At 34.4% G+C, this 288,358-nt stretch overlaps 1 protein-coding gene and 1 long non-coding RNA gene across 8 annotated transcripts; one reads left to right on the top strand and one right to left on the bottom strand.

Moving 5' to 3' along the window:
* Nucleotides 1–83,540: 83,540 nt before the first annotated feature.
* Nucleotides 83,541–89,092, bottom strand: LOC124368518. The gene is made up of 2 exons (XR_006922958.1): nt 89,010–89,092; nt 83,541–84,000 (listed from the first exon to the last, which is right to left on the bottom strand). It is a non-coding gene; the product is annotated as an uncharacterized LOC124368518 (long non-coding RNA).
* A 124-nt stretch (nt 89,093–89,216) lies between these two features.
* Nucleotides 89,217–223,579, top strand: LOC124369045 (optomotor-blind protein-like). 7 transcript variants are annotated; one of them, XM_046826735.1, is made up of 9 exons: nt 89,217–89,980; nt 140,994–141,107; nt 147,681–147,834; nt 180,249–180,272; nt 202,616–202,762; nt 203,730–203,806; nt 214,055–214,218; nt 220,289–220,534; nt 222,435–223,579. In XM_046826735.1, exons 1-9 carry the CDS (start codon nt 89,490–89,492, stop codon nt 223,079–223,081), a joined length of 2,064 nt encoding a protein of 687 aa, XP_046682691.1. In that variant the 5' UTR covers nt 89,217–89,489; the 3' UTR covers nt 223,082–223,579. The 7 variants fall into 7 exon arrangements, with proteins under 7 accessions (XP_046682691.1, XP_046682693.1, XP_046682689.1 ...); XM_046826737.1 differs by having other exon boundaries at nt 214,052–214,218; nt 220,310–220,534; XM_046826733.1 differs by having other exon boundaries at nt 214,052–214,218.
* Nucleotides 223,580–288,358: the final 64,779 nt, after the last annotated feature.

Below are 288,358 nucleotides of genomic sequence, written 5' to 3'. Positions count from 1 at the left end.
TTCTATAGCAAAGATGCGTACAGTCTTGAATGTAAAAATACTATACGAGTATGCCAGAATTTAGTTATTCTGGCAAGACGCCCTCCTCCGGCCATGAGAACCGAAAGTGCTCTGTGGTCAGTCTTAGTAAAATGTCCAGAGCCTTGTTCTGAAGATGTTTTGGCCCTATGTTGACAACTTTGATGAGAATAAACTAGTCAGTCAGGTCCTGGAAACATAAAGTTGAAAAAAGCCTAACACCATTCTCCGTGTACTGGAGTAAAGTCAAGACCGGACCTCCTTGTCCAGCTTGCCCGGAATATGAGATAGATATTTCTGTAATTAGTGAGCTTAGCGAGACAAAATCAGATATTATTGGTTTCAAAATGGAGTAGACATCACAGCAAGCTGTGTTTAAAACACAATTGTGTTTCTCCGGAGTTATGGTATCGGCAACGGCTTCATGTGAGTAGGCAACAGTTATGGAATCTTCTTTAGTACCTGCTATTTAATACACAAAGAAATCATTGAGAATTTACTGGATACACTTGATAATCTAAAGTATTTTATACGCCTCCTTTGCGGGGAGATTTATCTTCCTGGGCAGTGGGATTGAGTAGGGAATCCGAGTACCCTCATTCAAGAGAAAACCGCAAGGTTGCAAGGTTGGAGCTACCTTTGCGAACGTTGTTGTTTGCTGTAGGTAGCAATAAAGCTATGAATTTTGAGAAGTAAAACCTTTTTCACAGGGTCACAGCCTGGAGTGTTATCGAAGATTACACTGATTTTGTCCAACAGTATTCGCAACAATATCCAGTCTCGCAAGAAGAAAATGAGGGATTTCAGGCAAATACTACGTGACCGACATTTTTTCAAGGAATAATGTTTACCACACAAAAGAAATGTTTACTTTAAAAAATGTATACCCTAAACACAAAAATGTCCCTTCAGGCGACCAGAATAAATCGCACATTTCTGGATGAGTTGCCTCATCCACCGGTTCACGCAACCCGTAAGTTTACAGTGGTGACGAGGTAGTAGAACCATCGTCCTGAGAAAGTGCGCTAAATGGGATATTTTAGATAGCATATTCATTATGAACGTTAGGGGAAAAGATATATTGCATTATTGAACAATGTACATTCTCGACATTGCAGTGGACCCACGCAGATAGGTGTTGTTGAATATGTATTCTGCTTTGGAATATAACTTTAAATCGTTAGGCTTTTGCAACACAAAACATGAATCCTCTCTACACGAAGCTCGATACTCGATATTGAAAAATATTATCTATCGGCTAAAGTTCACATTGACTCAGAGCAGTACTCATTTTTTACAGGTGCACTGAATCACGCCATCGTAAGCAGGTGGGCTCCTTGCATGAAGTGTTTTGCACAAAATAGCACTAGAAGTTTGCGTATACTTCTGATTCTGATTTTTGAATTTGCGTGTAATGGTTTTAATGATTATATGGACTTGTATAGAATTTATCAATATAAAACATTGCAAGCTGTTACTTATTTTGATTTTTAGCCACTAATGGTTTTAATAATTCTTAGAAAATACGAACTAATTCTAAATAAATTAAATTCAAATAGAAAATGGAATATATCGCAATAAATTATGAAAAGATTACAACAATTAAAAGTAATGAAGAATTGGTAAAATATTCTATAAAATATTTACTAAGGAATGGTTTTTTTTTTAAGTAAATTTTAAAGAGATTGTCAAGTGCTTGTAATTCTAACATTCTTTCCGTGAGTTACAAAATAGTGCAAGGATTGATCGTAGACCATTGAATAATTTTGGAATTGTAAGATTTGTTTAATAATTTAGGGGTGAGAAACTGCTCCACAAAATCAACTTCTTGTTTATCTATGTATATTGAATTTTCTAGCAATGTTAGCTCGGAAATTCCCTACTGGAAAGCTGAAGAAAATTCCTCCCTTTATTACTGGCTATGGCTTTGCAAGAATTTGGAAGAAATATGTGTTCTTTATACCTATTTACTATGTATTGTTGTATGTAATTTTATATGTTAGGCCTGCAAATGTGAACATTAAACTAAAATATTTTTATATCAGGAAATAAAGGTATACAGTTTAGTAGATATTATTTCCTCAGATATTGATAAAAAGTAAAATATAACAATGGTGTGTTTCAGGGATCATGCGTGAAAATGTACTGGACAGACTGCTCGTAAAGTGCTAGCTGGCTTTTTAAAACTGAAAGCGCTCTGAGAGCTCTAAGCAGTTCTGTGTTGGGTTCCTTGCTGTAATCCCGAGCGCCGTTAAGATTCGGAAGTCGATAAGTAACCCGGACCATTACACATGATACTTTTCTAAAAAATAAAACCTCACATCCAATGATTTACATTGGAGTACTTCTTGGAGTACTTCTAATTAAGAGCTAGTGGTAAGATTTAAATTTTAAAGTTTCAATGGAAATTTGTGTAACCTAACCTAAATTAGTGTTCCTTTATAAAACCAGACATTGTTACCCACTGCCCAACTGACATAAAAATGGTTACTAAAATTGCGCAACAAAATTTAAATGGTGAACAGCAGTGTAGCGAAGGGTTTAGATACAAGGAAGTATCAGAGGTCAGAATATGTTTAACTCAGTTGTATTTGTGTTTATAAAAAATATAAAAATGTATGAATATGAAAATTTGTGACAAAATATTCGATAAATTTTCGATTATATAATCTTTAGAACGACTATTTTACATTCTTAAATACTGACGCGTGTGAGTAGAAAGGTGGACTTTATTTAGTTACAACTAATCCGGAATTGTATTTCAAACATATTCACTTGTAATAAATAGTTCAATTGTAATCCTATAGATTTAAACAGCAACCACCTTGAAACCTTACAAGTTATCGAAAGAAAAGTATGAATAAATGTTGTTTGAAATTACTTGAACATTTTAAGGAACGTCTCACATTGATTTGTGTTGTGAAATAACCGAGGTTATTATGACTCATTTTGAAATGTGTAATTGGTAAAGATTGGGAAACGAAATCAGCCAAGCTATGTGAAAATATTGTCTCTCTACCACGTTTTGTCTGAATTTATTAAGAACATCGGTAGTTATCGTGTTCACAACTATGCAATGTTGTGTGCTACTTAAATCTTTGTACGCCCACTATCTGGAAATATTACGAGATATAAAAAAAAAATGTGTAATACATAATTACAAACATTATTTTAAGTGACCTGATAATTCTAAAACAGTTTTTTCTGGGGTGTCATAATGTAAGATAACGTATATATAGCCATTACTTTTTCCAAACTTTGAATGATCGCTATCTTAAACACGTAAGAGACAGAGGATAATGAAAGAATACCATTTGTTCACAATCACCTAATATATTTTACATATTTTTAAGTTTATCGTTTTGGATCTTTGTTGGGAACTAGCTATATTAAAACTTTTTATCGAATGAGAATGGCCGCCTTCCTGAAAATTGTTATAGGTTAATAAGACCCACTAACGAAATCATCCAAGCCCTTGTACCAAGTTTAGTGTATATGTTTTAAATATTATTTCATTTAACGTGTTATCGTGTTCACAAGCTCCATTATATTACGTAAGCCCATAAAAATATAAATAAATATATATATATATTGTTTTCAAATTATGGGGTATGGTTAAATTTTGTATGGGTTTCAAAAATGTACTTGCGAGGGATCAAATTAAAGGAATTTGATTAGCAATAAGACTTTTTTAAAGTAATAAATCAGACCATAAAATAGCAAATCATGTAGCGTTTTCTAATTCTGATAAACGACGCGCGACGTACAGGACCATAATACTCCAGACATTTACCATCGTTGTATGTGACAAAAACAGAACCCTACGTGATGGGGGATCTACCCTCTTCATCAGGTGCCTACAAGGCTTAAGGCATACACTTACGTATGCACAGTTTTTTTATCCAATAAAGCGTACATTAATTAAGTAGTAAATTGGGGCTCAGTAGTAAAGTCACCTTGGATCCTCAGATTATCGTTTCTGGTTTTTGACGTACAAATTTTTCAGTTCGTTATGTCAGACAACAATCCGTGAGTTCATTGCCACATATTTAGGCCTACTAGATTTATTGTGCTTGTTTAACCTTATACCTTAAAGGTTTATGATACTTGATGAAGAGGATATTTACTAGTTTTTAAATGTAGTATTTTATCAGATATATTTATAGAAAATATATTTTCCCTTTTCAAATCATACATCGTCAGTAACAAACTTTTCTGTAAAGAACGCATTGTGTCTTGGTAAAGTTTTTTATGTTAAATATTTTAGCATTGATAGAGAGATTGCAATTATTAGTGAAGCTCACATTTTAAATTCATTTCATTACTCCAGTTGATTAATAATTGGTCTAAAAATATGTTAATGTACGATTCAGTCTTTAACGTCCAACAATCTTCATACTTTACGTGGTATAATTTAAAAAAGTAAAGGGTGTGTTATTTTACCAGGTTAAGTTAGGGCTAAGAATTAACCTGGGGACAACAGCTCAAAGGTGACTTCCAAACCACTGCCAATGGTCGGGCAAGCGGGTTGCTTGCAAGGACAGGAATGCTCAGCGGTCACCCATTCAAGGAGCAGCAGCCACGCTTGACGTTACTTGACTCGGTTGTCTTGCACTTCGTTATTGCCATTAATCCGCATGTTCATGTCTAGGCACAACTGCTCTTTGCTCCAGAGAAAAAGTACTCAATACCTTACCTTTTGTTTTCAATTCTACAAACTTAGTAAGAAAACGGTCAGAAAGAAATGTAAAAAAATTAGGTCAGTGGACTTCCATAAAATATTGCCATTTGATGTTACAAAAATTACCCATAATAGGTATAAGAAGATTAGTGTATTAACAAAGTTATGTGGCCCTAAACATAATAATATTATAGGGTATAAAATATTTAAATTACTATTCATAATTATGATATATTTTTATGCATTGTGTTTTAAAAGTTAGCTGTTATACTGTATTTTAGGACCCCATTTTTAAGTAGAGTGTGAATTTAAAACCTTTATTGGAAAGATATTTTCGCTTATAAAATAGCCATAACTTTATGTTTGCGTGAATGGTTTAGTATGATAGAATTATTACTTCAAATTTGTTTAGAATTGTTCTATAAACGTAATTCATGATACGATACATTTTGAATATGTCAAAATGTCATATTTTTATGTTATTTTTCATTAAATGCTTTTTCACAAATCCTATAATGCTTTATAGAGGACTGTGCTAAAAAATTAAAAAAAACTCTGTCTTTAACATTGCATTACTTTGTAATCATTTAAGGTTTTCAGAACAAGATTATATAGAGAATGTACCTCGAGTTAATGTTTTGAATTACTTTGGGCCTTTTAGCTTCTGGCATATGTTTGCTGGAATCAATAGTATGCCGCCAAGTATGCCCACAATGAATACAGATTCGGGACGGCTGAAACTCAAAGCATCATTGTCCCGCCCAGACGTCCACCAGGAAACTACCCGCGCCGCTCCGTTTGATCTCTAAACCTTTGAGAAGTCTTCTGGTCCATCGTCCGCTTCCTGTTACTGCGGCTGAACTTCTTTGATGGTCGATAACGTTTCTCTTTACCTTCAAGTGATTGATCGGAGTCAGCGTATTTTATGTTTAAAAAGAGTTAACAGACTTTACCGTAAAAACTAACATAATAATATACGTGAATCTCCTGGTTCAAGTGCTCAAGAGATACACATACTTAGGATGAGCTATGGAGCATTAGAAAAATCAAGGTCTGTGGTTTTTTTTTAACTGTCTGATATTAAAGTTCTGATGATGCTTCATTCAAACTTATACTGTGATGATTATGTTTCTCTGTGGTTTAAGTCAATTTTCAGCTACTGGTACTATCATTTAGTAGCTGCATGTCTTAGAAGTTCGTAAACAACAGAGCATGTAATTGTCATTATGATACTATGCCCTATCTCACGTGGAATTAAAATTTCGTACAACTTCACACTTTTAGATCTGCTGGAAGTAGTTGTAATTGTATTTTTGTGAAAATGAATATTAGTATATCGCAAGATAACCAAATCAAGGAAAGTCGAGCGTAGCTTCTGCTTGGATGGGTGACCGCTCAGCGATCATTTCTTTGCAAGCAACAAGGTGATGGTTCGAAAGTAACCTTTCAGCCGTTGCTTCACAGTTTAAGTGTTAGAGAGGTCTTCTTAGCCATAACTTCCCCTGGTAAAGTAACACATTCTTTAATTCTGACTTTAACTTTTGGTTTTAAAAATGTCATATCCATCTTCAACCATTCTTTTTGATTCTAAATAAGACGCACCTAAATTCTTGTTTAAATGCTTACAACTCGTAGAATGATCAAAACAGTTATATTTCTCCTATTTTCAGAAACTATATCTATAGTAGCAGCAAAATAAATTTTATTTTAAAATTTTGAAAAATACCCCTACTGAAAAGCAATTGATCTGCCTTAATGGTACCAGGTAACTATAAAAACTCAGAAACAGTTATTGTCACAAAGAAAGTCTGTAATAATCAAGACTAACCTTCGGCGTCTCTGCTTTGTATTATCAAATTAAATATTTGCTAAAAGTTTACCCTTCAGAATTTATTTATTTCAGTTTGGAGAGATTATAAAAATGTTCCATACTACTTCATTTATAAAATATGTAAGGTAATATAATCCCATATATGCTAATATGCAAGCAATAATCAATAATTTTATAACCATAAATAATGATCCAACTCTAAAGCAAACAGGAAACTTAAAATATTACACAGTGCTCCTTACAAGTGTGGGTTAAGATTTAATTTAAATGTTAATAATATATAGGAATACATTCCACATATTAGTAGTAAATTTTTTGTAAGAAAACTGTATATCATACTATATCCAACAGCAGATATTTACGAAATGTTATTGTGTATAAATGGTGATAGTGATTGTTTAGACTTAAGGAACCTAAATGTAATAAGAATATAGCCGTGCAAACTTTATTTTGCTTAAAAGGTTAATTTGTTTACGAAATTATATTTTAATTACTTGATGCAATCGCATTACTCTAAAGAACACTTTCTATCGTTACCACCTTTATTGGCACGGTATTGAAAAACATATTACAAAATTACTAAATCATTGAAAATGGAAGACGGAATGTAATGAAAACTTTTACAATAATTAAAATTCTCAAATAAGTGGCACAGGCAAGCAAAAAGTGTGTGTAATTAAATTATGATCGAGTTTGTATTTAAAATATAATTTATTATGATAAACGTCAGCTTTTTAATCTGATGGACAATATTTGTGAAAGCTTTAATAATAGTTTGTTCTTTTGTTTACTTATTTTAATATAATATACAAAAATAAGTAAAAGATATGATAAATAATTTCTCCCGGCATAAAATGAACGGTATAATTGAAAACTCTTTTACAGCGAAATTGGATAATTAGGTGAAGTGCATCAAATAATGTCAGTGCGTTACGATTTGACATTATTTATTTTGAGACTATTTTTTTTTTCTAATTCTCTACATTTTATCAGGTTTTACTAGTATTCAAAATGTTTACAGAAAACTGGGTGTACATTTTGTATTTTTTAATATCATACGTATGATTTAAAACACTTTCGAGCTAATGGTTGATAAAATGGAAACATCTTGGACATTCCTATAATTTTTATTTAATTGTATACTTGCTGAATTCTATTACATTGGTTTATTTAACTGTACGGTACAGTATTGTTTTGTTTGTAAATAAACAAATTATCTTTTACCGTCGGATAATATTGTACACTGTCGTTTTGTCATCCATTTTATCAATTGTGTTTTCAAAAACAATGTATAAAAATTCAATATACTGAGCATTTACGAAAGTCGAGTAGGATGTAAGAAAGTATATTTCCTTATCGACAAATTTTATTGCACTGCAAAAAAATATAGAAACCCTATAGTTTTAGAATTCTCCCTTACACACGCAAAGCCAATCTTGAACAATTATATTTGTAGTAAAACTTTAAATGCAAGAAGAAAGTCTTCTCAATTATTTTTATTCAGGACTGGTAATACCAATTTATGAATTTTTAGATATTAAAAATAATATATTACTTGGTATAAATAAATTGAGTTAATTAATTTTATACCTTTTTCTTTCTTTACTTTTACTATCTGCAAGGAATATTAACAATGTTTTATTCATCTCATTCATTGAATTATATAACATTGGTTTTATCATTATCAATACTAATTGCTCTTCTGCTCAATGTATTCTAAAAAAAGTATTCGGACTGTAAATGGAAATTGTTTATTGTACTTTTACATCTGTATCCTTCTATCAGCAATCACAGGAACTACTCTTTCGACATTTTCAAGCTTTATGATTCAATCGACCTTTGAATATTTATTATATATATATATATATATATATATATATATATATATATATATATATATATATCACATTTGTATAATTAAATTTGCGCTATTTGTACGGATCCAATAATTAATATAGCTGTTCCCTCGTATGGTTACTAAAGTAGTTAATTTATAATTTATGTTCAAATACTCGAATTGGTATAAAATGTAATAAAATTTAATAACATTTGCATGAAATGTATTTTTTACATCGTTCCTACATAGAACTACCTCAAGAATTTTAAAATAATTCAATTAGACAAACACGGGGTATTATTTTACGTCAAGGTAACAGTATAAAAAAGAGGAGGTGAAGAAGAAAAAATACGTGTGGTATACGTACCTTCGGTAGTCTCTGAGTGGCAAAGGATCGAAAAGCCGATTTAGCGAGGGCCGCAGCCACCGCCACAGCCACGGGTGCAGATTAATTAGGGGTCCGTAGTGACTGGAGAGGTGCCATTGCTGGAGTAACTTGAGCCTGAGCCCGACAACATGGCTCCCATGCTCACTCATGCATCTCACGTGTACTGGACATTGTCACCAGATTCGTGAGCTCGATTCGAGTTTCTAAACTGATACTCTTCTCCTTCTTTTAAAAACGTCACGTATTTGTTTTTATTACTGGTAGCTTCTAATACGGTACCTTAAAAACGTTTCTCTCAAGATTCTGAAAAATGTTTAGTATAAAAAGACCTGAAAGATACAGTTTATTGTAATGTCATAGAAGCAATTCATGCACTTGAGATATTATGCATTACTATGAACTACTGTAACATTGTTTATTCCATTTTTAATACTAATACTTTGAGACTTTTGCTACATTTTGCCGTTGAGAATAATAACATATACAAACACAATATAGCACGAAAAGTCGAAAAATAGTTGAGACAAACATCAAGACCATGGTTTTAAGGAATATTCGACATTCGTACAGACAATATTTGTTGTAAGTTTTATAAATATTCTTAAATACTAATATACCTAATTAAAACTGTACGAATACAATATGAAATCTTTAATGAGAAGTGTTTAGCAATAACATGGTCTATGCTTTTGAATAAACAGAACTATAACGGGCAGAAAAAGGCTGGCTTCTACCTTTTCAAAAAAAAAAATTGCTTGAAACTCCGTTCTTGATAAGGAAAACATTAGTACCACTTACATTCTAATATGATGCATTACATATTCAAACCAAGAAATCCCATCAAAAATTGAATTAGCGATACAAAATATGCACCGGGAATCCATCTGTGAAATGAGTTTATTTTTCTAATATTTACAGGAGATGGTTTTGATATTAAAATATACTTCACCAGCTAGTATTTGCTTTAAGTGATTATCGTGTAAAGGTTTGATAAAGAAAATAAGTGAAAATATTTACGTATTTATAAAGACCGAGAGGCTTAAGTATCCTACTTTTTACATTTAATTTAATTTACTTTATACCGCTGTTATAAATAATTATTTTCTACTGAACTGTTTGCTATAAGCATTGTGAGCCAAGAGGAGCTAAAAACTAAATGCAATGAATGGTCTATCTCATGTGGTTTACTGTCTGTCTGTATGTGCATTTTTAGATTTTATTATTTTATTGTAGACACCAGTAAAGATAAACAACTCAAATTTGGTACCGCTATTTTTCTTGCAGACTTAAATCACGAAAAAGATTAATATTATATAATCCCATCACCTTTCAAAATGGTGGACTGTTGAAGTTTTTGAAGCTTATATAGAACAAAGAAGAAGCAAGTAATAGCTACTTTCCATAAGCAGGGACTCTTCAATAAATGACTTTAAACCCAGGACTTTTTTCACTCAAAAGAGAACACAGAAAGCATATCTTTTTTCTGTTTACGTTGCGAATGTATTTGCCAAATGCCCATGGCTATAAATGAGATCTCTATGTAGATTATTCCTTTTGAAAGGGGGCACGATTGTCTTTCACCGTAACGTGTCACATGCTAACTGAGGTCATGTAGATATGGACTAAATGAACTTACAACTCCACGTCTTGAGTTCAACGTGAATCTTTCAATAGTAATATAAATGTTTCGTAGGGCAACAGGTTTTATATGGAATGTGTAAAAGAGCCAGGCAACTCTTGCTGTAGTGTTAATTCCTAAACCACTAAACCACTGAATGATCGTGGTGAGCAAAATTTAGGTTGGCAGTCTCTCCTAGCCACAAACGAGCGGAGAAACGGTCTACAGCTGTTACATCAACTGTCAGACTTCTGTGAACACATGGCGTCAACTTCTTTACACAGTAGATAACAACTGTTCATTATTCATAAGTAAGAATGATTAACAATGATTTTGCTCATATCCGTACTTCAGAAGATAATATGTCGTGACAGTGCTTGATAATCACCGATTTTAGTGGTAAGTTTTCTACAGGGATATTAAAAAGAATGCTGTAAGAATAAGGTTAATATTTGAAGATGAAGAGTCAAAGAATCATGAGAACTGCATACCAAATTTTTTTATACTGTATTAATAAATTCTAATGTACATTATACAGATTTCGATACGCACTGCATATGCAACTGATATAAGTATCAAAGCTTACTGACAAGGCAAAGCAATTTGTTTTTTCTCGGTATGGTTCAGAATTTGAAAATTATGGATTCGCTGTCATACTAGTATTTGACTATGACACAACAATGTTAAAAAGTAATCACCACAATGTCGTAAGAATATGAGGATTAAAACAGTATGGGAATTCATTGATTACGAGAGGGATCCACTCAAACTGAACATTTTTTTATAATTTTTATAAACATAAAATGTATGGAACTTTCTTCTTTATTGACCGCACTGTGACTGGCTAGCATCGTTTATGAAGATGCAACTTCAGAATGGCTCAGTCCTCACCTCAGAGAAGATATGCCAAAAGCAGTCTTTCAATTAGATAGTGCTCCTATGCACTACACATTTGTAATCTGAGGTACTCCAGTTTTTAAATATTACGTTGCTAGACCGTTGCCATTCTTTTTGAATACCCCTGTGTAATTTACTCTACCTCTAAAACTGCAATAGGACAAACACCCCTGATCGCTGTCATGTTCATACAATTGTTGTCACGGTGTAATATCTATTTAACTGGTGGACATGTAATATAAGGTATATCCAGGCATACTCTGACAATCTATCAACGTTCACCTGAAAATTTTAATTGTGACAAGAGGCTGAGACACACATATTATAACAACGAGCTTGTTAAATTAAGAGGGGTAGAAGTACGGCACGCGAGTGTGTTAATAATGATATGATATTGAGTAAGTTCAACTCTTATATATATTTAACAGCAGCAATCTCAAGAGCCGCGTTCAACTAGTAGAACCTCACCTGAATAATAAAAGCATAGCATCTACTGTTAGATCTAGTAAACTCTCAGTCACAAGAAGATAAATGCCACCTGCTACTCTTTTAACCTTAATCCGTCCGTCCCCATGGACCACTGGCCCGTATGAGGATTCCATCAAACAGAGTAAGGGATGCATACTGTACGGAACTAGGTCAGTACTAATAAACTGTGCTCCGCTATCAGAAAGGATGTGAAACTGCGCTATATATAATTTAGCTCAAAGAACATTTGCTCATCGGATATTGGTGTTTTGGTGTTATCATTGAATCGATGCGAGGAAGGCTTAAAAGCAGTTATATACATTGCTCTGAATACAGGCGTCTAATATTGAAATATAGACCATTTGGTGAAGAGCGGAGCATGATTCTATTCTTTAATAAACCTTCAATGCGTTGAGTACAAGAAGCATCTTTGAGCCATTATGTACTCTACTATAGGCTAAGTACAGTTGTTGCAAGTTGGCTTGTGCTCTTTTTGTTTTCAGAAGAACACGTACTGCTAGTACAGTAGAAGCAGAAAATCCATCTATAATGTTAGTAACTCGAAAGACAGTACATAACAAGATTTTACATTGATTCACGTCTGTAACAACATATGACCGTGAATGAAAACTAATCCATCACCAGCAGACTCAGTATTTCCCTCATGTTTCAGGACTATATTCTTCAAATTTCTATATTCTTAAAAAATAAAGAGCTCAAATATAAGAACATAAGAGTCTGCCCAAATTGCATTGGAAGATGCACAAATCATTCCAAGGCATTCGAGATTTCATGGTCTGATTTAGCTCATACGAATTATAATGGGGTTTCATCATAAGTTACTCGTTTTACCATGGAAAATATTAAGTAAAGAATTTGTATAACCGATAATAGTAAAAAAACTCATGAATGGATAAATTAACAGAAAAAGTATGTCTGCTCACAGTCTCGTGTGTTTACACATTATGTGGAAGATTGTACTATGTGCTATATATAAAAGTCTTATATACCTCTCTGTATTTGAGGTGGTATAAACGTACAAAAGGACATTCATACTATACGTCAAACTGGTGAAAAAGTCATGATAAAATCGGAGAAATTATGTAACACATTAGTGTAGTGATTAATTTTTACTGCCGGAAAAATGAACACATGTTGCACTGTTGCAAACTCTAGAGGTGTAAATGTATAATGACTTAAGTGAAATCTGCTGGACACCGATTATTTATCATTCATACGTCATGAACTGTAGAATTAAATAATAAGAATCACACCTTCTTCGACGACTACATCAGTGCGTCCAAGAGCAGAATTCTGGCGTTTAGATAAAAAATGTATTCCTTATAATAAATCTGAGGTTAAAATGATGACAAGTAAAGCTCGATGCTGTTTGGAATATTTCTATACATTATTTAACTTCGAATATGTTTCCTTGTAACACATAATTGAAGACCAGTATTATTGTAGTCGTATTCTACATGAGCTTATGATCTCTTGGGAAGAACTTATGATACAGGCCGAGGAGAAATAAGTCGGTACATTAAGAGAGAGTCAGAACTGTAAAAACCTCTGGTACCATAAATCTACTTCTAACCTACACTGTAGGTCCTTTGCCATAGATAGCATTACAAACCTATTTCCTACCCTTATACAATGCAACTGGGTGTACAAAATAAGTACTCTATTTTGAAAAAGCAAGTCAAGTACCTTTAAGGAATTAACGTTTTTAGAGAAAGTTCAACAATTCAAAATGCTTTAGTTGAGTAAGTAAGCAATATATTAGCATGAGAGTCGCGGAGGATTAGGATACAATTCATTCATCAAATACAGTAGCAAAGCAATTCGCTTACACAATACCAAAAAGCGTGAGAGTTGAGATTGGCGTTGAATGTAAAAACCTTGTCGCCATTAAATAATATGATCACGCTAGTTTCTCATATTGCTAATGAAATAAATACATTTGTGTTGATACTCTCTTGCACATCTTATACCTTGAACCTCTCCATGTGCACCCGATGGTAATCTGATCTAATACTATAGTCATTTTATGCCACTCAACTGGTCTTTAAAGACGATGATCTTTTATTGGACTTGTACCCTACGGTTCATGTCTTTTTCTTAAATACTCTGGTCTTCTCAGAACTCGGCCTTCTCTGAGGAACTGTTGCAAAGTACAGTTAGCGCGAGTCAAACATTAGATGCAGTAAAGAAGAAAATGGTTTTGACGGGGAATCAGCATATTATGATCCTTCCAAGTCGATGATAGTTGCTATAGTCGCCAGTCATCATGTAGCTGGCATTACCAAGCATTAAGTATCTCAACTTGTATGACAGTAAGTGGCACCGCCAGTCTCTCATATTGAAAATGCTGTCATGGCTGGTAAATACATTAACTAGTTTTCAAGTCTTGATTCAACGTTGCAACTTTATCACTCGTAAAATATTCAACTCGCCAACATTCTTAATGAGCATAAGACCATATAAAGTACACAATACGAAATTTAAAGTATATTTATATAGTTACATTTTATATTAGGCATTGCATACTCTCTAACTCTAATTAAATCTATACGTAACCAACGAAACCTTAAGCCTACATTATAGGAGTGTTATTGTGTGTTCTCAGTTTCCAAAGAACCATTCAGTAGTCCATAAGAGAAGTATACAGTAATATTTGTTTCTTTTTTTAGGGGTTACTAATCACAGTTCTCTTCGACGGCTTTTCGGGAGTCGAAATAACGAAGTCGAAGTTTAACTCAAAAGGCGTATTTCCCAATAACATCCAACTGGATCCTGTTCAGCATTGCAGGATACCTAAACTTGTACGGTCATACTACTGAACCATCAAAGCAAATATCAGCGAGAACGCCCATTTAAAGAGTGATCTAAAGACAGCACATAATGAGAAGTAATAATGATAGTTTGTTGATAGTAATATGATCTATAAATCCGTATTTATTAGAAGAAGGTGTTATGATTACTCCAAGATCCCCAATCCTGTTTACAGTCCTCAAAGTTCTACCCATAATGATGTAAGCCAAAGTATTGCCATTATCTTTATTTGTGGGTTTATCAAAATGTATTTGATCACGTTAATTTAGCTTCATGGTATCAGATTAGACCAGTTTATGATTATGATTCTGCGACTGGACACACAACTTCACAAAGATAAGACTTCGTCATTCAATTTAGCATAGATGTCGTAATCTAGTAGTTTGGCAATAAGGTTTTTTTCTTATCATAAGCTTTCTTATTAAATATTGTCTATCTAACAAGAATCGATGAAAGCACATTATAAACTCCTGGAATATAAGTAGCCTTGTTGTGATAGACTGTTCTTTAAGGTAACCTTGGTGTGCAAAATCAGATACGATTCTTAAGCTGGAAATATAAACTATATGAATAACAATTTTGAAAAAGCTAGGTCAAAGGAGTTTGTGTGATTGATTATACGTCGGTAGTTTTTAAAGCTATCACTTTCACCAGATTTAAATATAGAGACTTGGATACTCCAAAATTAATAGATGTGGAATGTAAGAAGGTACCCACATAATATGGTTATGAGAACAGCAAGTATCGAAGCAAAATACTTTAACGATTAAGTGGTATATCATCAGGACCAGCAGTCATCCTAGGGCATAGAAATTCGAGCTTGTGAAGGATTATGTTCTATAAAGTCCATCTCATCATTTATATTTTCAATCCTTCGGACTTCTTGGCATTTGGGCCTCTTCAAACTTATATGCCTCCTCCTATATAGGATATACATCTTGATAGCCTCCTTCCATAGATCGTTCCATCGTCTTGCTAATTCCGACCTATTCATTAAGCTATGGGATGTTCTATGGGATTGGTTTATTCATTACCCCACTATCAAATCTATTTTTACCCAATGTGGTATGGTAACTAAGAGAAAGTTATATAACTAACTTAAGTGACTATAGTTTGTTTTTATAATTTAAAACTTTGATATTTATATGAACGCTGGGGATTGATATGAACTCAAGTTGCTAAAATTGAACACCCTATTCCCCAAAGCAATAATCCTATTATTACGAATTATGCAATGAGTAACCTTTATCCATAAAAATATCGCAATATTAAAATTACCTGTTGGAATTAAGATTTTCCATGATTTCAATATATACAGGCGGTCTCCTCTGGTACCCTTATTGTATATTATGTTGATCCACCTGCACAGAGGCATTGCATGTACGTTGGAAGCCTCCAACCTTTGAATCATTTGAACTATGGGAGAACCCGGTCTGTTGTACCATTTTACTCACCACGGAATTTTGGAGGCTGATATTTGTGAGGTCCCATTCTACAGAAGCCCTTTTTGAATGTAACTTATTAATCACAGGACCGTGTGTGTTGGAGAGTGATAAATCATCTTTCATTCGTAAATTTGGTTCTAAATCAATTAAATGATGGGTAATGTAAATTCATGTGGAGATAGAATACATTTGAACACCAAAACTAATATGAGAAGACCCTCCATGAAATTGTTTCATATTGTCTAGTATTTGAATGTTGAATTTAGCTCCAGTTAATCTTTCTTTAATTTGGAGCTAAATTCAACATTCAAATAGAATCATCCCTTCCTACCATCGCAACAATATTTTCTAGTAGTTGAAATATAATAAAAATAATTGACATTTCATTCGATTTAATTTTAATTTTGTAGTGTTAACACGAAACATGCTTTCTTTATTAATTAAATTTATCATACTTCGTATAGGATTAAGTGGTCATGAAGAAACATATTGCAGTGAACATTACCGATCTACAGAAAGTCACGCGATCACCTCCGAATCAGCTACAGCTAATCCAATGAAGTTTTTCAAGATTGCGTGCATTCTCTGTTCTTGATTCTGTGGTGCTTGCATGATCTCAGCTTACTAAACAGTTCTTAAATCCAGTAATAACCGATGTTAGAGGTTTATTTTTATCTATAACAGATAACATAACGAAATGTTACTAGAAAACACACAGCCGTATGTAGTGAAATCATAGCATGCCATGGCTTCTGAAACCATATGCCTATAGACAGAATCCCACAGTAAATAAGACTAATAATTATTTGGGAGCCTCCTAATGTAAAATTGTATTACTTTCGCAAAGCTCGGGAAGATTTCAGCTTCTGAAACAGCCTGGTACCCTGTCTATATTCTCACTTACGACAAGCAGCTGACGAAACTTCTCATTGTACTTAGCATTAAAATGACCTTTGCGCTTTCTTCCAGATTTTCAGGATGGCTAGGGTTGGTGGTATGGGCCACCCCTGTCAAGATCCCATGAGGAAGGATATCAAGCTCTAAATATCAGTAATGTGACCTTGAAAGGGCGGGAAGGCTGTGCCAGCCTCTTCCAGTTGAAAGCGTGTAGGCGAAGGTACTTCCTCCCATTAGGATTAGAAACAGCCTATAACACTAAGGGAGAACCATCCACTCTTAAAGTTCATCCTTCGCAGTGAAATAGGGGGAAATAAGGGTGGATTAATCGATCCACCCTTACTACGGTTACCGCAAGAACAAGCAACGTCGAGCGTGGCTGCTGCTTGGATGGGTGACCGCTGCTTAGCGGTCCAGTCCGTTGGTCTCAAGGTTGAGTGTTAAAGAGGGCTTCTTAGCCCTAAGTTCGTCTGGTAAAATAAGACATCTTTATTTTACTTTACTTTACTTTTCACCCTTCTACCCCAATATACCGATATTATCGTTTAGTGATGTTCCGCTTACGGACATCCATAGGGTTTCCCAGATATGACACATCGGGTTTTGCTGTACTCAGTGTCGATTCGACAAGAAGGTATAATCCAGCCAAAAGTCCTCTAACCACTAGAACGACCATTCATTGGTTAAATCCACCTGATTTCTAGAGACCCTTCACACTCACAGCCCCAAGGTCTTAGTTTCTTGAATCTTCTTGCCTGTGTAAAACACCAGTTTCTGGAACCCTCTGGATTACTGTTTTATATATTCCCTAAGTTATCACCTTTAGTTAATTACTTAGTCTATACAATATCTTTATTTTTTTAATGTATTATTTATGGTAGTCCTAAAATTAGTCCTATAGTAGTCCCACGTCTTCCCGTATGTGAGACCTACTAACAGAGTCCTGTCTTGAAAACTTTGGCATGGTATTGTCTCCGGTCTCAAACAATAACTCGCATATAGGAAACGCGAGCGCTTGGGATAAATTGTCACTGAGAGGATCCATTGTGAGAACTCTGGCACCTTATTACTCAGAGCCCACTAGACCGCAATTTATCATATGAGCTCATTAATAAAATATTACAAATTTACGTACACTAATGAAGCTCTTATATTACTTTACTTTACTGAATATTACTTCTTTCTAGTCCCTAATGAGTCTTTTGGCAGTAAGGGCAATAAATACAATAACATGTGAGTTAACCTTCCAGGGAGTGATAATTAGAGCTTAATTCAACATTTGCATGGAATCATCCCTTCCCACTTTAGCTCGTAGTTTACAATAACACGTTTTTCTTACATTACTAGGTAGTTTATTTCCATAAGCCACTAAAACAGCACATGATCGTGAACATCCTCTTGTCTGAATAGGAGTTCACCACTTCACTCTTGGATTAACATTCTTATGGTGGAAAGAATACCCATACCCATTTTGTTTTCGATCTTTGTTTTTGTAAGTAAGCACGATAAGTTTAAATCTGGTCATTCGTAGGACCTCGCTTCGAAGTGAACCTCATTTTACATTGTACAACGTACAATGTTATTTTGAATGCAAATTTATTTTTTAATATACGCACCTATAAGACATCAAGGATGGTTGCGTTAACAACTGCACTCTTCTGGGTCTTATCCTAAACACTTTTAAGTGATTCAGTAATGGTAATAAATAATTAATATTAATTTATTCTATGAATGTCCATGTCAATATCGATTTATATTCGTATATATGCATCAATAATATAAGACGTTAATGCCAGTAGTGTTGAAAATGGTACATTCCTTCTAACCTACGTCACTTTTACCTGAGTTAAACTTTGATACATACGCATAAATATTGATTACAATGTAGGAGCTTATAGAAATAACGATCAGTAGTTAATAATCAGTAATAATTAAAAACTATGTCCTTTGAACTTCTATTATGTTGGCTATAAAGAGCTAGATGAATATTCTATAAAATTAACCATAGATTGTCAATGCTAATTTAGACTGCATTAATCCTTAAAAGCCCAGGGCTTCTATTAATTTGAAATAATTTTGGCTGGTGCCACTTGTGGGTACCAATAGCTAACACGTATCTACTGTAACTACCTTTAACAGTTCATTAGTGCGTATTTGCCTACAGTACTGTATTGTTTAATTCGCAGGTAGATAGTAGTTCATAAAAGAATATTTAGTACCAACTCTAGTGCACCATTTAAATTTAACCAAATTACACATAAATAATTATGAAAATGTAGAGAACTAGGTGTGTTAATAGCTGTATGCTGATTGTTGTGAATGAAGGTTAATATTTTGAATCAGAGAATATTAACGTTTTAATTATGTATTACAATATTAAGAAAGAATATTATAACAAATCCATTTTTCTCAGTATTTTACTACATCCTGGGCTGTAGACACCTTAGGCGGGCCACGGATAAAACAATCGATAGGCCTATATAATTACATACATAGGATTTTCAGTGGACGCCACAATCTCGTCAACAACTTTTTCATGTCAAAAGTAACCAAAAAAATTCTTCATGTTCTCTTGTAATGTTTCCGTATACCTGTTTTGTTTTATTTTTCCAACACTTCTGATACTTCCAAAAGTGTTTGAGGGCTTGAATGTCCATTTTACTAGTTGCTACATTGGCATCAGAACTACTATAACTTCAATACACCTGAAGGGGTTTTCTTAATATACTAATGTTATAATAAAAGGATTTTCTTTAATCCCAACTCATTTCTTTTAACCATAATTGTATGTTTAAAAGTATTATTGTAACTTACCTAATCATCTGGAGAAGTTTTCATCACCCAAGAACACCCTGCATAAAGTATTCTAATATAAACAATCTGAGGCAAGAACATATCGAAGCTAAGATAAAATAAAACTATTTTTATTGCAAACTCATGTAATCTATGTATTAACAAACACCATATTTGAAGAAATAAAGTTGATAACACAAAGAGAACTAAACAAAATGAGCTGATTTAAGCAAACTACAATTTAAAATGTGCAATCCATAAGGGATACTCACCAATTTGTATGTACTGAGATATAAGTTTCACATTTCCATTAATTGAGTTTTACCTTACTAAATATGCATCAAATACTACTATTATTTGAAACTACTGAACGAACCAAACAAATATCATACTGAATATTTTTAATACAATTGGCAAAATCACGAAAAGTTATTATTAATTATGAAAATATGATTGATTGTTAAGACGTAGTTAACCTTACAAAATGTATGTATAATAACACTGGGTTACCTCACAACATAAAATAGCAATACATCCGAACTTAAATTTATTAAATCGTCATATGAAGCTTGCAGCCCATCTTTTCTTGCTTTTCTAGATATGCTGTGATGGATGGCTTCACCCATATTGATTGTCTTGGTCAGTGGAGACACTACACTAAGAAACTCAATGTGTTACAAACTCTATTGAGTCATTCTAAACCACAGACAATCGTCACTCCTTGAAAAGTTAAAACCTGTATTTTTGCTCTTACAACAGTTACATTTTTTTTATTACGCATGCATCACACAGGTTTGGGAACAATATAAATTTGCTTTTTTAGATGAAGTTTTGAAAAAGGAACTTATAAATGTTTCCAAAGCTTATAGGAATGAAGATTTAAATTAAATACTTTAATCTAATAATTGCATTTTAATATTTAAAATTAAGTCACTAGATTTTGTTTTTATGTGTTCTTCAGTCTCAATCCAAAGAATGTTTGTAAGTGACTGAAATCTCAAATTCAGATCTTTAATTACCTCATCTAAAGGTTGTAGAAACATTTCTTTCAAACAATGTTTTTACATCGACTATTGGCCGCTTTTTTCAGTCATGTTCTCGTCGTCCATCATTTTTAATTTTTCATCTTCTTAGATTATTTGACTAAGCCAAATATTAGTTTTGGCAATAATTGTAAGTTTCCTATTTAAATTTTCTTTTTGCGAACAAAATAGATCTTTAAGCCCCGTCCCACCTGAGTGACGAACAATCTGTCGGAGACGTAACCGATGTCAAAAATAGTGACCACAGTGCTCTCAACAGATGACGACTCTAACGGAAAGAGTTTTAATTCGTGTCGCTGCTGTCTCACCACTAAAGAAGAAAATGTTTTGCAAACACCGGTGACGACGAGTCGCACGACCGTCTAAGATATACTCATTTCTCACCTTAATTTTTATGTACGCTGCTACTACTGTTGCACAGCGCGCTGATCGCGTTGACGGTATGATTTTGTCGCCCAGCTAAGACGGGCCTTAGGCTTCACTGACCACATCAGTATTCGCACCAAGAGACTGAATTACATTGTTCTCCTCAAAGACTTTTATAGAGAGTTTAAAGTAAACGGATCTCACAATTATACACTAAAATAATCTTAATATATTTTATATGTTACGAATATAGTGTTAATAGATTGAGTGTTCCTGATCATTCTTAATATGTATCGTCGAAACTCGGCCGTCGAATTAGATTTTAGTAGGTTGTGGGATGAAGCCCAGTCCGGGCCTCTGTAGGGCCTGACCACGATAAAAATATCCGAGAAAACCGGTGACCCTACCGGGCTGTACCTGAATTTGTTTTTAAAGTTGTAATGCTTTTCTATATTTAAAATAAAATAATTTTAACGATATTTTGTTTAAAACATTGTATAATTATACATCTGAATTACAATACTAGCGGCTATTTGAGAACATGTACGAGTATTAACTAGATTCATGACATTCTTGATCTCGTTTGATCAGAAACTTGAACACAACCAAACAAGCATTAGCGTTAACACATGTGTCTCAGTAACAAGATTCTCTCATTTCATTTAGATCAGCTGATTTCTCCAATCAATATGCGAGCTCAATGTTATAGAACCATAAAAATATAAAACCTCTTTTTATGGTCTTGAGATAAAACATTTTGGCTTGGATTCGATTAACTATGCACTTTCATACGATGTGTTACCAAATTCTCAACTACCCGATAACAACGCCTAATTCCATGGAAAAAGGCGAAACAGAATTACTGTAAAGAAAACATTATGTTTTTTTATTAATACATCCTAAGGCATTTGGATATATTATAATTCATAAGTTAAGTTAACGAAACAAAGTTTTCTACATATGTATAACACAATATAAATAAACCTTTTAACACTTGTTTTGTAAACTTTTATTTTTGTTACAATGTACATTTCGAAATCTGTGATTTCATCTTCAGGTAATAACTAAGGTTAAGTTATGAAATAAATAATATAAAACCAATTTGTCATGTGTTTTTTCACTACCTTGGTGGCTAAATTTGTTGTATTTAATTTTATGTGTGATCAATGTATATTGTTTAAAAGTCTATCGAATAATACATTTTTTGTTAGAAAATCTTTGTCATTTAATAATATATTATGATTAATTTTGGCACTTTTGTAGATTTCTAAATGTTCTAAAGTAGATAATAAACGACTTTTTTTGCTTGTGTGTTTTCTACACTTATGAAACCAAATTTCAAATGGCCGTCATGTCATATAGGGAGAGTATAAAGGTTTTTAAGTGGTTGGGTTCTTCCAAAATGTATGGTCTATAGCTACAAAACTGTATAACGAAATAAACAGATGTTACTATACTGAACTATATTTTTAGTAGATTTTTTTGTTTGTGTTTTTTTATTTAATGTATGACAAGCTTGTTATGTTTTAAAAATTGTAAGCTCCTGTACTCGCAGATTTTGTGAAGAAGTATGAAAAAAACCAACTTCAAATACACTGACTGGGAAATGTCAAGGAGTCTAAAGGAGTATAACTATGGCATTCTACATTATTTTGATTTAATAATTTACTTAAACCTTATATTTATTACTAACTTTAAGTTACTTTAGTTAATAATTAAGTAACTTACTTAGGCGTTTTTAAACTTTTTAGTCTCTTTATTGTTTACTTTGTTTTATTCCCAACTAGTGTATGATTTATGTTTGTAATTTTAAATGCCACAGGTAAACTTTACTTTAAATTCTATTGATAAGTTACGTAATGGATTTTATTTTATAATTATAACTAGCCAAGATCATATTACTTAAATAGGTATTCACAGGAAATAGGCAATTAGTATTGTCACAAAACAAAGCTGTATCGTTGTTTTCTACTGAAGAATTCTTCAAATTCACAACAAACCTCTCTCCCTTCGGTGAGGAATTTCCTTCTACAAGCAAGAATGCTCTACCTTCTTCAGGAACATTCATTCCATTCCTAAAGAGTGTGATATTATTAAAAATGTTCCTTATGTTTAACACCAAATTTCATTTAAATACAGAGTTACATAAAAATACAAGTTATAGATCTTAAGGTGAAATAAGAATTACATACGAGTAAAATAAACACGATGTGGAAATTTTGAAATCAGTGCCTGTATTTTACCATGCATTCTGTAGGCTCTAATGACATATAAAATGTATTGTTTACATCATCACTGATATTTTTAAAATTCTAGGTGTTATGGGCTCATAATAACGGCTCAATAATCTTTGTGTTTCACTGTATTACCGTTCGTACAATTTCGTTATTTCATATCTTAAATATGTACTCATTCATAAGAGCAAGATGCTAGGTCATTTGATGATTAAATTACTCATAGTATGTAGTTTTTCCTATTCTCATACTCGTTATGGGAGAACAAGTATGAGATTGATAAGTTACATCATGGAGTTCATTTTATAATTATAACTAGCCAAGATCATTTTACTTAAATAGGTATTCACAGGAAATAAGCAATTAGTATTGTCAGGGATGCGTAATCTGTTCATCTGTAAGCAAAGTTTGTATATAATAATATTGAAACAAATTTATACGTATACTGGTTTCAACAAGCCGGATCCCTTTGTAGCCTTATTCTACCCATACTCATGGGCCACTGCCCTGTACGAGCATATTATTAAGCAGAATAAGGGAGATGCTGAACAACGTTCTCAGTAATGATAAGATAAAAAGTGCAATGGTCAAAGACAGGATTCGAAACTGTGCTATCTCAAAGTCTGAATCAGATTTCCATGCTCTAGACCCCTCGACCATCGGCATCTTTGGTTTTAAATGCGCAGCGCTATACATAGTGCAATATTTTTGAGCTGTGTCCTTGCTTCCTTTAGAATGTAAATAAATACAAACTTGAATACCTATTATTCCTTTTTTCACCTTGCGTATGGATAAAAACGTAATTCTTTGTTGATGTAATTATACGCAACATTTGAACCCCAGTTTTTCTAAATTCAACAAGTTGCTTTCTTTATTCGTTGAAACCTCTCTTATTTTGGCGGCAATCTGTGGATTGATTGTAAAGTTATACCCATAATAAAAATTAAACCTTATTTACCAACATAGAATATGAAAACCTCTATACCAAGAGTGACGTTTCAACTTCTAGAAGAAGGGAGCTGATTAAGTCGTTAATAAGATTTCTTTGTGTAGTGTTAGATATATTTACAGTTTATTTATCTTTGTTGTAAGTAAAGCAAAGTACCATATTCAGTCATTTAGACTTTTGTAACATAGTTGATGTGAAAAACATAGAATTCAGAATGCCTTTATAGAAATGTTGGCAAGAAGTAAACCTTATACATTTTAAATACTGTAAATGAGCTATATAATTTAAGACATTCCTTTTACAAAAGCAAGGTTAAACTTAATATCCGACAGTCTTAAATAATGAATAGTATGCTACAAATGAGGTTAATAAGTTATTTTTATCATAACCAGCATGTTTTATCTTTCCCTCTATAAACGTAACCAAGCATTTGATAGGAACAATTTTTTAACTTTCCGACCTAAATTGATGTTATTGCAATGTTTACCAACCCGGACAAAAAATAATTCTATTGGTTTAATACTTAGTGGCCTCCTTTTTTGGAAATAATTAGAAGAGGATAGGTTCCTACAGTAGTAAAATATTTTTTTTGTAGCCCCTGTGTTGACGAGTAGTATTTATCTTTTCTGATATAAATCATTGGAACATTATTTAATCATTCCCGAATCCGTAAAACGTGTACTTAAAACATCGTCTCTGGCCACATAATTTGTCGAAAAATAATGAAAATTTAAAAGGAACGTATCGTGGCGTACAACCTCCCCATAGTATAGTGTCTATCGAGAGGTACAGTCCCTATTGACACAAGAGAGTCGGGTGCGCGCTGCACGAACAAATCGTAACCAACTTTGCTCTAAAAGTGGTGGCAAGTGCTCTTCTGTGAAACAGGGCTTAGTAAAGTTTCTTTGTTGTATGGAAAAATGTACTTTGTACATCCACGTAGCTATTTGATAAAATATTATTCATGATATGAAAACCACTATCACTCGACTATCTTCCCGATACGTACTAGATTGTGGTAGATAAACATAAAATCGACTATGTGAAGTATTTACCGACATACCTTGTGATGTAGAGCTGCAGATGTAAATTAAAAACGCTCAGGTACAGTCTAACAGTTGTTTGAAATACAGCATTCAGTGCATGTTTGACTCTGCAGCGATGTGGTAAAACGTGGAATATAAATAATGGCGTGTTATATTTAGCGAAAGCCGGGACTCACAAAGTCCCGGTTGTTCGGCTTGATGGAGACGTTTTACAATCCTCTATTTATCTCATTTCAACTTTTTACCTCTAGGATAGAATTCCAGCGTACACTATGACTATGGAACTCTGCTCTCTGCTGTGTTACTAGTCCTGATTGTTATAATTCAGATATTTCAAAAATCAACAACACCAACACATAGAACCATTGAATTCAAGTTCGAACAGAGAAATAAAATCGTATGCAATGGTATATTTTAAATGTTGCAATTTTTGTTTCATGGAAATTATAATGTTTGTTTTATTGTTTAAAAATGTATTATTTTCTAATAATTTAAAACAATATTATTTTAACATAGATGTGTATTACTTAAAATTATTATATAATTATATATTTATTGATGCTCAAATAAATTACAAGCGTACTTATACAAAAAATAAGAATACTTAGTCTACATTAAATGTAAAGGTGTACATGTTATAACTGGGTTTTCCACAGACTCACCAATAGTATTTGCTATTCTAATATCAAAATTATAAAAATATTTTAACAACATAACAATTAGCTTAATGGAATTTCATCTTCTGTTAGATTTAAATTAGTTACGGGATAGATCAATTTCCGGTGTGTAACGGTCAGTTTGGCATTAAAAATTGTGTTACTTTTATTTTCAAATGTAGAGTTTATTTGAATGAGAACTAACCGGAAACCATTACAGAGGCTATTTTTAATGTTCTCATTATGTTAAGGAGAAAGTGGTAATATTTATACCCGTTCAAACTTCATAAGTTCCGTCATACGAGTATGTCCTGCCACTTATTCTCATTGGTTACAGTCAAAGAACGATCGAGACGTTTCGACCACTTCACGTGGGACCATTAACCCTTACACCAAATTTGATGTGAGGTCAAGAATGAAGATAATACACAAGCCTATATACCTACCAATTAATCTAACACAAAAGATGAAATTCAGTGAGGGAACACGTTCACAGTCGTGCACTGCGGCGTATAACCGAAGTAGCTTTGTTTAGCCACAATCATCGTCATATCTATAGCACGAACGGAAATATCAAGTCCAAAGTTATGATACAGACGGCGAAAGAGGAAAGGACTACAGTTTGTACTGAAATAAACTGTGATGATGACTTAAGGAGTTTCCAATAGCAGTTAAAAAAAATTAAAACTTTCAAGCATCATCTTCAATCCTTTCAACATTTTAATAGATTGTAGGCTACTTACATACAACATTTAAGAAATCATGCAAAGATTATATAGAATGATAGTAAAATCAGATCTTCCACTGCCTTGCAATTTTATTGTGTTCGTAACACTAATAATTGTTACTAGCTTGAACCTCAAGTCTATGAGGACGAGCTAGACAACTCTACGTAGCTCTTGTATCTGTGATGGTGTTGTATCTTTATCTAAAAGTGTTTATACAGTTAACTAGTAGAACTCTCTTAATTCTATTGGACAAAAGCACCGTGTAGTAAACAAAAGAATATCTTAAGAACCAAAGATTCTAACAATTAACGCAAGCTTTCGGACCTGGCAGGAACACAATACTATTTACTTTAAAATTTAAATTTTGAAACCGTTCCAATTTGGCTGGTTGATAGAGTGGTCACTTTTATGGTGTTTGGCTAGTTACTACCCGACTACTAATCAAAGCCACAATCTCATTATAAGGTTATGTATGACACGTTCAATGGGACAACCATGTATTTCCTCTAAGTTCACTTTGTACTCAATGAGCGGCCTATCAGATGGCTTTGGGCACATACACTTATGTGCTGTTTAACTGTTATCATTTAAATACTGTTGGGACAAATATATTCAAGCCATTACCTGCCCAGTACCTTTAAGTCCCAACTATCTTTAAACGATGTATATCTTTACGTAATTATTGCTCGGAAACTGACCGTCTAAACAATATCGAGGTTTTGCCAATTAAAACGTCCTCCGAACTAAGCGTTTCAGGGAAGCCAGTAAATCAATACTTAAAGTTCAAAGTTAAATGTAGCAAAGAAATAGAATTAATCTAAACAAATGACTAATCGCCTAAGAGTAATTTATCAAAACTTAGGTCCAGACGACAAACCAACAAACATGTTGAGACTGTGTTTGATAGCGGGCCAACCATTAATTACCATAAATTTAACACGAGGGATAGTGATATCCCACATAGATCCTTAATGCATCTGTTTAGTACCTTCAATCGGTATTGACTCATAATTCCATTCGAGATATGAGCCAAAGAATACCTACCATTAGTTGACTCTATAATGACTAGAATGAAGTTAAATGTAATGTGTTTTTATTTAAGAAGGCTAAGTTAGGACTTTAAAGCTCACTCTGATAATTTCACTGAAAACAGGAAAAGCACTAAATCCACCCAACCAAGAACTTTATTGAAATGAATTCTGTGGCCAGTCCATACAAGAGAATAGAAGAATTGATATTTATATAACAATCAATAAAATCTCCTGTAAATTAAAATTACCATTATCAGTAATTTATAGCCTAGTAATAATTCTTGTCCATCACCTCCCTAGGTTAATTGTTTAGAGATAACACATTTAAAAAATGGATTCTTCGATCGAAAGCCGTCATATGATTCACGTAAGAAAATGGGCAGCTTCTTCCGCAAATAAAAGCTGTATCAGTAGCAAGATTTGTATCTAAATGGCATGAAGCACTGGAACTGTCTCTATAACATGTTGATTTTGAAACGAAATACTTCACCAGATACTAATGGTTTTTTACTCGCTATTGAATTATACTTAAGGATCGACTTGTCTTAGGCCACTTTAGGACATACGTCTCTTTACTAAAGGTGATGTCGATTTCAATGATAAACACTCTAAAGAAGAGCTAAAGTTTAAAAATCTTGTTCGAGCATTACATTTCGCCAGAAATCGTATGGAATTGAATGAGATTGATAATACGATAAATACAAGAGAGTAACAGTTGCGGGAGAAATCAAAATTGCCTGACGAGGCTCCTCTAATAGAGGTACCTTGAAAACCTTTGTCAACATAATACAATGATTTGGTTTGTTGATTTCTCTATATTTTAACTCCTATTTCTCAAATTTCTTAAAGTTTATGAGCCTACCGAGTACTGTAGAACCCGTCACACGACACTAGCTTTGCGACTACTACTTTATGTCTAGTGCCAGTATATGTAGATTTAGTGGTAGTGAGATTTCTGTATTCTTGCTTTTGCCTTTCTCGTATATTAATTATGAAGAATGTCAGTAAGGTAATCACGGTGAAGGATATAAGAGTCTCTTAGATCTTTCTTGACTTTTAATACACCATTTACGAGCCATTTTGGCTAATGGTCTTTTTGATTTACTGGATGAAACTATTAGGGTTACTTTATTGAGCATAAATATCATCTCACATGAAAACCAGCTACCAGTTAATATGCGATGTGAATTTAGCGAAACTGTTACCATTATCTTTCGAAAAGGCAGAGAGCTAGGAAAACCTGATGTGCCTAGATTATAAGAAAAGAATACTTGTATGAAATTAACTTTTTGATTATATATTCAAATAGCGCGGGAGATTCTTTATTACATAATCGTTTATTATAATCTTGAGAAAGTTAGATAAACAAGTAAAAGTAGCATTTACGTTAAGTCCATATTCTTCAAACAGCATAGTCACTGGTGTCGTATGTTTACGTCCAAGACTTCGTGTTATTCCACTTATTGCAATCTAATAAAGCCTGTGCTAATTATGTTAGATAAGGAAACACTCTATCACTGTTATTCCAAAAATGGACATAAGTATCCGTCTAGTGTTGAACTAAATCGTAGCGTACCTCGTAACCTGGCCAATAAAATTACTTGGTGATATATAAATAACTATAAGAACTATACTAAGTCATCTGTGTGATTAATAACAAATGCAAAACATGAGAGACTTTGCAGGTTATTTCTTTTAGAACATTCTTAACCTGTAACATCCTTGAAGAAGTAGTTTTATATTCGCAGCAGAGAAGATCAATATACAAAAAGCGCAATATATGAAAATTACATAATGAAAGTCAAATCTTCAAACAGAGGAAATTTTGAAACAAAATAAATCCATTTCATTCAAAAATTAAGGTGCTTTTAAAAAATTTAAAAATCAATAGGCCTTTGTACAAGCAGAGCAACATTTTATCAGGACTGTATGTAAGTACTAAGTAAATGTGCCTTGAACAGAAACTATGGGAAATACACATTAACATGTCTTAATAAATATTTAAGAGGGATTAATATACGAGTATGTGAAGTCGTGGTGGTAGACGATGAGTATGTGTGTTGACGTTTAATGGAATGGACTTAAAAAATTCAACCGCATGAACCGCTTCAAAAGTTTCAATTTCAGTGTCCTCCTCGCTTTTGCACATTAACAATTGTAACATAATGTTATTAACTTGAAGCAATCCGTCAATACCAAAAATATTCAAAAACTACGCCCTCACCTACTCCCTCATGTCTCAAATGCGGAACAAGCTATAAAAACTTTGGCGGAAATTGTATAGTTATCCCAAATAGACTAGTTATACACGAGCTTATTTATAGATATTTCAAAAGCACACTTCACTGTACACTATGAAACTTGAAAAAATACGAGTAAATATAATATTTAAATGGTTCATGTCATATTTAGAAAATAGTACAAATAAGTTGGTACATTTATTGAAAAAATATATTACAATCAATAATTTGAATAATTTGAATTTGAATCATATTTCATTGCAATATCTTTCAGATTAAATAATATCATCACAAAATTAAATACGACTAATTTTAAGAAACATGCTTGTTAAAAGTGTGTGAAAGATTGACTTCGTACAGCATCTTATAATCTTTGGTACAGTAACTACCTATAAGCTTAACACCTTTATGAAATGGAATTATAACAAACACTTCTTCACATTCAGAACAGTTTTACTGTAGTTACATATCGCAATATTTAAAAACAAGCTGTCCAGCACATAATATATCACGATTGAAAGAAACATATTCACTGATGTTCTTACTCTCAAGAACATATACAATAACAAGCAGTATAATTATAATTTAATTTATTTTATTTCTTCACATTATCAGCTAAATAGATCAGCAAAATAAAATGAGGGTCTGTAAGGATATACGTAAAATAAATGAATCGGAGAAACATCCTTATGACAATGTCATATATGAACATAATTTAATTACCTGATTAACTTACCTGACTCCCACAAGTGCGAGAGTAGTGTCACTCCCCGCGCAGCATCTAGAGCATAGTGGTCATTTTATTCACCCATCATATGATTACATCGGAAACCCCTGGTCATGATTGCCAGAAGTAACTTAGAATTGGGGCATAAACTTACAAATATCTCCGCTCGCTTGCTATCTCTGCTCTTGCCTTGCCTAAAGGCGCTGCGGTGGAAAATCACGTCAAGTCCTATCACAAAGTCGGAAGAAAACTCTCAAGACAATTTAAACTATGGGACCACTTGTTTTAATATAAAGCATTCTATCAGAATTTGTACGGAACGGACGTGACGTGATGTTCCGTCGCCCTGTAGCCAGAATTCTTCTTCTGAGACAGAATCAGCCTTAATGATTGGTTGTCTAAATACTTGGCCGCCTTTCATAGCTTCAAAACCACTTAACACAGGACTTGACTAGCCACCTCAGAGTGAGTGAGTTAATGAATTTAATATATAGTAAATGCTTGACAGTTAGCTATTGACAAGGAGTGTCTGTTTTTTACAGATCACTTCTGGCTTACGGCGGACTTCAATATCCAGCTACTGCTCCTGTACCACGGTACATCCAGCATTAGGTAAAGCTACATCCACCGGGTCGGATACAGCATCATGATGTCTGATGCGACCACAATGTATGCGGTGGCAGCTCTGTATGTGACACGTGGCAATCTGGCCGGTACTGGACAACCAAATGTCGCCTTCCTCTCCAACAGGATCCTTCATTGTGAACAACAGAACGTAAAATGACCGTAGAACTTTGGCATCTGCAACCAACGTCAAATCGAAACACATGTATAAATCTACATACTACTATCTACGGCTAATAGACCATGACTTGCCCAGTGTTACCCTAAGAAACACAAAATTTTCAATCGCTCCTAGTGTTTCAATGAGCTTTCATCCAGTCAGGATATAAAAGAATGTCTCTACCACATTCTTCGATCTTGACTCTTAAAGGTATGCCAAGATAATATCCGAGGAGCAAGGACCTGAGAATTCCCTCAAAAAGAATGCTGGAGGTGCAACTACTTTGAACATTGTACTCGGTCTGACCAAAGAAAGGCAAGACTTACTTCATCAATCAAGAGTACCTGAAGATCCCCTAACACAGCAAGCAAGAGTGATTCATTGTCGTTCAGTCTCAAATGCAACGTCCCAGGATAAAGTCTTTAGAACAAATTTCACAAGTTTATTAAAACGAAATCTAAATTAACGGATCATCCTGCCTGATCCTGTTAGTCTTCTGAATAAAGAGACCTTTGGCAGACAACCTATTAAGTCATCGGTCCCGCTCAGTATTCTGTCTCTGCCTATATTGTTTACAGTCATGGAACTTAAATACTCTATTATCGGGTTCAGCATATTTACTGCCAACAAGGAGATGTAATCTGATCATATTTAGGCAAGACTGGCAGTAGGAACAGAAACAGAAAGAAGTTGCTCCGTGTGTCTATATGTCGTCTCATATATGTTTGGAGGGATGAAAAATGTTGACATTTTAGACAGTGCAACTTTGTAAAACCAACATAACTAACGGCAGTATAAAATTATAAACATTATAGGATGCCGTATGAAACCCTCATTTATTTTTTACTTATTATGTTTCTAGTTTTAAATAACTTATCTTTACTGTAATATCAATCGATTACTCTTGTTATTATTTCATGCTAACCTGTCACACTTCCCAGCCTTACTCATGACGGTTTATTCTGTTTATTCCACTCTCCACTGTTTAATCTCCTAAGTACTTTAAAGCCAATACTTACTAGTACAATACATGTTCTGGTTGTCCGAAGTTTAGAAATGTTTTAACACCAACCCGGGATCCTAAATTGTAATCACACCCTACATTGACAAAGATCGTTTAATAAATAGTTGCAGGAAATGCTATATTATATGGCAGAATCCCTAAAGAAAACAACAGCCTAAAGACATTTGTTAGGAAGTTGTTCGTTCTGTTTAGCAACGTCTTCCGATATAGTCAAAACGTGCACGAAAAGACATTTTGGAAACTTAAATAGTTGTTTTAATTCCTAAGAAAATTATAGTGGATATTGATATTACAGGTGAAATTAAGGTATTCTTAGATCTGTCTTAGTTTCTATTGACAAGCATACGGTTATAAAAATTCCGCAGTGTTCATTAATGTAGGAAGAGTTGTCAAAACCTCAAAATAAATAGCTAGCGATTAATATATTGACAATATTCATGTTTCCGTAGCCAGGTGTATATCATATATGTACGTGTCGTTGTTGGGGTGGCGTTAATGTCAAGACATTGTGCTTCCATAAGAACAACTAGTCACGCCAGTACCAAACATTTGTCGCAAACGCTCTAATTGTTATACCAATATGTGTAGGCTGTAGGCAACGTATGAAAGACATTTGAAAAGAATAGATGTGTTTTACTAATTATACAAGAGGTTGCTCCACTATCCCTCCACACCACCTTCATTTCATGAAAGGTAGGATGCCACAAACGTGTCGTAGTTTGTAGCAGCGGCAAGTCCTGCGGTTGAGCTCTGAGGTCAGCATGTACAATCTACCTTGACTTTCAAAAGCGTTTGCCTAGCCCCGTCATCAACTTTTCTTAAGAAATCTTCCAGGTTTTTAGTTTCATCACGACCTTTCAAGCTGAATCAAATCCTGCCTTATATAAAATACATTTGGAATAATATTTTTAGTTACGCTCCTGATTTAGCAATTCCCGAATTCTATAGTTTGTGTTTGGAAATATTCTGTGTTTATACCATCGATACTTGATTGTTTCGTCCAGATGTATACTGATCATAATACTCTCTCATAAATAATATCTCTCTAACGATCACTGGAGTGGCAGGCCGTTTAACTCTGCAGTCAACCATTAATAATTCTGGTATAAGGTGGACCAAAATTACCAGTAACCATAAGTTCTTCAGCTTCAGCAAAATATGAGTAGTTCTACTGGTAAATTTAGTATTCACTTGTTCATGAAACTGGGCGAAGTAAGTTCAAAGAAAATTTTAAGTAAGAAGTTGATATTCATATATTTTACTGGCAGATGTTTTATGTAGTTGATACTCAGGGAGTTTCTGAAGCAATCAGATTAGATGAGTGAAATAATCTGTTGCTTTATTACTGTTCTTTTAACTCATCGTATTGTTGTAGCCTTTTTATTCGATGGACTTTCACATGTCTAAGAGTTGTGTGCAATCGTTTCGAAATAATGACCCTCTCTTTTGAATTTATTTTATAGTATAGGATCAGGTAATTATAAGCACTAGCGTCATAACACCTTCAGCAAATTTGTACTTCCACGATAAGTACTTTGGAACATTTTTACGAAAGGATACAATGATGTATGAAATTTAACTCTATGACTAATTCTAACACTGAGGTTTCTTTCAAGTAAAACCTTATTTCCTTAATGTTTTACACGGTTGAGAACCAAGGCATTTTTTTGACACTTTATTTTCGTGTGCTCTTCTGATGAATAACATTTACCAGTGGGAATATCGTAGAGGTGGACGAAGGCCTCCACTGGGTTCTTTGGGAGTGCCGAAGACCGAGTAATATAAGACGTCGGACTCAGTACCATCAACCTTGTTCTGTATCGACTCTAACCCTTATTGTATTTGGTAAGATCTTTACACAGGTAAGGGGGCCCAAGAGGACGGACAAAATGTGGCTTAAACTGGGGTTGGCCTCTCCTCAGAATTTTTTTTAAATCTGTTATTTAAGTAAACATGCAACAAATATATAACGTGTGTGTCGTGTCAATGAGTGACGAGTGCTACGTTTTCTTTTTGTGAGTATATAACAGGAAGTCCACGGTGTGGAGTGTCATTAAGCGCGACCAATGTTGAGGGCTAACTTGCAGTACTAGTTTTTATGTCAAGAAGACTATGGGTGGCGTGTCACTAAACGAGTACATGTCAGGATGCATAGTGTGTGGCGTGTCACTGAACGAAACCAGGGCATTATGTCATGGGTATATGTCAAGAGTTTATGGGGCGCTGCGTGCGTAAGCTGTGTCGAGAGCTGCCGAGAGATGCCGAGAGCTGTGTTCAGTTGTAAGTTTATGTCAGGAAATCTCTGATGTGACGTGTCACTATGTGGCTACTTTGTGGGGTGATTATTTGTCAGGTCAAGGGTGTCGGTGTCTGCAAGCAAGGTCAATGGCGAGGGCCACGTTGCTTTGTGAGTACTTTCCAAGAAGACTACAAGTGGCGTGTCACTCTACGTCAGGCTACGTTGCGTTGTGAGCGTATGTCAGGAAATCTATGGTGTGACGTGTCAGTGAGAGGGTCCAGTTTCGAGTCCTACGTTGCGTTGAGAGAATGTAGAAACTCACAATGTGCGGCTGTAGAGCTGTAAGACGAGTTTGTAGGAGCGGAGGAGCGGGTATCATGGACTAGTTAACACTTGATCCTTGCCTTTCCTTGCCAGCCTGCATTCATTCACAAGTGGAGTCCATGCTGCGAAACACTAGCCTTCACCACCTCACCGCACGCTGTATTCTTGTCACCTCGCCACAACATATCCACACCACTTCCAACGCACACACTATCTTGTTTTACCGGTGCTAGACAGTTTTCGTTTCAGTTAGTTTTTTCTGAGATTTTTTTGAACTTTCTGCCATGTCTTACATTTACATTCCTTGGGAAAAAAGAAACATCCACTTAATCACCTTGAGCATATACAGCAAAAAGTTGATTTAAGCTCAAATTTAATCTGATACTTTAATTCGTAAGCTTACTAACCGATTTCTTGATCGTCGTCAATGTTTCCCGGTTAACACCACGTGTAAACTGATAACGATTACAATCTTGAAATATTTCAGCCTCGCTGTAGAAAGTCATGTTCACTCATCAGCTATCTTAACCGAAAGTGAAGTTAACAACGTTGTGATGGGGCATAAACTGGATTACAGTAATAATATTATGAATTACCTTGACTCGTAAATTGCCAAGATACCACTTTTATAATTATTCTAGAAAACATAGGAACAATATTAAAAACCGCTAAGCAGTATTTTTTCCAATGACTTTTTACAAATACCAAATTTTAAGATAACAAGTATCCTCCCGTAAATTTGTTATAGGTATGGTACTAAAAAGGTTATTATTATTAAAAACTAATACGTTCCAGTTGTGCTCCTGGTGAGACAAAGAGAACACATATAGTTGTACTCTGGATGGCTACTGGGTATACCAGAAGAGCATTTTTGTAATCAACGTGTCTCTGATGTCGAAACGATACAATATTTCAATTCGATAGTTCTCTCTCGAACGTCTAGGAAAGTCAACTTCATCCTAGCAGAAGTCAACTGCTTCAGAAGAAGAACGAGCCACAAACATATTCCTTCTAAGGCCTTGTGGTTCACACATGTAGTGCATCGTGTGTTACCTGCACGAAAAGCACATGCCGAAGTAATGTTTGTAGTGTTGCGTTAGTACGTTTAGAACGTCTTTGTCGACGGCTGGCTGAGTTCGTCATCCAACTATCATTGATCCCAATTTCAGTACCCTGATGATGGTAGTGCGTTCAAGGATACTGAAATAATGCATGAAAGGTACTGAGTAGTATTTCCAGCGGTACTCCATTATTTCGATGTTATTGGATCTCTTCAGATAGATGTAGACTCAAAATTCCAGAAGTCAGTCTATGACAGTGTCTAAACATGCGGAGAGGGAATTAGAGAACTTGGACACAAAACACTCTGTTATCTCTCCCACCAAACATTGTGCTATGCACACAGTTGGTTTAATATCACCGGTAAAAAAGTAACTATAGTGAAATTAGTTTTGACAATAATAAATATACACTGTATACCAAAAATATACTTAATAAATATCAACCAACTGAAGTATCGAATGTAGCTCACAAGAAAAAAATACTACCCATCAGCTGTATTTGTAGTGCTGGAAAGCATAATGCAATATTAAATATTAATATTCTTTTATTACAAGAAGCAATAACATTGGAATTTATTATAAACGCAAGAAATAAACCTCCATACTCACTTAATACTTATGTAAAGATACAAAAAGCTTCAACTTTGTTAATTAAGAGGAGTGGCTGAGTCCCTCTTTAGACTTATTCTGCCCGTCCTCATGGGCCACTGACCTGTGCGAGGATCTTATCAAGCAGAATGAGGGGTACAGTTGGTACAGTACAAGATCAACTGTACTGATAAAATATGATTATTACAGACAAAATATGAACCTGCGCCATCTCTCAGATCCAAAGAGCGGCTATTATAAAACACTATCATGCTTAATCAGCCAACAAGAACATCATCTCAACTAATTTCTGAGAGGAGGTATCGCTACTATATTAGGAGCAAGATACAGGAGTTAAAAAGAGTTGTGGTGTATTACCATGCAAAAGGTAAAAATAATACTGCAGGAGGTAATTGTGTTTCTGTGAAATATATCAATGAGTTTTATTGCCAAAACATCATGCAATGCATAGTAAAAGTAATCATATAAAATCTTAACATACATAAATGCCACAAGAAGTTTCACTAAAACATACATTCGTTACACATATATTCATCTACTTTCAAATCTTCTCATTTACTGAAACGGTGTTAGTCTTATTGACGGCTTCGTAATCGACTGCCAGAAACTCTTTAACACCATAAGTGTAATTTGTATTGAAGAAATACAAAAACTTGAGAACAAATTATTATACTATTTGACCTATTCAAACTGAAACGACAACATAGTAGAAACAATGTTGAGTAGGACATCAGTGGTTACTTTTATTCTGTCAATTTTTTATCATTGTGGATTTTTCCTATAGGTTTTACATAGATTCAAGTTCATCAAGCATTCTCTTGAAGATCCATGATTAGCGGTAAATAAATTATGCTTGATGAGATGAAGCCGAAGCGAGGTCAAGTCTAGATAATGAACATAATCCAACACGCAACTCAACAATCGCTGAGGCATGGCGCAGTCATACTCGATAAAGTTATCAAACACGTTGGAGCGGCGGCATAAGATCTCGCCGATAAACCACTGCAGTTGATAGCTTTAGAACGCACGTATGTAGCTCACATCCAAGGTGAGGACTTGCGATGCCCTTGATACCTTGTGTCTGTGAGGAAGTCGATGCGCTCACCAAGATACAACTTCATGAAGGTCCGTGATGTCTTTGTCAAATGAAAACAGGCTAATGCAGCTTAAATCTTATTCAACCCCTAGTTCTTAATTTTTTTTATCTAAGGTAGTCACCACGGTTGTACGCAGCGTAACACTCATAGGAACGTAGGCAGGTGGAACGAATAATAATAATCATGAACGTAAGCTGGGGGTCGTCCTGTGGGTACCCCCATGTATCCTGACCTCGTAGAATTTTATGAAATTCTATAATTCGTCTTTATCTTAGTTGTACTCTCTCCAGAGATTTTTAAATGATATTTTAGAACGATTATTTAATTTGTGTGTGCCTTAATTAACTTTGTGCATTATCAGTACAGCTATTGTGTGCCTATTCAGCCTGCTAGCAGCTATTACGTTGTGGATTGAGATGACTGCAAGGGGTACGCTACGCATCGGGTACACATTGACGCGCAGCAGTTTGGCCGCCGTCCGACAGGAGCGCTTCTGTAAGACAAGCAGACGAACAATCAGCTGGGTAACGCCATATTGCTTACCGTACTGGTGGTTAATCTATACTGTTCGTATATCTGTGATACTGATTAGTCTGAGGTGGTGTCTGAACAGTACTAACAATGCTTTTCAGTGATCTATAAACCAATAGAGACTTCTGTTACTTGATTCTGAATACCGTAATAATTAAACGTGCATATTCTGAACTTTCTACCCGAAATAATAACATAATAACCCTTCGGTGAAGGCAGAACCATTATACAAACTTTTCCCAAAAACGAATAAACGTACAACATTTATTTTAGAGCCACAATATTGAACCAAAACAATGAACAAACGAGTCACCTTTGTGGTCATAACAGATGAAACATTCTTCTGCGTGTACATTTCGTTGATTGAGGAAATCTAAAGTGTATCCAGGTCTTATCCTTAACAAATGACAAAAGCTTGTGATAGGAACCTTGCAGGTCAATGCTATGATTGTGGAATTACCATGAGTGACTACTTTAAAAAGTAAAGTCGGAATTAAACGTACAGTGAAAATTACGGCAATAAAGTTGCACTGAGTGGTTTATACGTTAAAATTGGTGTTCATATATTGTTGTGTACGACTGTTCAATAAACGTACTATGTATTCAGTAATAACTCTTATGCAGAAGACTCTTATGCAGAACCCTTAAATCAAATATAAAAATCCATGTCCTAGAAAGAAATACCCCGGATTTATTGAAAGATACTGTTAATGCCTTTGCAATAGTCTAATCACATTCTCATGTGAAATGGGCTGCTGCTATTGGAAAAAAGTTACTTTTTGATCGATACTCTTATTGTAAAACTGAATTTTATTTAAGCAGTGCACTCGCATATGTTACTAATATCATTGGTACTCTGCAGAAATATGAAAATGTTGCAGATGAATATCAAAAATGTTTCAAAGATATACTAACGCCAGATTTAAAGTACCAATCATGAAACGCATCGGTAAGGGGAAAACTACCCTCGTAACAGCGTAGAATTGTATTTCAGAAGAATAAAACTTATTGCATCTATGGAAGATTTGATATCTAATTTCTAAAGTGGAATTGAAAATGCCCAGTATTTTACGTTCTTTTCAAGTTCTTTATCCAAAATAATATCAAGTCATATTGATGGAAATAGACAAACTGATTTTACGAAAAAAGTTCGTTCATAACAATCTGATTTCCTGCGTAAGTATGGTAAAGTATTTTTGCCACATTCACTATTTCACTACTTGTAGAGTATACAACAACCCACTGAAGAATAGCAAATTACAAACACATTTTAATTATTGCATTCCCTTATTATTAATGTACAATGGGACTTGTCCATTACACCGTATCACGCAACAATCATCTTTTATCTTAAAACTACCTGATAAACATGTACTTCTTTTTTATAATACTCGACATGTGATAACTAACTGCATACCAATTATCATGAACCAGTGAGTAACTGCTGGGTGAGGGGCTCTGATACATGGTGTTTGAGTGTACATCACCTTTGGGAGTGAGATGATTTCGATAGGAGGTTAATAGGCAGTCGTGCTGCATAACCAGGCCAGTTAAGGTTATCGGAAAAGTCACGTCATAAATACACACGCACAACCACATCAAACCTCAATCGGTGGTTAAGAATTGAATTTGAGTTGTAAGCACGTTGCAAACAATGTTCCTTGTTCTTGTTCGGTTACTCGCCGGTTCTCCACCAAACAGGATGAATAGATTGTGATTTATTACCAATTTAAACAAGATGGATCTCCAAAAATAATTAAAAGCGGTTTTGCAGAAAATAATTATGTATAGCAAATCTCTATAAATCTGTATAGCAAAACCTCTTTCAGTAGTCTAAACATAAAAGATATAATATAAAAGATGTTTTGGTCATGGAAAAATTAGTTATTTTAAGATACTTTCTCCAATCTCTTTAAGATTAAATGTGTCTTGAAAAATATCATGTCTAAATTTAGATACTCAATCAAAGCAGGTCAATTGTACAAAGCGTTTTTGTACAAAAGTATTTTTTGCTTGAAGATAGTTCAATAGGGTTGTTCCCGTTCAATTATCATTTAATGGTTTATACGTTTTAGGATACAGTACAACAAAATATAAGAACCTCTCCACTAAAAAAAAAAGAAAAAAACCGAGCCGACTCGACTTTAGTGAAATGACCTTTTTACTACAAATGTTTACTACAGTGTTACACCACAGAATTATTTTCATTTTTTTCCATGGAATACATTGCGTTTTAAATATGTTATTATTAAAAATACTATTTTTTCTTGTAAGGTGTTGATTGTTTAATATTTAAAATTTGAATATTGAAATAAAGAAAGGATGAGATGTTTTAATAAAGGTAAATCACTAGTATCGAAAAAATTAAAATTAATAATCCCCTTTAATTTTATCCAACTACAAAAAATATTTCAATTTTATATTTTTTCTTGGGACTAAATTCAAGATGGCTGCCGAACAGCCGGTTTACAAGCGGTAATATGAAGAATATTTAAAAAAATTTATTTTATTCTGTCGAAAAGTCACTGAGGAATAAGTAAACGTAAAAAAAGAGAACCGTCACTTTTAAAATTTAACATTACCACACTATTAGAGTAATTAGAGAGCGATAGCAATATAACATAGAATATATAAAAAAAACACTTGCACAGGGCTACCTTATCCTCATAGTAGGTATCATTCGAGTTCCTTAATGACCGGTTAGTGATCTATATCGTCCCTCTGTTCTCTAAAATTTATTCAAGCAGACAATCAATTTCCACTATCTGCATGAGTATGATTGGGTAGTCCCTATGACGTAGAGACCCTTGGATATGTAAATCATCACGTACGTACAAACCGCCGTTCCTGAACAATGTTAAATCAGTAATCTTATGCAAAATGTCTAACAGTATTGTAAAATCAAAATACATTACGTCACATAATACTTGAGGCGATTACCATGTGGTCAGTGGACACGTTTATATTATATGAGCTGAATGATGCATGAAAACAGCACAAAATGCAAAATGTTGCCTTCGTGCAGAAGTGATTCGGGAGAGTACTGCATAGGTCGATGACCTTTTTCAACTGAGGGAGATTCTAAAATGTTCTTACATGAATTAGCGTGGACCTATATTGATTTCTAGCATCTCACGTTGCAATTACATCACATTAATCGCCTCCTAAGACTGATAACGGGAAGTCAGATTTAGTATGCGATGTCGTGGCGGTTGCATGTATATGATATTGTCACTCATATAATACAAAGTTCCGCAGAACACATGGTGCTAACGTCAACCATATTTATGCTATTCAACACAATGGATGCGGCTACATTCAATGCTGCCATGGATTTTGAACAAGATTAGTTCTTTATGGACCATGAGGAACCACATAGTCGTGATACAAAATCCAAATACATGTTTACAAAATACGTTAATCTCTGTTTTTTAAAGTAGCGGCCTAGTGATAATTAGAGTATTGTTTGTTTTTATAGCCAAATTAGCGTATTATTTCTTTAACTTTAACATCTATTACAATCTATAACAATTAAAACAAAACAAAAACACTACAATGTCTATTATTCAACTAAAATTGAGACAATGTAGATGAACGAGCTTAAACCGAATCCAATGTCACTTTCAAAGTTGTTTATCTTACCCAAACAGATAGATGTTTCACATTTTATACTCTTATTTTGGATTGGAATAACCCAATTTCTATAAGAACGGCATTTATTTTTGTAATTTTAACTTTAATATTTAATGGTGTTGAGACTATATAGCCTACTGAATTATTCATTTCAAATCGCTATTGATTTCCAAACAAATAAAGTTGTGTAATATTTTAAAAGATTTAAACTTAATTGACAGCCGCTGGTTGTAAAGCGAGATAAACAATTTTCCTCGCAATACATCATTTATTTCCTCTGAATAGCAATAACTGTTGATTTACTGTTATAATTATAAGAATATTACTGACGCTATTAGGGACAAATTATTCTTTAACTATGAGGTTACGGTAGAAATTTGAGCTCGGTATTATTCATATACATTCAAAGTGTATCTCTAACATCTTTTATAATAAAGGAAAATTTTACATGCCGCAGAAAAAAACTTCATCGTCACCCCGAGTGGGTATTTTATGTGGGAGAACTACCACCCTTAGCTATGCCTCATTTGGTTAATCTTATTTTCTTATTTGTATGGTGTACAATTATTACGTGTACTCTAAATCTTGAAAGAATTAATGACTCCGAAATAATGTACTCGATAACATAACAACAAAAACTTACAAGTACGCTGGTTCTACGCACACATTTAATTTTACGCATTTCACTATGGACTGAAAGATTACTGATAAGGTATATTATTTAGTTAATAAATAAATATATCCATATGTTTACATTCACACATGCAACTAGACGATAGTCGAATTCAAGAAAAGATTAGTACATGTTCAGTTAAAATATAAAACCCGAAGATTCATAATATCGAAAAAGGCCATTAAAATGTGTCCAAGCAGTAAACCAAGTTGTCATTGCACCTTATAGTACTCGTATCTAGCAGAAGACTGGTGCCGAGGGGGCGGATCCCCGACCACAACTGCTCCCGGTACTCAAACGCTAACGTCTGTCTGTCTGTGGCCAGTTCTCTCTCTTGCCTGACAGGAAGTGTGCGGCTGCCCATGCCCCCATAATTAGCTATTGTGTGTCTCCCAGTTTGCTTCAACAAGAGGCCAGGTAGTCGGTTAGGCCGTTTCTCACCAGATCATAGCGCTTCCGCCTGTTAACAGCTCAGAACTTTGCTGGTTTTCTTTCTTTCCCGCCCATTTGATTTCAACGATTGTAACGAGGAAACTGTGAGATGCACATGAAAGCAGATACTTCGCTGACTGTCTATGCCACATCCACACCGCAATTCTTCGAATCCCACATTTTATTTGGGAACAAATGTAATCAGCAAATATACGTTTATTTATATCCACAGTTTTAATATCAGATATAATTTAATAATACTGTTAGTGCCTTTAGAACGCCACTTATTTACTTGGCTTTTATGTCGAAAAGTAAACAAATCCTTGTCCGAAAAATAAGGCACCCCAATTGCCTGTAACCCATCATTTTGCGACCAATGTAATTCACATCACACCATTTTACGTTTATAATTAATTACACTAAGAGACACTTTAATAATCATTGAAGTCTCTGCATCAATCACTAAATACTTGGTCTTCAATGTTAAAAAGTAATCGTAGGATGAATGAGTGTGGTAGTGTGCACAACATCGCCACAATATTGCTTGTGTCCCACATATCATTTTAGAGCTAATGCGATCAACATCACATGATTTTACATTTATAATTACATTAAGACACGCCAATTAATAATCCCGACGGCTACACTTCCGTTGAACTCTCTGCATCACTAATCACTTGGTTTTCGATATCAAAAAGTACACCAATCCTAGAAGCAATTCCGTAAAAAGCCATGTTTGAGGCTTAAATAATCCAGGGAGTTAAGTTACCGTGGGGATTAAGAAACTGGATTGTCTTGTTTAGTTCCGGTTTAAATTTAAATGAGGAGTTTTACAGTTTCCCAATTAGTGTTGGTACTTTGACCAAATATTCAGGTGACCAGGGGTTGAAATGTGGATAGGGAAATGGATTGTAGGACTCTAGGTTCACGCCTAATTTTGATGGGAATAGCTGACGTCACATTTCCACAGATTGGGACAGTGAGTCCACGCCGACACCCTTGGACTACCGATCTTACTTTCCAAGACTGGTTGTACTTTAGTGTTTCTACCTGAACGCTCTTCTTCCTAGTGATGCTTCCATTACACTTGTATATCGTATTGGTAATGTAGTAAATATAAACAAACGTTTACTAGAATTAAAATTAAAGCAAATTCTAAACATTAATAATCGTCTGTGTCAACGGTCTGAAGAACAGATAATCCAAAAGTGCATGCTGTTAAATATTAGCTAGGAACCTTAAGAGCAGCAAAATAACACAAAAATGTGTCTTACAGCCAAATCACGTCATGGCTATTGAGATATGCATAAAGTAAAAATTAGAAACAATTACTTGGTTTAATATTAGTATTTCTGTAAACAGAGAACTCGCATTGCATTGAAGCTTTTCTTATAAAAAAAAAAATATTGGCACAATAAGACATGAAATGTAACATGAAATCTTTTAACTAACACAGTTGTAATACTTATTCACTTGAATCATATTTGATTGCTTAACATGATTGTTGATAAATTATTGTGCTTATATTTTACTGTATTAATATCCAAGAGTCAATCGTGTAGTTCAGTGAAAATAATCTCTAATTCGGTGTAATCATGACAAGAAGTATTATATTACAACAGGTATAGGACCAGCAGGATTTGACTAACACAAATTTAATACAGTAGTAGGAATACAAAGATCATTACATGAATAAAAGTTACAATACATAAAGTTATGTTTCTTAATTGTGATTGACCAATTTTTTTTATTGGATTTGAAATTGCAAAAGTCAGTTTTATTGTTGTAAAATTAATTTATATAGACTAGATGTATTGCTGCGTTAAAAAAACTCTAGATCCTCAGGTTCATGTTAAAGCTCCAAGATTTTTCCGTTTCAACGTTCTCAGAAACGGTAAACACAAAACGTTCCCGTGCTAGGATAAAAGGTAGGGTACTTAGAAAAGCAAAATGAAAAAGTATGGGTCGTCAACCTGAATTGCCAGTTTATGTAATATCATTAATTATGATTATCTTTTGAAACAAACTGCAAACAGCAGTATATTACTATCTAAGTAATTCAGAAACATACTAATGAATAATTTCGAATGCGTCTATAATAATACTACGCTCACAAATTTTAACACAGTGCGCTAGTATTAATTATAAATATTTCCTGTTTATTAATAGCATCAAATTTTCATAATAATAAATGAATTGTTAATGGATATTTTTAGTAAAGCAGAAGTAACATTTTGCTTCCGCTTTGTTCCGCTGTTGGTACAATACTGGTAATATTCCAGGAGTTATACACGTCAACTGTCAATAATTCAACAAACTGCTGATTCATGTTCTATATATGTCACATTTATAACTGCAAAAAACTAATGGGAATGGTTATTTATTCAAGGCCAAAACATTTTCTTATCTGAAACATACGGTCTAAAAATCCAAAATGAAGCAGTTTGTCACAAATTATTTAAACCTAATAATAATAATATCATATTACAAACTAATATTTTTTAATGTGAATGCACCGAAAGAAAGTACATTATTTTATTACGCAGCTCTATTTGGATCTCGAAACACCCGTTCAAGTACTGCAGTGTGAGTAAGATCCCTTGTAAACCCCTCGTCAAAAGAAACACAGAGTCGGACAGTGGGTCCCAGGCCGTGACCGTGGACCTAGAGTCCGCCCCTTAAGAAGTAGGTAAGAACTAGTCCCGAGAGTTTTATGGCGTGGATCTACAGTCCATTTACCAGGGAAATGATACGGGGGGATAGGTGGATATGACAATGGTTTAACGATTAGAAGTTGACGCCGGGGGGTGTTTTTATCAGTGAAGAGCTTAGGAGGTAAAATTTACTCGTAAATGTGAACTTTCTAGTAAACGTTGCTTGCATACTATTTTTATGGTTTCAATGTTTTGAAATAAAGGTAATGATGACTTTTTGTTCATTAATGAATTGTTATAATTATATTGTTCATAATCTTCACATAAGCTTCTAAGGAAGGATTAATAAAATACGATTTCATAGATTAAATATTTAATAAAGTAGTTTTAATACTGTTTTCTATGACAAAATTATTACAACAATGGATAACCGGTCTAATAAGCATTTATTTTCTTTTTTGTGTTCTGGTTAAAACACCTACTCACTTTTTCAGAAACTGAGAGCATTTCGTTTAAAATTACATAAACTAAAAGAAGTGTCTTTATCTTATTTCTTACTCGAAAACCTTTTAAGACATTTCAGTTTCCGCACACTTGAGGTTACCGAAATCGACTTAAAAGTTTCAAATCTAGTAAAAGATTTGAAACTTGTTTGTATGTAATAACATAATCAAGTGGATTTTAAAATATTTCCGTTCTTTTAAATGTTTTGGGCATATTTTTCAATTATGTCACTTTAGAACACATGTTACTTTAGAATGAGGAATTTCAGATCCGATATGAAATTATGTTCAATTCAATGCCTGTATCGATTGTAATTTGGAAAGTGTTAACTGTACACATGACTATCAAAGAGGTTACATGTTTTCTTCATTTTCTGCTTTTTATAATCGATTATGAAATGTTTTAGTTAGGAATCCATTGGGTCAAGTAAGATATATAAAGGTGAGCCAGTTGAGGCATTTTACCTTTTTGGGTAAAGAACCCTGATTAAAACATATTTCAAAATATTTAGTGAAACTGATTTCTTATTGGCTCTTTGTTACAACTATTGATATACAAATATGTTACAGAACCAGTGGCCCTATAAACGAATGTCTTATAACGGGAAATGTTACAGTATATTGACTTCTAGGCATCTGTATTGTGTATTGTGGATCAATTGTTATTGTAAAAATGCACATTTTAATAATAGTGATCGATTGTTTGCGTATGTTTTTAAAGAATTTATAATTGATTAATGGCTCTAGGGAATATTCAAAATAGTTTATTTTACTACATACTATAGCAAGTACGAGGGCAGTTTCAAAACTTCCAATCGTTATTACAAGCTGAAAGACAATACATAATTTTAACTTTCTCCAAGGTGGCCGAGAATGGAACGCTTAAGGGTACAAAGTAGTAAGGGAGACAGATCACACCACAACGCCCAGACACGTAAAAGCTAAAAAAATACACAAGTTGGATTGTGGATTTACACAGTCTCAGCGTGCAAACACCATCAACTGATACAAACAGAAAATAACAAATAGCTTCCTACACGTCGCGGCGGCGGCGTGGATATGTCTTCACCACTACGAATAAAACGAATCAGGGGCATGGTGATTGCGTTTGAAGTTAAAATTCTTCTAATAGTACGTATCTGGCAACGATTGCACTTAGTAGTTTCTTGATAGTGTAAGTGTATGTGATATTTCCTTAGAGTTTCTGAAATACTTGTATGTTTCAACCTGATATAACCGTGGTTTCTTACTTAGTAATGACGAGCATTCAAAACTAATTATAAAATGTCGTGTGAAAATAATTTTTAGATGTAAAAATCTTCGTGGCATCAGTAAAACGAAAGCGATAAAAATTTGGTCCTAAGTAACATTACAAGTGACATAAAAATGCCACTGAGCTCAATTTAATATTATATTATTAGTATAAAAAGTATTAGCGGATTACCGACTATAGTATGAAAAGTTTTTTAACTCGATTTTTAGTAGCCATTTAGAGTTTAAAGGTAAACTCCATCGAGCCTCTTTATTATATCGTTGGCTGACGCTAATATAATAAAAGTTGGTTATAAGTTTGTAAAGCGAAAAATATGATATATGAATGAAATTATTATCCTTTGACGTTTTCAACCTTTTCAACATTCTCCTAATTTTACCTTCACCAAAACTAGTGCGACTGAATATCGATTTAAAAAATGCCAATAGTGATTTGACAAAAACGATTTAGTGTAATTAAACAATAAAAATCTGTTCACTGCTCTCGGATTTTATGTGACGTTTTTGATACACTGAACAATGTGCAAGATCTCTGAGCACCCAAATAATAATAATTTGCTGGTAAACATTGTTTCAATATATCAGATAATAAGGGCATAAAACCCTATAATGGTAGGACATTGTAGTGGAAATAAGTTTTACGTCGCAATCTTCAGTGCAGAGTGAAGTAAGAAATCGAACTACACATGTAAGTATTATGGAAGGGAGCAGATCACATAGCAGCCGAATCATGTAGGCTGCCATGTTATACAGCTAAAGAACTAAAGGGACTATCATGCAACATTACACCTTCATACGCTACACACGCACACACTCACACAGGCAGACGGGCTATCTTTCCAGCACAAGATATCCTAAAAAGATTATTTCCATAATATTTTCCAAATCGGTTTTCTGTACTATATCAGTACATTTTCCCATAGTTTTGTAACAGGTAAGTGCAGTATATTTTAAGTGTACATGTAAGTTATACAGACATATATTCTGCAATAGTCATCTTACGATACGTGAAATTAATGTGAATACTGATTGTCAATTGTAAAATAAATCTAGAAATCCTGACGAAATTATGTCTTTACTACTTTACATAATTTATCTAAAAATTAAAATATAATTAAAGTAATCTTGTAAGAGACCTCACCATTCTTCTTCTTCTGAGTCAACCTGGCTCCCCGTTTCGGAAAAAAATGCTCCACCATATGTCTTAGTAATATTTATCATAACTTCATGATACAATTTGAGAATGTTTAAGATAGAGACAATTTAATTTTTAAGTGAGGGAAACCAATTAATTTCGTTAAAAATGTTATTTTTAAAAAACAACACATTTATATTCAGTTATATTCTAAAATGAAAAGTCATGATGATAACAATAATATCAGAAGTAAGCTATTTACAGTGAAGGTATATTATAATTGTATTTTTACTAATCTTTAAAATTAGTCCCATAGATTGAGTTATATTCCACGGATTGTTATATTACATTCAATACAATATCCGTTATGATATATTTGCACTATTTACAAGGGTTCCGTTTACGTTTTAGATTATTGTCGACACTTGTGCGTTGCAACCCTCTGCACATTTCTCATATACAGTGCTAGACCTTTTCCTATCTTGTCCCCCCTGTACAGTACCTCTACTTGAACATACAAAGCAGGAGTTTTCTTTTTTCGGAGGAAATATAAATTATACTCTTAATTACAAATAATACAAAAGCACTCATGATATATAATTTACGTATATTAAAATTGAAATGAAAGGTTTAATTTATTGGGGAAAACTATAAATAGTGTTTGAAATTATGAAAATGTTAATAAATACGATCAGTTTGTTTAAATTGCACACTCTTATTATCGACAGTACAACAGGCCGCTGGTATTTTTCGCAAAAACCATTGAAGCCGACGAATTGGCCTGGCAGTCCTCAAGACAAAAACTCTGAGGGCGACGGATGGGCCCTTAGTCCTGAAAGGATTACGAAAAAGCTACTGTCTTGACATGAGTAGTTTAAACTAGAATTTATGAATAACCTTTACAAATCAAATGCATCACCCATTTCTCTATTCTTTTAATACTATTAACTAAAAATTCTGCTAAATAGTGATCACACGTCCAACACGGGTATTCTTCTGTTATATAAAAGCTTCGTAAATGCAAACTTGGACAGGAATGATTGAGGTCTCGTACTAAAAACGTTCTACGATCATTTATTGGGACTGTTCGACCATTGCCTGTGACCCTTGGAGTATGAAGAGTGCGCAGGGGTGCCCGCCGCCCGGTACTCTCTGCCACGCCACGTCACTGTACCGCGGCCGCTGTACCGCCAGCCAGCTGGGTGGTCTGCCAGGCTCGGGCTTACCTCAATATTAATATCCTTACGTCATCGCCCTCGCCCTCGCTATTCATTTGTCCTTACACTTTCACTTTTCAACTAACTCATAAATAATTTGTTTCGGCTCTTTCATGTTTTTGTGTAAAACCCAGGCATGATAATAATAAACAATTGTAAAATTTATTTTAATCAAAAAATGGAATTTTTGTTGGGTTGTAAAATTATATAATTTATGGCCAATATTTTACGACAAATACTGTACATTATACCATAAAATATATAAATACTTCTAACAATAAACATCAGCATGGTTAATCCAAAGGTGACAAGCAACTTTCATTTTCACGTGAGCTCTTTATAACTTGATTACAATTCGTCCAAATAAATGCAGCTACTAGCACCAAATCAATACCATATAATATGCAACATGACGTGTTTATTTCTACACTAACGTGCAATCAGTCACGCGAAGTGGTATATAAAATGTATTGTAAGTGAAACTATAAAATATATAAACCATACCGATTAATATTTTATAAAATGTCGATACTGTCAAATGATAGTTTAAAACAAAGTTCTTATTTGTAAAGCTTACACCAGACTGAGTCGGTATTAATACTTAAGAGTTCCAATCTGATCAGAGCTAGGATAGTGTTCATTTGTTATGCGTGTAGTGTTCTACAGCAAGGAATAAGATGGGATGAAAACTCCATTCTTCATCCTGATCAGGGCTTAGGCAGTGTTATTGGTCAAGTGCATTTTTCAGTATCTAATACTTAACTTATTTAGTCAGGATTATTAGTAGAAGGATGAATTCTGACCAGAGCAACTTTGTTAGTGAAGTGTATATGAATTGTGTTCTATTCCACTGATGGAGTCCTGATGAAAACTCAAGTTCAAACCTGATGAGAGAAGGTTTGTTAGTCGAGTGTACTAATGATGTGTACTAATGTAAGAACGGAGTCCTGATGAAAATTCCAAGTTCAAACCTGATGAGAGCAGGTTTGTTAGTCAAGTGTACTAGTGATATGCCCTAATATAAGAATGGAATCCTGATGAAAATTCCAAGTTTGAACCTGATGATAGCAGGTTTGTTAGTCAAATGTACTAGTGATGTGTCCTTATATAAGAATGGAATCCTGATGTAAATTTCAAGTTCAAACCTGATGATAGCAGGTTTGTTAGTCAAATGTACTAGTGATGTCTCATAATATAAGAATGGAATCCTGATGAAAATTTCAAGTTTGAACCTAATGACAGCAGGTTTGTTAGTCAAATGTACTAGTGATGTGTCCTAATATAAGAATGGAATCCTGATTTAAATTTCAAGTTCAAACCTGATGATAGCAGGTTTGTTAGTCAAATGTACTAGTGATGTGTCCTTATATAAGAATGGAATCCTGATGAAAATTTCAAGTTCGAACCTGACGAGAGAAGGTTTGTTAGTCAAATGTACTAGTGATGTGTCCTAACATAAGAATGGAATCCTGATGAAAATTTCAAGTTCAAACCTGATGAGAGCAGGTTTGTTAGTCAAATGTACTAGTGATGTGTCCTAATATAAGAATGGAATCCTGATGAAAATTTCAAGTTCAAACCTGATGAGAGCAGGTTTGTTAGTCAAATGTACTAGTGATGTGTCCTAATATAAGAATGGAATCCTGATGAAAATTTCAAGTTCAAACCTGATGAGAGCAGGTTTGTTAGTCAAATGTACTAGTGATGCGTCCATTACACCGATGGAGGACTGATGAAAACTGCAAGGTTGAATCTTGATTTAGCAGTGTTGTTATGATTTTAACTTTTGTTTGTCTCCATGTTTATGTCTGTATTAATTCATATTTTATTTAAAAAGTACATAATAGGTATTAGCCAGTCACGTTATAAGCGCATCTCTCTAATTTTAATATCTTTCGTTTCTATTCGCCCTAGTCTGGAAGGGTTGTGCGTTCCTTTTAAATGAAAGAATATTGAAACTCATGGCATTATCCGTAAATACGCTACATATCCAGCTGAATATCTCCACCAGAGAAGATGGTTTGTGTTTGTTTTATTTCCTCCTCAAGAGATACTGTTACCTCATTTAATTACGTTGAAAGAAACACGCATTTTACGAGTTACGTTTGCATAAAATATGACTAAATGAATTTTCTTTTGTATAATTTCTCATTTACCTATTCAATATATTCTATACCATTTTTAAAGAGTTTTCAATCTATGTTATTTAAACCCTATTTATTTTGCTGTTAAGTTGTAAATAAAATATCATCGTTTGGTTCCTTTTAGTGTCTTATGTGTAGCAAAGAAATAAGATCGGTGAAATTAAATAACTATATCTGGTGAAACCCCTAAAGAAGATATTTGAAAAATGACCATGTTTGAAGAAATCTTTGAAGCTTTCTTATATTTCAATATTTTTTTTAATTCTACCTATTTAACTTTCAGATACATATCAAACCTGATCAGCTGTGGACCTGTGAAACTGGAAACAAAGCTGTGTAGTGAATATTTCGAACATTTAAATTGTAAATCACATGTTCTATGTAAAATTGTACTTTTTCCAGAAATTATATTGTTATAAGTTATTTTTAAAACATAGTATTATGTCATCTTGTCTTTTCCCCAAATATATCCTAACTAAATTTCAATCATTTCTCTATTTCAAATACTACATGCCTAGGGGTAGAATGGTTCTATTTTATAAACTCGTACATTAAAGATTTTACGCATATTTCTGTATATGTTGTAAACACGTATTTTTAACCTAAGTATGATTTGCATTTTCTAGTTGATTTGTCAATCCATGCCCTATTTGTAATGATGGTTATGAAATTTGGGACCAAGTGAGCAAAATGTCTCCCTTGTTTTACAGCTACCAATTAGTACATTTGAGCCATCAATATGGTCATATATATTTAGTTTGTTATTATTATTAGTCTTACGAGAAAAATAAAATTTCGCGATTGTCACTATTTAATAGTTATAAACTATCCAATGATGTAGCAGTGTATTCAGGTGAAGAAGATTTATTATGATTTTGGGAAACCTATGGTTATTTCTTTTTAACCCCTTTACTTACCATGTTTTTAAACTAAATGCTGATATATGAAGTATATGATATGATCTCGAGCCCCTCGGCCAGGTGCTAGGTGACGCCACCCTAGCATATCACATCTTGCTTTCGTTGTCAATAAAGGGAATTTAGCGTACATTTCAACTTTTTGCTTGAAAGGATTAGAAATCTGATGGAACGTCAACAATAAAACTAAATATAATATGACCATGCTGATATATAATTTCAATACTGTAAACATCTATTGAATAATTAACTCCAACAATTGAATAAGTAACTCCAAACATCTATTGATGTGCATTATTGTTGGAGTTACTTATTCTTTGGATGGCTGTAAAGGATAACAAGAATACTGATATTTACCATCGTTTATCTGTTTCACGATTTGCCGTAAACTAGCATTTGCTCTCTTATTAAAGATTTAAACCTAAAAATTTAAAGTTAATAAAGTTTGCATTAGATTAACAATTAAAGATGTTTTGCGTTCAAGATGAATCTAGACGTGACAGCAAACCGCTTTGGTCAAAAATTGAGTTTGACACTACGGTCTCTTGTCATGTTTGAGCATGTTGAGTATAATCTTTATTGCTATTGACTGCCACACACGCTTAATCAAAAATCGGGAAAAAATTAGTTGTATTTTAGGATTTAAAACCGAAATAATGATGTTTTTCCATTAATAGATTCATTTATTAAATATATAGTAAGTTTACATATAACACTGTATAGGATACAAAACACGTTAAAAATGTTACATTAATGTGACGTTAGCTGCAAATAAAAACATAAATACATTATTGATGACATTCATCGTATTAGTAATGTATAAATGCTTCTAAACATTGTATCTAGCAAAATGTGTTTATTTTTTGCCACCGCCGCACTGGAATTGCTCTACCAATGCTTTTATCATAATCAACTATAATTTCTTTTCTCTAAATCTATTACCTATAAAAGTAAAGTAAAGTAAATAATATCTTATTTTACCAGTTGACTTTAGTGTTTAGAAGCCCTCTCTAACTTTTAACCTGGAGACCAGCGGCTTAAAGGTAACTTCTGAACCACCATCAGTGGCCTGTCAGGCGGGCTGCTTGCCAAGGACAAGATCGCTCAGCGGTCACCGATCCAAGCAGCAGCCTTGCTTCTCACTAATCAAAAACACTTATAAAAATAGATAAAGGTCATTCAAGTAGGAATACAATATTTTCCCTTCATATCCTGAAACGTCAATACTAAAGACGGAAATATTTTAACTGACTTTCCCGAGAGTGAAATGATGCAATCGAAGTGAGAGACGAACGGAGGAGGCGTTCATCAAAACCCCTAGTCGCTGCCTTGTTGGATGTAAACCCGGGAGGAGGCTGTGGGTCCATAAGCTGAAAATGTGGATGCGGGTACCAATTATACTATCCCCCATAAACACACGAGTATATACTGCGTAGAAGTACTTATGTGCACTAATTTATAATCCATTATTAGGTAAAACGTTATTGTTAAAAAAGTATTTTGTTTTATAACTATTCCTACACCTGATTTCCACATGATTTTACGTATATATTTGTAATATTTGAGTTTCAACACAAAAAGAAAGGATCTTATATTCATAGAGAAATTTGAAATTGACATTGTAACCTAGATTGTAAAATTAAATCTTTTACTAAATTACGCTATAAACTTAATACATTTTTCTTTTTAAAACATCATGTTACTTTTTAATTTCGTAATTGTATACGACGTCCACACAGGCTCCAACATTTGTCTCATTTTATTTTTATTTTTATTAAAAATCATAGAATTTGTAGGATGGTTGTGTGTTATATGTAGGTACTTTTATTATTACCTAAGCAATTTTATTTGTATACTAACTTTAAAACTAAAAGTTTTAAATAATGGAAATAACACTAAAAGATATGAGAAATGTCCTTTAGAATACTTAAAGTTTGTTTTAGGTATTTTTTATTTGCTTTTTTCCGAATTGTTAATTCATAATTTCCAAATGCAAATCTTTATTTTTTTACCCAGCAAATTAACTTAAGTAAGGAAATACAGCTTCGTTTGGAGACAGATATTGATCTTCTTTCTATACCATATAACGGTTGTTTGAATGTATAGTTTGTGAGTTCTGTAAGTAAAATTAACACAATAATTCATTGTTTCTTGTTTTGATAGAGCAATAATAATAAAACAAAAAGCGTTGATAGATAACCTGGTTGGAGTTAGTTTTGATGTATTTTTTATTTTACCATATTTTCACAGTAAGTTCAACTTAGTATATGGAAATGGTTAATTTCATTTTGAGAAATGAACAACAGATGTTTTTACTTAATACACTGACAATAATAATTATGCCTATTAAGGATTTTGGAATTGAATACCGTCTGTTTAGTGCTTTCATTTAAAGCGTCACGAGATCTAACTTAACTGTAGAACAATTTGAGTTTCTCCTTGCACCTCACTTCACAGTTTTAAGGAAAAAAAATTAAAACCTTGATAAACACATCAAATCTAATGAACATTTCTTCTAGAATCTAATTTATTTTTTTATTTCAAAATTTTAAAAGTTTACTTTTTATTTTTCTACTCTTTTTAGTTAATAATTGGAAAATCAGTTATCTAATTATGTTTTTTTTTTAAATTTTATAATAATAGGAAGGATTCAATAAGTTAACAAGCACATTTAAATACATTATGTATTGACGATTTGACAACAAAGTTTGATTAATCAAATTTCCGGTTGCAATATACAGTATTATCTATCTCATTACTTGTAGGGCATTTTCCACCCACAACAATTGTATATGATAAAATGCCCGCAAACCTAACCTAACGCACACCACGTAAACACAATGATTTCAAAAGTAAATACAGCTTTTATTACAATACAGTGTAAAAAGCTCAAACTTTTGTCCAAAGCAGTTTTTCATGACTGTGTTTGTAATATGTACAAAATAAAACTTATGTTTTCTTAGAAGAAACGCTACATTTAAATTTAGATATTGTTACGTACGACACACATCAGATTAAGTCCAATTAATTTAATTTATTTCAAGGCCTCATTAACAGAGAAACAATAAGCTGATCTCATTAACCCGCTTAATGACTCATTAACTGATGAATCTACGCTGCATACTTAAAAACTACTACTTATTACCTCCTAACATAACTGGTTGCTTCTTGTCCAGATAGACGTATATATAATATGGTAATATTGCTACTTACATTTTTTAAACATATTAATTCAACACCAGTGGAGATCACGATTATGAATGTGTTGAAAATAAAAACTATGATGCAAAAAAACAGCTAACCTACAGTAGACTCCAATAAATAATTAAAAATACAATAAGTGAATAATACAATAAAAGTCGCTGTAATGTAAAAAAAACATTAGTTTAGTAAAAATGAATCGGCAAACAATTAATCTCGCAGTATTTAAGAAATTAATAATTTACAAAAAAGGATAGTCAATTTATAAACTTTGGAAATGTTGTCTTACTATATAATGTCCGTTCTTTTCTTGTGTTGAAGATATACCTAAGTAGTTTTACATACATATTTAATAGTTTCATTTTATCATACATTAACTGTATATGGTTCTATATAGCCATGCTGAAATTTATATAAATTATAATTGAGAATTGTTCGGACATTCTTTGTGCAAAATACATAGAATACAGTCAAAAAACCAGCCATGTAAGCTTAAATATTATGAGACACTCACAAGTTAATTAATTGTACAGTTTTAATTGAACATTTACGTGTAAAAAGTAACAAAAAAGCTCTTATACTTGAAGCTCTTAATTTAAAATTTTAAAATACTTTTTTATAGTATAATATTTGGTGGGTCCTAGAAAAGTTATTTACGTTGAGTAAAGTCTTGTCAACTAAATTAGTATTAAAACCTAAAAACTTATTTAAAATAGTAAATTTAATTTTAAACGTTAAACACGTTTATTAGTAATAAAGGCAACACACGAAGATGAACCGTGTATACATGTATGTAAATGTATAATACGAAGACGCTAGAGCCAAAGTGTGTTGTGGGAAAAGTGAGCAAGCGAGGAGAAACATCGCCGTGCTGTAGTCTATGATTAAAAAGACGGGCTGACGTATGGCGGGACCCAGCCTTTGGGTGGTCCACTGGGCTCGTTAAGAAAGCTACAAGTTCTGCAGCAGCCCGTCTGCACTCCATCCACAATCGATCGGCCATCACTACCTTACATCGATTTTGTTACCATTTCCATTTCAAATATCAGATTCAACGGATATTTTGACTTTGTTATTTGGTTGGTTTTTCGGTTTTAGATCACTATTTCGCTGAGAATAACAATTTTCACGATAACGTAAATCAACTTTATACAATTAAACAATATAATGTCGCATACATCATACTCTTACCTTATTCTTGAATAAAGATTAGATTTCATGTTCGTTTTTATGTCAGTAAAGAATGGAGAAACATCCCAAGATCAGATAGTTTATGAAGTTAGTATTACGAACGTATTGTCAAGCTCTGTGTTTCTCAAATGAAGCTTTCAAATGTTTAATATTTGTCTAATAATTACCCAAATAGACTGTTTTGTTTACACATTTAACTACAGTATGAAATGGAAATCTGCTACTATAGTCACAGTTTGAAATTGTTTAAATGATAACAAAGCCACGAGCAATCACGTATTATAGTTAGACGGTAAATATTTTAAATATATTAACTGGGTAAAAAGTAACAATTTTCTTCAAAATTTACTTCCTTTAAGATCACCTAAAAGTCCCAAAATATAAGAATAATACATTTTTAGCACAGCCTGTACTAAATATAATTTTAGTTATTAAGACTATTAGAAACGAGTTCTTATTGCTTTATTGAGAGATTTTCAGTCCACCTCGTACTAATAATAATTTAGGTCTCCTCTATGAAAGTTATTAATTTTAATTACCTCTTCGTTTTGTATAAGATTTCTGATGTTCTGTTGAAATCAACAATAAAATATTTAACTGCTAATACTTCCTGTTGTGTGATGAGCCATTATAGTTTTTATTCAGCACTCCACAAGTTAATATTATGTATTTGTTATCAATGCATGCGTCTACATTGGGCTTGGACAGACAAGCACAGGCTTTATCCTGCATACAGCCGATTTTCACTATATACGTTTTGGATGTATTGTCCATTTGATTTAAATTTGTTTATATGTTAATATCCAAAGCAAACGATTGTCTAGATTAAAATAATGCTATGCATAAGTTGTTGTGCCCATTCTAAAAACAAGATAAAAAAAATAGGAATATCAAGGAATATATTGTGATGAAAACATCAGTAGTTGGAATAAGGCAATGAAAGTCAAGCATGAAAATATGATGCATGAAGTCGAAGCCTCGATGATTATCAGAAAGATTGAGACACTGAATCTTTCTAGTTTCTGGGGATGCAGAGTTTCCTATTTAATAGAATGTATTCATATTATGTAAGAATTGTTTTACTTATAAATATGACAGTCATACATGAAAAATCAGAACTGATTAAAAGGTACCTTCACATAAGAAGTAGCCTAAGCGTGTGTGTATATTGAGCTAAGACGGACTTCCAAGGTGGCCGAAGATAATGTTATTACAACTTAAACAGTGGATTATTATAAAACTGTAACTAGAGCTTGATTATTGTGTACAAAATGAACTAGAAAATCAGGCATATCTTCTTAAGGTTTCATTTATTTCAGTTTATAGGTCATAATCCCTGAGAATAGTCCGGGGCGGATGAGAGGTATTGTAATTAACAGACAGGTATAAGAGCTATACGTTTGTTTTGTCAACAAAGGCCCAGGCTACCTGAGTTGCAGCTAATTTGGTCTGGAGAATACTGAAGAACAGTAGTGGACCTAAAAAAATTTGCAACAATTCCTATCTTTTACTTAATGATAAGAATGGGCGTGACATTTAGATAATGGTGCTGAAAAGTTAAATTATGTCTAAAAATTGAGACGCATCCCTAATTATAACTAAATTGTTTATAAATACAATATCTAATCTGATACAAACTATTTTCCTGGTAAATAATTTTGTTATGTACATAAACATTAAAAGAACTGTTTCATAACTGTTTATGTACTAATATTAAAGGTGAAAATAGAAGCATTAATAGCTCCAAAATTCGTACAAGTATTAAAAACCAGCATGATTTGTATTGATAACACGGCTGACGGAAACACTACTTTTTTCGTCTAATATCTGTATTTACTTATATTTTTTTAGGTGCGGTGAACTAATAGTTATACCTAATTAATTTCGTATCGTTGTCTGCTCCATCTATGCAGGCCAAGTACTGTTCTTGAAACTAAAACATCTAACCGATTACGCATCTACGAAGAAATATAAACAAATAAAATCGTTCCTGTGGTGTGTGTACTTTGGTTAATATGCATTCTATCATATTCAAATATGGTAAATATAACTACCGACAGTATAGAACAAATTCATTAACTTGCATTTGTGATTATGTTTACTTGCTTTTGCACAATATACCAGATATTTAATTCGTTTCATTAATATAATTATTTTTACGCCTGGCCATGAAAGTTGGATTGTTATTTATATTGGTGGAGATTTTCATTGTTATAGCCTCAGAATCCCTATTATAATAAGTATCATAGACGTTTAATTAACTATTATATGCGAGTTTTCAACCAAAATGTTCGTCTTAGTAAATAAGTATTTTAATTCGTTAAATGTTACACGGTGTATACATTATCTTGTTGCAGTCAAATTAGGTGTCACCAAGTACTTCTGTCTGCAATATCAGGTTGTTCTCAGATTTATGCATACATAAATAAATAATAAAAGCAAAAATTAACCATTTGAAACAAATGCTAGTCGTGTTAATTATTTTTAATATTTTTAAATTATTATAACTGTTAATTGAACTTTTATTTTATATGTTTTATATCATAAACTTCCTTACCACAGAATGCATTGCAATACAGAAATTATTGATCCGTAATACACATCTAAGTGATCAATAACATCGTCTATTTACTATATATCCCAAGTTTTTAGCTGGGGAATTGCTTGGCCTGGTCAAGTTTAACCAAGAATGTTATTACTCTATTGCAAGTTATCAATATAAAACTACCATTCTCTGCAAATAATGTTAATCAGTAAAATCATTTTACATGACTCTATGATTTGGGGAAAAAATTAAATTTTGTTAAAACTTTTTTACCGGCTGAACGAAGTAGTGGGGCTGGAAAAATGTAATTTCTGTCAGTCTTTCCACGTATCTGTCTGTCTGTCTGTACAATATCTAGAAAACGAACTGACCTTTAGACTTAAAACTCTACATGAATGTTAATTTCTTCATAGAACACTGAGTTCGATGACGGTGCATGTTACACGCTATAAATTGGCTGAGCGTTAGCGAATATTTTTTCGTTGGTCTTATGGGTAACCACCATAGCAACGAGAACAGGCAAAATAAATAAATGTGTAAACAAACCCAATACACCTATAACAGATTCAAACATGTGACATATTAACACATGTAACCTAACTATTCTAACACATACTACACCGTTTTATAGTGACTTGGTGTGTAGACTTCTATGATTAAAATCTTATAAAATTTAATGAAAAAATTCTCTCATTGTATCGTGAGAAAAGATATGACGAGAAATGTTGAATACTTAGACTTATAATTTTGTGTAAAGCTTCATTTCTACAAAATTGGGTCTTTTACCTTATTTTTCCGTAGGTCATTTCGAGAATAAAATAAGCTACAGATTTGAAATTTTACATTCAACCTGAGCAAATCCTGTTATCACACGTGGTATAGCATACTTATTTCTACCTTGATTTTAGTATGGATTGTGAAAGTTTACATTAACGTTTGAAAGGTGATACACGATATTTATTTTGTTGTATTGCTTCAACTACATTTTTAACATCTATCCTTACTCGTTGGAATGTCATGTATTGTTGGAAAAGGGTGGTTCTTTCCAACCAAACCAGATAATATATGATAATTAGCACATCTCCTTTGATGTAGACCTCTTGATTCTTTGAATGAGCGGCGATTTCTTTGATGTGACGGCGGAAGAGTATTGTGCAATGGTGCTCAGCGTCCGGTCTTAGGAACGCGATCTTCGAGCGGCGTTCTTTGAACCATGCATCCTATTTATAGAACTCAAGCAGGTAATAACGCATATTCCTATTCGTTCTTCAGTCGACCAAGACTTTTAGGAGAATTCCATTATGTCAACACTAACGTGGCGCTCAGCCATTACAGATTCAAAACAATGTACGGTATAAAGTTCTTTATTTCATTTATGGAATTAGTTTCAACGGTAAAAGTCTAATTTGAAAAGTAATGTTGAGTGTTGTTAGGTATGCTGGAAAACAAACATGGTATGTCGGTGTAGGGAAGCCGAGCACTTCTTTCTTTAAAGTAACCAACTCGAATGCTTATCCAAAAAACAAATCACTAAGAGTCTTGAATATCAGAAGAAGTTCCAAATAAATAGTAAAAATCCATTAATCCTTCACTATTTTGACTCAAGCTTCCAATTTATATATCGTTTCAGTTTATTTCTTCTGCATTACACTCAAACTTAAATTATATATGTTCGAGGTTTGTAAATATACGAATAAATGAAGAAAAGGAAAGATGCGAGTTGAAGAAATATGTTTATTTCTTTTTCGTTACACTGTAACGTTTTTATATATTGTGAACAACTTAGTCTGATGAGTTCTCATTACGTAAACGAAACTTGAGGGTAAAGCAATAAGCGGTAACGATAAAAATATGAAAAGAATACCTCGAACAAGAACAGTACAAACGTAAAACTGTTGTACACTTTACAATAGCTAGCCAATGGTGAATTGTTTGCGTGTAAATTATCATAAATTCTTATATGGGGAGAAGACTTCTCGTTTAGTAGATTGTGTCGTCAAGATACCTACTCATACATTCACCCTACAACGACAACCATAATGTTGCATTACGGCATTTTCGCCCTCACTTTGTCACGTGCATAATCCCTACTTATGTCCGTAATACTACCTCGAAATATTCTATGTTAGTTTATTACTTAATATTTGCTATTGAGGCATGCGACTTCTCTTTTTCTCTAACAGCTGAATATGATGAGTGCCTTAATCGCCATAAAAGAGCAGTACTGGTTTTAAACTCTCACATGCCGTGTAAGCTGTTGATGTAGTCGTAGTCCGTAAGAAGATGATAAAAGCAGAATTTCAGTTCGCGTTTCCGTAATCGTGCTCAACGAATGAGGATCAGGACCAGCCAGTCTGGCTGTCCAACGGCATTCCACCACCTAACTCGCCCGATGCAGCCACAATCAGCAGGTGTTAGGACTCAACTGTAAAGTTGCTTTTCAACATCCCAAGACCACAGTCAGCTTGGAGCATTACTCCGATCGAACACAATGATAGAAATCAACACTACGGGCTTGAATAGTAACAATAAGAATCGTGCAATTCCTCTTTCTAGTTGGGCGAAGAAATTCAAACAATAATATGTATATATATATATATATAGTATATATATATATATATATATATATATATATATATGTGTGTGTGTGTGTATGTATGTATGTATATTGTTTGAATTTCTTCGTAGGAAGTACGCTGGCCTAAATATCACTTAACATTGTTTAAAGTCATATAATTAACTGACTACATCAACAACTTCCACTTCCTCAAAGACGATCGTTGTCGATTCCACTGTTGTGTGAGTGAAGTGTATGTCTTTCATTCTGATTAGATTGAAAACACCTCCAGCATTTACAGAAGGGCTCTATATTAGGCATTTCACCAATTCTTCACCTAAACTATTTCCGGACTTATCGTGAGGATGGGCATATAACCATAATACATTCTATAATCCTCTGCAAGGAAGTCTTCTTTGTTTTGGTGTCCTCTATTCAAACATTGCCATCGTTCGTTACCTGATAGCCACATCGTCGGTTGAAAATGATCGTCCCGCCATTAAACGTTTGAATGAGATGTTACGAGGGGAACAGCCTTCGCTGCATCAGAAATCACTCATTTCACCTGCATTTTTCTTCGATCTCGTGAAAAACAGAGATTACTTACTTCCCGCTATTAAACGCTTGAATGAGATGTTACGAGGGGAACAGCCTTCGCTGCATCAGAAATCACTCATTTCACCTGCATTTTTCTTCGATCTCGTGAAAAACAGAGATTACTTACTTCCCGCCATTAAACGCTTGAATGAGATGTTACGGGGGGAACAGCCTTCGCTGCATCAGAAATCACTCATTTCACCTGCATTTTTCTTCGATCTCGTGAAAAACAGAGATTACTTACTTCCGCTCTGTTAGTTCCTGACCACCACGCGAGATATTGAGACAAAATGGAGGAATGTTGCACATTTATAGTGTAAAGTGTTGTAATGTAACGACTACTTGCCAACTTGCCAACCAGAAAGCGATGGTCACGACGTACGAGTACATCACAACACAGTAATCGGATTGCCTTGGTGACAAGTGCGAGTCATTCCAGTTCTATAGAAAAATCAACTAACTAGAGTTGTTGCGGTCCTTCTTGAAGTAATATCGTTTGAAATACGAGTCTTTCAAGAACGGCAGAATCCAGTAGTTGTTTAAAGCATTATTTCGTACCCAACCTACGAATACCTAAGTTAGACAAGGACACTCCTTGATTTCCATCATTTATCTCTTCGATTAAGACTAGTCGCGATGATTTAAAGTGATCCGTGAAAACGCCAGCCGCCTGCGTGGATCAGTTGTGGTGGGTGATACCTGTGACTATCTTGTAATTTTTTTTTAAATCCCTAGGTCCTTTTACAGGTGGAAAATTCTATCACGTGTTATTCCACTGTAAATGTGTAAAACCATTCAATTAGGACATAATAGACATATTGGTACGTGACACTGAGAATGCGCCCGGAAGCAAAACTTTGAATATTTCCCATCAAATATATAAAACCCTACAAAATTATTTCAGATTTTAAGAGCAGGAGGTCCGAAAGAATAACTTCATCTAATTAATTGATTAAGTTAATTCATCTTCTGGTTACCTCAACACCACATCTCTCTGCCATAACTGTCCCAATAGGTTCTAACGGCGAATATGAAATATGAGTTTAGTTGTAGCACACAGAGCATTCCAGTTACAATTGGCAGATACACAAATACTGAACCTTGCCCTGTTCACCTAGACAATAAGAGTATCTGTCAGTTGGTGAGAGAGTGACGCACAACCAGCTGTCTCTAGCTGACCACGGCCACTACAGTGTCTTTAGAGACACGGGTCCGGCTGGCGCGTCAGGTGCTGCCCAAACCTCTCATTAAGTGCCAGGTTTCAGACGGATATTTTGTTTTCAAAACTCTGATAGCCACGCGACTTTCTTCCACCGTTTGTGGTCGTCTTTTACATCCAAAAATCCACTGTTAAAACTGCTCTGCCTCTGGGTCACGTTCTCTATAATTTAATATTAGCTAATGATATGTCTTTTTCATCACTCTGTACGGTAATGGGCTACTATGAAATACAACAGAGATCTGTGAAAATCAGATACATCCCATGAAGTTCTCAGCTGATTTTCCCTCTTCAAAACATTACTTTTCTATGAAAACAATTCTTTCCTGTATAAACTATATTGAAAGCGTTCTTTATTCAGCCCTATGTTCAAACAGCTGATATTAACACCAAAGTGAATTATAAGATTATAATTGTTATTGTGTTACATTTCTTTATAAAGGAATAATTGTTAGACTATGAAATCTCAGATAATCTTTTAACAGATTTCCAGTGCCTTTGAAAAATATCGTTCAGTACTCGTCTGGTTAGTTTTATTGCGGGGCTCGACAGCATTTTGCTTCTTTCGAGACTATTAATGAAATTGACCATTCCCTTCTTGTAATTAACATTGTCTTAGTAATCAGAAATGTTTGCAAGATTTGAATTTTGGGGATGGCGTGATACAAATTTGAATTTCCTTCACTCGTATGTCATGGATAGTGTGGTATGAGAAGCATGATCGACCTAATTTATTACTTATAAGATATGGGATTCTCAGTAAATGTGGAGCGAAACTAAGGTCTATTATGATTAGATATAGCATATTAACAACAAAAATAGTAAAAATTTCTTTTTATTCATATTCATATGTAATATAACTTTGATAAAAGTTATTTACTGTGGTGGATTTAAAGCACAAGAGTTATCTATTGTTCCTAACTTGGTAACTACGTAGATTGTCTTCTTTAGTTAAGTTAATTTAAGAAGGTCTTATTTGACCAGGCGAAGTTAGGGCTAAGAAGCCCTCTCTAACACTTAATCATCCCTCATGTGTCTCTTTAGTAACACATGAGAGTGGAAATGAGAAGTGCAATGAATCAGCATTGGTTTTCAACTGGCTTTTTAAACTATATGTTATATTACAGAGGAAAATACACAAAGACGAGGTCAAAGATATTTACATTATATATAACCATGTGGGAACATTTTTGTATGTGTCTGTTATAAGGATTTAAAGACGCCAATGTTTAGAGTTTTAATGCACTGTTGAGCCATAGATTTTTAACGTAACATTAATATATCTTTAAACATAAATATAACGTGATTATTTTAATTGTTTTAACTAAAGAATCTATTAAAGAAGAGATAAAAGACAACTAATACCAAAACACTTTAACGGCGAGCTGTTCCTTAACATACTGCCCATATATTTCAAGAGATCTCCAGAAGTTGTACGGGATTTCGTACCCAATTATAATGAAATTCAACCCAAACTTGGCACTTACATAGTTTATAAGTGTTGTTGGCATTAGAAAAGATATAATTTGGTTGGAAAATAGTTTATTACATAGTCCATAATAAACATTTAATAGTACCATACCAAATAAGTTATTGAAAATATTACTTTACATGTCTAGGGTCAGGAAACAATTTTCGTACAAGGATGTTTTTATGTACTCCAACGTCGAGCTTAAAACGGTTGGTCGATTCTCCACAAATGTTGACAATTATTTGTGAAGATACTTAATTACGATATTACCTGGTCGAATATCATTAAAACTTATTTCTGAGCTTTTAAGCTCCAGTCCTTTAACTAATTCCATTTTACCAATTTAAAAGGTATCATGATTTATTAAAAGCGTTTAGTTTAAAACATCCAATTCAAGTCTGAATGTGAAGAATTTGTCAGTTTTGGGCAAAATTTATGTTTTAGCATCTTTAAGACGGTTAATTATTCAATCATATGTTGTAAAGGTAATTCCAAATCACCTCGACATCGAAAGCCCTGTACAAATTCTCAGGAAAAAAAACAAACAAAATATTTCACAGCTAACAAGTTACGCAACAAAATATTATTTTTGCATAGTGCAGATAAGTGTGTTTGAGTAGTTCATGAATTTAAAGTTTAATATGATAGCGACATGTTATATTGCATCACATTTTTAAGTAATGCTGAAGAATCAGATTTATAGTAGACTTTTCAAATTCACTATCTTGATTTACTGAAAACTATCCTGTATTCTGGGAGAAAACTGTGTATAATGACGATCGAGTATAGAATGTTTTTTCCCAATAATAGCAAGACACGTGTTCTGTGTTTCTCAATTCATAACTACTGTGTCGAGCAGAGGGTGTCTCAGTTACATATAGATTCATTTGCGTAGTGAGACTAGTAAGCTAGCCTCCAAACGTTCAAGTGTACCAACAGTTTATGTAGGTAGTGGGGTGGTTAGTGGGTTACCACTTACTGTAAGGTGCTGGCGGTTCTAGCTCAGGCTTACCCCATTACATGGTCACGGTCTGCTGACTGGGCCACTGCAAAATCATCTCAATTATACTGCACCTGTAACTGTGTTATTCAATTGTTCTATCATTACACTTTAGATAACTCGCTCTGAGCAACATTCATCCTAAAAGACTAAGTATTACATTTTCTAATGACGCTTTCTAGAAGCCTAAATTACGACGGTTAACTCGGTCAGTTATATTAATAGTCCTGTAAAACAGCATTCCCGGAATGTTAAATTCAAATACTAACTTAGTTAATGTTACAGCAACAATAGCTATTTTATAACGGATGCTTATTTTATGGGTAAAAATAATATTATATTTAAATCTCTTTCCTCAAGTGTTTCACTTCTGGTTGGCTTATTTTTACTAGTTAAACCTACCACACTAGGCATATCAAAAATCATCGTTGTCCCGGATGAGGATATTAGATCTAGTGTTCTGTGGAGAATAATTGTTGGACTGAGGATGTCTCTCTTAGCGCTTCAACGATTTTGGAAGCCTAAATGAACCCTCTCCTGTCCTACCTGGTAGAGGCTGGAAAATCCTTTCCTTCCAATGTGTCATGCAGAGGTAGTGTCCACTGTCCCTCCACACTTCCTTAGAGGCGCAGAAGACCTTATAGATTTATTTCCATTGAGATGTTTCCTTAGTTATTTGTCTTACTAACCTAAAAAGTGTACAACATAATAATTAAAGAAAATTATACTTATACGACGTCACCTTATAATCGATTTTGTAACATAGACTGGAGAAATATTTGAAGAATACATATTATAGAAGGGTTTTATGGTAAAACCGTTATTGCATAAATAATATGAATTAAAAACCCGTAGTAATATGGCAAACTCATCCCGATCAGCTCACACATAAGGCAAGCAATTCTCCTATTAAGTATCTTAGCACTTATATGGACAATTTCAAATATGATGGCAGAGAATTTGCTAAGCTTTATATAAGAGAGAATATTGTGCTGACTGCGTACTCACTAGAACTCTAGAACTGGTTGTATGAGGATCTCGGAAGTCGAGTTTATAGGAAATATATGAACAGTCAATTTTAAAATCATACACTTTTAAGACAAAAATGCCATTGTGAAATTCGTTTTTACAAACAAGAGTTTAAGAGGTTTTTAAGAGATTCTAAGGGGCCCTATTGATTCTAAGATTTCATCAATAATATTTCATATCTGTGAAAAAAAACCTTCTCATCAAATATTGACAAAAGTACTGTAGCTATTTCTCTAAATAAAACTAGTGGTGACTTAACAACACAGCAACTATACAATAGTGTGTATGTGGAATTGAGGGGTATACCATCTGCATGAAAGGTTGGAATTTTAATTGGGGTAGTTTTGTATCCATCACTATGAAGGAGCAAACTGCACGAATGGTCAGTTTGTATTGTCGTTACAGGCCGACAGCAAAACCACTTGCCTTTCCCGACCCGGCCCGGTGCGGCTCGCCAGAGTCGTTTACTCTGCTCCGAGCAACTCTGATCACCGAAGCTGCTTGGATCACGTATCATGGCTATTTGTTAAGCGGCAGTGCTTGTTAGCATAAATCAAAGGTTGATTACTCACCTCCTGTACACGTGAGTATGGTTTCTATCCTGCTTCTGAAATGATATCGTCAAACTAGAAACAGAATTCGAATTCAATCGATAATACCTTTTATATTTTTTAAATCAATAATTTGACTGTAGTATAAATATTGATTGTCTATCCATGTTAAAACTGTAATATTTACACTCACTATCCATTCCATTGCGTTGATTTGTTGTGCACGTAAATCAATAAAAATAATTATACTTAAAGTGGAGTAACTCAGATTCGAGGAGTTTTAGCACAGTTTTGTTGGAAATTAGATTAGGCTAAACAAACTAACTTGCGTTTAATCTCTAACTGGATTGATCACTGTTCATACAATGTTATTGCACTGCACAGTTTCTTGATAATCAACTGGTTTGGAATGAATGGAAATTTGAGACCTCGTGTTAAAAATACAAGTTTTGTGACAGAAATGTCTTAGACCCATGGCGTCATCATTAGTTACAAAGCAGCAGACGTTATAGAAAGTAAAGTCAATAAAATGTTCTGTTGATTTTTAAAATAGGATGTAATATTATTACATTTACTGCTGTAATTTTGAATTTAGATGGATCAACAAATAGAAGATACTCGGTAATACTCATAATGTAGCAAGATTAGTAATGACGAACATGCTGGTGTCAGATTACGTCACATTTAATTTACAGATTCTAGAAAGAATGAATTTGAATGAATGAATGAATTTGATCATTGAGAGTAATGAAATGTTGGCAAGAAGTGACTACTGATGGAGTCCACCAACCTCAAATTTGGTACAGTAAATGAGAACGAATTATTACAATGATTGCAACAATACGTGACAATACGTAACCTACAGACCAGAAATAATAACAAATTAGGAGCTATAATGTTGTTTTATTACATAAAATGATGCGACCTTAATGAGTGTGTAACTCTTTTACATTATTAATAAAGTTCATCGATCAATGAAAATTTGAAAAATGCAAGTATATTGCAGCAGAAAGCATAGAACTGGTAATCTTTCTGAGTGAGCAGAATTGCTACAACTGATCGGTCGGAAAATTTCGGCTTGTTCGGTTTCAGTTCCATTATTCAGTAAACGAATTTGGTTATTTCTATCACATTTTCTCACACTGTGAGAAGCAAGCACCAACATTTTAGGGCGATGCTGCTAACCACCAATATTTCTGCTACGACGTGGCTATACTCTGGAATATGCTGTCTTTTGGACGTGTTGTCTGCAAAACAAATAACTGAAATAAAATGTCTGTATATTTGTATGCGGTAACGACTGATGATGTCACTTTATATAAATAGATGTTGAGACCGATCAGTAAAATTTTCAACAGTGCAGGGCGTGGGTATAAAAGGCATTTAGATGCATCAGCTACCTCGGACTATTTTCATGCAGGCTGCTAGATATCCCATATTACGATTAGTAGAAAAATATCAAAGCAAATGTTGATCCTAAATTGCACATCGTAATCAATAATAATTTCATTCAGTTGTATTGTGCCTTTGTGTGTATGTAATGCCAGTGTGTATGACCAGATTGATTGTAAGTCGAATAACGCATGTGCTATATTACGTATATTGTATGCTGACCAGGAGCAACCTGCGAGCTTGCAATACTCATTCTATAAGTATTCAATAGGCATTCTACAGTCTTCCAGAGTATACAATTCCCACGCACTTTAGTATATCAAAATATTTCTTTATATTATTGGTACTATTAAAAAATATCCCACAGTAAGTTGATGTAAAACCAATTAAACATATAAACACTATTTATGATTTACAGTAATTAGCACATTGAGTGACAATTATACCGGGTCCCTCCCCCAATTAGGGTATTTTGGGGGTAAGTTCAACTTTTTTTAAATACGAACCCCTAGCAAGTGACACTTTATTTTAAAGGTATTAAAAAGAAGAAGAATGGCACAAACTAGAGGTCTCTAATACTACCCTATCACATTTGGTGGCTAATTAAAGTTTGAATTCATTTATAAACCCCCATTGATTGTGAGTAATTTTGTAAGGGAATTCAATGGTCAACATCTTAAAATCTCACCACTCTGATGAGATGCTCGAAATGACTAACATTGTACTTCTTGACAAAAATAAAGCCTGGATTCAAAACTGTGTCTCACATTTTGTAACATTTCAGGTGTGATGAGGTAGCAGGCATCTTCGATTTAAACAATCCCCAAAGTAAATTACTCCATATTTATTCACAAGAAATTTAATGGGTAGGGGGGGGGTAGTAACTAACATAATATAATGAGGTATAAATTAAGTAGATTGTTTCTAGCGTGCATATTTTAATTAAATAGGACGATTGCATTGTATGTTTTCATCTGTTTTTATGCACGTAAAAAGGATTTCGATTTCTGCTGACCATCATAATCAAAATGTTTATCTCATCTCATCTGGTCAGAATTCATTATAGCATCACATTCATATTCTTCTTCTAACAGAATGAAATATACCTTTCTCATTACATTTGACTAATTTAGAGTAAATGGTCGCCATGAACCATACATGAAGATCAGTTTAGGCAACACTTTTGATTCAGGATTATTAGAACTCGTCGAAATATTGTGTACAATGCTCTAGTAAGTACATCTCTTGTGGTAACTTAATCAGTTGTTTTAAACTGATTCCGGAATGGTCATGCCGTTTAAATTCACTAATTGATTCTACAGTACAGTTCAAAAATAATATGTCATTACTTATGAGAGAGTAATTATTAAATATTAAATTTACTTTGAATAACAAATGTAAAATAGAAGTAGAAGAGAAAACAATTAATTAGGTATTCCTAGCTCGGTAAAATCCAGAAACAACCGATGATGTGTTGTGATTAGTCAAATGTTTGGGATATAACACATTATTATAAGACTATAGTGTACAACTGAATGTGTCAGACACATGTGTCTGTAATATTAACAAATGGCAAAACCTAATCGGTTGTTTTTTAATGTGACGGAGGTAAGATAGCCTAATAAAACTGTCAATTAAATCGAGAGAGGCATATTCAATGAATTTTATTAAAACATCATACTAACTATACTTTTCATGTCATAAAATATTAATTCAATATCCTATTTCCATTATAATAAAAAAACTTTTGTATTTAGATCCAGTTCTTTTTTGAGGGATAAAGAAAGAGGACAAATAGGCCTTAAAAATTATTTTAGTACTAAATTTATTTTTCTGAATTATTATATTAAAATCTAACAGTTATGTTTACTATGATTCATAATTGAGAAACGTGACATTGACCCAATTTAAAAGTAATGAAAAGTGGTTTAGTTATATTTTAATAATTTGCTCATATTTTTGTGTTCGGTAAAGTTGTATATATTGTTATATATACAATTGTAATGCATTTTCAAAACTGTTACTTTTCCATTGTAAATCGTGCTGGAAAATTTGTATTCCTAGTTGTTACTAGGAATACAAATTTTCATTATTTTAAAACTTTAAAACTGTCTTTTTTTAAAACTTGAATATAGGAGTATTAACACATTATATTTATAATGCTTTATAACTATTAAAATTATGCACAAATTAAATGCTTGATTTAATTCAGCTAATTTTTATTGGCATGTAAAACCTACTTACAATGAGGGTTACAAATCTTTTGTAACAAATCATTCATTTGGAAATATACTCATATATATACTGTCTTATATTTTTTGCTATATTCTAATATAGAGTCATTACTAAGAAAAACTGTATTTTCTTTGCTCTGTTTACATGCCATTTCCCATTACAGATTTGATGTGTCACAGTTTGTAACACTGGTGCCGTTACGTGAACTTACCGTCTGACTGGTGATTTTTGTGTGGTTGAATAAAACATGGGGGAGGAGTGGGTCACTTTTGATCTTATTTAAAGCATTGCCAAACAGAGAAATAATAGATGGTGTAATGATCGGTCTGGGGCAGTAATGACGGAGAAGGCACTTGTTGGCCGGTCGAGGCGGGTTGTCGCATGCAATATGCAGACATAACCACCCCCGCAATCTCTTACATTTATTACCAACTTAGCTCTACATCTATACCGTTTTAAAAGAAGAAATATGACAGTAGCACTGGGATTCGGGTTTAAATACGAATCCATACTTTCAGAATTAAACTATTTTTCACTTTGTATCCTAGATTAATTATGTATGTGTATTTTTGGCGAGGAAGTTGAAAGCATATAAACTATCGAAAGAAAAATCACAAATCATACATTCTTCACGATGTAGACTGCAAGACTTCAAGCATGTTTGTTATAAGTGAGCTTTGTGTGCTGTGATGTTGGTTTTACGCTGCCATTAGTGAGCGGTGTGTGCTATGAAGTTGGTTTTCACCTGCCATTATGAGTGAGCGTTGTGTGCTATAAGGTTGGTTTTCACCTACCATTATGAGTGAGCGTTGTGTGCTATGATGTTGGTTTTACGTTGGCATTATGAGTGAGCGTTGTGTGCTATGATGTTGGTTTTACGCTGCCATTATGAGTGAACGGTGTGTGCCATGATGTTGGTTTTGACCTGCTACAACATGATACTCGTTATCGCTTTTATTATGAAACGCCATCACGAGAAGTAGCCTATACTGATTACGAGTACATATCAGATTGCTTTCATAATAAAAGCGATAACGCGTATCATGTTGTTAGTGATGTTGTATTCCGGAACAGACCCGTACTCCCCAATAATGCGATTTACATACGTTACGAATGTGCTTCTCCGTTCATCTTACAGTGTGCGAAGTACACGTAATTTCAGCACGAACACCAAGTCATGAGAGGTGAAGTATCGACCGAGCGTAACGAACGGTACGTGTGGCATTCTTCGAGCGCAGCAAGCGTAACCTGGCCTGTATCATTGTAGGGGCAGTATTGACGTATTTAGTAATAGAAATATAATTAGGAGAGTGTATCCGGTGGGCTAATGACTTCCGGTGTAAGGTGAGGCGTGTCAGGACACACATGTAGCCGTGGTGCCGCCATGCGCTGTTTACACCCAGCTACGAACACGCAAATACACGATGTGCACGCCCACGACTGCCGGCTCACCGGACTCAGTTTTCTGAGATCCGTGGGTTCACAAAGTTCTATATTTGTAACACACTCAGCTTCAACCCTACGCTAAGAACAGCTGGAAATAGAAGATCAGTACACTATTTGCTTCATATTTGCGACTTTCAGGCCGTTTCCATCGGTAACGATGGACCATTCCTTCACAAATTAATTTTGTCAATGGCTTGTTTTGAGATGCAAACCAGGTTTTGAATATTCACACATTGAATACTATATTTAATTTTGTTTTAGAATCAACACGGTTCACCTTTCAATATATGAGTAGTCAGGAGTGTTTAATGTACACTTTTTAAGCTCCTAAGTAACGAAGGGAGTTAAGAAGTAACCAGCACTTCCAGCACGTTCGCGGCAATAACCAACGAGGTCGATAACGCTCAATATTTCACGGATCTTCCAGCCTGTAGGATGTATGTGAGATTGAATAGTGCCGTGGACAAACTTCAACATATCAAGTACTTCCTTATCGAATTTTTAGATGGAAAATGTTTCCGTAACTTGGTTTTTTGAATGGGTTTCTCTACAAACTTCGTGTTATTGATTTAAATGTACAGTAGATATAATTAAATAAAGCTATAGATGAAAATTACTGAATTAGAGCAATTAGTTTTCCTTTCATAATACCTTTTACGTAGTTTACAATTCTTTTCAAATAAAAATTGAATCTTTCCCCAGATATTGGGAAATCTCAAGACACTACGAGTTATCTCATATTATCTAAAATAATGATTGAAACTTTGAAAAACCTCAGATGTTACATTAATTGATCGTTCAGAGATGCTCGATATGCTAACCCATGAACTAAATTCAGTTTAATATATGTTATACAAGAATAGTTTCAAAGCACAAACTGGTCTATATTATAATTAATTATTTTAATATATAGTTAAGCCCGCTACAACTGTTTTGACACAACTCGTGCATGGATATGAGTTTTTAAACCAAAAACAATTGCAGTGAATTTGTAAAAAATGTAAATACAATTGACAGATATAATCCATACAAATATAAAAATAAGGGAGTTCAGAAAGCTATGGTGGTGTTAATGAACTTTCCATAATATCGTAATTGTTAACTAACTTCACACATGCATGAAGCATTACATCTACAAAAAACGAAAGCTCTTGCTATCATTGTCTTTTCAGGCGCAAAATCAGCGTCAGATAAAATATTAGTCTTTTTTCGATTATGCATATATATATATATATATATATATATATATATATATATATATATATATATATTTATTGCATAACGCTACTATCCAAATCACGTGTAAGTTTTAACAGGAATTCTCAAAACAGAATTTAAAACAAATTTAACTTTCTCCAAATGTATTGTGGGGCAGCGAGGTTAGTGTCAAATGGAAATAATAATAGATATTTATATATTAACGGTATATATATATTTACGACTTATATACCCGTATCCTTATTTTTTCGACTGAAATAAGGATACGGATAAGTAATACGGATAAGGAGTACGGATAGTTTGTAATTTTGTAACTTTATACGTTTAAGAAATGTTATTCAATAAAATACACACACATAAAACATATCAAGTAACAAAATTTGTGTATTATCCTTATTTCAGTCGAAAAATGAGGATACCGGTATATAAGTTGTAAATAGGTTTGTAATTTTACGAAATGGACACAACAAATTTGTATTAAATTTAGGGTTTGAAATAAAATATCAATGCTTTAACTGAGGCAGAGAATGTGATATTTACGGGGGTCAATACAACCAACATTTACAGCACAGTGAAAATTATCAGCACTTTTTCCATTTGTTCGTTAACAAAATAGTATTCATTTCACCACCTTAACAAAGAATTCTTTGTTTATTATCATAACTGTGTGGATTAAACTGAGGTACTTACTTACCAAAACCCAATCTGATTATTTTTCGCTTACTTTATACAGTTGATTATATGAACCATTTGCATTTTTATCCTTGTATATGTATGGGGACATAATATTTCAGAAGACAAGTGTATTGCAGTTAGTTCATAGTTTATTAGTCCGTTTAACTTAAGTAAAAAAAGTATTCACGTGCAGGCTACATTGTAGGATGTTCAGGTGTTCATCATGGTAGGTACAAATCTCGTATATCAACTAATTGTTTAGTGGTAATTATTAACAAGATGATAATCAATATGTAAAGGTTTTTCAGGAATAAATATTTCTTTTTATCTTCATCTTCATGATACTGGTAGTGATTCAATAAGAAAGCAATAGTTTTATTTCGTGATATTTGGTATTTGTATGTGCAGATAAGTGTGTGTAATAAACGTTTACGGTAAAATTGATTACTTTAACTTATTTCAATAAATATGATATGATCACAAATGTTTAGGAATTCCCCAGGTTATACATGACAATTTTTAACTCTGTGAGTGAGATTATGAAGCCTTCGTCATGATTTTTATTTAATGTACTTAATAATAATTACTAAATGTACAGATGTGAGTTATCACAGTTTTGTTTTTGACGTACTTAAACATTTTTTAAGCACTAAAACCTCTCATCAAACAAGTACATTGGAAACAAACTTGTATTGATCTTATTAAAAACATTTTACATTTTCCATCTACCTTAGCAACGATTATTCAGACAACGATTTGTAAAACTTTTTACGCATTAATAGCTGTATTTTACAGCTTGACAAATCAAATTTAATTCCAGTTGATGTAAACGGAATTCTGTGTGATGTTGCTGTCCGTGTAATAAATGAACAAATGACTGTAAAGGTTGAGTGGACAAGTACTATACAGTAAGTTTATGTCGAGGAGGGATAGAAGGGGTAGATTGTGTCAAAATGGGCACCAGAGCAATATAAGGCGGACAGACCGTCTGTCCACTTGCCCATGTCCTGACCCTCCCCCTAGGACCAGTACGACGTACGCCGCGCCGCGCCTGCACAATCAATATTGGTCACCCCCAGATCCTTGCGGATATATCCTTGTATCCATCCTTTACACTAATACAATCATTCCACTGATTTCTTCTATTTTCACGCTATTTGACACAAATTAGCTTTTTCAGTTGCACTTTTCACATCAATACCCATGCAACTTTCACTGTACTTTTCATCTGTGTTGTTTATTGTTTGGAATTGAACTGTACAAATAATTTAATAGCTTGTACAGTTTTACAGTATCTAACGTATGTGACAGAGTTAACTGTTCAGACTCTTGAAAGTTTGACGCTTAAAAGCATAATTTACCAGTGTATTTTGTAATATCTGAAATAAGTAATACTTCTATCACAAACATATTACATAGTTCGTGAAAATACATAGAGTAATCAACATCTTTTTTTCATTTAGATAGTGGGCTATTTCCCCGTCATAGATATTTCTTCCAACTACAAGTTTTAATAGCACGTAACAAAATAACACAGTGATACATCAATAAATTTTAACACCACGAACCGCTCGAGGTAAAATGAAATTACCGTAATCCGCATGTATTATTCTTAATTTCAACTATAAAAATATCTGTTTAACACCAACTACGGTACCGTTTTTAAATTTCTAATAAGGCAGTATTTTTATTCCTTCTGGGGTAAATTCAAAACCCTTACTTAAATAGACATGTAAGAATGTAAAAATAAGAAGCCAGGTATTTTTTTGTAATTCCCGTTGTTAGTGTATGACTATGTTGCTGGCTGTGATAGGTGTAACAGTACATTTAGCACCCTGCTATAGCCACGGGATAGGATAGGGTGAGAAGCACGCAAGGAGACGTGACGCGCGATGCTACAGCCCCCAGCCCCGCGCTCCCGCCACGCCAACACACCGAGCGCCCCTGTCTCTACCACATAACTCAGTTGACAACACATAATGATACACGGCGAAAACATCATTTACACGTATAATATAATGGCTTACTTCCATTAGCGATTGGCGATTCTCAATGTCCGAATAAAAATAGTAAAAGTTAAAGCTGAACCTTAAGAAAAAATACTTCATTCAGTTATGAAATTTAAAGAGTTACATTATCAATTTTAAAATTCCTGTCATATGAATTTAATGTGAAATTTGCTTTATTGTTGTATTAAATAAAGTTTTCGTAAAATTCGTCTTAATTACTATCACCTAAAGTGAATTCTTCTTTCAAAAGCATATTATTTGTTTTTAAATATTATTTTCTAAATCATATTTTACTCGTGTTTTTGTATTGTATAACCTATATAAGCAGGACAGTTTTATGACAGCTTGTCACTATATACATAATTTCATTAATGTATAAATTCATATAATTATAAATATACTTCTTAACTGAAGAGAATCTAAGACAGATAAAGTGTCTATAAGATAAAAGTAAACACATAAATTATTTGTTTATTAACTAACAACGGAACGAACAATTTTAACACAAAGAAACTATACAATAGAAAATGTATAGCATTTAAGTAATGCCACAAGCTTACCTCTCTAGTAATCTAACAAAATTTGGAGCAAGTAATCTGCTCCAAATATCGGTAATCTGCTCGGTATCGGTTAATACCAATACCGTCTTGTTGAGTTCTGCAAATATTGAAATCAGGTGGAATTATGGTATCAATTAAAGTATCTCGGAAAGATTACTTAAACGAACGATGATCCCTGAAGGAATGAACGTTTCATGTCTGTGAGGATATTATGAAACTCCGGGGATCCGTGCTTGTTTTGATTAGGGAATATATAATATGACTGTTTTGAGAGCAATGCTACCAGATAGTTTCAAATACACAGGGTTATAGTTTCATATTTGTCAACGATAAAGTATATATCAAAAAGAAAATGGGAATTGCTTATTTCTATTAACGAAACCTCTATCATTGAGAAAACGAGAATATCAAAAAAGTTCAATACTTCAATCTCACAAAAATATGGTGTGTTCATATTTGCTTGAATTAATTCCAGAATGTGTGGATTGCAGTGGGAAGAATGGGGTTTTCTGTGAAAATAAAAGTTTAGTATATTAGATTTTTTTAGAGAATCTTTACCACGAGCTTTTATCACCCACGTGTCATTTAGACTAAGATGGTAATTAATATTGTATAGAAAATCACACAGATAATGAAAATCTGTAGACTGTCTCTAATGTGTGGCTAGGTCGGGCAGATTTTGATTGGTGGGACTTTTTGTTTTCTTGATTACACATTATGCAACTCTAATTTTGAGGTTTTGGATAATTATAGGCTGGATACACTGGATACAAAGTAGTGTATTGGAAACACCAAACATTTTGGTGTTATATAATATCCTATATCAATCCGATATATTTACCAAATATGGCCTCCAAGGGGTATAATGTGACAAGAAATACCATCTTGTTGAGTTCTGCAAGTATTGAAATCAGGTGACCAAAAAGAGCAGTAGGGTGAGTTTTGTTTCCTACACATCTGTTCTAGTTCTAGGCTCCCTACACGCTGTCATGCCCTCGCTTGTGTATAGGCAATATGATTGGAAGTGCGTAAGACTACTGAAGCGTTAGATGAGCCACGTGTAAAATGTTCAAATCTGGAATGCGGAATATTGAAAGATGGCACCTAAACAAACTTTAAAGTAATGGCATCAGGTTGAATACGTAGTTGTACAAGTGATATGGGATGAGCGTACACAAGAATTTATTTAAAGATATGTGTAAAAATAATCAACAGGGCGAAGTAATGGAGCTGCTTACTAAGAAATGTCCGAAACAAATAGAAAGGAGATTCTGGATAAATGAAGAAAGAGAAAAGAGGTAAGAATTTATCAGTCGCCCGCCCTGAAGTCATACCTAGAGCAATTCCAGAGATGCCTGAAAGGAAATATAAAGGTGGGGTTTAGCCGGTAGGAGTCCGGCGTAGCCAGGGGTATGTGCGCCTGGACATCCATCATGGATTTCCCTTCTTGTTCCTGACTGAATAAAAAACTACGGGGACACGGGCAACTAACCGTCGGCCTCCGTGTGCTGAATAACTGCTTGATAGATGCGGGCCTATTGAAGTAGTTCTTATAAACACTATCACCTTTCAACATCCTCATGCTGTGCCGGTATCTTTCAGTACAGATACCTACCACACTAATCTAGGAGGTAGGAGATTTTCAATTGGATTTGATTCTGAAGTCAATATTTTACATTATAGTTTTTCGTAATCAATAAATGCTTACAATATTATTAATTACCTACCTATGCATCAGGCCCAGTTATCCTAACTTTTCTATGCACTTCCAAATCAAAATGTATTTGTATTTCAGGGAAATTTTTCTAGTAAAGGTTGCAGGGCGATGCAATAATTTCACACCTACAACTATTTATTGTCTGCAAAGTTTAGAGTACATTTCTTTGTGTATTTTAGCGTCAGCTAACTATGTACAGACCCTTAGAGCCTACCAACTATCAGTATATTTATCTAGTTGTCTGACAGTGATATAACTACCTATTGTACGTTCGGTTTTAAGTATGTCAAGCTAGGATACATATTACCTACGAAAATTGTCGTATCATATGTTGAATCCATACAATACCCACCCATTTTGAGCTCCACCAATACCAGCGTGGCACACCTGACTTCTTTCTTATGAAAAATATCTCTCTCTATTTCAAGAAAAACCCGATCATGTGCCTATGCAGTGCAAACTGGCTCTCGGCTCCTGGACTTTATTGTTTATTACTGTGTGAAATTGTATTGCTTTTTAAACTAATTAAGAGGACTTTTCTTCGAATAACACTGTATAGTTGTTTAAAACCTAATTAGGGCAAATATTTCCACCTTTCAACAGTTTTTAATTATAAATTTAAGAATAAATGAGGTGTTACAAAATGTGTATCAAATAATGAATAAGGACATACATAAATTTTATACACAACAAAAATAGAGTTTTTTCATACATAATTATTGACAATTTTTGTTTTGATATTATTTTGGGAATGGTACGAATAAAAGAATTCCATATTAAAGAAAAAATGTACATGTGTAGTTCATTGAAAGTTATTTATACTAAGGTTCCCAGTAATAATATGCCACTAGTGTGAACTTTTGTTCTAAATTTTATTCATTTCGTTATGTTATTTTATGTTATTAGTAGTAGTATAATCATTCATCATTCAAATATGATTGTTTATAATATTAATACTCTATTATAAAAATAAGAATATAATTTTTAATAAGTATACTCGTTTTTAATATTGCGATGGAGAGTATATTTGAACTTCCAAGACAGTACGGAATATAGTCTTATTTATTTTATTTTATTAAATACAATAATTTAACAATCAATACCTTGAATTCTTCTTTCATCAAATCCTCTAAATGTACAATATCTCAAATTGATGCCTCAGAATTTTTACACACTACATGTTTTAACGCCAGAAGAAACCTAGAAGGTTTTAGAGTTGGGATTTTGGTATTTGTCAGTAAAAAAAACTCTTAAATTTAAAGCCAATATCGGCATGTATCACAGCATGAGTCTGAAACGTGTCCTCAAAAGAAGAGATTTAAGAGGGTATATTAAACACACTACAACCCCTATTTTTGAAGTAATTAGTATTAAATTATGTATTTTCATCTATAACAAAATAAGAACTATAGTGCTTAGCATTTCCTCGATAACTCCTATTATATCTCTCGTGTATGTCACTGATGTTGAAGATCTTTAGCTATTTCACCGAACACCTCCATGTCCTAAATAATGTCCCTTTCTGCAGTACTCTTCAGCATGATCAATGTGGTACACTAAATTCAGCAGAGTAGAGTTGTTGTTCATTATTCAAGTTGATAAATAAATCAAAACATTTTTCTTGAACATTTAATAATATCAGTAAACCCTCACAGTGTTGCTCTAACTTTTCTAACTTTCTCTAACTTGTTCCAATTCGGGGATGTAGAGGATTGACTAATCTGCTCGATTTAAGCTGTGTCAGCACCCTTAAAAAAGACAGGTTCTAACATTAGAAACCTAGAAATCTATTTTATTGAATGTATTTGATCATAGATACTATTTTATGTAGGCTACGTCTCACTCACATAACAATTGATAATTAGTTATTATAATTCATAACTAATCGGTTGTTAAAAATCAACGAAATTAGACAATGTTATTATTTAATTGGATCTTAATTTTTAAATAATTATTATGTTATTTATGTTCACATTTTCTTAACCTGTATGTAGTTATATACCTATATCGAGACTCCACAGCAGACTTATTGTGTACATAGTGTCGTCATTAAAGATTGAAAAAGGTTCAATAAAAATTGATGTTTTAGTTTTTTGTATCATTTCAGGCAGCCAGCAAAAATAGTCAAAACGCAGTTAATTACTACACTATTTAAAATAAACTTAAAATGTAACACTAAACTAGTGTATTAATCGTGTTCCAACTGTCACTAGTTTGTTGATAGTCTGAAGGGATAACAGGATTTCGAACATTTACTATCGTTATTTTTTGCTTCGGTCAGTTAATCGAAATTTGTAGATGTATGATTGATTAAACTTATCTATTAGGTTACGTGAAGAAGAGGTTTCCAATCCTCTAAACTTCTATTTTAGTAACATATAACGAAGCAGATGTCTGAGATTATTCGTCATCCACCGTCAATAGTAAATCGTAACCCAAGAAAAATACACATACTTAGGAGTAATATGTTTATAATCAGTTAATACATACGATTGCTGAGACAAAATACATACATGTTCTGGGTGCTTGTGTCGGAAAGTGATTTGCAATTTAGCGTTCACATTTATTATATTTTTTCTGAAGCAACGTTTTAGTTTTCTCTGCATTCAAAAGAAGCTTTTGTTTTAATGATATTTACAATATTCGGTTTTTGTATTTATTTTAGTAGTTTCACTGTTATTGATCGATTTATTGCCTATCTCAGATACTGATGTTCGCTAAATCGGAAAAGAAGATTTTAATTAAGGTTTGATAAACTAAGTTATATCAGTGGCATACATTTCTCTCAAATTAAATATTGTGTACTTGCCGACTCTCTTCTATACCGTATCCGGATAGAACTGTAAGAGCTGAATCTACTACTATATCACAAGTACATTTTTATACCAGCCTTAGAAACACTTAATATATTGTTCAAAATTCATTTTTATTAGTATTTACCGATTTGCATTTCAGTGGCAATGCTGTCATAGAGCGCAAAACACATAGCAATGAAAATTAAACAAGGAAGAACAATAATGAATAAATAAACTCACATTATTTGTGAATTTTGTTATAACGTTAAAATTGTAGTTATTGTTTAGCTTGAAGAAATAATTTAAATACAGACGCATGATGCTACTAAACAATTTGAATCAAGCATTTCGAGTCCACTGACAGTTTGATAAATAAAATGTTTGTAATTAAATATACTGTAGTTATATTGTTTCATAAAATTAATCTTTGGTCTATTTATTGAACCAAGCAATAAATAATATAAATCTGTTTTGGCTTTATCAGTTTAAGATGCAAAATTGACAATCAAAACAAAAGTCACTCTTAAGATAAAACTTGTAGCTCTAAAACCTATCAAGACTAACATGTAGCTCACATTTTAAAATAAAATAAAATGAAATCAATGATAAAACAGTAATAAAATTATACCTGTAATAATTAACAAATGTGGCTGATGGCGTATGTTGTTAATACTAGCTCTTACCAATTTTACATAGAAGGAAAAGGGTAGTAAAATTCATTATTAGAGTATACGATGTACTGATTAAAATCATATGTAAAGAATACATTTTAGAAATAATGTAACATTTTATTTATTACTGTGCATGTAAGGTTGAATAAATATTTATAGACAGTGTATTGTTTTAGAAAACCTCTAAAGAAAGTACAAATTGCTAGACATGTCTAATTTGATCTTCTAAAAATAGTGTTCTTTATTAATTAAATATATATATACAAGATTAATTATAAATTGTATATATATATATACAATTATATATTAATTATATATATTATATATATATATATATATATATATATATATATATATATATATATATTACAAGATTCCTCTTATATTTTCAGGTAAGAGGAACACTAAACGTATGAATATCATATCTGTCAGCCATCTAAAGAACGTCTTTAGTTGTAAATTGGGAAGACTTCATAAACACGAGACATCTGGTCTAACTTTATTGCACACAAACATAAGATGTAAAGATTCACTAGGCCTAGTTTGGAAATAATTAAATAACTCGGAACTTATTTTTCTGAACCACACATATTGTTTGTCATTATTTGTAAGCTCACATGGGAGCAAAGTTGTTACCTTGTGCAGAACTTTTGTTATCTTTTAAACGCTTCTGAAATAGCTTATTTATACCGAAGTTCCAAGGCGTATGTGTTTAAACACTGAGTTGCACTCTATTTGCACACTTTTTATGATAAAAATCGGTAGATTTGTAGCAATGGCCGCTATTGTCTGGTGGGTTCTCACTGTCATAACCCAGTCAAGCCGGAACGAGCGTGGTTCCTTCTTGGATCGGTGACCGCTGAGCGATCCTGTCCTTGTAGACGGTCCGCTTGCTCGGCCACTGAACGATGTTCTCCAGGAGACTACTTAGCCCTGGCTGGCTCTTCCTGGTGAAATAAGGTCTCTTTTATATTTTAACTGTTATATGAGGAATTGTTTATATTATTATTTGTCCTAAGGATGTTATGAATGATGTAATAAATACATCTATACGAATAAAAAATTGTAGAGTCGAAGGCTCACTTAACAATGCTTACTTAAATTAATTTGTTTGATAGTGAAATACTGCTTAGTTGATAATTAAAAGTGATACTTACTGGCAGCTTCTATCGTGTACCATCCATGAATAGTTTACAAAAACAGACATATCCCCTTAATTCAGTTTTATTATGATAATTTCACGTTACTTTACTGCAATTCTACACTAAACACTAAACACTTATATATATATATATATATATATATATATATATATATATATATATATATATATATAGAGAGAGAGAGAGAGAGAGAGAGAGAGAGATTTTTGACTATGTATAACCGGACAGTTTACTTTACATATTTTTAATATAATAGCATTGTGTTGCTTGAATTTATTTTAATTGAAAATTTAATTCAATACGAATGTAAGTATATAAAGATTAACGTTTAACTGTTACAAAGCCATTAAACTATAGTAAAGTAAAATTTTATTTTATTTCCCTTTTTTACATTACGTTAAATTAAACATATGTTTCTACCTTCATATATACTCATATAAAGAGCCGAAATCCGGTTACTAAAATGTCTTGTATTCAAAGAAATAGATTATTGTTAACATTATATCATCTAGTCTCGGTAGTTACCGAGTTATTATAAAGTTGGAAGTTATTACTATACGAAAATACTAGCCTATTATATTTGTCATATTGAAAAGATTAAACCTTTAATTTGGCATTTCATTCAGAATTCATTTAATATTCTTTTTTCTTTTATAATTAGAGAAATAAATAAATCTTTATCACTTTAAAATTAATTATTGTATTCTCTGTTTCACATAGAATTATATTTAATTTTATACTACATTTAAAATGTGTATTTATGATATTTCAACTCTTTAAAATATAATAGGGATATCTTTTTCTTTAGCAAACCTGCAACTTTTTTATTTACTTTTGACTTTTATAAATTCTAAAACAATGTTTTAAAATTTTTATGTTTTAATTTCAACCACACGAAGTTGTCGATTTATTAGTTGTAAAGTTAAACTCTTTGGGCTCATTTATCAAGTCAGACATATTATAATTCTCTAAAAAAGATCACAACTATATTACGAGTTGATTATGAGTATTATATATTGATATATAATCTACTTAGTTATAAATTTGTTACGTGAAGAATTATGAATGCTTGATTGATTAGGAACGTGCATGTTGGTACTTTTGTTCTTGTGTTGAAAAAAAAAATACCACAATGTATATTAAACCAAATTACATTATACGGCGTTAATGTTACAACTGGTGACATGTTATTGGAGTTGGATATGATTGATTCTTTTATACCAATGAAATACTTTTAGGATATGAATATTTTTATACAACCATGCGACTTAACCTAATCACAGTTGAATTTAACTAAGTGTTTTTATTTTTTTATTATTTTTACACAGGTATGTAATAAGTACTAAATTATCAGCTAGCTATTGATTTTAAGACAGTAATATGCTGCCACTGTGTTTATAAAATCGTAACAGAACACTGGATGAGTCTAATCTAACTACCCCTGTATATAATGTGGATAGAGAGATCACATACTTTTGATAAAATATGGCTGTCATATATAGGAATAAATTGTTTCGGTTGAGGTTGAGACGTCATTAAACAAGTGTTAAATGGTGGGAGCTGGCACGCTAGCCTATGTGCCCTAATGGCAGATTGGAAGGGGGCACCCCCGCCAGCGCCCTAGCCCCTAGTCTCGAACCTAGGAGGGTGCCGACCCACCAGTCGCCTCACAGTCCAGTACTTACCCTCAGATAAACTCTCGTTTGTTCTTATATAACTTGCAGTTATGTGCAACATTCGGCCACACTTCAGACTTAAATGTTTATGCCATTATTTATTGGTGTGAAACCCACTAGTATAATATTCTCAATCTCATGATAGATCTAAAGTTGTGTTATAGAATTTTTGTATTGTTTGGTATTCACATTGAACATATACGTGGTTGATCCGATGATGCATTCGTCGAAAAAGAATGGACTTACAAAAACAAAACCTTTACTGTATTGATTGTATTCTTTGTTTTGTGGTTTTCTTGAGAATGTTCCCTGTAGGCTAAGAAGACCACGTACAATATATTGTATATATATATATATACATTTTAAGCATGTCTTAATCGTTTATGTTTTAATTTTTCCACAAGTCTTCGTAATGTAGAGAAATTTACTCCGTAAGCGGTTAAAAGCAAATTTTGTTTTACATGTATGCGACAATAATTCTTCTTATAGCACTATATGTATGATTTACTACAATACTAAAGTATTCTGATTACTCAACAAGGTCCTTAAAAAAGGCTGCCTCTATAAACTTCTGAAGTTGAAAAGATGCATACTTTGATTTAGGCAAAGTACATATTTTGCAAATAAATTAAAGCTTTGTTATCAATATATCAATAAATAACTCAAATATCGAAATTTCCTTAAATTCTCTTCGTGTGTAGTTTATTAAACTATTTAATTTCATTTCATATGTATAAAGACCTCGTTGATCTTGAGTATTTTACAAAATGTATTTGGGTACACAATAGTAATATATTTAAAAATATTCTAGTCAGGAAATGGAGAGGAAGATAGTGTTTGAAGGACTGGACTATAGTTTATATTAGTTACAAAACAATTAATTTGACGATTTTCTTACTTTCCTTCTACATTTATTTTCAAATAAAAAGTACATTAGCGCATTAAGTTTTTACACTATCAATTATCTAAATAATTATATAATACATTAGTAATATTAAATTTAAAAGTAAATTTATTTACTTCATAGTATGCAAAAGACATATAATATTTATAAAGGGGGTTATTAAAATACGTCCTTAAAAATTTATTCATTTACGGTACGTTTATGGCCATTGTGGCTTGCTTGGTTATGTATTTTAAGATTATTCATACAGAAATAGATTGTTAATTGCAAGTATATTTATTTGTAAAATTAAAAAAAGATATTTCCTAAATCTCTGAATGTAGACTGCGCAAATTATCGAACACAATGCATCATTTCAAGAATGAATTTAAAAGTGGTGTGAAATATGCCGGCTAAAAGTATATTGTGTAAAACATGTAGTTTCCGCTAGACATCATTTGTTTAGTAAATAAACATAATGTTCATGACAAGTGTTTGGTGATGTTTGTTTATCACGATGGAATTAGTTGTTATTTAATCAATTCTGTTTGTGTTCAGTTGTTTGTATGAAGTACAGCCTATTGATTCAGATCACCCTACCTATGGCTCTCTGTTGGTTTATATTGTACCTACAAAAATGAAACTGTAGGGTATAAATTAATCCAGGTGTGTATTTAATTCTAGCCACATCCCCATAAGTGTGAGTGACTTCCATTCCAAACCCTGCAGCTCTGTCTAATAAATGGTTTTCTAAATTGATGACCGGATGGAATAATTATTTCAACGTATAATATATTTATCTAATACATTGTAAGCCACCACAAATAAATTTCTCATTAATTTGCAATGGATATATTTTGACCATACATTCGTGAATGAAACCCACAAAAATATCCAATAGACACATAAGTATTAAGTAAATGGTCAATGTAGATATAATATATTAGTGTAAACAGTAATGTTTCAACAGATGTTTACGTTGATTGTAATGGAGCAACAGTTGGTTTGTCCTTCTATTTACCATATAAATTATTTTATACAATAAATAGCCTAAATATACAAATATAAACATGTACATACTAAAAAGTTTAATTTAGTAAGGACAGAAAGAAATAATATTATATTGAAAAAATATTAGCACTATAGCCTATTACAAATGTTGTACATATATTAAAGGTTTTAGCATATTATATAAAAAAATACGGATGCATTTTACCTGCAAGTCCATATAAATTGATATAGAAGGGCTTATGCACTAAGACACTATCCCTCTAAAGAGCATATGACTCAAGCCGATTCCGTGTGCCGGTCAAAATCCGTTTTAAGAAATGATGTTAGACCCCATTTTATATAAATTATTTATATATTTTTTAAAGTTTAGAGAAGGTGACAATGACCATTATATTCATTTCATTGTCAGGTTTCAATGTATTTTTTATTTTTATTTTTTATTCGAATTGAACAAATGAATAGGTATGCATGGGCCAAAATAGAGTTTGCCTCTGTGTTTTTAAGTGGCTTTTGTTACGCATTGTTTTAAATATCCCCTCTATACACATAGTTTATAACCGGCATAGATTATCTGTTGATAATTTACATATAAATTTATTCAGAAAATTGTAATTATTAATCGGAGTAAATATAAACAGAGACAATTGTACATTGAAGAGGGAGTATTAATACATAAAAAGTACTAAATTTTTAACAAAGCAGACATAGACTACAATGAAATAAAAACTATGTGTTAATGGGCTAAGCAGTTTATCAAATTATTTTCTCCGTTCTCATTATTAGATTCAAGTAAATTGGAATAGTATAATTAATTGTTAAACAGTTATTCGTTTTGTAATTGTATTTTTATGACCGACTGACGTTTTTCACGGTTTTTAATTCAAACCTTGTTCTCTTGCAGTTGTGTCATAGATCAATTAAAAAATGTTTTGAAATATTTTTATAACTCAACAAAATTGTTATATTCAAAGAATATTTATATTGTCATTTGATAAACCAGTATTGGTGTTAATTTGTAGATTTTGGAATGTACTTTAAAATTTTGTAAGAGTGTACAAATTTGGTGCCACCCAAATCACAAAAGATCTGACTTATAGATACGGTGGGATATTCGACACCTAAGGCAGGCGCAGTGTGAGGTGCTAACAGGCTGGCTGCGTTAAAACGGATTAAATATTGAAAATAATCACAGATGCGACTAATAGAATAAATGTAAGCGTTACCTCGGTGTGCATAATCCCATGATTATCTGGGGTTTTTTTAATATCACGGATGTGGCGGTGGTCAGCGAGTTGACAGCGGGTTGCACGTCCCGCCCTCGGCCCCGCCTCCCTCCTCCCCTCCGTGCGTGAACCCGAGACGCCTCGCGATTGGCTGGTGGACGCTCGCCAATAGGCGCGTCTCATTAACACCCGGGCTGGCGGGAGCGAGTGGCGAGGCGTCAGTATTGTCACGATAGTTGGCGGGAGAGGATAGTGTCCGCGCGTCTTGCGTCTCACCGCCACCGCCACCGCCACCGCTACCGACACCGTCACCGTCTCACCACCGGCATCGCCAGCACCACGCCACGGACACCCCGACAGATACCGCGGCCGAAACAGTGTTAGTAGTGGTCAGTGAGTGATGCCAAGTGACTACAACGGTGACTACACTCCCTCACGTTTATAGATCTGGCTCTCAAAGTGTCGTCTCCACCGGCACCCATGAGGTTCGACCAAGCCGACGTGGTGACCTGCAGCGCTCCGCCGTCGCCCCGCGGCCCCCCGGACACTTCGGCCGACAAGATGGCTTACCACCCCGCGGCCGCGGCTTCCTTCCTGCTCCAGCGGCCGACTGACTTCAGCGTCAGCTCGCTCCTGACCGCAGGCGGCGGGTCGGCTGGAAGTGCCGCCTCCACGCCGCCGCATCCCGGCTACCCGTTCACGCCGGTCGGCTGCTATCCCGGCACGCTGATACCGAAGCTGCCGCCGCCTCACGGGCACCCCTACACGACCGCCGAGGACGTGGTTTTGGCCGCAGCCGCCGCCGCCGCGTCCCACCACCACCACCACCCGGCCATGGTGCGACCACTGAGAGCCATACAACCAGAGGACGACGGGGTCGTCGACGACCCTAAAGTGACACTAGAGGGCAAGGAACTTTGGGAAAAGTTTCATAAACTCGGCACCGAGATGGTCATCACAAAGTCCGGCAGGTGAGCTTGAATTGTTTGACACGTCTTAGCCCGAGCCGACACGGTCTCGGATACTGGTTCTGCTCTCAGCTGTAGGCCTAAATTGTCACTGGTTAATTAATGTACGTTACTAACTTTACAGTTAATAATTTCAGCATAAACACAAATTAAAAAGTTATACATTCAATTTATCCCAAAGTCAAAATTAAAAATGTATAAAACTAGAAATTACATTAGGCCTAAATATATTTATGAGGAAGGTGACAAGAACTGTCTTCCCTTTTTAACTGAAGGATCTGATAATAGTCTGGAAAAGATCCCGCCTTAGCTGTTACTTTTTAATTTTAATGACAGGATAACATTTTCTAAATAACGATTGTCGATTTAAAACTTAAATTAGTTTATTTAATAAGTACTTTAAACTAAATAATCTATTTAAATCACTTAGATAAAAAAGTAGTAAAATAATAATGTAAAAAAGTTTCCATCCATAATTTCCATCATCAGATAATTTATTATATTTTATATCAAACTATTCCGTCACCAAATATGCGTCTTAAAATTAATTAAGAAGTCTATAATAGGCAATACTTTGAGGTAGCCTCAAAATAAAATAAATTAGTTTTTATTAGATGTAGTCTATATTTCTAAAAATATTTCAAACCGTTCGTACCTTGATACGTATAATGTGTACAATTTAAAACATTTACGGAGTTGACAAAAAGAATTATTTAAACGTAAACATTGTAGCCGAAATTAATCCAGAGCTAGCGGTAACCACAACCTGCCGCCCCGCGCCGCACACCGTCGGCCGCGGGAGTCGTAAACATCTGTCTTCCGCCTTTTTGTACGGAAGAAACCCGTTATTACTACCATTGTGGTAATTACAGTGTGGTTACTAGTACATTAAAAAATATATATTCTGTTCAATTAATCATTCTTAAATTAGGCCTTAACATATCGTTACATTATTCTAAAGACAAAACTGTAGACCCTAAATTAAACTCATAAATATATTATTTATTTCAAATTTACTAAAATTACTAATCAAACGAATTTTAAAGATACATAAATATAACATATTTACTTCCTTCCATATACTTTTAACGTCCCAATTTTTTAACTTTTCTTTTAGAGATTTGTTTTCTTCCAACAATTTCAGTTTGGATTCGTTTCTATATTTAAAAATAAACCACAATAGCCTACTGATTAATCTTCAATAGTTTTTATACAAACGTAATACTTATTAGTTATTTATCTTACTTTGTTGTTGATATAATAAAAGTTACAGTACAATTAGGCCTACAGTTACATTGAAGATAACAAACAAAAATTATACTATAAACAAATTAATTTTATTATTTTTAAGCTAAAAATAATGCAATCTAAACCAATATCACAAAATAGTGGTAGTACTAATAAGAACAACTGCATCCAAACTTTAAATAATTTTAAATATATTGCATATTTTTACATGTAACATTTACTGTATAGTAGAAAATAGGTATATTTTTCATTTATAATTTGGTTGCAGTTATTACTGAATTTGTGATGAATCCGCCTATAATTAAATTTTGTAGGCCTATGTTCCAATATAGCAAATTTTTGAGGCTCAAGCATGAATAATGCTTTTTATAAATACTATTATTATACTTCCCAATTGTTATTCGTTGCTGGATTAAACCATTCATAATACCATATTCAAACACATTCAATTATTAACATTTGCCAATCTGTAATTTTCGCATTTCCACAAGGTTAATTTATGTAATTCAGTTTAGTACGTATTACACAAAGACTATGTCTTGTAAAAGAAATATTTGGTGTGTTAGTATTAAATTTTTGCCGTCTATAGCATATAAAATTTAAACACCGTGATCACATTTATTCTATGCTGTGTGTAAATATTTACAACTGTGAATCTCATCTCATTTGATTTATTTTGTTTTTATAAAAACCATAAAAGCATAATAGACATTTTAAAGCACTTTAAATGCTTTAAGGTTTATAAAACAATGAATAGTTCCGCAAAAACTGTCATACCATAATTTTGACTCATGTGGTTTCATGGTTCATGGTCTATAATGAATAGTATACAAATACTTTTTATCAAGTGCTACAAAATGTAAAGTTTAAATTCATATGTTTTAATACATTGAAGTATACATTAAAAATAGTCAGGCTGGTGATTATAGCGCAAATTTTTAACAGTTCTAAATTTAAAATAACTACCTTATATTTATATTACATCTATTTAATTAACATACATTTTATAATTTTTATGTATTGTGTATTGGCTTTTGCTTTGTAATTTACTTCTAAAGAGCCCACAGAAAATAATATTGTTTGTATAAAAGAAGTACCAAATCAACGTTCATTGGTCTCCTAAAGAACTAATTAATTTCAATAATTAAACTTTAATGTGTTAAGGAAGGGATGTTGTCCTACATTTAACTGTGGACAGGTTTTATGTTTGAAGCAATAGCCTATCGGTGTTCGAACGAGAAAAAACTATTATTAAACATAGGATTTATTTAACTTTTTACGTTATAAATTTATTTTAAAGTTTAAAAAGAGGTTGTAAGCAGATTTCAATCAAGGGTGACTCATCTTTACTTTCTGTAACAGCTGCAATCTTTAACCCAATTTGTATAAAACAACATCGTAATAAAGTGATATAAAAAAGTAAATGAACAAAGAGCACTAACATCAATTCTTAAAACTTAAAAGAAATGAAATTAAGGTATGCAGTATCATTACAATACAGAGTTTGTAGCAAAATAAATTAACAATGCAATTTAATGGTGGTTTGATAGTTATTTTAACAATACAGTAAGATCTAGTTTCAATACTCTATTATAAAGTAGTACAACATAATCTATGAATCCATTCATAATGATAATGGAAGTTATGAAGTTAAGCAATTCACAAGTGAGAGCTGGAAAGTAAATTTTTTAATTTATTTCCTGATTGACAGCTGTACATGTTTCATGCTGTAGGTTAATATTTTGTTTCTGTCCGTGGGCATATTTTTGTAGGCTTGGTTATTGATATGTAGCTTCTAAAAGCAAGACTTCCAAATAGTTGAATACAGACCGCCACTTTCAGTCCAAATGAAATGCAAACAAACACTTTAAACCCCCTAATATTTCTCCAAGTTTTATTTTTTTAACACAACGTAAGTTACCGCAACCACAAAACTGAAATAACCTAGATACAAAACAAACACTATACTGTATTCTCGTTATATGCACAAAATACAGCTAAATGTAATGTTCATATTTACATATCCTTTGCCACGGGGCTGGTCTACATAGTCTATTTACGCATTAAATATGACAATATTGGCATACATTACTAGTACTACTAAACATATAAATGTATGAATTCATTTTCCCTCTCTCATAGTTCATATCACTCAAAAAAGTCAAAGAAACCACTATTTCGCCCTTTTGTAATATTTTTTATATAAATAAAATAAAATTAATAAGTACTCAAATGATCGACGTACACAAACAACATAAAAATCTTGCAATGCTGATATATTTTGTTAATTTATATGTTTACCGAAATTTCTAATTATGCAAAGGATTAATTATTCATAGTCGTAAATATAGGTTAGTTTTCAAGTAAACTGTATTATTTTTAGAGATTTAACTGTGTTAAAACCACGTTTTATGAAGTTTAATCTTCTGATAAGGATTAATCCCGAATATGAAAACAATATTAAAAGGGAGCAACAGTAAAGACATAAATTACAAAAAAACTATAAGGGAATATAAAATAAGTAATACCTACGTAATTAATAAGGAATTTAGTAATGTAATTATAGAATGTAATTAAATAGCAATGTTACAGAAAACTAAATTTATATTTTAAAAATGCTTTCATCAAGGATGGATTCACGAAAGAGCTCACATTACATCGACACTAGATAATTCAAAATAGAAATAAGTCATTTATAAATATCGACATCTGTCTTTAATCATCCATAAATAACATGTTATAACATAAACATAACTCTATTTTTAAAATATGAATTTAAGTTAAATAATCAAAAATACCTATAACTAAGAGACTTGTTTCAGTTATGTTAAGAATAAATAAATATTCACTCTACATATAGATAACTAACACGTTTATCAAACAAAATCGTTATCAAACGGCGCTGAGAATTTAGGGTGTTTCTGCCAAGTTTGAAGGATGGCAAGTTCAACCAACAGTTATTTTTGCTCTAAACCCTGTTTTTACACTTAACATAAAAAGCGTGGAAACACAAATACAACCCATTTAAGCAGTCAATTATATTTCAATAAACCACATAGTACGTGTAAAAAGTAACGCCCGCATTTGAGCAAGACCACACCAGCAGAGAGGGTAAACAAGGGCGATTAAACTATTAGTTAAGATCCATCTACAGATAAAACTACTATGAAGTTTTTATATACCTCGATCAATAAATGTATTAACTCAATTATGAAATGTTTCTTGTATCAATTTATTGAGATATCATTTACTCTAGTATATTTCAGAGTAATTGGAATGTATAGACTTACGCGACTATAAGTTTAATTATTTTCTCACTAAACAATTACATAGTGTATATCATATGTTGTACCCAGGATATATTTGCGTTCGTATGAAATCTATCCTTCCACGTGCTCATGGAAAGGATTCCATAACTGTTAGATTAGTTAGGAAACATGATAACCTCACATCGGACAATAGCGTACTCTTCGTCTTGTTTCCACAAAAAATAATTTATTTTTTCAGTTAAGACAAAAGTTATAATCATCAATTGCTTTTGTCATGAAAATATTTTTAATACGGACAGTCTTTCGCTGTTATTGTGTTTAAACGTAAACAGATCATAGATATATTATATTAATTACAAAGTTGAGAAAACAACATTGAGAAGTGAATTCGGAATTAACTTTTGTTAAATTTTATAAAAATAATGATTTAGTTTATATTCAAACTAAGTTTCTAAGACACTAACATATATAAATAAATTTAATTCCTGTGTATCAAAAGTTATGTAAGATTTTACAGAATAAAGTAGTTTTTTGAACCCGTAGTTTAACCACTCGATACAACACTCAACTCAACAATCACTACAACTACAGAACTATTATGTTTGTATTATTTTAGATTGTTTTAAAATCTTGTGATATATAATATCTACTTTGTAGGTAAAAGTTAGGTAGTTTTAGAATTTGAAATTGGTTAACCTTCGTTGAAATATATGCTTTGATTATTAAACAAACAAACAGTTTGAAAATGTTCCTTTAATACCTTCTAAAATAGGCTAGTCAAATCATAGTCAGGTTTTGAAATTGAATTTAACAGTTAATTCAGTTTGGAAATGAATTACTCTGTAAAATTAGTATTATGACCGACCCTGAGTATCACGCAACAGAAAATCTTTAAGTGTTCTTCAAAGAAATTGTTGGTTGATAAATTCGCTTTCCATGCATGCCTACATGGACAAGTTGGTCAATGGTCATAAGAAAGATTCATTGGCGAGGACAAAGTCAAAATCAGTAATTACCTTTATGCCATGCGAACGCAGATCTTTGAGACTTTTACAAACACACGATAACGATAGTTATTATGACAACACGACTGACTATCATATTACCGGTTGTATCATATAAGTCCCAACCACCGGTCGGTGGTTATATGATGATTTCGTTGGTGTAATCTCGAGTCGATTTCTCACCGCTAATACACTCATTTAAAAAATTTAAGATTTTTATACTATTTTACTGTGTAATATCTTAGAAATAGTAGCGATTGTTACAACAGAAAATTGTTTGAGTTTTCTTTCTGAATTAAATTAAACTAATTTCGATAAAGATTCCATAACAATATTTATTAAGTTGGATAGTTGCACATCAAGATCTCGGTGCCTTCTTATTCATTTTGTACCTTTTACTGTAGGGAATTCGTTCGAGAACAATAAAGTATCATTACAGTTTGGAAACTGATTTTTTATCTCTAAGAACAAAATTACAAACCAATACTTTCCGTATAAAATAGTTCCAATAACACAAAAGAGATTATGTTTAAATAATCCACATAAATGTAAGCCTACTTCATTCATCTTAGTCTGATATAGTTCCTTTTAGTTTGCTGAGGGGTTTTCACTTGACAGTTTTCTGTTTTATCAGTGATGAAATATTATTACTCTGTCTGAAGCTATATATGAAATATTATATTCTCGCGATGTTAATGGGATGTGATGTGGTGTACAAAATTGTGCTTACCAAAGCCATTGAAGTCTCCCGCAATATTCTATAACTCCTGATCGTCAATTTTGGCGAGTATAACGATGGATGAAAAATACAATTTTGTAGGCAGCTAGAGATGTTTACGTTAAAAATCATTAAACAAGAAAGAAATTCAGGAAGTTACAATATATATATGAAACTGGGTCTAGCTCATTACAAACTATTTGATGTAGAATTGAATTATATTAAACATTTTATTAATTAGTTTAAAATATATTGTAATTCCTAATTTATTCATAGTTCAAACTTGCATTCCGATTTGAATTTAATGATTCATTACGAGTTTAGAGTATTGTTATCAGATTATTGACTTGCACTAAAATGTGTACAAAAAACCAGTAGGAATTATTAAATAACCTTTTCATGAGGGACCATATTTTACACATGGTGTAAGTCCAATGTTTTGAATGTTTAGTTTTCAAAAAACAATATCTATTGTTGAAAATAGGCTTAGAATAGCTGCTTTATAACTGGTATATTAAAACTATTCAATAAACTACTCTTCTGTTCACCAAGCTAGATTGTATACAGTTTGGATCAATACAAGGCCCGAGAAAAACTTCCCCGCATTAAAAAATAAAACATAACATTTATAGTATGTCTACAATTATTTTTACTTTGAATTAGTACTAGAAATCAGTAACGCGTGGGGCTATATTCATAATCGATGAGAAACACACTAGATTATTTTTATGTACTGATTGCCTAGTTTGATTTTCTTAGGTAATGATATTCTAAACCATTATGCTTACGTTTAACATAAGTGAATGTTTTAGTTATATTTATTTATAGTTAAGAAACATCATTTAGTACAGAGAAATACTGATATAAAATTTCGAACGAATTTTAAGAAATTATATACTTCAAATTGAAGCACTGTACACCTAGATGTAATTTATGAGGATACAATTTAGATACACTCTTTAGATACAATTTGATTTCGAAACTTTGAAAATCATACATTAAATCAGTTTAGTAAGTTGTACATTCCCCAATAGAGACTGTTATTAATCCTATATTTTAAGTATTAGACATTTTTCAATAATATTATAAATAAGTAGTCCGCAATAACTGTTGGTATTACAATAAGGCACTAACTGTGATTGTACTGAGTTAAAATACGTTGTGTATTTATGCATTTATACCACTAACATAACATAACGCTACATTACCTTTGTATGATAGATGAACGAGACTAAAATATTAAATTAGCAAAATCTTATAAGTTATCAATTTTATAAATGCAATGAAATAAGATTTAAGTTATTATATTGTACATCAAAGATGATTATGACGTAAAGGTCTGATGATTTTGTTTTGAGAATTATAATATTTATAATAGTATTTTGTCACACAGATGGGTGGCCCGTTCAACTTAAAATATATAACATTGAATCAAATGTTATATGTAATAACTACACACGCATTCAAAATTAATTCAAAGATCATAGTTCAATGAGTAAAAATAATGTTTAAATTAAAGTGAGCGAATATAAATCTTTTACCAAGAATAAAAGCAGTATTGGATATAATTTTAAGTGCCAAGCATACTTTTGAACTATTTTTAACTGTTCTGCATCGTTAGTAATTTCATATTGTCATTACCGGTCGAACGATTTTGACCTCAACGTTTATACAATTAAAACATTTAACTGTGACATTTGGCATAACAATATGCTGATGCAAGGTTTGTATTTATGTAAAAGTATATCCAAGTACTAGTAGGTAGTAGGTGTGTTTAGTACCTACTGGATAGTTAGATAATATTCGGTATCCCCCATAATTCAATTGTAAGGGTAGCTATCTATACAAATAAAATGCCTTTGTATTTCACGTTGTAGTTAAGTTACAATTTCGGTTACCAGCGACTGGATTGTATAATTTGTTTATATATATATATATATATTTGAACTGGTTATAAATTCATCGTTGCAAATGTGAACTGTCGGTACGCAGTCAGTAGAAACTTGCACGAGATATTTTAGAAACTTCAAAATGACGACTGTTTAAAACACAACTCTAGACTTACTGATGACAATCGAAATTACGAAGTAGATTTAATGCACATATTTGAAACGTATGTCAAATCAACATATTATTTCACAAAATGTACACTAGATAGCTGACCGAAGCTGAAGTAAGAACATGCTGAGAATCTTTCGCTTAGCTAACTTTATTTACCCATTACTAGTATTCTTTTTTATTACATTTGGAGATATCAACTTACAACTTATTTATTGACTTGTGCTAAAAACAGCGTTATCAAAATTAGAATCGGTATTTAGAAAACTGATATTACGAGTACATATATTAAAAAACTATGATAAAACAGAAATAATAAATAATTTACTGTTTTTATTTTGTACTCTGCTTTTTTTATCTCTTAGTTTGGACTATTATTATAAGGCTAAAACTCATAATTTTAATGGCGAATAAACGCAAATTAATGTACATACGTTCATAGTGTTTTGAAATATAGTGTGAGCTACATCGTGAAATCATAATTTATAGTTAATTGGCACCAATATTACCAACTTATGCTCGCTCATTGATTCTGTTATGTTACGATATTGCAAGGATTCATAACAAGCTTTATAATAGTTGACATTACAGGAAAAAACGTTACATCGCACATTTCATACAGGTTTTTAAAATATTACTTCAAATCGTTTATGTCTATTTTCTGTATGCTTCTACAGTGAGAACCGGGTTAAAAAAATTATCTTAAATATTATTTAAAAATGGAATTATCCCACATTTCTAAGAGTCGTAAAATGTGCCAAGACGTCAAATGGTGACATTGGCAAAGTTATGCTGTCCGAAGATACATGCATGTGTAAAGTAGTGCAGCACGGTCAGTCAGAGCTGCCGCTGTAGCCGCCGCGCGCCACATCCGTACACGTCGCTTCGTCACCACCCGGTGGTCTGCGTCCGCCATTTTGTTTCCACCAGGAACCACTCCAAGGCCTGCCAATTCCTTCTCTTATTTTGAAGACTTTGTTTTTCGAACGTATAACATTTTGTTAACTACCGCTTGAATTCAAGTCTATATTTTAAAGAAACTTCGGTTATAATTGTATTAAAAAATAATCATAAAAAATTAATCTTATACATTTAACAAATGTGTAATATGGGCTACCAATTAAAGTACAGAAGGTAATAACACCGTTTTTATTTCCCATAGAAACACAGATGGATTTTAAAACAAATATAAAAGAGGAAACTCGATAACCTTCACTATAATTTATATATGTATGTATGTATGTATATATATATATATATATATATATATGTATATATTTGTATGTATATATATATGTATGTGTGTATATATATATATATATATATATATATATATATATATATATATATATATGTATATGTATCCAATTTTATTAAATACAAATTAAATTTACAAAGTGATTTCAAATGGCGAAAAATTGGGGCTATATTTAATTCATTTTCCTTATGTAAAACTTAATATATGTATACCGTTCTTGTAAAAATTACAATTCTGTTAATTTAATAGTTTAACTATGCATACGTTGCTGCCCATTAAGTTTTTGTTTCCAATACTAACAATAATTTATAGTCAGTACAACAAAAGTACATATTACCAAAAGTATATAAATCTACGTAATATTTTCTTCGTTCATTATTTTAAGCTTTTTCCGTAAGCCAACGATCATATTTTTTTATAAAAGAAGGGGTGATAATATCAGTAAATTACTTGCACAAATATAGAAATGATCCTAAGAAAAGCTCTTTGTTTTCCAGATATTGGTAAGTAATTTTAGAAAGTCACCGACACAGCTATTTTAGGTGAATATCTTACGTACCAATGTTAGAAAACTATAATTTACTGAACTGTATTTTGAATAAATTAGTTCGTAAAAAAATTATTTGATTTTTATCACAGTTTTCAACGAATCACAGTTCCTGCAAAGAATTACAGTTAAACGAAACGTACATATTATTAAACTTAAAAAATCGTTTAGTACTCACTGTTTTTACAGAATAATAATGCAAATTATAACTTGCATTGCTTTATATTGTTTTATAGTGTAATAAAACCTAAATAAGATATAAACACGAACGTCTGGCAGCAAATATTCTATTTTCATTTCCACTACAGTGTCTACCATTATTGTTTTAAAAACTTTGAAACAGACGTTATGTATTTTGATAGAAAACAGGCGTGATATAATTAATATGAAAATCGACCTACAGGTTTACAGCAAGTGATGGACTTTATTATAAACAACGTCGGTTAAGATGTATTTACCGAAATTTACAACGTGAAAATTTAAATATTCATCGATACAATTTACAAGCATTATGGAATAAAAAGAGCAATGAAGAACTTGCACTAGGTTTCTGAGTACTCTATAGCATATACAAATACCATCATAAAGAATACTTCCTAAGTATAGCACATTTATACCTACTGCCGCAAGTATTACGCTTACAATATTATTTTAAGTCTTCACTGGTATGGATTTAGCATACACCAATTATGAAAGTAATCATCTGCTTTAACCATTTTCGGGGAATCGCCGGCCTTTTCTACAGCCGTTTTCGTTTGTCAAATGGTATATGTAGTCCGTAGTTCTAATGAAATTTAAATTTTACGATTATTGTCTCAAAACCCATAAAACAAAAATTCAGCGACCTCGGGCTTGAACTAAGGCCCCAAATTTCGCCAAATTGAAGTGTACACAAACAAACTCTTTCTGTTCACTGGGGAATATCTGTGGCAAAACTCAAATTACATATATACACGAGTCAAGTGAATAAATAACAGTTAATTCAAACACTTTGGAATGGATTCATACGTGTTTCCTAATAAAAAGGTAATTTGATAAATACAATAAATTCTATCTAGTTGTAGTGCAATATATTTATAGGCTGCCCACTGGTCATTGGCATTGAAGTGTGGTTTGCATTCCAAATAGACAGGTCTTAAAGATTCCAGAGCAAATATAGTTTTTAGCAATATGCAGTTGTTAAATTTACAATAGTTCCCAAATTATTATTGTTACAAAGTGCGAATTAAAGTAAAAAAGAAAAGAAAACATTATAAAAATAAAAATCCGACTATTTAAATTGTATAATGTTTTGAGTTTTTATAGTGTTTTTGAACTGCGTATATGAAGCTTTCTTTAATATATTGTAGGCTTAATGACCATTGTCTATGAAGGAAATTTCGAGAAGAGAATAAAGTTATACTTTACAGGCTGCACAGTCTGAGGACCGACTGTAATAGGTAATCTTGCAGTAATTGGCAGCCTAAAAATTTTTACAGATTTAAAAATAACTATAAGGTGAATATTTGGAATTAGCTATTTTAGCTATAAATTAGCTCATAGTCAACTGTGCAGATTATAGGCTAAGAGTTCAAAAACATATTTTTGCAGATCCCCATGTGAAAAAATATGCTCAGTGTCACTATTTAAAAATCCAAAAGATTTCATTTCCGGATAATTAAACCAACCCTTTAGAACAGAAGAAAATTAAATGGATTTCGCAAAATAGAGAACCGACATTGAGAGAATGAGTTAGCAATTGTTAATTTAATATATATATATATATATATATATATATATATATATATATATATATAAAATCCATAAATGAATAAATTAACCGAAAGTTGACTGCAGTAATAAAAGGAAACTTATATCATAATTGGTTCAAAAACAGTACTCCATTTAAACATGATGAATCAGTAAGGTTGATTTAAGACTGAAAATTTTCCTCAGCCTTTCCAGGTATCCAAACCATCTTATTTATTTAATTTTCTGAAGGTTTCCATTTAATTATTTAATTTTTAACATTTGCGTTATAGATAACATATCGGAGACCAATAAAAAGTCTAATATATATTATTAAGTGCACATTTAATAATACTATATTTCATACTTTTATGTGTACAAGCGCTCATTACATTTAACTTGAAAAGTATGGTTATTTTTTACAGCTTGAATCTCCCGTTTCCTTTAGCTTGAATCTGTCCACGGAATTATGCTATGGCTTAAAACCAAATTGACAAACACGAATAAAAGGCACAATCCCACTCTGAATTGAATTGCATTTCTGTAACATTTATTAATTTATATTTTTTAACTCCCTCAATTGATTTTAGTAGTGCCACTGTTGTTACTTGTAACATTACGAGTGACAGCTTCATCCCTAATCGCCAATATTCTAATACTGTATAGTGTGTATAACTTATGTATCTCAATTTACAACCAATTTCTAAATATTGATGTGGCATCTGAATAATCTACAGAATTCAAACTAAACTTTTTTAATTTTATATTTGAAGAAAAATATGGCTATGACTTAACGAACCAAACTAGATTTTTTAAATTTTATATTCGAAGAAACATTTGGCCATGACTTAACTTACATATACGGGTGTCAAAATAAAAATACTTTAATATTATGTCCCCATTGTTGTAGTTTTGTTTGATTAAATAAAATTATTTGTAGATTTTTTTCAATATTTAGTATACTGTATTTAGTAGGTGCTTTATAGGAATCTTCAACGAAATAAAAATGAAGCATAGTTTAATAGATCGCTAGCTTAGATTAATAATTCCCGTATTATAAAACGTTAATAACTTAAAACAGTCACCAGTTCATTACGCTACAGCGTAATTAAGTGTTGTCGATTGAACTAAAAATAATTTACCTTTAACATCAAAACTGTTGAAATAACTTGGCGCAACCACGACCACAGAATCAAATTTAATCACGTAAATCGGTTCGCGCACGAAACCCACGACACAAGTGAAGATTGTAAACAGTTCGGTATCCGGGGAATACAAAATTGCAACGTGCGAGAAATGAACAGTGGGTCGCTGGATGAGGGGAGACAATTCAATTAAATGTCATTGATAGGCTGATGTAGCCTAACCCATCCCACTCCAGCCCGACCGTACACGACACAAAACCGATCAGCAATCAGCAAATACACGCCGGTCCTGTGTCACCAGTCAGGCCGCATAGTAGCAGCACATCGTCGACCGTCATTACATCGCATAAACCATCCTTCACATGTTCGGGCTCGTGTTCATGTTCATGATCGAGTTCCGTTACCGCTAAACCGTCCTTTACACAGTCGACAGTTCATACACACTGACTAGTTCAGTTAGTGCTCGGTGGGTCAAGTCGCATGAACAAGTTCATCCCTATATTCGTGTCCAGAATATTTATGTGTTAACTAAAAATGTACTGGAAGTCATATGTTTCTAGAATTATATATTTTTATCTAGATATTAGTTCAAGTATAGCTGGTGAAATAATTATATTTAGAATTTTCTGCAACTGTTTATAAAAAAGACATACCTACTAGGGCAGGAACAAATAAGTAGATTACGTGCTTATGAAATCAAATTTAAATGTACCCAAGTTATGTAATATTTGATCTATATACATTGGCTCAATTTAACGCCACATACCGGTCAATAAGAAAATAAGATACATTGTAAGAAAATAACGCTGGACTGGACTTCCGTTAAAGAAACCATTTATTTGTGATTGCTGTTGAAAAAAAACAGAAACAATATTGAGAAGTAGCGAAATAGACTGAGTTATCTCTCTTTCCAGATCTGTAAGAATTGTTTTGAACTTATTCTACCTACGCTATGATCACGGATCGAGCGGAACACCTGATCAAGTCGTGCCGTAGTGAAAAACAATTTTCAAAGACAATTACTATATACAATAACTACCAAATAGATTTAACCTGTTATTATTATTATAAACTTAATAACCTGTTAATACCATAAAACTAATTTAATCGAGGTCAAATATCGTATAGTGGCCGAAATGGATTGACTGGCGCTTAGCAACGGTTAGTAATAGGTTTCAAATTGCTCGATTTAAGTGTCTAAATTATACATTTGTGGTTTTAATTAATTTCAGTATAATGTTTGGTATTTGTTATTTCTTTTAAATATCTATAAAATAAAATGTCTCAAAGCACAACGCAAAAATAAAATAAATTTTAATTATAGACAAATTAATAAGGTTTCTTCTAAAAGTAATATAACCCTCTAGGTTATGGAAAAGAAAATTATGAACTGTGTAGAACCTGAAATTAGTAGAGACACGTTTTATTCTGTGATTTCATTTATCAACGATTAGTTGGATATTTGTGCTAGTTATGAAGTATCACAGATTTACCAGCAGTCATGACACAATAGTAGTATAACTCAATAAATTCGGAACATTAATCTTTATTTAAACGGCTAAAAGTAAAAAAGTGACACGACTTATTAAAGGTCTGTATGGTTTGTGACAGACTTAATGTATCAGTAAACAAATGTAGTCACGAAGAAAGGTGGAGAGAGTAGAGCGCTACAATGATTAGAGTAGGCAAGGCCCAAGCTCCAGAGAATTGCTACATCGCATCACGGTGAAGACTGATGTAGAGAGTAGAGATCTACAATGACTAGAGAGTAAGCAAGGCCCACGCTCCAGAGACTGGAAAAATCGCAGTACGGTGGACTCAAGTAGAGAGTAAGGGATCTACAATAGCTAAAGTAAGCAAGGCCCACGCTCCAGAGAATTGCTACATCGCATCACGTTGAAGACTGATGTAGAAAGTAGAGATCTACAATGACCGCTGTAAGCAGAGCTCAAGCTCCAGAGACTGGCTACATCACAGCACGGTAAAGATTGATGTAGAGAGCAAAGATCTACAATGGCCGGAGTAAGCAGAGCTCAAGCTCCAGAGACTGGCTACATCACAGCACGGTAAAGATTGATGTAGAGAGCAAAGATCTACAATGGCCGGAGTAAGCAGAGCTCAAGCTCCAGAGACTGGCTACATCGCATCACGGTGAAGAGCGAGCATTGTCTCTCTCTTGTTTTTCGCCTCGTTAAATACCAATGTTAACACAGACACAGAATTGATGCTAAGTGCTCTGTAACAAAATAAATAAGTATAAAAAGGTGGAAACGCGCTTCAAATGATTGGCTCCGCTGGCCGACAAAAAGTGCAGCCCGTCCGGAATGTATTAATCACATCTTGTTCACTATCAAATTAGTAAGTTGCGACTGCGGCCGACCGGATTGGCTGCGGATGGCGCCATGTCCGCGTGCTCGACCAAATTGTATGTACAATCCGCATTCGCCCACACAGGCAAAAACACGGCTTTATTTATTATCAATTCTGAGTAGCTTTTGTCCTTCGACTGTCCAATGAAAGCGGTTTGGAAAAACAGTGGTCTGTCTGCTCTCGCACCGTTTCTGACTCCAAAACGGACGTTCTCGATCATGGCGCTCTCCAGTATCGGTTAAATTTCAAATAAACTCTCGTCCGTTTTAATTTTATTCTTCGATTGAAGGATTCCTTTATCTACAGAAAATCTTAAACTCGAACATGGAATATTGCGCTTCAAATCCAATCCATTTCGATGCAATAGATACCACAGTTACGTAGCTCTATGTGATCCAGTTGGATGCAGGAGATAGTATTTTCTTTTATTTGATATGGTAGTATCGATTCCCTGCCTCTGGCACACTAAGAATATAGTAGTAAACCGGCACACTGCTTTGACTTACAAAGTCCCCAAAATCAATTGTCTCTCATCGATTTAAACCTCGTCATCAACACGTATATTGGATAACCACAGTTTATGGGAATGTTGCTTCACAACTTTTCAAAAAATATGAACATATTTCAATCTATCTTACCGTTATAAGATGTTTAAAATGTTCATAAACTGTTTATTTCATTGTCACCGCTCCATCAATTTTAGGAAAGGCAAAAATGCTAGGGTTCATCTTGATTTTGAACGCGTGAGGAATATGCTAAGCTATAAACCAGAGTAAATCTGATTTAATTTGTAATACATTTGTAGTTAAGTAGTCATATATTTTTGCAAGGTATCCTATTTTAAAGTTTGTGATTAATACGCATCTAAGTTCTTTATAAAATTATCCCGACATCATCGGTTGTTATTTAATCAAAATTACTGAGTATTTTTACAAAATGATAAACCCAAAACACTACCCTGATAAATTTGAATTTTTATTACTATCACAATTTTAAATATTATAGTTTAATGGAAAATATGTAGCGTATTAAAAAGTATAGTATGGTTGTTTTGTAAACTATGTAACATAATTAATTTCCACGTTTGTCAATGAGGTGGCAAAAAGCTAGTCTAATACCTTTACTTTCCCTTTACATCATGTATTTAATATAGTAAACGCCTCGTGTTTATAATGTTATTTCATACTTCTGATATCTTACAATGTGATTGTAACTGCAACATGGACGACCTTTCAGTAAATGGCATTATTAACCTTCACGATAAAATTACGTGTTTTATTCCTATGCGTAAGATACTGGTATGAATAAAAATCAAATCCTAATAAAAAATAGCGCTTTCAAATAACTTAATACGTGTTTTTCTATGTAAGCACAATCTTGGGACAAACATAACTATTTTACAAATTATGATTCTTATGTGCAGACAAATAACAACATTAAAATAAATATTTATTCACTTTAGATAATATAAAAGTATGCAATTTTAATTTTTGTTGGTATTTTGGGTACAAGTTGCTTTTAACTCCCTAATAAATTAATTTTGTAAATTTTAAGAATGTACTACACAAAAAAACTCTATAAAAAATATACAACTTAACATTTAGATCAAAATTACCGTAACATACACTGTCTATCGCCCTGATCCTTCCATTACGGTTTATAGATAACTTTTGCAACAACATGGAAAGTATTTATTTAATTTACTATATCATTTTATTCCAAAGTCTACATATAATGAAATTTATAAAATGTTTCCTTACATGATAACATTTCCTTATAGTTATGAAGATGGTTCCTCTTGGATTCGAATTTCTTTAACCGATTCATCCCGTTGTCTTGCGTAGTATAGATTAATTTTCATAATAGTTTTTCGTTACAGAAAGCAAAATTGTAATAATTTGTTCTAACCTATAATGTCCGTAGTCCTTAATTTCCTCCATTCAATTGCCTTCATATCGGTAATTTCCCTCTCTAAATATAATTAACAATTTCAAACGAGTTCCGAAATATGCTGTGTTACAGCCTAAGGCATGCAATATTCTGTGTTATCTAAATATTAAGAATATTACCGTTTCCTAAAACCAACGGTCTGTTATAGAATTTATCTTCTCACCCCAACCATATTATTACATTTTTGCTTAGTTTTGTAAATTTGATTTTTTATTCAAGTTCTAAAATGCATCCTCAGGTTGTTGAGATTCGCTCTGTTCTTACGAAAACAAAATTTACTTCGTTTGTCGTGTCTGTAGAACTGTATCTGAACGCTATTATCCTGTTGTCTTTCAGCATTCTAGTCTAGAAGTTCCCAATCAGGTTGTAATATCTGTATTCCTGAATGTGTACGCTATTTTCCAGGTGTCTTTCAGGATTCTGTACTCGAAGTACATAATAAGTTTTTTGTTTATGCAGTCCTGCATCTGAGCACGATTATACAGGTGTCTTTCAGCATCTTGTTCCCAAAATACGCAATCAGTTTGTAGCTTCTGTATTCCTGCACCTGTACGAAATTTTCCAGGTGTATTTCAGCATTCCTTTATCAAAGTACACAATCAGTAATACTGTGTCTCTGTGATATTCTGTGTCTGTATCTCCATTCTCAATGCCCCACTCTGGGTGTATTCTCGGTCATCGACTACTTGATAATCCTCGCTTGGTTGCGACGGAGATTCCAAGGACATTGATGTAATTCTTTGAGTGTAATAAGCCAAAGGTCGCACCGTATTCGGAAAATAAAACATTGCATTTTCTAGACTAATTTTCTCGGTATTGTAATCTCAAATTGAAAGTTTTCTGTACATTTTATATACAATTTACAATTAAAAGTATAGAGTCATCCATTTTTCAGTGGTGCTTATCTAAGCGAAATGTTCTTTAAATGCAGTGGTGGTCGTGTAGGTCAAATATGATCACCAATAATATGTTATCTAAATAATTTTAGACATACACATTAAATTAAGCCTTCGAAAATGTGTTATTATTAAGGTAACAAATGGGACAGATATTAAACTGTGTATACGTACATATAACGTCTTAAAAGTCCGTAAATAATGAGAGAAATTCGTGCCAGTTCATTCTACATTGTATTTAATTTCAATGTTAAGGTAATCATGATACGAAAATAAAACATTATTTTTGCTCTAATTTACATGAAACTATTCTTCTCCTTCATTTTAATTTTGAATCTTGATGCACTTTAAAAAAATACTGAATGTAAATAATTATTTTGCATGTTCCTACATAACAAGTCCCCATCAACAATTTTCAAACCGAATACCACCGCCACGTCGGATCCAATTAAAAAAGCTGCTCCCAGCAAAATTTAATTATGTTCTTTTTAAAGTGTCTCATGTATGACATTGGTGGTGACATAACCTTCATTAATCTGATTTAAATATACGTTAGTACTCTGTTTTTTAGTTTTAAAAAGTATATTCCTTTTCTGCTAAATTAAAAACTCAAGATCTACACGACATAGCTTCAAATAGTAGTTTATGTTGCATCGAAATAAGTTCCTGGATGTATCCGGTAGCTGTTTGTTACGTTATCGGCTAAAAACGTATCATCCACGAGTACATGTTAGAGGCGAAAGTGCATTTGGGCAACAGTACATAATAATCCTTTTGTGTATCGTTAATCGTATATAAACTTTATTTGTGACGACTCTCCAGAATTTACAAATATTTTATTAGTAATTCCAGTGTATTGTTCAGTGACGGCAAATCTATTATTGTTGTCGACTTATGTTGACGCATAAGTTCTCTTTAGTCACAGGTATAAATTTAGTTATTTATAATACCGGCAATGGTAAGCCAAGATGCACAGTGAATGTCATCGTGGGTGGATTTCCTGTACATTCTTGGAGTATATACTCCCGGAGTATATGGAGTCGTTTAGCGGAGAGGCTGTAAGACGCACTGTTTTTGTAAATTCAGTTGCCCGAGCAAACAAATGTCGCTAAGAGATGGGGAGCCTTGCTTAGCACTCCCCCCGCACCCCCATTCCTTGGCCCTCTCACATTACCCCTCGTGACTCTTCACCGTTCGCCGCCCCTCACCTTCTTTTAGTTTCCCTGGACCCCCATTTCTTTCTCAAGGAGTACGTTATTGCCTTCTGAAAATTGGGTGTAACAATTTTTGATAATTCGAAAATTATTGTCTGCATTTGAACGTGAAAACTCTATTTTATAGCTCCAATACCAATCTATTTGCCAACTTTACTGGTCGCACTTATTTGCCAAATCCGTTAGACAGCAAAATGCATCAAACGCTACACTGAAATATTTACACACTTATTTGATATCAACAATACTACAGTACTAGTGAATTATGTCAACTTTGTCAACAAGAATGTAAAAACACAATTTGATTTATATTACGGCCTAAATAAACCGGTTATAGTTTTAAAATAATTGTAATTTATTTTAAAATTTATAAAATAATGTAACAATTATACAATTGTATACAAAAGTAGCATTTAATATTATTTCATAAAATGGTTTTGTATTGATTGATGTATCGTTATATTAATTAAAGGACGTTTTCAAATAGTTTTTTGTTACAGACAAAATATAAAAACTAAAACTTTTAGAATAAATTATTTAGTTTTAGCGTTGTTTGAATATTGTGTTCTTTCTTAAAAGAATACATTTATTAAGTGATATTGAAAAACAATTATCCCGTTTAGTTTGCATGGTTGTGTTTTTATTCTGTACTTATTTTGTTTTCACCTATGTTTAACTTCGACTACGTAGGCCCTATACAGTTATATAGGAGTAAAAGATTTAATAGATACATACACATAAATAGATCAGATTTAATATCAACGTGAAAGTTTTCAATTTCTCAATATTCTTTTCTTATATTTATTTATGCACACGTACGACGTGCATGTGAACCATCCACAAGATGTTTTATCCGGTAAGTAAGCGACCCAAGAATATTCTCAAGCATCGTTTATAACGAGATCAGCGCCCCTGGGTTTTGTAGCGTTCACAAGAAATAAAAGAGGTGTAAATATTAGCCGAGTCGTCTGACAGGTTTGCACTGTTTCAAGAAACAATATAGGATAGCGATACAAGCACGAGGAGAGAGTGAGAGAGAGGGTGGAAAGTGAGGCGTTGACATGGGCCAGGGTGACGCCTGACGGCCGCCGGGGATGATTTGACAGCCGACAGCCGCGCCGAGGCCGCTCGCGCCGGTATGTCATGGCGTGAGCTCATACGAAATTACTATCGATTTTTCCGTATATCGAGCTATATTTATTCAACATGTATACAAATGATTCATGTAAAGAGAACGTTAAAAGGGAGATATTTTGCTGACGACACTTGCCTGTGACAGGACCGTGCGATGTTTTTGACACTGCCACGCGAGACAAACTCACTGTCAGACTTATCTTCCTTTCCTCTCAGACTCGGTGCGATTTCCGCTCTCTGGTCTGTTAACCGTCCTGATCTTTAATTTACTCTGTGCACCGTCGCTCTTAAAATTTTACCCAGATATAAGTTTTATCTCAGACATCCAGTGTTTACGTTTAGGTAAGATTGCCGCAGTTATATGTCAGGCTTTGGCATGTATAGTAAGCACAACCGTGCAAAAGCCGTCTAACGGTTCAAAATCATTTTCAAAGAACGGACCACGGACCTACTACACATTAAGTAAAAGATGCAGTAATATTTAAATTCTGTTCAATTATACCCTTCAAAATACAGGACAAGAAACAAAATCATTCTTTCATGTAATTGCTATAGTATTAAAAATTATTAATAGATAATTTCAGAATATACCTTGGAAATTTACTGTATTATTAAGATCGTTGTTTTTTTTAAGGCAGTATTCATGTTAGTAAGCCCTATGATCTAATGCTATCGCGAAAAGCTACATTAGCACTCTGCTCACATTATGTGTTTATATAGGTCCTAAATATTTAAATTGAATTACTGCAAACTCAGTTTTTCTTGGAGAATAGAATCAATCAATTACAAAACGTTTGTGCGAAGTAACACTGTTATTGATTTGCAAGAACTGCTACGATTCCGAAAACACCAGTTTCTCGTTATTACGACACTCATTTCTACGAGAAAATTAAACTTTATTACATATGCTTACATCCATCCTTGTTTCACAATACGTTCGTTCTCACTCAAAAAACTCACAGGTTATATAAAAAAATAACAATAGCTTTTCAAAAAATTTGATATGAAACAGTTTGGAGTGATGTATGTGATTTGCTACTGATACGCCAGTGGTTATGCTGGCGTGGAGTACAACCAAACGTGTTTGGCAATGACCGTTCTAACTACCGGTTTGCAAAGCTACACTGCAACCTGAAGCCAGCCAGCACTGTGGTCGGCCCACGAGTGAAACACTACTGCTCGGAAAGGCGTTTCCCGTCGATATGTATTGAATGATAAATTAATGCAAGTATATGCGAATTATTTTGCTGCTCCAAGTTATTGAAAAGGTCAATAACGTAAAATTAGATAATTTTCAAAATGTTTTATGTATTATGGCTACGGATTGTGTTGGGGCAACGCGTCTACGAACAAATTAAATATAAAAAGCAAAAATACATCAATTGTAAGCTTCTTCATTTAGGTAATACGTGTTTAGTTCTGATATTTTGATAGATCGATCCGTAAAACTGATTGTAAACAAACATTCATGGCGTACGTGGTGTTTTCTACGTAATTTTTCATTTACATAAGCTGTGACTGCCCTCTGTAATGAGTGGAAAGAATTCCGATGATGATAATAATAATATCGTTAATTTACCTTTGTCACAATTTAACATTGTATCTCAATCGTCAAATTATGGCACATTATAAATCACCAAATCTAAGCAGACTCACACACAGTCTAACTTACATTATATGTACATTAGACATTATCTCCCGCCACAGTCATACTGACCCAAGGTTCAGTATTCTTCAGAGATCCCAACGGCTCATCATCATGAACGCAACAACCGAAAAAAACACTCAAAACACAATAAGTGTTAGAACTGATTATGATTGCTAAATTTTCTATCTTTTCAGGGGACCTATTAAAGGAATGTGACCCTAACCTCCTGCGGCAGGTGTTGTGATAATTACACTCTGTAATATTTAATTCATAAACTATAAATCCCCCAAAAAGTCAAATTTAAACTTAACGGTAAGTCCCACACACGGAGATCACCTTTCTTGCAGTTTAAAACTAAAACTGTTATATCCAGACATAAACGCATACCGAGAATACGTGCGCATGAACACCACCCAATAGATCTTTAACAAATTCGTCTTCAAATAGTCTAAAATGAAAACTTATCGGAAATGTTCGTGAAATTCTAGTATTAACTTATGCTCTACTAACACTAGTCTTGTAAATTACCTTACGTGGTGCTGTTAATATCGCCTGGGGAGTATTATTTAGGAACAACCCGGAAGGCACGGGTCGCCGTGATACAAATTTCTTATTCCTACAGCCAGAAGGGTTATCTGTTTTAAGGCCAGCGAACGACAGTGCTCCCATATTGTTCGGCGCACAATGCCGAAGCTGTGGCCGTGTTGTTGTATGCCGGTACGGGTATAGGGCTCGGGGTCTGGCTCTGACGGAAGGCGGCTAACCCTTTGCTCACTCTCTTTGTTCAACAACTCAATGAAGGCAAATATCAATTATGATCCAGGTCGGCGCGGCGTAGCACAGTACGGCGGCACCTGGACTCCCCTGATCTTGAATCGAGCTACCGACAGACCTCACCATTTCCGCCTGCCCTCACTGGTCGCCGCGCCGCCAACCCCTCCACCCCCGTCCCAGTCCATTGCAACGGCGCAACTCTCTTTTGCAATCCAATATTTTGTAACTATATCTGTTAACTTTTGGGGACTTCCGTTGTTGCAATTTTCAGGTTATAGTGATGTCACAAAATTTATGTTGACAGATCGTCAAAATACCTTTGACCTTTTACTCACTAACGTCAGAACATAATAAATTTATAGTTAACGGTTTTTTATTAGTTTTTAAAAATTTTGCAGGTGATGCAACATTACTTGGTGCTCCACCTTTTGGCTAGTACATATATAACAGTTGTATACATATTGCAAATTTTCGATATCATGGACGATAGAAATCTTTTACGACCATAGAAACAGGGCTGAACTAGCAAAATTTAATCGAATAAGGATGATTTACGAACTCATTCCTAAAATATACTCCGTACCAATGAAAAGTGCTAATGCAGCTCAGCGCTCAATGTGCAGTAGACGTAATTGTTAGTGGTACTACTCCCTCTCACCCCCTTAAATGACACCAGCTCTGGCATTCATCATTACGTGGGTGTAAATTCATGGCTTCTATTAATACGTCCATGAACTGCCACAGCAAAGTTAATTGGAATCAGGTGTTATCGTGAGCACACAAAGATAATTGGGAGGTAAAATAAAAGGCTGAGCCGTATAATCCTAACGTCTGTACTCTGCGTTAATGCTATATTACTAACTAATAAATATATAATTATATTTTCATACGAATGAACGTTTTAGAGTTATCACCAGCGAAGATATAAAAAACGTCGAATAAAAGCTGGTATGGGACTGACTAGCAATTGGTAGATTTCTACGAAGCCTCTCTGAAACAAGTGGTTATTCCGAGAATTGGTTGAGAAAATACACCGCCCGCAAAAACGGATGATGTCACCCGCTCGTCCAGATCGGGGTGCGGTGCTATGCAATGCCGGGAAGGGGGGATTGTCTTATATTTCAGGTCGTGCTGCTTCTCACCGACATGACGTGGTACGAGTCGAACAAGTTTAATACACTGTGTGCTGCATCCATATACACGTAGGGTCCTTGCAGCCCAACGGTTCCACCATCTTGAATCGCTTTCATTCCGTATTATTTGGTCTGCCAAAATCGAAAATTCTTACGATTACCCTTATGTTCCTTTTACAGCAATTTATTTTAAAAATAATTAGCAAAATATTTCTCTTAGCAAAATCGATGTGTTGCCGTTCTCTCTCGGTTATTGAGTCGACAATTATGAAATACCTAATAGGGTGTACGACTAACAGACCAATAAGTATGAATATTAAACACGGAGTTTTTATGTGAATCCACAAAATACTGTAAAGTCATTCTTTCACTTGAAAAATTCTCGAGTTGGAAATATTGGAACAAACTACATAAACACTGAAAATACGTAATACAAGTAATAAGGACTTCAAAGAGCTAAACATGTTGTTAATGGTATTTTGTTAAACTTCGCTTCCGTTTGACAACGTTGATATTCTAGTTGGCAATTTTACGGCCTAATCGAATTGACTAGATAAACATATCAAGGACTATGTGTAGTGCAGAGAAGATGTAGCCTTGTGCAGTGCGGGGGGAGGGTCGTCTAATGTTTCACGTCGTGCCCGCTTACGGCTGGCTGGCCGCTGCTGCCGCGCCATCCCGCGCGCCGTCTCCTTGGATTACTGTGGCCTGATAATTAACACTAATATCCCATTAAGGCATCGATTAAGATTTTGTTAAATTCGGGATGGTTTTGTAAAATGTCTAGTCCGTATAATAAAAAGTATGAAAATCAGGTTTAAATATTCTAGGCTCAAAACCGTCGGTTGATAACTGAAGACAGCTACCTTCCACAACAAGTAAGTTCCGATTGAAGTGTCGGATTACTCATTTTTCTATATAACCAATAATTCTAAGTCTTTCACTCACTTAAGGAATCATAATCAGAAAGACTTTATTTGTTAATCAATCACACATTACAAAATGAATAAAGAGCCACATGGGACGAATCCTGTGCGTGGCTCTGAGTTCCATTAAAAAAACTGTGCGCTTAGTACATAATATATAAAAAGACAGAAAGAAAGAGCCATGTCACACTGCCGTGGCGTCGCGTCCGTCCATCTGCGGATGGATTTTTAAAATAATCGCTAACCATGTTGTCAAATAGGACAAGTCACACTGACATAACCGACGTGGCGCAACGTTCGTCGCGTCGGCCACCGTCTGCTGCGCTATGCGGCTGGAGCGATCCTTGGCCGACGTCGGCGATGCTACGAAGGCTCGCGCATGCGCATAAAGCACCTCCCCAACCCCCTCACCGGGGCACCGCGCGCTCTTGCCACTGCCGACTCCTTTTATTTTATATTTTTAATAATTTGTTTAAAAAACCCTTGCGCGAAGCTCTAAAACAGCCCGACACTCCAGGATGAAATGACCGCCAGTTCTAGGGGTAATGAATACTCTGGTGTCATGTTTATATGCAATCATTTTATTTGTTATTTTTCATATTTTGTTTGATCTATAACAAAATTAAATACGCCTTATTTAAAAACATAACGACATATTACAAAACTGAAAACACCAACACAAAAATTACAAAATAATCCTTTCACGTGCATCTTATATATATAAAAACCAATAGTTTTAAAGAGGTATATCAAAGTATTGAATACCCTAATTACTAAGTTCATAACAGAAATAGTATTGCATGTAATAATGAAAATATAATTTTGATAATAATAATTATTAATGAATACGCTCCAGAACAATAAATTAATTTTGTAGAGCTATAACAAACTATTAATTCCACTATCAGTGTATAACTAAACAAATTCAAAGTAGTTGAAATGCATAAGCAACTCCTAGAAAGACGTGGCGTTGGCCGCGGACGCGGACGCGTGTCTGGTAGTTTGACGGGATTGGAGACCGTCGCGGCATACGCTGACGTTCATACCATGGATGGACGGACGCGACACCACGGCAGTGTGACATGGCCTTTAAAGAATTAAAATTAAATTTAGTCTAGTTATTTTCACATGAAGATAGATGTTGATGTTTAGTACCCGTAAGCGTTGTTTTTATACCATAGCTATTTACAATGCGTAATGTTTAGCTCTGTGTTTAAGTATACAGTATGTGTAATTTTGAGAATAAATAATTGAGTGATTAGATTAAATGATAAGTGAATAAATAGTTAAAAGTAGGCTTACGTTAATAGTAAAAATTACTCTTTATAGATTGTCTAAGTATGTCACTAATAACCGCATTGTTATTGTGTAGATTGAGAGTTAAAAGGCCTTTTGTCTCATGCTGTAGCCAATAAAAAACAATTTTGTACATTTGACAGATGACTTAAAAGGGGCGCTACACCAGGGTGTGAGAGCGGAGCGCCGCGAGATTTGAGTCGGGCGATGCGACGCTAATCGATATAGTATTCTTTGTTCCTAGCTGTAGACAAAGGGCCATCTCCACGCCACACCTCGCTAAGTATCAGGACGGCTCTCAAAGTGACAACACTTCTGCTGCACAATTACTTGGTGCAACCACACTACAATGCAATAGTTAACTATCATCACCTCAGCCGACGCTCTGGAAATAACTAATTACCCACTTTGCTCATTGTGTTCGCTAAACTATCAGAATTGGAACACCGGAACACGTTAGGGAAAATCCATTTGACACCGGAGAAGTGATGCTCTTTCAGATATAAATTAGAGATTCTGTTCAACGTGCTTTAAAAAACTTATCCTCAACACTGTGGTGCTCGGATTTTTAAAATTGCTTATCAGTAACAACAAAGTACAAGTGAAATAATTTCCTCCAACAATACCGATCAGTTGCCTTTAAATATACATGTATGCGACAAGCAGTTGCAAGATGCTAATTGGGAGAGACATTGTCAAGCGAGATGTGGAAGAGCAGGCGACGGAGAGCGAGGCTGTGCGCGGTGTCGTGGTGCGGCGCACAGACTTGCCGTGCGGCACCGGCAAATCTCAGAATGCGTTTGTAAGCGCCGGCAACAGAGCGCAGGTACGCGGAGAAGGAACGTCAATTACAGTAGAAGTAGTAGCGAACTTAGCTAACTAAGTAACTATGTTTAATTACCAAAACAAATGGCGAGGGAGCTCGGCATTGGCAGCTCTCGCAATTATCCGTAATGTGACTGCAGTTAAAATACAATCACACCGTTAGATTCACAGCTGCTTACAGTAATTCGCCGTCCTGTGTAACAATAAAATGCGCCTGGACGGCAGAGCTTCTAAGAACTTCTTCCAACTGGTTCCAATCCACATTTTACCGGCTCGGAGCTCACTTTCAACTTTTCTGAGTCCACTCTTGTAAGGGCTGGGAGCTGGGACTCACCAGTAGCCCACTTCGGTAGCCACCGTTCTTTCCAATTAGGTCATCAGTACTGCGCTCAACTACGAGTGTTTATAAACACATCAAACTTATCTATATTGCACACATCAATTAAATTTTAATTTTACTGTCAAAACTATATATCCTTACTGGAAACGAATCTGAAGATTACACAAGCGACAAATATACGACATGTGCTCGCCATTTCATATGGAGTATTGGTTGTATAAAATTATTGCCTTACCATAACTCGTCACAGGTTATCGCACTCCCTGTATTATTCGATATATTTTTTAAAACCCCGATTGTTTCATTGCACACATTTTGATGTGAGCGAGTAATTAAATTCATAAATGTATTGATATTTCTTGTTGCTTTAATGGTAATAATGTTTTTACTGAGAAGTACTGAATACTGTAAGCTGAGGTAGAATCTGTTATACTTTTAACCGCAAAATAAGAACGATATTGACTCCCCAGTACATTTTATGGTAAGATAAGCTCTAATGAAATTCTATAGAATTAGTGTATCCACGAATTAAGCACAAGTATGACCTCCAAGAACATTTTTACGGGCAACGCAAGTACTAGTAAAACGCTACAGGACGTTTAATCCATAAAATATGCACTGATGCAGTTCTGTAGAATTTCTTTAGGTTATTCATGTAAATGGACACAAGTGCAACCTTCAATAACAATGAAATCGACCAATTTAAGCTAGTAGCCCTCACCACACCTATTCTTTTAAATCTATAAAACTGTTGCTATTCATCAATCTATAAAATAATGCTTTTATAATCAGCATAGCTTACTATATTGCTGACTGATTAACTGGTGTATTACATTCACTACTACTTGAGGTATGAAAAGAGCTTGATATAAGCAATCCACTAGGTATTTAGGAAACTTTTCCTAAAAATGGTTAGCAAAGTTTGATACTTACAAGTACCGATTTATACTTGGTTTAAGTTGGTATCCTTACCCAAACCACATACATAGTCTAATTGTATACAAAACTTCGACATTACACCATTTTAAGGTGTATTCTACTTTGTAGTCCAAAGTTGATATTATCAATCCTCACTTGGTATTCTGTGTGTGTGTGTGTGTGTGTGTGTGTGTGTGTGTGTGTGTGTGTGTGTGTGTGTGTGTGTGTGTGTGTGTATGCGATAGATGCGGTGGTGAAATTTTACGAATACTCGTGCACGAGTGTGCCGATACCAGCGCCCAGTGCCAGACAAGAGAGCAGCGGTGCACTGTGGGTGGTGCTGATGCGGTGGGTCGCCCGACGGACGGTGAGGTGGGACGCGATGTTCACTCCTCATCTCCGCGGTTGCAGCTCACCTTTATAATCACCTTCTCGTCAATAACCCCATGATTTATGGATTGTTTATTTAACGTGTTCTCGGGCCCGTTCCTCCACGCTTGATAAAATAATTAGGGCCTCCCATGTCGAATGTTTGGAAGTGGCCTGGGGCCGAGCTATTAGCTAGCTATGCCAATATTACAGGTTGGTCCGGACACCCTATAATTTCGAGTTGGAAACCAGTCTGCTCGGTGATGGATAGAATAATTATGATGTTTTTTGCTCGCCCATAGACCTTTGCAGTTTTAGCAGATAGGCTGTACAGTAACGTATATAATTGGTACTACAGATGCACGGGGCCCCTACCCACCCACCTGTCCCTACTTCACTCTACTGTTTCTTTCTCGGTCTTTGGCTTAGGCCAGGCTGGCTCATTAACTCTGCCTACTTCCGATCCCAAATTGATGCTTTCACTGGTTCCACCGAACAAACAAGCTCTACTAATTGTAGGTGTCGAGTTAATGCTATTCAAATTATATTATCTCGGACAGGTGTAACCGTATAAAATCGTCCCCACTTTTAATTTGAACCTTCTTTCATGGCTTGTTCTAGTGGACCCGTTTCTTTTATGTGTCTAATTGGAGTTTCTTCCCTATTGGCGCCTCCTACAGTGAAAAGAAAATGACTAAATATTGCTGTACGGACAGCCTACGCCACCGATATAATCTCACCTGTGTTCTAGTTGGCGGCTATCAGATAGTTTTATCAGTCGATTATTATTATATTATACGGGTATAATATTAATGCCCATCCTCATTTTTTGTTTCGTCTTTCCGTTAAAAGTTTCTTCTGTCATCACATATCATCAAAATCGGTAAAAAGAAATCGAGCTGTTTCATACAAAACACGATTGTAATTATTTTCTATAATAATATACAGCCTATTGCATAATTTTAAAAAGCCCAAGTATTTTAGGCTTCGTTATTGTGAAATGATGTGGATTCCGAATGTGTGTATGTTATGGGATTCAGATATGTTTATTCATTTAAAGATAGCAACAGTTTACTGAATGTGTGTATTCATAATATCTCGGACATCTACTTTTAAATTTATCGTACTGCAGTAATGAACTGATTAATTAAAAATTTATATCGGAATGTATTTTCTTACGAAGGATTTTCTAATCATAAAATGTAATCAAATGTCTGAAAACTGTGTAAATCCACTGAGGATTCGGTTAAACCGTCACATGAATTGGGATGTAACTTAACGGAGTGTTCCTTTGCAATTTACGTTTTACATTTGTAAATTTAAAATAATGTTAACTGTTATTAAATATACTCGAGTACCCTACTCTAAATTAACTGAAAACCCATGTTTTTGCCTAAAGCTGAATATGGCGTGGAACTTAATACAACTAATGTTTTTACTACAATAAATTGATTAATATTATCATTATTATTTTATGAGTGTTCTAGATTGTAAGTTGTAATGTAATTTCTCGTTTTTATATTCTTAACATTTTGAATACCTAATATGAAAGAATGAAAAGATATTTTATAATACTGTGTGCCGTGTAATTCTTAATTTCTAGCTATTGTTTTATTTTTCTTTGTAATGAAATTTCTCAGTTCCACCTGTATATAGCAATAATTATTTCGAGTCGATTATTGTAAGTGACAGTAGAATGAAATAAACAAATCACTCTATAAATAACATAACATTGAAAATTATTTCCTAAAAAGATTTTACAGCCATTAGTGTTAGCAAGTAGTATCAATCTTTCACCAATGTCCGTGCATTGTCATTAATTTTAGTTTTTAACAACAACAACAAAAAACAATAATTCGTACTATGCTTAAATCTAAAACATTTGTTAGAAATATATTAAAATAAATTTTAATATTGAAAAAACACGATCAAATAGGTTTTTTAACTGGGCTATCAAATTCGAAAAGGCGGGGATAAAAAGTTAAATTCTTTCACTACAATGAATACATGAATTGAGATCGGTTATTGATTATATCATTAATAGGTAGAACCGACTTTGTACGTCCACGGCCACCTCTCACTTTTTCAATTGTTAGTCAACTATTACTTGGAAAGAATAAAATACATTTTACAGCCATATTAAAAGATCTGTAGGTCAGGAGAGATCATTCATAACGTCTACGTCAGAGCGAAACAAAACCCAGGAAGTAGAGATCTCGGCGAACAACACACAAGCTAGTCGAAACCCTTGTGATACACTCCAGCACCGCACAGCCACTGTGAACTTCAACCTTAGAGAAAGTGACCAGAGATACTGTACAGTCGATTTCACTGAATGTAAAATAATTATCAGTGCAACATTGCAAAGGAAACATTATAATATTCCAGAAGCCCATACAAAGAGACGGCACTAATAAATGTCTAGTCGAGATAAATAATATTAAAACCAGAACAGAAGACAAGTAAACATTGATGATGGAGTGGGGCGGCAGCGACAGCGGCAGCGGCAGCGTGGCAGCGATATCTGTGGGGAGCTTTGAGTAGTCCTTGCTCGATTGTCTCGCATCTCGGATATTCCAACTTTTAACAATTTCACGAATTCGCCCTGAAGGACCGCAACTGCTCCAAGAGACCCAATGATGTTCAAGTGCCGGCCTTTAACCTGTAATTGCGCGCGTCTGGAGGGCCTATTATAGTCCTCGCTCCTTCTTCAACATCTTTTCAAATTAGTTGAGACGACCCTGTGAGAACGCTCACAATAAACGGATATTCAAATTATCGTCTCCATTATGCGGCTTCGCGTGCTCTGATACGTCTCAATTTATTCCTTTAAGCCTTCTTCCTTTGTCGTTTCGGAATGTGAAATGTCGTTATTCTTCAGACGATGACATCTTTAGATTAAATGTCAACAGAGAATTTTGTGTGTTTACTTAAAGGAAAACGGCTTTTGTTTACTGTCGAGTGTCGCTTATTATGTCCTACATTTCTATCTTTACTGTTTTGCATTTCTTTGCGATTAAATAATTCCACTTTATAGCCTATTGTTTAACTATACTTTTTAGTGCAGTCTGAAGAAAGTCAACCGTTGAGTATAACTATGGTTTTCAATGCTATCCCAAATTACAATTACTAGTAATCTACTTGCATTTTTCAATTAGTTACACTATCATGAAATATTTATATATGAAAGGAAATTTTAAAACTCCGCGACACATTTAACACAACGAATATGAATGGTAAATAAAGATATAATGTGGTGGAACTAAATTAATGGAAACTTATGAACAACGCTCATACGCTCGATCAAAGCAACAATGAAACCCGTCTCTTAATGTTTAAAGTCAACGCTAGTATAATCCATTTTTCATTGATTAAATCACTTCTCTACACATTGTGGCATGCTTTTGATCTATATCCTGAACAAAATTACGGAACTTGTGTCTCGGACTTTGAAGTCAAGGCTCACCTTGGCAATATAACTTATACTCGACATTAAATCCCAGCACATGAGGTCTTTGTGAGAACTGGCGATGATCTGATAAAATACAGATGTAGACAATTTGTATATTTCTTCGTATTTATGAAATCCGAACTTGTACGTTTAGGGTGATACAGCTCGGCCCGATATTCGCTAACCTGGTCTGGAATTTATGTGCAAGGCGACTCTTGTGATAACCACTAGACTGTAGTTCGGTTGGAGATTCCGTGGCTCTGCTTTTCAGTAGTTACTTCTGGTTTTACGCCCACAAGCACAGACTCGTCCGATAAATATATAACAACGTATGCCATGAGATCGCCGACTTCTCGGCAACCCATGATGCCCTGATATCATCTTCAGGAAACACTCTGAGGGGAAGATATATACTCTGGCAATACAATCCAGTCGGGTATTTATCGGGAATATCTAAAACGTGAACCCCTGACCACAAGTAAGATCGATTAACCAAGTCCCACGATAGAGTAATTACTTATTGAACTTATTTAAAATAAAATCTCAATTAAATACAAACACAATATAAATTTTATAAAATATTGCAATTTTACATTTTTTGCCTCTGCAAAAGGAAAGGAGCAGGCACTGGGCTATTTCAAACGGTCTTCCATTATACATGCATTAAGGTAATGCAATGTGTTCGTTAAAAATAACACTTTTTTATTTTTGAATCAATATTGTTATCACAGCAATAAGAATCTATTTCTGGAGACAGTAAAGTATATATTTTGTTTATTATTCCATGGGGGGTAGTAGGCATATGAAGAAGAATTTCACTTCATTTTATAATCAGTGTAAAAGAAAAACTGTTGTAAATAAAGATATTACCATTCATCAGGATACATCTCTATGCCTGGTTAAGACAATGTAGAGGGCAAACCTGAGTTCCCAACACTACCTATGTAAGCCTTTTTCTAAAGAAAGCAACGTTGAGGAAAATACCGTAATTTTGTATTTACATCTACTCTCTGGTTGTAGGCTATAAATGTAATATCAACAAAAATATTTTATATATAAATGTAGCGCCCTTATATTAATTTGTGAGAATAATTGAAAATATAAACCGTTTTACATTCTAAATCTATGACATTACAACTTATTTTTTCAAATTCTTTGTTTGCCATGGCAGAAGTAGTTTTGCGATAAGAAACACATATTTGTGGTAATGTAGTAGGAAGGACATATTCATTGTCTGATATATTTTAATCAATTTGTATTTTAAAAAGTAAAAGTTGACTCATTGCTTTGCCCCGGTTTACGTGAACCATTGAACCCCCATGTCGGTCGGTAGTCGTCAGTTTAAATGCTGAGCAATTAATTAGATTTTGTTTTCCAGCTTGTAGTGCGGGCAGGGCGTGGTGGGATAAAGGCACGCTCACATAGGGGTGTGTTTCAAAGAAGTGTATGATGCTAATTTTCTTCTTCAGTCCCTACAGTAGGGTTCCCCAGTGACGAGTGACGGGCCTGTCTGGTTCCTCCACCAGGGCGCGATTATCTGAGAGAGTGGGAGCGGGAGCGGGAGCGATCCCGTCCGTGTCCTTGCTCGGTCAAAGTGAACACCCTCTCAAAGCTTCAGCTGTTATTCTTCCTGAGAGTGTTAATTTGATAATGACAAACGCGGCATGTCTCTCATCAGGACTCCCTCAGAACTCTCTTTCAAGTAATTTGGCGGTTAACTCGGCGTTATAGATCCGACCAGAGCCACTACTGATAATAAAAGTCGATACAAGTAGCTTATTTCGAAGTGCCTGTATAAAAATGTAAAAGAAATAGTATTGTCTTTTTAATCTATGAAGTGTTGAACTTTTTAGTCGTCATTATTCCCTCTAATATTAAGTACACGTTAAGTCAGTCCCTCCTCGCACGAGTGTAGAAAGTTGTCTACTTTTACGTAACTTTAATTCAGGATACCATACTCATTACCAAACATTTATCTATATAGGACATGTTATAAGTTGTCGTGCTTTACATATGTGCGGACTAGGACTGTTGCGGAAATTAAGATTCTCAGAACAACTCACTCATTCTATCTCTGGGAAATCGCATATCTGAATGGCTTCTGTCTCTCATCGTAACAACAGCCATATTGTACCAGTGATCACAACAGTCATATCTTGAGTGTGGTGTGTCAAAAGGCATTTTAGTACAAGATAAAAAAGGTGCGTAGTTACGAGTAGGATGTTATTATTGTTGAAGGTGTTATTAAACAATTCTACTTGTGGGCAAAATACGTTTTCCTTTAATGCAGCGCCTCTGAAAAAATACTTTGTAGGACTTTTGATTATTGCTTGACTTTTTAAACAAGTTAAAGACATTAAATTTGAAAACAATCAGAGCTTGGTTTCAAATCGCTGAAAGATCAATATTTGCTCATTGTTATGAATACTGTGTTGAGGAGTCGGAATTTCCTCGCAAAAGTGACTAAGAACCTCGCTTGCTTCAAGAACTGACAGTGTCAACTGTGTGAAACGTTGTTTAACGTGAGTCTAAATGGCATTGTTTTGGGAAACTATTAATAGTGGTTACAATTTTGAATGGTAAAATTATTTACAATATCCTAAGATGTCTGGAAAACTGTGAGGAAACTTGAGTATTTCAAAAGATTTACAAATCTGAAACGTAGTTCTAGTTCTAACTGTATCATCTTGCATTACTAGGCAACGTATGTTTATTCTTTATAGAACCCTGTCCACATTTGTAAATTAGTTGTAATTTAAAATGTAAAACTACGATGTACACCACTACTACTAATATGTTCAGATATTTGTAGTACTCCTTCATAACGAAAATTTACACCACTTTGATGATGATGATCGATGATGTGGCTCAAAATCTTATAACTAAATATCCTAAGTCATCGCAGATGTACTGCCATTTGGATAGTAATATTTCAAAAGCGAAGTACCCCAATGTTCGTTTTTTAAATAAAAAAAGGTTGTTCCCAGGTATATGAGTTAAGGGTGAGCTTAGGATTCCAGCAGTAACATTTCTATTCCGACTATATTCGGCAATTGAGGTAGTAAAAGACAAATTATTTGAATACAAATGTGAATGTGAAGTATATTTCGAATCTGAGTGCCTGTGAAAGTGGTGTCCAAGGAGTCACGATGAAAGTAATATTTTTCTCCACGATGTTGTCATATTTCCAGCCATGACACGCGCGTATCTGAGAATGCCTATATTAGATTGTAAAGGCGCAGCGAATAGGGGTGCTGAGGGCCCTTAACCCTCGCAACGTGACGAAACTAACCTTAGTCACCCTCTCACTCACTCCCTCACTCTCTCTCTCTCTCTCTCTCTCTCTCTCTCTCACTCACTCTCGCTCTCTCACTCTCTAACTCTCCTTCCTTACTCATTCTCTTTCTATCTCTCTCTCCCTTCCTCAGTCCATCTGCTTCAATTATCAGTGTGATTGGGAATGATATTTTTGGAAAAGAATATTAAGCTCTGGTGTAACCGCCTTAAAACGTACGTTAGACTTCTGAGAGTTCGAACTGTTTTCCAGGAAAGAGAATACCACCCTCCAAAAAACTAACATAAAAACCTTAGTATGTGGATATGACTTAAACGTTTCCTATTGTTTTTCTTAAATTGACAGATATAATATTCACTATGTTCGTCGATAGTTAGGTTAATATTAATTATTCTAGTGGGATGGAAAAAATAAGTTGGGTTGTATAATTAATTGATAAGGATAAAACAGCATTAGAAAGATATGATCAGTTAAATACATATAATTATTTATCCATTTTCGTATGTCACACCATAAGGAGATCTAAGGCCTACAAAGTCCACATCTTATCGCTTTCCCCTTGGGTGATTGTGTAAAATTAATGTTTATGAGTTTGTAGCTCATGCTAATTTTTCTGAATGTAATTAAGTCGATCTATCATGGTGAACTAGTAAATTTGTATTGAACAAAAAGAAGTTTATATGTTAAAGCAGATGTCGGCAGAAAAGATTAATATTACACTGCCGTGTTAAAATAAATATTCAATATATTTATTAATAAGATTAGCTTAATCTCCCTTTATGTGTATAACTTTTGGCGGCTATGTAAGATTGATTTCATTATTAGATATTCACTTGAAAGAACATAAAAATGAACTGATATTTATGTTGTATCCTTTACGAATTATAGCAAACCTGTTGCAATATACTGGCGTCGACCTTTTTTATGGCTTGGGGAGGCACCTAGTTCAGTGTGAAAATGACGGTGTGACAGTTCAGCGCAAGGGTAATACTGACAGTGTGTCGTCTGGAGACAAGCGGGAGGAAAAGCACACACTGTGTAAGTGTGATAATGATGGTGTATGATGTAGCGGCCAGCGGGAGGGAAGGTGCCCGTATCCGCTCGCAAAGCAGGATACCCCTTCCCGCTACCTCTTCTTAATTAATTTAAATACGTGCGGCGCGTACAATGCTTCACCAATTAGCAGAACATCCGCTCGGTTAGCCTCAACTAAACTTCACACTACATAAATTGGAAAATTGTTGTCTTACAGAGTTGCAATTGGATCGACGCTGTGCAACACGACTTTAACACCTCATGTACGGGACGCACCGCGGCGCGCCGGGACGCTTTGATGTCGCGGACCGGGCCCGTTTCTCTCCGCCCTCAAAGGAACCGTTGTGTCATCGGCGGTTAAATATGAATGATGCTCTTTTATCAAAGACGACGAAACGGGGTGTTTACGCCACACTGACTTTCTTCTTGTTCAACCGATTTCGAGTCCTGTTTAATGTTACGAAATAAATAAAAGTCACCCTTCATTCCCGTTGTAAATCGATAACCCCTATATATTTTTCAGTTATTTACAAGTTTTTTAATTCCGTAGTCTTGAATTAACTGCGATGGAAATAGTGTTTTAAAGTTCACTAAAGCTAAAACGCGATATATTAATGGCTATTATATAAAATTCTACGGGTTTATTTAGGGTGGAGAATTTTAAATAAATCAAACTAATTACAAAGTCATCGGAAGAGAATTTAATTTATCAGCTCTCATTTGTATCTTGATATATTTAAAGACTGAAATTAAAAAAAATGTCACACTTTGCTTTGTTTTTGGCTATTGTCGTATTAAACTGTAGAAATCATTGTTGGAGATTTATTTATCTTGGTATCGATAGATATTTAGTAAATAAACGGAAGGTATTTTACATAATGGCCGAGAACATCACAAAAAATATAAATACACAATTTGAAATGCACGTGGTAACTTTCCATTGGTTCTTACCTTAATAATTTTTATTTTTTGGGATTATTTCACGTTTTATTTAACTCCAAAAGAGAGTTGATACAGAATTTCGCACGCCTTTTTTAATAGTTAATTCTTAAGTGCCAACAATTAGGGTTATACGAAGTCAGTTTTACTAGATTAGAAGTTAGTTATCATTGATGTTGTGGAGTTATTCTGTATTATATAGGTACCCTATTTTTGATAGTTTACATTTATGTTTCTTTAGACATATTATAAGAATTTTCACCCTTAGAGTTAATATTGTTCAATGTTTATCAATATTGACTAGTATTGGGTAGTCATCGAGGTATTAGAAGATTCCAAGGACTTGTGGATATATAAATGTTCTTTTCTACTGAGATTGATGATAATGCACAGTGACAAGCAATAGATGGTTAATTGCAAGTAAGAACATGGCAAGAATAAAGAAAGTCTGGTGTGCTGTGATATTGATGTGAGGAATGATTTGTAAACATTAGGTGGTAAGATACACCTAAGAATGTACCTCTTATAATGGTACTGTGTTCTGTATTTTCACTGATACTGACGCCTGGAGTGGTTTATCCAATGTGGCTAGCATTTGGTAGTTGACTTCATTTACAAAAGTAAAAAGAATGCAAGAATCTTGTTTTTGTTGTTTAACTGATATTGATGATGTCAGAAATGATTATCTACAGTGGATATCAATGATTATCTACAGTGGATATCAATGATTATCTTGGAGGATAACAACTTAGAAGGCGCTGAGGATCTAATGAAAACGTGTAGGGGTTTTTTAACACCATGAATATGTGTTTGTGAAATCGGCTAAAATGTAATAAGTGTGTGTTAAGTGCTTCTCCACTGTTACATTGACGTCAGAAATGTTTATCCACGAAATCAGCAAGAATGTAATAAGTGTGTGTTAAGTGCGTCTCCACTGTTACATTGACGTCAGAAATGTTTATCCACGAAATCAGCAAGAATGTAATAAGTGTGTGTTAAGTGCTTCTCCACTGTTACATTGACGCCAGGAATGTTTATCCAGGGTGGTCAGCTCGTCTCAGTTGGATGGTTTGCTTTGTTTCAATTCCAGCGAGCCCGAGACGATTTTATCAAATAGTGAGCTGGCCATAGGATGAATGGAGACCCGTAATAAACGGATTGGTGTCTGGAAGGCCCTCGGGCTGTCCGTGGGTGCTTATTATGGCATCGTGTCTGGCCCCCTTAACCTCTTTAATAATAGGTTGTGCCACTCCAGGCCCAGCTAAACAAACACCAGCTTACAGGTAACAACATACTTAGCCGGACTATTTTCCCCACAAAATTACTCCACCTCCCAGGCACTCGCTCCCAACACTTAATCATTGTTATTTGAATCAATTTTAAATTTGAATGAAATGCTTATCTAATTAATTTATTTATCCTCGCGCGATAGATTGATTTAATTTATTCCGTAATTTTTACTACGATAATAGCGAGAAAGTGTTTAGTATGGAAACGACCGGTCGTAAATTTATTTTTAAATTTTTGTTACGATCCATTTTGCATATTTAAATTGAGTCCGGCACCACCGAGTCTACCTTTTGTCTGAAGAACAGATATGACACAATTGTGGGCGTTACAGTTCTTTGTCTATTAGTTAGCGTATTGTTTGAAAAGGAGAGTACAACGCACATAACATTGTATCAACAAATCATCAAAGTCTTCTTTCAATGCAGATTTGAGTTATATGTGTATAAATTTATACTGACGAAGCAACAGAATCACTTATCTGAAGCGCAGTTAATCATCAAACAGACGTTACCACAAATCCGTTTGATTTCATACGATTATCTAACTGTTATATAATACATGATTTAGTATAGTATTTTTGGTATCTGGAATTATTATCATATAGCTAATATGGACTCTTGTCTTACCGATATACGATATTATCTTTCATTATCAGTAAATGGCTTCTATATAGGCCCTACTATTGCAGTGGTATATGTTCGTCTCAATCAGTCTTATAATTGATTATTTTTTATAAAGTATTCCCTAACTGTTATAGTACTGCAATACAAATGTTGATGGAAATTTAGTTTTATTGTACGGTATCTTTTACTTGGCCTTAATTTTCCAAAATCCACACCATAGGAGTACCAAAGCCAAATTCTGCTTAGGGTTCTACTCATATATACTCAACTGTCTTTTTGAAACTTTTTAGTTAAGAGCCCGCAGTCTGTGACAGTATCAGTTTTATATTTTTAACATATTTTAGCAAGGAGAATAGTAGATAGTTATCTTTTGAGCACTCGCCGAGATAATATGTATTTGCCGATATATACTAAGCTATGGAGCTTAATATTTAAAACATATTTACGTTATTATTACTGATACAAAGTTATAGTTTCATATTTAGGTCCGTCAATTGAAGTCAAAAACGAATAATAAACATAAAAGGACACTCTAATGGTAAATCAAAGTGTATGTAGAATAGGATTCCCACAAATATATAGATAACGGCGAGTCAGGAAACAATTCGAGAATAATATTAAACTGTATACTATAATATGAAATTAGTTTTAATGAATAAGAAATACAACTAGTTTTACTTTTTCCCAATTGCTTCAAGAATATAACAATATAATATGGCTGTACTAATTCTGATCTTCGTGGAATGACCACTACGTGCGGAACATCGTTTGCACCATAGTAATTTAAAAATCTTTAGCATACTCTCCGGAGAAGTGTGACAAACTTATAATATATTTTATTAAATTATTTAAAAATAGTAGTGATTGATTATTGTGATTGTTTGTGTAATTGTTAACGGATATTTTTTCTCAACGTTTTAAAAATTGTTAATTTGTTATTCAAACCTGATTCTTCGAAAATTATAAAGTTAATATAGTCAAAAGTAATAGATAAACATTTGTGGAATCCGTTAACGTTTATAACGCAAAATAGTAGATCCGTTCAGCCGAGTTAGCTGAATATCTCAGGGGTAATATAGAGGCAACATTTGTATTTCCAAACCTTAGCAACTATGGACCATTCGTCAACAGAAAACAGAAGTGTGAATAGTAGTGTACATAATGTTGCATATTCTCCAATTTTATGAATGACATAGTTAAATAAATGCTGTATCCGTTGAGCGTATGAATACATTTTTCACATTTCATATCAGTAGATAAAACTACTATCATTATTGTCCAGTATTGACCACATCAGAATACTCTTGATAAAATAGATTTACAAAATCGGATAAACAATCGTTACCATTAACTGGTACAGCCTTATGATTTCTAAACTATATTTTAACACTACTTTGGCAGTAAGGGAAAGCAGTGAGAGTGTGTTCTTGAGAAAATACATGAGGGTCACGGAATAAAACTTATGTGGTAGTCTCGCTTCAACCAGTGAAATGGCATGGTAACGTCATAGATTCGAGAGTCTTTGTTTGGAGTAATTGTTATAGGTAAAGGGTATAACATTCTCGAGATATAGAGAAGGCAGAGTAGAACGAGCGTACAAGTAAGAAAGAAGTACTGTCGAGACACGGTAGAGGTAGAAAGGACAGGGGTCCAACATACAAGGAGTGATAATGGTTTAGGCCACAGAACACGGAAAACACTGAAGGTACACAGTACTGGTGGATCAGACTGAATCTGCGGGTTAAAGGAATGATGGACGTTTAGACTGCATACTGCACATACTCTGCTGATGACACCGATAAGGGTATAACAGACAGGGCATTTAAGTTTAAAAGAATGATGAAATCTCATGTCAGAGAACATTAAAAGTACTGTAGAGATCAGCGTAGAGAGACTTGAGATCACAAAAAACTGAAGACACTGAAGAGACCAGCCGAAATCAGACTGAAAATTCGAGTTAGGAAAAATGATGAGACTATAGGTCAGAGAACACTGTAGAGACCAGTAAGGGTAGAGCAGACCGGGCGTCCAAGTTAGGAAGAATGATGAGAGACAGAGAGCGCGGTACTGACGGGACGGGTCGGCGCTATGTGGCGTGGCCAGCCAGTGTAATCAGCCGGAGCCCCCTGCGACCGCTGGCGCCACTCTACAAAACAAATAAATAATTTGCAGCAGCATCTCCGGGCTCCACTCACTCACTCACACGCGCGCTCACATACCTCCCTTTCAGCGTCAACTCGCCACTCCTGTTGTCTCCACTGTTCTTGGACCTCCTCAATACCTGATTGATGTCAAACTGATGATCTAATTTTTTTTTTAAGTAACGTTCTTTAACCCATGTGAGGCTTTATATATATATATATATATATATATATATATATATATATATATTTATATTACATATATATATATATATATATATATATATATATATAGGTAATAATAATAATAATAATATATATTACAAATATTTCTTTGTGATGTTTCTGTGTTTAAAATTTAATATTTATCACACAAACTAAAGGCTAAGTAAGATATTTCAAAAAAATAAATGGAATATAAAATCTTAAGTAATGCAAATTTATTTAAAAAAATTTAAAATGTAATCCACAGTGTACCGCTATCAAATTCTTGACATCTCAGTCAGTATTTGTCTTGCTGTTAGTGTACTAAAAACAAATCTATTTAAAAAAGCTGAATGACGTAATAATACATTCTCTAACACAAAATAAAACACACACAGGAGAAAATACACTTCCTCCCTCACTCAGCCGGTCTAGGAATGATAATGTAAAATCCAAATGGACCCGTTGTAGTGAAATGTTCTCATCGCCTTCCGTGCCCGTCCGCTTAAATTCAGTATAATTGGGTTTCACAAAAACACTGTCGACACGAAAAGGCCTAATTAGTTTAAGGGTCGGGCTTTAACAGAATTTTCTTCAAAACATTTAATAATTTGTGAATTTGTGAAGATCTAGTTACTGAACATGCAAGCTGTGTCTCCTAGATTTACGTATAAGGTTCGCGTCAGACTCTGCGACCTACATGCATTCAAATAGACCCATATCGCCCTTCTATATTAAATTGTTGACTAAATGAAGGAGACAGTGTCTAAGGTTCAATTGTGAGGCAGATCTTATGTTCGTGTGTCGTTCATTGTGTTACTGGCTTACCCTAATTATTTCAATACAAATTCTAAATATCGGTTGTAAATATTTTTTGTATTTGAGGTTTTGCTATTTTTAATTAAATGGAAATAGTTATTAAGAATCATACAAATTAATTGAAGTTAATATTATAGGAGCCAAGTTGGTCAACGAAGAGGTTTGCAGGAGAAAAAGTAATTTTTACGTAACGTATGTTTCGTTATTAATGTTTTCGTATTACTAATTAAGTATGTACTAGGTATTCTTCACCAACACTTGATCTATTGTCCTGTTTTGTTAGAGCAGATGATGTGTACCCATTTTTTGTAAAAGTTTTAAAACATTTAAAGTTGCAGTACAATTTATTCCAGTAATCATAAGTACATTAAGTTTCAACAAACCTCTGTATGTTCTTTTAACTTAAACACAAAGTTAAACTATAATTAGTTTAATCGTCGTCTATTATTATCTGGGAGAGCGAGACACATAGTATTGTAGTCCAAATTGCAAGATACAGCATACTAAGTAATATTGCTGTTGGTACAGAATAAACAGCCAAGATAATTCAGTTGAAAAAATAAGAAAAAATAATTTAAACTTTGACAGTGACACGAGGTACCAGAATAGCATATATTGACATAGATAAGATTAGATATCTGTAGCCAAAATTAATAGAAAGTAAACTGAAGATCACTCATAATATGGTTCCGTTTTAGATAAACGCTTAATATCTTTCATGAGATTTACTTAGGTCTTTTTTAAGTTTATTTTAAGAACTGGCAAGTCGTGTACTGGTAGCAGGAATATTCGTATTGTTTAAAACTGGTTTATAGTTTAATATTTAGTTTTTCGACTTTTCGTTCATGTCGTGGTAAATATTGAAAAGTTAGTTTCGTTACAGTGAAACCTAATTTTCACTCCCCATCGTAAAAATGACAGGGCAACTGTAATAGAGTGTCGGTTACTGAGTTCTTTGAGGAGACCATTACGAAAGCGTTGGTGAGATCAGCTCTACCGCTCAATTTAAGCGGGATTTTGGCCGGCCTTTGAAGAGTGGTAGTGGTATAACAATATCACGCAATCTGTGCAGATATGGCGATGATAGCGAGGGGGTGCAGGGGAAGAGGGGGACGAGAGCTGACGCTAAGCCGGTCGACTAAGAGGTGTCATGAACTACAATAGGGATTACAACGGTATCATCAAAATAAACCTCCACTCAATTTCTATTGAGCGTCCCAGCGGCTTCTGTCGTCGTGTCTGAAAACATAAATCTGCTCAAAAGAGACAAGGGTCGGCCGCGGCTCCCGGGCCCCGGGCAGGGTCCTCCAAACATCTCATCCATTTGTTCCCGTCCCTGCAGTAGAGTTCCTGGCTTGTCTGGGCCAGCAGTAAACAGTGTATTCATCCATTAATTATAATTAATGATTCCAAACGTTTCATCGTTGGTGTAGAAACTCAATGCAGTGTAGCGAATTAAACATTTAGTATTACTATCTATCGATTGGAAAGTCAATGGTACGGAGCAAAAATGAATTTTTGTTTGTATAGCAACGTGATTTAGATAACGTATAGTCGAAAAGAGTACTAACTAGCTCACCCGTTACACACAAAAGTAGTCTATCTGTGTTTTGTTAGAAAATATCAAGTCAGCTAGTTCCTGCTGCAATAAATTTCTTATTCCCCAATCTGAAATTACAACACTGCTACCGTATTATAACGGGTTTAAATGTAATTTGGACCGTGCAAACCGTGAAATATACATTGGATAATGAATAACGATGTTTACTCACAAACATCACAAACACACAAACAACAAACTCACAAAGTCGTGTTTTTAACCCGTTTGAATTTTGAAACGTTGATTTAACGTTTGTACATTACGCTACAGTGTTGTGTAATCACATATCTCGTGCTATGCACGAACACTGTGAGTAATAGTTCGCCCTTATGTAATATATACAGTATTTACTGTTTATATATTCGGTTATCGTTAAAGTTGAGGAACGGCAGGACGCGAAGCTCGGTCCGACATTTGAATATGATAGGTTAGTTAATTATGACTAAGTATTTAATAGAAGGCCAGACTTTATATTATCCGAGGTATTTATGAACTAAATCGTATGTAGAGACACACTAACTAACAGACTAATAGTAAATGCCCCGGATAGACTGAACACCGAAGAAAAAATTGGATGTAAACTTAATAAAAATTTAAATACCTTAACAAACTTTCTGTTTCAATACATTTATCCGGTACATAGAATATATGCACTATTTGTCAAATCGTTTGTTAGTATACTAAAACAGTAATTTTATTTTAACGATGTAACATTTTAAACATGTGATCGTCTCTGAATATCGTATGCGAATGCGTTACGTTGAGTTGGACAAATATAGCGTAAGAACTAAAACAATAAATTCATATTGGCAAAACAGAGATAACGGACGGGTACGCAAAGTCTGGTGGGCTACGTGCGAGAAGGCACTAAGCCCTCAACCTTGCGCGCGATCTTTGGACTGACTATTAACCTCATGAGTGACATTACTTATCACTCATCACCAATAACTGAGATATCAGTTTACTATGAATGATTGACGTAAGCGACGAGCACAGTAAGTTGGCGGATTCAAGTACGCCACAGCCACATTCCCATCGTAACCCCGCGCACTTCACTACTTACGTCCCGTTCTTGATCATGATCTCCTGACTATGAATTATTGTGGTTTAGGAATTGTAGTACGTCACACACCCATCCTAGCACCGAGCACATCTCTGCCTTCCTTTGCGCCGTGCTTTATCGTGCCTTTCTGACTATGGACCTTGGTGGTTCTGGAATTCGGACACATCACACTCTCTTCCTAGATCGTGCACGTCTCTTCGTCAGTGCCGTGCTTCATCATGCCAGTCTGACTGTAGAATAATATGGTCTTCAATAAGTTGTATGATCCCATTATAAAACATATATTTAAAATAAAGACATATCGTAGAATGCGTTTGTGTAAATTTTAATTTTAATCTGTCAGACATTTGGTATTACCACCTGGTCAGGTTTATTTTCTTACAAAATAATACAGTAGGTATTGTTTAAAGTAACAGGACTTTTCATAATTTGTCTTCAGAGCAAAAAAGGAAAATGTGTATCAGTATGATTCGAGGTCTGCAATCTGATCTCTAACTCGGTAGGATAACTAACCTGATAACTACACACTAAATTAACGAAAACATTACATACCTAAGTTCTGTGAAGACATGGAAGTCCAAAATCAAAACAAAACATATATGTACACTCCATACACATTATTTCCAGTCATGTATTTAAACTTATCTTAACCATAGATCGCATCTGACAATCGTCTGTACAACCATGCAAACTGTTTGTTTCAGTTCGCATATCTTTGGTCCACGTTACGATAGATAGCGTTACGATGTATCATAACAAATCCTGCTGCATCTACAAATGTTCCGTCACTAAAAATGAACTTTAAACAAAGAATATTGTCTAGCTGTGCTATTGATAACTCAGCTATGGAAGACAGGAGAGCTGATTTCAAAAAGGTACTATTAACGGAGACAACGGCTGACAGAACAACTGTGGTTAGAATGCATAACTCCATAACATTACGGAAAACACATACATTTGTATTTTCGGTATACATCAGAAAGTACCACTTACAGTATTCACAACTGTAAACCAAAACAAACTTCTGTCAGTACAGTACGATAAAAAATAACTATCAGTTTGATACATAAAACTGGCGGAATTTGTTCCTTTTACTAAACTCATCCAAATGGTGGTTGTATGTTCAACAAATGTTTTACAAATACCTTGTAATCATCGAGCATATGTAGAACTTATGTAAAAGTATACGTTGTGTGGAATTAGGCGGGATACCGTGAAATCTTTATTTTAGCCTCATAATTACAGTTTTATTATTTCACCAAGTCAAAAGCCATGTTATATGTGTTTGGTTCAGGAATTATTAAGAATATGCGATTTATTAGGAGAAAGAAAGATATTGAAAATGGTAGAATATAGAAACAGTAAAGTTAACTAAAGTAAAGATCAAGTAATGAGGCGCGACCCAGCAATGTAAAGCCAACCTACTGGCCGAGTACGACTAGCACTAGTAGGCTTACTAGCAATAGTAGTACCCGGTATGTCGATGAGGCTCTGTGCGGTGGCCCAAACACATATCTCACGCAGGGGCAGCCTCGTCCTATTGTGCCTATTAAAGATGGCCGATCGGCAGATGTTTCCCCTTTGGGAGCGAGTGGAGGGGCCGATGACGTCACGCCTTTTTGTGCAACGCGGCCATTTTTCAATCTTTCAATAACGTTTTGCACACGCATTGCTAGAGGCGGATGCAAGTGCGGTTGTCACTTACGCCGGGGTACCGCGACCTGCAGGTGCGGCCCCCGGTACTTGCTCAGATGCCTCTGCGTTAAAGTAGCGAGTAGCGAAGTTTACAAAGTGGGAACCGAGCTCTAAGCAACGTGACCTCACTTGTACTCGCTCGATCCCAATGTGTTATCAGGAGATTAACATCACTCAATATATTTTACTTTATACCTAACCGTGCTACAATATTCTATTTAAATTTATATGCTTCAAGGTATTATCATGAGTAGTAAAGTGAGTTAGTTGCCATTAAAGTTTACAATAAAATCATTCAAAACCATTGTTAGCCTTTTTCATCTTTTATTAATCTTGCATGTAACTGGTTGTTTTCTTGTAAAGATTCAGTGTATTAGTACTCAAAGTTGAATTAATAAAATACATTTCTAGTATTGGAATCTCAAATTATTCAAACAGAAATAGAAATAGAAAAATCGTTCCAAAAAATTCATGATATGACTATTATATATCCATACGGTACATACACTATTATGATTCCAACAAATCTCCGCTATCAAAATTTCTATAGTTGAACATATTCTACAGGGACATCAAATCAAATTAATTTGTAACGTTTAATTTTTAATGGTGTCAACTAATACGTTACGTCATACGTTATTTAGTCTGCATCTTTGATAGTGAATATGAATAAGAAATAAATTAATATTTATATATTGACAAGGTTTTTATAAAATATACCGAAAAGAAGAATGTGGCGTTCATGGTTTACTAAAAGAAATATAACATACGAAATATAATAGAATTATAAATAGAAATATAATACTATTTCAACTTCATACGCGGCGAAACTAAACAAATATTGCTTAGTTTATACAATAAAAGCACTGGTTAGTGTGGAGGTTCCTTTTAATTTTAATGAGGTTAAGCATCCATGAACACCATATTAAACTAGTGTTCGGTTGGTAGCCCCTGCTTTAGGAAACTGTGCAGAGTCTTCTTGCATCAAAATAACAGTGTAGCTTACATATATTAAATATTAGCTGGATCTAAATTTATCTTGCCAGAAAGAAATAGGCCTATCAAATTTGGTAGAGAATCAATTGTGTTTCTATACAATGCATTGCATACACGGTTTATTTCTAAGTAAAACGTTGGAAGAACCACATTTAAAAACCTCAAACTTCAACCTACATCAAGGTTAAAAAAGTAATACGATTTGTAAGAATTAATTGCATAAGTTGATTCGAAGCTATTGTATAGTGAAGGGAGGGGAAGCAAAAAGACTCAGATTTAATCTCATTTTAACGTCAGCATGAAATGTTTGCTGTTGATGATGTAGACCATGAGTGACGAAGACGTCTGTTATGGTAGGGCATAATACTTATACAGAACTGACTCCATCCATGGAACACACTTGTAAAAGGCTCTATTAAGAAAGAATATTATTATAACAAAAAAATACTTTATTTGTATTTTTTTGTAATTATTTATCACAATATTACTATTATGTCGCATTGTTCTATATACATGTTACTGACTCCCCCAGTCACTAATTTTGGTATTATAAATATAAATATTCAAGAGATATTCAAATAAAAATTGCAAATGAAAATTATATTATTAATTTTACATTGTACTCTAGTTTATTATTATCGGAATACCGATTGTCGTATGGTGTAGGAATTTGACATTCTTATAGCATTAAGAAAAATCTGGGGGTCGGAAAGTTAATTTTGTTATAATATTTCGATAAGTTTATTATTATTGAAGTTTAACTCAATGCGTTTAATTTCATTTTGTTCAGAACTTTTCAAGATACGTTAAATATTTGAATGCAAGCACTAGAAAAATGTAACATTACTAATCGTAATGTTACATTTCTATCTATCTTGTTGAATCTTATATCTACATAACATGGGAAATATATTCTATTAATATACACATTATTTTATTCCACCCAAAATGCAACTTGATAAAAAAGTATATTTGTAAGTGCCTCAAATAGGGCTCCTTTATGAAAATCCTTGTGATCATTGCCTATGATAAATTGGGTTGGTTGTATCTTGGCCCAACCAGTCCAGTACCCATGAATATCAGGAAATATGTAAATAAATAATGCTTTAAGTACGAAAAATGTTTATAAAAACTCGTGTGTGTTTAAATTATCTGGACTTACGGATACTATACAGTCTAAAAGTAATGTAGCACACATTTAGCAAAGAAATAAATGTATTTAATAATAAAACCATATGCTTGATACATTATAATTTATTTTTAATACGTAATATATTAGTTTGTATATTTCCTTACTGTTGAGCGCTTAATAACTGTTGGTGTTGTTGTTTATTGTTCACATTGTATGCCTACCAGTTCCCCAATCATAATTTCTAATACTAAAGGTTAAAATTAAAATATAAAGTTAGATGTTATCATCTTGTCACGTTCACATCTCGAATTGTTTGATAACTAGTAGCATTTGTCTGACTTAACGTTTCTAGTCTGATATAAAAATAGAAAAAACATTGACCCAGTGATATAGACCACCAATCTGACCTTGTCGTCACGTCGATTTAGAAATATAGCTCATAAAACAAACAGATAAGAGAATCCCGATGATAAAACATCGATGGAACTAAAATTAACGAGCTGTTAAATGTTGCAGATAGTTTTGTTTACCAACTACGTGCCACTGTGGAAACTGCAGTGTTGAAATTGTGTCGTGTCATATTAATAACAAATTGCATATTTCTGATAAGTGTTAGGACTCGAAGAAAAGTAGCTCCAACTGAAACAGCGTTATTGACCAAGCTTATAATAAATCTAATATACTGTACAAATAATTTGAAAATTCTGAACAAAAGTCACAATTGGTGTGACTAATCATTAGTTGGAACGAATCTAGCACTCTTTCCAATTAAATAAAAGTTAGCTCGAGGCAGTTTTATATGACCTAAAAGATTTTTACATGGCCTTACTATAATAATTCTCAGCAGATTCAAGAACATATTATTTTGTGAGATAATCACAGGAAACTTTTAACCTATGCAGGAAAATCAGTGGAGCACTTCTAAGATTATCATAATCTTATACATTAACTAAATCACAATTAATAGAATTAGAAACTTCGCTAAATAATTAGTTGTGTTATTTAAAACATAATATATGATATACATTTGCTTCTAAGCATAACAATTCTAACGACATCTGTTACAATATTAAAATTTACTTGTTCAATAAACATAGTATTTTCATGGCAACCTAATTATTTATATTTTAACTTCTGACTTGAGGAAGTGCAGTGTGTTGAAATAGATGTAAGTCAAGAATGTGGAATTTAACTGCATATCACTAAATTTTGGTAACATTAAATTATTGCGTTAAGAAGGAAATTTGTCTGATTAAGTGTTAAACGTCAACTGGCACACCGTATTTTATGGTACATTTCGTTTCTTTTAACAGTACTCCGTAAAACATGATTATTCCTAGTTCTCAACTGTAAGTTTGAAACATGTCTTCTGTAATAATCAAATGTTATAATAAATTAACCATGCTAATATTATAAACACTGAGTTGTTTGTGAATGGAAGAATACGACGGACGAGTGGCTGACGAAAGGAGGAGGGATTCCAAACATATATCACTGTGTTAACTCTCCTAATTATAAAATCACGCTCGTTAAATAACCAGTACAATTGAATTTAATTCCCAGTCTAATTGGTGATAAAGTAGCGTTGACCCTCGCCGACTTAATGGTGATGTTCTCAGATTTAACTGGGAGTAAAGAATAATGATGATGAAGTGATGGACTTGGTTTTGGAGAAACCAAAATCACAAACGTATCTGTACTTATTTATTGACCATGATTTACCGGGTGCCTGACATTTGTATAAATGTGTGCCCGTCCTAACGTGTTTGTGTGTTCCACAGGCAAATGTTCCCACAGATGAAGTTTCGAGTATCTGGTTTGGACTCTAAAGCGAAATACATTCTGCTGTTGGATATAGTCGCGTCCGATGACTACAGATACAAATTTCACAACAGGTAGTTAGATGGTTCGCACGTAGACTTCACCTCATTTTAGTTTCGTTATTTCTTTGTTTTGTTCTTTTAGGCGCATGTTTCCCGCCTACAAAGTCCGAGTTATGGGGCTAGACAAAAAGGCCAAATACATCCTCCTAATGGACATCGTTGCGGCCGATGACTGCCGATATAAGTTTCACAACAGGTAGATCAAGTTTGGTACTGTAGTAGCATGTAGCATGTCGATTTGGCCTTTTTGGACTCGGCCCGAGCCTTGCATGCTTTATTCGAGCCTTGCAACTCACAGTGTAGACGGCATGGTGCAGGTACAGATGTAGATGTAGTTGTAGATGCGAGTGGTTGCAGAAACAGATTTTATCCGGCAGTTGCCGTTCACATATATCAAGTCAAATTAATGAAATCACTTGTATTATATTTATTACTATTAAAATTAACCAAAAGAAATTTTTAACGTGAAACATTCATTAATTTTGTATTCCCAAATCTTTGACAAGCATAAACTTTTTATATGTCTCATGCAATTCGCAGGTTACACGAAATTGAATAGTTCAAGCTTGTATAAAAATTATATTACTAACTTCTTGGTTTTCAATAGTATTGAATGTTTTAGAATGCGATGAGCAAATTAAATTTCCACGGGAGTAAGCCTGAAATTGGAGGTTAATTAAATAAAATACCTTCTTTAAATTACTTAGACTGAAGAGATCCTTGTTTGCCAATATCATAAAAATTGAACGTAGAACAATTTTATTAGTAAAACCAAGCGGTAAAATGGGGCCAAACTAAGATCTGCGTCTGCATCACTCACATGTCTTGTACATTGACCGAAGGCCATGCAGGTGATTGGATAACCTTACTGTAAGTTACACTATAATACGTTGCACTGTGTTGTTACCTTTTGTAATAATTCACTCAATATTTTACATATCTTTTCACGAATTTTGAGGCACTATAACATGTTGTATTTAACGTAAGTGTTACACACCTCTTTTTGAAATTGTGTATATTTTTTGTATCTGAAGTCGCTAGTTGTTAAGAACTCACTGAGACTCCAATGGTACAAAATTTGTTGAATGTATTAGTATGAATGGTATGAGTTAAAATACAACAGAGGTGTATACAATTTTACTTTGGTCTTAGATTCCTATGCAATTACGAAAATAAGTCTTTAAGTCTTCCCACAGATAGTACTCACTGCCACAACATTTTATGAACAAAATATAGAATATATGAGTTTGTAAGATATAAAGAGCTTAACTTGATGCCCGTTGGAGGTATAGAAAGTGCCCATCTAGTTTTTTTTTTTTTTTGTCAACTATGTAAACTTGCCAAATGTGCAGTGTGGGCTTCAAATTTTAACAACAGAAGTCAGTAAACATTGGGAATTACCTTGAGGGATTAGATAAAACGCTATAATTATATATTAGTATAAGTACCTATATTAGAGATTAATATTAAACAAAAAACGTTGTCTGTAAAGATTTCTATAATAGATTTTAAAGTACATTATTGTATTATTAATCCTTAAAATATTGTATTATAAATACATGGAGATGGTTTATACGAGGTAAGGCGGGATAATAATAAGTTTTAGTAATAATATGGCAGGAGTAAATAATATAATGTGTACTAATATGTTGGCTGAATAAATATTTGAACTTCAAATCAATGAAAATTTTAAAAAGGTGATGTAATAAGTTTTATATCAATATGCCGCAACAAAAATTGGATTGCCTTGTCCAAAGATTTATATTTAAATCATATTCAGGATTTGTATTACTTATAAAACTATTTGAATATTTGTTTCTATAATAATGTAGTCTAATTTATGAACAGGGGACATAGCTCATAAACATGAGATCCCAATACTAGAATTGAAGGATATCAGTGATTCTTTGTGTCCTTGGGAGTTCTTGTATGAGGAGTTGGTGTATAACCTTATATGTAAGCACATCATTTTAAAGATTTTAGGAGAACACAAATATCAAATTAGAAATCTGATTGAGGCAGCTTGCATTAAAATCACCCAACAGCCAATAATGAAAGCATCCAAAGAAATGACTATAATATAGATCAAATATTATCCAACTTTCACTTTTTTATATCAGCGTTCTCGTATTATTATTTCTTTCAATTACATGTAACATATTTACATGTAAGGGGTTAATTGCTTTGATTTTTCATTATCTCTTCTAGGAGGATAAAACTCACTGATCTCATAAATTGTAGTCATATCAGCTTTTTATTAATTGAAATAGTTTGTCTTTTAAATGAAAACAAATATTTAGATTCAGTCATACAAGATTGAAAATGTTGACGTTTTCCTCTCGAAATTTCTGTTTATAATAAGACATTTAACAACAATTAAGGCATCCAAGACGTGTACGTTTATTATTGGTTTTGAAAACAAGTTACTGTGAATTATTCAAAACTTTAATATCTATATGTATTTAAAGTAAAGTTATAATTTTGTATCTGGATTATGGGTACGAATACTAACAGTAATAAAAAATAAAATAGAAATTTTGTTTTCATCTTAATTTAGGTACATTTTCTGTTTGAATTGAGGTCCTTTTGACTGTTCAGTATACTGTATAGTTAAACAGTAATACATGATAGCAACCCCTATATCAATTTGTCAGGTGTGAAATTCAGTAAAAGCATTATATTCTTTAGTGTGGTAGTACATCTCTTCTTATTCCTATCACACTTTTCAGTATCTCGTTTTATCTGTAAATGTTTAACACTATAGTTAGTTCCGGATAGCGTATCACTCATAATTTCAATTAGACTAACTAGAGCCTTCCTAAAGTACTTCACTTTATTATTTATCGTCCCTAGATTGTATAGTAATATTGTTTGAATTGATTAAATGCAGAATCAAACAGCTTTAAAATAATTTCAATTACTTTTCCCCACCCCACTGACTAGCTCAGCCAATGACGCTAAAGGAATATCACATTTGCCTCAGCACGGTCAATAGTGGACGTTTACATACGCACAAGCATTTCCAGTAGAGACGAGGGACAACAGTCCAAACATACAGTGTACAACGTTCACTTGTTTCTCGGAATCATAACAGACAGCTGATATTATTTAAACATAGATTCCATACCCGTATAAGTACAAATTAACTCGTTAGCAAGGGCGGTGAGCAGGGACAAGAAATGCAATTACAAATCAACAGCGGAGGAAATGATCGAATGGGGGAAGGCGGGCCCCGTATCGAAGCGACAACAACAAAAACTGGGACTGAGACCATACTTGCTGACCATTAAACATCATTACACGAGTATTAAGCTCACTACGTTCCACCTGCCCGTATATCAGATATTCACGGGCAAGTATGTAGTGGTCGCGTTTTCTCTTTTGACAATCAATTTATAGGTTTCCAGCACCGGACCCTTTGTTCGTCTTACTTTACACAGTAACATACCATGTATCTTATTTATTTATTAACTTTTAGTACCCTTTGTGGTATTTTAAAATTGCTATATCAGTTACTGACAGTATAAAGTGTTGTCATTTTTACAAGTAACATTTTCATAATACAGCAATTGGCCACTGACATATTAAAAACAACTGCTCTTGAGGTAAAAATGTTAGTTCTTCGTCATGAAATCTGAAAATTCAAACAGTAGTAGTATTGTAATGGTTTCTAATAAAGTGTAGACTTCTTGATAAATGATTTATTTAAGAATATTATGTTTCTGGTTAAAGTGGGGGGCTTCAAAATCACGTATAGCAGTTTTACTAGTACAGTTAAAGACACATTACTTTATAATTTCAATTAGTTGAAATATTTTTGTCTCATGCAATGTAAAACTCTTCTATAAGGAAGTTCTCTTCTTTTATTGTCTAATTTCACCATTCAAATCAATCACAACAGAGCGTCCTCGTTTCTTAGTAGCCCATGTACAGTAAAATAAAATATGGACTTTGATCATTGAATTTTGTTTCTAGCTGCTCCTATACAATTTTTTGAACGACATTAGAAAAATAAATCATTTAAATCAACATACAAGCGACTTCCGGTAGTTTTGAGCGAGTTTTCGTGTCGCGGTTTTTGAATTCATACAGTTTATTCATGCATTTAACCCTCATAAGGGGTTTCAGACCTAAAACCGAGCAGATGAGTGGTGAATCACGAATTGCGTCCAATGTAACGCTCGTAGTACACGGTGAGAGGTTTGCACTCAATATGAAGGCCGAGAGTGAAGCAACGGCCACCGAATGAAGCGAGGACCCCCCTCTCACCGGTGACCACGAACATCCACATCGGTCACCCCTTTATTATATAATTGTCCAATAATACAGTAACACAGGCGGCCGAAACGTGACCCTTGCTGATTAATCCAAGCTTACAGTAGGAGTGGCTTTTAGTCTTTGTTCTTTGGGAGTAAATTCTTTAAGAATTACAAGGTTAATGATTAAACTTTCCAAATTCACGCGCAGAAACCCTCCACCTTTTCATTGTACATTAGTAGGCCTTTATACGCTGCTCGGAAGGAAAGAATTACACATTGTTTTGTTGTTCCTCGCTTTTCTTCGATACAACAAGAGTATCCGATCGCAATGGATCCACTATTTGAATAGCTGTACAATTTGAACTAAAACATCTATGAAGTGCAAAGTCACTTTTATACACGACTTTGACTTATTACTGAGTTGTAATTATTACATTATTATGCTGGAATATAACAGAAAACTGAATTACGTATCAGCCTTCACCGTATAACGGACTAAGTTAATAGATCTACTCCAAGAATAATTTATCTTTTCTTATACCAGCTGTTTCAAATAACCCACAATTAGTTTATAACTTTGTATTGGGAAGGATATTAAAACCTCTTCAGACTTTCTAATTGTATTCACGTATATGAAAAACAATAATATTCACCGCTGAAAATAAACAATTCATTTCAATTCAAACTTGGGGCCAATAAAATATTTTTTAAATCATGCACGCCCTTTGCACGTATAATCCAGAATCAATTTGTTGAGGTTTGACTGTAAAAATATTTTATATTGGACGTTTCTCATTTTTAATAGTGTTATTATACCCATGCATTGTAGTAATAAAAACATATTGACAGTTTTATCTACAGAACTCTTCAGTGAGATCGGTATTTTTAGTAACTTAATTAGAGCTACTTTATGATAATTATCAAATTAATATACCTACGCAAACAAGTTAAAAATTTATTTTTCTATCTTTCAAGGCTCCAAAAATTCCGTTTTTCGAGCTATTACTGTGAGTGTATGTATTCCTGTTGTTTCATGATTTTTCATTTTTAACGTACATATTATGTCTTTGAAAATAGGACTCTTTAATTTAAAATACATAGGTTTTATTATGTTATAACTTTCAGCTTTCGCACATTCCCTCGTTATTTTCCAAAGTTTTAACGGTATTTCAAATAGTATAAAAATGTTGGTGCTGTAAAAATCTTTTTTAGGGAGGAGGTATATCCATCCTAATTTGTTACAAAGGTCAGGTTCCCAGAATAGGAGTCCAAAAATCTTAATTTGTTTTTCTAATCGATAAGTATATTACCATTTTTCTTAATTAAGTCTACCTACCTGTAAATGTTAAATAGATGACAGGGAGGAGGGAACTTTTAAATCACGTACTACTTATGTTAACATTAATCACTATTTGAGATGCTTTAAATTTAAAAGTTGTACACACACACATATATATGTATATATATTTGTTTCGATTAAGAATACTTAATTTTCATTTGTTTATGGACTCATCCTTATCGAATTGAGTTAAAAATTGAAGAAATATTTCATACCCACTTATAGTCATATAATGGAAAATTATGCAAGACGATCTTAAATCAATGTGTGGTTGCAAATTAATGTAGTAGTACAACCATACAAGAGTATTGGTAGGATTAAAAAAAATATTCAAATTGGTTTGTAAATAAAGATCGAGAAAAATCATCTCAAACATCATTAAAACATTCTGAAGCAGTATGAATACGAAAATATAATTTTGTTATAGACAACGCCATAGCAACTTTAATGGTGAGAAAATAATACTTTACTTGCTTCTTCCTCACTCATACGTTTACATTGTTAACGACTTTTACAATAACCACTCCATAATATTTAACGCTCACCGCTGTCATTTACCAGATAAAATTGAAAGTTTTGTTGTTTTGTAAATTGCTGCTAAACACGGTGAATGTTATTTAAGGTGTTAACTTATCGCATTTAGCAGCACTTATCGCATTCTTTTTTAAACTCCGCACATGAATTCTTAAAAGTCCTAACTAACTAGGTTGTCAAGCTTAACTTAACAATGTTCCATAAAAACATTTGTTCAGTTTAACCTAAATCAGTAATTATTTTATTGCCACACAGAACTCGTAGATTCTACGGGAAGTTTTTGCTACTGTTAGGAATAATTTGCAATATATTTAGAAATTCTATATTAAAAACAGACGTAAATGTGATATCCTGTTATAAAGTGTTCGTGCTAATTCTGGGGCTAGTTAGATGAATGAAACTTATAGTATGGATTCAGAACCATATACAAAATATAAACTCTGCATATATAATACAATAGCAGATAAAAAGTGTGTATGTAGTAGTTTTATAACCAGCCAGCCCTAAGTATCTTTAAGCCTCTTATAGGTCATTAAGATTTTTGAGTGCCATACACCAAGTTTATCAGTGATTATATTAGGAAGAAACAAGTATTCGGCATACGAAAAGAAGTAGGGTGATGTGGTGGGTCTGTCAGCAGGTGGATGGTAGCAGGCAAGGCGGACCCGGAGATGCCCAAGAGAATGTACATCCACCCCGACTCTCCCAGTACGGGCGAGCAATGGATGCAGAAAGTTGTCTCCTTCCACAAACTGAAGCTCACCAACAACATCTCAGACAAGCACGGCTTTGTAAGTAACTCCAACTCTAACTACATACACATTAACATTAGCATTAGCATTAGAGCGGACCGCTGCCGCATTTACATGGAGGAAGCACACCCCAAGTGGGCTTTTGATTAGTTGGCGGGCCTTCCTGCGGACTCCTTCCTCGACTTCGGCTCAGACTCTCTGTTCAACTTGTCACCTAACTCCGGACAGCCCTCATGCTGCACGACCGGCCTTGTGACGTTGACCTCCAGATTACAGCTAATTATTTATTCTACTAAACGACTAAATGTGTTATTCACGGGTTAATGATGCGTGTTTTATTCTTTAACAAGTAATAAATATAAACTTTAAATGAGGAATGGTTTGAAATGCGCGTTAACGTGTATGCATGATTTACAGTGCATAACCCGCATTCTATTAACTTTTTAATGTTGTTACTCAAAACTGTCAAAGATGAAGGCATGTATTTGCGCCTCATTATACATCCGTTAATTGTTAAATTGAGCGCTGATAAAAGGTTGTTATTAATATATACACTTACTTGTTGAGCATTATCACAAAACTAGTTAAATATTAATTTTATATTTATTTATTAATTATAATATTCTAATCATTCTCCATTTCTTAAGTCAGCTGGAGATTTAACTTATATACTATAAGATCATATGTTATCTCTTATGTAGTGCGACCTTATGAATCGCCCAGGTCGTATCTCACACCTCATACCGCAGTAGTTATTGTAGTGAAATCTCCAGATCTATTAACCAATTAGCACATTTTGCCACAGATGATTTTCAATTTTACTTGAAGGTGTTTACTGAGGATAATGCTCAAGCAATAGTTCAAATAAATTGAAACATATCATTGGAGTACTATACTTAATGATTTAAAATGCTAAAAGTATATTCGTAACTATGATCAAGCTTTACTCGCATGTAACTAGTTAATATTACAATATAGCTTTAACATTGTGTTTTTGGTTTCATTTGCTGCTTGGGATGATTTGGATATTGTTCGTGGTTTAATGTTACAGTGCCGAAATCGGAAAAGGTGTTTTACACCCAATTTGACAAAAAGCTTCTAACCGTTATTTGTTTTGTGTAATTTTTGATAAATTAGACTTGGGCCAGAATGCGGGTTCCAGCGAGTATGTGAGAAGTCAAGACAAGTAAGACTCGCCGTAAATAGTCGTGGTTTGATGTGAAAGTGAGATCTGTGAAATGTAAGGCGCCAGTTGTGGGTGTGGGGAGGGGAGGGCTGTTGTGCTAGGGTCGATGGGAGGTTTGTGGGGAGGCGGGGGTGTTGGCAGCAGCAAGAACAGCACCACAGTTTCAATATTTGTTTATCTGTAATTGGTAGCCGCAGTCAGAATTAACCTCGTCCCGTATATTTGTAACTCCCCTCCCGCCATCCCTCCCTACTTCCGAAACATAGCGTACTCGATTCTACTGTTTTGTTACAATTTGGTTGTGTTGGTTTCAATCGAGCCCGACGTGTACCACATGCACGTTAATCTCCTCGCTGAAATACCGCTCCTGTGTATCAGCTCGATTGGTTTATAGTGCAAAATATGTTAAGGTTTACCTCACAAATGAATCGAACTCTTAACAAATCAACTACGTTAAACGAGATCCTCAAAGAAAAATCAAGATTTTGTCCATAATAATAAGAGTAATGGACCTTAAAATGACTTATTATCGAACTCTACTATATACTATCTTCTAACATTATTTTAGATCAATGGCTCTTTTTGATTCAGACTAGCTTTGACATATTACGATTTTACGGGTTAAGAGTACTCTCGTAAGCGTGTTACAGCTCTCAGGGACGTAATGACCATAAGACCGAATGTTAAGAGTGCGATTCGGCATATTGCGTTAATCTATGACCGTAAACGAAAGTGATATCTTTATTACAGGTATTACCATATGTTCACGTTTTGTGGTTTTAATTTTCAGGAATAAATTTTTAAAAGTAATGAGTGGTGTTAAAAACTGGTATTTTCTTCTGCTTATTTATGGATAGCTTGGGGTTTAATAACTTAAAAACCAATAAAGGACAAATGAAACGTATTACACCAATATTTAGATACCTATTTCAAAATTGATTTCTCATACGACTGTTTTCGACTCGTCTAAACACTAATCTCGTCAGTCAAACAACCCGGTGAGAAGTGGAGTGTGGGACAAGAGGATAAATATTGACCAAGAGGATCACACACTCTTGCGTTAGTAAGACGTACAGCAGGGCGAGCAAGTAACAATCTGAAGCGTTATTGGAGGTAGGGGTGGGATGTGGAAAAAACACGGTACGAGCGCGGGCGGCGAGACGGCGAGCAATATTTGATGACGTGTCCGTGAAAGATCAAAAGCACGACCGTTCACGCCATTGTGACTACTGAAATGTCAACAACTGTTCAACCAATCGGAACAATCGATTCTTATTGATATGAACCATCCACCTTGGCTCCGATCGGCGGCGTCCTGAGACCGGCAGAAATGTCGCTGTCGCACTCTGCATATTTGTCCACACCGTTGACCAATCATTGGCTTTTCCATGCTTCTTTGTCAATTTTCATTACCTTTTGAAATTCTTTGTACGTATCGGAACCTTTAACCCGACCTGATACGTTTGAAACCTCTTTCTTGTTATAGAATATGAAAGTCTACGTGCTAGTGTCCTTTATACTTCAACTATGTTTTCAATTCTATGTGAATTCTGATAAATCTTCAGCATGTATGTACGTACACCTTAGTTGAAGACTGAAAAAATCACTTGGCATCGATAGTCGGTCATTTAATATCACGATGATTCCTGCAGAGGGCTTTGTGAATTTACGGAATTTTAAACACTATAACGCTGAATGTTCTGATTCCTTCGCTATCAGAAACGATTTATTTTAAGGCCACTTTTATTACGAAATTTTCCATTATATATTTTACTGTAATAAAATAGAAATGTTTTTTAACTACTGGAAATATATATCAGCAATCAATACTAAACAACCAAGCATAAAAAAATGGAATGGATGAATATTTTATGAACTGAGATCGAATAGGGGGCCACAAAGTAAAACCTGTTGAAAAATAGAACTTTAATCAATAAAATTCGGTCAAACACACCTAGCTTTGCCTACTATAGTTAACATATGTATTAAATTTAAGATATTTTATATCAGAAAATGTGAAATAATGTGTAAAGATGTGTATAAGTAAAGATTTTTGGATATTGGAAAAAGAATTATGTTCATTTTTGATAGGGCATCTAAGTGAAAGTACATTTGCATTGATTATGAAAAGTCTCTAACGTTTTAAAAAGGGTTTGGTTTCCGAAACGTATAAATATACGCCTGATGATTACAAAAATGTATCGTTTGAAAATACAGAGGAATACGGTCTTAACTGTAAATTACCACCAAAATCAAACGCTTACTTAAATATTTATAAAATGCAAAAATATGTGCAATATTCCATTTGTTTCTATATAATAAACGATCCACAACACAATAACAAATAACATAAAATTATACTTAATAACGCTAAATCGTAATGTAATTGTAATATTAAAAGCAAATATAATTAAGCGACATATTCATAATCTTAGTGAATACAACAGAGATATTAAAAATAATATTATGCTTAATTAGCAATGTATTATTTAATAATTTATCCTTTTAGGCCATAAAATCCATTGCTGTACCGTATTGGTATACTTAACTAGTGGTCGTTTTAAATTTATAAAACGAATGTCATCATGGAAGTGATAATTGTATGCAATGTGTGCGATTTTAACAAAATAACATGGTTTAAGTTGTTGAACTTGCTTAACTGTGTGTAGCGCCAGACAGACACCATTATACTTAAATAAATGTGACACCCTGTCTGTACTCTTGGTGTACCATCAAATGTAGCCTAAACACTATGAAGTTGCGCTGCTGATGTAGGCACGCCATAACCGTCGGTCTGGGGGTCCGGGCCTGGTTCGCAGTACTCCAGAACCTGTTTCTCCATAAAACCAGCGCGATATCTTATTGAAAGAATACAGATTTAATGAAATTCCTTTTTTGTGGGGGCCGACGGATATCGAGCGGCAGTGGCGCCAGAAAACCCCTCCGCCCCTCTTTACCAATTTTTATAACTTTCATAATACAGAAACCAATTTCTCTCGGTATATTTTTTGTGGATTGAATTTTGCCATAAACCACGTGTATGTTTCAATCTAAAATAGTAGATATTTACGGACAACTGATTTACAGGTCTTTCATACTGTTAATATGTTAATTTATTTATTTAGTTTTGAGTTAAGTTATACTTAAATGATGCGGACTCGTAAAATCAATGTGTAGCCTCAGTTTGAAAATTTTAAAACTGGACTGATGAAGTAACTGATGCATTTGAAAGTCTGAAAATTATTCATAAATTTTATAATCAAGTGGTATTTTATCCGGCCAGCATGATGACTGGGAGTTTACCGGTGTCACTTTTTTTCGTTTATTTTCAACCGTACATCCACTGCAGTTGCGTTTCTTAATTTACATGATACTAAATTTATGTTTCGAACCATGTTTCAAGGTGCTTTCAGCAAGCACCTTATTTTCCAAAATGTTATAACATCTAAGATGGCATACAAAGAAAGACTAAAGTGACTAGTTTTCTATTGCCTCCACCATCTCACGCTTCTTCATCTCATTAAGTAATATTCTACTTTCGTAACGGACAGTTAAAAACATCTCTTCAAAAGTCTTCACTTTTGTTCCTTGCTGATGATGAATGATCTAAACTCGTATTTATTTGTATAAGAATTACTGCAAGATTCTATAGTTATCTATGTTATAATCGTTCATAAGTATGAATGTAAGGATTGTAGCAATGAGTATACTACAAAATCGACTCTGGTGTGATGTTGAGATTCTTGGTTAACACTGTGGAGTAAGAAGCCGAATAGATTAAAGTTCGTACACTGGAGCCAAGGGCTCGATTTAACGAAAATCAGTTGGATGGTGCTCGGGAGCATTCCGGTGTTAAAGAGGATATTATCGATCCTGATCCCACGCACGCCTGTGGGAAACCTCTATGTCGGGATGCCAGGGTGCTCCGGCAGTTCAACAATGGGCTGCAGTGCTCGGCAAACACATTAGCAGGAATCTCCCCACCTCCTATCACTCAATCGTACGATTTACTTGTGTTGGACCTATTTCTTCACAAATGGTCTCTGCAACATTATCCAAACGCTTCACCATTCAGGATACGGATTATGGAGGAGAGCCTTCTCTGAGGGACTAATTGTGCCTAGGGATTCGTGGCACGGAGTGCTTGTACTCGACAGCATTACTTCCGGGAGCACAAGAATATTAAAAAACTAATATGTCAAACAATGATCGTCTAATTGTGTCAGTGACAGTTCTCACTAACCATCTTGATACTGGAGTCGTTAGCTTTACGTTTAAGCAAACAAATAAAGAGATCAAGACATAAAGACAAGAGAAAAGGAGATTAAATGACAACTGCTGATGCAGCCTACTCGATAGTCAATACTTGAACTGGAGTGGGGGTAGAGTATACTTCTATACTCAGGAACTTTTCGTTCCACGGTGAGAGACGATTACTACGCCACTGTAATCTAGAGACATCTTATCAGGGACTTGCTGGCTAAAAAACAAATCACCCATACGACAATCATCGTTATTATTACTGGAAAACGACAGAGCACGTTTTAGATGATTGTAAATAAAATGCATGCAAAGTTATTTGATATACTAATGGGCGAGCAGTATACAAATAAGCCAGTCTAGAAATTTTACGTTGAAGCATAATTTGGAAGAGAGTAAACATTGTTTTATCAATGTTCTCTCTCTCTCTATTATTGTGCCAAAGTATGGACTTTTACTATTATAGCCCAATTATATAAAAAAAGTACATAAAGAAATAGTAATAAATGTTTGAACTGTTGTCTAGAATGATATGTCTATAACCGGAGATTGATATCTGTCTCCTTTCTATCACTTTACTATTAATTTTATGTATATTGAACACTAGCGTATATATTTGTAAATTACTATTTAATAAGCAAAGGGAAGTAGAAATAATTAAAAAAATCAAATAATTAGAATCACAACTTAAGAACTAAAATCATGTGAAAGACACGTTACAATTTCGTCTGTTTTTAAACTCTTCATACTTTTTCCCAGTTAGAGATTTTACTCAATAGAGATTTTTGATGCTAACAGTGATTCAGTTTTTAAAAACTTGTGTTTTATTATCAGTTTCCTTTGATCGTAAAAGGTCAGTGAGTTTTCCCATGGACCTCAACAGCCCCTGATTAGAAACTATTAGCAAATCACCCGTAGCTGCGTGAAATATGTCACACCTTTCTTTGTCTCAGATATTTTTTGACACTTCAAATGATTATCTTTACATCAAGGCATGCGTTTACCAAAATTGAAGCGTATATTACAGCTATTTCCTGAATATAACTGTCATTTTGTCACTTCTCAAACTTTTTAATATGTATACACCTTCATAGAATTATTTTTAACAAATAGAAAGGTGCAGCTTAATTTTATTTTACACACTTTGTATGTTCAGTACAATATTGCCATGGTGAAAGTGTCACCTGCAATACGCCGAGTGGTTAACATGGTTAAATGTCAGGATTTATCAAACCACATCCACTACACCCGGCATTAACCCAACGGCAGCACAACCTGGCCGTTGTACATACGAGTATGAGGAAGGACACTGTATAAGTGTACTAGATTTTAAGTATTACTGCAAATACAAATCACTTGCTTTGTGGTTGTCAAGATAGCGCATAGCCAATTTCATACTTGAAGTTTCATGGTCAAACAATTACAAAATACAATCCATTATGATATGAATTCATATATTCACTATCAATAGTGTGTTTATACGAATTCACACTCTGCATTACAATACCTTAGCACTTATCAAAAGTTATGTGTTTGCTACATAAGTAGTTTCAACCTAAATATATTGTACAGAAAAGATTGTTAAGCAGGTAGTATGTTTTATTTGTTTGCAGACTTTTATAGTGATTTAACTGTAAATTAGAAAAGTTGATCTAATAAGCTGATACAATTTTCAATTTCGCGATCATCTTGAAACAAAGTGACGTGTTTCATGAATTGATTTTTGGAAACTACAAAACACTACAATAGGTTTACACATTTGGTCGATTTTAACTTTCTTGAACAATATTTAAAACGTTATGATGTTCAGGCAAAATATTCCACACGGATTTCAAAGTTAGGGCAGATCTAAAGGAGATATATGTTTATTTGATGCCGCGCATGTACTCAGAGTATGGAGTATATTTGTGTCGGTCAAGTAGGAGGAGAAGGGTCGGGCAGGATGTAAGGAGCGTAGTAGCGCAGGACCGCTGCAACCATGTATAATGTAAGCAAAGATGTGACGCGGCGGGAGTCCCCGGACAGCCAGGATCACGCGACCTTATCCCTCAGGGAAATTAGCGGGACGGCCTGGCTGCAGTTGACCATTTTATCCCCTGTCTAGGGACACTCCTCTCCATGTTATGTCGCTCAGTCCCGCTCTAGCTCCTTACCTTAACGGAACCGGATTCCCTCCAGACGTTTTCCGCCCAACTCTCTTATTCCGCTCTCTCATTTTTACAGTTCCTCCGACGTTGCCTCTCTTAACTGGCTTGAATATTTCCTTCCGTCAATTTGATACGTTATTAAAAACGACATAGCGACATGTGGGTGGCTCAATTCGGATGGCCGTTGTTAAGAACAGGAGGTACAAATTAATTTATGGAGATTTAAAATAATTTCGAGGTGGTAATAGATTATTTATTATCTTATACTAATGAACGCGTAGTTAATGTTTACATGTATGTATTTACTTTTTACTACACAGTATATCGTTTTTGAAAACGCAGTTTGTGCATTGAAAAAAAGATAAAATCTTGTAAAATGTGATATTTTATAAATTAGTGAAAAGATATTTCTTTTAACGGTAGCACAACGAAAGTTGAAATGAATATAAGTATGTAAAATACACCTAGTAAACATAAAAAAATACTTATCATATAATTACGTCAATATGTATACGATTTTACATTTTTTTAATTACTTCCATGATGCATAATAGATTTTCTCACTATGAGGTTTTGTTTCATATATTGGAACTATTTTAAACTTCTGAAATGATAAATACTTCTATTATATTTCATTTTAGGTTCCACAAACTGTTGTAATTGTTTACAATACATCCAAAGTATAATGAGTAATGATACGTATATATGGACGCTGAAACTGTTTTTGTTCATTGGGGTACTCCAGTCCTTTGCTGACTCACGGAACTCCGGAGATCCATTACGGCTAATTTACACTAGGACGCCCACAAGTCTGATATGATTCCTGAACTGGAGTATGTCAAGAAGACATAGTTGACCTAATATTGGTTGTACATTAATATAAGTATTGTTTATTCGATCTTAATGTACAATCGATATGTTCTAGTGTATCTTTCATGAAAAGACTCTCACAATTAATATAACACAGTTTCCAGTAATATACCTACCTTTATTTCATTGCAACAAAATAATGTGTCAGATATATGGGCCTTGGACCCCACTTAGGCACGATACCGGTTCTCCTGCTCTGTAAAATTATTTATATATTTTTAATACGTTTACGAAAAAAATAGAATATAAAGGATCTCTCCTCCTATAACAGATAAACGTCTGCAAGCCTCGAAATTCCATTCAAAATTAACCGGCTTTCTGTTGCGTTGTAAATTTTAAAATCTCAATTACATATTCATGTTTTATGAACGATTTCCCTGCCATTTTACTGTTAAGGAAATGAATGTTGTTATGCTATACGAATATCTTCTTTTGCAATAAAATATATTTTATTGATTGATTGATAAAGTACCCCTGATCGAATAAAATAAATTTTCTAGACGTGTTCATTCGTTACGATAAATTAAAAAAAAAATGGATCAATCTAATAGCAAAATATACACTTTGAAATGCAAAATTGAGGTTTTCATAACTGTTAGTTAAATTAAATTTAAGAAACTATACTACAGTCATGTCGTAAACCATGGACTTACTTTTGGTTTTAAATACATGACCCGAATACATACAGTCCGTCCAATACCATGTAGCTAGGGTTTCAGACCAGGATATCCACGGACGGTGTACCGAAGGATCTGGCGTAGGTGCGGCGCCGTGCGTGAGGCTCTGTGATAACGTGTTGTGCGAGCACTGCCATATTTCTCTCGCACTCGCACTACACCCGTAATTACAGCGCAATATTCAACACGATGTATCACCTTCCTTGTCGGCTGCGTACAGAGCTCCTGTTTCTTAGCACCTGGTCTCGATACGGTAACAGTATAGTGGGGACAACGAGCTTCCAAACTATATTACATTCCGTAATCTACGTTACACACGAGCTTCCTATTGTTTATAAATAGTAAGTAGGACAGGCTTTTACTCACTTTTACAGAAGTATATGTGAACAAGACATATTTCAAGAAATACATGCTTTTGACATTACCACTAACGACGGATAGTGTGGTCTGCCGTTGAACACATTTTATGTTTTCATTAGAATAGAGTTTTAGTGAGTACATTAACTGGCCTAAGACTGTAATCTGAGTCAGTTCAATAACCGTACAATTTAAAGTTAAGTTGTCCATGTTGAACTTGACGTACGCACGTAATTAGTAACACTGGTACACTATATTCCCACGACTTTATGTTTTTTTTTCTTAGACCATACCAAAGAATATTTCTCAACCTGTGTGTGTTTTAATACACTGCAAGACCATTGCCTGACATTACTGGGTTGCGCTGACATATGAGAAAAGTGTGCAAATTCGATTTCCTCAATATTTTTAAATGGATACTCGATTTTTTCTGTTGTATGACATTCTCTTCGGGCATCCTAATATATGAGATCGGCTTCTTCTTGGTTCGGGTTCCTAATACACATTACTCACTTTACGAGAGCGCGACGCTCAACTGATTTCATGGGTTAGAAACGAGACTAGGATAAATTAGTAAGTATTGGTTTGGAGGTTTACAGTAATGAGTGAAAACAGTTGAGTGCAAACAATATCACTAAGCACAAATATTCTGCTTTGTGTATTAGTTAAAATAAAAAATAAAAATATATTTCTATATCTACATTATTCATTTAACAAGCGAACCCCCAAGCTCCAAATGAGGAACATCTTGAAACACAGGCAGTCGAACTACTTCGACAATGCTACCACTGACAAAAAACAATCGGACAGGAATCCGAACAAATAGTCCTGTTGAATATGGAGATTTAGCAGGTGTTTTAGTGAAGTAAGGCGCCGATTTTCGGAACCGAATAGAGACCAACCCGAGTCAGATCTTATCGATGACAACAATATTCGGTCCGGGCTCACAGATAGACGGCTGATATATTGGCACCGCGGTATTTTTAATTAGCCGAGTAGGCCGGCTATTCCATGACGTCGAAACAAAAAAAAGGCGGGTGGTCGGCAGGGAGGCGACGCCCGATAGCATCGCCGGTACCTGTGAACCACCAACCCTCGGAGACAAGATAACCCAAGCAAAAACATTGCAAATAGTGTCGGGAGCTTGGCACAGATGGCTGAGTCTCAATGGTGCTCTTTGCCCCGTAAAACAAGGCTTTGGGGCAGTCGCGCCGCCGCCCCGCTCTTCGCCTCACCGCCCTGCAGCTCTTCTCGTACGTAATGCGATGATACCCCTAGAGTAGGTAGAGGAACCAGCCGCCGCCTCACGGTTCTGGGAGGCCGCTGTCTGGGATGTTCCTTCTCACCCCTTTAATTTCCCTTCAACGATATTACGAGCTTTAAATAGATAGTAATGCCACGAAAACATCATATACCTGCCCGCACACCTGAGAATACTTTTTACCTTTCATATTAATTATGATTCCAAGAGTTATCTTGCTTTACAACATGCTTCGAGTACGGTCACTAATACTGAGCAAACTGGTTTATGTGCAGAAACCGATAGACATCAAATGTGTATCTGTACTCCGGTGAATTATAAGGACGAAGTTTTTTAAACATCTGGTAACACGTTTTATAGTGGAAGAACGCGCTTTATTGATTGTGTGGAAGAATCACGACAGACAAGTCTATGAATGGCTCATTCGCGTTAATAGCGTCTGTTTGGTACAGTGGAATCAAGGCGACAAATTCGTCTTTATGATACAGTCCAAGAATCTTGACAAACATGTATTTCCGTTACAGTGGATGGATAATAAAAAAATACGTGTTTGTGGTACAATCTACGGATCTCGACAAACACGTATTTTGAAGGAACAGTCCATGGATCATCATCGTAAGACACACGTATATGTCACATATATCATATACGCTAAACAAGCATATTTTAATTTGATTGTAAGTTGTAACGTTGGAATAAAATTAAAATAAGTCAAATAACCTTTGACCTTATCCAACGTACCAGATCCCCGTATAAGGGCGATCAGAATACATGGATTAGCAGCTTTCGTGGTCATCACATTCTACCTTACGGACGAATCCCTATAAATCAAAGATATTAGGAATGACCTAACCAAGAACTGTGCTCCTGAGACGACTATATCCAACGCCAAGTAGTCGTGCATTACAGAACAAGATTTTATTGGCCTTAATATTGTACTACTGAAACAGTCAGCCAATACTGATGATCTCAAAACTGTGGCTAATCTTCGCAGCATGCAAACCAGTCTACTTAGGCATTTCACTTATAACGTGAGTTTTTATAGCACACAGGTCGTCACACTGCAGTTAGCATCGAGTACATCCGCTGCCAAAGTGTATCAAACAGAATTATGACGTCTGATGTGACCGTCATGTTGTGGTGGCCGAGCTAGTGAGCGACATTGTCCGACACTCGATAACCGGCTCGACAATGAACATCCAAATGCGGTCTTCTTCTTGTAGTACGTTTTTTGTCGTGAGGCAGTTAATACGAACGTGAACGAACTATACGTAATCCCGACCCGGTATTTCAAGAGAAACAGAGTCTACACGTGCAGTTGAGACGGTGCATCCGGACTCTCCATGAATATAAAACTGTCCGTTCACATGTGAAGTGTTCTAGCCCAACACTTTTTCCGTATGTCCTGTTGCTCGCAGTTACGAGTAAGGGCATTTCGAACCCAAGCAGTTTGCTTCTTGACCCACTCGGAGCAGGGTTCCGCTATAACGATCGGGAACGATGACTTATATAAACTCTGCGACCTCTCAAGCACCAGTCCAGGAATGGCTCAAAGAGGGAAGGCGTCGAACTTAAAACACTATAATATGTGAAAAGCATGAGGGCATATAATTTGGCCGCCTCAGCCATCGCCTAACAGAAGCCCGTACAGGGTAATCTAACCTTTTTAATGCAACTTTGTCTCCACTCACCTGTCTCCCAGTCTGACCTTGAAGACCAAGCTAAGGTATTTATTAGCGTTCTTCAGAAGCTGTTATCTGGAAAATAAAACTACACTGTCCCAAGGTGAATACACATGTGATCTGTAACTATGTTACCGTTCTTTCCTTTTTGGTAAGAGACAAAATAAAATACAATTTATGAATAGCATATATGCATACTCCTTCTTTATAAGCAGTTTCTTTATTAACTGACATGAAGGAAATATTAAACCAACCCCTCCTTTCATTTCACCTAATTCTGGTAAACCTTTCTAAAACTGGTACACCTTCTCGGTTAGGATGTGAAGTTTGAACAGTGATAGTTCCTAATATTTCATCGTGGAAGTGACATGAGAAATTTCCCCGAATCTCGCCACCATACCGAGTAACTCTTTCGTAGTTCTGCTCCAATCTTTCCTATAGCCTATAACCTTTGGACTGCCCAGGCATTCCCATTTCCTCAATATTTTATTTGAAGCACTTTACTTCTGCACATTGCACTCTCTTGATTGAAGATGACGTGTGCGGGACGTGTAGTATACAGTTGCTCCAAGAGATGATTTTAAAATATAGGACGAGGAAGGAAAGGAAATATCTTCCGCGTGTGCAGTTATGACATTCTCCAAGCTAGCAGTTTCAACCAGTTTCTGTATTGCTACCCAGAATAAAACTCTACTGCCCGTTACGAGCATTTTAGAAATTGTTCATTTCATCAGGAGCCTACCCAAGAAAGATCTCAATAACATGCTGGTTTAAGGATCAAACTTCTATTTCTGCAGGAATAGGACAAACGAGGCAAATCTTAGTCGTAAAAGCTTTGTGGCAGTTCGGAAATTGAAACTCATTACGAACTACAATAATAATACAATAGGTTAACTGAGGGTAAATTAATTTAAGGTGAATTTTCACTTTTTAAATAGTAATGAATAAGCATCCAATCTTTTTTTTTATTTTTCGAAATTTTTTTAACATTTGGACAACTCCCCCAGGTCCCCAGGTTAAGTGTTAGAGAGGGCTTCTTAGCCCTAACTTCGCCTGGTAAAATAAGACATTCTTTACTTTTTTTTTTTTTTTACAACTGGCGAAAACCCGTATCGGGCTGTGTTCTAAATATATTTAGGACTGACATGGCGAGTACCATACATCAAGAAGTAAAGCTGTTTAGTACAGCGTATCACTCGCCGCCATTGCATGGATGCCAAATAGCTGTGATAAATTTGCTTTCATATTATTTAAATTCTGAAAAAAGTCCCCGAGAGGGTGTTAAAATGGGGGATTGGGGAGGGTAAAGACCGACCACAGGAAGTGTGCCGCTGCTGCCCGCACCTCAAACGTTACCGTAAATAACGAACAGCTGGGCGGTGGATGCGGGGCAGTGTGCTCTACAGATCAACTGATCTAAATGTACTGAAACTGTAGCTTCGTCAGGCAGGGCACCAGCAGTACACGGCTCACTCGAGTCAACTCTCATTATCCTAAATTCTGTACATACAGTACAGCAAAACTTATATTTCTTAAATATTTAGTACACACCCGTTACTAAATTTACTGTGGTTTCGTTAGTGAAATAAGATCATAATGTTTCTCAATCGCAAATGTAAATACTATAGTCTATCATTTTATGAGAAGCGTTACTATTCAGGACACTATATCAGTAAGAAACATTGTTGCGTACAAATTTAAAGTATTTAATATATATAATCAACATCTGTGGGTAGAAAGGGAACAAATAAATAAGCAAAACAACAGTTCCAATAATATAAGGACTGTAGAGTAGTAATTAATCTGTATCAAAAACTGATCATAGTTTTTTTATTGAATAGGACTATATGAATTTGATGATACATTTGACTTTTCATTTAGAACACACGTAACTTTTTTATATAGAGTTGAAATAAGAATACTGTACAACTAAAAAGTGGTGAGCCTTAATGAGGCCTTAAAAGTTTACGCCTAAATTATGTAACTTGTTTATGACACATAAAGTAGTTTTTTCAAAGAGTAACTTCTCTTGATAAATAAATATTGGTGTAAAGACTGAATAACGCTTAAGGACAAAGCGAATATTTCAAGGAATTTCTTTCTTTTTCCTTGTCGCGTTGCAACATTTTTCTATCATATTGGTGAATAGCTAACTAAAAACTTCTCCTATACAACGGTTGACACCGATAAGTTTAAAAAGATGGACTTATTATTTGTATTCGAGAAAATTGTGTTGGGACTGTCATAGAAACCCGGCAGGCCTTCGGTTGCATGTTCGCCGAAAATTGGCTGGGATGTAAGTTTTGAAGAGCGTTGTCGTAGAATTAGTCAGCTTGAATTTAAGAAATTTCTTTTCGTAATAATTCATTCATTGTATTGTAACGACAGAAATTGTAGTTACGAAGAATTTATTATTTTATTACGAAGAATTTGTTAGCGTGCGATTTAAAATTAAAAACAATAAATGAAACCCGAAGACTGCAGGATATATCATTAGGATTGCTTAAATGAGTATACTTTACTACTCACTTAAGTTGTCACTGTGTTTCCTATAGGGCTAAATGTATATGGATACCTATCTAGGAAGAAGGATGACTAGTTTTGCTCTCTGTTGGTTTTCGTACTAAAAGTTTTTGTAATTATTGATAGATACAAATACCTAATTACGATAGATTTCCATACGATATACCTACATATCGTATCACAGAAAAAGTGTGTGATTGTTAGGAATACGTTAATACATTAGTGTATCAAAATTTAGGGTGTTGTGAGTCAGGGCATTGCAAGAGTAGAAGTAATACTGTTTATTGGAATAAGTCGAGTTTGTGAGTGATCGTTAAGAAAAGAACGTTTATCAGTGTTCCTCATACTATACCCATTCGTCTCTTTCAGAGAGGTGTGACTTTGATACTATTTACGCACATAAAGAAACGTGTTAGATAAGTGTTGTTAGAGGTGTGAGGTTTGATAGCGTTCTTGCTTTATGTTCTTAGTATTTTTCTGTATAAACAGTGTGCATGTGTGTTTTAGCCATGCGCGTCTCTATTGTAGTTATTCTTTAAAGGAACGGTTCTGTATTATTTTTTAGTAGATTTAGCCAGCATATGAATATCTAGATATCATGTTATCAACGGGCATCACGAGACACAAGTATCGTTCTAAGTAGAAGGTCCAATATCTCAGGTATTAATTCTATTTCCAAGATTTTTCTTATCTGTACCTTTGATTTACTATTGTCAATGTTTTGCAATTTTTAATGCTACAGAATATAACACACATAATTCCGTTGTTTTCTTAGCGTAGTTCCTACGCTCAAGTTATAGTTTTAAGGGTTTAGTATTTTTACTTAAGTTTATGGCTAAGAGCCCCATCTAGCACGTTGGTCAAAGACGCATGTGGGTTATTGGTTTGTGTTTGTAGGTTTCAAAGATAATACAAAGCACAAGACGTAGTAATATAATCCATGAGGGACACCTATTTATTGGAAGTAGGGTCGGTCTTGACCCAGCAGATGGTATGGCCCATATCGAGGCTGATATGTATTAGCTAGCTAGATTATATCATCTAGTTAACTACTGATCCAATTTCCAACAGTCCCTCTCGTCTCATACTTTTAATTTTTATTTCTAGTAGAATGGGGTTGACCGCATTTAATGGCCAATTAACTCTAAAAACGTTCCAGTTATTTAGGTTGTGTCTCCTATCAAACCCATTATGATTTTGTGACTATAGTCTTTCTGTACGATTCCTTAATGAAGTTAGAACGTGCCGCAATATCAGAGTTCTATATTTAGTCCGATAATAGGTGAACGAGGAAAATGTTATATCAAATTTTTGGTACTATAGAGAGAAGAGATACTTAGTTATCTGGAGTATAGTAAATAATAGTATATGCGTTTTTAAGGGGTAAAGCTGTGTGTATATTTCCCTCGGAAGAGTATTGTAATTTAAGGGCTAAAGCTGAGAGAATTGATTTAAGAAAGATATTAAATGTTTATACTGTTTCACAAGTGTGAATAAATTAAGATCAAGACTAAATACTCCTTATACATGGCTGGTGTTTCAGTTTGCACCTCCGATATTTCTGCTTTTAATTGTCAAGGTTCAAAAAAGTATATTATTTTCCCAAAATTTAAAGTGAGCTCTTTATTATCAATTTGTGCCAAGCAAGAGTTGTCATTTACAGGCTGTGAACAGGATCCTTCAAACACTTTTAAACTTCTCAAACACAGTTTGAGAACTTCTTTGTTTGCATATTTTAGGGAGTTAAGTTATCTCACTCTATAGGTTTTTGCGTTCTTCTTATAAGTAAAAACTGATACTTTATACATGTTTATATGTTTTTCAACTAGAAGCTGATAAAATACTCAGTTCTAAATTCATACAGTTGCAATTCAACATTTTATTTATATAATGACAGAATTAACTTCCACTGAAGGTGTAAATGAAGTACCAAGATCTACTACTATTGAAGTCATAATATTTTTTAAAAGACCATCTCTAAGATTCGTCAGTTCGTTTTATTGTACATTGCCATAAGCACGCACAAAACAAATTTACCATGCCACTTTAACATTTATTTGCCCAGGTAAAACATTTACCGTAATACAATCGTTCACAAGATACATCACTTTCCTTGGTGGCCCAATGAAACATTGACTGTTATATTACTTATAGTTAACTGTAGGAGGTAACGTCAATATTTATTGATAATACGAATATATCAGTATATTATGATGCTTCGTGCTATATATTCAGATACACAAAATCAAGTAGATATAGTATACGTTGAATAGGTAAAGACAGACACTATTCATTGTGTGCCCTGTGAGGGCCCCAGGATGGGATGGGAGCGGACGAACGGATGGACGAAGATGCAGTTTCCACTGAGGTGTGTGATGTGCACTCTGTGCCGTGAGACTAGGCGCCGGCTGCTGTCTGTTTGTCGGCCTGGGCGGCACAATATTTGGCTTGGATTAGAGAAGCCGCCTTGGCTACTTAAACCCCGAGTGGTTAAAACTGTTTAAAAAGAGCCCGGGTCTCCCCTGCTCGCTGTTTGCCTAGCCGCTGTCGCCTCTATACAGGGTGATTCGCAAATACACTGAAACTGGGTCTGTCTCCCGGACCATCTTCCTCCGATATCCTTCCCAGACCCTACATCATATCTTACGTTTTCACCATGAAGTACATCTGCTAATAAATCAATCGTATACATTAATTACTGTTTGTGGGGTTATTATTACGCAAGAGAATTGATTACACAACAAGAAAGCAACAATAGATTGTATACTTGAAATATAATTAACACGAATGTTGATTCTACTTTAAAATTCAAAAAATGTATAAGATTCTATAATTTACGGATTTCACACAACAGCTTATGACTTCTTGATGTCAAATAAGCATTTTCACTTCTAGAATTTGTTTATAATATGCAAAACCGTGAAATGTAACAACAACAGATATACCAGCCCATCAAGTAGTACCTACATGACGCAATAACGAATTCCTGTATTGTATTCTTGGTCCCGAACCGTGGTGATACATATATTTATTATTCTAATGAGAATCTGAAATGTAAGATATAAAGTCTAAAAATCTCTGAGTTTTAATTCTGATAGAGAATTGGTAAGTCAATAATTTATTCTTAGATTCTATCGAAAGATTAATACATAAGAAATATTGCAAAAAATCCCCCTTCCTATCAATATAATCCCAGTTGAAACAGAAATATTTAGATTCAGATCCGGCTTGCATAAAAAATAGATAAATTCCATATAAGTGTACAGTTTCTCGATAACTTGTAGTAATTTCTATATTTTCATAGATGTTAAGAATGCTGACATTTACAGCAACCATGGAAATCCTTTTATTCAGAGCTCCAGCTTTCGGAAAGGAATTCTCAGATGCCTAAAAACTCTTGAAAACAAACATCTTATGAAGTCTGATGCATTTTATACGTAAGGTTCATATTCGATAGAAATTTGTACAAATTCAGAATCAGTTATTGTTGGTCTCGTAATTAATTACAAAGATTATTTAAAAATGGAGGCCATGCTATTAGTAACCACGTTAAATTATTTTTAATTAACTAAGTACCTCCAGGGAGAAGTTTTAAAATGGAATGAACTATTGATTAACAGACCAATATTTAAGGTTTCAGGAGCCAAAAATAAATACTAACCTAAACAAATTACAAAAAAAAAGCTTTAAAACGTAGTGGTCCGTTATTGAACCTAATAACATGCACTCAGTTCAATATCATTGTAAAGCATGAATGTCCAGATACTTTAAATCCAGATAAACTTAAACTATCCTAATGTTGGGAATTTGTCAACAATGCCTCACCATTATGCGTCAAATTATAAATACATTGAAGATGAACAAATTATCCCTCTTCTGCGACCGAGAATTTAATTGTTATAATTTTGGATAGATGCCTACAAGTTGTTTCTTTTTCTCGCTTTGAGCTCTATTTAACCTTTAGTTCGAGTAACCACATAAATAGGTTATCTGTTATACATTGTTGTACTCATTCCTGATAAGAGGCGAGGCAGACTATTTTGAGAACAATAATAAAGCTGTTTTATAATCCGTTAAATTTATACGACGTAATGAGGTATTTCCGTCCAAGATACATATATACACTCTGTATTTTATTTCTGTACGTATAACTAATTAAATTATATAATGTATAATAAGTTTCTAACGTTAATTTTGTTTAAAATTTAAACATAGGCTATCAGAAGCCAAACCAATTGTGTTTTGAGTGAACACAAAAGCGTTCATAAGTTGAAACCACTATGTACATAAATGAAAATGAGACTGTTCCTATCAAATGCAATATGTAAGTTTGGAGGCGTGGCGTCTGAGCGTGCAGGGCCGAGCATCTTCTAGTGTCTAGCAGGTAACTGGGACTGTCATCTCGCTCACGCCACAGCTAACCCAGACTGGCAGAGACATGCGATCCTCGATCCTCACCCTGGCCTGTCGTGGGTATACCCTACCAGGCTGCTCTAGCATTAACGTTGTCTTAACCTAGTGTAGTATAAACGCAATGAGGCTGCTCTAGTATTACTATATTCTAGTGTCGTCTATAACCACCTAGACTGCTCTAGGATTGCTATAGTCTTGTGTGGTATATACACACTGACTTCTCTAGTATTGCTATAGTCTGATATTTTATATACACATCCAGACTGTTCTAGTATTTCCATAGTCTAGCGTCTAGACCGTTCTAGTATTTCCATAGTCGTCTATACACACCTACGAGGGTGCTCTTGCGTTCCTCCTCGTTGGAATAATCAACAAGTCTGTTAGGTGTCATCCACATACTCAACCCAAGACACACCTGGAAGTAAATGGCTAAGCGTTAATGAAGCCTATCACTTGCGGGGCTGGTCAAATTTCATTTCTGTCTGTCTATTTGCACTATATCTCAAAAGCGAATAGACCTATAAATATTGTACGAAGCTTCATATATGTATTGACAACACTAAGCTCGATGACGGTGTATGTCACACTCCATGGGATATGGCTGAGCTTTAGCAAATATTTTTAACTTGGTCTTATGGGTAACGACGATGGTTACGAAAAAATAACAGAATAAACACATTTGTAAATAAGCTGTCATATGAGATTTTAAAAAGTGGCATATAAACACGAGTGGTTTATTCATACAATGAAAAGGAAACAATAGAGTAAAACCCAATGTTAAAAGTTGGTGAGATTCAATGTTAAAAGATCTGATTTCATCCCACTCTTGCGTTGTAGTATCCTCCTTACTTAACCAGAACTTTTATTACGAGTATAACACCGCTATGGAACCTACTCAATGACCACAAATGTAAATGTATCATGTGACAAAATACCTCGATGAAGATCATATTTAGGCTTTATATTTTGCATTAAACTTCATTTCTACTTGGACAAGAATGAGTTCTACAATTAATTGTGCATATCCAACTATGAATTAGAATGAGCATAATTTACGGACTTAACAGGCTATCATATTTTATTTTTTGTCTGTCGAGGGGATATAAAAATTCTTTTTTGTTTTATATGTGTCAGCCTATCTGACCCCAGGACATCTTAAGAGTGAAATTTGTTACTGGCTTTGAAATGTGCATGCAACTCTGTTGAAGTTTGTTGCACAACACGTGATGTCAACCTACACATAACCTTGTGTACTTGGGGTGGGTAAAAATGTAGTTTGAGGACGAACTGGGATCGAGGGTGCTCCTTAAAAATCATTCTAGACAACAGTTGCAACGCTAATGTACAGAGGCTATAATCACTGGCTTCTCAATTCCACCTACCTACCTACCTAATAACTCTAACTGATAATTCTGCTGCAATCGAAGATTTACCAGACTCCGTATCGTTTCCAATACTATGGTTTAATAGTCGATGAAAACCTATAAACATGTATTCGGTATACATACGAATATGTGCTATTACTTCATATTGTCGCCTTTCCACCAGTATTAGCCAAACCCTATTGAAGGGTATATCGTATAGCCAGGGAAAGTAACTGAGAGCTGAACCAGCTGCAAGATCGATCTAAACTGGTTCGGTTGTCTGTCAGATTTGCTAACCACTCTGCCAATCAACGGAAAATATAACTTAGAAATTATATATATATATATATATATATATATATATATATATATATTAGCTCGTGAAAGTGTGTAGCAAACCATTAATCACAAAATCAATATTTACTGATCCAACATCTTAAAACTCGACTTCAACGGGTTTACACTTTTTGTAGACATTCTAAATGGAATAAAACTTAAGTGTTAGATGGTATGGATATTTTATTTATAAAACGGTACCAGGAAATTTTTAAAAATTTCTTAAATTTGATGAAATTAAAAAATAAATTTTGCAGAAAGAAATATAGTAGAATAAAGAATACTACTGCTTATCCCTGTGCAGTAAAACAATCCTACAATTTTCACATGACGATTTATCATATTACGCGTTCATTCGAAACAAAATTAATTTGTGTAGCTTTTGGATGATATGCATTGCCAATATTTGGTAAACTGACTAAGTTGTGAAGTATAAACTGACCAGAATTTATCCGTAAGTTTTACACCCGTGACTTTTACCTTGGACCAAATTATCATAGAATATAAATACGGCCTATATTTTACAAGATCATTATCGTTTTGCAAATTTCTTATCGCAACAGAATTAGATCGAAAGAGTACAACATGTTACTAATTCCAAGATATATGTTTCTAAATATGAAAATTGTATTAATTATACCTAAAGTATTATCATTAGAAAAAATGTCATGAGTGCGAAATAAAATGCTCATATCTTTAATATCTGGGAATTCGATAAGGATAATACTGTTACAAAATATTACTTACACATCACACAGTATTAGGTACATTGCTTACCGAATAAGGAAAACGCTTTGATATAAGTAATACAGGCACGTTCGGGAATTTTATATCAGCAAACATGGATTCGAAATAAGTCATAGAAATGATTTGGGGTATCGATGTCTCAGGAGAAAAGAGACAAGCAGTTATTTGAACTGTTAAAATTAACTTCGGTATTTTAATTATAATTACTGAAAATTTTACAGATTCACACTTTGTTGAAAGTCTCCCAGCATGGCTTTGACCAATAGTGCTGGTCGGTTATGTATCAACACTTTGGCCGGTCTATTGGAACTCTTTCTAGAATTGGCAAATGCCCTCCCATACAGTTTTTGTGACCTGTAACCGATAACCGACTTGACTTGTTAATTCTCTGCTTAGTGTATGTTTGCCGTTTTATTTCGCATTGAGAAATAATGCAGTAGATGTCTAAATAGGATAGAAATAACTGTCTGAAAAAGGCTTTGCTATGATTGATTAATACTTAATTGAAAGGACTGTTTAGGCCTTATTTCCTACTCAACCGCGTAATATAATAATGTGAGTTTTGTTTGAAGTTGCGTCCATTCTGTATTGAAATACCTATTTTTATTTCGCAGTACATTATCCTAAATTTAAATTATTTTAATTTACAGAAACCCCACGAAAAACAAACTTTAAAATCCATAATGTATTCATGTCTCTCCATTTTTATGAGATAGTAAAAGAAACTTTTTACTAAATTTAAAATGTTAGTTAAATGTACTTAATATTTAGTACTAGCTGTTGCCAGCAGCTTCGTTCGCATTGTATCGTGGTATTGTAAAAAACATGTTCCAAAACCTTTATTAAAATTCAAGTATTCCTTTGTTAAGTGATTTTCATTGGAAGATATCCCATATCCGGAACCACTTCCGAATCGTTGAATCTCCAACTTTAAATGCCTGTGGGGAGCCTGAATTTATAGGGCAAAATCTGACGGGCGGCCGGGGCGAACGGCCTCCGTAAAAACAGGGTCTCTACGCCTGGTGCGGGGAATAGTCTACCATTTGCGTACACAAAAATAGCTCGATGCGCTCACTGCTTTCTACGGTCCGCAGCCCCGGAAAGAATGTCACTGCTTGTAAGCAACCCAATCCCGTGTAAGCATTCGCATGCGAAACCTGCTCATTACAATCACACTTCTCGGTGTCAAACATTTCACTATCTTGAAATTATTTTTAATAGTCTGTTCCCGTGTGACTCCGCCACAAAAACGTCACCAGTGAACTTTACATGGACGGTGCCTCTGTGACCATCACTGCAATGACCATCACTGTCTCTGTGGCAGTGATGGTCATTGCAAGAAGTTCAATCTCCTTACCCTATCTAGTCTCATTGTGCCAGTTTCCGAAACCATGGACTTTAACAGAAAAACCATCGGGCACTTAAATATTACAACTATCATAAGATTTAAATTGATTCCTTAAATGCCATTGGGTGGAGCCCTGAAGTTGTAGATGTGATGAAGTGAGTAGATTGGAGGTTTTTCCTCTGTGTCCGCATTTGAAATAAGTTCTGCAAACCTAAGGGGCGAGGAGAGGCATATATTTATTAAATTCTAAACGTAGCTCTCCACAGTTAGTAGATAATATGAGGGTCGTATTATGCCAGATAAGAAAACACAGTTGTAAATTAATATTCTCTTTTCATAGGTAGGTTTTATAGAAAAATATAATAATTTGCTTTCAGTTCAGAGTTAACTTAAAAGCTACTTTTACAGGACTGCAGGATTAGACAGTACGATGTCTTATTTTGTTGAAGATAGAATATCCACAGTTGTATTTGATTGCCTGTCAAAGCCAAGTAAAATAACTTTTTCAGTTTCAGAGTTGACTTCGGTAAACACTGCTTGATCAGCGTGGACGGACAGTGACAAACGTGTTGTACCGAGTACGTTAAGGGGTCGACAGAGGGGCGAGTGGACACAGGCCACAAACGGAACCGAGGATCAGGAGTCCAGAAGTCGGGGACGGACAAGACAAAAGCGTGTGCAGTAATATTGCGAGTTAAACGCACAAGCTGCCGCTTCATATGCCGCCTCACATTGTTTACAGAATGAGAGACTAAGTAAACGGTCGTAAGTACGACTTCATTTGCGGAACAAAACTCATGCAAGGAAACTGTTTATCCTCGGCTTCCGTTTGGCCCGTATTGGAGGAAGGTTGGGGTTGGCGCCTGTGTAACTCACCGCCCCCAGCCGCAAGGCCCGCCCCTCCCCCCCGCCCCCCGCGTGTCGTTTCGAAACAAATCCACACCGTGTCCGAATGTTTCCCTCCCCTACAAGCGTAATAGACAAGGCCCGACATACGATCGTAAAAATAACCGTTCTGTCCTGCTATTCCCTACTGATTTCCAGCCGACATCCTTTCTAACACGATACTGTCGATGTCGCGTCGACCGACAAACTACCAGACGCGGCCCAGTCAGCACCAGCTTGGCGGCTCCGTCACCTCGTAACCGGCGGCAATTAAATTTTCCTCAATCTGTGACCCAATCAGTACAATTTCTTTCATTGTTTAAAATATTAATTTTCTTCCAGTTTAATGTTTTAAAATTAGACTGGCTGTTTTTAATTCTAGTTTTACAACTAATTAATCAGTTACTTTTGGGGATGAAGTGATCGTATTGACAGTATTCAATATCCGAAAGAACTTTGAGTCCCAAATATTTTGGACCAATATTTGCTTCACACAGGCTATGAATATTCTCGTTTTCATTATCAATAATATCGTGCTGAAAAGCACTGTAGCTCACTTTCTGCTGTGGGTAAATAAATATAAATAGAGTGTTTATGTGAAGTTATGCTAGTCGTCAGCAGTCAACCGTGGGTACGGATTGTACATGAAAATTTATTTCCTTCATTGATATAAAAACCGTTGAACTAATACATTTACAAATTTAGCTGTCAGAAACAATCATTGCCAATGTTCCCTATTTTCAGATCTGGCGAATATACTGTATAGCAATTATCTGGTAAAGAAACACCCCCAGTTCGCCCTCAAAATTTAGGACTCCTGTGATTAAATAGGAGAGGTAAATTGTAGGTTGGCCCGCCTCTTCGGCGCGAGTCACCTCATTTGTTCTTATCGCAATTATTAATGACCACCGGTGGTTGTTGGGGGGTGGTATCCTATCTTTCTGCTCTCACCGGGTGATTTATAACCGACTCCACTCCTCCGCTGAATTTTCCTCCTCCGCGTACTGCGTTCAGCCCTACTCCATGTGATACATATTCATCGAAAGCCGCAGTGGACTAGGGGCTACCCCTGCTGGTCGTAGTGGTCTTTCCACTCTCACTTTCCATCGCGTCCTATAAATAACTCATAATTCTGAATTAATCGTACCTCTGTTCGGTTTTTAGCCTCTAGCTACCCTTTTGCACATAGTTTATGGAATTTGAAATTTGGCTATTACTATATTTTATAAAATATCTAATATTATGCGGTGTATTTTGAAAGTGTAATGAAAAATCCAAACGAAAATGATTCGTTCCAAATTAATTACAAACACAACAGATTTTACCGCGGTGGAGGATTAAGAAGGACTGGAAAAGGACAGTTAAGCATTCCACCAATTAGTTTAAGATGGTCCAACCGCTCTTGAGTTGGCGTTGCTAGCTTTCTGTTGCAGCGGTCTCGCCGCGCCGCGCCGCGCCAAGATTACATCAAAACCGGGACATAAGCAGTCATTCTGCGAGGCATGTCCCACTCATTTGTTAGTTTACTCGGAAGAAAAACCTGATCGTTATCAATTATTATGTTTTTTCTTTGTACCTGGCAGGTTTTTAATGTTCAAATATGTTATCTCATCCTAAAACAACTATGGATTAGATAGCGTTAACAGTTTTTGAACATATTGAACTCTCAAAACTTCTTTCATCTGCAGGATATTGGGCTTAATAAATTCTATTTTTTTAAAATGCCTAGAATTGTTGTACAAATAAGTTACAATATTAAAAGCGTGTTTGTTGTTCCTCGTTTAAATTATATATTATTTATTTTTAAGCCCTTAAATAGTATAAATAGTGATAAGAGGTAAAGAGAAAACAAGAAGTATCTCATATATAACGTTTTAGGGAAAAATATTCAAATTGAACTTACAAAGACTAAATATTTATAGGAACAACAGAGCCATTTGACTATACTGTCCGGGTTAATTATATAACGGATATTTATATAGGTTTTCCACTTGGAAAATGTGTAATGTAAAGTAGAGCAACTATAACACAGTTTACTAGAACATAAATATTTTGATAAACTCACTATTATTACTTAATAAAACAATACAACATGACTACTAAAAGACAAACAACATACACCGTATTATTTACAGAATATATTCGAATTCACAGTTTGAGCTTTTGCATTTGGTTATAATAGATCTATTTCCCGAAATAACCATTAAAATTGTTTATCGAGCTTTTTCTAGTTGAGAAATGTAACTATAAAACCAGTATTAATTGGTAATAAAACGTTACGACTTTTAAAAATCACGAAAAACGGGTTTTCCATCACGGGTACAATTAGATTGTGTTATTGGTTATATATAAAGTACAATATATGTGCATACGTGTACGTTTGAATATTAGTATACATGTAAAGTAAGAACATCCAATAAATAATCCGAAGGGATGATTTTCCTTCTTAATTGGCAATAAAACCAAATATACTAGTTACGAAAATTCAGCATAGAACTGCAGCAAAAAGCTGTGTTGTTATAAAAAAATTAAATATTGGTGTTAAGACTTGGTAGGGTTACATGGACACACCATGTGATCTCAAAGATTAATTGCAAGGAGTATTGCAACAATGAGATGCTTACATTATTAAGTATACCAACCTCCCATTATTATCAAACCAGCGTCAAAATAATATCGGGTTTAATACGTGGAAATAACCGTAGGTCAGTCTCATGCAGTTTTTTTTAGAAGTCCAATTATACTAGATGAAAATTTACTGTATAACATGTTGCAAAGAATGTAAGAAACATTGATAACCAATTCCTAAACTACGAGAAATAACTGTAGAATTGTCTCTGCTACAATAAAACCATAAAAGAAAGCTATCAATCCGTGGATGCAGGAATCCCTACATCCACACGGTCCTATAACATAGACATCTTGGAATCCTCGCTGTTAAAGTAAATCAATACAGAAAGCGATCAATTTGTGGACGGGAGAATCTCTGCACACTATCTGCCGAATAGTAACAGGCACCGTCAATCCTCGCTGTTAAAGTGAATCAACACAGAAAGCGATCAATTTGTGGACGGGAGAATCTCTGCACACTATCTGCCGAATAGTAACAGGCACCGTCAATCCTCGCTGTTAAAGTAAATCAATACAGAAAGCGATCAATTTGTGGACGGGAGAATCTCTGCACACTATCTGCCGAATAGTAACAGGCACCGTCAATCCTCGCTGTTAAAGTGAATCAACACAGAAAGCGATCAATTTGTGGACGGGAGAATCTCTGCACACTATCTGCCGAATAGTAACAGGCACCGTCAATCCTCGCTGTTAAAGTAAATCAATACAGAAAGCGATCAATTTGTGGACGGGAGAATCTCTGCACACTATCTGCCGAATAGTAACAGGCACCGTCAATCCTCGCTGTTAAAGTAAATCAATACAGAAAGCGATCAATTTGTGGACGGGAGAATCTCTGCACACTATCTGCCGAATAGTAACAGGCACCGTCAATCCTCGCTGTTAAAGTGAATCAACACAGAAAGCGATCAATTTGTGGACGGGAGAATCTCTGCACACTATCTGCCGAGTAGTAACAGGCACCGTCAATCCTCGCTGTTAAAGTAAATCAATACAGAAAGCGATCAATTTGTGGACGGGAGAATCTCTGCACACTATCTGCCGAATAGTAACAGGCACCGTCAATCCTCGCTGTTAAAGTGAATCAACACAGAAGCGATCAATTCATGGACGGGAGAATCCCTGCACCACCACGGTCGAATAGCAACAGACACATTCGAACGCGCAGATTTACATACAGCATTCAAATAGCACAATTAATATATGGCAGCAATAACAGAATATTGGATTAGGAAGCGATGATGGTTATTTGCACGTGGCGGTGGTACCGCAGGGTGGGGTGGGCGGAAACGCTTCTGTCGGGCGTTAGCGCGTGCGCGCTCCCATTTGCACATAAATAGTAGTTAATGCGCGTTCACTAACTGTGACACTTCCGTTTTTTACAGAAGTAATATTAATTTTGTCCAAACGTCTTTTATAATACAGACAGAACGGGACGGGACGGGACGCGGTCGAGGGATTCCCTTAGTTATCATAATGTATACAGAAGGGCGGGAAGACTTACACCTTCCGGCGTGACGTTGGGCTACGTTACGTTACGTCCTGAGCACATGGCAGTGTCCCTCCTTGTCGCATCGGGTCCGACCCTGGCCCCGGCCCTGGCACGAGCGATAGTTGTGACATATACGTTATCCCGGGCGGGGTCCAGATCAGTCACCAGGCGGGTTTTATAATGCCACAGGGTCATTAATTCTTTTGGGCGGCTGAGGAGGGGTATTTTTTTATATCTAAGACTTATGCAATACATCATAGACTAATCTGCTGTCTTCTTAAACTGCTCAATTGTCCCGTAAAGTGTGTCTTGTTGTAGGTGTAATAGAATAACAATTGAATGACAAAATTTTCATAAATGAACGTTAAAATAGACTACATAGCAAAAAGGTATAGTAGGCCAACATAGTGGGTGGATGGAAATTTATATGCTTTCTCGACAGTTATCTGGATCTTTCCTCGCCTTAAAACCATAAACAGTCATTAGGTCTTGAAGACCTGACCATAAATACCTCTCCAATTTTCTAAACTCATACGAGGGCTAATATTGCTAACGTTATACCTGCTTAAATATACACTAATTTTATAAAAATAATTTTTTATTTTATTTTACTTTTGGATATCCTGTATGATCCATGAAGAGTATACAATTTGGAAGAATGAAATCCACACACTTATCGGCTTTTGATTCCCTGTGCACCTTTCTCAGTAATTCCTGTGTTAACATTTTTCTGACAGCCGCTCCGAAATAAGTCTTCTCTCCAGTAAAAAAGTTCCATGTCTGAAGTAGATGAACGCGGAACACCTGTATTATTAGTCATCTTGACATATACTCAAAAGAAGTATTCTTCTTTATTTTGGTTGTAATACGATTAGCGTTAACAACTTTTTAAAATAAAAGTGCTTGAAAATAAAAAAAAATCTGATAGCCTGTATCGCAGATCTTTATTATTTGATAAGGTATTAATTTGTAGCAAAAACACTTTTGCGGGTTTTCAATCTGAGAGCACACAATCTCGAGGAAACGCGTCACAAGTTAATAAATTCGAAAGACAATTTTGCCCTTCTGACCGCTCGCCGCTCCTCGCCACGCTACCCGACGCTGCACGACACGAATATTACTAAGCCTAGATTGTCGGTGTCTCTGAGGACCTCATTTACAATCGTTGGGCGACCGAGGAAGAAGTCGGAATAAGGTCGTTTCATTTTTGCGTTTGTCATGCGTGGTGGAGACGGTTGAAGGTGAGTTTCCAGATTTGTATAGTAAGCAGATGCTCGGCGATGGTGTACAGGCACACGTACGGGACTAGTCACGTAGGTAACGAGCTGTACGTGTTACGTGCACTCATATCGCCAACGTCTGTCCATCAACAGTTCCCACATTTGTTACACCTCGCGTCCTCGCGCCGAGCGGACATACTAATGTGGATAGTTTCACCTGGCGTTCCCTGCCAACACCTCGCGAGTAGAACCAGCGAACGGCTCATACGGCATTGTCTAGAAGTCGATAAATTTGTACCGTATTTAAAGATGTTATCGTTTTACTAAGTGTAAACGTCAAAAAATATTTTACTATTTTATCTAATATTATTAACTTTTTTTTTAAATATCTGTTATATCCTATAGTAAACTCGAATCCATTAGTATGTTTCTACTTCGATTTACATTTAGATCGTTTACGTATACAATCTTGGGGTAGCAAATGTAATTAAACGTATGGTAGCGAAGTCTGACAGAATTCGTTATTTAGTCGATGAGTAGTCCTATGGTGCGTGAGTAGTAGCTACTGAGATCGTAATTGAGGGCTTCTTGATTTAGTTAAGAATAGAAACGGGGTATCCCAGAGGCACTTAAAAATGTATCCTAATACCACGCGTTTTTCGACTAAGTGAGAAGAGGTGGGTGCTGTCACAATAATATCCAGTACACGAGTTATTTTTTTTTAGGATTAGAGATTTTTTGTGTTCCCTTAAACGTAAAACAAAGTTGGAACTTTACTATTGCCGCTTACCTCGAAATTTTTGTTACTGTATGATTTCGATTTAAGTTTGAGTCATCTAAGATTTTAGAAATTTAATTTCGTAATATAATTAAGAATTTCAGTGAGAAGAGTTAACATGTTTACAACTAATGAACAGAAACGTCAAACTAGTGTAGACTATAACAAAACTTATTTCACCTGTTATCGAAATGTTTAGAGTACTTCAAACTTAAGTAAAAACTGCGGATATTAAAAATAGTGTTTAATGTAAATTTGTATTAAAATATAGTCATTGGTTTTTCGTTTTCACTGTAAACTAAAATCCCCTAAAATCCCCTTTAAAAAACGGAACAGTTGAGTTCATACTTTAGCAATCCCATTCACATTATTATATATTATTTTAATTCCTTAAATGTATTTTATTATTATAAGGAGTGAGTTACTAGTACCCTCAATTATCATGACACGAGACCGTCACATATAGCTCTGAAGATTTCTGTTACATAATTTTCTGATTTTCAGTTTGCTAGGATATGAGTGACCGGAGGCCCCGTGAGCGACGATTGAGAGATCGCGGCCTAGAGTAAAGGAACAGACCCGAAGGTGCGGGTCTGACACCTCTCGCGTTTAGATAAATGGGGGAAGTGGAGTCGAGGGAAGTCACTGTCGGTCGGGGGAAGTCGTTCTGGTGGAAGTCTCGGCGAGGGGAAGGGAAAGAAAAGGGAGAGAAAGGGAATGTAATCTTTCTTAGTGCACTGCGCCGCGGCTGGGGAAGACGCGAACGTGAACGAAATGCCGAGCCATCACGCCCGACCTCACCGCTTCTATTGTTTTATTTACGAGGAGCGCTACAAAATCAGATTTACCTTAAGTTCGGTTTCGGTATATCTTCACGGGAATCAGCAAAGTCAACACAATCCGGATCGCAATCAGAGAAAACCTGCGCTGAGCTGATCAATAGACGACGCGACGTCGAGCATTCTCTGCTCAAGGAACTCCAGGACTTTATTATCGTGGTGTGAATGTGCTCGGAATTTAAGAACGCTATAGCGCAAAGTTCTGCCGATTTACTTTTACGAGAACATGGACAAATTAATGAACTATAACCTAAAGATGCTTAAAAGAAGAATATTATTACCGTATATTCTACTATAGTGCTGTTATATTTATGCAAGGTATATTTTTAATGACACAGGATAAATGTCTAACAATCTAAATTATGTCTGTTCATGTTTCCATCAGGGTTCGCTTAGCTCGATTATCAACTTTGTTTGTCCAGCGTTTATTACAAATTTTCAGTGAAACGCCACGTTTTCCAATAGATTTTTACAACCTTTAATCTTTAACTAGACTCATTACTTTAGTCACGAAAGAAACTATGAAGCTATTTTCAAATGCTACATTTTACATTTACTTAATCTTGTGATTAGTTTTAAGCATGTGCTACACTAACAAAATATTTAATTTGGGATCGCTTTGGGATGCCTTATGAATATAACTATTTAATCAAAATATACATTTAAAAAATTATGTGTTTAAAATAATCTTGGAGTTCCAACCGAAAGTTAAGTATTATCAGCTCATTTGTACAATAAGGCAAAGAAATTATTTAAACGTGTGAAAGAGCATACATCATTATTTTATAATGGTTTCAGTCAAATTAAAATTTCGAACATTAAGCACGATGTTGCTCATCACAAAATATGTAGCTTGACATTTATTTTCCCGTAATCCTTTTGGTGATTCTGTAATTAACTGATTTAGATATATTTTAATTGGTCTTCATGAAGTGGATGAGAAAGTGAAGCCTTATTTTTAACAAATTAACATACCAACATAACATGTTCTGATGCTACTTGTACAGTAAAGCCTGTTATGCGATATAACCTAGTCCTATGAAGGGGGTGTACACTGTTTGCTACCTACCCAGAAACTGGGAGCACATGATGACACCGTCAGTCAGGTGTCGAGGGCTGATCAGACACAGGGGCACGACATCTCATCCCCGGTCAGAGCTTTTGTCACGTCCAATAAATTCACGCAAGAAAGAAACGATTTCACTAATTGTAATTCGTAATATATCACCGTTAAGTGAGTTCGTCAGCACTTGTTGTGAAACCTATAAAGGGAATGTACACTGAGGCTTTTTAAAATTGAATCAGTACAAATTGTCTATTGCTACTTGACATTTAAACGTAAATAAGTATGTAACTGTCTATATAATGTAAGTATTGCAAGTGTTGATCAGCCCTCGTATTCTGATGTGGTGTTGGTTTGTTTCATGTGATGCTCAGATGAACAATGAAGAAATCAGTTTGGTAAGTCGTTCATTATTAGAAAGTAATTATTTTATGCTATGCGTCCATCCTGACCTTATTATTTGGTATTTACGTTGTTGATTGTCAGTAATGTTGAGTTTTACTGTAGGACACACGATTCAATTGGTTGTTTGTTTGAGCCATTCTCTCGAGAAGGCAGTAGTTATTTGAAATTTGTATTAACAGTTTTCATTTTAATTATTTACAATATAAAGGACAGGCCACATCCTCCTTTTAAGCCTCACTCTGCCCGTCATCCTGGGCCACGGCCCTGTACGTAGTTCTTATTAAACAGAGTAAGGAGGAGAGTCGATACAGTACAAGTTCGATGGTGCTGATACAAAGTGTTACAGTCACAGACAGGATATGAACCTGCGCTATCTCTAACTCAGATGCAAAGTCCGATGTCTTAGACCGCTCAGCCATTGGCTCTCTTTATAGTATACGGGCAAATAATGTATTAACGAGAATTGATGTACAGAGACAGCTGCAGTCTCTATTGTGTTGTCAGCAGATAACGCCACGAGCTTTTTCTATTAAACAGGTGTACGTTGTATTGAAAAACACACTACAAACAAAATTTTTTTTTAGATGCCAGACTACCTAAAACTCAATGTTCCTCACAGGTGCAGGACGTTCCACCCGGCATTCTCATGAATAAAATTATACAATCACGCGAGTTTTGCTCTTGTCTGCTTTAATGGGTTTAGTTCCTATTGAATCATAGTATACAAATGTTTTTTATGGTAAATTTGATGTCAATTTAAAATGTTCAGTGATTCTATAGTTATTTAAAATCATAATAGATAAAACAAGAAGGATACGTAATACCAATAGCATTATCAAAAATCCTTGTTTAAGCTGGATAGCATCCTTTATTGTCTACAAATTTTGCCAGCGTAAGTGCTACTTGAGACAAAAAAGGATAATGTGTAAAATTCTATGATAAAAGTTAATAGTTCTAATACACAGTGATCGATGGGACTATAGCTTAAGAATTTATACTTCCACTGTTTCCATAGTGTAGATGTAAGAACTGGTTTGGTAACTGTGTCCATGGTTAAATTCAGTTTCAGACTATTTCTTAGCGACATGATAGAACACGTTTCATGGACGTATTATGCTTTTTATACAAACCTTTTTACTAAGATATATTTTTTCATAATAGGTCAGCTAACTTTTATAGGTTTTAAGCTGTAGAAATCCGCTTTGTTTTATCGCATAGAATAATAGTAAGAAATAAGCAACTGACATGCAATGCAATGAAGGAAAGTACGATACAAGTAATACCACGATTACTTATCTTTTGGATTGACAGGGCATGATCAGTAGATAGGATTATGGTAGTGTCCAGATCACCGCAGTTTTTGATTGACAGTAGGGACAAAAACGAGATTGAAATATAGTAATGCCATGATGTCGGTGGATTTAAATTATAACGAAGCATGATCAGTAGATGGTAACTCGATCGCCTATTCTTTTAGTTGATAGTGCAGCATTATGAGTAGAAGGGAGTATGCTAACTGCACTGATTTGATGATCGGTACAAACACAGGACACAGTGGCTGTTGGCGGCGTATGAGTAGATGTAAAAGGTTAGTGTAAAGCTATCTAGTAGTTGTATATTTGAATGCGCGTAGCCGGTTGCGGTGACGAGTTGTGCCGATGCCAAGTCGCTAGTGTAGCGAATCGTCAGGTTGCGCGCTGCGATTTGTCGCCTGATTCATCTTTCCTTGATGACAACGTTTAATGTTCTAGAACAATGATCCGCATGATTTATTTAGAAAATGATAATTCTCTCTGTCCAACAAGCCATAAATAGCTCATCTTAAAGCGTGCAAATAGTCCCTTATCGTGTTTGTGTGTGGCACGGCTTTTCTGTATCTTCTTTGTGAGTTCTCCTTAATCTTTCTTTCTTCCTTCCTTTTGTTTCATCGTTCTCCTTGTTCTTTATCTTATTGCCGTTCTTCTTATTCTTTTTTAGTGACTGCGGTTCAAACATCTATCTACTATATCCGGCTTTATATTGTACATGTGATGTTAATCTACTGTCGTAAACCACTACGGTCCATTAAATACGCCGGTTCTTGTAGTATGTTTAAATTCAATATTTAATTACAAACTTGCTCGTAAGTTATATAGGCCTATTAAGCGATATTTCCTCTACGACTGAATGAGAACTAAATGAGAGTTCATAACATAAAGATATTGATATCGAATATATGTACAACTATAATAGTATCAATGCAACGGAGTCTAAAATAAAGTAAATAAAAATACTATTTCCAAAAACAGTTTCCAAAGCATTTGGGAGCTTTAATTTGCAGGATCGTAATAAGTTTATCCGGGGGCGGATCCAGACCCTATTTCGGAAAGGGGGACAGAACAGACCTCAATATTACAGAAATTATGAGACTTTGATCTAATAAAACAGTTTAGTTTGTACTATACTAAGTTTACCGTCCGATGTATCGGTATTATTTAATTTAAGACAAAATGTTTATTTTAATTTAATTCTTGTTTTATTGTATTTAATAATTTTGAAATATGTAATAAGTTGTGTGAACATATGATTTTGTTTGTTTATATGTTTAAATTCCCCTAAGTTCATTATGACGATATATATATATATATATATATTATGAATGATATATATATATATATATATATATATATATCATTCATAATTATAAAATATTCAGCTCAAAACATTTTTACTCAGTGAGTTTACTAACTAAAATTACTTGAATAACAGAAGACTGAAAACGAGTATATCTTACATTGAAAATATAACAAGGAACAAAACACATTAATCACTGGCCAACTATCAAAATACTATATTAAATTTGCATCCTGAAGTAAACAATGTTAAAAAACCCATTACTACAGCTCATTTAAATAGTTCAGTTTAATAGTAACAGTCGACGACACAACAATTCCCAGGAAGGAATACTAGTAATTAAGTAATAAGAACTAGACGATCGGTGAAAGTACACAGTGGAAGCATCAGATTGATTGATATTTTATACGGCCCTGCGCGACATGTGTTTACTGGACGAGGCGATTGGTTATGGTATTACTGCGGGGCGGTCTCGCCCGTACAAGGATGTCAACCTTATCCGGGAAAAGCGAGAGGACAAAACAACAGAACTGGCAATAACTCCGTTTTTATAGCGACGTAAAAACGTTCCAGAACAAATCACAGAACAAACTAAGAACGGCCAGGTAGACCACCTGGGCTTTGATTGTATACGCTTTGGCAGCAACGCCTTAAAAAAGTAGTAGTGAAATTATTTACTATGGAACTACTAAATTAATATATGTAAATTATATAATTAATTCGTTATAAGATGGTTTTATATCAAGACTAAAAAATTAAACTCCCTAAATTTCTTTACCCGGTGGCAGTTCATGGAGATTTCATTCACTGTATATCATAAACACGGTTTAAATTACACAATAAAAGTTCCTATTAAAGGTTGATTGAGACTTTGGAGAGCAAACGTACTAACATATCCAACGGTATTTTTTATAAAATCGTTCCAACTTTATGAATGTTTGATATTTTTAAATTTGGACAGTTAATAATATGTTTTAAGGAAATAAATTTTGATACTTTATCTGTCCTAAATTTATAATAGTGTTAATATTAGATACTGTGTTATAGTACGTGTAGGTTTGCTTATTCTGATTAGGTACTGTAATAGACTTCTTGCTTGAAAATTATTCCATCTTATTAAGAATTATTCAATTTTTTTCGACCAGCAATGTAATAGTATTAGCATGTTTTACAATTGTGTGAGTTAATTTTAAAATGCCAGTTAGTGGTTGGCTGTGCATTATATCACGCAGCTATAACATATTATACAATGTGTGAGATCTTTTTAAAAATCAGCTGTAACAAATGAGTAGAATTTCGTTTGTACATTTTTTTATAAATATTACCTATTTGTGCGTGAGCTATTGGATAGCTCTATCAACTATAATAAAATATGAAAAATAAACTAATGTACCACTTTACGGGTAGTGCGGTAAGTCTTGTTCATTAAAATTTCCATAATTTCTGGGCCTGTCGAATAAACATACAACAGCTTCATCATGTAGTTCTAAATTCCTAGTTCATAGTCTAAAATATTAGTATGCCTAACATAAAATTGTTTAAGTAATGTAAAACTAGTAACGCTAAAAATTATATACTTAAAATTTTATTTGGAAATTAGTGTAAAAAGAAGTAAACTAAATTTGTTTTGTGAAAGATGACAGTTCTACTACTCTCAACGTATATTTGTTTTATACCATTTATATATTCTATGGTTTAAGTTTTGTTACGGGTTGTTACGTGGTGGGAATTACCGGCATTGTAAAATAATATTTGTTGAAGTCTGTCAAACAATCGACACAAACTTCACCCAAGAAGTCCATTGTTTACAACATGATAAAACTACAGAGACTTTTGTTGCTTTTGCGTCATTGAACAACAAAACATTCGTTAACAACATTTTCCAGGAAGATGTAATAAATGTAAAACATGCAAAACCAAACGGTAATAAATACGTTACACTGAACCAATAAAATAATTATATTCCATGGTTTTCGCCTAATAATTGGAATGATATCGAATATCTTTCATTTTAACCCATAAGATCACTCACATTGTTTCTAGTAAAATATAATTAACGTTTAAACAATAAAGGTAAATGTTTGTTTTCAATTCAACTTCAGTTGTGCTTAACGTAATTTTGATCAGAGGCGATTATTCAATAAATAAACAGCAACATCTGTTTAATACACCCGGATGTTACTGACTGATCTAAAACAATCAACTCGGCTTCTTCAGCAGAACTATTATAGAGATATCGTTTATTTAGAGAGTATCCGTCTTCCGTGGTCATTAATTCTGGGGAGATGTAGAAGAGACCGATTCACAGGCGGCTCAACATATGTTATCCGCCTAATAAGCGCCCAATCTTAATGCGCCCGATACCGAACTATTAAGATTTCAAGCCATAATGACGCATATTATGTACTCCTGTGGTTATGGAGCGAGCTCCTCATTAACTCTAAATTGATGGTTTACCCGACAAGCATCTTCTAGCCGATAGACCACCTCGTGGATACTAACAAGCCCGTCATAGTTGTAGCCACAACTTCATGTTCAAACTCAATCGTTAACACTTCAATAACATAATGTCTGTCTCCCGACGATATTTCGTGGATACTAACAAGCGCGTCATAGTTGTAGCTACAACTTTATGTTCTATCTTCTTACTAAGAACTAGTGTGTAATTCTTGTATTATATTTATATAATTCCACATAATATTTTTCTGTGTATCGTATATTATACATCCAAATAATATTATAAGATTCACCAAAAGCGGAAAGTATTACACAACACTGGGGACTAAATGTGCGGATGCGGTAACCTTTAAACCACTTTGGTGTGCATTTTATCTGAGCGAAGGAGGTTGTTCGCGCCGGCACGCCCCTTCCTTCAATGTTACAATTTGGGAAAAATATTGAGCGTGGTGGGCGTGGTTATTTGTTTTACCTTGTCAAAGAGCTCACCGAACTGTTTGTATAATTTATAGCCCGACCGTTCCCGTCGTGCGCGCTCATTTGCCAGCCCGCTCGGCCCTCACCCACCACCTATTGTTTGTTCTCAACAGTCTTTGCAAAATACTTTCTTCTCTTTTCTGTTCTTAATCTTTAGTTTTGCTCCTGTTTTAAATAAAGCACGATCCACAGTCTTCCCAAGCAACAGTGTCGTGTTATCATAAGGAGTCCCGCTTTATTTTGTCTGCTTTGGTAACGAAGAAAAATACACTTCTCTCCACTAGTCGTATTCCAGTACGACTGCCGGTACTGGAACCTTTCTCAATCTTGTGTGGAATACCAGTTGGGACACACATCTCTGCCTGTGATATCACACAGCTCTGTACGGAAGAACTCAAGTTTTTCAACCATATATCAAACGCAGTGAAAGCAGACGAGTGGGCAACTTCTTCGGAACACGGAATCCTCAAATTCTTGGCTATTTTATCAGAGAAAAACTGTAGCCAGACTGTACAACACAATTTTTAACTCGGCACTGAGACGACGACACAGCGAGGAGGATGTTGAACTCGGACCGCACCTCCGGTCTGCTCTGTACTACCCGCCCGTCGTCCCCGTCACTGTAGCGCGTCTCGGCGTGATGTACGTCTCTGGAGCTCGCACCCGCCGCGCCGGTATCCTCTATCCGAGTAATTAAACTCGCTCGCATAATTGCAAACGGAGCTGAATGGCCGTAGCTTGTGGAGGGCCGGTGGACCGATGGGCTGTTTGGCGGGGGAGGGGGCGGGGGGCGCCTAGCTGGCGCCGACTCTGGGAGAGGTCACGCGTCGCCGCTACATCGTCTGTCGGCTCGGCCGTCCTGTCCCGGCCCGCCAGCCCACGGTCCACAGTTCACGGCTCGGGCTCACCGGCCCATCGGTTCATGTCACACCAGTTTACCGACGACACGACGGGCGACGGCCCGGACTAGTCGAGCTCGGCTCTACGGGAGTAAACGAGTTTATCCGGAAGGATGTGACAGTCTGAGATCATCACTTATTTTTTGCCCATTGTAATGAGTTTTAGTAGAAAAATACACTCGAAATACATAAATGAATTTTCTTAACGGCGAACTGTTTAGCCACGCCATGTTGATTAGCCAGATTACGTAGGCTGAGCACTGTATTCATATAGTTAACATCCAAACATCTAATTCGACCTATGATCAATAAAACATGCTACAAAGGATTACAAAAAAAACGTTACATAAGCCTCCATGAAAAACGAAGTCAGAAATCAGAAAGTCTTTATTTGTCAAAGCCTACATACGAATTGTACTTCTACAAATACGAATAGATGGTGCATTACGCATACTAGCAAGCATATTAGAAACTAGCAAGTGCATACAAATTCATACAACGTAACATTTTCTTCTGATTCATAGGAACTAATACACGAAGTAAGACGACGCACGTGTATGTTTGAGTAGCCTATTTGGTTAGAGCCACTAATGAGTAGTATTTCCGCTACTGGAGAATTAATTATGTGAGACTGTGCGAGTTGGCTAACATTTCACGTAATAGGCATTATTAGGTTATGTGTTGACACCGGAACAGATAAGAAGAGGGAACTATCAGTTATCTGATCGGAGTCCTAACATTTGTTGATATTTGGAAGTTAATGGACTGCCATGAACACATGCTTCATTTGACTACACCGGTTAAAGCAACAAAATATATCACTTTGCTGAACTAACCATGTTAAAAATTGTTAAAGTGAGGCAATAAACGAGATGTTAGTATAACGAGGTTTGCTTTATTGCCCAGCGCCCCGTGCCGAAGCGTTCTCTCTAGTGAATTGTGGCAGGCTACCTGGATACCTTGGACCTTAGGTATTGTGTGTGAGACAAAGTGAAAGTCTGCTACATTATGCTTCGTTTGCTCAGAAATAAACTCTCACGATCACTAATAATAATAGGGTGGTTTAAACCCCATAATAATAGCTACCGATTTTTAATGCGTGTTGTACATGAAATCATTTAAAAGGCAACCACAGCTTTTAAAGCGTCATGATTTTTTAAATTTTATTCCTCTTTTTATATACTGAGTTTGTAAAAAAAACATATGTGTAAAAGAAATTATAGTAAAAAATTTCTTGAAGTGATTTAATAGAAATATTTAATAGAAGTATCCTTCGTACAATAAACGTTTGTGTAAATTTTATGTGTTTTTCCGGATTCATAGGTAAGTCTGTTGTACTCTTCCAGTTGTCTATTTAATTAGGAGCTGGCTGATGTATGTCTTTTTCTGGTTAAGTTTGGTCACATATATGTTTAGAATGAAAAATGTTCTTAGTAAAGTTTTAATGTCTACCACTTTTGTGTGACTCAACATAATGCATTTGTATTCAAAATACGTATTCTGCTTCTAATACAACCAACCCTAGCCTACAATGTAGTAGACTATGCTCTCATATTTATTGATGACACGTTGGATTTTGGGAGGAAAACTGTTATAAAACAACAGCACTAAGATAAATAAAAAATTATAGAAAAAATAAACCGCCTTTAAAAGATAAAACTATGTAGATGTAAAGGAATACAATATGTAAAAATTTAGAAATAAAATTCTCTTATTAACGTAATGTGCTAATTATAAAAAGTATTTTTCTATCATTTTTAGTAGTTTTTGTAAAAAAACTATTACACATTCCTTATAAATGAAAAAAATAATGTGTAGAAAACTCGGTTCCTCCATAGTGCCTTGGGGATCGAGTCTTAAAAACATCGTACTGAACTCAGAATATGTATTCACTTAGATTAAAATATACGACTCGTATGTTGTACTCTAGGTGTACGAGTATACGATAGGCTTAGAAATAGGACATGAAGATGTTCCCAGGAAATTATAGTATGTAAGTGCCTCAGTATCAATGTATGATAATAATTGTGAACAATTTAACATAAGTGTACGGTAGTTTCTCAAAAACTACCATAATTGTCTTTAAAAAGATTCTTCTAGTGTACAACATTTGATTCTCTTATTTAGGTTACTTCTTCATTTTTTCTACAGCGTTATGAGTGTCAATATAATAACTATTTTATACTCTTTCTGATTACATTCCTCTAGTATAACACTCACAACTTAACCCATATATGGTGCACATATGGCATATACATATATTTATTTAACAGGCTTAATTAAGATACAATCTAGAAGTACAGTATCAAATTGTTTTCGTAACTTAAGGAATGTTAAGTGGTAAATATTTTGTTCAAAGAACACATATTATACAAAGTATATATTTAACATATACTTATGTCTCAGGCTGTACAACTCAATAGACTTTGAACTTGGAAATCAATCGTATTTAGATTATGCGAAATATTAGCCATTTAATTTTAGGGCATCGGTAGGCCATATATACATTTTCAATCCTTTCACTTGCTATGTATCCTGTACAAGCAACACTTTATATACCTGTCGACATATCTGTTCCAAAGAAGTCTTCTAAGAGGCAAGGTGTCATTATGTATGTTATTAGAAGCGAGGATTGTCACGGATCATGACAGTACTTAAATCAGATGTATATAATACTAATAACAGAACTCAGGTAGCAAAGCAAAAAGGAAATATAGAGTTGTTTCAAAGTGAGAAGTCAAGAAAAAGTCAGTAGCATCGCCAGAAATAATTACTATATGATTTTGTCACTAATGTAGCTCAATAATTTGCATTTTTGTCTTTAAACCACTTTACAGAATGCATAGAAGCACTGTTCTACTACCGATATTTTATATAATTCATTTTAATAAAAACGTAACAATAAACACGTTAAGTGATTAATACAATATTTAGTTAACGTAAGATATAACTCTGATTTACGATCTCACAACATGAAATAGCATATAAAGTCATCCATTGCTTCCATGTAAAATTTACGGACCAAAACATCGTTATAAATTTGTACTACATAAGAAGTATTAGTTAAAAAAAAACTACTCAACAGTAGTAATTGTATATTAGAACAATCTGTAAGTAAGTTATAGTAATACGGTTTGAGTGTTAAAATGCTAATAACAATGATAACTAAGTACTTAATTTCGATTTCTGGGTAAAGATAACAGATAAGTTACAATATACGTTTTATATTACGGTTAAGCCAGAGGTCGAAACAATGTAACTCATACGTTAACTATATATCATATTATCATTATAAATTTATTATTTAGCATTGCATTCAGTGTGGAATCATATCCTAATCCTAACCCGTACACACTAAAAGCACAACGTGATTCAAACATTGACTGTCCAACATAACTGTAATTCTGTGTTCCGTAATGGCACAATGAACCTTACAGAGTGACGTTAGCATAAGACATCCTGAGTACAGGCCTAATACAGAGAATTGTAACACTGTGTTGACACTATGATTCCTGACGATGAGGAATGCAAAAATTATAGTTCTAAGCATTCACCTTTAGTACTAAACATCTGGTGCGGGAATAATAGATTTGCGCTGTCCTTTCTTGTTGCCCGGGAAACAAGGCCGGCAATGTTTACGGACCGAAGATTTCTCAAAAGCAAGTTTACGGCTCCCTTCACTTTAGGCTGAAGGTACCCAGGTGGTCGAGTGACCAGGGGCACATTCACACTCGAGTAAAGATCCAAAGAAGAATATATTAAATATTTTCAGTTCATCAATACTCAAGCCATATCTAGAAGTTCTCATGACAAAAACTGGGAGTCTCGTCTATGTTACTATATGGCGGATGGTTTGCCAGAAACTGATATACTAGGAAGTTAAACACCCGAAATTATACTGCAGAATGCCACATCTGCATACATTTTACAAGTATTCCGTTATTTGTGATCCACTTACTATAAACACTTTCGGCAAAAAAGTCATTTCCTGTGTATACAAATAATATAATATATCTATATGTGTTATTTTAGGCTGTATTAAAATATAAATAATTAATTGATATTACACGCAGATTTAATATAATTTAAGACTGTAATATGTCGTTTAAATGGTGGCTAGTAGATAGATAAAGTTTTATTTTATTTAAAACTAAACTTTAGCATTATTGCAAATAATGTGGCATTTCTATCTTGATTTCTTGGGTTGCAGCCGAGATAGACATTTAATTCTGTGGCAACATATGTCGATGTTACAGATGATTTTTCTAGAATAGAATTTGTTTTAAAGCAGTCGAAGCAGTGGCTCGGTGATCTATAAGTTATGATGTAACATTGTAACTTTAGTAACTGATAGTAACTATAAAATTGATATGAGTAATGTACTAAAACGCGCACGGGTAGGGTTTTGGGTCGATCACGCTAAGATGCGGATGAAAAGAAAGATCACCGACCTGCTCGCTTTATGTTTTTGTGTGCCGCCGCGAGTTTTTGTCATCCGTTCTCGAGAGAGTTACAGCGTAGCGACAGGGAAGGATGTTCCCGACAAATTAGATCTGAAGCATGAGCCCGTTAACAAGCATTAAATTATGATTCTGGCGATTCGACCAATAAATTAGGGTGGTAATGGGAGAGGGCGCAGAAGAGATGTATATCTCCCCTCCCTTCTCCCCCGCGGCCGCAGCATGGCGGCTTTACTGCTTAACGGGGGTGTTAATGGACTTTAATTGCAGTTATATGATCCTGGCCGCTCGCATATCAATCTGCCCGACACAGTTCCATCAACAAACAATCCGACATCTGGTCGACGGTTGTCCGGTGAGGCACGCGGCGCGGCCCCGCGGGCGCGGCCCAGGGATCGTGAGGTTATCGCCAATCATTGCAATGTACGATATATTACTGTTAAACCGCTAACTATTGTTTGTCAGTGGTGGATCAAGATCACTCTTCTGTACCTTATCTCATAAATATCTCCAAATCTCATTTTTATGACGTGGGCTTATGGCTCCTATCTTGTGTTTCATATGATTTTGGAGTACCGTATGTATCGGTCTATACGAAATAAGCATAGCTCAGTTTCAAATATGAATACACACGTGACATTAAGTGTGGATATATTTATGGATCTCTTAACTAACACTAATCACTAATCCAACCCGGATTGAATCCAAACTTTGATAATAAACGTATTGTTTAGCCTCGTTAAGAAGCTATGGAAATCAATAGGACATGTTCCATCATAAGGCAATAAATGTGAAATGACGTTGTCAAGTAGTTATTTATAACATTATAACACACACACACACACACACACACACACACACACACACACACACACACACACACACACACATATATTTGAAGTATATTCATGTGTATTGTGCGTGACTTATGTTGTATTGGCAAAGTGAAGACGAAGATCTTAGCAATAAAACTCAACAGGCTCAGTGTTAGGTAAAGACTGTTCCAAGTAGTCAGTTGGATGAGTAGAGAAGTACAAACTATACGCAAGTACGGAACAGCATTTCATCAGCGTGAGAAGTAAAACTGAGTCGTCTTCATTTGTGTTAGCTTTATTTAGCATACAGGGAAACATTTATTTATATTTGTTTCTTGAAAAACGTTCCTCTAGGAAATTTTACTGTAAACTTACCAGAATTAAGTGTTAAATATACATCTGTGATTGATCTTGGAAGTTTGAAGCCAATATAGAGATAACAGTGATTAATTAAACCTAAATCTCGTTAAAAAACTGGATGAAAATTATTTCGTATTAAGTGTTAGTTAGTAAATTTCCTGAATAACTTACGTATAACTTGTTATTTAAGGCTTTTCAACGTTTTACTTGCTGATAGCGATTGCTGATTCTGATTGCGTGGATCAGCAGTAGAGCAATCAACTCCCCTTTGCCCTTCCCTGCTCCCTCTTCTATTGATTCCTTGCCTAATGCTCTCCACAGCTCCATATATTTTAGGTTCTTCCAGGTTTACTTTGTCTGTATTTATTTAGAAACTTTCTTTGTCATATTTAAACCGTAGTTGGGGCTTCTTGTTACGTTTATAACACCATTTACATATTTTGGCTTTTGTTTATTATTTTCGTGACATATTCAGTTTTGTATGGGAATAACTACAATACATGAGTACAAGTTTCCGGAACATGAATTGTTATCAAACACTTCATAACTTAAAAAAGGACCCCCTAATCTAAACAGGGGGTGGTACATAAATGGCACCCCACCCCTTAACTACCGCAGTTTCTACTTTTCCGTACCCCGTCATACTAAATCTAATTTAAATATGCAAGTAAACAACTAACCCGAGATTGCATCTTGACATTGACATCACTTTCGCCAGATTTTATGCCATATAGATTATTTCAAGAATAAAAATTAATGGGGAGCCAATTCATTGCTAAACATTACTTTTAAAAGACAACAATAAAAGTGTTTGAAGTCCGATTTTCAGGAGATATTGATATGATTTCTTCACAACTTGCGCTCAAAAACCTTTCACTCAATAAAAGGCACCCTTTGCAGTTGTTTCGCCTAAAAGGTTCGTGGTACCTGAGACATCTCATAATAAAAACAGTGATACTTTTAACTTTTTAAGAATTTCCACAGATCCACATTGTAACTGAAATGTCCAGTTCTACGTCTGTTTTGTCTTTACTTAAATTTAAACAGTGTTGAGTATAAATGGTCAGTCATATACTTTATAATAACTTTTCTTAGATGGAAATTCTATAAAATACCAAAAATATTACTACTGATTTAAAATAAAATCTAAAATGTTTGCATTAGTTCTATTCTATAACAGTAAAATTCAAGTATTGGTGCTGGAAGAGACTTCATGGGTAACATACTGATTTGTTATCAGTTATTATCCAAACAAATACAATGCACTCTTGGTGATCGGATCTAGATTTTCTTCATATACACAAATAACGTTTTAACGCCACTTAGATAACCTCAACTTTAACACACACAAGGCTTGTACTATAGGGGGCATTGGGAATTCATTTAAATATAAATAACTCAGTGAAGAATTTATATACTGTTAATTTAAACATAGTGGAGTCCTTAAACTAATCTTCCTTTTAATAGAGGACAATATAAAACAGGAAATATTAAATATGTTTTGCTATTATTAGTAGATCCTTTATGGCTTTGTATGTCTCGTGACCTATAGATAGACTGAATACTTATTTTACACAGATAATCTTCACTTAAACATAATTTAACCAATCAGTCTAAACCAGACTTGCCCCTTGACGTTGTAGAGAATGGGACAAGAAAATTCATGCGTTAGCTCCTTGTGGTATACAAGCATCAGCATAATAAAACACGGTAAGGACGATCATACATACATCCACAGGAGAAATAAAAATAATTCATGTGACCTTACATCACATAATTTAGTTAATTTATAATGTGGCGTAGTATCAACACGGAATTTCGTCGATATATCAGTATTGTTCATAAATACTACTGTATACAGAGATGAGATATAATCACAAGAAAGGACATACACTATCATTGGATTAAGCTAGCACCGTTCTTTCAAATACCTTTCCAGTAAACATAACTTTTCTCTATAACGATTATTAGTAAGCAAGAAGAAGAACCACAAGTGCGACTTTAAGCCACACTGTTGTAAATCACCATAAATTATCTAGTGATTATCTATAATGCAGTGTAGAGCGGAAGATCGCCAGTTTGACACTTCGTCGACGTGGCACTATTTCAGAATGGTTCCTAAAACTACTGTAAACAGCACGAGTGAACATCATCGTAGCTCTGTCATCACAGTTCTTACTTATCGCAAATACAGAACGATAATCACCTTCAGAATTCCACATCAGCCCTGCAGTAACTTAGTGTAGATCACCAAATACAAGACGCCACTACCATTATATACCATCACAACCTCCATACCGTCATTGTGGTCTCCATTACGATTCTACATCAGCATTGTAGTACTTCAGTATGGATAGTCAATACTGCAGTGTTTAAATAAGAAAGATACCACCACGAAATTATCATAATATCAGGGCGTATGAAACTGTAATACATAATTTTGTTCTTATTTGTTTTAGTATTTGTTCTTTGAAAAGTGTCACTCACAAATGTTCGGGTGAAAAGATAAGTAAGTGGAGGTACTTTTTTGTTTGTTTTTGTTTTGCTTTTTAAAAAAGACAACCTCGGCGACGCCAAGTTGCCAGTTGGTGCAAAATGGCGATTGTGTAAGTCACTTAACAGGCTATGTCGCAATCAGAAAACAATAGTATTTTAAAAGGAGTTTTGTCGGAGAGCCGGGCGGCACGAATGACTGATAGACGGTATTTGCTGAGAGCACAATTAGCAATGCTATTGTCCCCTAACACGTTTTACATGTTGTCGCCTAGCTATCTGGGCAGGAAGCCTGCCCCGGCCACTTCTAGATTACGCACTGGCAACTGCCAATTTACCGGGAATCGATAACCATTCCAGCTAGTCTCGCCTTATCCAACTCGATGTTTGTTTCAACAATTTCCTGTGGCAGAGTCACTTTCGCTGTCAAGTACCGTCCCCTCGCATTCTTCAGTAGAAAATGGAAAAGTTTGATGTACGTGTTAACTGGCCGGACTTTGTTCTAATTGCACAAAACGATACCGCGACTGAAGTCAGTTTAATGCGTTGTCAGAATTAGTATCTGTCCATGTAGATATTCAATTAGTACTCCGAGTGGTAACATTCAAGGCAGGTACGTGCTTACATTACGTAGGTAATGATCTCGTTAGTTTCAATAACATATCGTTTTAATACTAAATAACTGTAAATTACTTCAGAAGGATACTCATGAACGTGAAACATTCCAACTATTACTTTAAAATGATTGTACATTCCGATTTAGGTTAAAATTACACAGGTCTAGATATTATTATGTTGATATGCTATAATAAAATATTAACTTTTACAGAAGAAGTTATCATACTCATCGCCCTTAAAAGCACATAATAAGAAATCACTTCAATCTTAAAGAGTTTAATAATTAATTGAAAAGGCTTATATTCTCTTGGTTTAAAACTAGTTAAGGTTTAAAATGTCTATCTTTCCTACATAAATAAAATATTCAAATCATAACAAAATTACATTTCATACAATAAATGTTTATTGGATTATGTAATTAGCTGACCTGTTATATTTGATCTGGCTTGGCTAACGTTTGATTCATTAACCAACTAAAGAAAAGTAGTTAAGTAGTTTATTTTCTACACAAATAAGTGAAAAAATAGTATAAATTTCAATGTTGTTGAACAGCGACATTGACATAACAGTTATGTTACGATTTGTTACTCGTTGCATTACTAAGCAGTCGGCAAATTCAAGTTGTGTTAATTCAATACTTTATATTATTCATTCATTTTCACTTTGTATTACACCTCGTCTGGAAGCGTATTACCAAACTCAACTTTTGCAATACTGGTGACAAGTTTCTTGACTTTTGGTTTGTTATGAGAATGGCACAGTAAGTTATACTAACTGTAAGTTATTGACTAAATTAATAGTTTTAGTGTCATATTGTGTTGTATCTCATTATTATATCGTTAGGCTAACCTTTTTAACTATACTTAAAATATTATGCTGTTATGAACGTTAAAAACTAATCAAAAAGTAAGTGGTCAATCGTTGGAATGTGTTAGTACCAGGGTACTGGTGACCGGAATGATCACTAAGCGGCATACGTTGTGCCGCAGCGGCAATTTAGAGTCAAGTAAATGTGCCAATGTCTGGACAGCGACAATGGCATGTTCGGCTCAGGTGCTTGTGAGGTCTATAAAATCACCTCATCGCTACGATCACTTAGTCTAAGTGCCTCTGTTCTCCCCTCCTCCCGGTCCTTTCGAATTCGCTACCAATGTCCCCAGTTGCAGACAAAACTGCCACTCTTACACCCACATACAGCCTTTTCCCCCTCTACAATTCAACATACTTAAAATTTGTATAATATTGTTAACACTAATCCGTTTTTAGAATCAAAGAAGAATGAAACCATAGTAAACTGATTATTTGGGTACTATCAAACTGTAACACTTTCGGAACTCGTAAATCAATTAATAACATAGCGAGTTTACGTGTATCTTATCTCTGTAGGATTACTGTCCAACCTGACACTGCACCGAATACAGATTCATAGCCATGGCGAGTCTACATGTATCCTCTCTAGGGGTATTTTTCAACGCGGCACTGCAACAATTAGTGGTTCATAGCACTAGCGAGTTTGCATGTATCTTTTCTCACGGAGTTTTGTCCAACCTGGCACTGCACCGATTAGAGATTTACACCAGTAGCAAGTTTAAATTTGATCTAGACTCTCCACGATTATTCTCCAAGCTGGTACTGCCCTGAATAAGGGTTCATAATACTGGAAAGTGTGTAAGTATATTGTCCCACTAGGATTACTGTCGAACCTAGCACTGCAACGGTTATAGGTTCATACCAATAGCGAGTTTTCATTTTTTAGCCTCAACGACTATTGTTCAATCTGGCACTGCACAACATCGGAGGTTTGTAGCACTAACGAGTTTGAATGTATCTTGTCTCTCTCAGATTATTGTTCAACCTGTTACTGCACAGATTAAGAGGTTAAGTTTACATTCTATCTGGCCTCAACGACTATTGTCCAAACTGGCACTCCATATCATCAGAGGTTTGTAGCACTAACGAGTTTGAATGTATCTTGTCTCTCTCAGATTATTGTTCAACCTGGCACTGCACAGATTAAGAGGTTAAGTTTACATTCTATCTGGCCTCAACGACTATTGTCCAAACTGGCACTGCACATCATCAGAGGTTCGCAGCACTAACGAGTTTGAATGTATCTTGTCACTCTCAGATTATTGTTCAACCTTGGCACTGCATAGATTAAGAGGTTAAGTTTACATTCTATCTGGCCTCAACGACTATTGTCCAAACTGGCACTGCACATCATCAGAGGTTTCGTAGCACCAACGAGTTTGAATATATCTTGTCCCTCTAGGGTCACTGTTCAACCTGGCAATGCACCGATCATAGGTTCATACTGTTAGCGAGATTCAATGTTGGACATACTAGTGGTTCACAACACTATCGAGTTTGAAGTTATAGTTATTCTGTCTCCTTACTGTGATTATCCAATCTGGCCACCACTGACTATACTTCTGTTTTCCTAGAAGTCTACTTGTGCATCGAAATGGAGGTAAAAACAGATAGAGCTAATGTGCGAGTAATGTCGAAAACAAGAGATAGAAAGGTGTCTGAGAAGGGAGTGATAATTACGGAATTAGTGGGTAAATAGGCAGTCAGACTTGTTTATCGAATAATCGTGAAAATATATTTTTTTAGTATATTATTGGTGAGTTCTCAATAAATAAAATCAAAGTGTATATTAACAAATATTTTACAAATCACTAGTATGACATTAGCTTATATCCGATTCGCTTATATAAAACAAAAATATGGACGAACGCATTTATGTAAATATTTTGTAATTTGAATAAAATGTGACATTTAATACCTGATCAAGGTGAATGATTTAATGTTTTAAGAAACATTTACGAATCCTAGTAACCAACAGGTGCACTTTTCGCAAGTAATTGGAAAATGGAAAAGTTTCGAGGACAAGTTGACGTCTGTCCCACGAGACAATGACAACCGCAAGATTGTTATGTGAATAAAAAAACACACATTTTTTGGGCTAATAGGGTACAATGTTTACTGCTACACATTACTACATGAACGTAACTAGGAAATGCTTCTAGTAGAATTTTATTTCAAAGAAATATAACAACACAACTTAGGCCTAATACGCACCTATTATTAACGCCACACACATTATTTATACCAGTAACGATTGACATTAACGCATTTGTTTGTATTAGAAATCAGCTCAGGAGTGCGAGGTAGTTATCAGTCTAAACCAGAAAGCACTAACGGTTGTGTAAGGCTATCAGCTGTTTTCTAATCCTCAAACTTATTTGGAAATACAAACTTTTATACACTTGTCGCAGTAGGATATAACAGCCTATTTCACTTTCAATTTATGGGACAAGTAACGAAGTTCGTTTCTATAACAATAATTCATTTGATATCTTTTAATCAAATGTTACCCGATTTTCGATAGAAACCGCTTCTAGGAATGCAAGTGTCGCGTCGTGAGAATAGAAACCAGTCGAGAGCGGCGCGGGCAGCGTGGAGCGGCCTGGGCCGCCAAGCTAATTCCGCCTTATCTAGAAAGGTTTCGCACCTGAAAGCTAAGCGACCTCGGCCACTGCATTACCGGCCAATTAAAAACATCTTACCGGGCGGTGAGCGGTGTTCTTTGGCCTTATCTGCCCCATTGTCTGTCGCAGTAAGTCCTCAAGGGCTGGCCCTATCTGAAACTTAGCGTTGGAGGTTTTAGACATTAATGTCTCTACCTGTTGTGGAATGACACCACAGTGTAAAGATATGTTTATTTTAGATTGACTACGTAATACACATATGAGGATAATATATAGTTTTGATTTTATTCACGGGGTACAAAAAATCTCATTCGTTAACAACAAAGAAATGCTGCTATTTTTAATTACGTACTAAACTACAGGCGGAATAAAGGAATAATGGTCTAAGGTGGTCAATGCGTTGTTTAGTTGCAAAATCCTTCACAATTTTTACTCTCAAAGGTAATAAAGTTGACACCTACGCGACTCGGATGTCTGACGAAACCTGATTGGCAGCCAGCACAAATGATTTAATTTATGGATTTTAAAACAAAGTTGAAAGAATCTCCTCTGACAGTTGCACGCGTATTGGAGCCGGTATTCCATTAATATCTATCGTATACTTATCTACCACCCGCATCCATATTGTTGCGTAAGAATTGCTCCTTATTTTGTAAGCAGCATACTATTGTTATTTGTTTTTCCTGCGTGGGCTGTAAAACTTTGTAAACAGTTCTAGTCCTGAGCCTAACTTATTATATGCATGATTAGTTTTACTCTGTTTCAACTGCAACTAACCATTTAATAGATGTTTTATAAGGCATTTGTTCCAAAGGGTCGAAAAGCACAGGCAGTATCAGAAATTACTCGCTGCGAATGTATAATCAGCGCACTGTGGATGCTGTGAAGGAGGATCCCTGACGGGAAACGGTGGCTGGCGGGCCTCGACCGCGACGGGACACGGTGTCGGGCTTTAGCAGCTCGCCGGTTATTTGGAACGCTTTAATGGCATCACACTAATTATTGTAATCTAGCCAATCTCGCTCAGTGGAACGGTCGATTTGGGTCGGTTTCAGCGGGTGTGTGAGTGGTGGCGCTATTTTCAGATACCTAGTCACAGATTCTGCCACAGATTGTCCCGGAGTTATGGGCCACACTCCTCATCGCTCCGCAATACCACATTTACAACTTTGTACATATTTCATGCAGCACGTGACGCGCCTAACAATAACAATATTTCCTGCGCGACACCATCTCACCGGCGCGGAGCGTTACAGATTGCCGCCGTCGCGCGTTGTTAGCCTGCATTTAAGTGGTTAACACCGCGTGAAGCGTTCTCCATTTTACGGACGACTGGGCGATATCGGGTAATGTAACAAATATCGATCCGATCTGCCGATCGTCGGGTGAAAACTCCTAAATTTGTAGAGTCATAAAGTCAGGTATGTTGTTAATAGTGAAATTCCTACAAACTCTTAAACCTCTGTAGGTATACCGATGGCGACTTATCTCCGAAATTTCTACTCAATTAGTCGAGGCGCCGCTCCGTCGTTAACATTCAAAGTAGTTTAAAATCTCGACAGCCGACTCTGAACTGGTCTCCGCAACTTCCTCAACCGCATCGCGCCGTCAACTGATCTGTCATACCTCGGGGCTCTCCGATCTTGTACTCTTTTTAGCTGTAAACCTCTGTACGATTGGGGAGATCTCTTCTTTCACCGTGTAACAAAGAACTACGCTGTTAGGCGGGCCGGCCCTGCCGCCGGCCGATGTTGATTTAAGTCCGCTGCGAATTTGCACTTTTTACTGCTCGACAGCAGCGAATTTATGACGTGTTTCAGCAGTGCTCTTTAGACATCTCGATTACCATCCAGAGCTGGGTCTGCCCTCGCCCTCAAACCGGCTCTCCGGAGTTCTATTTACACCACGTCTACCGTGTGATTACGGTCGCGTTGTTAGCCAAGGTCTCAAACCAGCTCTCCGTAGTTCTATTTACACCGCGCCTACAGTGTGTTATGGTGGCGTTGTTAGCCAAGGTCTCAAGCCGGCTCTCCGTAATTCTATTTACACCGTGCCTACCGTGTGTTATGGTGGCGTTGTTAACCGAGGTCTGAAACCGGCTCTCCGCAGTTCAATTTACGTCTCTCCCACCGTCTAGTTAAGCTGGCAATGTTAGCTGGGGTCTTAAACAGACTCTTCGGATTTCTGTGTGCACTGCGCCTAACGTGCGATACATTGGCGTTGTTAGCCGCGATCTCATACCGACTCTCAGCAGTTCAATTTACGTCGCGCCTACCGTGTGATTATGGTGGCGTTGTTAGCCGAGGTCTGAGGCGCAATTCACACTGAACGAACGTCGGGCGGAGACGTGGCACGGACGAGGCAGGGACGAGGCAGTGATGTGGCGTGTGCAATGCACACTGGCAACCACAGACGCGCGACAGTCGTGAGAAAACTTGCCAGTAGAGTGGTTTTGTATGTAGTTAACTGTTGTATGTTATTACAATAAGAAGTCTGGTGTATAATCAGTTAAACAATAAAACATGGAGAGCAGTGACGAAGATGATCAAGATATGTTAGATGTAGTGTTCGTAGCCAATTTACAGAAAAAGAGAAGATTTTGGGTTCATCCACTGTGGTTAAGTAAGAGAGATAGTGGTACATTTGTTGTGATGCGTGAGTTAAATTTATATCCACAACGCTTCCAAAACTTCTATAGGATGTCCCGTGAGTGTTTCTTCGTAGTTTTGGACCTTGTTAAGGATTTTCTGCCAGGCCTGATCCTGCGCACTTCTGTTGCAGTAATCTGAACGACTGTTGTCGTACAAACATGGATACTGTTCAACTTCCTCACAGAACTTTATGTTGAACTCGATGTCGTCTCGCATGAAGGAACAGCACAACTAACCACAAATCACAATATTTTGCCTTCCGAACACAAGGGGCATGCCTCTTTAAATACGCCACGACAGTTAGTGAAGGGACGTGGCGGTGGCGAAAGGGTGGCCGCCCGCGCCACGTCGCCTCTCTGTGTATTGAGTCATTTGTTTACATAGGAGAGACGCCGAAGGGACATATGTCCCTGCCACGTCTCCGCCCGACGTCTGTTCAGTGTGAATCGCGCCTGAAACCGGCTGACGCCACAAATTGATATTTAAGTAACTGCCTACAGCTCTGTTGTAAATAGTGAACAGGTGTGCGAGTGTTTGTGTGAGTAATATTAATGTGTATCCTCCAGCGGTTTTCCAATCGTACGACTAATCGTGCAACACGATTATGTCATTCACAGGTCATGTGTCCACGATCAGTCAGGTTTCTACAGAGAACTTCCTGGAAATTTTCGAACTTAAGCATGTTTAATTTGCGGACACGACATAAACAAAAACATAGCAATCGCACTTAACAACTGAGTATATGCTAGCTGTGAATAACAACAACTATTCCTCCACTTTCCCTCATGGAATTCCAAGAAAATCTGCGAAGCAGACATTTGTTAAATTTACGTGATATTGATGCTATTTAACAAAAAAGTATTTGAATAATAAAAAACGTGCCAGGCGAGTTCACGCTCAGGCGATTACAACTTTAAATAAGTAGAAATGCTTTAGCTGCTGTTACATAAATACGAGATAACAGCTTTAAAGTTAGACTGATTGGTTGTTATGTTACAGACAATACTAAACTCCATGCATAAGTACCAACCGAGGTTTCACCTTGTGAGAGCCAATGACATCCTCAAGCTTCCGTACTCCACCTTCCGAACTTATGTGTTCAAAGAGACTGAGTTCATAGCTGTTACCGCCTACCAGAACGAGAAGGTGAGTTTTTTGCGCTGCTTGGGCAAGCTGTACAGAAAAAGTTCAAGTGTACTAAGTACTTATTTAGTGTTTGTGTATTAAACTCACTTCAAGTTGAGATATAGCAAGAGCTTATTCGATTCTAAAACCTACTCATTTTATAAAAATATGAAAAATTGAAAAATTTTAGGTTCAAATCTGGCTTAGTATACAATAAAATAAAACAGTGAACTAGAAGTTAAAAGGTGTATCCACTGTATGTGCATGAAAGAAAGAAGATGATTACTCTAATGTGTCATATAATGCCTTTCAAATGTAAAAGGAACTATTTCTTGGAAAGACAAACGAGATTTTTAAAATATACGGTTTAGTAGTCTTATAGCTCAAAATGTAATTTAGCATGCATTTTAATTGTAAGGTCTTGGTATGGAGGTAGTACTATGCACATTTTGAAAGAACGTTTTTACTTTTATTATTTTGAAATTGGCCATTGGCCCCTGTCTATGCCGAAGGGCACTTAGTAAAATTATTTAACACACTGCAATCAATGTCTCACACAGAATTTGCAGTAAACTCCAGCATCTATTACATGCAAGTTTAATGTCCTGAACTTTTAAAGAATAAAGAAGCAACCGGATACATTTATGAGTTCCGTTACGCTGATCGATATAATTATTTAATATTTCAACTCCTAACCTTTTAGTATAAAAATAGCTTTAAATTATTTTAGTGGGGAGTATTTTTAAGCTTGAGGCTTTAACTTTGTAATTTCAGTTTTTCTCTGTTGGCTGAAATAAATTGCATGTAACCACATATGCCTAACACCGTGTTATGGAAACAAATCATTAAATAAAAAAGTATCTTGTTATAAAAAACCATCTCATCACATACAATAATGTTATACACTATATACACACAATGTATAGATTATTGTAGGCTTTAGTTTTTGTGTAATTAAATACTAAAACATTGACAAATTGCATTTCAGATAACACAGTTGAAGATCGACAACAATCCGTTCGCCAAAGGGTTCAGGGATACTGGTGCAGGGAAACGAGAGAAAAAGTGAGTACTGGTAGTCCATAAATATCTGTAGGTAGTGAGAACTAAGGAACATGAAGTGAGCAAGGGAGTCCGCTGAAGGCAGAGGAGAGCGCCGAGTACTGAGCAGTGAGATAGCGTGCGTGGTCGCTATACCGAGCCCCTGGCATGTCGGGTTACCTACACATTGACATTAGTGAGCTGGTAACCACATGACTTGTTCTTACTCGTGCATTTATGTTCTGAACGTCGAGCCGGGCTCAACTTTTTAGCTGAAACGCAACTCTTTCATATTTACAGTACTTGACTGTACTAGGCCGATGTTTAACATGGGAGGCCCTATTGCTTTTAGAGTCCTACCTCATAAATATAAGTTAACAGACTCGGCAAAGAAGTCTCCTGCTCACCGGCTTTTATATACGTAATAAGTAAATCTAGAATCATGTCTCTGATACATTGAGGGGTGAGTGTTTTAATTCGTATTGCACTTGAAAACAAATGATCTTATGGTATCGTTATGCAATATGGTTAAAATATATTTAATTTTTGACTAGACCAGGCCAGTATATATCAGGTCATAAGAAGTACACCACTTATGGAAGCTTCTAGCTTATGCTCTACAAGCATCCTGCGTCTATGAAAAGCTCCAGCCTCTGGGACCTCAAGGCCTATGCAGGCTCCTGGTCTCGGGAAGTCTTCATATACTTTCAGCCTACAGACATTTATGATCTTTGAAAATTGCTAGAACTTCTAGAATTTCGCGTCTTTTAAGCGCTCCGAGCTTTAGAGAATCCGGTATATAGGAGATCTCGGTCTACGTAATACATCTGTCAATGAAAGCTCATTGACTATGGAAACCTCTGTAATTTTGAGAAATTCCACCGGCTGGGATTCTAACATTTATAGGTACTTCAAGCATCAAAAAGATTCTAGCAATTAGACCTTCCTGTACAGAGCGTGCTATTGGCCTCCACAAAATCCCTTCATCTGGGATCACGACTTCTAGGAAAGCAAATCTAGCAGTTTCCAGCTTCTGCAAGCTTTCTGGAGCCCTCAGCCTTTGAAAACATGCGGCTTTTAAGTTAAAAGGCCATATTTCTGGATAGTCTATGGTCCAATAGGTATAAAATAACCATCACGAGATATTATTTATATAATTAAAATTAACTAGTTTACAACATTTTACACATTATCTGTCAGTGATGGAACGACTGTGATGGAACAGAAGATTGAGAAATCAATGAGGATTGGATCTGACCTAGGCAATGTTATAAGGTGGAGCATGTGGACCACTTCGACACGAGTGTACTCAACATGAAAAGTAATTTTATGTCGAGAAATGAAGTAGCTAAAGATTCGAATTATTTAAGAGGCAACAACCGAGGCCAAGGAAAGGCGGCGAAAGGGCATCAGAGTTAAGCTTGTACAACCAGATTATATACTGTGTTGCAAGAATACGGTCTTGAAGTCGTTTTGGCTCGTGACCTAGGTGAGGGAACCGAGGCCAACCACCGAGAGAACGGCTTCTGCAGAAGCAATGTGTTGAGAGCTCCGACCAGTGCACGTAGTGTACATAAGTCTTGTAATCGTGTAAGTCTAGTTGTAATCGCGTTAACATATAAATGCAGCTTAGGTTGGCACATGGATTCCTCGCCTGTGTTATCTTCTACATTACTATGGCATTATTTACTTTCCCATGTTTTACATGATTTATTTTCTTGTTTGGTTGTTTTTCTCTCGTAACATAACAGGTCTTTTCTAAAAAATGGATAACGCGCGATGTTATCGTTTAATTGTATTCTTTTCTATTTTATTGAGTGATATTAATTTTAACACTTTGAGAAATAATAATAATATAACTAGTAGAAAACATTGCAAAAATGCTTTGTAAACTGAAATGCAGTCACTAAGTAAATACCATACTTCACTAATTTGTACCAAACCAAGAACATTTCTTGTGATTCTTGTCTAACAATATAATTTTCCGTTTTTATATATTACTTAATGTTAAACTAGATATTGTAAACGATTTATTCACTTAGATAGAAAAATGCACAACACTTCTATATATTTGACATGTCTGTGGTTTTTTTTTGGGATAATATTTCTCGGAAAATCCCGTAAGAAATACATGGGTACTTTTTCTAATTACTATGGACAATACAAAATTGGACGGGTATCATATCATTCATATACAATAAAGGATGTACACTACAGAAAATAACGAAAAGTCCCTAAAACTATATTAGACGTACTCTTTACTTTGTTTTGAGTAACGGACTCGAATCTTCCAAAATAACTAAAATACTATGGGAAAATCCCTACACTGTGAAGGTTAACAAGAACGTGTTCTCAAGATGCGGTACACAAAATTTTGAAGTGGCAAAATAATCACTCCAAAAACTTTTATAAGTGCAAATCTAATTTTTAACATTAATCAATATACTCGGAGTACACAACAGTGTACAAAATAATTTCAAACGTAAATAGCAGAAATTACAGAGAATAGGAAAAAACAAATCCATCATCAAATATACGCAACGCTTTTTGTTTTCGTTCCACATTTGCTTTCAGTATTTTATCTTTAAAGGTTTGGATGGTCAAAACTAAACGAGTTAAAAAAGGCAATTTTAATTGTTGACTAAAAGGATTACAGTCAAATAATAGCATATCAAATTAAAGACATGATTTAACAGAATTCAAATTTAACTTAAAATATAAACAACACATTGTTGAAGAACTTGGGCCAAAAAAGGAGATTATACAAAATTTATAAACGCATATGCGAACTACATTAATTTCATCTTTAAAGTGTGTTCCCTAATAATATTGAAACCCATTATTAGACTCTAAAGAACGAAAAACAACATTTCGTTTCTTACTTTGATTACTGAAATGCATATAGCCTAATTACAGGGATTTTAATTGTTTATTCTTAGTCTAAAGTATCTCGAACTGCCGTTCTATTCGATTTATTACAAATGTGGTTTTTCAATTAATCCTCCCCTTAAAAAATTATAAAAAATTGGAAAACGTATTTCATTGAACCCTTTTTCATTCATTATTGCTAACCCAACTAAAAATGTGTTTTACTGTCTCATTATAAATTTCCCAACGCGTACTGTTTGTTTTCATACATTCTTATATAAACCTGTAACTGAAAATCGCCGAAGTTTATTCAGAATTTATTAAAAGCCAAGGAGGAAAAAATAATTCTGTTAGTGGAGAGGAGTATAATAGTACACTGTAGATTCCCAGTACTACTAGCGCGACCTGATGGCGGCTGGCTACACTACGTTCCCACCCGACCAAACGCAGATCAATTAGCAACAATGTTCGCAACCTTGTGCGACTCAACTTCAACATCGTTTATCATGAAATATTCCGGTTAATAGCTAGGGTATAAAATTAATAAAACCTGGGTGGCATCCAAACATAATCTTAGCTTCGCACGCGGTTTGGCATTATAAAATATTGCAGTCATTGATGCATATCATTAATGTGTTTAGTTTTCTTGTCGTAGTTTTTTGTACCATTTTCTCCACAATACATGTGTAATATTTCAATTGCTCACATTAGCTAGTTTGAATATTTCTATATAGTTAAAACTGTATTAATATTTTTAAGATATACTGAACAGCCATGTTATTTGGGAGAGTAAAAATATATAATACTCACTAATGTTATACTACATTCTAATACTTTGATTTTTATACGGCAATTATTTCTAATATAAACAATAAATATCCTTTATAAAAGATGTAAGTAAACTTGACAAAAGGTTATTTTTATTCTGTACTCGTTTTATATTTTACAGATATAAAAGGTGATTCGGAAGTTCTCCCCGAAAGAGAGGAAAACCTTTTCGAATTTATAAAAAATAAGCAAGCTCGGAACTGCCAAATGGGGAAACAAAACCATTCAGTCGTGGGACAAGTTCAAATGTCTGAAACTGGATATTTTTTGCATTGAGGAGTGAGAAGAGTAGATGGGTTTAGAGATAGCTCAGAGGCGGTTGGGGCTGTAAACGGTAATGATTATCAATGGCGGTGGATGTGACTGTGACATCGTTTATAGGGCGACTACGACAGCTGGGAGGTGACAAGACACCTGGTGCACCCTGCTCCCGGCGCTCCTGCCGCCGCTGCCCTTGCCCTCCAGCTGTCCCAGCCCATCTCTCTATTACAGACACTAAACACTGCAAAACACACTAATCGGACTTTCTATACCGATGTTAAAATACTGGAATGTGCACCTGCTGAGAGCCAGCCGAGGCTCCCCCATTCTAATTCCAACATAATACTATCAGCTCATTATAAATTTCAGTTTTGAACCCTGTTTAAAGAAATTATTTTGGTGGCTATTCATGAACAAGAAGTAATCAAACTAACCTTATTAAGGGCTTATAAGCACCCTACAATTCCTTCTTAAATTGTGTTGTCATTCTGTCCATATTTCTGATAACTCTCGATAGAAAATGTCTTAGAAACTTGACACTTGGTCCAAGGAAGAAAGATACTATGGGTCGAAATGTAAAAAGGCAGCAAATTTGCCCTAAAATTCAGTTAGTTACAGCCAGTTCGGTCAAGACTACAGGTCCTTCGATACTTCGTTGTGTTGCTTTATTTCATAAAAAAGGATTTCTGTTTTGTGTATGCTGTTCTCTTTATAAAAAATACATCTATAAATTTAACCATGATATTCAGTATGTATTTTCTTCAGTATGGGGATATTCATAATATATCTGGACTATATTATACCAACACATTTTTATTTTGTTTTTGGATGTTCAAAAGTCTTTAGTTTGTCAGTTTTGCAGTTAATCTTTTCCCCAAACGCAATCAGTACTAAACATCTTTGTACGCCTAATCGTCGTACACGGTTCGGTTCGAAATGGTCAGATCATCTAATGAGATGTAAATGTTTGACTGGGGACAGCGCCACCTGCGCGCCAGCTACTGCGATAACACCAGTGGTCTTGGAGGACACTGAAGAGCGAGTTTACAGCTTTACAAGTGTTTAATGTCGTTTTGATGAAACATCTAAGAGGGGTTGTTCTCATTATGGCCAACACCTGTCCTGTGCCCCAAGCCTGGGTCCCCTGTCACCGGTATCGCTTCCTCTGTCACCAGGAACCGTAACTCCCCCGCTTATCTGATCTGTCCCTAACTCACAATTTATGTGTTTCACTTATGCATACCGTAGTTCGTCCTACCGCAATATTGTGCTACACTTATTCTTCCGGAAGTGTTTCAGGCAGTTTGTGCGCGATTACATATGCTGCATAATTTCTTCTGGGATACTTTCTATAATAACACTAACCACAAGAACTGAGAGGGACGATTATGAACGATACGAACTGAAATTTGGTAGAAAATCGGAAGTTGATAAGAACATAATAATTTTCGCACAACGTCTATTTTGTATTGGAAATTAATTTCACAAATGTTCATTGACGAAATAGTAGTCTAGATCTCCCAACTCTGAATTGCAGACTATACAGAAACATTGAAAACAGAATCAGTATATTTATTATCTTTTAATTCAATTTTGTTGAGGCTTTCAGAACATCTCTTTAGCCATAAACCATCCAACATTAGTGCACATCCAAAAAAACAAGCAGGCTAACTTCTGTATGTTCATTAATTCATTGTCGTAATTTGCTGCAAGCCTGCAAAGGTTTTACAATACTGTGTTTGCACCATGTTTTCATGAGAATCGTGGCGAGTAATTCTGCCGGTTATACTGCTACACATTGTCTTGTTTGCGGACCGGACCATTACATTAATCATTCTATTTTTCAACAGGTTTTACAACGCGCCTCCTACCCGCCGCCCACTCAACCGTGTCCCTCATGATTGAGTTTGGTTAATGGCTACTTTTAATTATTTCTGCCTGATCTGTTTTTAATGGGGTTCCGGATGTTCTTAATAATAATCTCCTCTCTTCTACTCAGAGCTATAGTGATTCTTGTGACATACTTAACAATTATCTCCTACTCAGAGTTGCAGTGATTCTCATGACAGCCTTAACAATTACCTTATCTCCTCTTGAGAGCTATAGTGATTCTTGTGACATACTTAACAATTATCTCCTACTCAGAGTTGCAGTGATTCTCATGACAGCCTTAACAATTACCTTATCTCCTCTTGAGAGCTATAGTGATTCTTGTGACATACTTAACAATTATCTCCTACTCAGAGTTGCAGTAATTCTCATGACAGCCTTAACAATTACCTTATCTCCTCTTGAGAGCTATAGTGATTCTTGTGACATACTTAACAATTATCTCCTACTCAGAGTTGCAGTGATTCTCATGACAGCCTTAACAATTACCTTATCTCCTCTTGAGAGCTATAGTGATTCTTGTGGTATACTTAACAATTATATCCTACTCAGTGCTGCAGTGATTCTCATGACAGCCTTAACAATTACCTTATCTCCTCTTGAGAGCTATAGTGATTCTTGTGACATACTTAACAATTATCTCCTACTCAGAGTTGCAGTGATTCTCATGACAGCCTTAACAATTACCTTATCTCCTCTTGAGAGCTATAGTGATTCTTGTGACATACTTAACAATTATCTCCTACTCAGATTTGCAGTGATTCTCATGACAGCCTTAACAATTACCTTATCTCCTCTTGAGAGCTATAGTGATTCTTGTGACATACTTAACAATTATCTCCTACTCAGAGTTGCAGTGATTCTCATGACAGCCTTAACAATTACCTTATCTCCTCTTGAGAGCTATAGTGATTCTTGTGACATACTTAACAATTATCTCCTACTCAGAGTTGCAGTAATTCTCATGACAGCCTTAACAATTACCTTATCTCCTCTTGAGAGCTATAGTGATTCTTGTGACATACTTAACAATTATCTCCTACTCAGAGTTGCAGTAATTCTCATGACAGCCTTAACAATTACCTTATCTCCTCTTGAGAGCTATAGTGATTCTTGTGACATACTTAACAATTATCTCCTACTCAGAGTTGCAGTAATTCTCATGACAGCCTTAACAATTACCTTATCTCCTCTTGAGAGCTATAGTGATTCTTGTGACATACTTAACAATTATCTCCTACTCAGAGTTGCAGTGATTCTCATGACAGCCTTAACAATTACCTTATCTTCTCTTGAGAGCTATAGTGATTCTTGTGGTATACTTAACAATTATATCCTACTCAGTGCTGCAGTGATTCTCATGACAGCCTTAACAATTACCTTATCTCCTCTTGAGAGCTATAGTGATTCTTGTGACATACTTAACAATTATCTCCTACTCAGAGTTGCAGTGATTCTCATGACAGCCTTAACAATTACCTTATCTCCTCTTGAGAGCTATAGTGATTCTTGTGACATACTTAACAATTATCTCCTACTCAGAGTTGCAGTAATTCTCATGACAGCCTTAACAATTACCTTATCTCCTCTTGAGAGCTATAGTGATTCTTGTGACATACTTAACAATTATCTCCTACTCAGAGTTGCAGTAATTCTCATGACAGCCTTAACAATTACCTTATCTCCTCTTGAGAGCTATAGTGATTCTTGTGACATACTTAACAATTATCTCCTACTCAGAGTTGCAGTGATTCTCATGACAGCCTTAACAATTACCTTATCTCCTCTTGAGAGCTATAGTGATTCTTGTGGTATACTTAACAATTATATCCTACTCAGTGCTGCAGTGATTCTCATCAAAGCCGTGACAGGGACACACCATGAACCTTCTAAATCAAACATATTATTGAAACCGATTTTATTGTCAAATTATATTTAATAGTATTATGTTCGAAGGGAATATTTTAAAGTGAGCTGTTTACTGAGAACAAATTTAAATATGTATAGCATCTTTAAGAGATTGTTTCCAATGTCAAATATTACACGACCAATTTCATTGTGGTAATAGTATACCTTCTTCATTTTCTTATATGTAAGAGTATATTTCGTCTTTTAACTTGATTATGTTTCGTATAAATACTCCGCAATCTAGAAAAATCGTTTATAGGTTTATATGTTGCATTATGCTGAAATGTCTTCATTTCCTGTTTCCACTAATCCAAGCTGTTTCCAAGTATTTACTTGCGTTAAATAACGTGTAATGTGGTAAATTACACAAGGGAAATTTGCAGCCTCATCTTAATAAAACTTAATTCTTAATTAAAATAATACAAGTAGGACTAGTTTGACTCTATATAACAAATGACAATCAGTGCATCGTCTGTACTTAAGTTAACGTAGTTATCAGTCGCTCTTTGTGACAGGCTCGCGGATAAGTCTGAAAATTTCTACAGGACAATTGAGTTTCTCGTGTAACCGAGTAAACCCGAGGTCGGACACGATGCCGTCGAGGGGAGTTTGATCGCCGAACGTCGATGGACTGTAACCGGGTTAGCCCGAGTCACCGGCCACTGCGGACTCGGGCCAGCTTACTTAGGCGACCGGACTTCACTTCTGGAATACCAATTGAGGTCGAAATCTGTTCAATGCACAGTAGTTCACATAAAGAGCGAGCCCCGCAAACTCGATAAGCTCGGCTGAAATGCAAATACGGACGACTGGGCGACCCTCGCCGCACGGGCTCGGGCTCAAAGACTAGTAATTTTATTAAACCTAATGAAATTCTCACATCGATGTTAGAAGCTCTGCGGGTGGTGAGGGGAGGGCGAGCCAAGTGTAGTGAAAACTTAATACGGCGCCTTGCCTCGTTAGCGGCGAGCATTCAACTGTCGCCGGAAGCGCGCAGGAGTCTCAGTCAATATCGGTTTCTATGGCTGCCAGCTATAAACTATTAAAAATTAAAAGTATCTTAATGTTATTTTTAATTCGTTCCGAATAAAATCAGTATAAAATCATCCTTATTCGTTCAAGATATTTGGATGTGTTAGGGGCACATTAAAATATGTACTAATTAGCATTAATTAATTGTAATGCGAATAAGAGTGGTATATTCACCACACATAGATATTGTCTAATCAGTGTGTTCGATTTACAAGAAACAGTGTTTCTAACTAATTGTTATTGAACTGTTATTTCATAACAAATAAAAACAAGCGCACGTTATGTACCTATGAGAAATTACCTTGATATAGTAGTTAGAAATAATATTCATTTCAGTTTACCACGTCTGTCAATTAATTGAATTTAGTTTCAAAACAGTACTTAGTGTATAGACATATTGGTACTTCATAAAAGATCGTTAACCTTTTTATGTTATTCAATCTTTTTCACATATAGAACCGGAATTACTAAAATAATTAATTACTAATCCATCAAAGCTATTCTGAAATATACTAATTTTCATAATGTAATAATATGTTTTATTATGACGTAGAAATAAGACAACAGCAATGTTATAATTTTGGGATTATTATTTTCCCAATCGGGCGGTAAAATCCACTTACGTTTTCAATTCAGTTAGGGGAAATGTACATACAGAGTAAAATTTAGCTTTTAAATAAACCTAGCACCTCTCTTCCGAACGTTGTTCAGAATGAATTCCATAATTGGTGGCGATCAGCAGTTAGCCAGTGTCGCCGTAGGGTTAGGTTATCAGCCCTTATTAAAGGAGCCTGACCTTTCGGATCCCCTTGCCTATCATTAGTGGCTTTGACAATCGCCCTTTCGGCCTGCCACATTTCGCACTTAAATTACCCATGCTAACCCCCACTGCGCGGTTAGGGCACCTTTATTTTAACCTTTTAACACCCCTTTCTTTGCTGATGCATCCCTTGTTTCAATTGACGTCCCTTCCCCCGCTGCCCGTAAGCCCCTAATAGCCAATATATGCTCCCGATAGGGCGATCGGTACTCGTTTAACAAGATATTTAGATAGTGGCGAATCCCTCGCTGATCGCGAGGGGAGCTGTGGTATCGATCGCAACCGATCTCTCTAGCAGACGCTGAGCTTTACAAGAAGGGAACTACCATAGGGCATCCCTCCCCTCATCGTTCTGGCCTCTCAGGGTTTACAAGCGAACGCAATCAATCTAGTTGCTGATAATTAAATATCGATGTAAGTTACTCCATACCGAATAAAACATTCGTAATAAAAGTTTAAAATCTATCCAACTTGGATTAGACATTTAAAACACTAACGTGTTTTACAATAATTTCATTAAGCTACAAACCGATGGTTGAATTTATTAATTCAGTTAATTTTAATCAATATACGGTCTGAGAAACAGGCTGTGATTGTAACCCCGCTTGATGATGGGGTGTCAGTGTTCCCTGACAGTGTTTCATGGACATGGTTGTCCGCAGAAGACAGGCGCTGTTGGCTGCCCAGAGGCACCAAGAGGACAAGCGGCCTCCGGAGCCCTCGAGGACCGACGCGGAGGACGATAAGGTAGTGGACGTGGTGGGAACCTCGGACACTCCTTTGCACCCTCTCCACCCCGGACACCATATGGCCGGACATCCCCATCCAGGTGAGCACAGTTCTTTACCTCTCCTTTTAGGACATTAACAAGCACTCCTGAATACAAACTTTCATTTCATTGGACTTTTATCATCTTGGAAATTAGTTGTTATATGTTTTCTTTCGACATGTTAAACTAATAGATCCATTGGCCGTCTGTTTATTAAAATTGCTAGTTTTATATATATATATATATATATATATATATATATATATATATATATATATCACTATTCACTTAAAATAAATATTATATAAAAATATCCAAGGGCAGTTAGATGTGGTTTCAACTTTCTTTTCCATCAGAATATAAAATAGTACTGCATTTACATCTCATTCGTTTAATATTTTGGGTTGTAATTTATAAATCGATAAATAATTGATATAGTAATCATGTTCTAATTAATCACATAGGAGATGCTTGTACAGTAACAAAATGGATATAGATCAAATGAGACCCCATTAAAATATAACCTTTTACAATACAACAAGTTGTTACTTTACTCCTAATTTATGTTTGTATTGTTTACAGTGTCAGTTCGAATTAGGGCAATCGCCTAGGACACGGACAGGGTCCCAGCAAAGTTATGCGTTACAAGTCCATAGAAAGGTTACATTTAAACCGAAGAGTAAGCTCATGACCAAGGAGAAAATCTGAAATCCGGATACAAAATACACACAAGATAAGATCAGCCCTCCATATAAATACATTCATGACCCCATACCGATAGTAACAGCTTATTGTTACTTAAAATTATCAATTTGAAAACATGTGTTAGACATTTTCTAACCGCGAGAGCGAGCAACGCAATTCCAACAATCCTAATGGAATCTGTTTCGGATTCCAGCCCTTCCGCAACCACTTCGATCATTTGTGGATTTATGGAACAATATTTCGCCAAAAGTAAAATGAGTTAATTGTAAAAATATGCTTACATTTTTTCTAAAATATTCGTATTTATTCAATAATTAATGAGTTTATAAAAATCTTTAAATTGACAACTTCAACTTAAATTTTGTTGATAACTAGTATAGGCGTGCATTGAAGGCCATTCATCAAACATTAACACAAAAATCGGGACTACATTTTTAATGTTTTTTTATAATAATATTAAACGACATAACATAAATAAAAAGTATGTAACTTTGCATTTTTGTCTCTTAGATTGATTATATGTTGACAACATTTTATTAATTTTAATATTTGTACAACTTACGAAATATTTATGAACAAAATATTGAGAGAATAATATATATTTTGTTTTAAGAAAAAGTCAATAAATTGTAAAAATATGGCGAAAATCGTCACTGAAAATGAGTAACATCGTGCAATGGACCCCTGCAACCCCATTGGAGAGAAGATGTGTACATTGACGTGGGAGTTCGTTTGAATATAGCTCATCAACTGAAGATCTTATTCAAGAAATAAAATTATCCTTACACAAACTCAAAGAAGTCAACGATAGAAATATTTCCTCCAATGATGCTACAAACACTGTTCATCGAGAGCTTCAAGCTAGCCAGTGGTGTTTACATGTTAATGGATCTCCACTCCCATGACATCGTGCCAGGATCACTGATCGCCAAACGTCACGCTCACTGCTAGTCTAAATGTGAATATCTATTAAGATATAAGACATGCTAGAATGTTACGCAAGTTTCGAACACAGTACGAAAAAGAAAAGGAAACGCCGAAACAAACAAGTGCTATGACAATTATGAAGAAATTGAAATGTTACTTATTTTCAATGAATATTATTTCTATTTGCTTTTACACTTTTTAATACATTTTGATCTAGTGTCAGAAAAATGTTTTCCTTATATTTTTAACGTATTTAAATTTAGTGTCTAATGTGCCTCCAACCAGGAAGTAACACTTATTGGGAAGAATATTTCAAATATATGTATAATTTCAGTTTCAACAAGTTATAATTTAATATAAAAATCGTTTGGAATCTAAAGTAAAGTTTAGTATAACAAGCCTTTTATTTAAATTAGCCTGTTTCTCACTAATGTTTCTTTCTATGCCACTAAAAGCTATTCAAAATTACTGATGAAAACTATTATAAAAACTAATTACTTGAAACATTAACTTATTTTCATTACATTTCCTCGAAATTGTAACAGCTGTACTATTCAACTGGTGGATATTCTTAAAAACATCCAAGCACACTCCAGCAAACAAATGACATGAATAGGAAAAAATACAGCAATTTACACCAGAAAAAAGCATTATTGACAAGTAGAATAATTCAATTGATGTACACATAGCGGTGGTTAACAACCACTGAAACTATCTACAGCGATTAGGCAGCAAATTAAAACGATTGCCAAGAAAACTACAGCTAATGACTAGAAAACTACAGTTAATGACTAGAAGACTACAGCTAATGACTAGAAAACTACAGCGATTGACTAGCAAATAATGAGAATATAGAACCAAACTGAAAGAGCAAGCTACAGTGATTTAGTAACAAATTTTGAAGATATTCAACCAAATTGGTACGACTCAAAAGCAATCATCAGTGATAAACTACTACACTACAGTGATTTACTATTATGAAGATTTACAACAAAATTATGAAGATTATGAAGATTTACAACAAAACTGGAACGAGTCCAAAGGACGTTACAGTAATTTACTAACAAATTATGAAGATATACAACCAAATTGGAACGACTCAAAAGCAAGCTACAGTGATTAACCATTAAACTACAGTGATTTACAAGCAAATTATGAATATTTACAACCAAACTGGAACGACTCCAAGGCAACCTACAGTGTTTGACCAATAAACTATAGCTTCTGACTAGCAATTTATGGCGATTTACACATATACTGGAAGAACTCAAATTTAGCTAGTGATTGACCGGCAAACTACAGCGATAGACGACCAAGCAACGGCGATTGAAATTTTACTATAGTCTTTAGTTACACAAAATGAGGATTTAATGAAGACTGGACCAAAGGAAGTCACTTGAATTTCTTTAAAAAGATCGTATTCCTGGACCATATTCATAAGCAGAGCAGGAGTTATAAGTTATTATTTTAATAAAGTATTTAAACTATATGCACTTTTATAACTGGTGGTTCCACTAAGAAGACATTAATCCAAAACATGAAATGGACTTCATCTTATTCCTCAACACTTGGATAATTTGCAATGGGTGGATAAATAAACAAGACGAAGGACATTCAAGATTGAACATGTAGTTATCTAACTGAAATACAAACGGTCTTATAACCGCTTGATAAATTAATTAACAATGCCTTTTAAAAATTGTTAACTAGTATTTTCACATTACTTCAGTTTCTCTCATATAAGTTGTTTACAAAACATTATTTTGATTACAAAAAATATTATTCAGTTGTATACTCCCTTGATTATTATTAATTTTGTTCATGAACATGACACTAATCATAGGAAAAGCTTTGAAAAATAATAAAAAAGGAAGGAGATCTTCATTAATTATATATTACAGAAATTATTGGATTAAATGGAGATTATACTTAGTGTATGTTGTGTTTTTATCTCTTTTTGAATAAACTATAATAATGATGAAACATAGTAAAAATAGTCATGCAGATAATATACAAGCTTAAAGTGATTTTATTGAACCAAACAATATAAAAGTCCAGAGAAATTTACCAAACCTATATTGATATTCTTTGAATCTTATTTTTTAACAATACAGGCAATATTTTTGTAAAAGATTAAACATTTGAAGGATACTTTAATAAGCGCAATGTTTTTAATTTGCAGCAAATGGTGAAATTAAGTCCTGAAATTTTATACGTATGCAAAATTAACAGTTGTATTGTTCTATGTTAGTTATTACTACTGCATATTGGAAATTTTAATGACTTTAGTTAAATTCTGTGTTTTGAAGAGTATTTCGTCTATTAATTGTTACAAAGAGTGCATATTATTTTATTTATTTAATAGGGATTATAAACCTTTCGAGATATATATAAAACTTCTAGAACATCATACGGCAAATGCTTTATAACCACTGGTAATAAAATTATTTATTCTACATTATTTATTGATACTGAAGTAGTTGGAACAGCATTTTCTCTTCTCTATCCTATTTCAAGATAATCGTCTTCGTGAATGAAATGAAAACAGAAATGTTGTAATAAAACTTACATAATCGCACCAGACAAGAGGAAGTCGCAATCAGCAACAAGGATATCATCAGAATCAGAAGAAATTAAATCTTCATTTAATTGCCAAGGATACGTAACTTTTTATTTAATATTTATATCTACTCATTTATATGGATAAACCATTTGTTATGTCAATATTCAACATCTTCAGTTGATGGTTGTCTTTTCGAGAGATCTTCAAAAGTATTTTTAATCTTCATACTATAAAGACAAAAATAATTTTTCTCAAAATACTGAACATTAACAATGTATTATTGAGTATATTTTCCTACAAATGTATTTCAAACAAGGAATACAATGTTTTGTCATCTTGTCAGAATCCACTTTTAATTTTTAATTAAAATTATTAGTGAAAAATGAAATAATATTGTTTAAAAGTATGGAAGATGTGAAAAAGAAAAAAATAATTGTTTCCAAGTATGGCACAACATGGAAGAAAACTTAACAAAGGAATTACGAGAATCCTAAGGCAACAAGGGCCGTATTGCTTAACATTTTATGAAATGATGGCTATGAAGTATGGATTTCATAATTTAAAAATCAAGTCTATTGTAACTGCAATTTACAGTTTTTCTTTCTTTATTAAGATAAGCATAAAACGCGAATGCCGCAAAAAATAATAAAAAAGATAACAAGATGTGAAAACGTTAAGTGCAATGTCTTATAGAACTCTTAAAACTAGTCCTTACTACAAAACTTTTATAAAATGTATCAATTTCATATTAAATTACGACAAGTGGAAAACTAAAACATTGAAACAATATTTAAAGCCATCATGTTTAAAAATAAAACTCATATTATATGCGGCATTCTAACTAATCTATATAAAAACGAGAAGAGATCACATGAGGAACGACTCTTGAAATTGAAAGAAACGGAAGATTTGGAGATCTCCACATTATGAACAAGTACGTTTACACTCGCATATCAAATTCAAATGAGACATATTTGTTAAGATACTAAATATGTTGATTAAAGTTATTTTGAATACATAACTCGCATAATAAAGAAATACATTGATTTGGAGGCTTGTAATAATAAACATTTGTTAACGGAGCTCGGATTTTCGTCCTTGGATCTTGTCGGTGGTGTGTATTTTGAATGGGTGGCAAGCTGAATGATACCGACCACTGTATGTTTAGTATAGGCCTCCAAGGACATGCAGGTGCGGGAATATTTGGCGGCAAACTGTACAATATGCATCCCACCGACAAACCTGGCCATGGCTTACAGATCTCTAGGCGATTCTCTGAACTCCTAGGTGTGTTCATGGACGGCACAGCACTGCGTACCGACCGGTGAGGGACTCCCTAATAAACAGACCGATCCTTTACTTGTAAAAAATTACCCCGTGATAAACACTCACTAAATAGTAGTACACATTAATATTTCCTGAAACAACATTAACATTTAAATGGCATGAAGTGGAAGGTGCTAAAAGACATAAAATAACTTTCTAATGCGTCAGTAACCAGTTATAAATAAAATTAACACACTTAAAAGCTATTTTGGATCATTTTGAATATCACCGCAGTTTTATCAATAAAAATAGGGACAATTTAAGAATATTGAATTACAACCTAATCAATCAAATACTAATCAACAATTAGTTAAATAATGGGGGAGGGAAAAATCTAACTAAAATAATAGTATAATAATAAATAATAATAATTACTATTGAAATTTGTTCTTGCTACAAAAAAACATTAATAAAATCCTTAAGTGAAATCGTAGTTTCTGTGTTTTAACTGAATTTTAAAATGAATTGCGTGAACTGGACAAACCGTTACTTTCTGTTTAGGAAATCCCTCATAAACCGGAAAACGCATTGTTGGGCCGCTCCGTGAACACAATCTACACATAGACTGTAGGGTAGTTAGGTGCACTGTATGATTCTAACCCCTCGTAGCGTGGTTGTCTTTCTCTGCAGCGGGCGGAGACCCAGCCGGGGCACTCTCCGAGGAGAACGTGAGGAGGAGGTTGGCCGCTCATCACCCACTACACCCGCTGCCCCTGCCACTGCCAGCACCGCCACCCCCGGAGGCGGACAGTGAACCGGAGAGTAGTTGTTCCGACTCGGGGCCGGCTTCCACTGCCTTCCGACCAACCGCCGCCTCACCAACAGAAGAATCTCCTACAGCACCTGGGCCTTCTGGTTAGTAGCTCACCTTCTCATTACAAGATATGCATATAAGTTTTATTTTTACATTACAAAAACGGAAAGTAATGAAATTACGGGTAGAAGTTACATATTTTTTAAATATTAAAACACTGGATAAGTTTTGATCACGTGTTGGTCTGCCCCTGGTCTTAAATACTGTCCCCTACGAGAATTATTTCCGTTCGAATACATCCTGTTAGTCGTTTACTTGATTTGTCCGGGTGAATTGTGTCGTTAGACATTAATTTTAAATCTTTATTGTACACAAGTTTTTACAGTGGTTGGTGGGGACTGATATAAATCAAGGTCTTTAGGCCTCGAAGACTTGCTTGATATACGAAGACATGTCAATAATAGGTCCTCTATATCTTATATAAATAAATATTATATAAATTTCAATCAATGCTCAGAGTGTGTGGAATGCTAGAAAAAGAACATTCAATACGCATGACTTTGTGAATGATGAGGTTAGCCTAAGATAATCATTGAATTGAGGAATGATTAACACACACAAGCTAAGTAGACTACATTAAACTATTGTTAAGTTTTACGTATACACAGAATATTTAGAACCATGGCCTAAATATTACTAAGAGAGGAATAAATATATCAATGAACTTTACTTTTTTGACAGTGTACTATTGCCGTAATGAATCCGTAGGCTACGTTTACAAAATAATTCGATCATGTGATGAAGTCAATAGCGCGTGTGAGTAGTCTTGAAACGAAAACGTTACTAGTCATTGGACATTCAATATTAACGGAAAGATTAAAAGTCTTCGGGTTTCGGAATGCATTTAAAAGTAAGTTATCTAGAATATTGTACCTAATATATTATTCTTTGTTTGTTTTAACCTATATTCAATTAAGTGTTAGGCTAGTTATCTGCCTGAAGAAGAAATAAGATTGCAGATATCAAAACGTAGTGTTACTGATATTTTGTATCACTGAACGATGGCAAACGTCTGGAAAAATTCTGTTTCCTTCATATGTTATGTAAAACGTCTGTAGTAATCAAGTGACAAGGGCAGGGTGATTAGGGTGACTTTGACATAAATTAGTAGTTAAATATATATTACTATAATGAGTTGATGAGTTTCGCTTATCATTTATGATTTAAATGGAGTGACACAGTTACACGTCAGATTAATTTAACTCTACTTTAATAATTGTCCAAGACACGATGTAGAGAAAGATGTTGTACTTTGCCTTTTCCTTTTGTAAGTCCATTATTGACGGTGGATAATTTGAAGGGATAGCAAGATTATATTACATTTTTACTGTAACAACGATGGCAAATATCCATAATCCTATTATCTCTTTTATGTATAGATAATGAACATAATTTCATACAACTGACCAATTCAGAAATGTCAAAGGTTGTAATTATAGTTTTGCATTCAAAATGAAATGTTGTCTCTGCATTATAGAATTTTCTGTCAACATATTGATAATATTTTCTGACAGGAACTTACAAACATGTGATTTCACGTTATATCTGACTTGATTTAGGATAAGCAGTTAACCTGAAGATGTTACAACACTTTTTAAAAATAATAATGTGCCGTGTTCACCCACCTTATTATCAGGAGTAGACTCCAGTAACCTTGTCAAATTTGGAATTCACCACGTCATTTCTTTTCATATTCAAAAGCAATAATATAAAAGACAATCCCTTAGCAAACCCAACCAGGCCGTTAATGTGATTTTTAAAATTGGTTAAAGAAATTAAAATATTTGATGATGACACTAGAATATATTGCTAGTGGTGGTTGAACCCAATGTATATAGCGAGTATTTCTTCGTTGCTGCATTTTTGTACCATGTAATATAAATTTTCTCCTTAATAGTTTAGTCATGCAAATCTCAGGCTAACATGTACTTCGTGTTGCAGGCCAACAACAAGGCAGTAGCGACTACCCCTCTCCTAACATCTCTGTCGGCCCTCCCATCCACCCGCCACCCCACTTGCTGCCGTACCTCTACCCGCACGGACTCTACCCAGGTTCTTCTGGCGGACATCCTCTCCTAGGCCCAGGTCATCCACTCTCGTTGTTCGGCGCCGCCGCGGCCCATCATAGCGGGGTCTCGCCCAGTCTGTTGGCCTTCAACACTCTCGCACTGGCCCAGCATCCTTTCTTCAACCACGCAGCGGCGTACAGTGCGGCGGCCGGCCTGGGACCTCACCCGCACTCCCATTCGCTCAAAGCGGCCGCCCTCGCCACGGGAGTGCACAGGTTCGCGCCGTACTCCCTGCCCGTCACTCCGCATTCCGTGGTCGGCGGTTCTCCCTTGGGCTCGGCCTTCGAGACCGTCACACCGGGAACGACGAGTCCCTCCCTACAGCCCGTCACGTCGCCGCCCCCTACGTCCCCCTGCCTGGACAAGGTACCGGACGCTTCCCCCAAGCCCGAGAGCGGCTCGACGGCGAGCGAGTTGAAGAGTATAGAGAAGATGGTGAACGGACTGGAAGTGAAAGCCAGCGCCCACGCGGACCTGCTGAACCACCACCACGTCAAGTGCGAGGACAACGGCAAATGAGAGGCAAGAGAGGGGGCGACGGTGGTCCTTACCGTGCGCTGACCGCTCCCGCCCGCCGCTGGGCCCCCACTAGTCAAGTCAGGTCCGGAAAAGTGGAGGTGTCGGTACCTCATTCGTGTAATTACTTGTAGATATATTCGCGTGCGATGTACATACCGTGTACATAGACTCGTTCGTTGTACATAGACACAGTGGTCACGTGTACGTGTACATATCGTACTGTCGCCGTATTTACTGTTCCGTGACTTACTCTACTGTTACATTATTGTTTATTAGTCGATAGCTTTAAATGCACAAAGAGATTTGTATCAAACATGAACATGATGAAACAGAAACGTGTGTTTGTCGTAGAGGAGGATAGCCGAAGGAAACCTAGCAATAACGTAGCTTCTCGCCAACAGCCTATGTAGTGTATATTATTATTGGTTAGCATAGATTTGTGCTGTACTGAACTTTCAACCGATATATCTATGTGAATACAAAATATTCAGTATGAAATATGTCTATATTTATATTATTACACCCTTGGTCCAAATTAGAAATTACTTCTGTTCAGTGCTATAGGTAAGTTAATCGATGCAAGTAGTAATATGGAATTAATTATTGAACGTTCATATATCTGCCACCTGACTATTAGTAGCCTAAATCAAAGTTTATATGATCTAAAGAAACACACAAAAAAAAACAAATTTTAAAGTTCTTTTATTGAAAAATGATAGTTTATAGTTAAACTTTATTATGGATAATATTAATACTCGTTCATTGCAGTATTAACTTGAATAGAGCCACTAGCTCCGAGTTGTAGTTACCTAACCAAAGTTGAAAAAGTGCAGTAGTCAGCTACATAACTCGTAACTGCTTAGGTCGTGGAATAGAAGACTTCACACATATTTTTTCTGACTCAGACGATATTGTAAAATTATCTTATTTTAATCTCTCAACCGCTAAACTACTAAAATATCATATTTAAATGTATGCAAATAAAGTTTCTGTGAGTCTAATTGATCAATTTAATTAATGATAGATTATTAGAGAAAAAGCTGTGAAAAAATAAATGCGTTAATTAGTTTGTTACGTTTAAAGGAATATAATTGGTTATACGTACTGTTTGAAATCTAAAATACGGTTTTGTTGATTTCAATAGTAATAGAAAAAATAAGTGGTCCATACGTTCATATTTAAACAAATTATTTAATTACAATTAAATGTTTCGCAGAAACAGTGCAGATTGAAACGTTTAATGTGAGTCATTTCGATTGATATAAAATGGTTAAAAGGTTAATAGATTACTTAATGTATAGTTGAAGATAAAGTAGGTCTATAACTGTAAAATATGAACATGAACCAAAATATATTGTTATTTTTAACTTAAAGAAAGAGTTTAACAATTTCGTCTATTCAAGCAGATTGTGATGACAAAGCTTGTAAAGTATTTTTGTAGATATACATTATATATACAAATGCTTCATAATTACTGAACTTTGGGTTTTGAAAATGTTGGTGATAGTTTTTTCTGGTCGAAGCAAACGATTACTAGGGATTTTGTTTGTTGTTTAGTGATTTGTACATATGGATTGCTGGGAATGTTTTATTAACTGTAGCATTTTATTATTTTGATTATATAAATTGGATTGAATCATTATAGAGTTTAGTTTTAAGTTTTGACTCATGTTTCTTCTGTTATCTCATTACACTTTCATAATGTTTATTTATAAAACTATCTGAAGAAGAGTATTTTGCACATAAGTAATAATTATACAGACGAATATATCTATAATCAGTACCTAAAGCCACCGTGAATAATTTTAATTGGTTCTAATAACTTTTTAACCAAATAAGATATATACACTCATTCCAAAACCCAATTTATATCTGGTAAAGAGTTAGGAGTCAAAAATATAGAATCTAGTTATATACTGAAGGAAAATTGCACGCAGCCTTTTATTCAGTTTTTAAGAATTTAATATAATGTGCTTCCTAAAGAATATATTTTGTAAAAAGCCAATTCACAGTGAAGATCATAATGTTATATGTGCCAGAAGGGCACTCCTAGACAGCTTTGTCTTCTGGACACCACAATCAAGTAGGATTGTATAAGGTAGATCCAGCTCTTAGATTTATTCTGTGAATTTTATTAATTAGCATAACATATTATTTCCTGAACCAACGAAATACAGCGAACAAATGTGAATGGTAGAAATCAAATATTTCTAAAAGATATGGAATACCTCCATTTTTAACTTTCTAATTAAAAATGAGACTATGTAAAATAACAAAATACCACAAACTGGAATTGTCAGAAACTGCATTAACCCCTAACAACGAGTCCTAAACAATAACTAATACTTAGAAGACTATGTGCTAAAAAGAGAGCATTCTTTTGTCTCGACTTCCACTGTTTGTAGGGAAAATTAAGGAATAACGAAGGTACGAAGTACAATTAAAGATGCAGGAAAGATAGGAATTTAATTTACTGATTCATAACATATATGGATTAGAATAAAGCAACCTACATTTAATGTTTTTTAATGATAACAAAAATAAAATATTTAGGGATAGTTGTTGGTCCACTCAAAATATTTTTAAGATTAACCCCCCACTTTTAAAAACATACGGGGTAGGCAAAAATTCATATAATTCAAATAGGCCCTAATTGTGGTGATCCACACCTCGTTCACCACTGATACAAAGCGGTTTACTAGAAAACTTTTTTATCTAAGTACACGTGGAGGAGAAGATTTAAAGATTTAAGTTCACTATGTAGGGATTACATTATAAGCAGGAACCGTTTGGGAAGTGGGAGCATGTATTAATACGTAAACATAAGATATTCTAGTGAAACAGTGGTTATTTGAAAAAGTTTCTAATTCAAACTTCAGTATATCGCATTTAGGAAAAAGTGGTTTATTATTTAAAACGAAGCGTGAAATTCTTAATAACAGCTCTTACATTGTACGAGAGAAAGACAAATGCTAAGTACCTTTCACCCTTTATCTTTTAAAAGATCACAAGATCGTTGGATATAATTAACAATTACAATCTTATACTCATAAAACTTGCACTTCACATGGACCAAGCATTATATTCCACTGGTATACGTATATCTTCAATCAACTCAACACAACTACATAACATCCAGTACCTTTAAAATATCTGCAATAAAATACACGCAATAAACACCTATTATACTTCGATATAAGAACTGGTACCAAATCAACAGATATACAGTAAGTTAAATGATTTGTTCAATAGACAAGAAACTCAAAATTTTAGACAAAATTATAACAAAATAGGAGAAAAATATATATATATTTTACTCATCACACATCCCTCTGCCTTAGTTAACCAAATAGGTTGTTATTCGTGGAAGGTTAATCTACTATAATTCAATATTATTTATTTTTTATAGTTTATGTAAGGCGATGATACGTCAATTAAAGGCCTAACGTCAAAACAATGCGCTTCTGCTAATAATTTTGAGAGATTGAGCAACAAATTACGAATGTTTTGCGTTTTCTACCCAAATTGATTCTAGGACCAAATTGTGGGAGGTGGATGGAGCGTTGGCTAATGATAAAAAAAGTACTCATGCCCATTGCACGTACTTGCCACATTCAGTAAAATGATTCAGTAAATTTTATGCTAATGTCGATTTAGATGTAACTGTCATAACAATAAAAGTAGTTTACCGCAGTGCCGTGTATCATTAGCTCCTGTTAAATTGTATTTACTCCCAAAAAAATACCACAAAGCCTGTACATAAAAAAAGGTATGGGCATTCATACTGTTATATATATATATATATATATATATATATATATATATATATATGTTATATATATATATATATATATATATATATATATTGGCAGTAATTTCAGATTAATAGGCCTTATATTTTTAGGATAGCTGTAACCCGGAACATCTAAAACAATCCATGATTATTTTGAAAATACTATTTCTAATTTACCATTACATTCCGGATTTTAACGGATATGTTAATACAGCCAACCGGTAACTTTCTGTCTGTTTCCGTTCTCCACTTCTATACTATAATTTTTGTATGCATTCATGATATAGTTGTGGTTGTGGTTAACGTACAACACATAAAATAGTAAATGCTTTCTAAACAGCTAATTTGTTAAATGTTAATGGTCGACCCAACGATTTTACCCTTTGGATCTTTAATAAATTAACATATGCTAAATGTAATTGAAATTTTAATACATACTTCAATAAGTCTAACTAAAATTTTGTATTGTTTTATAAGGCCATCAATGCTACTTTTGGTGCAAAATGTACTTTAATTACGGGTTCCAACTTTCTCTGCAACCAAAATTATTATAGAAATCGTTAAAATAAACAGAAATTATCCTCTGTATTCTTATAAGTGTTTCATTATTGTGACGCAGTTAGTCACGGACTCAAATTTGTCATGGATATCGATGCTATAATATATCTTTTGGGACAAAGGAATTTTTTATTAATCCTTTTTCCTTATGAAACAGACCATAAAAAATGTACGGGTTTTGCTTTCTACAAAATGGAATGTGTAACGTTCATGCACAATTCTGGATGTAGGTTTGCAGATTGGACACTTACACGAGGTTATGGTAATAAAACTGAATTCTTACGACGCGACGTAACTATCCACTTAAGTGAAAGCTTTGCAGTATCTAGTGTGAAGATGTATTCAGTCACTAGGCCGTAAAACCCTTGTACAACTTTGACCTTCGAAAACCGATAAAGGTAAACACAGAGTAAGACTCGGTCGTAAGATATTCACAGAAATAGACGCATCTACGGTGGGACAAAGGATCATTTATTTTCTTAAAACAACCAGTCATTACAATTATGAAAGAAACTACATTACTTGGATAAATATCACAAATCATTGTCATCACAAAAACTTATGGTAAATGATTTCCATCCTTAAACAAAAAAAGACACCGTCTAAGATAACAGGAGTTCTTGACGTGCAGGTTCTCGAATAGTTTTTAACTATGTTTATTGTTTATGTTACAGTGTCATTGAAAATAGCATATCAAATCCTCCAAGAGAAACGTTTCTTTCTACTTTGCTAGATTGTGGAAAGCTTTCATCTGACTTTGAACAACTTTAAATAATGTTGCATAAACTATAATACCTGCGTTTTATATTTTTTCGAGTTCTTGGATAACTTTTTAATATTTACTATTTTAACTTGATCTATTTTTGCTAATTACTTTAACCTGTGTTCCGGATGTTAACAAAGATTAATGTATTTCTTTAATAATATTGTCACAAGGAATAACATTGTACTTAAATGTAGTAATAAAAATCAACTCTCCTTTACGTATAACAATTCTTACAAATAAAAAACAACTCACTCCCAATCTTTCTATCTCATGACTTCGCCGTTTTACAGAAGGATGCATATGCAACTTTCAAAATGTAGTGGTAACAATTATTACTTGATTAAATTATTCAAGGATTACACCATTTACAATATTATTACAAAAGTAAAGAAAAAATATACTTGCATTGTAATATTAAATTGGTAGTTCGTATGCACTCGCTTCGTATCTTACAATTAATGTAAAAATGGAGTAAAAAAATTAGAACTACAAACAATTTAATTTCGGATATCACTCTAAACTTTACGAAAAGATTGCAATAATTTACTATTGTACAACACGCAACATAAACAAGGAGTAATGACAGAAAATGTGTGTTTGTGAACAATTAGAGGAAATTATAACTTGACATTGAATTTTCACATTAATTTTATGTGTGCAGTCTTTTTATATATTCTGCAGTATATGATGGAAAGAATTAAACACAACAAAATGAGTTATTGTGTTAACTTAATTGATGATTTTTTGCTGATATAACAAAACAGAGTTATTGCATACTTTAAAATCATATTATGAAATCTTACTTCTATCTAGCTCCACAAATTAGGGTTGTATACGGCTTACTTAATAGTTTATTTGATAATTTGTTAGAGTCACAATAAATGGGCTGACTAGTTTAGATAGGTACGTTAGACAGTCTTCCCGTTCAACAAATGAAATCTCACTTCTATCTAGGTTCACAAATGACGATTATGTTCAGCTTACTTAATACTTTATATGATGATCATATGAGGCAATAATTGGGTTAATTACCTTAGATAAGTTTGCTAGACAGTCGTCCCGTTCTGCAAATTAAAGCTCCACAAATGAGGGTCATGTACGGTTTACTTAATAGTTTATTTGATAATTGTATTAGTCATCATAATTGGAGTGATTAGTTTAGATACGGTAGGTAAGCTAGACAGCCATCCCATTCCGCAGATACATGCTCACTCCTCACTAGCTCCACAAATGAGGGTTATTTACAGCTTGCTTAGTAGTTTATCTAATGATCATATGAGTCAGCTTAATTGGGCTGATTAGTTTTAGATAGGTAAGCTATACATTCGTCCCGTTTAACAAATGACATCTACGTTCACAAATGAAGGTTATGTACTGCTTAATTAATATTATGTTTCATAAGTGTATAGGTCATCATGAGAGGGTCAATTAGTTTAGATAGGTAGGCTAGACAAACGTCCTGGTGAGCAAACAAAATCTCATTTCTATCTAGATCCACAGATGGAGGTTATGTCCAGCTTACTTAATAGTTTATGATGAACATATGAGTCAATAGTTAGGATGATTATTTTATAGGTTAATAGGTAGGCTAGACATACGTTCCGTTCTGCAAATGTAATCTCACTTCTATTAAGGTTCAAAAATGAGGGTTATGTACTGCTTATTTAGTAGTTAATCTGATAATTGTATGAGTCATCATAAGTGGGCTAATTAATTTAGATAGGTAGGCTAGATAGTCGTTCCGTTCTAAAAATGAAATCTATGTCCACAAATGAAGATTATGTGTACTGCTTACTTAAAAGTTTATCTAATAATTGTATAAGTCATAATAAGTCGACTGATTAGTTTTTATAGGTAGGATAGACAGTTGTGCCGTTCTGAAAATGAAATCTCACTTCTATCTAGCTCCACAAGTGAGGGTTATGTACTTTTAATTCAATAGGTTATCTGATAAATGTATGAGTCATCATAAGTAGGCTGATTAGTTTAGATAGGTAGGCTAGACAGTCGTGCCGTTCTGAAAATGAAATCTCACTTCTATCTAGCTCCACAAGTGAGGGTTATGTACTTTTAATTCAATAGGTTATCTGATAAATGTATGAGTCATCATAAGTAGGCTGATTAGTTTAGATAGGTAGGCTAGACAGTCGTGCCGTTCTGAAAATGAAATCACACTTAAATCTAGCTCCACAAATGAGGGTTATGTACTGCTAATTTAATAGTTTATCTGATAAATGTATGAGTCATTATAAGTGTTCGGATTAGTTTAGATAGGTAGGCTAGACAGTCGTGCCGTCTATCTAGCTCTACAAATGAGGGTAGTTTAGCTTCTCAGGCTAGACTTTCCTTTTCCAGTTACAAGCGGACTAGAAGTCTTTATATTTGTAAATTATTATTTTAATTCAACAAGCCAATTTTATAACAATTTTAATCGTGGTTTATCTATCAAAGAACAATAGCAAGAGGAAAGCAGCCGGATAGGTAGCCGAAAAAAAACAATTAAAACCAAAAAATGTAATGGTAACTAAACCATAACTAATATAAAATAATGTGGGTTTCTGAAATATAAATATTCTCAATCAATACACATTTTCTGTTAGATAGTCAATCGTAAAGGCAATTGGAATAGAAATGTTATTACTAATTAAAATCTCTTACTAATTAACTCTTGTTTTCTTCAGTCAGTATAAGATACGTCGGAGTTACATAACATGAATATTTACTATTCGATTGCTTAGGTAAAGATATAAGTTAAAAAAAAAAAAAACTACAACGTACGAGTACATATAACTAACTGTCACAACACATTTAGACTAAAGAACTAAATTCTGTTTTATTGTGACAGGAACTAATAAAAAAACAGGATGAAAGATGATTATCAACGTTTAATATACATAAAACCTGAAGTCAAATCCATAAAATGTACTCTTTAAACCGCACAGTGTTTTAAACTTTGATCCTACTGAGTTTGTTTTATAGCTGCTTTTGATTTTTTAGGGAAAGTTGACCAATTTTTCTTACTCAATAGCAGCGGAATGAAATTTACAAAAATATGTGTTTTTTAAGTTTGTTGGTAAACAGCGAATTTAGTCTTATGTTGGATAGGGATACAAATATTATAGTCTACAAGTAAATCTTATATTCATTATAACCAAAACCATTGGTAAAAACAATGTAAATATGAGTTTAGTTGCATAAATTAAGTTATAAAGTAATAATTTTTCCTACTAATGCTTTGAACAACCTTATTGTAATTTTGATATTTCTTAATTTTATCTTAGGCGTATTAAGCCTATAATTTCCTTGTACTAATTTAATAAAATAGTTTATAAACTTTCCCAAACATTTTTTTAGGTCATGATGTTTACAAATTTGTGCCTTTACCAATAACTAATATAATACTTGGAGAACAAATGAATGATAGTAAATGGTTATTCTACTCTGAAATAATCCAACATATCTCAATTTCTAAATACCATTTTATATTAGAAGCATACAGTTGTGCGTATATATACTGACTGCTATTTATGATAATATACAGGGTGATTCATAAAAGGTGTGCAATATTTCAGGACTTGATACAGGTCATCAAAACAAGGAAAAAACTCCATTGCACATGGGTCCGGAAACGTACCGTTTACTGTCGTCTGTCTGTTTGTGTTTTTCTTGTAAACCATCATAAATAAGAAACTACAAGAGATAACGAGTTGAAATTTGGTACACTTACTTTAGGTATCTTTTTCTAAAATGGAACAAAATAAATTTAATTTTGCTCATTTTGTTAGAAAATGGTGGACAGATAAATTCTTTAAATAATCATAACTTTAAGGGATTTTATTTAAAATAAAACTTTTAAATGCAAAATATGTGCGCTGGTGTCTTCAGAAAACAACGATACCATGTATGTTTCAATATTCAAATTATTAACAAAACTCTGATTTTTTGTTTAAACCTATTACAAGTTACACAATTTAGCATTGAAATAAAAATGTTTAATTTACATTTTCAATTCACTTTCACATATAACAAATAGTAATAAATGAAAAGATAAAATAACAAACAATAACTCATATTTAGAGATGTTCAAAATGGCCTCCTCTTGCTTTAATGCAGGCTTGACATCTGCGTATGAGGGACTGGTAGACTCGTGGCAATACATTGTTGTCATTGCGTACCATAATATTACATGCTGCCTCTACTACTAGTCCCATCAGCTGATCTCGGTTGTTAATGTGTTGGGAATAAACACACTGCTTTATGTGCCCCCATGAGTAGAAGTCCAAAGGATTTAGGTCGGGAGACCTTGGTGGCCAGTTCACGGGTCCAGCGTTCCATATCCACCTATTAGGAAACTCAGCATTTAGGTGATCTGTCACAATCCTAGCGTTGTGAGGTGGTGCACCATCTAGTTGATACCACAGTGTGCGGCGATCACCAAGAGGAATTTCATCTAGAATGTCTTCAACTGTTGTTTGGAGTAAGTTTAGATATGATACACCATTGAGAGGTACATTACCCAGAGCTTGCATGTAAAGGCGTCCATTGTAAATAGATGTCCAGACATTGTAACCGAATCTTTGTTGAAAACACCTTTGTCTCGTCTCATGAGGATTGTTTATTGACCAGATATGGGTGTTATGGAAATTGTTTATCCCATCCCTACTGAAATGTGATTCGTCCGTCCACATTGCACTAGAGATGAAGTTTTGGTTGTTTTCTACTTCATTTAAGAACCATTCTCAAAATACAACCCTCCTCACACTATCACCAGCTTGCAACGCTTGTACAGTTTGTACATGATATGGGTACATTTCCTCTCGCTATAAAGTCTTCCAAACAAAACTTTGTGATATTCCTAAACGTGTAGCCACACGACGTGTGCTAATTGTTGGATCATCATCAACCATATTAATTACGTCTTCTTCTTCCTCTACCGTGTGAAGTGGAATGCGACCAGCGTTATGTTTGAGGTTATCTGTAGATCCTGTGTCTGACAAACGTTGAAAAGTTCTTGAAAACACTGCTCTTGATGGATGACGCCTGTTGGGATATCGTCTTGCATACTCAGCACTAGCTTCAAGTGAATTCCCGTTACACAATCCATAAACAAAAACAATATCAGCATACTCTTGTTTACTAAAGGTGGCCATGTTGTAGGCAAATCCTTATGAGACAATTTGAAATAATTAAACACCATTGTTACAACAAAACTTGTAAAAACAGCTGATTGCTAAAACAGCTGATTACTAAAACAGCAGACCTCTAATTGGCAGCTGATTAAAAACCTAATATTTCTGATCCGGTGTTACAAGAATTTTACAAATATACAGTAAAGGTGTTTTTTATTTGTTATGTTTGTTAAAAAAATTTTGATTTGTATTCTGAATTTTAGAATGCATTGGCCACTCATAATAACTGCCCAGTCTAGACTCAGCAGCCTTTTTGCAAAAAGACTTGTAATAGGTTTACAAAAAAATTCACACTTTTGTTAATAATATGAATATCGATGCAAAGAAGATATTGTCGTTTTTATAAGAAAATAGCGCACATTCTTTTTCATTTAAAAGTTTTATTTTAAATAAAAGCCCTACAAGTTATGATTATTTAAAGAATTTATCTGTCCACCATTTTCTAACAAAATGAGCAAAATTAAGTTTATTTTGTTCCATTTTAGAAAAAGATACCTAAAGTAAGTGTACCAAATTTCAACTCGTTATCTCTTGTAGTTTCTTATTTATGATGGTTTACAAGAAAAACACAAACAGACAGACAGACAGTAAACGGTACGTTTCCGGACCCATGTGCAATGGAGTTTTTTCCTTGTTTTGATGACCTGTATCAAGTCCTGAAATATTGCACACCTTTTATGAATCACCCTGTATACTATTACAGGCAAATAAAAATTATGCACCTTTTTTGCAAACTTCCTATGTTTTTTAAATTTGTTTTATACGTAAGTGCTTGTAGATTGAAAAATGAGGGAGTGTTGAGGTTTTCCAGATATATATACACATTACATCTCAACTCCATATATAAATGTAAATTACTTTTTATTGCCAGCAATATAAATAGAAATACAATAATGAAAGGGATGATATTTTAGAAGATATAAAGGTGCCAATTCCTTATGTGGTGACCCCGTGCAGATAATTTCAGTTCACCTAGTTCATGTTCATGACTGACACGGGGATTTCTTGTGGTGATTCCAAAGCAGTCAAGACTTGAAACTCAAATTTTAAATAACTGCAGGAGACCAATGTTATCACGTTATCAGTTTGCTCGTACACGACAAAAAGCTGATTTTATGAATGGTAACGCTGTTCTTCAGAGACGCAGGTATCAATGGCCGTACTTTGACACTCGTGGCCTGCAAATCATTGACACTAGAAACGCGTAGTCACACTTAAAGTACATCTTTACATGTGGCCAACACGTCATTAAGTTTTGTGCGCAGTATCGGAACTCACTACGATGATAATGACCACTTTAAAATGTAGAAAATAACCACTTAGCATCGTACGATATTACATTTCTACAATGTTTATATTTCTCTGCTGCAAGGATTTTCAATGCAAACAACTGTAACGCTCGACTAAAATTTAAAAAGTTTATTTGTATTTAAATTTTGAGAATAGGACACAAATGAATACAAAAATACTCGAAACACACACACACACACACACACACACACACACACACACACACACACACACACACACACACACACACACACACACACACACACACACACATATATATATATATATATATATTATATATATATATATATATATACAAAAACCCATCATCCAAAATTTAATATTTTCACAGTCATCGCTTGGATCTGATAATTTACCTTAAGTACTCCGTTTTTAATATAGAACAATCTAGTGCCTACGTACAGTATACATAAATTCTATTATGATCTATGCTCAAGGGTCTTTCATAAAGGAGGAGAAATTAAAAAAAAAACAATAGATCAAACCACTCCGACGGTATATCCTGGGTTGAAATTGTCATAATTGTTATATAAGAGAAATATAACAAGGCCAGGACCCTGAATTGCTAAAAAAGAACACATATGTAAACTAAAATAAGAAGAAAAAATAACCATAACCACTGTTATTAAAAGTAATACAAATTGTTTTTCAGTAAATAATCGTAAAATTTAAATAATACCTAAGAGAGGCAACGGAATTTATTAGTAAGCTATATTACAAGTAATTAACAAAATATATAAGCTATATTATTCTCACAAATCAATTATTTGTCATTGAAGTGAAATAGAGAAAATTTTAGTATAAAAACAATGGAGTAACAATGGACATATCATATATTTAACTAATTATAAATAATCTACTCCAAAATTATTAATGACCTTCCTTTGAGGTTAGTAAAGAACCATTTTAGTAGGAACTCTCTTGTACACGCCAACCTTATTTTGTTGAGTAATATCACATATTCAGCACTATAAAATGATTTATATTGAAGAGAGTAGAATATATTTAAACGTTTAACCATTTCGATATTGTTATCCATTAGCCTACATATTAGTAACGTACCGAAACATATTAATTTTCACTAAAGAAGTTGTATTTGGTAAAAACATTTACTAGGTGGGTTATAGCAATGTTTCAAAAGGAAGATAGCAGTGAAATTGGACTACATCAATCCGTTTGATGGTTTACTACAAACGCGCTTAAACATTGGAACCAACATTGCCTTTTTTAAGTTAAAAGTAAAAAAATGAAGCACAGACCTTGCAATATGTAGGAACTTGACACAAGTAAGAGCTATTCACTTGGGTTCTCGGTTATACGAACATTTAAAAAAGTGAATTGAGTTAATTTGCAGGACTATATATCTCATTAATAATTCCATCAATGTTCGATGTCTTTAATTTTAATAATAGTTCCCCGTCTATTAATTACTGATAGTGTTTCAATGATATTTTATATAATTACATACTGATTTATAATTAATATTGATTTTCTTTGAAAGCGGACAAAGAGATAATCTATATAGGCTCATATCACTAAACTAACCATTCCTTTGCCTGGTAAAAGGCTTAAATAAAAGTTATGTTCAGTATTCCGATTTAAAATATTCTTTTATATCACCCAGGCACACAGTGTTACTTCCATTCACGTGAGTAAAAAAATCAAAAGTGAAATCCAATTGAGCACCTGAATTCAGGCGATAAGCGGTGGCCATGGTAAATGTTCAAGCTCACTGGCCTTGACATTCATTATTAATACATCGGCTGATCGAAAATTGTCCTCATACTACTCTACTACACTGATAACAGCCCCTGACAAAAAACGCCTACATTACTCGACCGATGATTTCGTTGCATTTCCTAAAAATATTATAACTACCTTTTTTTAACTGACCAATTCCTTTTGACCTATTCATACCTCAGTGAACATAGTTGTGTCCGGAAATAACTTAGCTTTACTCTATGACACTAGTTGTATCACATTGTTACTTTCATTGATAATAATAATAAATAAACTTTAGAATATTGTTATTTATTGGTTTAAACCTAAAAATACAACACTGATTATATTAGAGATGTAGCCTCAAAAAGCGTTTAATAAAAATCAAACAAACAGTCAGGAACATTTAACTGATGATTGGTTCTTAGAATTTGAAATGTACATCGTACGAAATAAAAAAATATATCAGAAGTGTTAAAATGGTTTATTATTGTATAAACACTGATTAGTTTGAAATAATCCTATTAATTGAATTTGAGCAACGGTAAATAAGACATCAAAATAATTTGAAAAATATTAAGTATCAATTAGTTTGTATTTTGTTTTACAAAATGAATTAAAATCATAGTCAAATAATAACAAAATGTCAATCAAATGAACCCAAAGACTAATGTTAATTAGATATTGAGCAACCTAGGTGATGTAAGTCAAATATATGAAGAATTTTCAGTGAAAATGAATAATTTACTAATAATCTAACAGTCTTTAGGCTTATGTAGGCTTTGTGGACTATATGTAAAACAAACAGACACCAGACTATCCTTATAATGCCCTTAAAATTAATTGAGTATAAAATAAATTACTAAAGCACCTAAAAAAATAAATAAAAACAAAACGGTATGCACATCGGGTATGAGAAAGAAAACTGCAACAACTTTTAGTTTTTCCAAGATGGTTAAGTATTTATCACTTTCACAGGTTCATCTTCTGCCTTTATCAAGAAAGCTTGCACCTTCTTATCCAGAAATACAGAGAGCGCTGTTCCCTTTCCTTTTTGCGGGCCGCAACGTACACCAGAGCATAGGCATATATAGGGATTGCAGGACTCGATGTGAAGCTCATTGTGCGTTGAAAGAGCCCCTTTTACATGCCATCGTTGAAGAATGTCCTCTGTGTCGAAATGATGCGAGACGACGGGCCATTTTCAAAGTGATTCTAAGTGATCTACCAGAACCATTTGTACCGTGTAGCCACTGCAGGCACTTGTCATGGTGTCTTTAATATTAGTGCTCAAATCTCTAACCACCGATCTGACCAATTCCAGCACTTGTTATTTCCATTGTGGAACGCTGACAATTTCACTTACACCCGTTTTATAATAATGTTTGGTGTCATTCAGTCCACTTTCACGAAGAGTTACTGTATTTAATGATTATAAAACTTTGTTTCACTTCAGAACCTTAGTTTATTTATTAGTTCCAAGGTTTAGGCTAATTCTTCAATTTGCTTTCTGTTTCGTTCAGCTCCTCAATACAAGAATAAAGAAAGTAACCTCGACAGACCTCAATACTCTTCAGGTCTCTCCTCAAGTCCGAAACAGATTAAATACATCATCATGTGTAATTATGTAAACTTAGATTCCAGGGCCATGCCTTAACAATGTTTCCTGTAACAAGATTCACAACTCAAAACGAGATAATTCTTCTAATAATATCGATATCCTACACACTCAAGTATGAAAGTATACGCAATAAGCAAGTATACAAAGAACTCTCACATTCCTTACAGCCAACCTTTGAACTGTTTCCGTGATCTAGATAACGATTTTAAATATATTCCACACTTTAATGCATTACCAATAAATATAACGTAATTTTGTAACCAAAGCAATAACTACAACAAAACATTGTAATATTTGAATAATACACGAATAAGAAAACCCACACAGATAATATTATCTTGAATGTTTGAAGTTATGTTAGCCAACATTATAACACACGCCTAAATGCTGCCAAGAAACTACAAGTATTCAACTATAAAAACAAAAGATTGTGATTGGGAAGGCAAAACCTCCAGCAAGTACAGATATTTTTTATTAGGAATGTTTTTTAAGTTTGTTTAATTCATACCTAGCTCAGTCCCGGTTTTCACTGTTAACAGGCTACACGCTGCACATACCAAAGCGCAAGTTGCGTTTCATTTATCGAAGGAGCATTCCATTTGTGAAACTAAAATTTTTCTGTCAGCTATCAATAGTTTTTATTCTAATTTTGGGGTGGACTAATACAATTCAAGCAATAAAGAAGGATTAAAACTAAAAGATATAATTAACATTGAAAGCTAAATTTAATTTAATTTGTAAAGAATGTATGATACGAATCTTTTTTTAATGATGAATAATGAATAATGATTTATTCCTTCAAAAAAATTACAAAAATAAAATCTTAGGAATAGCCTAATCACATGTCCAGTAGTGTGATTAGGATTAAAAAAATTAAAATAAACTTAATATTACTTTTAGAGTTCAGTTTGCATTAAATTACATGCTGGCCACTCTCCGAGGTGCCTGAAACTACCAATTAACTAAAAATAAGAATACAAAAAATATAACCAACATAAAAATAATTGTAACTACTTATCCATATAATGTCAGAATAAAAATTATCTAATATTAACAGTAAAAACAACATAACAATTAGTATCCTCTTTATACAATTCGAATTTAAAAAAACAAAACAAAACAAATTAAAAACATAGCAGCAAACATAGTACATTAAAGACAAATCAACATTATAAACATATAAATAACCTCTGTCATAGAAAAATCAATGCGCTATTTAGGCACATTCACAATTACACAATGCATGTACATGCATTCAATAACACACGAGGATTCCATTACCGATCCTCATGTTAAACCCATTTTAATGTAATTTACTTCATAAGCGTTGAATCATAAAATATTTTATTTGTGATTGTATTATTTTATGCCATAATAACTTTTTAATTGGTTTGACAAAAAATAAAAAAAATGCGCGTGCTCTTGTAAAATCTTTTAAGGTTTTAGAACAACATTATTAATAATTGTATTTCAATAACATCTCAAATTTACCAAAATTACTCTGAGGATGACTTCATATCACATTAAACGAATTTTAGGTTTGAAATTGTATTACATTGTCACTTTCATCTTATTGGTGAAATAACCATGTTTACGTTACAGATGGTTAGTAATATACAATTAAAACACATAAATACTATAGAATAACAAAACACAATTGTGGTAGGTTTTTATTTAGTTAAAACATTCTTTTTTTAATCTTCTATTTATTATTTTATGTGCATTAGTCTTATTAACTAAATGGCCTTAGATTTGCAACAGTTCTTTTCATCTCTATTCTTGTTACTAGATTGACCACAAAATTATCGAATTACCGAATTTCCAACTTTTAGTACTAAAAATTGTATCACAATAATAGTGATGACTTACATTAAGTGATACAACTGTAATAGCAATACTACATAAACGAGTTACTGTTAGTAATTGCTTCCCCGTGAATTTGGGGATTCCTGGTATCACTATACATAACATCTGTTTAAATTAATACCAGTAGATATTTGTTAATTTACATTACACATTTATGCTTTACCAATCGAACTGAATGGAAGCAACAGTAAATGAGCTTTAATATGACCCAATAACAATTTGGAACTGTTAATTTGGAAAAGGTTAAATGAAACATAATTTAAAAATAAATTAAACATTCATACTGAGATAGAATATACCAACATAAAACTGAACACCCATCTTATAAATGATTACAGTGGTAACATTACATTATTTTACACAGTCTTAATTACTCTGTTAAATTCAAATTAATTTTTTATGATCCTCAGTTATGATTTTTGTGAAAGATTTCCCCTTCTTCAAACGTTGTTTTTGACAGAAAATGCCTTTTTTGTTAAATTTAAAAATCTCAGTAGTTCTCTTTCTAATCTGACCGTTCATTAAGCATGTTGAAGAAATGTTTTCAGGATAAATAAACACTAAACATAACCATTTTAGGAATTTACCTTGTCGATTATCACAGATAACCTTGACAAAATTTATTTCGTTCACGGCTTTATTAACATATCCTTCAGAAATAATTTCAATGAAATAACTAAACCTTTCATTGAGATTTCTAGATTTATTATTAGACAGTGATAACTTACTCTCCGATTTCTAAGATCAAGTGCGGATTTTCCTCAACCCCTTGAACAATTTCTTCTTTCGAAGTTATGATCAGAATTGGGCCTTAGCTCGTTCTACTAATTCGGCACAGAACCTTAGCTTGCTCCTCCTTACTATATAAAACATATTTGAGACATAAATAAAGTGTTATTTAAATATACTGATATTTATCTATTTGGGTAGCAAGCGCATTATTGTTACAAATTTAACTCAAACAATGTATTGCTGCAAACGTATAACTTTAACCATCAACTCATCTATTTATTACGAAAACAGCAACTAAGGATTTGTTACAAACTAATGGCATTCAAAAACAACTAAAGTTTTAAACATTAATTCATACTAAAACATTAATTTTCTGACTCATTTTCATTATTATATTCTTTTTCATATCATTAAAATGTCTGAGAACATTGTAACATTGACTAAAACCCTAGTTTTTTTACTAAAACATGAAATTATTCCAACTGATTGTAAAGGCACTGATACCATAAGAGAATTCTGTAGTCCAGATGTTTCTGACCATTATATCAAGTTATATTTCTGACACTTCAAGCCTAACTCCTTCGCCAGTTGCTTTTATTCTTTCTTATTCCGGCTGTTCTTGCGGCCAGTCTTTATTGTATCCTTATAACTGATACAGCTTCATGAATTGTGCGTTACATTCTGTCCATATTTTTATTGTTCATTACCTCAACTACTGTGCCAGGATCCCTGTACGACATATAATCTAGTTCACAACTCCACGTTATCCTCCATGGTCCATCTACCTGTATAGGCATACAGTATTTGTATGAAAGTTACCCTTTTTCAAGTTTTTTCTATATTTTCGGCTAGAATGGTCAAACTCCTCGATTACACAGTTCTCTTCTAAAGACGTGAGAATATGGTTTACGAGTACATTCACAAAAACCTACGTTACATAAATACTCCTTGAAACAGAATTAGCTTTTGTTACCAAGTGCTTCTAGACAAGCACGAAGAAGAGTAATTCATTACTCACTATTATTTAATGCAATCCCTTTTTCTGTTTGTTCTTTTAGGACCAAAAATCCGCCATATAATATTTTGTTTTTGTGCTTACCCTGTCTCAATTCGGTACTTATTTCTTTTAATTTTGACATTTAAACAAATATGCTATACGAGTATATTGAGGAGGGGCCAGGAAATAACGTAAGGAAGTCCAAGTGAGCAATTTCTAGTGAAATATTTAGAAAATTTACCATTCACAAGTATTAGAAAGAGAATTTCTTGTTGGCAAAACAATGTTGATTTAAAATGTATCTCAGAAGTTTGTGTTCTGTCTCAATCTGACTACAATGCGTCATAGAATTTATATCTAATTTATCTAGCTGAATTATTATAACCTTTATATTACATACCTAACCGTTTTTTCGTACAACAAACTTATTTTCTATTGTTATCGTGAGTTGAACATAATACCTCCAGAGCCTAGTCATCCAGTGATGTTCCTAATATATAGCTCCAAGTTTCGTATTTAAGCTCCTTTACCATCCATCTACTGCGAATACAAGAATATAAGTACACTGCACGTTCAGTTGGTTGGAGCGTCATATAAATCAAATACGTGATGGGAGAAACTTTTTCTAGAAAGCTCACCCTTAATTATAAACAATTTTAGAGCAGCTATGGCTAACCAAAGATACTTGTATTTAATTTTTAACTAAATTTGAAAGGAAATCTCATTTTAACAGTGAAATGTGTTACACAAACTTAGTTATTTGGAAAGGCATTTATATTGCAGATTATCTTTACGACCATATTGTTTACTTTTGCTAACTTATCTTCCCTCGCGATCAACCTCTTTGTTAAGACAAGTTCAGTTTCAGCGACACGAGCACCAGTTTCTTATCTCAGTTGGAATCTTCTCTAAAAAACAAACCAGGACGTAATAAGAACGTACAAGTATAAGACAGTTCAAAGCCACCCCCTCCGTTCCTTAGTCTTTAAGATGACTCTTGTGTCTTCTATAACTAGCTGCCTCGAAAGAAGGACCACATGAAAAGATTAGCCCTAACACATCATCACACCCTACTCACACGAAGTAACCCCTAGTTAATGTCTCTCCCTTTATCAGATATGCCCTGTGTGCTATAACTAGCTCCCTTGAACCACACGTTTCCTTTACTCATGAGATACAAACTGTCTTTCTTCTTTTTAATGAATGTTCCATCCCTCCCCTCCCCTTTTATTTCTTCATCTTCTAGAATCTTAAGTCACCCAAAACCTCATCATGTCCAACCATTTTGGAAAATCACTTTCATTTCCGATCAGAGAATCAGATCTTGAAATTGAAAACTATTGATGCAGTTATAAACAGCTTTTTAAATTTCTAAAATTTATAATATTTTTCAGAATCCAATCCTATGAATCACTTATGGAATTGCTAGATAGGCTAGTTAGAGGTAGAACTGCGAGATAGAGTTTTGGCAACTTATTCTCAAACAACGTTGTACTGCTGTAATGAATCATGCAATATTTTGAGTTATGGTCAGGAATACCTTTCTTGCAGCCGTGGTAGGTTGAAACCTTATCAAGCATATTTAGTCGTCTCATTACCGCACTTACGCATTGCTTTGTTTAATGAATGATGGCAACCAAAATTAGAAGTAAGGTGAAAAATTTAATACAACAGTTATAGATTACAACTGTGTGTGCAGTTAACTTTTATCTGAAACTTAGTTTTATTTTGTTTTTATAATTTTAAGAACTAGAGAAGTGTACGGGAATAAATAATAAACCTGCACTACAATGCTAAAAAAACACTTTTATGTACGTTAAAAAACGCTCGCCTTTTATTCTATGAGACGAATCCGCCCAGAAAGAAATCTAATACTGGTATTTAATGGTTATTTTGACTCCAAATTAATGATAAATTCAAATTATTAGTACTGTGACATTGAATTATATATATAATTAACTTAAATGTAATTTAACAACATTTTAAGTTATACATTTAAATATTAGAGTTTAGTTGAACATTAACGTTAGTTTTGTTATTAGTGTTGTCAATAACAACTATGAACTATGGGACAGATGATATCAATCCTTAAGGAAGGTTGCTATAAGTCATTAAGGAATTATAGTTCGATATCTTTGTTATTCCTCTTTTACAAATTATTTTAAAATATCGCAATGTTAAATAGTTATTTTTAAGTCAATATTGTTTAGTTAAGTTGTTTGTATAATGTATTATATAAATTTATAATTTTAGTTTAGGTTTCGAGAAGAAAGTTTGAGAACATAATTTTCATATTTTATCAATCACTTAGAGATATATTTGAATAGTAATTATTAAAGAAAGCTTGCTGCGGTGTCTTGATATCAGGATACCGTTTGACACGTCAACAATAATATTTTATCCTTTAATGAATTTTTTAAATCATCAGTCGTACACTGATTTGGGAGCTATCGGTTGAGCGTTAGCGAAGCTCTATCTGGCTCTGTGTGCACAATATAGAACCAACTGATCAATAGACTTTAAATTTCACTTGAAGCTTTATTTATATATAAGCAAGAACGAATTCGATGATAGTGCTTGTCACTCAATGGGATTTGGCTGAGAGTTAGAGAACATTGTTACATCGGTCTTATGGGTTTACATGATAGAACGAGAAAATCGCAGAGTAAAGGAATTTATAAACAAACTGAATACAATAAGATGACATTCTAACATGTGACATAGAACATATATTGCCTAATGAAATGAGCTATAGACTTGAATCTTTGCATGCAACCTTAGCGAAGCCTGTTGTACAACACTTGGGATGGCGTACTTTTACCGAGTACGTGTATGATATGTCAAAATTGTTTAGTACTTAGCTCCGAAAAATTAATATAGAAGAAAAAAAATCGGTACTTGGACTTATCGTGAGTTTAACGTATACAACTAGGACCTAGGCGAATATGGCACTTGGTACTATCACAACTTCTTCTCACAATGTTTCTTACTCCTTTAGCATTTTTCTCAAAATACTAGCGTATAATATTTTGAACTGAATGTAGACCAAAATTAAAATTTGAAGAACCGTTAATAAATATCTTTCGTTTCAGTTTTTATGTAATTTTAGTTTCTTGAACTTGTGTAGAAATTATTTTCCACATTTACTATGTGTTTGTTAGTTACAAATTAAATATTGATATATCTTATTGGAGAAATACACGATAATTTAAATCGCAAGGTCGATTCGAATTCAGAAAGATTATAATAGAATTGTAGAAAAAAAGGGAATGAGGTCAAGGTCAATAATAAGTATTGGCGAAATACTTATTATTTCGCCAATAGATATTAATGGAATAGATATTATTCCAATATCTTTTTGCATTTATTTCGTTACTAAAACAAAATAAATTACCTTCTTGACAATCGATCCTTATTTCTTAATGATTTAACTTTGAATTATATCGATGGTGTAGGGTTTAGTTAAGGCTCCAGTACGTATTGTTTAGCATAGAACACAATCTCAACAATAACAACAATGGTCAGTATTTTGTATATACTATGGATTTCAATATAATTACAAAATAACCCGCGAGACAAGCCAAAATTCATTTTTATAAAATGAAATCAACCAATCACCAGTTAGCTGTAAGGACGTGTATACAGTTTGAAATGACAGGGCAATAATTTCTGTTACACAGATGGAGGTGAAGGCGAAGAGAAGCCATATTACAGGCCTGTGGTGGCATTATCCTACATGAGTGTGAACATATCCACACGCACACGCACACACACACACACACACACACACACACACACACACACACACACACACACACACACACACACACACACGCACACACATCACACGTTCTATACAGTTGACGACGAACGACTCACGCTATACAACAGCAATTATTGTCCTACACGTAGTCGACCCTCCGTTGTTTGAATAAATCATGCACATCGATTTCAGCTCCACTTTCACATCCTTCTATGTATGTCGAGTTGAGAAAACGTTCCCTTGCACATCGATATGCCTTTGATAAAGTGGATTCATGTCCGCTACTGTTGTTAATATATGTAACCTCTGTTCAAGATGGTGAATACAAACAAGAGATATTTATTAGTTGGGCTCCTAGTTGTGGTGTTTTGTAATTTCTTTGCGGTACTTCAAGATCTGCCAACTATATTTTTAAAAACTCTTCGAACCCGATTAATCTTAAAAGGTGTTAGTGCTTTTGAAAATTGCGTGATTTCATTATGTTCCGGGTCCTCAAGATAATAATATAGCACAAACAACTAACACGATGACATGTGGGATATAAAAATTGTTAATCAATGTTGTTACGTATTGTGTACATTCCAGTTTCCTCAAGGCGTTCAACAACTATACAACCAGTTCAATATTGTAAAAATATCGTTTTAAAATAGTAAACTATTTAGAAATAACGAGTGTGACAGGGTACATAATGGAATTATGTGACTAAGTCATAATTATTACATCAAAAATAGTTTAATGCTGTGTGGAATAGAGTTTACTTCGGTGGGTACAAACATTAACACTATTATTTCAGAAAGGTAAAATATTCTATGCTTCTTTACATGTCAGTGGTGATTTTAATAGTACCAGTTAATGCTTTACTGGAAATTATTCTAATTTGAAAAATCTATTATCTGTCCACGTGAAGATTGTTTTATTGCAGCTCGTTGTACAGGTTCGAACCTAGTAATCTTGTTTTGAATACATAAGCCATAGAACTCAGTTTGATATACTAACTTGTATGATGCGAGTTACAATATTTATGTAACTCGTCTTACAATAAATAATAAAGTTCTTTTTAAAAATTATAGACTACTTTTTCTAATCACGTATTCCTTTAACTCTCTTGTTTTAGATGTCACATTTTTATTTTTTTGTGCATATGATTTGAATCCCTAGAGCAGAATCTTTTTTCACATTACTTTAGGCTAAGCTTAGATGATTATTTGTTCGCGTGTGTACCTAAACCTTGTAGTGGTTGAAAGTTTCATTTATATCGTACACAGAAATGTTAGGAAAACTAAAATAAAATATGATTTTCTAAAACATATAAATCACTAAGCAATCACTTATAGCTATTAGCTATTTGTAATATTCTTAAATTGAAATGTAATGTTTCGTATTGTGAACAATATAATAAATGTATAAAAAATAATACATTTCTTAACTCCACATACTAAAACTTAACCAAACCTCTGAATTAAATTTGGCAAACTAATTAGTTAAGCAGGTTAGATCATTTATACCACGTTACCTTTATGACTAGTTTGTATAATTTCTAAGGTTTAGTACAATAAATGTACAGTTGTATCTTTAACACCCCAAAATGCGTAATTTTTATAAGTCTTGAAGTAATTGTGTTATTACACGTAATTATAAAATAGTGTATGACGCCCGTCCCATTCTGTACAGGCCATCGGGGACAAATGTTGAACATTGATTTTAGTTTCATTGATCATTATAACACAAAACCTGGCATACGCCTTAAAAGACATGTATATCTTTAATTTACTAATGTTAATTTTATGCCGGTAGTTTTAGCCTGATGTTATTTTTTAGGTAAAGCTCTATCTCACCTCTATACATAATTAATTCTCATATAGCTTACACTTCCCAACTCTTACCAAATGGTTATTGAAGAAATCTAAACCAGAACATTAGACCACACATTAGGAACAAACTAACAAGTCTAAATAAATGGACTCCAGAACTCACAGAATTATGTATTCCCTTGATGGATCATGACCATGTAGGACTAAAAAATACAATATAATGGCGAACTGAAAGAAAAGAAGTTGAAGCTCATTTCAGAAATTAGCTGAAATAGAATCTTCGAATGGTATATCTAGTTAACCTCAGTGGCCGTCCAGAAAATGTATTTTGTAGAATCTGTAGAGCATTTGATGTTGATCAGATTAATAATATTAAGGACGTAAGATTTATACATTTCTGAAAAAAAATTATCATAGTGGGAATTAAAATTTTGCTATCTCAAGATCTATTCCGTATGATAAATGATATTTGTGTGTACATATGAATAACGGAATGTTTTCAATCGTATGGTATACGGTCTTTCACATCGTTCCCATTATTCGTCATTATTAATGCCAGATATAGAGGCGAAATCCAGAAAAATTCCAATGGCGAACGATTCTTTCATTTAACTTCTAATCTAACGAGGTAATGGCGATGAAAGCACCATCTGTTAGACACCTTCCTGGTATCTATGTTATTAAAAGAATTACTTGGTTTTAGTAAGGCTATTTAAGGCATCAGACTGATATTTTATTCTTTCTTTGTTTGAAACAGCTTAAAGATTTCTAAAACACGCACGTTAACTCTCTTACAGTTATTCACAGCCTACTAACCAACACAATGTCAGCTTGCAAATCATATAAATTAAATATCATGTAAGAAATTATACTGTACATTGTTTAAAAAATAATAAAAATATTTAAATGTGTAAAAAGTAAAGATACACTGCAGTCGGCAGCCAATTTGCACTGTTTAAGCATTTATTCTAGCATGCAAAGAACGTAAGTTAAACACTCCATTTAGGACCGTTTCTTACCGACACGACATCGGCGTAGCTTGGGCGACGTCTTTTGTCTTGGGAGAGCCGGTAACCGAGCCGTCCAGATCGTCGGACTTAGGGTCTGAGTTTGAGAAAGCGCAGGTTTAAGTCTTGTCTGTGGCCGTTGCATTTAATGTCAGTACAGCCACATGTAATGGCTGTGTGGGAAACGTAAACTAAAAGTAGGGGTGTTCGCGTGAGGAAAGTGTGGACAGAAAGGTAAAACTGTTAATTATACGACACATTATGGAGACAAATTGAAGGTAAAGGCAAAGTGAAACGATTAATACAGCGTTTTACACTCCATTATAATCTATAAGAGGGAGGAAACTTTGATAACGGAATAAAGGAACACTTGTTGGGAAAAAATTAAAACTTGTATCATATGACAATTACATCAATCCTTGTTAAACAGTGAACATTTTTTGAAGCGACAAAAATTTAACTTTAAACCATTGTAGTTATTTTTATCTAATAAAATATAAACTTTCACTATAAATCAATATCAAATAAAACTCTTTGAAAATACTTGGAAGATAAAATATAAAGAATGGACGTTATAAAAATATTAATAATAACATTCCTTTTTAGATTCGAATAATCGATAATGCTTAAATTTGAACAACAAATTTTAAATTTGATTAAAAAGAATGAAAAACATATTTTAAGTAGTTTTAAGGTAGTTGGTTGTAATTATTAATCTGTTTATGTTGACACCAAGAACGTTCATTATAAAGTTTAACTTTCATATTGTTTATTATGACGAAGATGTGTTTGTATATAAACACTGTCTGCCACATTGTTTGCCCTTGCGAATATATATGGGTTCTAGGGTGGACGGGAAGAATCTCGTTAAGGCTTATATCTACATCCATCTTGTCATCAGATGGTGGAGTGGGCACTTCAGCAGGTTCCATTCTCTCCAGAGTTTCAGGCACAGTCCTGAGAGAGAGTATAGTTCATCCCTGTAATGACATTCGTAATCTTTGTTATTTTTGTTTGTTTGTTTTGGGAAAGCCAGATTTAAAATTATCCACTAGACATTCATTCCACTAGACTCATTCATCTGAAACAATAGTAGGGCAGGTCTCTTGAATGATGAGCAACAAAAATTCAGGAGGTTTAAAAATATTGTTGCTTGGTGGGCTTCATATTGTTGTTGTGGTCAGAGACGCAATAACACTGCTGTTAAACCTAGTGTCTTAAGAGTTGATGTTCCTCTTACCTCTTCCAAGGCTCAGTTAAAGGTAACTGGCGGCTGTAGCCATGTGATTAAACTCATCGGTACTCTACATCCAGTCCCTATGGAACTGAATATCTCAGAGACATCAGCGGCTCAACAAATTTGTTTAAATAATTGAAACTCTGTAAAACAGGATCCCAAGTTCAAATCACAAAAATGTTTAATGATAACACACATATTTGTACACAATTATTAGGGATTTGAAACTTCGTCACTTTGATAAGGAAATATTTAATTAGCCTATCGATATTAGCTTCAAAATTGTGGTCTAGAGTGTATAGAAAAATAGTGTTTTTTGTTTTCATGCCACACCACTAATGCGAATACTCAACAAAATAAAACTTTTACGATACTTCATGAAATAACATTTTAAAAATACCATGGCATTGCCGTATTTCGCAATAATAATACGCCACCATCAGTGGTTGGTAGTGTATAGGTTTTTTGCCGTTTAAAAACTAACGTTTAGTTACAGATTTTGAATTGTTTAGTTAACGTACTAAAACAAATCATAATAAAAACAAATATTCAATATCGTGTATGCATCTTCGTATACGAACAGTATAAACTTGTTTGCTGTTTAGAAATAGGCAAAAAATATTATTTATTCAACAATATAATATATTACTTTTATTTAAAAATCAACAACCAAACAAAAATTTTTTGGATGTCAAAATATTTATTAGAAAGTTTGTTATCAGGTCTTTCTTCTGTTGTTTGTTTATATCTATACAGCGTAATTTTATAATTTTAAAACTGAGAAAGTTGCAATAACAAATTTTTCAATTGATCAAATATCACAAAAAGTACTTGCTCCGTCGGGACTCAAACCCGGATGTCTTACTTCCTGGGTGAGTATGCTACCACTACACCACAGAGCCCTTACTTTTTACGATTCAATTATTTTGTATTGGCCGTATCTGTCACAATTGAGCTAGGCCCTATTATAAAAGAAACATAATAAGAGTTGCAATAATTTAAACAAAACAGTTCATTTAGAAGTTAAAACATAATTTATTGCATTCTCCCCAGCTGTTTTTAGTTTAAGTTATAATCCGAGAGATTATCAGGCTAGAAAACGTCAGGAAAAGGCCGTCGATAACTGACGGAGTTTTGATACCGTTCTTGAGTAGGCTGGTGTAAGACTTCTGATGGTGGTCCTGGTTGATCTCTAGTAATATCTCTCTTTAGGTAATATCTTCTTCACCATGACCTGGAGTAGGGCAAAACTTGTGAGCCCTTTGATAAATCATAGTCATATGCAGGAGCTAAGTGATTTGTCGATACTGTTATAAGTGTGTGTGTGTGTGTGTGTGTGTGTGTGTGTGTGCGTGCGTGTGCGTGTGTGTGTGTGTGCGTGTGTGTGTGTGTGTGTGTGTGTGTGCCTGCCTACATATGTGTGTGTGTGTATATATATATATATATATATATATATATATATATATATATATATATATATTTATAACATTTATATAACACTTTTTACAAAATCAAATATAAATTTTTATCGGACCAAGTTTTTTTCTGAATACTCTATTAGTATAAACTGAAGTATCAGTCGTATAAATGTGCTTAAGCAGATAGGATACAGGTAATGCACATCTACTAACAAAATTTGTCGGTATTATTTAAATTCAAGTACAAAGTGGTATTTATCTAGTGTACACGTGTCCGTTATATTCATTAGGTGATAACATATTTATTTCTTCGAAAATGAAATAGCCTAAACCTAAAGCCATGAATTCTCCCCCATTAACACTAACTAGTAAAATTTCTGTCTAAGTCGCTTTGTAATGTTACGTAGATATTGCTACTATAGTCTTGAAGTCTAAAATGAATAAGAAAAGTGGAATATGTCTATCTTTATTGTTATTTGGAGAAATTCCTATAGCAATAAACAGACTTAATTCTGCTGTCAGGAATAGGCTATAAAATAGGTTTTGTAGAGCGGCTACGAATTCATAATGAGAATTAAGATGATGGGCAAACGAAAATTAATTACACTGATTAGGTGTGATCCGAAGGGCTGAACATAAAACATATATTGATGCGATGATATACATTATTGTGTCATAATGTAATTTACTTATTTTATTGTTTTTATGTTATTTTACTAAAATCTGGAACCTGTAGTTCTGAAGTAAGAATGTGTGTTTGGACTAATTCTACTCTTAATGAGTTATCTTATAAGTGGAGAAGAGGTGTTTAAGTAAGTGAGAGTTACGCACGACATTTTCCACCTTGGCATTGCCTTGCGTGACCCTTAATTTGGTATTTGGTATAAAGTCAACGTCTCGTCAGAAAGTTTGTCGCAGCTGGAAGCTCCCAGACCAGAGCGCGTCAGGCGACCCATTACGCACACTACGTAATCCTATTTCTTATTCCCCTCTTTGTACTCGATCAATCTACACTGATTGCACGGGTCCCTTGTGAAGTTTTAGGATCCATAACAGCTCTGGTTGACTATTCTGTTAAATTGCGCATGACTAATATTTATGTGAATCCTGCTATTAATATAGTTCAAAAAATGTTTCAACTAAATATTTTACAATTAAGGTACAGTTACTATTTTACGGTGTTTATTTTCAATAATGTACGTACAATGTGATTTTTCATTGCTATTTGTATTATAAAATATTGCAACACATGTTTCATGACAATCATTCAGCCGTTGATGGGACAGAAAATTACTTATTGTATAAATTATGGAATTGGGAGGAAATATTTAGGAAACTAACATAAGTTAACGGTAGGCTGTGATTAAGTTTATTATTAAAAATGTTTAATCACACTTCGAATAAGATAGAACATAAAACTTATTGGGTTCGACAGCTATAATTTAATAACCTGCATGATATTAAAAATTTATATGAAACAATAAAATGCTTCAGTGGCAATTTAGAATAGTAGTATTTAAAATGGGTTCACACCGAATGTATATGATATAACTCTTCACTAAAACTGAGAAGGAAAATAAACACTACCTATATAATATTATGTATGTGATAAAAGGCAGTGCGTGATTGTACGGTAACACATAAGGGTCGCGTTGAGACGGATTCATTACAAGCAAAGAGTGCAATTGGTCGGTAATATACTGTGGTCGTGGTAGAACGAGGCAATCAAGTGCTAAATGAGCGACCGGTCGATAACACATGAGGAAGAAAGTTGCTGGTCGGTAGCACATGTGAGTCGAGTTATGACGGAACGACCAGAACCAATGAGTGCGATTGGTTGATACGCTAATATATGAGGGTCTTCGTGAGGCGAGCTGGCCAAGAGTCAAGAGTATGAAGAGACCGGTCGGTAACATACTAGAGTTTCGTTAAGACGGAGGGTTCCAAAGCAAATTGTCGGTAAACATGAGGGTCGACGTGAAGCGAGGCAGCCAAGCCTCAAGAGTACTAAGAGACCGGTCGATAACACATAAGGGTTGAGTTCAGACGGAGCAACCCACAGCAACTTGTCGGTGATACATGATGACCGCTGTGAGGCGAGGAGGCCAAGAGTGAAAGGTGCAACGTGACCGGTCGGTAACACATTGAGGTCGCTGTGAGGAGAAGTGGCCAAGATTCAAGACAACGAAGAGATAGGTCGGTAACACATGAGGTTTGAGTTAAGATGGAGCAACCTAAAGTACTTGGTTGGTAATATATGAGGGTCACCATGAGGAGAGGCGACCAATATTCAAGAGACCTAAGAGGCCGGTAGGTAACACATGAGGGTTGCGTTGAGACGGAGCAACCCAAACTAACTTGTCGGTAATACATGATGATCGCTGTGAGGAGAGGCGGCCAAGAGTCAAAGGTAAAACGTGACCGGTCGGTAACACATGAGGGTCGCGACGAGGCGAGGCGGCAGAGGCCGGGAAAAGACTGGAAGAATAGAAGCAGAAGCACAGAGGTTTGAAAGGAGCAGCGCATCGCACATCTAAACGCCTAACTGTCGGGTGACAGCCGGAATGGTTGTACTCTTAACAGAATGGCCAATCGGCTCTAAATAAACACACTGCAGTCCAATAAATCGGGCGTAACGACCGCACTGACGGCGCGCCGGCCGACCAATTAAGGCAAGGGGCGCCAAATAGCTTTAATACGGAAAGTATGCGTCCGACTATTTCGATTGCGCTTGTTAGAAAATGAGTGGAATATATATATATATATATATATATATATATATATAATTGATAATTTTATATGAATGGAAGGTAAGTTTATAACTCTTATTATACGTATTTTATGTACGTATGTACATAAAATATACAATAACAAGCGTAAAAGTTTTGCGGAAAATGTATTGACGCTCTGTTTAATTTTAATTAAGTTTTTTGAGTTATTACATTTATTTAGAAAAGTTTAACGTAACCTTTTTCACTTTATTTAAATCGAAGCAAATATCATATACTTTCCGGGTTGTAATTTTGTTACGGAATATTTTTCCGTCCGTTCAAACTTGAACATATATCTCTGTTTGATTGATTTAGAGATTTGAAAAAAGACTCCAACATCCGTCAAGTATATGTAATATTTATTTACAACCAATTGAAATCCCAAAAGTACAACTTTGAGGAGAATTTATGACACCTAAATTTTATGACCGATTTTAGTACGAGCAATAATAAAATTGCCTACGACTAATTTATCAGACTTTAACTATATACAAGTATGTACACCTGATAATCACTAACCTCACTTGGAATGGAAGTTTAGGGGCAAATGTGTTAATAATATTTTAATTACCTTACAAAAGTGTCGGAAACAACACATCATATAAGGTATTATATGAGCATTGTTCGTGTAACGTCCTGTCATGTACCACATCTGTGCTTTTCAAACAGGGGATTAGTAAATAGAAAAACTATTTCAGATATAATAGTACAACGTTCTAGATCGCATATCCACACGAGTATCTAAAGTACATGGACAACTGACAGAAGAAAAGAAAGTATTTTGTGTGAGTTTATAAGATTGCAGAGGGGCATTCCTTAAAGAAGACTAATCCTCCTACAGGAGATGCTTTACTTCACGCTATCGCTAAATGAAAATCTCCAAGTGATATTCATTTTGGAATTGAAGTGTTGCTGCAACTTAAGGCTTTCAATGCGACTTTCAAAGGGATACGAGACGCCTTTGAAAGGAGAGTTCCTAGACGACAAGGCGAGTTGGGTCGATAGTGCTGCCTCTCGACATGATTTATGTTAAAGCCTCCTTAAAATTGTCTAATTGATTTTTCTAAGTCAATAATGGCACTAAATCCAATACATATAAGGATAAGTAAGGTTGATGATTCATAAAACATATTTACTTCTAAATTAACTTAAAACGAATTATCCCCGAAATTGTCATATTTTATAACTAGATTTCTTGTTTACAAATTCAAATTTGTATTTTACTCAAAGAATGTTTTTATGATTTTTCTAACAGTAGTGATAACTTCTGTATAACAATTCTACGTGAAGAGCACTTGAATCGTAATCAAAAACATATGGTACTGCCAGAAATTCAAAATCAGGGCTAGTTTGTGAAACGTTTCATACGCCAAATAATTGAAAAATTATATTATGAAATTTAAAATTTATGAAAGCCTAAATATTAATTAAGGGTAAAATCACTTTTGGGTCAAATAAAAGAAATTAGAGGTTACGTATCCTCCTTTAGGAGCGATAAAATCTATATGTATACAACATGTATAATTTAAAGATTATGTGATGGTAGTTCGTAAATCCCAATACAACCCAAAACGAAACAAATTTATTCGATAATAAATACGAATGTAAAAGTAATATCAGAAGGAACTTAATGTTTCTGTACGCCAGATGAATTTATACATTTACCTATCACATTCTTAAATGTGCGGGATTGACATACTGCAGGACACAATTGCTTGTACACGAACAAATCAACACAATTTCCAAAAGATCTTTACATGTTTTTATGTTATGTGTCAATGAAATGAGTTTAAGTAAAACAGTTCTTAATCTTGTCACTTTAGTTTGACTGGAGGGCTAAAGGTTATAATTTTGAATGCTGATAAAAGGAAGTAGGAAAATTGAGAGATTTAGTGAAAAAATTCCTGGAATGTTATAAAGCAAAAGATACTGTAAGTTGGATATTGAAAACTTCAAAATCAAGTCGACCTACTAGATCAATATAAAACGATAGTGAAAAACTTTAAAAATAAAAATATTAATTATTTGTATACAATAAAACGTATTAGAATGTAACGCCCATTCTAAAAAGCTCGCTTTTTCAAAATTAAATACAGAAAGGTTGAATTAGGACGAGAAACTGTGAAAGAACGGAGTTGCACGATTGACGACTGGCAAGTGTCGTTGGAGCTGGAGACGAGAGGCCGATAGATTGCATACCTCTTCAGAGACTTTCGAGCGAGCGTACGGAGGTAGATGGAAGGTCGGGTTCTCCACAAATTAGTTTCTTTCTGGAAACAGCTATAACCAGTCCTACCTACATCTGTTGAATATCTGCGCTGTCCTGAAATGAGAGGACATCGGTGGTCGGCCACACGTTCTTTAGGTGTGGCAGTGACTTCTGGGGAGACGGGAGGTGGTAAGGATCATTTGACCTCCAACAATATTGTTGATAAGAATCTTAGAAGCAGGAACAACTATGACCGTGTTTCGCAAGACATCGAGATACATCGAGTGTATTACTCGGCTTAAAAAGAATCAAGGACTTCAGAAATAATATGGAAAACATTTCCGAGTAATACCCAAATACTTAATGAGCACGATTTAATGAGTAGTACAAAAAATCGTGCTAGTATTATTACTACTGGTGGGTGTTTCTTGAACTAGTGAATAGTTAAGTTGAATCGTTACAGTCTCTCTTAAAAAGGTTTGTCAAAAATTAGTTTATTATAAACTGGATTAAGATTTTCGTCAATATAAATGAAAGAGTAGTGTGAAAGGTTTCACAGATAAAATAACTTACATGGCAAATTTTACTCAAATGAAAACCGTTTCTTTTCAATCATATTTTAATAGAAAATCATATTTTAGGTTAAAAAATAGTGATCAAATTGTTACGGTTGAAATAATAGATACAATGAACGAACGACCTTTTTCAAGCTATAAAAGTGTACTGATTATTTTAAGTAAAATTAAAATGTAAAAACTGTTAAAAAGTATTGAGTTATACATATTTTACTTCTAACAATCATAAATATGTAGTTAGAATGATTGGACAATTGAGCGAAAGAATCGATTATCTACAGTTCCACATATATTCTGTTAGGAATAGTTCATACTTATTTCTGTTTCATTGATTTAACAGAAGTGTGACTTAGCAGAAGTATTGTAAATTCTCACCTCTAAGTGCATGAACAAATGCGGAATCACAAGGAAAGAAGTAGAAATTACGCGTATCTATGTAGTTTATACAAGTCTTATTAGTATTACCTGAATAAATTTCCATATATAACGTATAAGGTCTGAACCTTATCTTTACGAGCGACAGAAGGAAATACAACCAGACGGCTTTCTATAAATACATGAGTGTGACACTGAATAATTTATAGATATTCTGGTGAGAAAATACAGAAACACAATAAACGGTGACGCAAACATTTTCTCTTGATATAAACTTAACAGTTCTTTAAATTGACAAAAAGAATTTGAGTTGTACGTAATGACTGTAACAGGAACTGGTTCTGTGAGCGTACATGTATCTACTCGAGTGACAGATGACATGGCTGGTGGTCGTGTATTAGCCACATATATGTAAATTATAATGAATAAGACAGGATACGCGCAGCTGCAAAGCTCACAAATACAAACACGAACAAACACATGCACCATCACTAATTATTCCAATATAATGGCTGAAGTTGAGTAAGAATTATAGCTATTGAAGTTTTATTTAAAAAAAAATATAGAAATATCGATAACATGTTTTAGAATGTCACATTAATTGAGAAACATGAAGTGAACATGTAGACATTAAAAAAATGCTACTGGTATTAAATATTGTGAAAAAGTTTTGATATTAAGTCCAAAGAGATCAATATAACAATACTAGTTGTATTGATAGTGTTATTCATTTTTAAATTATTCTTCTAACTAGTAAACAGAACATGTAATTGAGAGTAATATAAAACATTCTTACTCTACTTATATAAACTAAAACATTAGTAATAAATTACCACCTTGGAGTATTTTAATATTTATTATTTAGTTAATATTTTGAATCATGTTTTACATTTTTTAATTACTTTTAAATTAGTCAAAAAATATATTTTTTTCTTGTAATTCTTGTATTTAGAGGTTTATAATGTCAAATATTACTGGCTTGCTTTGAAAATACTCTCATATATTGAGATATTCCTTATTCTCTTATTTTTATAACCCAAAATTATCCCACTGGTACTTAAACAATGCACCCAGATATGATTTATTAACAGTATTTACTCATCACGTACTCTACAGGCAAATATTGTTCAAAATATTGGATGATAACTATTTAAGTACAAATTAAATTACTCTATCAATTTGATTAATTTCTTTTTAATTCTTCCGTGCAACTAGGGCTCTGATTGTAACACGGGGATAAAGTTAAAACTGTGTTATAAAAATAATTTGTCTTTTATTCATAAATGTTTTTATAGGAATTGTTAAAAATAAGATTCCGCAATGAACATGGCCTGTCAATACTGCCATGAAAGTGACTTGGCTCTCAATTGGTTTTTGCGAGAAGGAATAAAGAATTTCCTAGTTTTCCTGATGTGGAAATGACACATGAAGCGACATTTCTAGGAATAATAGTTGATGATGACTTATCATGGGGAAGCGAAATTTCTAGGAATAATAACTGATAATGATTTATCATGGGCTGGACATGTGGACTTGCTATGCAAAAAAAAAAAAAAAAAAAAACTGAACACCTACCCCCTTTATACTAAAACGCATATCCCATATTTCTGACAGTACTACAGCAATACTGACATACCACTCACTCTTTGAGTCCCATATGAGGCACGGTATTGCTACGTGGTATTGTACCTCAGCAGGTAACTTCCAAAGAATCTTGATTGTACAAAAAAGGTATAACAATGCTTAGAAACCTTGGCCCGAGAGATAGTTGCAGGGAAACCTTAAAAACTGAGAATCCTGATAATTCTATCACTATACATCTGAGAAGTGGTCCTATACGCTGATAGTAAAAATTGTATTATGTATACATCATTATGTATGATGCGCCATGATGTATACGGCTATAACACCTGGCATAGATCCCAGTACACCTTTTCTGCACACCGCCTTTCGCTGTATACGAAAAGAAAACACCCTACATCGGCCCAAAAATTGTCAAACTATTTACCAGCTGAAATAAGAAGCCTCACAGAGAAGATGCTCAAGAGAAAGCTCAACAACTGACTATCACAGAGACCTTTCTGCAAGAGTATCCATATCATGAAGACAACTAAAACGGCTATGACTAATTTAAGTATTGTTATGTATTACGACGCCACCACATCTCTTGATTTTGTGTGAATAAAGAATAAATTTTGTCTGGTAATACTAACGGGTTTAATTTACAGATTTATTCATAATAGTTTCAAGTATGTAACGGTCTAATTGTTTATGGCCTACATGGTTTATAGGGTTTGAAACGTTTGCATGTCTCCATAAAGTATTTCTCCGATACACACGTTTGATGTTGTGTACATCTTTCACTTTATTTTTGTTTATCATTAGATCATCTCTTCGCATACGTATACCAATATTCGACGTGAGTTGTCTCACCATATATCATAAAGTGTTTATAATTACTTTGGTAAGCAACTTTTCAGTTTTTTTGTTAAACTACCTTATTATGAAATAGATTGTATTTTTTATTTTTAACTGACGATAAACGTTATCAGTTGTACTTATAGCTTTTCATCTATTAAACTGTTTCACATTTTACTCTGAAAACACATGTCATCGTAGATTTATATTATATACAAACAAATGTTATATTCAATTTTATATAAATCAATAAATGCGAGTATACAAATATCAACATATCATTTGTACTTGATAATACACACTACTTTAAATATCCTCTAATGTATGGCAGTGCTTCAACATTTATAATATTTTTTTTTTTCAAATTGCCTAATCTTATTCATAACCGTGACAATTATTCAATAAATACTTTTAGTTTTATTTAAGTTTTTATACTTTCCTTGACTGGTAAATTTTGAAAGTATCAGTAATTATTATTTTTAATTTTACTGACGTTTTAATTTTAAACATAATTTGTTTAACCTAAACGTAATTATAAAGTTTTAACTTATATTTTGTACATGTTATTGCATTAAAATAGGATAAAAAAGTAAAAAATATTCCGAGGGCCAACGTACTTACCGGTATTGAATTTCTACGCCTCGTTGACTTGTTTTCGGTAAAAAAAATAAATAAATCTAATTAATGAATTCCAGCGGATAGTAAATATATAAAAATGATTTAGTGGTGTGTTCTAGATGACCAAGGGAAATAAGATATAACATTTCCTAGTTAGAGAGTACTGATATCTGTCAAATGAAGTTGCAAATATCATAAAAGCCTAAGTATTAAAAACTAAGGTTGGAGAGAAAACCTCTGAGATTAAGCACAGTGTTCAATTTTTCGTTCCGCGATAGAATGTTTTAGCTACAATGTTTCAAATATAAGTTAAGACAATGTGTAATCAAAGTGGGATATTACACTTATTGTATGATACACATTGCTCTTCAATTTAATCTTTTTATACTGTTCTAAATAGTGGTCCATATACTCCAACCGGCATATGATATTATAAAATATATTACAAGTAAGGAAAACTCTATACGTAATAGAATGTTTTTGTAAATCTTTTCTCAAATACTTCATCCTTAAAAGTCACATATTAGAACTTTTGTGCGAGCGTAGATTCCCCGCACCTTTATGTCGTCGAGTGATTTTCAGCTGGATTATGTGTTTAAGTTAATTCGCTTTCCGGTAATAATATGAGATTTGATGATGTGGAATAAACGTTAATAAGAAAATTCAATCCCTAGCGAAATGCCATTTCTACCCCGGCCCACGCGAGAGGGGTTACAAATATCGAAAATAATTATAGCAATAACAACAGTGAGTTGAAACCACCCTCGAATTTACGATGTCGGAGTGGCTCCCGTAAATATAAACAGTGTACGGATCTAGCATGCCGTCGACACATTGCTCGTCCGACGGCATGATTCCGGGACTCGTTATATTACAATAAATTTCATTGGTTTCGAAAGGTTTAGTGGGGGTCGGAGGGAAGGTTCTGTTGTACACGCAGGTCGACACTCGCATAACCCCGGGAGGTTATCACGGAACGTCACGCGTTTGTCACAAACTATCGGCGATCTCGTAAACTGCTCTCGTAGCTGTCAATAGCGATAGTGGTAGTGATAGCGATAGTAGCGCTCCCTTCCCACCAATCGATACTCTAGTCTCTCGTTTAGATTTGGGGAATTGCTGTAGGTCCTTATCTAGATCAGGAGCCTATCATCGACAGATATCACCTGAGACTGAGGACTGACGGCTAGCTGCGACAGAACGTTGTTATGTAGTTTGTAAACGGTGTTTGATGTTGTTAATGTTGCTGCAAGGTACAAAACTTCATAAAAATGGCTTTATGAAGTATAATTAATCTGTTACACTTTTAAAACTAGGGCATCATTTGAAATACATAGCCATTTAAAAAAAAGGAAAATAATTAGGACAAAACCTCCTTTTTATTTTAAGACAATCTTGATTTCAAGCTCTGTAGAGTATTGCTACAAAACAGTGAAAAAATGATTTAATAAAACTGTCCAGTAATTGAAAAAAACATCTTATCACAATCTATACAAATTCATAGAATTTATTATTATACAAAAAACGCTAAAAACTAAAAAAATTGATTTTACGTCTGATTATGAAATATGAGTGGTGTGTATAAATAATTTTATGTTTTCATTCATCGTATATTAACGCATAAAGGCCCTAGAATATAAAGTGCCACAATATAAAACAAAAATTTCAGATTATGTAAGTACAACTCTCTTTCTACATTAAACATTAATAATACATTAAATAATTTACAAAATAATATGCACTAAGAGCAAAAGAAATATTCGCATGTGACTAATTATATTAGTTTTAAAGTAGTTTTACATTTTAATACTTTTAACTTATACTTTTAACTAAATTTTACTTGAACGAATAATAACTATCGACGAATCTACTCTTGAAGTGGTATTTGTTTCAATTGGAAAGATATTTTAGTTTTCAGTTCCAAGATACCGCATTCCTTATGAAGAGGCACTGATTCAAGCATGATGATCATAGACTTTCCGGATGATAGATACGGCATGAGCTGGTTGATTTGTTTAAGAAATGAAGGCGTGGTTGCCACTGTCATGTTACAAATCCCAAGAAGAGCATTCTGAATATCGGTAGAACCGTTTTTGAATAGAGGTGAGTAGAGTACGCTTGGGCGGATTGAGTTCATGGATGTCTCCAGTAAAACTAGCTCGCCATAGATATATTGTTTCTTGTTGCCTCCATTCTTTGTAGTGCATTATAGTGTGTTATTATTCAGTCCTGCATACTTCATCTGCACTGCCGAAAAATCGTATTTGTAGCCTTGGCGTTTGCCCATATTTAGTACAGTGCGATGAAGTGCGTGAGGGAGATGAGAAAGTTTGCCCCCTTGTCAACATCTGCATTTGTCCGCCACAGATATTGAGCTTGTTTTAAGAATTAATTTTAAGAAACTTTATGGTGCTATTCGTGTCGAAGGTGTTTCGATCTATCCGAAACCAGGTGACGGTTTCTATCTTCCTCCTAAAAAAGTACAGACCCGGATTTTTTTTAAAGTCAGCCCGTGTTTACCCGTCCAGACCGTGCCTTATTTATCATGATTTGGATGAAGAAATCCACCACCAGCCTAAATTGCTTCTGCGAGACTTAGATTCAACAGACATTTCATGTCCTGTCTACCATACGGAGAGATTTAAAAGTACTTGACAAATAACATAAATATGGTGGAAAGGGTTGATGCAATGTGAATGTTGAGTTTTGGTGGATATCGCCTTCTTCTTAGTGCAGCGTCTGGAATTTGAAGCTGTCTCAAACTTCACTCCTGGAATCTGGAGTCAATTCGTCTGAAGAGATCCAAATAAAATTCTGCGACGAAGAAGCTCATCTACACTCAGAGGTGAAGAGGTATTCTCATTGTCTTATCTGGTAGACAATTGAATGCACTACGATGTTTTTGACACGATCTTTAAGCATGGTGGAGCAACAGATATTTGTGCACATACTGTAGCTATGGTGGGAAGGGTTGATTCAATGTTGAGTTTAGCTCCAGTTCACCTTCCGCTTAGTGCAGCGTCTCTATTTAAGGTTTACTGAGTTATCCTCTTACACTCTGATCGGATGGTTTGAGAATAATACATCCAATGGATTGTTCGTAAGAAGGGCTCTCAGTTTTGGCCAACCACTCAATGCAAGGCTACGATGTACTCCAGTACTCAAGGTAAGTTATTGATATTCTATATTAATTTATAATTTTTGGCATTCTTGCACATTTCAAAACTTGCTCGCACATGATAAGACGTTTCAAGTCTCATCCCAAACATAACTGCTAAAGTTCGGTCTCACGTTCCCGCTGCTTAGGATAAATATTTGTTATCCAACACCATCATACGAACTTCCTTAGGTAGAATAAGATGTTCACCAGATCCTTGGGACTTTGGCCGCCTACCCACATTTACACAGGTTTTACTTAAATAAAGCTTTTTAAATTTATAACTGCTGAATGTAAAAAAGGCTAACTGAAACATTGTATACCATTGAAGATATTCTGTAAAATTTTCACTCAGTCAAACATATCCTACGTGTGAACTTAGTGTAGAGCCGTAACATTTTGTTTTACCTTTAAATTTTAAAGCTTTAGTTTAGCTTTAAAGTTTTTCCTTGAAAGTTTTCAATAAATTTCACTATAATAAGTCATAGTTTCCGATATTTCAAGCATAACCTCAGGCTTAGTGGTTTTATTTTAAGTTTGTTTTATTAAATTCTCAGTCATCCCTATCGGATGGTTTATTAAGTTGAACTATTTCTATGAAGTTTTGAGTTTTAACCTGAACTGCCAGAAATAATAATTTCGAACCAATTGACATCAAATTTGTTATTAATGTTATTAATGTGTAACTAAAAGTCCTCGTATTACAGCATTTAAATTCTAAATTTCAACCCGATTGAACAGCATTTTATAATTAATCCAAACAAAATTTTGGGCTTTAGAATCAAAAGTTTAAAGTTCTATAGTAACACATTTTTCGATTGGCCGGACATTTGTACGTATTAGTTGTTACTCTCATCACGAGGACCTGTTTTAAAAATATTACAGTTTGAAAAACTAAAATACGAGCTATTCTAACGTGTAGCAATCCACCTAACGTGCAGCAATCTACCTATCGTTAATCATCCATTTACTTTTTCATTATATACTACTAATCATTATATATTCTTCTTAATTTGTTTTAGAAAACTTTTCAAAGTCAATTTTATATTAAAAATACAAATTCACGTAAACTGAAAAGTTTATTATTTAAAAAACGATACAGTAAAATCACAAATGTTTCACGTGTCCTATCTTATTTTCAGATAATAGCTTAATTTGTTAAACGATGCTTTAAATCTAGAATAATAATAGTTTAAAACACTAAGACTGTTTAAGAGCATTGCAGAACATCGATGCTAAAGTTATATGTTATTTGAGTACACGTCCGGCTGAAACTGATATGCCTTCATATAAATGAAAAAGGACATAAAAGAAAAAGACTTTTTTAGTGTATGAAAGTGAATAAAAAAAAACAATATTGTGATTTAATATTAGGATCCAATATGATGAAGTGTGACAGCTTATGATAGAAAGAAATAACAAGATGGTGTATTTTATATATTTTAACAGAAGACAGCAACAGTAGAGAATAACTTAGGTTGGTAAAGGATTCCACTCGATGGTAAACCAATTTACAATGTACACTAAATAAATTTTAAAAAATATTTTGACTTTGTCTGGATTTAAGGATTTATCCAACACTTAGATAATTAATATTGATGTTATTTATGGATATTAGTAAACGACAAATATACCTTCGTATTTACGCAAAACTATAAGTTGCATTTCAAAATTACTGAAACGGCAACTTATTACTGAGAATTACTATTCTAAATATTTATGTAATGTAAATAGAGAATCTGTTTGCTGAAAAACGAGAATTAAAACAGAAATTTCCTTTTGGAGGGCTGTATGGCCTAAATTTACATGTGAATAACAATAGTCTGCATGGACAAAGGAAACACATCCAGTAGCGTTGCAAAACCGTGGTAAGCAAGGGTGACCCGGGAGCGGGTGATTGATGACACGTGGTTTGTGGCGTGTAATTCGAATCTTCGAGATTGTCCACTTTACAGCATAGGATAGGGGACAATAATAACAAATATTGGGCCAATATCCTTATCTGCACGGGGAGGATCATAAAAGACCCCAGCAATAAGCAATATGCCAATAGAGCATATCTGATGGTGCGGAGCGAGTCGAGCTATGGATGTGGTCAATTCCTAAATCCGGCTATCAATTGTCCAGGGGCGATGTCCATCTGAGCCGCGGGGATCTCCTTCAATTGATAACGCCGGTCCCGGCCCTCAGCCTCGGGCCTAACAAATGAACCCATTGTCTTCTTCCAGCCTCAAATCTACCGTATTATTTTGTCACGTTCTTTCTTTAACCGAAGAAAATCTTTCCTGTGCCGTTCAATCTTATTTTAACATTTTTACGGCATTAAATCAACGTTTCTAACAGAAATTTATTTAAAACCTATAATTTTGTAACAAAATAACTTTCGTTGTAGAAGTAATTATGCTAAATTAGAGATAGGTGAGTACAGGTAAGTTTAATTAATGTGTTGTATTTTAATAGAATTCGCAACATTAATAACTTTTAATTTAAACTATAATATCTTCATCAGGACAGTGAGAGTGCAGTTTTGTTTTAACAACTGACAAGTCTGTGTGAAATACAACAAATCAGGCTAGGTCTTATAATAATTCGATAGCTCGACTAGGAATATTGGTGCTATATATTGGGGACGAAGGTTTAATACATAGACTGGTTTATACAATTATAAATGTAACTTTTAGTTTACGAGAACATTCTGACAAAGAAAAAATCGCCAACCGAACTTCTTTATTATTGGAATTATCTGCTCATTGGCATATGTGGCATGGACTCACATGAATACACATTGGCCCTGGAACATGTGTGTATGTATATACAATCGTTATTAATGGATAACAAGCATATTTAGCAATTATGAAACATTCAACAAAAATCAAACCAGATTCAAGTTAGTTACACAGGAGCTATGCCTTGGATAGGGTCGGTTACTGTTTTGAATTAATCAAACAAGCCTTCGATTAATAAAAGACCTACATTTTGTAGTGTTTCTTTACCTTGCATGATGTTACACAATTCTTATTGCATCATATAAATAATTAGTTTAAATATGATTTCTTTTCCGGAATGTATTTAAATGTAGGCCTAATGAAAATAGAGTTTCACCAATATTCAAACATTTAATAAAAAATGTGCATACTGAATATGAGTTGGGTAAACATTAGAAGATGTACATGCTGGCATAAAATGAAATGATATATATATATATATATATATATATATATATATATATATATACACGAGATACTTGAGTGAGTGAATATTAAAAGAAAACTACATTTGTATAGATAGCTACGCTCTCCTCAGTAATTAAAAGTTACATAACACGTCCCAATGTTTGCAAAAAAATATTTTCAAAAGGGTTCTGGAGTATAAAATAAATATTGAAAAATTAATAAACTGGTACCTCATAATGCTATAAATATAGATGAGTTGCGGCAAAGTGTGGGCTCGTAATGAGGAACCGGTGTGGATAACGGTGGCGACAAGGTACGAACACATGGACAGAAGGGTTTTGAAGTATAAAACAAATATTGAACAATTAGTAAACTGGTACCTCATAATGATATAAATATAGATGAGTTGCGGCAAAGTGTGGGCTCGTAATGAGGAACCGGTGTGGATAACGGTGGCGACAAGGTACGAACACATGGGCAGAAGGGTTTTGATGTATAAAACAAATATTGAACAATTAGTAAACTGGTACCTAATAATGATATAAATATAGATGAGTTGCGGCAAAGTGTGGGCTCGTAATGAGGAACCGGTGTGGATAACGGTGGCGACAAGGTACGAACACATGGACAGAAGGGTTCTGGAGTAAATTGATTGTGTTAAATGCAAATGGTGCCCCGCATGGGGCAAGTAGATTAAGCGTGGAGTCGAGCATGATCGGGATCGTCGACTCAGCAGTTCGGTTGTTTTGTGGACGACACGGCCTACTATACTCATAAAAATAATGGATTTGATTAACATAATAATGAATGTCGTGTCCCGTATGATGCAATTTGTGGTATCTAGGCTTGACATTCATGTGTTATATTTAGGACTTATTATATTATATCTCTATAGGAGTTGGATGGGATAGTAGCTCGTGCGTAAAATGTACGCTGTACCAGAATTTAAGAATGTAATAATACGCTTTAAATATAAGAAACCTTTGTTTTTAATAATAAATGCGTATCCTAGTTTCTGAAATAATCCTTTATTAGGTTCAAATTTCTAACTGATAGATGGGCTGAGCTACATTGTTGTGACTTGGTATAGCTCTTTGTTTTGGAGCGTGTCGCCATGTTATAGGTACATAATAATAAAGATAAATTTGTCACCGCAATAGAAATATGTTTATTTTATTTATTTTAAAATATCGCTGTGTTTGTGATTTTATGTTAGGATAGTATTAATTTGTTATTATTAAAACTGAAAATCTGATTTCACTATATATGCTCTTGTTTCATTTTTACATAACTAGATAAAACCACATAATTTAAAGTTTTCAATTGTATTATATAATACAACCAATTTTTTGTACTGTTTCAACATACAACTAACTTTCTATGCCGTGTCTGAGCAAAGCTAGGTGTAGCGGCTGCAGGGACAGGACACCAATGTGACACCCGGAACTCCACTGTCAACAGTATCGCCGACCCAGGCCCGGCTGCGGCCGCCCCCACCTACTGTATCTGCTCTCCACATCTGCCGGTCACACAGCAACTTACAAGTGTAGGCCAGTAGCAGATGGTGGTTGCCGATACGTCGTCAGGACAACACAGTGCCATTAAAATTTCACTTGATGATGCCTCTACCACTGGAACTGGAAGCCTGGCTGCTAATAACAAGTCCCACGGCTGCTGCTGGCCCTGTTGCTGTACATTCCTCGTTCAGCGGCCTAATTCCACCAGAACGTATCCCTGCTCAGGTCACAATCACAATGGGCACGTCTTCGCATACCGTCTTGATGCATACAAACATTTCTCAATTCCAGTTAACAAAACATTTAGCCGATAAAAAAACTTGTTCTGAAGCAAATGAAATCAACACACGAAAAGTATGAATATACAAATATTTGAGGAACACGATTTAAACTCTGGGCAATGGTATGACGCATTCAAGAAAAACCTGTACGTGTTGCAGGAATACGAAAAATACGTACACACATGGTACTCGTATAATACGTTTTCATTTAAAACTTCTATAGATAAAAAAAATCCGTTTTTGTACAAAGCTATTGAGAAGTTACTTGTTTCGGAGCAATAGATAAATAAGGTTCAACTCCACTACACTGCTTACTTTCTCGTGAAACAAGACCCTCGACACGATATGATACGTGTTTAAAAGAAAACCATGACATATTGTAAAATAGATATGCTTTTCCTGTAGGCTTATTTCCATTTCTGGTATCTTCGTTCACTTCTATCAGATTCTCCGAGTACTAGAAAACAGCTCCCTTTTCCGTTTTCTGTTCTGTGTTCTCACGATCATCTGCAACAAAACCACAATAGTAAATTTAAAATGCAGTAGTATTCATTACTTTAAATGAAGAGTATTATTTTTTTATAGCATAAAAAGTAACACAAGCAACGAAGCAATTATCGTAGATAGCTTATCACAACATTCTTTGATAATATATATTTTAACAACATTCTTATTCAAACTTATTTCTGTAGCTATTGTTATAGGAACAAATATTAAATATTCTAACACAGCAAGTGATATGTAAGTATAAGAAGATCCTACAGAGTTCTTTGCTGGCTCACTTAACCTAAGCTCCAATAAAAAAGATCGAAGTGCTACTAGACTTAGCAGTTATAACATAGAAATTACAGAATAAGCATGCCCGTTATGTAACATATTTAATATATTATATTGTAGTGAAAAAATACCGGATGAAACAAAAACACTTGTAAAGGTCATTCAATAATTCACTAAATAGTGATCACCGAATCACATTTTAGTATTTTTTACAGCCGCTACATACACAAATACCGTTAGAGATTTTGAGTTGATTTTGATTTAGAGTTAGTTATTTTAATAACAAGACAGCTAGCTCTACAATGCTATCAATCGCCGACAAAGAGTCGAGCGACATAGTAAAATGTTATACTAAAATCCGTCCCCCTTCAAGCCACTGATTCCACTCAACTTTGAAGTAAAATTGAAAATAAGTATTATTATATCTTTATTTTTTAACATGATTTATTTTTTTCTGTGAAAACGATAACGACATGTGCGTCATAACACTGTCTGAGTCATACAGTTTCTAATTATGTACAACACCACGTATTAGCTTATGATAGATAGAGTTTTCCAAAATATTAAAATTTCAATTGCCCACTGAAGTATAATTATGAAATATTAAAGATGCTAATATTCAAATAACACATCACATTTGTTTATATATATCCCAAGTATCATGATACGGAAAATTGTGTACATAGAGTCATTGCTCACTCACCCTTAAGGAGAATTCATACTTACCACTGCTGAGTCACAGTCAAGTAAAATTATTCCTCCTACTGATTATTTTTAGTATACTCGGTATTTTGTACAAAAGTTAAAGTGCATTAAAAGTATGCGCAATATAATCTACTTAGTTTAAAAATTTTACGAGTTAAACGTAGAATCATCTACATTGGGACTAACATATGCTGAAGTGCTCTCACCTGAGATTGAAGTCTAGAGTGTGGGAGATTACTTGTCACTAATGCTCTAGGAGTTGACTGAGGAAGAGTTTCAAATTATAAATGGATTCATACCACATATTCCATAATACCATTGCTGGTTTGTGAAATTCAATGTAGTACAGCAAAGTGCAAAGAAGGAAATGAAATTTCGGAGCATGATGTTTAAATAATCGTTTTTGAAGTTTATTTTGATGACTATCTTCCACATTTTCCCGTTAATAACACAGTTTAAATATTTCGGCTTAGCAGTGCATACATAGCCTTATAGTGATGCAAATTCGCTTATAGGATGAGTGAAGGAGTGCGGAGCTGTATCGTTGAGCTGAATTTTATTTAAAATAATATATATATATTTATTTAATTTAAATTTGTATGTAAAAATGGAGTTAGAAGCCTGGTAAGGCCTGCTGAGAGGACCTTATTGGCTTTGGATCCCTAAACTCTGTTTTGTGCTCTAGATACAGTGTCCACTAGATAAGTATAATATCAATCATTAATAGACATTTAATAGTCGATTTTGTGAGATAAAAATTAAACCAAAACAATAGATTCAATTGATTGCCCATAACCACTAATTTTTTACCACACCCTGAGAAGAGGTTCTCGTTATCACGTCGATATCTTTCCAAAAGTAATCTGTGTTCTTGACTGGATGACTTTTATTCTTTTGGCATGATATATAATCGTTATATATCCAGCCAAATAATGTGCTGGTGTATGGGGAAAAATATGACATGGTTAAAAGATAGTGAATTGAGGATTTTTAACGATGTTCACTTAAAATTTCAAAATAAAACTTTCGAGTATAGGTGATTTCTTTTGAGTAATCGTATAGGTGATTTAATTAGAGATTTTTACGTGATAGAATGCTTTGATGTTAAGTAAACCCAGTAGTATGCCCCTACGTAATGAAAGGCATACAGATTAAACTTATACATATGAGATTAACAACACATTGGAAAATTTTCAAGGACTATATGAGACACAATAAATAATTAAAAAATTAAACCTTCCTTAAAACGATTCAACTACACATTAAAGGAAATAAAATAACTACCAACAAGAAATTGCTGCTTAGTTTAATACACTTTTAGTTTTTTATACAACCCACTGACTAAATTCATCACTGCATCTTTTGAAACTGGTAATTTTGAGTGCGGATGAAAGTAGTGCCAATATTAAAAAAATATGACCCAAAAGATTCAATAATTATCAGCCGATTTCTATCCTACCTGTTTTGGTGAAGTATTCGAAAAATGTTTTTTAATAGACATCTTTTTTTAAGTAGTGGACGACCAACAGTTTGGCTTCAGGCATCGGCTGTTGATGCCGTTACTCATCTTGTGAATTTGATTTTAGTGGAATATGAAACGCGTAAACAGACGCTCAGCGTATTTTTGGTCCTCACAAAAGCCTTTGATTACGTCAATTATGATATATTGCTGCAAAGGTTGGATTGTTGTGGTATGCGAGGAGTGCCGCTTTAGTGGCTCCACTTTTACCTAAGCGATAGGAAGCACTGAGTGCAGGTCCAGAGCACACTTTCAAATAGAATTAAAGTTCATCAATGAGCCCCTCAGGAATCTACCCTTGGTCTACATCTCATTTTGATTTACGTTAATAATAATCAGGCATCAGTAAAAAATGTAAAACTTATTAATTACGCCGATGATAGGACTTTATGTTTCATATACGAAGCATTACCTTCTTCACAATTTCTTGGTCAGCAATTTTAAAATCTAACTACACGAAGATAAACTAAATTAATACTGTCTGTAATGATGGATGCCAATATCTTGGATACTGTTTAAACACAATTTCATGGGAAACGTTTCAACAAAGGATTAAATTGTAGAGTGCACATCGAAAAGATTTGCGCGAGATTAGCGTCCGAAGTTTGTACTCTCTGAAATCTATCACATTTTTGCACCTGCAAATCTGATGCACTAACGATGGCTTATTATGGATTAATATTTCCGCATTTGTCTTATGCTATTACTCTGTGGGGCAGTTGCGTTACATCCTGTATTGAAAGAGTATTGAGATTAAAAAAAGTCTGTTCGAATTATTGAAAGATTAAAACTGAGAGAGTCGTGTCGAAATGTCTTCAGGGCATATTTACACTGCCTGGTTTGTATGTCTTGGAAACTACTCTGTACTGTCGATATACATTTATATTGCCGATGGGTAAAGATATACATGGTTATGAAATAAGAGCTAGAGACTGTTTAAGATCCACCCAACGTAGCACATCAGCTGCCGTCACAAGCTGATATCAGGCTTATAAATAGTCTCCCATTAAAAAGCCATGCTCTGAGCCTGTAGCCATTCTCGTGAATTATGTTAAATGTAATACATACCATTTTGACTTTCAATAATTAAGTTCAATCTGTAATTCTATCAATCATTCTACACCCTCACCAGTTACCCCGATATTACTCGGTAATAACTGAAGGCGAGAACGTTCTTCGTGTTCAATTATTCCTTCTTCAGAAGAATGACCCCGATTGTACTAACAGAACCTTTCCAGGGCCAGATATTTGACTACCGAATTTCTCGCTTTTAAGTCTGGCAGGCTGTACATTTTGTGTGGGAATCGGCACCTTTTATACCGCGTTTTCTCACATCAACTTCTTCCATAAACCTCGTTCAGCCATATCGAAGATCGATGATAAGCACTACGTTCAAATTCCAAACAGCGTATTTTATAACTAAGGCCATGGTAGATATAATATACACAGCAAAATTAAGTTTTGAGCAAAATTATTATTTGCTATTTTATTTTGTTCTTAAATTTTTCAATTTGATACAGTACCAGAATATTAGTTTTCATAAGTACATCGCCTAACCACAATTAATGAATAATATACTTTTATAAAATAGACCTTGAACACTATAACTTTTAATGTTTTGGTACTTTCTAATAGAAATTATGCAACTTTCAATACCTTAACTATATAGATTAGAATTGTAAAAGTTACATGCTGGAGGGGGAAGAATAGAAATCTCCTTAAAAAAGTCGTGTACTCAGCTTATCTTACTAAACCCATCTAAACTGTAAACTCAATGAAGAGCGCACGGCCTCGTGTGGTGAGCCTTCATTTTTGGAGGTAGTTAAAGTGAGAATAATCTCTGACAGGACTGGCTTGTGGGGTTAAGACGAGGGACGCGGGACTGTGGACCGGGACAGGACAATGCCCACGGAATGTAGCGGTGTGCATGTGCAATCACCTACTGTAGCGGCGCGGTCCGGCGTTTCCTTTGTTCTTCTCGCTGCCACATATCACACCTTAACCCTCTTAATAGACTGCTAACACCGACACAGGACAGTCTGATTGCATCCTCAACTCCATCGGTGACCCTGACAGCCTGGCTGCTACCTCTCCTCTCCTTTTATCCACTCACCAGAGCCGATAAACTAGTTAACAAATCATATTTTCCTTATTTAATCCATGATAATAAGTAAACCAAAATATCACAGTGGTTTATCAACAGACATCTATTGTACATCTAGACCTATTTCTCTACTGCTTGCACAACATAGTCAATATGTCATCAATACAATTTCTAGGTAATGTTGATGAAACGCAGTGGACATTTCATGATAAATTAGGTAAATCTAACATTCAAGTAGGTTGTTTTAATCTGATTTATAAATAGTTACATCCGATGACGTCGTATATGTTATATGGGATTGGTTTAGCGACTGTGTAGTAGATCGAAAAGCGAAGGTTCCTGAGATCAGTGCACAAGCTATGTTACATTTCTGAATGAAAGTTAGAGTTCTAATTTGTATCATAAATATTGATACCATAATAATAATTTCATTGGTACTGTACTGGAGGTCTTGGCATCCTTAAATAAAATTAGAATCAGACCTGAAAATTTAAACCTTGGGCATAAAACCTTTTTTAAGAATAGTGCGTTTCGCTGTCTCCCTTTGGATTAAATAAAAAAATGTTAATATGGATAATATGTTTATGATTATTCGATTTATGGTTTCCCACGATTGTTCCGACTGATTTCTTAACCATTCGTGTTACGTAAAAATAGATTGTAATAGGAGGGATATAGGATTTGGAAGTCCTTGGAACACAGTAGATTAATTTGTGTTCATCAGAATCTGAGGCAGCTTTTATAATGATCGCCATTTTTAGAGAGGTTTGAATGTTACCCATGATAATGGGTTCAATAATAGATTCCATTGAACTTTATCAATATGTCAGATCTGTCAATCAATCTCTATCAAGGTTGTGGCGTTTATCAATCCAGTGGAATAGCAATCTACATTCTATCTCATTATCAGTGCAGTGAATTGATCAATTCTACAGCTATTTATTAGCTAGCAGTCATATCTTATCGCTTTTTGAGATACCGTGTAATCTGTCTTCCTTATAGAGGTTTCTTTATGTTATACAGAGTAAGCTACTTTTGGTGTAAACATTATGCCTAACCTGTCACTAAAATATTTAATAGAACAGACTAAATCAACTATATTATCTTAATCGATGGAGGGTGGGTAAATAAGTTACGTTAACTTTATACATCATATAATACCTTGTCATTGATGAACCTCATAGCCCTACAGTCAAGTTACAGCTGAGTATAGACATTTGAATCACGTTGAACAGGTGAGTTAGCAATAAACCTCTTACTGAATCAACTCTTTCATTTGTCCTGTGAGATACATGTCCCAAACACACCTATAGTGGTAAGTTTGGACAGGCAACAGAAGCATAAAAACAGGCAGATAGTGGCAAAAATCAACCTTTGTTTGTACCAAAAAAATTCGTTATATTCCACCTTAAGACATAATATACGTCAAATGCTACATACAAATATTTTTAAGGAAAGTCAAAAGTTGAACCAAGTCTAAACACCTCCATGTTAGTATTGAATCATGTGGAGACGTTTTAACAGTTGGTGTTATTTCTTTGGTTATTAACTGAAATCTCGATTACTGATTTGTTATATAGGGTAATATTACATTTGAATGACACTTAATTATATAAAGGGTTATTTAAAATATACTCGAGGTACTATAGGAGATATATAAATAAACTTCACCCGAAATTATTTCTAATTTGATATTAAGAGTTGGGCATTTCCCTAACACATACGATATTCAGAAGATAATTGTAAGTGATAAAAATAGTTGATGGTACAGGAATACATGAGTAAATACATACAGACAGTAACAAAAATGTTATTGATGCTATATTAATCTCTTTTTTAAACTCCATTATTTTCGTTGGTTTTGAGTATCATCACTTTGTATGATAAAATATCGAATCCCTCATTCTCAACCTTAAAACTCACCAATAATATAGCTACATTTAGTACTTAATAAATTGTACGTTTTAATGTTTTTATTAATAGATGTTTCAATAAAGGAAACACGTTTAAGATAGTATGAAACTATCAAAGGATTTCGATACATTGGACCATTGAATATAATTAAATACAATGAATATGATGCTCAAAATACATAGGTACGGATTAATTTTACACAAACGTTTTGCTTTTGCTGTTTTTTTTGTTCAAAATTCTTGTTCAGTTGATTTATCAAAAGAATAAATTACTGAAATAATTGGAGAACTTGTTTTCTTAGTTGTATAACTATTTACTCACTGTTGATTACGATACTGTTAATTGTTCAAAATAAGTGGGATTATTACATTTTATTATGAAGGCTATTTTGACTTTTACAACGATTAGCACAATTGGCAAGAAACTGTTTAAAACACTTTACAATAAGGAATAAAATCTTTTTGAAGTCGTGCACATATTTCAAAGTGTTAAAGGTTAGTTTTTTGGTTGTGTGTTTAACCTTTGCTGGTCGTCGTAATTGAAGTGCTGTAACGTAAATGTTACAGCACCTTCCTCGTAAAATATAATAATGTCTCTGATCAATACATAAAATTAAAATAGTGATTATGATGTAAAAACTCAAATAAGATATTAAAATTCGTCTCAGGACAAGAGATTAGACATGTGATGGCATTTAGAAACTTCTCTCTGGATTAAAAATTGCAAACTGTATTTTATTCGGACATTGCCTAAAGAAGAACCACACCACTATTGAAATTTCACAGTACAAGAAGAGCCTTTATGTTGAAAAAAATGAAAAGAAAACACATAATGTAATAAACATTGTGTAAATGTGTTAATTTCTTTCCTATTGAGATGTATACTGACAATCAAATAGTGAAGCTCGGTCACATCATAAAAGCAGACATTTCCATAATACCGCTAATAAACAAAATGTTCTCTTGGCGACGAATTTTATTTGAACCCATATTTTTATTTATTGACTAAATTTGTCTGGCTGTATCACATCATTTTTACCAGTTACGAAGCACTGAAAGCTTACTGCAGTACACAGAATACAGTATAAGTACTGAACAATAGTCGACTATCTTGATAGGTCCAATTTCAAATTTATCCATGGCACGTTGTAGATATTTAGAATGTGCAATGTCGTTCTTTCCTACCATACACAAATTGTGTTTTTATAAGCATTTAAAATTGAAGCGTGACCTTTAAAGACTTGTCCTGTGACATATATATTGCTGTCGTCTTTATCTTTACAGTGAATACTCAATGTGACTTATGTGTACGACCCCCTCCCTATACCTGGTCTGAGAATGTAAACTAATTAAAGATAGATTGTGTGCCTTTCACTTCTAACGGTGATTACCAGCTTACTCGTGTATCAACCTGCACACTTTCTTGTACATTAAAACTCATTTATTTATATTTCCAAATACTGTACTTTGATAGTGCACTTTTCTAACTTTCAAACTATGTCAATTGAATACAGAATTGTGTTCAAATATAATTTGAAACATTAGTATATCTGTTAGATGAAAGATTTTTTATATGATTAATTCTCTTCCCAGACCATTCTTGTGAGATGGAAAAAGCTAGAACAGGTTTAACGTGCCAGTTACACTTAAGGGCTCTTAAAGCACAATTTACACCACGAAGAGTGTTTTGAGGTGCCAGTAAGAATGAAGTGAGAGGTGCATTTACCAGACCGGTGCAGGCTGTTTTGCCACATAATCGCTCGACATTCCACTACCCAGATATCGCCAGTAATGGGACCCCTCTGAGAATCACTTGCAAGCCACACGCTTTTCACAGAAATGCTGTACAGTACATTCGTATTCAGTGCAATGATAGATAGACTTTTTAGCTCCGTATAGAAAATTTCTCCAGTGCTTTATCGCGGAATATATCAAACGCATTCCTATGTAGAGGATCCACCACGCCGTTTCTGGAACCCTTCCATTGTCTTCCTCTAATAGTCCTCTTGCTGCTCCATATGCATTCGAATCGACGCCAATTGATGTCGTTTTACCGTATATTTATTAGAGTTGCGTGGCTGAAAAAGCGGTCCGGAGTGCGACTACAAGCGCCCAATCACCTGACAAATCACTCCTCTTCTAATTACTCTTGTTTTTTGACCGACCCTACAATCCTGCTAAATAGTCTTCTGGCTCAGCGTATAGTTTGTCGTCCAACCGACTCGCTCAGACGGGCAGAACCGGAAACCGTCCGTACATTTCTTAGATCCACAAGGAAAAATATTGCAATGGCCTATTGTAAAAATTACATTTACAGTTCATTGTAAAATCAAGTATTTAGCTGATCAGTTGAATTTTTCGTTAGATATTAAACGCGTTTATTTGAATGTTTCAGCTAATGCTATATTACAAGAAAATTGCTTTTCAAAAATAAAATTCGTTTTAATAAACAATTCTATTTGCCTCAATGCAAGATGTCCTTCCGTGAATTCCACTTGTCAGAGTTTTAGTTTTAAAATTGCATTTGTTGAAATATAGATATCAATACGCCTTAGACGCCAACCACATTTTAATTACAAACATATTAAGCAATTAGTTTGACGATTTATTTAATTAATTTAGTTAGTTTTCAAACACTAGTGTAAAATAAATGTCAAAATACGATTGTCAAAATACGTTTATCAAGTAAAGTAAATAATAACCGATATTACAAATTAAACATGTTTTACTCGTGATAAAAATAACGGTTGCCTACATATCATTTCGCAACCGTAATTTACAGTTATAAATATTTCTGGCATTAGTGAAGTGTTTTAACAGAGAAGTATCATAAACAACTTAAATATTAATATCTTTTTCGTTTAAAGTTCGCTATTGGCATTGGATGATTTGAAAATATTTTGGATATTTACAATTGTTATATTTTTTATACAAATGGCAACTGTGAATGTCCGAAACCCTATTGTCTTAGATTAATAGCTTGACAAATCCTAAAATTTCAAACTACAGAGAAATGTCTTTATTTGAAATTTAACATTCTAGGTACAGAATTATTGTATAGCTATTTCATGTTTGGCCTTCCCCTCCCCTTACCACGAATTGATACGTGATCCACGCTGCTTCAATAATAAGAGTTGGTTGAAGCAGAGTAAATGAGCTTATATAATATTATAAATCATTACAGAATATGTACATCCTATATAATAAACTTTAAAATGTAATGTGAAAATGCGCGAATTAGTTAAGTTTTTAGTTTAAGCCTATAAATGTACATTTATAACTTTATGTAAACTTACGAAATTAGATCTAAGATATAGTAAAATGTTCACTGTACACATCAAACACAATAATGCCTAAAAACTTGTATTTTACAAATTAAAATAGGTTTTTACTTAGTACATGCCTCAGTAACACAACCGTACGCAGATGGAACAGTATAGACTGAACCAATGGTTGGAAGAAAATTATTAGGAATTATGATGGTTGGCTCTCTTAAAAAAATAGTTCCAAGGCAATTCAAGTAATTCGTTTTGAAGGACATAGATATCAATAAATAATGAGAAATGTATTCACAATACTGTGATGCGCAATAAACCAGGGGCGAGATTTCAACAGATAGCATCTGGTCTTCCTCCACCACCAGGAAGCTATACTGTCTTGTTCTCGGGAACTAACGACTTAGCTAGTAACAGACCATCTACTAGCAACTGGAAAGTCAAATTACTGCCCGCCTTGGCTCGGCTAGTGTTGTCGTGTCTATGATCCCACATCAACACGACCTGCAGAGGATCATCCTGTGCACCAACCTACTGGCCATCTACGAACAACTGGAGAGGCAAATTACTGCCCACCTGGGCTCGGCTAGTGTTGTCGTGTCCATAATCTCACATCGACACGACCTGCCAGAGGATCATCCTGTGCACCAACCTACTGGCCATCTACGAACAACTGGAGAGGCAAATTACTGCCCACCTGGGTTCGGTTAGTGTTGTCTTGTCCATAATCTCACATCGACACGACCTGCCAGAGGATCATCCTGTGCACCAACCTACTGGCCATCTACGAACAACTGGAGAGGCAAATTACTGCCCACCTGGGTTCGGCTAGTGTTGTCTTGTCCATAATCTCACATCGACACGCGACCTGCCAGAGGATCATCCTGTGCACCAACCTACTGGCCATCTACGAACAACTGGAGAGGCAAATTACTGCCCACCTGGGCTCGGCTAGTGTTGTCGTGTGCATAATCTCACATCGACACGACCTGCCAGAGGATCATCCTGTGCACCAACCTACTGGCCATCTACGAACAACTGGAGAGGCAAATTACTGCCCACCTGGGCTCGGCTAGTGTTGTCGTGTGCATAATCTCACATCGACACGACCTGCCAGAGGATCATCCTGTGCACCAACCTACTGGCCATCTACGAACAACTGGAGAGGCAAATTACTGCCCACCTGGGCTCGGCTAGTGTTGTCGTGTGCATAATCTCACATCGACACGACCTGCCAGAGGATCATCCTGTGCACCAACCTACTGGCCATCTACGAACAACTGGAGAGGCAAATTACTGCCCACCTTGGCTCGGCAAGTGTTATTGTGTCTATGATCCCACATCGACACGACCTGTCAGAGGATCATCCTGTACACCAAACTTACTGGCCATCTACGAACAACTGGAGAGGCAAATTACTGCCCACCTGGGCTCGGCTAGTGTTGTCGTGTGCATAATCTCACATCGACACGACCTGCCAGAGGATCATCCTGTGCACCAACCTACTGGCCATCTACGAACAACTGGAGAGGCAAATTACTGCCCACCTTGGCTCGGCAAGTGTTATTGTGTCTATGATCCCACATCGACACGACCTGTCAGAGGATCATCCTGTACACCAAACTTACTGGCCATCTACGAACAACTGGAGAGGCAAATTACTGCCCACCTGGGCTCGGCTAGTGTTGTCGTGTGCATAATCTCACATCGACACGACCTGCCAGAGGATCATCCTGTGCACCAACCTACTGGCCATCTACGAACAACTGGAGAGTCAAATTACTGCCCACCTTGGCTCGGCAAGTGTTATTGTGTCTATGATCCCACATCGACACGACCTGTCAGAGGATCATCCTGTACCCCAAACTTACTGGCCATCTACGAACAACTGGAGAAGTAAATTAATGCCCACCTTGGCTCGGCTAGTGTTGTCGTGTCCATAATCTCACATCGACACGACCTGCCAGAGGATCATCGTGTGCACCAAACTACTGGCCATCTACGAACAACTGGAGAGGCAAATTACCCGCATGCAAGTCAGTTTCATTTCAAAAGGAAATATATTTTAGTTGGACTTTACAAAGCGTCAAATGCCGAAAGCTGTATTAAATTTTATTTATTAATGTGAGCATCTCGAAAATATATATAACTATGGTCTATATTATTCTGTAACTCGCCAAATAGAGTTACTCCTACGTCAAGTCCGGCCATTGACCACATTATCATCAATGCCCAAAAATATCTGTCTGTGATTCAAAATTCCATCTCTAACTATTACGCTTAGTACGCCATAGTTCCTAAACTCAAGGTAAAATATCATCCTTCATTATTAGAAAAAAAAAAACCAAAATATTAAAGAACTTAAAAAAACTGTAACATGAAAATTTATATTTTCTGAAAAGTTATGGGTGTCTGAAAGCGATCTTTAATGCTTTAAACAACAGCTGAAACTATTACACAGACATGTTAAACTTAAACTATTACAAGGTCAAAAGTAAAACAAAATTTCTCAATTAGTAATTGGATTTGGAATTTGGAAATTTAACTGCATCTCAAATTTTACTTTTCTAGTTTTATTAAAATTAAAGATTTACAAACTTTTTAAAAAATTACAAAAGAATTTATCGAACAATTATCAGAGCTGTCAAATTCTATGTAAATAATAAATGTTTACAAAATCCTGAAAACTTCTCTAGATAGCATAGTCTATGACCAACAGCCTTATTAAATCGAATGAAGAAAATAAATTGAAACCAATCACAATTCAATCGTTGATGACCTGAGTAAAACTCCATCCATAATAGCAAAGGAATTCAATACGTAATTCTCAACAGTAGCTTTGTCCTATTTCTCTCTCAGTGGACATTTATCACACTAGAAAGGCGGCAGAGCTCCCAATTCATCCATGGCATTGACACCTGCTGACAGTGATGTGGTGGCTCGTGTTATTCAGGGTCCTAAATCTAAAAATCCTGTGATATTACTGGCTGGTCTGTGTAGTTTCTTAAACATTACTAGCCTACAAGCATCTGTTGAACAAATTATAGACCAATCTCAATTCTAACTGCGATAAGTAAGATATTCTTAAAATCTTCCTTTCAAGGCCAGTAGATTTGTCGACAGGTTTGACATTCTAAATCCGGAGCAATTTGAATTTGAGAAAAACAAGTCAATTAATGCAATTTACCACCTAATTGATATCTTTATCGATGGAATGGAGAGGTAAGAACACATGTTCAGCATATTTCTTGACACCTCTAAGTAATTATTTATTGATCTTAAAGAAATATTAATAAAAGACCCTAAATCAGTTGCAAACATGTTCAATGATTTATTTATAATTGAAGTTATGCAATCCAAAGCTGAGGACAATAGCCAACATTTTCATACTAGACTAACCAAATCCTTGACACCATCTTTTTTCCTTACTCCAGTTTCGGAAACTGAAATCACTGACATCTTTTATTTAACCAACCACTTGTTCATCTGATAAATTATCCTTTTGGAAATGGCGTGCTTCTTGATTCTATTTCCATTGTGAAACCTCTTCATAAAAGAGGAAAGACGGATGGAATTGATAACTTCAGACCAACTTCCATCACATCTATATTTACAAAAGCTTTTTGAAAAAGCTGCATTAAAAAGGTTATGGTCTTTCATTTATTTGAAAACCAGTTTGGTTTTGTAAATGAAAGATAAACTTTTATTACGATTTTCGCATTAAGTAACAGGATTACCGAACTACTAGATAGAAGTGAATCTACACCGGGAATCTTTTTTGACCAGCGAAAAGCATTTGACTTAGTTTCTCACGAGAGACTTCTGGAAAAACTTAAGCTAATAGATGTGAGAGGTGTAGCTGGGGAATGGTTTCGATCCTATTTGGTTGGTCGACGTCAATCTATCAGCATTCCATCCGGTGAGGCCGGTGTTTTAAATAAAGTGCAGCTTTTGAAACTTTAGTTTAGCAGGTTGGCATCAAGCTCATTAATAGTCTTCCTGAAGGTGTAATGCAAATAAATAACTTAAGCGAAAGCATTTCTTAATGTCAAACGGGGTTTATTCTGTGGGCAGGTAAATATAAAATCACTAGAGTAGCTAATTAGCAATTAGAAAATCTGAGTCTGGTGATTAGTGCAACTGAAAAATTAGTGATGAAAGAATATATGTGTGAAATAGAATGTAAAAGACAAGTAGTTTTAATTCAAATGAAATTCAAGTGCTTGCTATGCACTATAAATGTGTGTCAACAGCAATAAAGATATAAATAAATCTCATACTTTGCAAAAACTATGATATTGTTCGGACTATTTTGGTATTTGGTATATTTTCTTTTCGTGGTGGACAAGCTAATTTAATGTTATTTTTATATAAAATGGAGAAACATGTTAACTTTGCTCTCGTAAACAGACCGTTAAAAAGTCCACCAGTCCGGACAGAGTTTAAAGCTGCACAACCTCTAACTTAGACCCAAAGTCCAACATCATAAACTTTGGAGCACTGGCTCTGGAATAGGTGGTATTTCTTCCACTTCAGCATATATTTAACATAAAATATGTTCACGAACGTCCAGTAAAAGTCCAAAATTATGCCACCTAATAATGCTTTCATATTGAATTGTAATCATCTGACATCTTTCGATGTCTATGACCTTTCAGCATTGCCTTCATCTAGTTTGCTTCCTTGTTCTATCCAGATCCAACAAACAAGTGATTTTTTACAAAACTGAAGAAAGCACTGCGTGCCGTTTTTGGTCCAATAAGCTGAGTCTCAAGCTTCTAAACTTCTACTTTTAAATTTATGCCAATGTTTTCATAGTAATGACCCAATGAACCCATGAACCATGAATTTGTTAATGCCAACTTTGAAAGAATTGACGTACTGGTTCTCTTTGTATATGCCCTACCCATACTCATCTTTATCCTTTTTCAGCATGGCCATCTCTGTTTGCAGCGCCGTCATTAACTACTACACACATTAACCTAGCCCAAGTCTGTCTACGAGGTCTACTGCTACATTTATCTTTGTAGCCTACCAGGCCGTCTCCATACATCTCATACAAATCATCTCCTTGCTCATATATCTCGGTTTATCTAGAAACTACTCATTTTTGTTCCCGAGGTAGCACGGTATGATACCTCTATATCAGTGATATTTGTATCGCACTCTATCGTGCAAAAGGTAGGACAGTCCTAGAGGGTGTTATTTATAGTACGTCCGTCCGTAGAATATCGCATATTATGTTTTTGCCGTATGTTAGTGGCTTGATGGTATCGCCAACTAACGCCAACTACCTGCACTGCGTATAGGTAGAAATTATAGCCTCTCCTGCTAATTAAAATGTAAAGGAGCGGAAGGCTCAACACTACCTACAAGACTGCAGGCGAGATTCCCGTCATAATTCATGCCGTTCTGAGGCAAGATATCCACTGTACCTTAGTCAACGTTTGGACAGCCAGTTTAAACAAATCCTTAGACCACCATTCCGGTCTACTATAAACTATAATCGATTTAAAATGTCTTATGTACAATCAGTAAACTCACTACAATAAAATGCATGTTCATCCTGCCTCACACGCACTATCGCATAAGTTGCTGGTGTTACCTTAAGATTGATTATTCCAAGAGAGTTCATATTCAAATTTTACACTAAAACTTGGATCTATAGATACCAAGATTCCGTCTCCTGGAAAAAATGTTGGTCGCTCTTAAGGGCATGCAATACATTTTAGTTATTAAAAATATTGTTTATAATTAATATATTGTTTAACATGCTTATTTAATAGGTCTTTTAGATAACTTCCCTAAATACAGAAAAGTTTATAAAAATCTTCCTTGATTACTTCAGGTAAAATTATTATTTTAAAGTAAGAAATTTATGCAATTTTATAAGTTGGTCAGGAAATGGCTGAAAATAAAAATGTGGCTCATGCTGTAAAGGTTCACGGTTTTATCTTAATCAGTTTTTATTTTGGCCTGATTACAAAATGCATAAATTTCAAATTGAAAATGCTTGTTCTTTGATGTGGAGACATACATAAACCTTTTCTATGTTATTTGCATTTACAGCTATGAATTCATAATAAGTATATTATGAAGGTGGTGGAATCGATTTTGGGTTGCAATATTATTCAAAATCTTTCTCAAATTCCCTAAAGATAATTATTCTCAGGGCAAGAAAACTAGAAAAAAATTATTATGATTATTTTGTGTTTTGTAGTTGGAATTTTTAGGAGAATTTAGGAGTAATAATAACATCCAAAGGAAAATGGTGAAAGATAGTAAACTTTTCAAAGGTTATGTACATGAAGTATGACTGGAGGGAATGAAAGTTTCTTTTTATTTACACACAAATTTTGTTTCATTTAAAACAATTTATTATAATATATGTCATTTCTTTAAATTATATTTAATTAACAAATATAACTTTCTTAAATCATAAGTAAATAACAAACATATAAATCCCTGAACTTATGACATATGTATAATGTAAAAGTTCACATTTTCATCTTCAGTTATTTTTATTGGCGCATTGTTACAAAAGTTTATAAATTACTATAAAAACTTTTAATTCCTCATATAGTGATCAAATACGTTTGGATACTTTTAGGTACTCAAAGAAATTGCGTTGAATTTCTACAAATTCCAAATTTAAAAAAAATATATATATATATTCCCAATCGACTTTTCGATTTCACCACCTTAAGTGGTACCATATTATGCTTCAAAGGATAAATTATAACTTCTCAACCATGCATTATGTTTCTGCTGTGACAATGTTTGCTCTTTACCTGTCTAAGAAAGTGTATGTGTATTTGTTTCTGAATAATATGGAAATGTTTATCACCGTAGCCCCCCCCCCACCGCACCCTTAAGTACCTGATCGTTCATTATCATAGCAACCGTGTTCCACAAACTTGACCTTCCAACCTTGTGAACACCCTCTTTGCGTATCAAAATGTCCAGTGACGTTATAAGGATATGCTTGCACCTTCCTTTGCTAGGCACACCTCACATACTTTGGACTCTTGGTGTTGGTCTTATACTGCCTCTTTCAAAAGAAAGTGTATTATATTGCTTGTAAAAAATAATATTCCGGTTTGACTGGAAGAAATAGGTCAATTTCCAGTCCTGGTGTGTTTTTTTTTGTTGGCTTTATCCTCTCATTATATTTCAAAAACCCTTGATCCGCATTATCACTAAATCAAATAAGACCAATCATTCCTGGCCACTATTTTAAAATTTAAAAATACTCCCCTTGAGAAATGTTTACATATATAAGGTATTTAAACTATTTTTCACAAGAAGCTCAAACCCGGCCCTCACACGTAATATGAGATATAATTTTAGAAGTTTGCTTGTTCTGGTTCCAAAGCCTAATCTAACTGTTTTCAAACGTTTTTTTACTTTTAATGCTCCAAGATTGTTTAATCTTATTTCCGTTAAATTAGATTATTTGGCACCATTAAACCGTTTTTTAAAAGTTTAGAAATGTTTTTATTTTCCTTGCATAACTGTGAGTGCTTTCTGAAAACTGTTGAATGAAATAATGAACAATGTGTACATTTTAGTTCGTTTTTATCACCCTTTATAATTCCAATTGATCTTTTAATTTTTACGTCCATGACTTGTTTTATAGTTGTGTATGGTTTTCTTATTAATATATTATTTATGTAGCGGTTTCATTCCTTCTTTGAGTTTAGTTTTATTACGTAAGTTTAATCTGATGTGCATTCTTCATCGGGCTTTTGCCTATTGGATGCTGTATTTTATTTCACAATTATCGATTTTTGTTTTGTTTGTAAGTTCTTTTTGATTGTCAAGTTTACTTTTAGTTTGTTTGAAGATTATATTATTATTTGATTATTTTTAAGTTTGTAAATATTTCAAGATCGATGGTTTTATATTACTTTTTGTTTGTGTTTTTTATAAATCTATTGTCAAGTTTGTAAATACTGTAAAATAAAATCTTTTTGAAATGAATGAATGAATTTTAGTACAACTGAGATATTAATATTGTTTATTTTTTAAGTAAAAGATTAAAACTATATTTCTACTAAATAATGTTTTTTTCTAAGGCCATAAATAAAGGAGTTGTAAATTTTTTTTTAATTTGAGTGGTCGTCATATTGGAACGAAATGGCGAAAAGTTCATGTCCAATGAACTTAGGCCTGATATTTAAAAGATCACTTTTGTCCAAATCTGAAGCATTTCTCAGCCTTTCTTTCACCAGTTCTTAGTAATTGTAGACTACACACAACATAGGTCACCTTTCTTTTATTGTAGCGTCTGGTATCTGACGCTGTCTTAGACTTGAACCCTGGAACAATGTTCGTTATGTTCGTCTGAAGAGATCCAATGAAAATCGGCGCTGAACAAACCTTTACATCCCTTCAATTCAATAAAGGATTCCTTTTAATTCCTTTCAATTGGTAATAGGTGAAGTGGCAGTCTCACTGTCTCACTGTCTCACCTCAATTGTGCACCTGATGAAATACCACAAGCTCTATGAACTACGAACGCTTAGAACAAACCTGCAAATGCTATATTTAACATAATGCTCGCCTATTCGATCTATGTATTTAAGCTGTATATGACTGTTGCAAAAACCATAGAAAATATTCTTTTAACTTCCATAAACCTTCTTGAACTCACTCATGCACAACAAAGGACTTGGAAAAAGGTGCCAAAGTTCTTCTCATGACTAAAGTAAAACTGTAAACACTAAAATAAAAAAGGCTATCTCACAAGTCACAATAAAGTATTAAAATACTGACACAATCGTTGCTTAGACTGATCTAGAAGAAATAATACGAACGTCAAATCTAAAATACCGGTTTATTGCAACATTTCATGTCTTAGATTTCACAGCAATACTCATATATTAGTATATAACTTACAGTATTAGTAAATCATGAAAAAAATTCAAATTTATAGTATACAATATAACATTATTAGAACAACCAGACATTTTATTCTTATTCCATTCACTTTACCTACAAAATACCATTCATATTCTTAACACTAAACACACAGAACAACATATTTATAAATTCATAAATTAGTGCCAGAGTTTAGCCATAAACTCCTCCAAAGAAGGGTGTTCTAAAACAAGAAATGTTTTAGCTTTAAACAAATTATTATAACGATAAAAATATATTTATGATCGATCAGACAATAAATAATACTGTAAAACTTGAAAAGAATATAAAATTCCTGAAATTGGTATCAGTGTGCCCTTGCTTTATGTTTAATCAATTACCTTTTTCTAAGAAACTAAAAAAGATTTCATTACTCTGAATATTTTCTTTAGGGAGTACACAAAGTATACGTGTAACATCCATCGTTGTTTAGTGTTTGAGTTTAACATGAACATATTACAATAATTATATATTTGGAGACAAATTAAAACACTGTATTGTTTGTTGTTTTTGTCTATTTTTTTATTTCGAATATTTATTTATATAAGCTATATTCATATGCAAAATCCACAATTTTTCCCTTTAGAAGTTATTAAGAAAATGGAAAATATTTGTTGGAAAATAAAATTTTTTAAAGAATTGCAAAGGAGAGAAAAATTGTATTTTATGTAAGCATAATAATTATGTAATAATTTCTGACACCATTAAGTCCTTAAGCCCTTAAGCATGTAATAGACCATTTCCTTGTGTGGGGTTACCACATTCCTGACGCGCATATTGCCGAGTTCTTCCATGGCAAAAATAAAATGTTTACCTTGTGGTTTAGGGTACATTATGTATCTTGACAACAATTTTCCTCCATATTAAAAAATAAACACTGATATATTTATATAGTTGTAAAGTTGGAAGGATCCTTAATATATTTTTTTAGTCTTGTTTTTGTAATCTCAAAACTATTATTTAATAACTTATTCCACACTTTATTTTCCAGACATTTCATTAATAAGATTCTGTCTCATAAGATCCTTTAAATACCGGTTTAATGAAAGCCATTACAACTCGTAACAAGGTAGGAGTGCGCCACACCACGAAAGGCTTCGCAAAGGTCTTAGATAGATACCCATAAAACCAATTAAAAATATTCCGTAATGTTCATCCAAATCCCATGGAATGACATGCA

This window comes from Homalodisca vitripennis, chromosome X (genome assembly GCF_021130785.1).
Source record: "Homalodisca vitripennis isolate AUS2020 chromosome X, UT_GWSS_2.1, whole genome shotgun sequence".
Classification (NCBI taxonomy): domain Eukaryota; kingdom Metazoa; phylum Arthropoda; class Insecta; order Hemiptera; family Cicadellidae; genus Homalodisca; species Homalodisca vitripennis.
This window is presented reverse-complemented; position numbering and strand designations above follow the sequence as displayed.

Excerpts from the sequence above, each read along its gene's own strand:
- LOC124369045 (XM_046826733.1), top strand. The coding sequence starts at position 89,490 with ATGAGGTTCGACCAAGCCGACGTGGTGACCTGCAGCGCTCCGCCGTCG. Across the intron at positions 202,763-203,729 it reads CCGCCTACCAGAACGAGAAG|ATAACACAGTTGAAGATCGA; the intron begins GTGAGTTTTTTG and ends ATTGCATTTCAG. Across the intron at positions 203,807-214,051 it reads GCAGGGAAACGAGAGAAAAA|AAGACAGGCGCTGTTGGCTG; the intron begins GTGAGTACTGGT and ends GGTTGTCCGCAG.